This window comes from Halichoeres trimaculatus, unplaced genomic scaffold (assembly GCF_033239565.1).
Source record: "Halichoeres trimaculatus isolate MK-OKI-2021-1 unplaced genomic scaffold, fHalTri1.1 fHalTri1_scaffold_10, whole genome shotgun sequence".
NCBI lineage: Eukaryota > Metazoa > Chordata > Actinopteri > Labriformes > Labridae > Halichoeres > Halichoeres trimaculatus.
Window position 1 is genome coordinate 10,280,550 of NW_027437187.1, and position 264,736 is coordinate 10,545,285.

Genomic DNA, 264,736 nt, shown 5'->3' on the forward strand with positions numbered 1-264,736 from the left:
ATTTATGTTTGAGCTTAAAAATTATGTGGAGCTACTACCAGAGGGACAGTATAAAGATTTGAAAAAAAAAACAAGTAACTTAAAGTCATATCCACTTCCTCCAAACAGTGAGCCATTTTTCAGGGATATCATTCATGTTAGCCAATGAGAACTCTGTCTCACAGTTTCTGAGCCAGCTCTCTGTGTAAATCTCTGGGGACGTAGCACATTGTCATTGATGATAATCATTTGGTAAATCATGCTAAGCTACTCCAGGGGTACCAGAGAGACAACAAAAATATATAAATAGCCCAACACCCCAGTTTTAACTCATTCACACGTGTGAACAGCGATGCAGATCCTCAGATAAGAGTCATCACTGGCACACAACAAACAGGTGCGACCGACAAACACAGGAACTACTTGTTTCTAAATTTGCCTGAAACGGGTTTGCCTTCTCCATCTGTCATCTGGGTTTTCATCAGTCAGTGCCATCGTGTAAAGTTAGAGCAAGCCCCCTTTGTTCACTGATGATTGTGAAGATGTTTTGCCTGAAAAGAAGTTAAATGAAAAGTCTATCAGGGCTTTTTTATTCTTTTCTTTATTTTGAATTCCACCAAAGACACCTGTTTCTCAACAACTCCAGCAAAAAGTTCCAGAGAATTCAAGTCATTGATTCATCACATTCAGTGTTTTCCTGGTAGGAATGGGGTCTCTGGTGTTTATCACCTGGGTATTTTTCCCTTAATAATCATGTTGAGTGCCTTTAAAGGAAAGATGTGATATTTGTTTTGTCACGTCAGGAAGTTTGTGAGTGTAGACAGACAGTGAGTGAAATGCAGGCAGGAAGCAGGATGTTTGGGTCCTTCTTTTCATCACATGATGTTTCCTTCACACTGTTGTGGCTCAGTGAGAAGTTACAAACACAGAAATCCTCCATCTGCCTTTATTCACATGGATGTATTCAGGGCAGTGACGGCCTCTGTTTCACCACATAAACCCAAACAGTGTCACACTGCAGGAAAACTCATCCTTGGTTTGTGTTTCACTGATGGGATGGCCTGAGTGTCCCACCAACAAACACAATCTCTTTTGTAATGTTTGTCACCTGAATTACTACAATGATATATCTTTATACATTGGAATAGATTTCTATTTTTCAGTCTCTGAAATCTTTTTTGTCTGGTATTTATTGGTCTTAATACACTTTCAGGCAAAAAAAAATTTTTTTGATTTTATGATTTTTCTTTTCTTTTTTCCTCAAAAGTCATACTTTACTCACATAGCAAATTTTAAAACAACCCCAGTTGACCAAAGTTCTGTACAAGTTAAAATAAAATAAAGGCAAAAAAGTAATTAAAAAATAATTTATAAGATTAGATATCTGAAAAAAAAAAAAACTTACTAAATAGCATAAGAAAAAGCCACAATAAATAAAAGTAAAATAAAAAGCTGGATGTCTTGCTCAACCAGTATTAATGCCAATGCAAGCATTGACATTCTTAAGTATTTCTTGTTTTATTTTTCTATGGTTTAAGCATCTCCTCTTACTTACAAACTCAGTTTTGATCAGAAGAGGATTTAATGGTTTGAAAATGATTTATATACTGTGGCAATGACTGGTAGCATCTCTTGCTTCAGAGGAAAAATAAGCCTGCAGTGTTTGGAGATATGTGCACATTGAGGTTGTGTCATGTTTGGGGGCGGGGCCTCTTCATGAGGGTAAACAACCCCCACCTGTAATACTAATACATGGTGTAATATAAGAACACAGTTTCCGTGATGTCACCTGTCTGTTCCTGATGTATAGTAATGAAGCCGATCATCAACCGAGTCCATGTTTGAAATCAAGAACCCAAGAGACAGGCTTTGAGCCTTCATAAATAGAGGCAATAAATCTTTTTTTGTTTGTTTGTTTCTTTGTTTGTTTGTTTGTTTTAATGGTGTAAGAGTCTGTTTTTTTGGTATGGTGTGTGTGGTTTCTGGTCTTCCTGAGGCCAGCCTCAAGTGGATCATTAATGAACTGCAACTTTTAGCACTTCTGAATCAGCTTCATATTTTACAACCTGATGGTACCGCTTGGTAATACTGCAAATGTGGATTTAAAACTACCATACTAACACTAGCTAGCAACTAGCTGTCATATCCTCAGTTAGTCATTACCGTCAATTATCAAAGAAGGAGACATATTAATAAATGAAACAGAAGAGGGTTGTATCATCCAACTCGAAGAAAACCAGATATAACATTTACTACTGGTTAAAGCACCAGGTAAGAGATTATATCACAGCCATAGTTGGAGATATATTTAAATGAAGTTTTGACAGCAGACAAACAGTTTTTTAAATTATTGATCCCACAGGCAACAAAGTGTATTTGTCTTGGAGAAGGGCACACAGCAGCCATTAAAAGCATTGTAGCTCATGTTTTGTTTTCCCTGCAGAGCGAACCAGAAGTGACATTTTCGGGGATGCTGACGGTATCTAAAGTTGTTGAAAACAAGAATTAAGTAATTCTTGACAAAACAAGACTCAGATTTTGAACATTTTTGTACTCCTCTGTTTGGTGCTGCTGATGAAACATCACATTTTGGCTCTTAGTCCTCTACCCGAAAGCACAGCTCTCTAGTCGCATTTTGCTGGTCACCAATCATCAAAATCTAAACCAACAATCATTCTGCAATACTTCTGATAGCCAGTAGCCCTTTTTTTCTAACAATCTGGAGTTTGATTGTTTTTTTTTGTTTGTTTTTTTCAAGAGCAGAAACCTGAAAAAATATTTTGATTAATTTAATTTTGTTTTAGTTCTTCTTCAAACTGACCTGGGAAATTTGTTTTGCAAAAGGACTCTTCAGAACGACACATGTATTGTTTATTTTCCACGTTGTCTGATGTATTTACAGTATTTGGTCAGCATCATACAGCTCCACAGCTGCTCCTCCTGGATCTCCCTCTGAGGGCCTCAAAGTGCGAAATCTGACCGAGGCCAGTGAGTGGTACCCCACCTCGCAGTTGTCCAGCACTATCAGAGGATGTGCATTAGATATAGATACTCTGACCCCGACCACTGACTGTAGACTGGAGATTAGTGGAGGTGGGCCTCTTTCCTGCTCCCATTTATCTTTCTTTCTTTCACCTCCCTCTCCCCCTCCTCCTGCTCCCCCCTCCCTCTGTAATGTCTCAGCTGTTCCCTGCAGGCAGGGCTCTCTGACTGAGTGCCTGCTCTGTTATGGGTTCATTGGGCTGGTATGTGGCAGGAATCTTTGGATCAAGGTAATTTCACACTGTTCAACTTTTTCCCAGGCTGTTAAGCTTCCTTTTACCTTTGTGCCACTCACAGAGCGAGATAGGGAGCGACACATGTAGCCGTTAAACACACACAGTGGCTCAGGGGCTGACGCCACCAGCAGAGCCACGGGAAAGACTTGAAAGATACAGCCTATAAATTACAGTCCAACACCTCAGTTTCCCAAAAGGATCAGATTATTTCAGCCTGATCCAGAGCGGTGAAGGGAGGATGGTGCACATTCATGTGTGGTGCTGTAATGAAGCGGCACGTCTGGCAGGGGAGCCGCTGTGGTGGGCCCCCCTCATTTGTCTCTATCACTAATCACACAGAAGATCAGACAGTGTGTGTGTGAGAGAGAGTGTGAGGCTGTAAGAGTGTGTGTGGGTGTGGTTGTCGACTATAATCTTTGCTTTTCCCCTATTTTTATTTGTGTTTACAAAATAAGCATCATGTTTTTCAGTGCTGTGATGTGGATGTGAAAGACAATAACTACCTGCAGTTAATGAATTACTCACGCTCGCCTCGTCTTTCTGCTGAGCCAAGTTTTATAAAACTTCTGAAAACTCATCAAGTTGTTACAGCTTCTCTCCAAACTTCCTCTAAAAGCGGGTAACCACTACAGGATAATCAGGTTGATTTTTGCCTCGATCTCCCCTTTACGATCAAAGCCAGCAAAGTTGATTGTCTGATGTTGGCAAATGACATTGAGTGTGAATCTCCTGTAATGTGGGGTGTGTTAAAGGGGCTGTGAAGAGTTGGAAAGTGATCTTGAAAAAGTCTCCCTTCTATATATATGCCTGATCATAATCCACACTTTAAAATGAGATTATCAGAGCAAATATTGCTGGTTTCAGAATTTTTTTAATTGCTACTACTTAGCTTCCAGTCGGGGTCGTCCAAGACCAGATAAATCTACGGCACGTCTAGGTCTCCATGACAAAACTACGCTAGCTGCTGAAGTTTAGTAGAGAGAAGAGATAAAACAGAGAAATCTGTGTTTTTCTCTAGTAAAACTGATTTCTGTGATTAATTTTGAAGTGATGATGAACACTGGAGCCTAACTGTCAGACAGAAAAAGGACAGAAGAGCAGAAGAAAGCTAAACAGGAGGGAGATACAGCCTGAGCTAAAGGCTAACACAGGAGCTAATCTGTTTGTGCTAATGTTCATCCCAACCCACAGTCAGCAGTTATTCTGCAGTGGTCTGTTCAAACTTGAGAGTCTATCAATAAAATGAAGAGAGAGGTTACGTTAGCTCTGATTGGTAGATGACTGGCAGGACATAGCTAACCAGGATTTACTAACGTTACACATTACAGACATGTCTCAGAGTACCGGGCTGCCAGCTGGGCTAAATATAAACAGCTACTAAACTACTTACAAACTGACAGTGTTTACTTGTTGTCACGTTAGCCGATACGTCAGAGCACTGGGCTAACACATAGCCTGCTACGTTTGCTTGATGTCACGTTTCAAACAGTAGCGCTGTGTAGCTGTACTGATAAGTACCTTCCATCAAATTTTGAATATAGAGTGTGATGAAGTGGATGCTCTGCCAAAGAATTGGTCAGTGTGTGGTTTGATCTTGAGTGCACAACACTCATTATAACCTCTTAAGACCTGAGCTTTTGTCTGGTGTGCATTTTTTAATCCACCTTGCTCTTTGGGATAAGCAAGACCTGGTAAGTATAATAACTTGACTTGGTCATTGTACAGGAAGTTTGATTATCAGTGTTATGATTTCTCTATTAGTTGTTTTTAAGTGGTGTTATTATAAATAAATGTGTTGTTTTTTTTAAATAAAATGGGTGAAATATTGTGATTTTACCAAGTGTGCCCAAATGTGGCTAAGAGATCAAAGTTTTAAAAAATGAGGTATCATGGGTCTAGGAGGCAGAAATGTAATGTCCACATATGTGGACGCTCAGGAGAGAGCAATCTTGTGTGATCCATCTTCTGTTATCATCAACTGTGTGCTTTGTAAGTTTGAAGAATCCAGTAATGTGTGCCAACTTTCAGCTGTTGTGTATTTCCCTGAGCATCATGCACAACAAGGTTTATTCCTCTGAGTTCTTCCAGCAGGTGACTCTCTGCGCGATGCTGTACAGCCTGACGGATGGCATGTCATACATGTGTCTGTGTGAAAGTGTGTGTTGCCTCTGAAAAGCTGTTTAATTTAAAGGTTGCACAGCAGAAACCGAGATAGCACCCAAGGTTTGCTAATTGCTTAAGTCAGACCTGTTTCAGGCAAATTTAGAAACAAGCGGTTCCTGTGTTTGTCGGTCGCACCTGTTTGTTGTGTGACTTTATTCTTATCTAAGGATCTGCAGTGCCGAGCACACATGGGCTTTGGTTAAAGAGGAGGTGTTGTGTTTGTGTTTAGACTTTTTTAACGCCCCCCCTGAAACCCCTGTAGTAGCCCTGGAGTCCTGTCATACCTTGGCAGACCTTGGTGTTTAAGGCCCGCCCCTCCAATATGTCACGAACCAGTTAGGAGATCCTATCGACCTAATTTTAGCAAGTCTTGTGATGATCTAATGAAGATCTTATGCTAATTTTAAAACAGATCTTTTGAGCAGTTTAAAGATGATGTAACATGTTTCAAATTTTCTGACACCAGGGGCGTGTCCAGAACTTTATTCTGGGGTGGCCCATATTGGATACTTATTTATACAGGAGGGTGGCATGAAGTGTTTGTACACATATAAATGATAAATAATAATTTTCTCTACTTAAAAACTGTATTTTATACATTTAAATATATCTTTTTTTTTTAAAACAACCTAACAGAGCGACACGACTTTTATCTTTTTTTTTCCTTTTTTTTAATTTAGAAAATGAGACTCACAGTCTTATTGTCAAACATTTCTTTGTTTTGAGCATTTCAAAACATTGTCAGTATTTTTATGTGTAATATTTTTTGGATCTGTAAATAATTTATAGTTTTTCTTAGTTGCTTCAGTAAGTGTATTTCTCAGAAAAGTTTGTACAAACAGCAAAACACCATGGATTACCTGCAAAATTCAGTCTCCCTCTCAAAATCCTTAGGTCATCCCTCAAAAAGTCAATATCTGTGTCAGTGCATCAGAATGACGAGTCCTTGTGCCATTGTGCATGGATAGGAGAGTCAAAGTGCTTTGTCATGTAACAGTTTACTCTGAAGGGACTTTCTGGTGGAAACTATGGATAAAGTTTTGATGACAGTTATTGTGGAGTGTAAGTTACATTTTAGTGTGTGTTGTAGATTGGTTACAGGAGACTGGACAAAACTCATACTTTCTCTTTCACTGTTCGTGCTGTAATTTGTTGACCGACCCCATCATTGTGATGAACATCGATCAGTCTATTAGGGAAAACTGTTTGAGTTACAGATCAGTGCAATCTTCCTACTCTTCTTATGTTCCTGTTTGCTGGGCCACAAATTCTCATCCACATCACAACAAAGATCTTCTCTGTCCACAAAAAGTTTGAATGACTGAAGACAAAGTTGTTCTCCCAACTTTTGGCTGCATCCTTCAACCAACCTCTGCCGTTATTAGCTGATGATTGAGAACATATGGTCCACAGGTGTGAAATGTGTTTCCACTGTCTGTACCAGTTGATGGTTCATGAGATGAACCTTTGAGCTGTTTCAGAAAACTGGTTGATCATTGGTTGATCTGATGCCTTACACATTTCCATTTGTTAGAGAAAGTCAAGATTGACCTGGGAGCAATTTACCAATCCAGACAGATTTAGAAAAAAAAAGCCAGAGGGAATTGTGTGGGAAGTTGTTTGACATATAATGATAACTTGTTCAACCTTTTTGCATGTAAAGACTTATGGGATGAACTTGTGACTAAATGTTGTGGGGGGTGAGACTATTCAACAGAGACCCATGATAATCCATGATGATCAACATGAGAAAAACAGCTGATAATGTGGGAAGCAGAGAATTTTACAAAATAATTATTATTGATGTCCCAAAACATTTGCAGCTTGTTCAAAAAAATGAGTAACTACTTTTTTTGATGTGCACAAGAGACACAATAATGTGAAGATTGAACAAGCAGTTTTGAGAATTTAAATTCTGGTCTAAGAAATGAACCAAAGCAACCGAGAAAAACTGTAAAGTACCAACAATAAATATTAAACATGTAGACTGACTGCAGACTGTGGAACAGGATAATCAACATAAGTCTCGCCTGTGAGTGGACATATGGTTGCTCATGGTTCTGGGTTTTGGGGTAGCACCTATGGTGCCTCGCCAGATTTCAAGGAAAGGAAACCCCTGGATACACCTCTGTGTGGTTTTGTTCTGACGGCACAGACTGGGTAAAAGTCAGGGCTGTGATTTAACTGTATTGGACAACTGATGAGAGATGGTGTTATGTGTGTTCAAGAATCTGATCTCAAAGCATCAGGCAGTCTGCTGAGTTGTGTTTGTTGCAGAAGAAAAGATAAAAATGGTTGTTTTGCAGCTGCTGTGTGTTATAGATCAGGTGCTTGTTGTCTTCTCGTTCGTTTATTTCCGTAGCTACATCTGCATTGTGCCCTCAAACAAATGTGATTTAGATTTGTTTGCGCTCGGAAGCAAAGCACCGAATGTTTATTATTAGTGACAGCAGATAGGTGAGCACCTGATGCTGTTGCACGAGTCGGGGAAGCCTGCTTATTCATGTAATAGTGTTCCCATCTCGTCTCTGTGGGCTGGAGCATCCTATGAACCATCTGTGACTGTATGTAGCAGATACCAAAACAGGGCAACAGTAACACCACACAACACGTGTGTGTGTGTGTGTGTGTGTGTGTGTGTGTGTGTGTGTGTGTGTGTGTGTGTGTGTGTGTGTGTGTGTGTGTGTGTGTGTGTGTGTGTGTGTGTGTGTGTGGCTGGTTTAAGCTCAGATCTTCACTGTGTTCAGGTTTATTTTTAATCCTTCGGGTAAATTGGTTTTATGCTCAGAGCGTTTCTATGTTCCCTGTTTTTTTGTCCATTTCAATAAAGACAGTTTATTTTCATAATATTGTTATTCATCTTCTGTTCCTTTTGTTTCTTTATATGCTTTATTTGCTGATTTATTCTTAGTCAGATTAAATGATTGCCTTGCAGGTGCAAATGCAGAAAAGGGCATCACTCTTTCATGAACCCAGCCGTGAGATCTGTCAGCCTGAAGTTGGTGTGTTTTTGTCTAAACTAATCCCAGGTGGAAGTTTTCAGGATGTTGATCCTCCCAAAGCACCAACAGACACAATTTTCAAACAATCTGATGAGTCTTTCTGTGCAAAAAAATGTAGTTATTGTCTTGACATACGCACGCTCTCCCTGAAGGTCCTTGCATTCTGCACCAAGGACTCTGCTGGATTAACAAAGCCTTTGTTCTTGGGGTGTGCAGAGAAAGAGGGGAGAGCAGTGAGGCTAGGACTGTGCTGTGGTATCAGCAAGCAGCTGTTGCATGAGTGACAAAGTCAAGGGCTAGTGATATGAACATGGGAAAATCCTGGAGGAGCTGGAGGGGAAGAGACAGCAGCAGCAGCTGAGCCGCTCTGCAGCACGGTGTGTGTGGAGCGAGCCGCTAACGCTGCTGCTGCTGCTGCTGTGGAGGGAAAAAGGTGCAAGAAGCAGAAAAGAAAGCAGTTTCTCCTCTGTTAGGGCAAGGCAATATTGACATAATTTAGCAGCCGTTGCTCCAAACCCACATCTCTATCTGGCTCATTTGGCTGCAGATTTGATGAGCCCATGAAAGGTTGTTGGTGGAGTTCAAAAGATAGGGTCAAGCATGTGAAGCAGGGGAGGGATGGAGGCAGGGAGGAAGGCAGGGATGAAGGAATGGGGTGGAGGGGTTGGAGTAAGGTAAATGAATACCAGACGGCTGGTTCCTTGTGTTAACTGAGGGTTTAGCCAGAGCTACTAGACCTTATTGTTCCAGTGACGCACCTTCCACAAGCACTCGGTGGAGACGCTCATCTGTCTCTCAGCAAGCTGTCGCTTACCTCTGTGATAGATCGAGACATAATACAAGGCTTCTTTTAGTTATTAATGAGGCTTTCACTTCGCATTTTTGGCCTTTGTGGAGGGCTGAGTGTGCGTGAAAAGGTGGCCACTGTCTTTGACGGAAAGGTTGCTATAGTTAGAGGTTCAAAACCTTTTGTTGTAACAACTGAGAGAAAAGAGCAACAAATGATTCTCGCCTGTCTTCCCAGAGGCATTCACACCTGCAGCCTGTGGAAAACCAGGGGAGTGTAACACAGTAACAACACAGACTGTGGATATTTACTTTGACTTGGTCTTTCTTTGTTTGTTTCATTTCTGTGGAAGAGGAGATGAGGTTGAAAGCCGCCTGATATTTGCATGAAATGTCACATCTTTGATGTCACAGAGAGGGAAAACTGTGCAGGTTAACCTCGTCAGAGTTAGGAGAAGTCCTAAGAGAAAGACTTGGTAAGAGAAGGAGGAGAAAGGATCTGGTCACAATAGTCAGGAAAATCAACCTCTTCTTTTTAAACTTGTAGATCCCCTGCTGATCTCAGTTCAAATAAGAATAAGTTGTCCCTTGTGGGCACATTTGACACCTTTTGCTCTTGAAATTTTGGCAAAGACTTTTTTCACTTTTTTTAGGGATGGCTTACCCCAAATTTTAGAGGGTTATCTGTTATGGTTTGGGTTTTTGGTTTGTGTATTTCTGGGTTTTCTTGTGTTTGTCTTCTTGTGTTTCTTTATAATTCTGTGCTTGTCCTGTGTTTCTGTGTCACCTGTGTTCATCTCAGTTATTCATGAGGGATCTGTGTTTCCTGTTTTTAGCCTTCGTTTGTGTCCTATGTGGTTTTGATTTGGTTCTTGTCAGGTGTATGTCTTTTTGTGATTATCTTTAGTGTTTCGGTGTTTTTAATGAACTTAGTCTCTGTCTTGAGTTTCCCTGTGTTTGGTTTGGTTCTCCTTGTGTTTCCCTCCTTGTTGATTGTCCCTCATGTGTTTCACACCTGTGTTAATCACTCCCCTGTCTATAAAGTCTCTGTGTTTCTTTTGTTCCTGGTTGGTTCATTGTAGCTGTCTGTATGTCGTGCCTCGTGTCCCGTGTCTCCTGTGCCTCTTGGTTTCGTCCAGTGAGTTTCCTCATGTTTTTTGGTTTGTTTCTTTTGTCAGAGTTTTTGAGTTTGGTTAAAATAAAACTTTTTGTTTCACCTGCATTTGGGCCCTCCTCCTTGTTCTCTCTGGGTTCTCCTGACAGAATGAAGCAAACGCGACACAGAATTACAAATAAACACAAGAAAACTAAAACGCAAGAAAACCTAGAAATGCACAAACCATAAACCTAAACCATGACATTATCTGTCCTAATCACATCCAGTCTAAAAAAAAAAAAAAAGAAAAGAAAAGAAAAAAAAATAAAGAAAGAAAATAAATGATCCATACAGATCAGGGGTCTCCAACCAATTTTTAGGAAAAGAGAGCTACTTTTAAAACAATAAAACGATTTGCAAGCTACTTTTGGTTCTCTTATTTAATTATTTATTTATTTTTCAGGTACCCAATTAGCGCCTTATGATAGGCTTATTTTTCACATGTTTGACACTGCGTGCTGTCGACCAGAGCCTTTAGCATTTAGTCTGTTTTCTGGTTCTCATTGTTTATCTCCAAATTGTTCACTAGCTTTAGACCCCATTTAAAAGACGATATTTCACCCTAAAATGCAAACGTGCAGAAAAAAACTGCATTTACATTGAAATGCTGAGGGACTGAAAAACACTTTGGTTAGCATGCAATGCCTGTAGTTGGCGCTGTAACTGTCTTGACTGTAAGTGGCTTTTAAGAGATCTGCACAAAGTAGAGTTGGGCCAATCATCTGGTGTATAAGTAAACACTAAGAGCAGAAGTGGAGCAAAAGATGCACATTTTGTATAAAGACAGTGAGCAGATTGATCAGATTGAGCAGCACAAGCACAACACGGTAGTCCACGTCGATCGTAACAACAGTACTCTTGTACTGTTGTATGCACGTACACAAAGTAGAGTGTAACTTCAGCGTTTTCACTGAAAACACCAGCTTGCTGTTTACACAGTAACAGTGGTGGCAGCATTTCAGAAAAAATCCACTCTGGAGGCTGTTTTCAAAAGTTTGCATTTTAGGTCAACTAAAACACCATTTCTGTAAAAACAAGAGGCTGAAATGCAACAAAACTTTTGTGTTTCACCCGAAAACCATTGTCCTGTAACCACTGTCCTTCAGTAAATGTAAAATAAAATACAAATTTTTAACGACAATTCTGACATTTCGACATTCAGTTCAAAACAATAGCCACCAGCTACTGAGCCCACACACCAGCTATTGCTTATCAGGGCAGGTGATGGAGTCATTGTTGCTTAAGTGGTTAGCTGGTGTCCTTTGTGTGGTGGAGGGGAGGTTGGTAAGATACAGAGTTGCAGTTAGTAGATAGTTTGCATTGATTCTTTGTATTTTCGTCTTCATCCTTTATATTACTTTATTTTTTTTACATTTTCCATTTGCTTGGAGAGGTAGCTACCTGTTGGACACTCCTGTGTTTGACTGTACAATGATGTCATCTTATTGACATCATCCATTTGTTTCTGATACAGAGTTTTGTCCATTATTATGTCCATCATCATCAATAGGGGCTATAGTGGAAATGCTGCTGAACCAAACCTAGCCTCATTTGAGTAAGGATGAGGTAAAGAGGCGGGGCTTTATCCTCTTTACACAAAACTACAGGGTGCTTGCCTGTCAGGCAAGTCGGCCATGACCTTATATGGTCAAAACTCCTAATTTTGACAATTTTGAAATCAGTGAGTTCTAAAAAAAATATTCTACACTCCTACAGTGTGTGCTGATAGAGAAATAAGCTATTCAGACACAACCTGTTTTTGAACCAGGCTGTAAACGGCAGCCAGCCTTTAGTGGAATTTTGAAGAACAGCAGTTTTTAGCACTTCTGTATAGACTTTATATTTTTAGACCAAGGTGTTGTCACATGATCTTAAAAGAGAGGCAACATTTTAATCTGCTAAACCTAATTCTGAAGGACTCAACTAAAGTTTGTTCAAAGCACCAACAAAAGAAAGTGTACAACACGTAAACGGAAAGAAGCTTCTCGCTGCCTTTTGAAACATAGTTTGAGTATTTAGTTTTAGTCTGTGTAATATATGGGCGCAGACCCCTTTATGTCACTGGTGTGTTCCTGATGCAGAGTAATGTTGCATTTTGGCGGCAGGAGCCATATTGGAAATGCTTTCTCAGGGGGTGGGCTTTGAGCCTCCTTGCTAACAGCTATAGGGTGTCAGTCCTGTCAGTCAAACGAGCTGTGCCTCTGGTTGGACAAACTTGAGACCTTTATATCTTGTAGACCACTGAGTTATAAGAAAACTTAGTCCTCTGCAGTGTGTAGTTAGAGGAATTAGTGATTCAGATCCCAGCCATTTTTGAACCAAGCCATAAAGTCAAAAAGTTTATTTACCTGGTTTGTGGTTCCTGGTCTTTCTGCAGCCAGCCTCAAGTGGACACTCAGTGAACTGCGGCTATAGCACATAGCACATCTACATAGACCTTTTTTTTTCCTTAAAACCAGATGTTGCCCCATGGTTTTAATATAAGTATCACTTCTCTCAGGCATAACAATGGGTTTTAGACCAGGGCGGTCATCTCCTAGTTTTGTTGCTGATCTGTGACAAAGATACAAAGAGGTGAGACTAGTAGGTGCAATCAAACAGGAGGGAAACACGATGACAGGAAGTGAAACTAAACTACACACACAGGTAGCAAGAACTACAAAAATAAAACAGGAAACGCAAGAAAAGGATCACAATAAACAAGAAAAGGAAAGATTCTTGAAACAAAATACAAAATGAATTCACAGAAGAAAGATTACAAAGAAAAAGTAGACATTTTTACCCAAACATGTTCTTTTATTTTAATGAATTTTAATAAAGAAACTTCTGTGTCTGAACGACATGTTGATGTGTCAGTGGTCCAGCCTCTAGTGTTGCTTGAATTTAATTATTGACTGAAGTCTGACTCTTGCACAGTCAAAGCAGGAAATTATTGCACTTTATGTCGTTGCAGTGAAAACAGAACAACACAGTGACTTCATGCTGTGATGTTTGAGAAAGAAAAACTTTTAGACCCTTGAACTTTTGTCTGGAGTGTCTGCATTAGCACAGCACAGGACGGGTGTCACAAAAATTTTGCTGTGACATAACTCTGAGCCGGGGCATTGTGCGGAGCCACCAAACCTGCACAATAGACACAATGACATCACTGTCAGCATGTGCACCTCTGGCGGCGTGACGTGCACAAACAAAGCATGCAGCAGGGCTCACCATAATGTAATGCTGTTGGTTTGGTGTGTCAGGATTAATAGAGGTTTATCATACATTATCATGTATACACGCACAGCTCAGTGATCATTGCATAAGATGTTCTCCATCCAACACAGAGGGCTTTCACACCATCAGCCTCTTCCCCTAAAAAAACAACAATAGAGACTTTTTTCTTTACATTTCTCTCCCCCCTCTTCTTTTCCCAGTTAATGAGATAAGGGCACATTTCAAAGAATTTGGGAGGACATGTTTGCATAAAGAATTTCTGAGGGAGTTTGAGGGAAGTCTGCAGGGTGATCGCTCAGCGCCAAAGCTGCATTGTTGTAACATCAGTCATGGGGGAGAATCAAGAGAAATCTCACAGGTGGTTGGTGGAGATGTCAGGGACTAGATTCACATCACACCCACTGTCCAGCTCCAGCTCAGGTGGAGGGAGATTCATGAGAGCATGGGTTCATCTGGATCTAAACTTTTACAGCCAGGTTAAAGTCATAGGAATTTTTGCATCCTGAATGCAGCAGAAAAACATTTGCATTTGATTGATGATGATACCTTTAAGAGTATTATGAGCAGAACTCTAGCCAGAAAGCAAAGTTTTAACTTTTTTCAGCTTGTTCTGCATGTGATTTGGTTCAAATGAGCACAGGATGAAGGTCATTTAGATTCTGACTGCAGTACAAACTCTGTTTATGCTCATGCTTTTTTTAAAGAATAAAAATCAACACTTCCCAGTTTTAAGTTTAAAATTCAAACACTTTTTTAACTTTTAGGGATGAGTGCGTGGATGATGAAGTGTCCAAAGACACAGCAGGCGTCCTATGTTTCTCAACATCCACAAATAAACAGATTGTGTGCTTCAAGCCGTTCGGTTGGGGGAAAGTTTTTTGCATAAAGTCTGGTGTTTTTTTAATCATGGATGAGTAAGTTTCCTCTTTATTGTTGTTTGGCGCTCACATCTGCACTTACTCAACCACGGAAAAATAGAGCAAAAAATGGGGAAATGTGTGCATGATAAACAAATGATATGCATGTGTGAGGGATGTTTTCATGTGAATTAAACTGTGACTCATCAGAGTTTTGTATCAGCAGTTGAGAGGCATGGAGAGTCTCTAAAAGCTGTTTCCTTATGTCACATGAGGGAGCGGAGCACATTTGGTGCTGCTTTCCTCCACGTTTCTTTCTTTCCTGCTCTTAATTCACCTGCCAGGAAGTTACCTGAGCAGGTGAAATCCATGGATTCTCATTTAATTAGTAAGAGAAAGAGGTGCTGGGTGTTTGTGTGAGGGTGTGCTGCTTCTTGTTGTGACTGTGTGACAAACAGCGATGGGAGCTCAGAGGAGCAGACTTGTTGATATTTAATGTGAGCTTGGATCACCTCATTGCCTTCACTCTCTGGATGCTGTTTTTACCATGAAGTGTTCAGCTTCCTTTAAAATCATCAGTTCTTAACAAAGCAGTGCTCGCTGTGAGCCTGAGCTGGTTCTTCATTGTCCACCTGCAAACTGAATAACTAGCATTTTTAGGTAGCATTTTTACCTCATTCTTATTACTTTGATAAATGCTGGAAGCCACAAACCCACTCAGGAGACCCTTTTATCCACTTTCTTTCCCAGAGTGTCATGAAATAGGAACAGAGTTTTAGGTCTTTGTGCAGCCTGGAGTCTGCAGCAGGAGGATTTGAGTGTGAGGGAGTCACTTTGAATGGTTTTAGATAGATTGGATGAAGATACATCAGTTTTTAGACACTTTTCCTGATAACTCTCTGTTTTGTTATCTTGGATGTCGGGATAGTTTTGTGTTGAATGTTTAAAATGTTGCTGGAAAGAGCTACTGATAATCTTTAACAGGATTGTCTATAAAAGACATTTTTTAATCCAAGTGAGGCTTTCAAATTAAAAATGAAAAAGTAATAAACATAATTTTTTAATAGATTCTTAAAGTTCAAGATTAAATGATTGATTTTCTTAATTTTTGTTGAGTTTCTCTTATTTCTTCCTTTAAATCACTGTGTTCTGCATGCTGTTTTTTTATTAAAGAATGAAAACATTATTTCTTTATATTCTCTAAACTAAAGGGATATTGAACACATTTTCAATCCATAAAATTAGTACATGATCACATTCAAATTTTAAAAATAAAATGCTTCATTTTAATCATGTTGTTTCTATTTAAATAAATACATCATTTAAATGATTTCAGCCAAAGAGACACTTCAACAACCATTCAACAATAGTATGTCATATGTACCAAAACTATCAGGTTTAGGAAAGATATAAATTATTCTGAGACTGCAGCATGATGAAAAGAGGGAAATATCCAACAAATATTTAAACAGGGTGACACAAACAATAACACATAATTCATACTGAAAGGACACAGGTGGAATTCCCCATAAATCCACTCATCTTTCTATTTTTAAACCAGACACATCACATTTTCCTGTTTCTTTGTTTTATTAAAAGAAACATCATAAATGTTTGCACCAAGCTAAATTTCAAAAGCTTGCATTTTTGAATTGAATTTATTGAGAAATTGTGTTTTAAAGGAGCACTTCCTGCCTGGCAGCTGCTGACCTGCTGATGCAGGTGTGTTGTTCTTACGTTGTGTTTGTGGTGTTTTCTTTTCACATACCTGAGCAGATCTTATCTCGTCTAACTACTTTGGAAAAGGCTTTGTTTAAAAAAGAAAAAAAAAAAAGAAAAAAATCTTCCCATGGTTTCTTCTTGTTCACTTGCTCACTTTTAGTTTCACTTTAAACTTGTGGACATGCAGCTTGGCTGGAAAAGCTGACAGTCTGCCTGAATTGAAGAAAAATAGATTTAATAGTGTTTGTTAACTTTAAACACTGAAATGTTGTGTTTTTTAATCATTTTAATGATTATAAAATCAGTGAAACCCACCCTATATTTTTGGCTCAGAGAACATTCTGTCAGGTGACTGAAGTATTCACACAAAGATGATCCTTGATGCTGTTTTATTGTGAGCTGTGTCTTCAGTCAGATCTCAGCTGCTGTCATTTCACTACTGTCTGCTGGTGACAAATTCCCCTCCAACACTTTTCCTGTCATGTGGGGCATTTTTCTCAGCGACAGGATCCCCGTGCTGATGTCGGTAAATTAAGAAAAAAAAAAAACACACACAGCTGCTGTGATCATCTGCAGACACCCTGGGGTGCTGCCTGCCGGACACGGGTCGTTATTATCGGGATTTAAACAGCAACAGGTGCAGTGCTGTTGATCAGGATGATGATCATAATGGTGTTGTTGAGACACTGAAGAATCCTTACCGCAAAAAAATACCATTATTATTCTTGTATCATTCCTTTATCACTTTTTTTTAACAAGTGCGCGCCGGGAAATCCCGAGATTAGGTGTTTTTTAAATTGACCTGATCTAAAATTCTAATTTCGGGAACGGATTGGGTATTTTTTTTTTTCAAAACATATCTCACTAAAACAAAGTCATTTTAATAAGTAGCTGCACCCCAGATGAAGACCATTGGAAGCTTCAGGGACAACCGGATTTATTCGACTCTGTCAGACGGATTTTTAATCTATTTATTTCGAGAGTTAAAGAAGACTTCACAACTTGAAATTTACTAAACTGTCGGACCCGACGGACATTTCTTGCAGTGTGCAATGAGAGCTTTTCATTCTCCTTCAAACTTCGGTTTTTCTTACTGTTTTTCTTCTCAGCGCGCTCCTGAATAGCCCGTCGGAACTTTTATAACTCTTTGAACCTTGTGGGGTGTGTTCCGATTTTATTCTGATATCCTAATTGAATGCTTCCGGGACAAAACGCGCTGCTGCTGTTTCTCCTGATGGCTCTGAGAGGAGCCGCTGGCGTCACTGTTCTGCTTTTTAAACGTCTCCACGGTTCACTCTGACAGAAGGATGAGCTTTTAAAATACATTATAAAAATCTGTTTTCATTTTGTTTATTTACTTATTTGTTTCAGTTTTGATTAATGAAAAATGCATTGAATCTGCGAATTCAATAAAGCTGAGCTTGATCTGAAGCTGGATTTTTTTTTTTTTTTTTTTTTTTTTTTTTTTTTTTTTGAGGAAGCACAACTTCAGCATCGACTCAGTCTGTCTGGGCATTAGCGAACACATGCCGATGTTAATGCTTGATAAAGTGAGGTAAAAAAAATTTCCAGTGACTTTATTTATTTGTTTGTTTGTTTTGGTTTTTGTTTCTTGAGAAACGGTCACGCGTCACAGGTAAGGTAACCGTTGCTGACGAGCAGCCTGCGGGGAGATGCTCCAGATGATGGCTCCGCTGTGCGTAATTGCGCATCCTGGTGCGCTGGAGCAGCTGACAGAGCTGGATGTGGAGCAGGATTTAGAGCACCTGCCTCCCTTCCGAAGCTTCCCATTCAGACCTGTTCTAAACTCTTTGTTTCTTACAGCAGAAAGAAACCTGAAGTGACACATTTTAGTCCTTGATCTCAAACTTTTGATCCATTAAAGTATATTTTTGTGAGGGTGGGAAGTCAGGCTGCTGCCTTGTTCTTTAAAGATTGGCTCATTTGATTGATGCGTACAGAGTTTTTCCGTTATTCACTTCATGGTCAAGTAAATTTAACAGTGGTTTATTTTTTTATTCAAAAGAGGGATCTTTTTATCCTGATTTCAAGTTTTTAAAAAACTAAAGATTTTAAAAGTAATCCAGAATGCACCCAGACGTACGGATTTTTTATTATTAATTTTTTATTTTATTATTATTATTTTATTTTTCTTGACTGAATGGGATTTTTGCCTGAATCTGAGCTACTTCTGACCGAACATGAATTCATAAAACATTTCGTCGCGGCTGCTGACACATAAGACACTTTAATGAGCTTGTCAGATTTTGAGGCTGTGTGAGCAGCAACGGCATCCTTTAATGGGTTAGACTGACAAATGACCAAGCAGAGGAAGCAGAGAGACAGACAGAGAGAGACATAGAGGGACAGACTGAGAGAGAGAGAGAGAGAGAGAGAGACAGAGAGGGAGGAAGGTATAGTCTGCCCAGTAACAATCGCACAGCCTCGCTGGAGCGCTGAAGAACTATTGGCTATGCAAATAGACACATAGGGAGGAGGAAACAACTTAGACTGGAAAAAACTTTAAAGAGACATTTCCCCCACTTTTCTCACAAGCATTGCTATACAGCCTGTGAGCCGGGGATGGAAATTAACAGCCCTAAAGCCCTGAGGACTTTACAGTCCCCAGTCTTCCCCTGACGCGTTCAAGTCTCGTTTCTTTCAGGGCTTCGTCTTTGAAGTTGACTAAGAATATGGAGGGGGATTAACATATTTACCCATGCAGATTCTCATTGTGACTGTACGTGAGGCTAAATCTTTTGGCAGTCATTTTTTTTAATTATCTGCTCAATGACTTACACTCTCAGCTTCGTTTCCACCTGCTTGTTTTTCCATGACAATAACTTTGCAGGGACCTTAAGTGGAAAATCGCTGTGGTCCTCCTTGCGTTGACTGTTATCTTTGACAGGAGATTGTGCAAAGAAAAAAAAAAACACATCCCCTGCCTCAAATTTCCTAGAAAGCTATCTAACAAACCACAAGCTGTTTGTGGCTGCAATAAAAAATAGTTCATACGACCGTGTGTGTGTGTGTGTGTGTGTGTGTGTGTGTGTGTGTGTGTGTGTGTGTGTGTGTGTGTGTGTGTGTGTGTGTGTGTGTGTGTGTGTGTGTGCACATGCACGCGCCTGAATGTGTGGGTGGATGGGTGGATGGTTCTGCGCGTGTCCCCTTGCGCACATGTTTCTGTAAGTTAGTATGCAGTGTTTCATGGCCACTTGCACGCAGCACGTTCATGCACTCTGTCCTGCGCTGATCTGGCCATCAGCCTGTTATAACACAAATAAAAACACACTTTATTCACTTCACTCTTCCAATCCAAACTCTTTTTTTTCACTTGACTCCACAGGAGCAACGTTTGGCTCCAAACATCAAATCATGTTGGGTTTTGTTGAAGGATTTTAGATGAAAGTTGTGTTTATCAGCAGAACGATGCTTAAAGACAAAAGCTTAATGAGAATTGATGATTTGGTTTCAGTTCATTGTCCACGTCAGACGTTAAAGCGCCAAATCAACATCTTCAGACAACAGACAACATTTCTAGCACAGGGAGGCTTCTATCTACCTGACTGCACCTTGGTATTTCTGTTTTAATCACATCTTGTTCAGAATCACTCATCAACTTTGTGTCATTTGGGAAGAGTCTAGAAATGGAAAAAGAACCTGTTGAACTTTAGAAAAGACTGATTTTCTCTGCACATGTTAGGACTCTCGCTTTCAGAAAATGTCAAACTTTTTGAAATGAAAGAAGTTTGCTGTAAGTTGACATGCATGCCAGTTTACAAAAAAAAGGGACAGCAGTGCAGCATGTTGCGCCTGGTCTATACAGAGGTAATCAAGTGAACTGCGTCAGTGCGCATGTAGGGTAGGCTTGAAATTTGCCTGATCTGCAGGCGGATGAAAGTAAGAGGCGCTCTGTGGGGAGAGAGGAAAAAGTTCTCAACAAGGAGAGGCAGGACTACTCTGACGGAGCCCTGCAGTCTCACTTTATGCCTCTAAAACACTTTCCCTGCCATCTTTTTACGTTTTTTGCTCTTTAACAACGCTTTTACGCTCCCGAGAGAGATTTCCTACTTTTTGACTTAAAGCACCAGCACCATGGAGCTGCTCTGCCTCGAAATGGACACCATCATACGAGCTCGTCCCGATCCAAACCTCCTGTGCGATGACAGAGTCCTGCAGAGCTTGTTGACCATAGAGGAGAGGTTTCTGCCCCAGTATTCTTATTTCAAAGGCGTCCAGAAAGATATTCAGCCGTTTATGAGGAGGATGGTCGCGACTTGGATGTTAGAGGTATAGCGAAACACCGAGTGCTGACAAGTCTTAGTATTTCCGTGCTCGACTTTAAAGCCTCTTTATTTGTTTCTTGCTGCTTAACTGTGCTCATATTGTCTGTCAGGCTCTGAACCAGACCTAAAGCTGTCATATCCGACTGTTTATTCCTCATATTTACCTAATCTGCCATTTTCTTTCATTTCTTACCGATTTTAAAGTGCGATCATGAAGATCGTGTTTGTGAAACTTGGAGCTGTGATATCTGTGACACCCGACTATTTCACCTATATGTGCCACATGTTGTCTGTACGATCACCCCGCGGCTTATTTAATGTTATTATTTTAGATAGCCTGAATATTTCCATGCACACGTATGCACTCCCCAATGCAATGCTGCCTTGCGCTTTTCTATCGCCATGTTGGTTTTACAGGAGCGCTCGTGCTTTTAAGAGGACTTTACAGTGTCATAAACACAATAACAGCGGCGAAAAGTGGTCGGAAACGACAGAAGAGGTCTTCGTGTGTCCGCTGAATGTAAAAATGATCAGAAAAAGCGCTGCAAACATTTTAGGTTTCTATTTAAAATGTCGGAAGGGGCGCGGGCCTTATCTGTTTCAGGTCTCCCCCTCGTCATTCAGCCTCTCGCTGGAATTATGTTCGATTTTTGACACGTGGTGAAATATTTTTGATCAGCGTCCACGTGCAAACAAGCTCGAGGCTTTGGGCTTTATTTACATGTAAATATTGTCAGAGTGCAACGCTCGGGTTATTTTTAATTAATTTTAGAAATAAATATATCAGCTCGGCGGTGACGTGCATCTGAGCTCTCTCTCGCGACTTGTCTTTTATTTTGACATTTTATTGTGCTTTAATGAGTCCGGATTTGGATCCGAATCGTCGGATCTGATGTGGTGAAGACTCCTGAACATTATCATGTGAAAAAAATCAGCCCAGATAATTTATTTATATTTTTAATTATTTTATGAAAATATGACGAATGAGAAAAAGCATGTTTCCGTGTGCTGCGCTGTCGGGGTGTTTTTTTGGCTCGGCTGATTGTGACTTGAATTCATTTCTTAGTGAATGAGCTGCAGGAATGTGACTCTATTGACAGGAGGCTCTGACATTTATTTCATTCTTTCTTTAACAATCTATTTCTAATTCATGCATGATGTCGCAACAGATTAGGGCTGGGCGCAAATTCTTGGCCGAGCCCCAACTCCGTGTGTCATTGAATTTATAAGTGCTTTTTATGCGATTCGACTTTTGTTTCGTTCTCCTGTAAAACTTTAATATACATTTCATGTTCTGGAAAATACGTCAGGTCACTGCAGGGTGGGTGACTGAATCCAAACGCTGAACATTGCTGCATTGTCTTCTCCCTCTCTCTCCCCTCAGGTTTGTGAGGAACAGAAGTGCGAAGAAGAAGTTTTTCCTTTGGCCATGAACTACTTGGACAGATTTTTAGCGGTGGTGCCCACCAAAAAGTGTAACCTGCAGCTGCTGGGAGCAGTCTGCATGTTTCTTGCATCCAAATTGAAAGAGACTCGTCCATTAACTGCGGAGAAGCTTTGCATCTACACAGATAACTCCATCAGACCACAAGAGCTGCTGGTAAGCAACAGTTGGTTTGTCTCAATTCACCAAATCCTCACTCTGGAGATCCATGTTTTCAAGCAGCTTTGAGCTTTATTTTGGCTGGTTTTATCTCATGAGACTGTTTCCCCTTGAAGGCAGATTTTTTGCTTAATTTTTGTAATTTAACTTAAATAAATCTACTCAATAAAACTAGAGCTGCAGCAGGAAACACAACTTCTCATTTCACTGAACCTGCTGTCCACACTCCACTGACACTGCAGCGTCACCAGAGGTGCACAGAAAGCAAAATGCTCAGGTGAATTGTTTCACAAGGGCTCTCTTTACTGTACAGGGACCCTGCAGGCTCTGACAGAGTATGAGTACAGTATGAGCCCACCCAGTGTAATGGTCTCCATCGCCATCTGGTGGCAGATATTTTCACATAGAGCAACGAGGTCAGCTTGAACTCCAGCCAAAGCTCTGACTCTGTTCCTGTCAGCAAGAGAGGCAGAGACATGGAGAAATTCAAGTTTGCCTTTTACAGTTCAGCTTTCATCCCAAAATAGCCCTGGATGCACACATTTCTGACATTATGTCACGCTGAACTATTTCTGCCTCTCACACTTTTTTTCAGCACTGAACGCAGCTTGCAATCCAAATATTGATCTAAGTGATGATGCAGGGTGTTTGGTGTCACTGTGAGTTGAAATAATGTCCCTCGTCTGCGTGCTTGAGGAGACTTTTCTGGCCTGATAATACCAGCTGCCTTCATGAGCGCAAACCAATTAATTAACTCAGTTTCCCATCAGATAAATGTTTCCCCACTGCTCTGTGGTGCTACATAAACATTCCTCAGTAAACAACAGCCAATCCCACCCATGTTGTGAAAGAGGCCACATATTCTGAATCAGACGTAGCTCATGGTTGCAGGCCTGCCTCTCAGCTCAGACTTCTGCTGGAGATTCAAGTTTTCTGATGTGCTGTCGCTGATTTCTGCTCACTTTTTTGGAGTATGTGATATGACTGTGTGAATGCTGTCAAAGCTTTAATGCTCTTCCTGTCACTGAGGGTGTTCATGTTTCAGCTGTTTAAAACAGAATGTGGGTCAGAAAGAAAAAGAGCTGCACTTTGTAAAACACGTTGACGTGCTACATTTATAAGTCTACCTTTATGTTCAGTGTGAGACAAAGCCTTCAGTCCTTGAACCAGTTGCTGGGGCCTCATCTCTCTCTGTTTCTGTATAAGGCAGTATTTTGGCTGACATGCAGATACAGGAAACAGAGATCAGCTGCTCGGGGCATGTGATCGGTTTTTTTGTCCTCGTCTTTGGTAACAATTTCTTGTAAAGAGAACCGCAACGTTACAAAGAAGGTGTGACCAGAGGAAGACAGTAGCAGAAGGAAGTGGGTGCCTGCTTGCTGCCTCTCTGTCAGCAGAGAGAACGTGTTGCAAGGTCGTCCTCGCTTGCTTGACTCCAGCTCCCTGGTACTGATGGGAAAGGCTCTGTGGATCAGGAGGCAGCCATGTTGAAGATATTCAAGCAGCAGCGGTCAACACTGGCCACTGCTGGTCAATGAGCTGCATCAGATGATTGAATCTTTAGATGAGATTATGCCTCTCACTTTAACGCCTGAGGAAGTTAGATTCTCTCATTAACTGGTTCTTAAAATCTGTGGATACAACATTTGTTTTCAGGTTGTTCTTTTATTTTTGTCTACCTTCTATCTCAACCCTCAGAGATAGTGAGCATCAAAGCTGATGAGAGGTGGCTCTGACTGGGATACTGCAGCTGGTAGCATGGTCAGCGGCAGCCATGTTGGATTGTCTTATGACTGAGCCCATGTGGTCTCTCTTTCTTTCTGTGTGTGTGTGTGTGTGTGTGAGGGAAAATGAAGAGCATCCGTGGTCCCAGTCACAAGGCTTCAGTCCGGAACCAAACCACGACATTTTTTCCCAAATTAGTCACCAACTCCTCCGTTAATCACCTCCTCCTCTAGGAAGTGAAAGTAACAAAACACTCAAAGAGAAGAGAGCAACAAGCCACACACACACACACACACACACACACATACACACACACACACACACACACACACACACACACACACGTTGGTGGACAAAATCCATGGTTTCATTACTTGAATCAAAGTAGAGCTCCTCTTGGTCAGATATTACTCCAACAACAGCCAGTGAGTGACATGAGTTTAAGTCGTGGTGCTTTAAAAGTAATTAAGAATTCAAACTAGTAAAAAAAAAAAAAAAAAAGTATCTCTCCACAGTTTTTGTATTTTCATATTTCATGAGTGTTTTTGAAAGTACATAGGTGTAAGTTCTGCTGAAAACTTTCCTAGCGCAGCCAGTTGTAGCAAACTTAAGTTTTTCTCAGTGCCTCACATGCTTTTTTCCGATTGGATGGTGAGTTTTTGTAGCCATGATGAAGTTTGAGCAAAATGTGTTAAATGATCTGAAACAAGCTGAAGAGACAGTGCGTGAGTGCTCAGGTGGAGAACCGTCGCCATCTGATGAGTCGCTGAATGAGCTGTCTGATTTGAGTGACGTTTGCTCTACGTTCAACTGTGGAGACGCGTGATGTAAAGTTATGGCAGCTTCGCTCACACAAACCACATGTAAACCACACACAGAACGTAAACACAGTGAGATCAGATGTAAGAGTAGAAGTTACCAGAAATGTAGTCAAAAGTATGATCTTTTCAGAGCAGTGGAGTAAAAGTTTGACATCAAGAGATACTCAAATACAAATAACCAAGAATGTGCTTTGGTTCAAAACTTAACTAAGTTTTTGCATGCACGACACGCTTATCTAAACTAGCCTCATTGAGTTAACTAAAAATCTGCCTGCGTCACAGCAGGAGTCGTTTCTCAATAGTTTTAACAGTGTTTAACTCTGTTTGCCACTCAAAACATCAGGTTACAGCCCCTTAAAGGGATGATTTACAGAAAAACACTCACGGAGCTGGTGGTACCAACACGGGATGCAGTAAAGGAAATAATCCTGTTACCTGCTGCAGCAAACAGTGAAAGGTTTTCAGAGCTGAGGTGATGAGCGGAGTGAGACGAGATTAAGTAATGAAACTCTGTTTAACTCTTTAACACAAAACAGGTTTATGGCTGATTGTGTTTAAAAAGCATGGCCCTCCTATCCCTTTTCACTCTGCACACACACACACTCACACACACACACACACACACACACACTCTCACAGAGTGGAACCTCTGGTGGGCCTCTTTAGGAAAGTCCCCAGATGCCAGAGACAGGCAGACGGGGAGGGAGACAGTGCTGTGAGGTCACCTGGTGGTGCTGCTGGTGTTTCTCTGTCCCAGGCCCAGCCAAGCAGAGCCTGACGCTCTAACAATAACGCTTAACCTCCTCACATACTAATGCACGGGGCCTCACTTCAGGCTGCTCCGTCAGGGGTTGAGCAGCTGCTGTAAAATGCAGGATTGTGCAGAAATCTTCTACAACATGTAAATGAGCGGCCTCACTCATGTCAGCCTTTCAGTTTTATTTACCCCTCTTCCTCTGTCTCTGTCTATCTCCTGTTCGTCTTTCCAGGAATGGGAACTGGTGGTGTTGGGGAAGTTGAAGTGGAATTTGGCAGCGGTAACACCAAACGACTTCATCGAGCACATTGTAAGGAGGCTGCCACTGCCCAAGGATAAGCTGGCACTTATACGCAAACATGTCCAGACCTTCATCGCCCTGTGTGCCACAGGTAGGCCTCAAAGCCCACACCTGGACTGTGTCAAAATGCTCAGCACTGACATTCAAAGGATGACCAGAAAGGGTGTCACCCTGATCATTTATCTCCTTCCATTTCTTCTTCTTCACCTTCCTTCTTTTGTTCTCGTGGTGTTGCAAGTGGCTCTAATCATGAAGTAGCTGCCAAGTCAAGCCCGGCAATAACAGCTTGCATCAACACACTTTCTCATGTTTCAAAATATCTGTCTGCACGTTCCTCTTTCAGCACAGAATCAAAGCGGTGTCTCTCAGTAACATGCAGCAACACTTTCTGCGCCGAGCTGTGCTGTGGGCCAGTCACAGCCCGCCGTCACATTACTCAGATGCATTCGCTCCCATGGGGGGGAAAGAAAGAAAAGCATGTGTCATGGCAGACGTGTCAGCGGTAGCCTCTCAGGTCTGACGTCCATCATTGTCTTGTCCCAGGCTGGTATGTGGTCATGTTTTTGAAGCGTATCAGTGGCTTCCAGAGCATCCAGTAACACTTCAAAGCAGAGGGCGCATGGTTGAGGGGCATTCCCATGTCGCACAAGGTCGAGAAGAGGAACGGACCGGGGAGGAGGCAGGCAGGCCATTGTCTCTCTGCTCTTGAGGTGAATTGTTCCCTTAAGATCAAACATGCAGCGGCTGGTGGGAGGGACCGGGAGCCTTTAATATGATCTGAAGACGCGAGAAGATGCAGGAGGGAGCAGGGGAGTGAGGGAAAGCCAGAGGAGTGTATTGTTTTTGCACTGCCAATTCCAAGGCATGTCATGTTTTCATATCTCTTTCCCCGCCGCCTTCCTTCCCTCTTTCTCTCCCCGCTAACTTCTCACGCCTCCCCACCCTACAGCTGGAGGACATGATAGCTTTCCCATGTTGAGATTCTCTTCAGGGCAGGTTACTCCTGTTTGCGTCACCTCCAAGTATTCGTTCAAAGCTGCAGACAGGACAGGGGGGTGCTTTTTTTTTAACCAGTCCTCAACATCCCGACTGATTTATCTTTACATAAATGAGGAAATTACACAATGCACCCACAGAGAGGCTGTTTGACACTTCTTTCTTTCTCACTTTCTGGGTAACCCCCACAAGCAGACTTCCTTTTCTGCAGGCCTCGAGCAGGAATGCTAACTACACCCCCCTCATGGGAAACGGCTCCTTGTGCTGACATCACTCAGAGGAGTGTGTGTGTGTAGCTAGATGGAGAAATTTGCGGGAGGTGACAGGTATTTACAGCATGAAGTGATGGAATTCCCTGCGCTGGTTGTGCAACGGAGATGATAGGGTGAAAAGTTTTTCAACAGCACTTTGCAAACTTTGAGAGGAAACGCCTGTTTTCTTTGTCTTTCTGTCTTCACTATCTCTCCGTCCACTTAAGTCTAGCCTTGCGTCAATCGTATGTCAGTGATCGGACGTATTCCCAGAGCGTTTCTGAAAGACTCAGCACGCACTTTGCCCCTAATTGCTTCAAAGATGCAATGGAAATGAATTTACGAGCCTTCTGGAGTCATCCTCCTGACGTTGAGGAGAAACTTTCTGGAAATAGCTCAGGATTAGCAACAGGTCATCTATCTGTGTGTGTGTGTGTGTGTGTGTGTGTGTGTGTGTGTGTGTGTGTGTGTGTGTGTGTGTGCTCCCCCTAGACTTGTATCCAGGCAAACAGAGACAAGGGGCAACACAGACAAGAAAGACAAAGTGCGAGTGAGTCAAAATTTCGGTGCATCTGTAGATCTCTGGGAGTTGAAAACCCCCGTACGAGGAACGTTCCCAGCCGTAAATCTTTTGGGTTATCTGGTGAGAATCCTCCTCGAGACATGCGCTGAGCTGAGAAGGTAAAGACGCAGCAGAAGGAGGAGATCTCTCAGGAGGATTTACATTTGCAAGACAGTTGACAACAGGTCACCTGTGGCCTTCCTATTTCATACGGACTCATTCAACCCACCACCCACTCCCACCACTGCCACCCCTATACTGAAAAAGAAAACACGCATAAAACCATGGCTCTCTGTTTTCAAGGGAACAAGAGAGGGAAGAGGAGAAGTGGAGAATAAGGCCTCTCATTCCTAATGGCTCCTCTCTTTTGATGAAACAGTTCCGTTCGGGCCACTCGGTGGGATTTTGTCAGGTGGCGCAGGCTGGCTCTGTATTAATTAATAACATTGGCCGGTCCTTTCACCACTATGCAAATGGCTCAGGAGCTCAGCTAGAGGCTGGGAGAAAGGAGACAAAAGGCTTGGCCCTTACATTTCATATGCAGAGCCATGTGAGGGTCAACGCTGCGGGGCCACTTGATAGGAAACACCAGCGTTTCCCTCGGGCAGGCCGCCGGATAATAGCCCAGAAACAAGCTCATTAAGGGAGATTATGAACCTCCATTCCTGCACACAGACACCAAGCACTCCGAGCTTCCTCTTCTATTCTTATTCAATTGAGGTAAAGTGGGAGAATGGACGGGGTGCGCGGGGCAGACAGATGCACCCCAACCTGTCTGCCGCAGTTATTAAGCAGCATCTTCCCACCATATTGGCAGGGATTATGGTCAATTTTTTTAATACCGACTCCAATAGCTCCTCTGTAATGGTATGGATGGAATGGTGACAATAGTCATAGAGGTCCTTCAAAAGAAAGTCTGGACCAGGGCCAACAGGGCTGTCCAAGAAAGAGTGGATTGTCTGTGAGGACACAAAGACGACTTTGCTACAAGTCTGGATGTAAATAACAAGAGGTTTAAGTGTTAGTTTAAGTGCGGGTTACTGCAAGTTTATATCGTTTTTGTTTGGTTTAAACCTTGACTAAATTTGAAAAACAGGCTCATATTTAAATGCATCTCTTAGTGAGAGTTTTATTTCAGAGACATTCAAATGGACACAGAAGATAAGAGTCATCCAACTTTGGTTTGTCCTCTGATTTTTCTGTTTCCTCCACCACTCTCTAAGCTGTGTGTCTCACATTCTTGAGGCTTTTTGTGTATACAGGAAGAGACAGACTGTATGCAAACTTGCCTATTTTCATTCACCAGTCAGATATTCAACAATGACTCATAAGTCCTTTCGTGAAGTCTCATAGTCCAGAGGCGGGACTGCCTTACGTAGCTTCCTCTCCTCTCCTGGCTGCTGCTTGGAGAATCCCCTCCAGGCCCTGCTCTCTGCTCTGGAGATGAATGATTCATCTCAGATGTGGTCAATGAAATGGTCTTTAGTGGTGTTTGTTTACATAAAACTCCCCTTCATGTTTGATGAGTCAGAACCCCGACAAATTGGCCACCTCCTCCGTTAAATTATCATCACTCCACACGCTCCGCTGATGTGAGGAGTCATGTCCGGTCGGGCTGCGTCGTCGACACTCCAAGCAGGAAGAGGAATCCTGAAAGTATGCACCCAAAAATGTGACACACAGAGTGAATCACGGAGTGGCATGTCCTGAGCTCCCCCCCCTCCTCACCTCGCTGCTGTAATCAGCACCATACTTTAAATACTGCGGCCAGCTGAGTCACAGCAGACGCAGAGAGACAAACCAATCTGCTGTAGATGCTTCACGTTCCCCTCAAAAGAGCTCCAGCAGTCGCGTGTTTTTCAGCTTACATGTTTACCTTCCAGGTCACATTAACCACAAAGGCTAATATTTGTGATTTGAGGTAAAGTAAATGTCAGCAGCTGCTAGTTTGACCTGACACCAGAGTGTCCTCTAACTGTTGTTTTCTGGGGCAGACAGTTAATGACTTCTGCCCAGCTTCTCATTTGTGTTTTAATCATATCAGCTACAGAGATGGACTCAAAAAGAGATAGAGACAGAATTGAACTTTTCTGCATCTGACCTTTTATATGATCCAAATCTAAGTGCTCTATATCAGGGGTTCCCAAACTTTCCTATGCCAAATCATCCAACCACCCCCCTCAAACAGCATTTGACTCTGGCCAGGGGACCCTCTTTAGAAACAGACAACAGAGCAAAATATGTAAAGAAATGTCAACTTTAAGAATGTATTTTCTCAATTCTATTCACTCTTTGGAAATTTTTACATTTGTTCAAAACAGGAAATTACTTACATAAAAAGCTAGACTCACACAAGTTGGTGGTTGCCAAAGGGAGAAGGCATTTCAGGGCTCTGTCAACCAAGGTGGAATACTCCTTTCTTACATGTAATCAGGAGAGAGACTCAAAGTCTAGTTTAGATTTTTAAATAGCTTTATAACAGGTGCATTTCGCCAGGTCAACGGGGATCATACCATCATCATGCCAAAGTTGCATCTGTCACACAAGGTGCAGTTAGGTACAATTGGAAACTTGAGAAGCCAACGATTATGGCACTTTACGTGTTGTATGTTCAGAAAAAATGGTTCTGAAAGGAAAAAAAAAAGAAAGAAATTGAAATGAAAAAAAATAAAATAATAACAAATATAAAAATAATGAATTATATAATAATAATAATAATGATAATAATAATAATAATAATAATAATAATAATAATAATAATAATAATAATAATAATATAAAAATATAATAATAATATTTTTTCTCTTCCCTCCAATCTTCAGAGGCCCCCACTTTAAAAACCACTGCTGGTTCTTAAAAGTAAAAAAAAAAAAAAATCAAGAAAGAAATTGAAATGAAATGAAAAAAAATAAATTTAATATTAATAATAAATAAATAATATAATAATAATATTTTTTCCCTTCCCTACAATCTTCTGAGGCCCCCACTCTAAAAACCCTGCTCCACATCCCTGACATCACTGCCCATTAGAGGATGCAGCTGTCACTGATGAGGTGATGACTGAAAAGAGATGCTACAAGTTAAGTTTTCTGACTTGGACGAGGTACAGACTCAAGTTTTGTTTTCTCTTCGTCTCCCGAGTGATTGTCTGGAGCAAGAGCTCATGGAAAAGACAGGTAGGGGTATAGAGTTACCTGAGTCAGAGATTTCTCCGCTCCTCACATGAAGAGAAACTCCATGTTTGTGAGTCTCAAAGCTACACAAGGTTCACGGTCTGAGTAGACTCCACAAACCTTGTTTTGACTACCAGGCTGTGTTGCATTAGCGGTGAAAATCACTGTCATGCCAATACCAAAATGATGTTTGTTTTTGGACTTAATCAGTCAACAGGCTCGGGTCCTCGCAATGCTGCTCCCTTCATAAACATAGCCAATAAGCACGTATGGGATACAAGACCCTGATTTATGGTGCTGGAAAGAGAGGAGAGGGTGAGGAGGAGAGGTTTGGGCTTTTTTTTCTTGTTGTTTTGGCAGTTTTTCAACTTTCCAACTTTAATTAATTTACAAGTTTAATGTGCATACTGTGCATCGCAGCCACCCAAGAGGAGTGGGCCATGTAGAGCAGCAGACTGTGTGACCAGAGGCGTGAGGATGAAGTTTCAGGGGGTAGGAGCACGGAGAAATGGAGATGAGGGGGCACAGGGAGGAGAAAGGGCCATTGAAGGGGGTGAGAGGCGTGCAGGCCAGGCCAGCCAGCCGCTGCTCACAGGGAGCTTTCCATCGCAGGCGTCCCCACTCAGCTACATACACTGTTTATCCTCGGCATGAATATCAATGAGGGGCTCCTAAAATACGGCCATTCTTCCCCCCACATGCAGCAGCCACCAGGCCGGAGTGTCAGCCCGCATCGGCTGCACGCGCATGTCCTTGTTCTGCTACAGACCTGTCTTGTCTTGAGAGCGAAAAATCAGCTTGCTACCCACTGCCCGCCACTCAGCTCTCCCACAAACCTACGTCTGTGCTGTTTGTGTGTTTCTGTGTGTGTGTTGGTGTCTGACTGTGTCTGCATCTTGAAGCATGCAGGCATCAGAGCATTGTCTCCCCCCTGTGTCTCCTAGGTGTCTGCCTCCCTGCCTGTCAGTCTGCGCTCACTCCACACGTACAGTAAATCCGTGTATGCCTTTGTGCCTCTACAGCCCTTAGAAAGTTGTGCTCTTACAGCAGTGATGTAATGCTTCGGGGCTTTGTGTGCTCTTTCCTCTTGGCTCGAGGTAGCCTTAATAAATCGCCTTGGCAGAGGCCCAGCGGCTAACACAGGGGTGTATAATAAGTTCATTTATTTGTCAACACTGAGCCCACAAGATGAGAAAGCGCCTGGCTGTGCATGTTAAAAAGGCAGTGAGGGGCTGCCTTTACAGCTATCAAAGGGCCTACCTCTTTGATTCCACATAAAAAAGAAGGAAGAAAAATCTCCTCCAGAGCCATCGCACGCAGTTTGCTTTGCAATTGAATATGGCAATATGTTAATGTGCAGGCTGTTCCTCTGCCCCCACTGCCCACTCCTGCAGCCCATAGGTGGCCCAGGAACAGAGGCATACTTGTGGGGGGGTGCAGGAGGTGAGGGTCGCTGGAGGGCGACTCTTTTCTTCTTCCAAAACCTCACAAGAGTCTGGACACAGACTTGAGAGTGATGTGCAGCGGAGTTGTCCACCCCCCTCTCCTCTCCCAGCAAGCCCACCACCTTCCCCTTCCTTTCTCCTTGTTGCCTTGTCGCCATACCGTCCATCCCTCCTTCTTCTTCATCTTCCTCCCCCTGCCGAGCCCCTGTCCCCCCGTCCAGCCACATTCTTTGTCCGGCCCGTCTGGTTGAATTGGTATCAGCAGAGAGGGGATGGATGCTGTGTCTCTCAATTGGGTGAAATGAGGTGATGACTCTGGACAATAGAGTCACACTCTTCTGCCTTCCCCCTCGCAGGCCCGCCACTCTATTAATATGCTAAAAGATAGGAGGGCCGCCAATGCAAACCACTGCCTGTTGTAGCAACAAAGAGTGGGGCATGTGTGCCATTCAGTGGCCTCATCTAAGCGGGCCATGTGTTGTCCGAAAAGAAAGGTAGAAGTTGAGCAAGACATAAAGAGAGAATAGAGAAAGGAGCGTGTGTGTGTGTGTGTGTGTGTGTGTGTGTGTGTGTGTGTGTGTGTGTGTGTGTGTGTGTGTGTGTGTGTGTGTGAAGAGAAAACTTTCTCTCTGTCTGTCTCTCCCTCGCTTGCTCGCCATGCCAGTTGCCTTGCCTTTTCGGGCTTCTGGCCCGTTCACAAGCTGTCTCATTTGCATTATGAATGACAGTGAGGGGAGCTAACAAGGTTATTGGTCTTTGAGACGCACGCCTGTGACCACACGTGGAAAAAGGACCTACAGCAGTGAGCATTGGCAGAGGCACTGAGCCTCTTTATTCCTCCCTTTCCAAGCGCTATGGGGCTTTTTTCAGCGAGCACACGATTTACTCAGGAGATGGAAGAAAAGGGGCCGGGCTGGGGGGAAGAGGGGCTGGGGTGGGGAGCGGGTGAGGGTGGTTGCTTTTCAGCTCCTTTACAAGCCAAGTGAACCCTCATTATCCAGGCCCCTGGTCATTAGTGAGCGCTGCGTTCAGGCCGGCTGCAATAGAAGGATTATTTATTAGCTGACTGCTAGATTACCAAATCAAATGGTCTCTCATATCTCTGCCCTTTTTTGTGGCACATAAGTATTCAAATATGCAATTTATTCACCAGGTGAGCAACGGATCAAGTGAAAGTCACTTTTCTGAAATGAACTCAAGATATGAGTGTTTTCTCCTCATACAGGAAGCCAGTCATCATTTACTGTCACATTTAACTTAGTGTCTCTTTCTGTTACAGATTTTAGATTCGCCATGTACCCTCCCTCCATGATAGCCACAGGAAGTGTGGGGGCAGCGATCTGCGGCCTACAGCTGGACTCAGCCGACCAGTCACAGTGGGGCGACAGCCTGACAGACCTGCTGGCCAAAATCACAAACACAGAAGTGGTGAGTTTGTTTTAAGTCCCCTTTTTAGATGCATCTGTTTTGTGGACCAAGACACTGAATCCCAGTGTGGTGTTCTGGTCTGGGTCCCCCTCTGCACTCCATTCTTGTGGGAATACTTGTAGGAAATGTCTGAGTAACATTTAAATGGGTAAAAGTGTCTGTGTCAACGCCAGGTCAGGCCTCAGTTTTAGTTTATACACATCACATCCAACTTCAGTTCTTGTGGCTTTTCTTTAAACATAAAGTTTTTAAAAGACACAGAAAAATCCAAATGAAGACATCCTGAGCTGAATCACTCTCCCCTTTTCAAAATGTACATCTTATGAACTATGGTTTCTCTTTCTCTGTGTTTTGTCAGCTCAGCGATATGTAACATGTAAAGATTCCTCGAAATCAGCCCAAGCTCCAGAGCTTTTCAGGAATGCTGCATTGCTGACAGGTTGTTTTGTGTCCGTCTGGGTACAGTGATTGTTGCATTGGTGTCTGAGCTGAGTCCAAACACAGACAGGGCCTCCGCTGACTGCGCTGCCTGGCTTCCATCACAGCGATGGGAGAGTCTGCTCGCTGCTTTTCACTGTGTAGGATATGCAGATGGGAAAAGCTGCAGAGAGGAGGAGGAGGAGGAGATTGTTAAATGATACTTAAATGATCAGGATTCTGCATTTGATCTGGCCTGACTTTTTGGTAGTGATGTTCAGCCTCAGCTCAGCGCCAAGGAGCCGTTGCCTTGGAAGGTGTTTTTGCAAAGGCAGACTTAAGGCCCTTTTAAGCTCAACGTTACATACAGATACAGATACAGACCATAGACTGTCAAACCGTCACAGGCGCAGCTATTGGTAGCAGTTGCAGCCAGAGTCTGCGCAGTAGAGACTGTGAAGGATTCTGGGAGAATCTGAGTGGAGCCGGGTGACAAAAATAATATCTTTTTTTTTCTTTCGAGAGTCTAACCACTTCTTCACTCTACCGCCCGACATATTTTACGATCCCTGAAAAAATTCACAAGAACAGCTGTCAATCATCGTTAATCGTTAGTAAAACCTCCTTTCGAACCTCCTATAACTACTGAAAATGAAACTCTTCAGAAAAAAGAAGACTTGAATACAAGACAGCCACATGTTATCGTCAAATCACCTCATCAATCCGACGTGAGAAACATTTCTACGAGGAGTATTCATTTTTTAAAGTTTGACCACAGCCCATCTGGAATGACTGGGGAGCTGAATTTTTTTTACCTATACTGCAGCCAGCCACCAGGGGGAGCAGTTTTTGTGGCGACCTCACTCCAAGCTGAGCAAGATGACGTCCATTTATGTACTGTCTATGATACGGATGGAGCCACTGGAAACTGTGAGGGCAGTGTTGCTGCTACTACCCAATGCAAAGCTTTAGTGAGACAGGAAGAAGAAATAACAATGGCAGAACTTTTGCGATGTATTTAACTGCCTCACCAACCACTGCCTGCTACAACGCTGCCTCTGTTTTTGTCTTTTATGCAAGCTGACATTATTGATACACTCTCCACACTCACCATGCTTGTTTTTGAGTTTCGTTATCATAAACTTTTGACTGGGTTGCACCCCCCTGGTGGATGTATTGGTTAACTGCAGTGCCAATGTAAAGATCGTATAGAAGTATGTGAGCAGTGAAACAGACAGATACATTTGCATACATAAAGGGAGCATAAATGGGCCTTAAGTTTAAAACGAACATACAGACCTCATGTGTGCTCACTGCACAGGGAGCGGATCAAACAATGCGGCATGCATCCTGAGCCCTGGTGTGTTAAATGCTGTTCTTAAAGAAGGCGAAGTCGGAGGCGGGGGTGGAAGAAAGCTGTCAAAGTGTAGAAAGGACACTGGGCTGGTGTCGTGCCTCCCTCGCAACAATCATCCCTCTCTCGTCTCCTCCTATGGCCCATAATGCTTCACTGCTGGAAAGCATGGCTCCCTCTGGTGCGAGCAGTGTGAAGTCTCGCTCAGCAGCTGAGGAAAAACAAATAGCTGACCTCAGCAGCACAGGGCCTCAGTGTGTTTAGGCTGCAAGGTCTCAGACTTGAGGGAATTAAGTCGCTCTGTGTCTCTGTGATCAAGCCTTCACATTCCTGGATTCAGACAGGCCATGGCTTGCAGTAAACCCTCAAGGCTGAGCCCAGGGCAACCTTCCTAATTCAACATATAGGGGAGACTGTAGTTTGAAACTTAAGTCTCTATTATTTGTCAGGGCTTCACCAAGCCTCTGAGGAGCTAACATCTGCTCCACACCCAGAGGTAGATGTCAGCAGTAAGTCTTGGCTCTTGTGCTATCTGCTCTGCCTGATAATGTTTGGGCATCAAGTCTTTTTCACACAAACAGAAAGAGGAAATGGTGATCATCAGCCCTGTCATCCGACACATTCACCCCACTCCTCCTTTTCCCTTAAGGTGAACATCACACGTCACTCTGACACCCGAGGGTCACCTCAGCTCTAGTTTGGACTCCCCTCATCAGGGCTGGTGGCATGAACCTGGGTGTGAATTTGTACACGCACACACTGTGTTTGGTTTTGACTGGCAGTGACAATATGGTGGTACAGCATCTCTCAGCCAGCCGGTGCAAAGAGCCAGGCAAAATATGTAGGCAAAACAAGTTTCTCCAACCTCTGCAGCTGCTTCTGCCAACAGCACCACAGCCAGCGCCATCCCCCTGGCACCCTGCTGGCATCCCTGGTATCCAGAAGCTGTGGTTTTCCAGAGGAAATGTGATAGGGCCAAGTCACCATGTTGGGCAGCTGGAAGAATGTGCGTAGCCTCACATGCACCTGGTGTGGCCGAGAGAGGCTCCCTGCAGGGATGGAGGAATATCAAAGTGTGTCTCATCCCAAGAATGAAATTTGTGAGAGAAAAGAGAAACACAGAATGGAGGCTGGCAGTCTGTAGATAAGGGTCACATGAGCAAAGCTTCCTCTTTATTTTGTGAATGGTTAAAAGAGGAAACAGAGGTTAGCTTAGAGCTTAAAGACCACCACTTCCTACATTTTATGGTTTTCACTCTGTCTTTGCATTTCATTCATGTTTTTTTTCCGCCAAGGGTCACACACTAAGACAACGGAAACACATTTTCCCATTTCTTCCTCTCACTGTTGTCATCCCTCTTTTCTCAGTCTGATGAAACGCTCTCACATGAGTGGTGAGATCAACGGATGTAGAAAAGGAAACCTAACTTCAGGCTGGTAGATTTTAATATGTGATATAAAATGCGACAACAAAGATGCACTTGTTTGAAAGATCTTCTGTTAGCACAGCCCATAGCGTCACCACTTCTGATGTCCTCATATGCCAACTCAAGAGTAGGAGAGAGGTCACTTCTTTTACTGTAGTGATATTTGAGTCATGTGGTGACTCCGGATATTTTGTCTCAAGATTCACTGAGATCAGAAGTGTGTGTCGTCAGTGTGTGTGTTTGTCTGACCACCAGCTCCTCCCAGAGTAGCTAACACAGTCTTGTGTGGTGTAGTCAGCAGTTAAAACACATTCCATGGCTTCACACATTTCTTCCTTTTGGGTTTGTCTGTCTGCACGACTTCCCCCCCTTCTGCAAGTGTCACAAAGGCCGCCCAGAGGATGATGTGCATGCCTCGATTTTCCAGAAAGACAGACGATTGCAGAGTGATGCACATTTGAAGTGGGAAGAACTTTTAAGAACTTTTTGTTTTTTCCTGTTTGAGGCTGAAAATAAGAAGTTTGGTCGAGCCTCCCATGAACAACATTTTCATTTTTGTCGACCCCACGAGAATCTAAAGCTTCTCTGAAAACAGTGTTGGTGTTTCCAGTAGTCACACACTGAAGTCATTAAAGTTTCTTGAATAAAGCCTATGGGACTTGGCATGGGATTGAATCACTGCTCTTTAGAGCGGCAGGGACGAGGGGAGTGAGTCTTTTAAGAAGTGAAGGCGTGCATTCTTGTGGTGAGACACAGGCAGTTCCTTTACATGTTCTTCGCTCTAGTTAATTTTCTCACAGGAATTGAGATTTTATGACCGATGGAGCACATGTTGGAGGGACGGTTTTGTGTTTTCGAGAGCGCACACGCCCTTGTTAGTGGCCAACCTCTGGAGAAGATTAAGGGACAGACACTCATTGGGTTTCCTTCACGTCGAGGGGGAAAACGCTCTCCCAGTGGCACCGAGCCAGTCCGACCTCCTTGAATCAATCTTTATGGATTTTGACTCAGAAAAACTCTCTGAGCTAATTATTGGTGGATTGATGACAGCTTGAAATAAAAGAGGTTTAAAAAGCTGGATGACCTCATGAGTTTTCTATCCGTGCTCTTTCATAACACAAGAATTCTCAGTCTTCTGTGAAAGAGACCCCACCTGTTAAGAAATCCTCCACAAAAGCCTTCACATGCAAAACATTTCAACAAATCATCCATCTGGACATTCAGGTCACAAGTCAGCAACACGTAGTTTCCCTCTGACAACACATTCATGTCTCACCCTGTAATATGTCATGCTGTTTGACCTTTGACACCGTGACCTTTTGCCGTTCACCCGTGTGCAGCTCCTGAAGAGCAATTCGGATGTGAGTGAGGGCTCAGTTCTCTTTCCATCCAGGCCCAGCGGCACCAGCGGCCCTAACACAGGCTCAAACTGTGGCCCATCAGGTTTAAATTAGCTGTAAATTTCTGAAGAATGTTTCCCCGCTCCACCAGCACTACACTTTCACCCATCCCTCCGGCCACGGGGCGCTCTCAGTCATGTTTCCCACAGACGCCTGGTGCTTAAAGCAGGGGGGGTTAGCATGTGTGTGTTGAGCCTGAGCTGCGCTGACGCATATCTCCACCAGAGGGCATTGCTAGCTCTTTGTCGGCTTGTTCAGACAGGAATTTTCACATTAGTTTGTTTAGTTGCAGCCGTCTGCTCTGACTTCTCACTTTCTTAAATGATTGTCATCGCTGCTCCTCACACAAAAACAGTTTGACCTCACGCTGATGCTCTTGCTAACACCTCATTTAGCACTCCTCTCCCTCAAGTCTCCCCCTCCCCTTCATGCGCTCTGCTGTCCCCTCCGTCAACCCTCCATCAGGGGGAGGATATGAGGGCTCAGCCCTGTTGAGAGGCTCCTCTCCCAGGTGGATTCTCAGGTTGCTGCGGCGGGCTTTGATGGTGAAAGGCGAGCCGGCCAGGTCTCAGATGGATCCCCTGCAGGCAGGCAGGCACACAGACTGGCTCTCGTTAAAAAAGCACCACCTTTGTGTTCCCACAGGAGGTGGATGTAATTAACAAAGCTTTAGTACTACCTGTGTTTTCAGCCGCTGTTGTCAAGGCTACTCCTGTTTGGGTTTTGTGTGTGTTTAGGAATGGCGGAGGTGCTGGGATAGGTGGGTGGTTGGATGGAGTGTGTGCGTGTGTGCACATGAATGCTGAAGGGGGCGTTCAGTGCACAACCCTGGTGGGCTGATGTAATGCTCGGGTCTGGTCTGTGTCTACACTGAGGCAGCTTAAGACTCACTGGTCATTTAAAACCCCTGGCCTCGGCTGCCCAGGGGCCCCTCTGCTGCCACACCAGGGGCCCCTCCACTGGCACATCAGGGGCCCCATTCTCTTATGCATTCACTAAAGTTTTCAGACTTCTTTTGTGACTTGCAGTAAAAGTTGCACAAACTATTTCCTCACTGAGGTATTGTCTGATTTCTAAACTTCTGCTGAATTCTTGATGCAAGATAGGATGATCGATTAAAGCTGAGCTAAAGCAAATGGTGGAGTTCTCTGTAAAATCTGTTAGTATCAACCTTTCACCTCATTTTCTGAACAATTTCACAACATGTAAGATCTCGTGTTTTCTATGAGCTGCTCTTGGAGGAAAATCTTTTATGGGACACTCCTAAAAATCAAAATACCCCATTTAGTCAAGGTGAGGGTGAGGATTCGGTGTTGCAGCAGGAAGAAGCTTCTTTCATAAAGGTGACTGTCAGTGTACACTGCAAAGAACTGAAATCTCATCAAAAGTTTTTCTCTTGTTTGGAGTAAAAAATGTCTTGTTTTAAATTATTTCAAGACAAAAATGAGGTCTGAATTGCTTGTAATAAGTAAAAAAAAAAATCAGCTTATGGAGCAAGAGAAATTTGCACAAAATATGCTCAAAACTAGAATAAGGTTTTAATACAAGTAACTTTCTTGTTCCATTGACAGATTTTTTAACTTGTTAAAAACAATTCAGACCTCATTTTTGTCTATACATAACTTGAAATAAGGCATTTTTCTGGACTGGTCAGGTGAATGTTGCTCAAATTAAGTCTAAAAAAATATTTTGTACTGAAAATACAACAAAAACACTTGATGAGATTTCAGTTTTTTCCAGTGTAACTGCAGGATGAGCAGTAAGATTATAGAGGAGAAAAATCTTAGGTTATATTTCCTGAAAACTTTTTACGGTGGGGTCGGCAGAAAAAAAAAAAATGCATGTGATGTGTAAATGAGGAATTTCTAGCCTTGACTAAGAAATACAAAGTTGGATAATCCCACTTTTCAGACACCGGAAAGAAAGACATGGAAAGACAGCATCAGAAATGCCCCATGATGCATTGCAGAGAAAAGTTTTAACCATCTGTCACCTCTCGTCTTGCAGGACGTTCTCAAAGCATGCCAGGAGCAGATCGAGCGTGTGTTGGTGAGCAGCCTGCGTGAGGGACGGCAGCAGCAGCAGCAGACACAGAGAGGCCCCAGCGGGAAAGGCCTGGAAGAGCTGGATCAGTCCTCCACCCCAACAGACGTCCGTGATGTCAACTTGTGAACCACTAGAGGGCATCATTGCACCGGATTTACAAATCTAAAAAAAAAAAAAGAAAAGCATCATGAAAAAAAACTCAATTTTCTTAAAAGCAGAAAAAAAGAACAAAAGAACAAAAAATGTTAAAAACACAAGCCCTGTACAAGAAAAAGAACAATGCTTGCTAGTTTTTTGTAGATTTTCTGTTCTTTGAGTCAAAAACACCTGCCCACGAAATAGATGATCTATAATGCTCTAGTCTATAAGCGACAAATTTGTTACAAAGAGAAGGTCTGTGCGGCCTCGGATGTACAGAAGGGAAGCCAATCATATTTGCATTCTGCCTTTGATTGTACAGTGTGATCTTTAAGTTATATTTCAAACATAGCTTGATGATGAGGCTGTCACGGTAGGAGATGTCAAATCCATTCAGAATTTGCATACGTGGAATCACAGTGGGGCTTTAGTTTTGTTTGTTTTTTTCTGTTTGGTTGTATTTGAGTATTATTGCTTTTACACACAGGGCCGAGGAGCACGTGTTCACGCTCCGGCCTGTCAGTAGGTGCGTCAAAACAAGACAGACTAAGGAAGCCGTGAGAAGAGTGTGCTAAAAGTTGAGGGGACCTGAGTCTGGGGAAGAGTCATATTGATTATAATTATAAGTAGTATTAGTGATAACTACTATTATTATTAATTTTATTATTATTGGAAATACTTTGGAAAATGAGTAGTGAGATCAATAAGCTCCTTTTGTCAGGCTGCTTGTATGTGTGTGTGTGTGTGTGTGTGTGTGTGTGTGTGTGTGTGTGTGAATGTGTGTGTGTGTGTGTGTGTGTGTGGTTTTAAAATGCTACATGCGATCCTGTATCGATAATAAGCAGCGTGTGTTCTATGACATGAAGCACTTGAGCAAAGTCGTAGACTAAGCTGCTCTGTGTTTAAAGGATAAGGAGCAAGTGGAGGCTACACATACTTTGTCCATCAGTATAACAGGGCATCTTTGCTATATCACTGCCTTCCTGCATTAACAGTGTGTATCATGATTCATTGTTGGCCAACAGTAAACTCATGTGCAAGCGACAGGAAAAGACCGAGAGGACTTAGAGCCTGAGATTTTACCTGAGGAGGAGTCTGACGTCATGTGAGGAGTTTGTTCATTACTGCCAGTCTGCTGATGAAATAGCACAGATTCTTCATTCTTTTCACTTTGTTACAATATGGTGTTTTCTGAGTTGTAAAAGGCTGCTTCGAGTCTACACGGGGGTAGTAATGACCTTTCACATGTGCGGCTTCTGGCGCATGTGAAACAGGAGAGGCTGATGTCTTGGAGAGAGTAGAGCTATGCTTATGATGTCTGGAGGGTGTGGACTTCTCTGGATAAGGGGGCGTTTTTAAAACCAGTGGTGCAGGAGCATGCTGCTGTGTAGGAGACAGGGAGGCTAGAAGGTGATGGCAAACAAAAGAAGCCCAAAGGTATCACGATTAATCTTTGATATCTACGTTTTTAGATGGATCAACATTAATTCAGATACTGTGTCGATGGTGACACGGCGGAGTGAACTAAAGCGTTCATGGTTTCCATTTGCATGGAAGTTAAAAGAGGAAATGAGACTGTATGCTGCCAGATCATGTGAGGATGTACTTTTAAGGGGGGTGGGGGTTAGAGGAGTACAGGATGAGGATATACTGTCAATGCATCTGGAGTCCCACATAGGGTTGTTTTTAGCTCCCCTATATGATTTCAATGGCAAAGCACTTTGAGAACATGCTCCCCAGGAGATGAGTCAAATGAAATGCGATGATTGATTGGTGAATGGATGTTTTCTTTTTTTTTCTTGTTAGCCTTTTCTTTGGTTTACTATGTAGGGCTGGTTTCCCAATCATCCGAAATAAACGCTTGTCGAGCAAGAGTCAAGTTTAAAGAGGCTTTCCACGACTTACAAAGAGAGGACATTCCGATCAAAACACAAACAAAAAACATTCCTACTCCAGCAAAGTGCAAGCTGATGGCAGAATTTGAACACATGGAAATAGACCATATGAATTGTAACAGGCCTAAACCAACAGCTAACCAATCCCTGGGTTCTGTTTGATTTTTATTTTATTTTTTTCAAGAATTAAATATTTGTTTTACTTGAATTTTTCTTTATATTTATCCCTGTCACAGCCACAGATAGTAACACAGGGCGGCAAAGAGCTGCAAGAAAAGGTGGTCGTAACATCCAATATTTGCACAAGTTCTTCAGAGGACAATGGGGGTTGCATATTTTAGACAGAGCAGAGCTTTTGTTCGAAGCCACCTTAACTCATGTGTGCTGCAGTGGTTGGTCAGTTTTCTATGGTGCTGTCTTGTGCAGTTCAGGCTGATTGTCTGTCAGTGAACACATCTGTCCCCCTCTGAGCTTTGCTGCTTAAATTACTTTGCAAGGGGGCTCGTCAGCCAGACAGACAGACAGACAGACAGACATCAGCACAAAAAAAAAAAACAGATGACTTTTGTTTTGTTTCTTTTAACGGGACATGTTGCTTTGCCACAGCAGCTGTCTTTGACTTAATGCTTGAGTTTTTCATGATGGTATGTGACTTTGCTGAGTGTGTGTCTGTCGGACTAAAGAAAACGTGGGGATTTCATGTTTCAGTCTTGTTTTTCAGTAGAACTGGGCAATTTATGAACACTTTTGCCAAAATGTCCCCATTTGAATATTTGATCTGATCATTCGTTTTGCCTCTGTTTGCCTGATGTAAGCTCTCTCCCAAACTTCATGGTTGTGATTTTCTGTCCTGCAATGTACTGTTGCATGTGTTATACATAGAGAACACCTTTTTCAATTTGTGTTTGTTGTATTCTATGGGGCGACCAGACCCGCAAAAGGGTTTTTCTAAGTTTAGAGATACTGTATTCCAAAGTGAAGAGAGGACAAAGGAGGAGGTGTGAAGACATCAAGAAAAAAGTGTCAATATTTTTATTGAATTATTGTTGTCTTTTTGCGCTGCTAAAAGCTATGAATTTGTTTCATTTATACAAAAAATAACATTACCTAGTTGTGATGTGTCACTTGAGTGTGCTGCTATTTTATAAACATTGTATTATAATATAATTATTTTACTGCTTAAGAGATACATTCAGAAAAACGAAGTAGATGGTGATAGAAGAACATGAAATGAGTACTCGACTGGAAATGTCCTTTGTACAGTTTGACCGTTTGCTTAGATAGATTATCTCCTTTCCCCCTTTTTTATCTATTTTGCTCTCCTTCTTTCGTCACATTCTGCATTTGTGGTATTTCCCATACCTCAGGATTACTGGACAAAACTCAACACAAACAAATCCATCACCTATACCTCTTCAGTTAGGGAGCCTGGACCGGAGGAGAGAATACAGTGGGGGTGCAGAAGAAGCAATGATGGATAGTCGTCTTTTGTGGATGATTCCCGCTGCTTTAGTGGGGTGAACAGCGTGCTCGGTGGGGAACAGGACATATGCAAGGCTTCCACTTGGACTGTCATTGTAATGGAGGGGGGGCACCACAACAGTGCAACCTTTCAGGGTATGTTGTACATGGATAGTTCGAACATGGTCAGTTTTGTTCATGTTGGTGCTACATCCGACTGTGTGAAAGAAAAAGGGGAAAATGCATTTCTATGATGGCCAGAGTTCTTGCTTTATATGACCATTATATCTCTGAATTTCAGTAAACTTGGGTTCTGTATGTGAGCAAGATACACTTTGGTTTGAAATACTGTCAGCATGCCATTGTTACTGCAGCGAAATACTGGGTTGAGCTTCACTTGTCATGTCCAACCATAAATATTGTGATATCTGGAAGTTTCAATGGTGCAGATTTCCCTTGCAGCTGCCCCCTCCTCCACTATAACTCATATCATGTACCTCAAATGTCTGTTGCACAACCTCTGTTCAATAAACTTCTGCTTTAAAGGGTGTGACAACACATCAAGTCACTATTTCACACACTGGTCTTTCTTTTAAGCTCTCATTGTTTCGTGATGATCATTTAGTGTATGATTAAGCAACGAGACAGTAGAGAGAGGTTCAGTACTTAATCACTTGAACACCGCAAAGGAGAGGTGATAAACAGAACAATATGGTTCCCTGAAACTGAGTTTTTGAGAAGATTCAAACATAAAAAAAAACATGGTACTGATATCAAATTTTAGTCTGTAAATTTTCCCATTGAAAAGGAATGGAAGTGTACTGCCTAGATAAAATGGCCTTTAACAACTCTATCTTCAGGCCCCCATGGCTGAAATAGTGCAATTATTTTTGAAGGAAAAAAAAAGCAACACAAAGAAAACATAACTGAAAAAAGGTCACTGCACTTGTCCTTGCATTGCATTAATTTGTTTTCATATTAAATTCCCCCATGCCCAGGGGAAGGTGTGGTGAGATGGACTGGTTAAACACAAGTTACTTGTCCTTGCTTGAGACAAGTTAAAGAGTGTCATATGCCTGTTGGAGGGGGTAGTTCAAATCTACGCCCTCTAGTGGCTGTGTTTTTATTATCACAAGCCTTTATCTTTGAGACACATCAAGGAAGATGAGAGCAACTAAGTCTGCTTTATGTGGGACCTTGAGCAGCCAAACTGTACCAGAGGAGGTGTTGAGAAATGCGTTAACAGAGGTGGAGGAAATCCTTAACTCAAAACCATTCAGGTTCATTTAATCTGATCCACCTGATCCTAACTCACTTTACTCCCTATCTTCTACTAATGGGGCAGCTGGAGGCAACGTTGCATCAGGTTTTTCATGCACAACCTGAACCCCTGTGTACAAGTAGAAGGCACCACAGTCATGTGTTAGCAGATAAGGTCTGGAGAAGTTATGTCGGAGAATTAAACAACCCTCAAATACGACAAAAAGAGAAAGTGGAAAACTCAAAACCTCATTTTGAATGATGTACTGATGATGGTTGACCCAAATTTATAGGTGACAGAGGTGCAGATAAAAGGGGGTAATACACTTACAGAGGCGAAGGATGACCTTATCCTTCGTGGTTGGTTCAAACCAACAGCCCACTGACTTTGTGAGGTCCTTCACACTGGTAAACCTTGAGCCACACTTCAATTTTTTTCATCATAAACAAATTCACAGAGATATATTTTAGTTGTTCAAAGATTCACCTTTAACCCTCTGGGATCCCCAGGACCCAACAGGGTCCTTTTTGCAACTTTCAACTTTTCAAAAGTCAATATTTTTGCCTGTGTCAACACTAATGATATGAGATTTTCCAAACATTTTTGGTATGGACCAAAGTTAAAAATTCCAACCTCACATCTTGTCACACCCGCACAGTTTCAAAGTTACACGCACACTGCACGTTCAGTTCCCCTGGACCCAAGAGGGTCCTCATTGACGGCCATTCAAACTACTCTTTTTTTATATACTCTATATACTATGTCATTAGCCATCCCATAATATTATTTCTGTGACTACCTTTTCAATCTAAGCCTCTGGGTTGAAATTTTAAGATTTTGCCATATTTCATGAAACTACATATTTAAATCCAACATAGCAGCAGAGCTAATGTAGGGGTCTCAGTGGGGTCCCTTCTTTATATTTTGTTGTATTACTGCATAGGAATAAAATCATTTATCAACATATAACAACAATTTAAGAATATGCTTCATGTGTAAAATCAACTTAATCAACTTCTTAACTAAAGAACAGATCGCTTGTAGTAATTGAATGTAGACCTTTATTCATTTGCAGCCTTTTTCAATCACAGGAAACGTCTTAACCCATATTCAGCCAATCGGATTGGCTGTTGAACCTGCATCTAAATTTGACCATGCATTCAATGCTCCCTCGGAACTTTGGGTTTTCAAGAACTAAAAGCAGTTTCTCTGACTTTGTTGGGTTATCTACACAGTTAAAAACATGGGAATTACGAAAATTTCAATGCATATTTTTACTCAAAATTTTTTAAAGTCACTTTAATGTACGGTAACTAAAAGAGCACCAAAACCACAAACCATATCAATATTTAACATGTAGGCAAAAGGTCGCTACTTTTTCCGGTTATTCTGATGTCACATGAAAGCAGCATTAGAATGGGATCATGTTAAATGTAATTCAGACTACATTAACTTTTATTGAGTACATGTCAGCGATTGTAAATACTTTTGAATTTGCCCTGGAATGGAAGAGGAAAAGGTCCTTACCCGTAAATAGTCCCAAGAGTTCAGCCACCATTATGTATGTTACCTTTATTCCCTCTGAAGAGCACAGAGTTGCTCTGAAGACGTCTTGGGGACAGTTTGACTGAAAAGTTAATGCGACGTTTCTCCGTCTGTCGTTCGCAGACTATGAGGCAGCTGACATTTGGTCTTACCCTTGTTCGACAGTAAGTGTTTCTAATAATATTTTGGTATTATTTAGCCAACAGAGAAGTTTAGGGTTCTGCAAGTCGCTTACAGTCAAGTCAAGCCTGTGTTCTCCGTGTGGACCTGTCACATTTACTGTTTTATAGTATTACACTAATGAATAAGCTTTTTTTAAGAAGATGTGTTGTCTAAAACGATAGTTGTACGGCTTATGTCCAGTAGCCCAATCTTGCGTCGAACCGTGATAGCTTAGTAAGTAACGTCTGAAGTGGAGCCGTTGCTAACCCAACAGGTGTCGTGAAGTTATCGTCGGCTTTGTAAGAAGCCTCTCTCGGTCTAGGAGAGTGTTAGCCTCAAGTTTTAAAGTCAGGCGTTTAGCACACACACATGGTGGTTTCTGGGGAGTCATTGAAAACAGAATGAAAAGGAGTTTCATGAGAGCAGCTAGCAGCTGTCACAGATCACTCCATGCCTCTTTGCCTGGATTAGTCTGTGGACGCTGCAGGAGCCCTAAACGACCGCTAGAGGTCAGTGTAGATAAACTAATGAGCTGTGATTTTTGGTCAGCGACATGAGAAATGGGAAGATCTTTTGTCAGTTTGTTAGTTTGCATTAGCTTTGGAAACAACTGTAAAGACAAACAAAAAAAATTAACAGAGCTAGAGAGAAAATTGCATGATGTGAAACGTTTCTAGAGCATCTTCCAAAAAATAAATAAATAAATAACACAAATTTACCCCTTCAATTTTTAAATAATAAGTAGGTTTAGTTTACCCATTCATTTTGGGCTTCTTCAAAAACTAGCTCCAAATTATCCTCTTCATTTTTGGTGACTTGTTTGAAAATCCTAAATTCACCATTTCAGTGGATTTCTCCTTTTGAAATAGCCCAAAAATGAAGGAGTACTTGAGGTTCTTTTTAAATCGGCCCACATTTACCACTTCATTTTGGGCTACATTTTAGAGTAGCACAAATTAACCCCTTCATTTGGCCTTCTTCCAAAGGAAACCCTAATTTTTACTTCTTCATTCTGGGCTACTTTTTAAATAAACCACTAATACCCCTTTAGTTTGGTCAACTTTTAAAAGCTACCACTTTTTTAAAGAAGCCCAAATTTACCTCTTTGTTTTTGGTGAATTTTAAGAAGTAGCCCGTCTTTACCTCTTCACTGCAGCCTTTTGTGCGATTGTATAATTGCACTTTCTTAAATCGGGATTAACTGTGCAGCACTAGTATGAACAGTGTATAAATAGAGTCACAATAGTTCAGTTTGACAATTCAAAACAACTCCTCTTGGCCTCTTTTATTATATGCAAACAATATAAGCTTCATATTGACAATTAAAATCTGTTTTTTTTTTCTTTCAGTGGGGAAACACGATACAATAAAGAAGGCCTTCTACAAGGTACAGACTTAATTCACTAAAATCGGTCTCTCTGTCTCCTTCCTGCTTCTTCTGTCTCTGTCTTACTGTCCTCTTCCACACAGGTCAAGCCATCGACTGTCCCTTGTCTGAGATTGGGTTGCAGCAGGCCGAGGCTGCAGGCCATTACCTGAAAGATGTCAAGTTCAGCAATGTGTTTGTCAGTGACATGCTGCGAGCAAAACAGGTATAAAAGCATCTTTTTTACACTGAGACTTTCAAACTCATCCTACTTATTACTACTATTTTATACTTATACTTATTATTATTATTATTATTATTATTATTATTATTATTATTATTATTATTGTTGTTGTTGTTGTTGTTATTGTTTGAAGTTTGCAGTTTGATCCTGTCGTTCCTAATGTCTTCAAACCAAATAGAAGTCTCTTTTATTTCCTTTACAGACTGCTGAAACAATAATGAAACACAACAGCAGTTGTTCTGGTCTACAAATGGTGTGTGACCCTTTACTTAAAGAGAAGGTAAGTATTGTCTTCCCATATGATATTTAAAAGACAAAGTACTTTCTTCTTCTAACATTATCATAACATGTTTTTACATCCAACTTAAAAGAACATGAGTCATCCCGTCAGTAATTTTTTTGTATCCAGAGTTTCGGGATTGCAGAAGGAGGACGTGTGCAGGACATGAGAGAGATGGCCAAAGCAGCCGGTCAGTCCTTTCAGAGCTTCACGCCTCCTGGAGGGGAGACTCAGGAGCAGGTGAGGTGAAGTTGTACTCTGCAAAAGTGAAATCTAATGAAGTTTTTCCATCTTATTTAACAAACATCTTATCAAATTGGATACGAGCCACATTCACCGATCATGTCCAGGACAATGTTATAAATAGGAGACAAAACAATTAGTGAGTAAAAAAGTATATACATGAATGTGTTGGAAATTGTACTTGTCAAGGTTCTTGGGAAAAAAAAATCTTAATTCATGAAACTAAAAAAAAATTCTTTTTTCTTACCCATACATCAGATTTTTGTGTTGTCCAAATGCTATCATCCATGCTAACAAGCTAACAGCACACGCAACTCTGGGTGCGTCTCAATGCGTTAACTTCGTGCTTCTTCCGTCCTATCTCCTCCACAACATTGGAAGTACTTTCCCAGTCGCCATTTTAAAGACTGTCCCAAATCGATAATTGCGCTCAGAGGAGAGAGGATGGAGGAGACTGATCGGAGGAGCTATGATTGAGGAGACACAAGAGCCGGCTTTGCGGAAGTCTTTTCACTGACCGACACGCCCCTATATGGAATATCACTCTCTGATTGGACGCTGCAGCAGCTCAGACTTTACATGAAACTTCACAAACACAACGGAGTTTAATGAGAGAAAAGACGAGCTGAGGACAGGCACAGAGGATCGCTCAGAAACTGATCATAAATCTGGTAATAAAGTGTTAGCTGTGAGTTCAAAGCACAAAACACTGAACACAACCATCATCAAATCAATATAACAGAGGATTAATACTGAAAACTGACTGATCAATAATATCTTCCTGAAACACAATAAGGTGGGTTATATTAATAAGCTTCACAGAGTTCACGATCAGATGGGCTCTAGATCAAGGCTAAATAATTCATAAATAATCTCACAATTACGCATTTTACTGGGAAAGTGATCCATGAGCTTCTAAACAGCACACAGAATAAATAGAGAGCAGGTTTTCTTCATGGTAACATGTTTTTTTAAACAGGTTAAAGGAACAGACAAATCTCTGTTACTGTTTGATCAGAGTTATTACAGCGCACATGCCCAGACGTACAAACAGCTGTTGTAGCTGACTGACAGATGATCCAGAGGTGATCAGCTGATGCCGTCATCACTGAAACACGTCGCTTCATGTGACGCTCCGAAGGAGAGGATGTCCCATTGCTCTAAAAATGAATCTCCTCCATCCTCTCTCCTCTCTTCATTTCCTTGCGTCTCTTCCATGCATCTCTGGTGGGAGGGACTAAGACACAAGAGAACAACGCATGTGGAGGAAGGAGGGATGGAACTTTGGAGCTTTGAGACACACCCACAGTCTGCCTGTCTTCATCTTCTATGGGGTCATTTTACTGAATGGCCTTCGTTGTTGCCCTCTACTGGTCTGGTGGTGTGCTGCAACAACCTTGGAGTTCTTGGGACTGTTTTAACAGGAGCTTAAAAGTTCCTGGGTCCAGTTGAAAAGCGACTGTAGTTGTGTTGTATGAACCTCAAGGTGATTTTAGTGCAGACAGTCCGAGTATTTTTCCTCCAGCTATCAAACAACCTCCGTGTTTGCCTGATTAAAAAGTTACCTCTCAGCTTTGTGTGATTTGTCTTAAAGGCTGAGCAAGAGGGCAGCGTGGGGGTGTGTGGGGGTGTGTGTGAGGGGGGAGGAAGGATGATCTATTTAATGTCAGGCTTCATCTATTAGTTCTTGGCTTGGACGTTAACTCTTGGACGTGATCAGCATGTGGTGATGATGAACAAAGATAGATTTGACGTAAGCATGCAGCGCCCCAATCAGTGTCAGCCTCAGGCCTCCCTCCCTGCTCGTCTAAATGTGTTTCAGGTGCGTCAGGATGAGTTGGCATGATCCGTCATGACTGCATTGTTTTTAATATATTAACCCTTAACCTTTATCCAACACAGTTGCTCATAGACTCTTTTTAATGATGGAGAGAGGTGCGAGAGGAGCATGACGCAGGTGATAACAGGTTCTTTTCTGTTTAGGTGAAAGAGCGGGTCAAAGAGTTTTTGGAGAAAATGCTGCAACACATTGGGCTCGAACACTGGGACAACAGAAGAGAAGAAGAAGCTTCTTTATCTCAACAAACTCCTGCTGTGGAAGGAAAAGCAGACGATGGGGTTAAGGGTGTTCCCATCCATGCTTTGGTTGTCACCCATGGGGCTTACATGTGTGTAGCAGTGCGCTACTTAGTGGAGGAGTTAAAGTGCTCTTTGCCTTCAGGCTCTGATAAAGCCCACATGTTCTCTTTAAGCCCTAACACAGGGCTGTGTCGGTTTTTACTTACCATCAGGAGAGAGGGTGAAAGATTCACCCAGCCAGAAATCTGCTGTGTGTTTGTGCACAGAGGAGATCATGTTCGGCAGTAGAGGATTCACAGTGTTCATAGAAATATACAGAAAACAATGAGGCAGGAATGAGGAGAGAACATAAAAGTGCAGAAATGTTTTTCTGAGGTTTACAGTCTTGCGTATAATGGATGGACGAGACTTTCAGGGTTGTTCAGTACAAGCATGTTTGAGAATCTGAGGTCAAGTTGAGGAGTAGGTGTATCTTTTTTAGTGGCAGTAAAATAATAAAGGACGTCAGTATGTGTTAATATTAAAAACGGTTCACTAAGTCTTTTACCTCAGCTCCTGTGTTGTGTGTCTTGAGCAGAGCACTTCCGTTTGATCACAGAGTGATGGTTTGTGCTCTCTGTCAGCATCACTTTGTTACTGCCTGGCTGTTCATTAATGTCAAAGTGTGCTCTAATGAGTCAGTGTGTTTCTATTTTTATACTCTTGAGCTCATAGATGTTGGTTAGAAACACAAGTGGAAATGGAACATTGTTGACTTTCTGGAAATCAGTGACTCGTCGTTGTGAATTAACACGACGGTCAGCAAGGACGAACGCAGGACACAAACTGTGTATCAACTCTGATTTACTTAAAAAACTTGCCAATGGGATAGGAATTTGCTTATTTAGCAGCTTATATTAAGACAATTTAAAATATATATTTACATAACAGGTGCTTTTTCTAATTCTATGGGCAGATTTTTAAAAAATCTGCACTGTTTATTTAGGGTTCATTTTTTTGTCTCAAAGTATCTTGAAAAAAAAATCAGGTCAATACAAACCATGTGAACCACTTATGTTGTAGCAACTCTGTACCCTAAACTTTTCAAACAATTTTATTTAAGATAATAAACCACAAGATATTTCTTGAGCCAAAAAGTACTGGGGATCAGTGGGTGACATACACTCACCAGCCACTTTATTAGGTACACCTTGCTAGTACTGGGTTGGACCCCCGTTGGCCTTTAGCACTGCCTTAATCCTTCGTGGCATAGATTCAACAAGGTACTGGAAACATTTCTTAGAGGGTTTGGTCCATACTGACATGATAGCATCACGCAGTAGCTGCAGATTTGTCGGCTGAACATCCATGATGAGAATCTCCCGTTCCACCACATCCCAAAGCTGCTCTATTGGATTGAGATCTGGTGACTGTGGAGGACATTTGAGTACAGTGAACTCATTGTCATGTTGAAGAAACCAGTTTGAGATGATTCCAGCTTTATGACATGGAGCGTTATCCTGCTGGAAGTAGCCATCAGAAGATGGGTACACTGTGCTCATAAAGGGATGGACATGGTCAGCAACAATACTCAGGTAGGCTGTGGACTTTAAACCATGCTCAGTTGGTTCTAAGGAGCCCAAAGTGAGCCAAGAAAATGTCCCCCACACCATTACACCACCACCAGCAGCCTGAACCGTTGATACAAGGCAGGATGGATCCATGCTTTCATGTTGTTGACGCCAAATTCTGACCCTACCATCTGAATGTGGAGCAGAAATCCAGACTCATCAGACCAGGCAACGTTTTTCCAATCTTCTTCGGTGTGGTCTTCTGCTGCTGTAGCCCATCTGCCACAAGGTTGAACGTGTTGTGTGTTCAGAGATGCTCTTCTGCAGACCTCGGTTGTAACCAGTGGTTATTTGAGTTACTGTTGTCTTTCTATCAGCTCCAACCAGTCTGTCCATTCTCCTCTGACCTCTGGCATCAACAAGGCATTTTGTCCCACAGAACTGCTGCTCACTGGATATTTCCTCTTTTTGGGACCATTCTCTGTAAACCCTAGAGATGCTAGATCAGCAGTTTCTGAAATGCTCAGACCAGCCTTGGTTTGTACTGCAGCAGATCATCTTGACTATGTCTACATGCCTTAATGCATTGAGTTGCTGCCATGTGATTGCCTGGTTAGAAATCTCCGTAAACGAGCAGTTGGATCGGTGTACCTAATAAAGTGGCCTGTGTGTGTATTTCAACAGGGGGTGGGGCTCCAGTTTTGGGAGACAAAACTGCACTAATGAAATTGTCAAATAAATCTTTGTTGAAAAAGATATGTGCATGTACATTAATAAGTAAAGTCATACTTTGGGTTGTTAAAAGAAATGTTTTAATTTCATTTATTTACTATTACTCTGGTGAGGTTTTTTTGTTTGCTGCTGCAGAGCAACATTATGCAATAAGGCCTCTTGTTGGGGGAGTGATGCTAAAACAGTGGTTCCAGGCAGAGCTTGAGTAAGCATCCTGATTGCAGAGACCACATTACTTTCAGTAACAGCCCTGGAACCAATATTCCTGCTGTATCCCAAATACAACTCTCTTTACAGTGGGCCCTCCCTTTCAAGACATCTCTCATCCACACCTGACCTTGGCAACCTTTGTCAAGGAAGTAGACAAGGCCCTACCCTTGAAACTCAAACTCCGCAGACGATGTGTCAGTCCGATTCAGGAGACTCTCATGGTGCTCCTTCTGCTGCCCTACAGCTAACCCAGCCTAGGTCGGCTGTTCTTTGCTTTTCCATACTGAGCCGCCCAACGGTTTGTCAGAACTTCTTTTTGGCAAACCAAAAGTCCACAGACTTCCTTGCCACGAGATTGCACAACTGCTTCCATAGAACTCTGGACTAGCAAGCCTGAAAGGCCTCCTTCAGTCTGACGACCTTGACTGTGATGTACGCCGGTTAGAATGCTACCGGTATGACAGGAGCCAACAGCTATCTGGCCTGAAGCAACATCTTCCACAACAAAGGCTTTAAACATGGTTCTAGGTTCAAGGGTTCCATGTCACTAACACCCCACAACATGCATAAGAAATCCCTTCAGGGGTGGTATCTGAAACCTTGCACACAGGGGCCTCTACTTTGGGGCTCAATCGGGGCCCAGTCTCCCTACAACAAATCTCCCAAGTTCGCCTAGACATGCAAACCCCTTCACTACATGAAGGAGCAGTTCTTGGAGCTCAGATTTAGTGTTTTAATCAAAGTGAAAGAGATGACATTTGAATTTAGATTGTTTCCTTGTGTGTGAGAAGTAACCAAAATGATCAGGGAATAAATTTGATTTTTTTGTACATACCAAATCACAATTCATCAAGAAGGGCCCAAAGGCTATCAAAAGCAAGATGTAATTTTTTTTTCCATACAAAATAAAAACTAATGCCTTAGAGGGTTAGGTCTATTAAGACTTTTTTTTTCTTTTTTAAAAATGTCACACTCTTTTGGATTTGCAGAGTTGTGTTGACACTCAACTTTTTTTAAGGACATGATTTAATTTGGGCTTTTTTTGTCCAGGTCTAATATTTGCTGGTTACATAAGTGTTTGGCTATGTTTGGAATCACTGGTTGAATTTGTTGGCCTTGTTGAAAATGATTTTTTAGTTGCCAAAGGAGCGAACAGCAGAATTAATGACTCAGAATGTTATGAATGAAATGAGTTGAAAGGGCTCATGACAACTTGTATTTCCTTAAGTGTCTTACGACAGTTTCCACAAAGGAGATACTTGGAACAGTTAGTATATTGTTGCTCATATATTTCAGCTTCTCTTTAATCTGTGACACTGTGTCCTCAAATAAGACACTGAAAGAGGTCACACGCACATACACACATCTTCAAAATTAAGACCTGAACCAAACTCTTTTCAAACACAGACAGTGATCCAGAAAATAGTTGCCATTTATTTATCTGCATCAGAGATAACACAACATGAAATATATAAATAACAAAATACAATGTTTAGAAGGAATTCATTTCACACATTTCAATAAATAAATATCCTCTCATTCTGATTCACACTTGGTGTCCGGCACCTGACATCATTAGATCAAATGTTTGTTGCAAATGTTAGTTGATTTTTTTTCAGTAACAAAATAATTCACTCCTTGATTTTAGGTCCTAAACTTACATCATGAGACTGTACTGTATCAACAACTGTGTTTATAAATATTCATAATTACTCACAGATTACACGTTCTAAACAGGCATTGCCACATCTGGCCCATGGTTTAAAGTTTAACTCGACAAAGGGGGTTAAAGGACAGCAGGAAGCTGGACCAAACTCGCTGCCTGATTATGTCAAATGTTGCCAGACCTTTCCTTCATGTGCTGTTCAAACATGAGGCCTTTTGAAGCAGCTGTGATGTAACATGAGTCCATTACCAATCATCATAGATCCACGGAAACAGTTCTGTAAAACTGCATCAAAATATTTCATCAAAAATAAGGTGAACCTTTTTTCTAGAGTGTAGACTATTGAATGTTTTCATCAAAATGCTGTGAGTCATTAAGCGACTCTCACTGATTCTGCAGTCCATTAATGCAGGATGAGGAAGTCTCACGCTTCATCTCGTACCTTTCTGAAGTTCAGCATCTTAGTCCTGTTCCGCCCGTTCTGCTATGTTTGTCTTGACGGGGCTGACGGGTCCATTGTCTTGTAGAACCCGAAGCGGATCATCACAAGACCTGATGGTCTCTTTGGAAACAGCTCCGGTCTGGTCCTGTTCAGGCTGCCTGACCTCTGCATCTCTATGATCCTTGGCAGGCAGTAAGGGATGAGACTCTGTTTGTAGTGGATCTAAGGGGTTCACCTCCTCGCTCCTCTTCTGTCTCTTAACACCCAGGAACTTCTGTATCAGGGAGGATTGAGGTTCAGGCAGCTCGTGGTGAGAAACTCGCAGCTCAGCAGCATCAAGGTTAAACAGCTGACCCCCACTCGAGGAGTAGAAGACATCACGGCCGTTGTCAAAGTCTATCCATATGCGCTGGAAGAGACATTCTTCTCTGATTTTTTGTCTCTGCAGGGAAGATACAAAAAAAATGATGTTACAATCTCCTCCAATTTGTCTTGACTTAGTTCGGGTAAAGTTTGTTCAGTAAAAACTCACCGAGTTGTAGAACTCTCCCTCTCCGTCCATGCAGAGGAACCGCTTTCTTCTCAAATCAAATATTGACACAAAGTTGCCTTTTTCTCTTCTTACCGGTAAGATCACTGCAAGGAAAACAAGCCCAAACATGCCATCAGCAGCTCAACACAAAAAAACACTTCACTGTGGCTTCAATAGAGAGTAAGAGTATGTCTAAACGAAATGCCAAAAAGTCATGTGAACTGTTTCCTTTCACATTCGACACAGCACAACAAACATTCTTTAATATACGATCAAAAAGGCTTTTATTTTCTCAAATAAGTGAATTACTTGGAGTAAAACTCGTCATGTTTCATGGATCATTGTCCACTTACCCAGAGACGTTCTGGGACTGCCTTTTCTCGTTGATTCCCTCTGCTCTGAGTAGAAATGTCTCATCCCAGCAGCAGCACCTGCACGTACTCCTGTGTTAAAACTGCCCTTCTGATGTTGTAAAAGTCGCTCTGCGTGATGGAGCCTCGGTGCACAATCCACCATCAAAGACACAGCACTAAGCACGAGTGTGAAGAAAGCCGGTAGCATGATCAATGGGGATGCCGAGCTTTCTTTACCCTAAAAGCACAAGCGCTCAGGTTTCTGTGTGGGCAGCTACTGGAGGAGGAGAAAGTCCAACAGGTCTATTTAAACAAGAGGTTGATAAACTGGCTAACTCATTTACCAAAATGACCCACAGCCCGCCTGTTTTTCTCTGCATGAGGAGGGATTCCTGTTAGCTCTTATTGGCACACAAAAAAAGGAAAGACTTGATCTGTGGCAAGCAAAAAGTACAACTCATGAGACAAACAGCGCCTGTGCCACAGATGGAAACACATCATTCTCTTTGTTTAAACCATCGAACACTAAGATTTTACTTTTGACCTCAGACACTAGAGCAGTGAGGATGAAGAGACCAAGAGGCTGTAACAGGATGATGGAGGAGAGATTTTTCTCATGTGACTCAGAACATGAAACTTAGGTGAGGTAAGAAGTTCGTATCACTCGTGTAATTTTATGAACTGAATGGGAAATGTTAAGATATTCTGGAGGAGGTATTTCACAGCAGGACTTGATTGTTCTCAGATGTTAACAACAAGAAACTATCAGTGACGCAGCCTTCTCAGGTCAGCTGAGAATAATTTACGGTTAATAAATGTTTAATTTTGTTGAGTCACATTTAACTTTTCTCCCAAAAAGCAAGAACACGTACTTGTTCATTAACAAACGGTACATACCTTCCATCATCCTCACTTCCTCTTACACAATGTGGTGTTTAGAGGAACCCTTTAAACACTCATTTTTGTCCATTGAAGTAACTAACATTGGTTTGAATACTGTTAAAGGTCCCATATTACACAAAAATCACTTTATTAAGTCTTTTAGTGAAACTTGTGGGTCTTTGGCTTTCCTCCCAGCCCACAAAATGTGATATTTAATGACCAAACCTGTACTTAGTAGTGCTTGTGAATGTAAAATCCTGGCCTAAAACAAGCTGTTTGGATTTTGGGGCTTTGCGGACGTCAGTGATTCCCTTTTTTGACCAATCAGGAGCAAGTCTGACCTGATCGGTCCACCAGAGCACATACCTCCGAACCCCCTCCCTGCCCACTCCTCTTGGGGAATGCCAAAGTTGAAGAACTATCACTGCTCTGTTTTTGGCTGTAAACAACCACATAGTTCCATGCACAAGCTTCCCATCTCGGAAGAAGACAAGACTAAGTGGCTAGAGCTCATTTATCAATGAAATGTGCCAGCTACACTCAGTAAAATGTGAGTATTTTAAATGCTGTGTGCTGTGGAGCAGATGTAAGAGCTTTTCCTCAGTGTGCCCCCTGTCTCTGTGTTAGCTTCAGGATGCTAACTTTAGCTGCAGTTAGCCTGTTGTTTTAGCCTGTAATGTTACAGTAAACAAGCGTTGCTGTTTTCTAGACATTGTGCACTCAGAGCTCGTGGCGCCGCTCTCAGTGACGCAGAAGAGCAGGGCGGTATCAGTGGTGGCTCATTTACATATGAAGGTCACGCCCACTAAATCAGAGCGTTCTGAACAGAGGGGCTATGAGAGCCTGGAAACAATGCTGCTGTGCTTGATTTATTGGCTTTTTGGACCAAAACATGTTACTACCATTTCATGAAGACATCAATGATCCATATTAAACTGCAGAGAAGGAGCATAATATGGGACCTTTAAATAAATATATCTTTATTTATAAAGCACAGAACCAAAAACAAATCTTATTTCAAGATGCTTTACAAAATGTGTTATTTCTGACATTATTGTATTATAAACAAAGGCCCAACACCAAGACCAAGTAAGGAGTCTGATCTCATCTGAACCCACCAGGAGTAGAAACATCAGCAGCCTTTAGTAAGTTACAGAGTTAATAACAAACAACTTATAGCAGACAAAGCAGAACCAGGCTCAGGTTGGACAGATGTCTCCTGAGACCGTGATGGGTTTACAGAGAGTTACAGAATGAGAAAAAGACTTTTAGTAAAGGAAGAGATGGACAGAGGAGGTGATTGGAATGAGACTGCAAAAGCTGTAGCAGTTGGAGTCTGGCAGATCCACATCAGTACCTACAAGACAACAGGGCTAAGGGACTCCCAGAAAGATCTGTGGTCAGTGACCAAGATTTGAAGTTAGTGACAGACAGAGGAGAGAGGGACACAGGAGCTCAGTGTCAGTCTAAGCCAGTAGCAGTATAACTTAAAGCTGGTCCAGTTCTAACAATAAGCTTTAACCAAAAATGAAAGGTTTAAACTGACTCTCAAAGGCAAAGAGAGTGTCTGCCTCCTGGATCCTGACTGGTAGATGATTCCAAAAAAAAGTGGAGCCTGATAACTGCCGGCTCCACCTCCCAGACTACTTTTAGGGAGTGTAGGTATGGCAAGTTCCTAAAGGTGCTTTATTTATGTAAAAAAGACAGCATGACAATCAGACACACACACACTCTTTTTGTAGTTTAGCTGTTGAAGGAGCAAGCAGTGTACATTGACAGCCGTTAACAGCAGTCTCCAAGGAAAGAATAAATTACTCAGCAGACTTGTGTAACACTACATAAGGGGCAGACCCCAGCTCATCGAAAGAAAAAAAAAGAAAACTCTATTTTAACCCCTTCCCTTCCCCCACCCTCCCCTTATGGGTCTCATATTTTAAACATATTTGAAAAAAAATTACAGTAAGTATACATACACATACAAACAGGCAGAACAAATTAACAGAAAATTAGAGTACAAGGATAACAATAAAGAAATCAAACATTTGAAAACCACAGTATAGTGCGGGGGTGGGGGATGGGGGGGGGGGGGGGGGGGGGGGATAATTTTCACAAGTAGAATAAATTAGAGAAATTAGAGAGCATTACAGTATGGATCTGACAGTGTTTGAGCCCTGTGTTCTATTTTCTAAGGTAGCCTGCCCTGCCTGATTCATCCAAGCCATAGAGAGCTCCAGTGTAAGATTTTCTATCCACAAGGTGATCCACTGATATATGGACAGCATGTGAGGTGGTTTCCATCTTACTGCCAATATCTTTTTGGCAGCAGTACATGCCAAAAAGGCATGAAAAAGGTAGAGTTGCCTACGTTAAATGCATATGTCATGGGCGGAAATTAACCTTTGTTGATATATATGCAACAAATAATGTTTTGGTTTGTTTGTTTTTTTTGAACAGGTCAGTAAGGTTCTTGCTGCTCTATCTGATTATGAACTGGTAACTGGATCTGATATGAACACCTTATTGGACCAAAAGACACTTTTTGACTGGAGAGTCCAGGGACCATGTAGTTCCTGGTGGAACATTCCCAGAAACTACATGGTTCCTGTGTTTATCTGTGTTTCCACTGAGCAAAAATGACACCATGAAAGGAGAGGACCTGCACTTTGATTTCTCAGCTGATGCTCTCAAAATGGTCATAAAGTTGAGTGTGGAGCACTGGACACTTCTCACACTCAGTAATCTCCATAGTGGCGAAGGGGTGGGAACAGGTCAAACATTGGTTGATGGATGTAATCTGTGAAAAGCAGATAAACACCTGGGAGCAGTTATGAAATGTAACTGAAGTTTTACAGTAAGTGCAAAGCTGCAGTGTTTGATTTGGGAAAACGCTTCGCTGTATGATTTTGTGCACTGTTACAGTAAGTGCAGAGTGCACACAGTACACTTAGCGTCATTGTACTTACAGAGGCACACTATTTAGGACACGGCATACGTCATTCAGGTGTTATCTTATTGAAGGGGGGATCAAAAGATGTAAATAAGAGTGATATAATAAATCAGAGGGGATGGTCAGGGTTTTGTCAGCTGTGATGGGTTAAAAAAAAAGCATTTCTTCACCTTTAAAGATGTACTTCTCTTTAGGTCATTTTCCCTGAATGATTGATGATGATGATCTGGAAACTTTATTTTGAATGCATATTTACCCATATTTTTCTTTATACAGGTTTGACATGTCTGAACATTTACATTTAAAACCTGCAGTGTGCTTAAGTGATTGTATTGATGCATTGAAACAGTTTGAAGTAGAATAGAGCAGTTTAACATGCTTGTGTTGAACACGTTTTGCAGTCCAAAGAAAAAGTAAGAAATTCTAATTTCAAGAACCTGTACAATCAAAGGTTACATTTTGGATTCAAATCTGTTTTTGTTTAATTCACCTTCAGAGAAGTCCACTTTTACATCCATCAGAATTTTGGCGTTGGGCCTCTTCTCAAGATTCACCACAGGAGGGCGCTACACACTCACCCATGGGTTTTTATGGAGGACAGCTTTCTTCATCACTATGGTTCATTTTTGGAAACTGTGATATCATCAAAACTGGCACTTGGTAAAAAAAAAAAAAAATCAAAAATATTTTTACAAACCTATTGTTTGGGACAGTTTATCATCCAGTGCCCCCAAAATGGGAAAATACTTTTGGAGCTATACAGTTCAGCACCTCAAGACACACTCCACCATGAACCACACATGTGACATTATGATTATGAGTGCTACACGAACATACTTCCCTAGAAAAAGAAACAATCAGAGAGATCTAAAACAATAAAAAAAAATACCTGTTGGAGTGAAAAAAAGAAATCTGTGATTTCCATCTTCAGGGACTAAGGTTGGATCAGTCACAGATTTTCAGTTGTCACACCTGATGTTTTACCTCCTTTGGTGGGGCATCCATCCCATGTGCAGGTCCCCCTGGGACATGCTCACATCCAGCTCTAGTGGTGCTTAACATCATCATCTGATCCTGGGTCAAAGGTCATTTACTTTCTCCACCTCTGGACTGAAAAAGACAAACTATATATCTTCCAGTTGAGATTTTGAGTCAATCAATCACTCTCACCTGGCCTGGCAGGTCGTTTCCAGTGTCCAGTGACGTCACTTCATGTCAAAGATAATAAAAACATGTCTGACAGATTTCAATAACTGGATGGAGGATTTTCCAGGTAATGCTCAACAATATAAAATGTGGAGTGCAGATGGCCTGGAGGTTTGGGTCGCGCTCCATGAGATTTGTCCTCACGCAGGTGGCCTGGGTTTGAATCTGGCCTGTGGCCTCTTCCCTGCATGTCACCCCCTACTCTCAGCCTGTTTCCAGCGCTATCTACTGTCCTCTCCTCTATCCAATTAAAGGCATAAAAGCCCAAAAACTAACTTAAAAAAAACAACATAAAACGTGATGATCTAGGCAAGTGTTTGTCTTATTTTTGTTTTTAAAAAATGGTTGTAGAAGACTTGATATACAGTTTACAGTTTACAGTTTCATTCAGCAGACACTTTTGTCTAAAGCGACGTACAACACAAGCAAGAATTTAGACAGAAGGAAAACTTAGTTAGTGCAACAACAGTGCTACAAGTTATTCGGCTGCAGGTGCTGCTATTAAGTGCAAGGTTTTTTTTGTTTGTTTGTTTTGTTTTTTGTTTGTTTTGTATTTTGTTTTGTTTTGTTTTTTTGGCGGGGTACAATAATCATCTAACTGCATGCAACGCTGCAACAGTATACCTCAATCTTCATCAAAATTCAGTAATAGTGCTAAAAAATCATAAGCGCTCAGTCTCAGACCTACTGACTCATTCTACGCCTGAGGGCAAGGAGGAGAAGGGTCAGCTTAAGTGCACAAGTATTCCCTGAACAGACAGAAAGAAGTAGAAAGGGACTCTGTGGACAGTTTTGAGTTAGGTAATTCATTCCACCATTTGGGCACAACAGAGGAGAAGAGTCTGGCTAGTGATTCGGAGCCGCGCTGGGCTGGGAGCACCAGGCGTCTTTCACAAGCAGAGCGCAATGGGCGAGATATGAGCTACATGCACCTGAGAAGTCCAGCACAATGTTTTAAATCAAGATTTTGGGCAGAAAAAATGATGCAAGCATTGCTTAAAAAAAGAGTAAAAGAATCTGCCTGTAGGCTAGGAAAAAATTACTGTACTACATTTTACTGAACTTGTCAGTTCAATGTGTATCATATTCAGTTAAATGAAGTATTTTTTACTAAAGTACAATAGAAACACTCTTAAATTTAATTTTTTTTTTCAATTCAATTCTGTGTAGGTTTTACACACAGGTACCAACAAACTGCAATTTACATGAATGAAAAGATAAAACTGTGAATTTTCTGGGATTTCAGCTTCCTGATTTGAAAAATGCGCTGCTCATTTTAGAAGCCAAGGCAAATAAAACATCTTCAAATTTGACGTTCATATTCTGTACTGACACCTAATATCCTTTAGTCCCTGTAAAAATGTGTCATTGCATTGAGAGTTGAAAACATACAACTTCAAAAGCATTCAGTCAAACCGTTTTTAAAAAACTTCTTTTATTATCATCTCAGGAATACAGTTGACTGCTGTGCACAGCACATACGTACAAAAATAAAAGGAAAACCATTTGTAATATAGTATTTTACTTACTCGTCATCATATTTTTCAGAAACAAATGATTGGAGAAGTCTGTTGTTTCAAACTAATTACAATCATTTCAATAATCGGAACTAAGGCAGAAGGTGAGGTATATGTTAAAAAAGAGGAGGGGGACTCAGAGGAAGCACTCTCCCCTCAGTGCAGGAATAGAAAACTGAGAGAGAAACACAAAGGCTGCCGGGACACAGGGACACACACACACACACACTCACACAAAGAAACACTCACACATGTACACACATCTGATCCCAAATCCTCCCAAAAACCTTCAGTTCCCTGTGAACCAACACATTTTGAAACCAGCTGCATGACAAATAGCACAGGGACTGGGTTCATGAACACACACCAGCTCTGTTTACATCTCCAGGTTTTACAACGTTTCATGGTGTTTGTAAACCATCTCTCAGTTACTTTTTCTGCCTTTAAAAAACATCATGCGAAGAACGTAGAACAGGTTCATTTCACCTCCACACTGTCAGCTCTCAGTTGTAAACAGAATCAAACCATCAGGTGTCCTTCACTATCTGAGGAGCTCTGATAGTGACGGTGCTTCCTGAAACACACCATCATGAACTAGAAATGACAAACAGTAAGTACTAACATGGTGGCTCTGAAGAAAGGGACGTTTGATCTCACATGTCAGCTGGTTAACAAGAAAAAAACATTTACCCCTGCTCAGTAAAATTGCACTCCATCAAAAAAAAATGTGCACCTTTTTTAAAAATGAAACACAAAAAGGCCAAAATACCTTTTCTACAAACTGTCACTGCCATAAAATCAGACTAAACTAATCAGCGTTCAGGCTGATCAGTCAGGATGAGATTTGTAGTAAATGTTCAAAAACAATACTCAAGGTGTCAAAAGAAAAAAAACAAAGTCAAGTTGCTCTCCTGGATCACAGTAATCAGTCCAACAGACAACCTGTTCAACGTAAGTATCACCTCCTGGAAGCATTTGATTCTCTGTAAGTGGCCTTTTGCTACATAACTCCAAGCTTCAACCTCAGTGTTCGCCTCCTTCATCCCTCTCATCCTCTTCATCATCATCGTATTCTCTGAGGAGAGTACAGTACATCTGCTTGCACAGACAATGCCCTGTTATTCCTGACTCATTTGACTGATATCATCTCTAGTGGCGCTTCAGCAGAAACAGAACATGACAGGAGCATGCTCAGTGAAAACACTGACACATACTAACACACACACACACACACTGACACACACTCTCCGATCAGAAGCTACACATTCATCTCTTGCTACTAGACATGAGCTGGAGCTTAAAGGGCACGTGAAGCATCGCTCACAGACTTTTGTCAGCGTGTTACAGTAATGGTGAAAGGAGGTAAAACATGATAACATGCACTGAGACGAGTCACGCTACTTTCTTTTTCATGTTTCACCAAAACAACCCAACCAGTGTTTCCCTACGTACAGGATATTGCAGGTTACTTTAGGTCATTCATATTTTCATTGCTCATTTCAAGATAACTCTTCATCCACTGCAGCTACAACTGGATAAAAGAAAACACCTGCATGAACAGAGGACAGGAAGACCACATCCTTGACCTTGGTATAAAAGTGGATCAGCTGTGTTGGGACCCTGCACTCTGTCATTAACTGAAGAGGAGCCTGTGGCTCAAATGGTTCACCCTCCATTATCCACATCCTTAACAAGTTAAACAAACAACCAGAGCCACATGCAGGGTCTCGTATAAGTCCTCCGCGTTCCTCAACTCTGCCCTCCTCCACTTCATCATCCTCATGGTTTCAAAAGCTACAGAAGACGTGTGCATTTGTTAAATTCAAGTATGTAATGCTCCATACGCAGAGCCTAGATGAACGCTGCTACCACAACCCTTTGGACTGCCTTTTTTTCACACTATGGCCCAGCGACCAATCGAAATGCATAAATAACTTTAAAATCTGGGATCATAAGAGCAACCAACATCGTTAAAAGCAGAGTGAGCCGCCTTTAGTTTATGAATCCTATCATCATTTAGACCATTCTGAGTTCCCTTTTAAACAAACTAGAGCAGATGACTGTGAATAGATAGAGCTTCAACTGTTACAGTAACTTTTCTCTTATTCTGAAAGATTAAGTGCCAAATATCAACCAGAAACAGAGTCACATGGCTCCATCATTAAATTAAAAAAAAAAAAGAAAGAAAGAAGAAGAAATCAGAATGAGTCATCAACATCATAATATCAACACTGCAGAGAAGATGCAGCAGGTTGAGTTGAACCGAAGAGGCAGAGGACATTTGCTCGCTCATAGTGTCAGGTCTATGATATCCAATAGAGGCTCTGAAACCACACAATCCCACACTCATTCTTTAAATTAATTCATGGCCAAACATACACTACACACTCATGATCCGGCTACAAAAAAACTGTGAAAACCAAACCTGGGATTGTCAAAGCTCCCTTAGACATGTGGGGCATGTGGGGCAGGGGGGATGAGTGCTGACTCTAAATGTAGCTTTCCATATTAACAAGAGGCTCCACTGGGTCCTGTGCAGCATAGAGTCTCAATTACTTAATTTATCTAATTATGGAAAGAAAATAAAGTAGAGAAACCTCTGGCCCTCAAGGAATTGGGCTAAAGCCCCGTGGGTGGTGTCAGAGGGAGTTATGACTTGCGTTTCATTCCTATTTCTGACTCGAGCACCACGTTTCTCACATGCTAGGGGAAGGGGGCAGCAAGTAGGAATTCAAGGCACCGCCACCTCATGACAAAGCAAGAAAAACCAGCGCCATATTTGCAAGTGCTCTAGCTGCCCTGACAGCAACAGAGATAACCGAATATAGAGGACGGGAAAGTCCTTCACGGATGACCACAAAATCATTTTCAGTAAACAGGCATTCCTCTCTGTAGAAATTTCATGCATACATTTCTCTTTTTCGGCTCTCTCTTCCTCCCAGGATATGGTGCTTTGAGGTAATAACGTATCCATTTCAATTCCAAAAGGATGAACGCTCATCCACTGATAGGCCGAGGGCTCAGCCAGCTCCAGCAAGCACCCATAAAAACTGCGGGGACTCCTTTCCATCCCCGTCATGTCACAAAATGATGAAAATCATAAAAGCAGCAAAGAATGGCATTTCCATCATTTCTAATACAAAGTAAGCTACCCAAATATACATATAAAGTTTGAATAAATACTGTCATATATAGTGGTATTTCTTTCTTTTACAGTCCATTTTGTTTTTTTATGTTTGGACATAGGTATACGGTATTTATGTTACCTGGGAAATAATCCACATGTGCAAATAAGTTTGTTATTGCCAGTTTTTGCTCATCATATCCGGGGTAAGAAGTGCGTCACAGTCATGGCAGTGGTGGCCTTGTTGCCTCTCTTCACGCGGCCATGCTTGCTGAGTGCGATGTAGGAGCCTCTGTAAACCAGAGACTCGTAGGCGTTGTAGTTGTTAGGGAGCATGCTCTCCTTGAATTTGCACTCGTCGTGGAAGACTGTCTGGAGAGGACAAAGACACAGACAAAGCAATTCAGTGAACAAACAGACAGTTTGAAGCTTTATGGCAAAACATTAAAAAAGTCTTTAAAGAGATTTTAAAATTATCATCTAAATTTAGTTTACAAACAGCTCAGGGAGCAAGAGATTAATATTCTGACACTTATATTTAGCATTCAAACAGAGGACACAACTCTCTAAGATACTTCAGAATAAGGTGTTTGGTTTTTGTAATTTACTAAGCACATTCAGTCAGATCAGCTGATAGAAGTGATAGCTGTACAGTAGCCCTGAAGGCCAAACTTGTTGCAAAAGCAAAAATAAAGTCGATTTTGGCTAAAAGTTCAGGAGCATTGCAAAAGTCAATCCTATAAATAAAAATGCTAAATGTTTTTTGAATATGCTGTAAATGAAAACATACAACAGAAAGTCAAATCAAATGCAGAAAAAAAGGAACCTGCTGCAAAAATGCAAACTATAAAAGAGAACATGACATTAAGTCATCATACCGATATCAAAATAAGACCTTGACCTTGAGCTGACACAAAGCTACGATGTTAGACAGAGCTGTATACATGAGCAGGTCCCTGATCCCCCAAGCACTTCATGAATTCAGCCAATTCAGCTCAACAGCTGTAGCAGTTACCTGGCTCTGGGAATGCCCAATTCAGTGGGCAACAAACACTTTTTTAAACAGTGTCTGACCTACTGTTTCTGACTGTGGCTACTATTTTTTCTGTTAAGAACTTAAACAACAACAAAACAAAAATTTTTCATCTCATTTCCTCATGAATGTTTTTTTTAAATACATTTTTATGCATCCAAGATAGATGAGTGTCTGATTCCCCCCAGAAAATGTCCCCAAGTTCACTTATTCCCAGAGTGGTCCAAAAATACTGATATCTTCCTAAATCAAAATCTGTTTACACCTGCACATTGCATCTATTGTTTGAATTAATAAATTAATAATAATAATAATAATAATAATAATAATAATAATAATAATAATAATAATAATAATAATAATAGTTATAATAATAATAATAATAATAACAATAATAATAATAGTTATAATAATAATAATAGTTATAATAATAATAATAATAATAATAATAATAATAATAATAATAATAATAATAATAATAATAATAATAAAACCATGCAAACAAAACAATGTGTGATCTGTTTTCTACACTCCTTTGTTGAAGACCCCTGAGGGTGACTAAGCCAGGATAAAGAGGATATCTGTGGCGGATTAATGCAGGAAAAACACCAATGTGTGCTCACAGGAAGTCTACTTTTCTACAGATCAGGGACACTGGGGTGTTTTTGGAGTCAGGGCTGAAAAGTTTGGGAATGCCAGCCTTGGTCAACAGCAAAAACTTAAATCTAGGAAAGTGTTTCTGTTTTATTTCAAGTAAAATCTTCTTATCAGTCTTGATATGAACCATATTCACCTGACAAGTCTAGAAAAATGTTGTGAATAAAGATTTAAACGACACAAATGATGCCAGAATTGCTTGTAGTAGAATAGCAAATCTGCCAATGTGGTATGAAATACAAATAATATCTTAATGAAAAAAAAATCAAATTACTTTCCTCCCTCAATGGCAGATTTTTTTCACCCACTGAAGCTATTCTGGCATAATTTTTTTGTTATTTAATATCTTGAATAAAGACATATGGTCATATCAAACATAGTAAAAACCCATTTGCAGTTTAGCCTTTCATCAAATGGGCCGTAACTCCACAAAACATAGCCCGATGGCTCCGAAACTTCTAGGGTTCGTCTGTGAGGTGCCTAGGAGCGTCCCCAGTGGGTTTTCTCATAGCCGGGGTAAGAAAAATGTTCTTGTCAAGTTTCTTAAAACAAAAATAATAGATGAATTCAAGAACTTAAACCAGTAAAACATCTCACCTCACTTTTTCTCATTTTTAGTGATTCAAGAGTCTTTTTTTTTTTTTTTAATTCAAGACATTCTTCTGGACTTGTCAGGTGAATGTGGTTCATATTGAGTCTGATAAGATGGTTTTACAAGAAAGAAGACAAACCCTTGCTTAGATTTCAGATTTTCCAGTCTTGTAATGATTTTAATGGGCTGCTGTTTTCAGTCTCCTACCTGTCTGCCTCACATGTTCTGTGAATTGTCCTCACTGCAACAAAGAGGTTTTAGATCTACATCCATGAATGATCAACACTAAGCAGTAACGTTATATGTCTCAGGTAAGGTCACAGTTTTCAATCACACACTCACAAACTGAGTTTTTATCACTAAAGTGACCCAACTCACCAAAACAAAAAATCACAGGAATGACACCTGACATCAAACGTCCAGCCACATATGGACAGACTGGCCCTGAAGCTGGATTGTAACTCTGTGTTGTGAATGAAGCTGACTGCAGTCTGTTTTCACAGTGACACACAGAGCGACAGCTGTCCCAACAGTCCTCCACAGGTTCACAGTGTTTCTCTAGATCCCTGTTCAATATTTAATGAGTGAACAAATTATTGTGCCAGGAAACAGTCTTTGTTTATCCTCTTGTAGGCCAATGAATTTTCACCTGTGATGAGCACGCTGTGTCCGCACTGCTATTTTGGGGGTGAGTAGTCACCAATAACAGCTGAACAGGTTAAAAATTGACCATTTCCAGTCACAATACATGCTTGATGCACCTCTGATCTTTTGGGTTGCTGCAGTTTGGGCTTGGCCACATACAGTCTTGTGTGAACTATCCAAATCCTCTGAGTTTAAAGGACACTGACATTTTTCAGTTATTTTCCAAATATGTTTAAACAATACATCAAGAGGGTGAAATCAACGTTAAATTAGATTGTCAGTGACTTCAGCAATGGTCACTGCAGCACTTTTCTCATAAACCTCTGAACAGAGTTTCTGTCACTGTGACGAACTAAAGAGCCGCTCTGTACGCTGCGCTGACAGTCCAGCCTTTGTTCTGTGTACAGCAGCAGAGAAAATACTCTCTGTCACAGGCCATGTGGCCTAATTCAATCTCTTATCAGATCATCAGCCTGCTCACAAGCCAACGCTTCATCACTCACGAGCAGATAACCCACTCACATTTTGTCTGTCAAATACGTTTGCCACGACAAGCAAACCAGCAGCCGTTTGTCAGCGGGGCTCCACTCTAAACAATGTGTCCTCCTACACTTCGGCCATTTATATCCCAGTAGCTGTCAGTGCTCCAGAAGGAAACGGATTAAGTTTTCTAAAGGGGTGACTCTGTGAATATTTCTCACCATGGAGTTGTGGATAAACAGTCTAATATCATATCAACTCCACAGACTTTACACAGTTTCTTTCTTGGCAAGAAAACCAACAAAGCATTAAGCACATCAAGACCTGACAACGGTGGAACAATGGATATTATCTAATGAATGTGAAGATAGATCCACATTTTGATAGACTTTTATCAAGCTCACCCATTAAAGTTTAAATCTGTTTCTTTTGGTCTGTCACAGCCTCATGTGTATTATTAAGCTCTAATTCTCCACCTTACCGCTCAGTGGGGATGAAATTAAAGAGGGGCTGTGTATGTTTGATGTTTCTGATGCCTCACAGAGAAAAGACTCATCTGCGTGTGTGTGTGTGTGTGTGTGTGTGTGTGTGTGTGTGTGTGTGTGTGTGTGTGTGTGTGTGTGTGTGTGTGTGGTTCCAGCAAAATAAGCGCTTTGCCGTTAAAATCGATTGGCAGCTCTGCTGACAGGTCCCTTTGCGTCAAGGGGTTTTCCCTCCTCCTCCTCCTCCTCTCTCTCTCTGCCTCACACACACACACGCGCGCGACCACATCGGAGGCGTCAGGACTCGACCCTGCATCTGTTAGCCTCATCATTATGTACCCATAGGCCATTAGGCCTGGCACACTTGCTTTAAATAGAGCTTTATACATTCCTGATGAAATTAAAATATATGGCTTTCGCAACACACCCCGAGCAGCCCTGCTCCCGGAGTCCCATCCCTAAATACACCACCAAGCATGTGACGCAAGTGCGTCCTATTTCCAGGATTTCTTTGACTAACATTGCCGGTCAATAAATGAAATGCTGTGCATACCTACCGTTCCGTATAACCTTCCTCGGCTGTTCATTGCGACAAACAACTCACTCCTCACCCCGTATAGGCTCACCACTCCTCTCTCCACCGTGGAGATCTCTATTAGACCTAAACCAAGACAAAGAGTGAATGTTAGAGTAGAATCCAGGCGACCATCCCGGCTGCTCCACTATTCCTCCTGGAGACTGAAGCATTGTGCTCTCCCTCCGCATCTATGGGTGTAACCTTGCAGATTGCTGCGCAGCATGCCGAGCCTTTGTTCTGCATCTTTCACCCCATCTCCCACTCGCATCCTGGCGCGTGCCAATTAAGCGCACTCAGGTCATTGCAATAATTGCAGTAATTGCATGGACGTGCACGGCTATTGGTCTCTGGACCGCCCTCACTGAGCTGCGTAAAAATAAGTTGTGTCTAAAAGCGTCCATACATTCATGTCATGGTTGAGCTTTGGGGGAGGAGGGGGAGGAAAGGGGGTGTTCAGCACTGATGGATACTCATTTTTTAACACATTTGTCTTTGCCGTGGAAGAAATGGAATTCTCCCTCAGAGTGGGATGACATATGATCATGCAAATGAACAGAGGGGATGACTAGCCTGCCCATCACAGATCCATGCTCTGACTGCCTCTCTTTTATGTCTATTGCATTACATCGGTGGAGGAGTAACTCACTGTACTGGTTTTCATTATGTACACCGTTTATCCTGCCGTCGGGGAGGATCTGAAGGTGAAACCCGATGCCCACGTTGCAGTAGAGCCTCCGCACTCTTTTGATGCCCAGCAGATAGTCACTCTCCCAGTTCAGCTCCGGTTTCTCCCCGGAGATCCCCAGTACAGAGCGGGAGAAGAGGGTCTCCCATCTTTTCTCCAGTAAAGTTGCATTTGTCCTGCTGCTCGGTAGCGGGTACGCTGACACGATCCCCAGCAGAAAGCCCAGGAGAACCACCGCGGTCAGCGTCCAGTGCGGCGTGCCGGCCTCGCAGGACATACTGACGAGGAGCCTTTGCGCAACGGCCATCCGGTTTACCTTCGGGCCACGTGGTCCAATTTAATGACCCTAAAAATACCGCTCTTCTTGTTTTGCTTCCTTCGGCATGCTGGCTGAGGGTTATTTTTGGTGTGCAGATCAGGGCTATGGGCATGAAACGCAAGCCCCGGTGCAGAGGAGGAGAGGAGACGGGAGAGTGCGCGGCAGAGCTGGAGGTGATGGTGGTGGTGATGGTGATGTTGGTGGTGGTGATTACCATGTTTTGCAGCTCCTCCGCGCCTCTCTCTCCCTCACACACTCTCTCTGTCTCTCTCTCTTCCCCTCTCTGTCTCCCTCTCGGTAAGAGTTCGGCACAAATCCTCCACCACTCACCGAAAACCCTGCTTCAACCTTGCCAGGGCTATCGCATCCCTGGATGACATCATGCTGACTTCACCGCTGGGACAATGCAAGGGTAGAGCGGGTGCTGACAGCAGGAAAATATCAAGTCTGTGGAGAGTTGAGGGAATAGTCTACTGTCACTGCTGCACAGGAAGGGCATGAAGCTCATTGGTGGCGTTCAGCGGCCGTGGACGCGATGAGGCACTCGGGCTGCTCCCAAATTGGGTCGGTGGTCATATGTCTGTCAGGCCGCTTCCTTATTTAGAAGGAAGGTGTAAAAACAGGCCCACTTGTCACCGGAGAGCAATGACAGGGCTCTTGTGGTCCCACTTACTCTGCCATGCCGCTCAAGAACTTTCCCCCACGAATCTGCTTTTTACTGGGCCAAAAATGACTGAACCAGCGGGAGCAGGGCGCCAGCGGGGTCCACTCTGTCTTCTAGCAGATACAAGATCAGGGTTCAGGACCTCAGTGACAGCCAGCATCCGCTCTGCTGACGTGTCCTTGAGCAAGACACTGGCACCCCCTGAGCGTGGTTTGGTAATGAGGCCCGGAGTGGCATTTAGACGTGTATCATAGTTTAATAAGTCCGCCTTGTGAATTTGTTTAACGCGTGAATTTCCCATGGTGCAATCGTGAGAACCATGAGAAGCAAACCGGAGAGGCCTGTCATGGAATGGGACACATAGTCAGGATGCCATTCCATGCAACATGAAAGCCTATCATCTTTTCCATGTAATAGATAATGCCACCAGCAGCATGCCCATGCGTCAGTGGGGCCGGTGCAGTTGCGCACCAGCAGACTCTCCACACATCAGTTCCTCCAGTTGTCCAAAGGATGGCACCATTTCCAAGTTCACTGAAGCACTCCAGCACAGTCAGGCTCCAGTGTTCAACAGTCTGAACTATGTGATTGAAATACGTTAAAGGACTCCACATATTCAGATAATAACTGGCACAAATCAAATGAAAGGACACATGACGTCACATTTTCATAAAAACTACTCCAGGGCAACATCTCATTAACAATGCAGTTCTTTTATTTTGTATAAAATCTATTTGAGAACTGCATATTTATACACAACCCGATGGATGGAAAATGTAATACAACAGCTTGTTATGAAAATGACACAAACCAATAATTTTTAACACAAAAACAAAAAAGTGTTTGAAAAAGAGCCCGTTCCTCTGAGACACAAAGTAAAAACATTGGCACCTTTGTCTAAAACTGAGATTTGGTTGACAGCAAAACAGGCTGTGAAACAATCCAAAGAGTCCTGCAGCTGGATAAAGAAAACAGATTTCTCTTGAAGAAACAAGTGGTTATATAAACCCAAACAAAGCAGTACTGAAAAACGAAGAGGTTTCTTCAGCACACGGGGTGATCAGTGAGGAAATCACACAAAACCTCCGTTTTGTTACAGATAGTTTTCAGCTGATACCGGGTGTGAAACCACAGGGGGAAATCCTGACGGCCCTTAGTATCCTCATCTGAAGCTCATTCAATACACAACACATCAGGCTTTTAACACGATGTTATCAAAGCTACTGGAGAAAGATGGTAATGTTAAAATAAATTATAGCTTTGATGATGCTTCTGTAACACATCCATACAAATAATTTATCTTTTTCACAGAAACAGCCTTCACCCAAAGAGGCCAATAGTTTAATATTTGCTATTCTGTAATAAAAGCAGAATAAATAAATACATATGTACAAAATTCTTTGAAAAATGTACAGGCACTTGTAAAATTTGCTTTTTCTTTCTGACACTTCAGCTTTTTCTCAAAACTTTATAGGTTGAAAGGGATAACTTAAGTGTTCCTCTATGCTGCAGTGTCAACATGACAAACAAACCCTTTGCCATGCCGAGCACCTCAGGCAACAAGATCCTTCAGGACTATTTGTATCTGCTGAACATAATTTATCACCCCTCATACAGGATCACACGACCTGGATACAAAAAGCTCAAATGAACTCCCCAAACGACTGCCAAACAGGCGCGTTGTTTACATGAGCCAGCCAGTTCTTAAAGTTCAGCTGAAGGCCACAATATATCGTGATATACAGCATCGAATGGACCAGATTACAGTCGATACAGCTTATCGTGATTAATATGGATCAAACTACGCATTCACCTTACGTTTATATGTATTACTCCTGCTTTCTGTTTTGTTATGTTACACTCTCACCTCAGATTGATCTTCCCATCAAACTGAGGCACCTCCTCTTGCATCATTTTTTAAGTATTTCCAATACTTGTTTTTTTTGGTCTACATGGAGCAGGAGCTGTGAAGCAGGAATTCATCTGACGCCACCCCAAGATTCTAACAGCGTTACAGAACAAGCCCATCTGGATGTCCTGGATTGTCATTTGAATATACAGTTAAACACTCATGTTTAGGCAGCGAGGAAGGAGTATTTCAGTGGTGTACTGACAGCATGCTAACCTGAGACCACTGTTCTGATCAGACAGATTGTTGGGTAAGGTGAGGGGTGAAACTCTTTTCTTGATTTGATTCCAGTAAACAGGTTCATGCTCAAACCACCACAGTCAATGACCTCACCTCAACAGGTTGCATAACAAAACTCCCATAGGGATAAAATCGTAAAATATATTTACAGTCAAACTGGTCTAGATGACACTGGACTGAGGGGTGCTGGCACATCAAAACGCACTAGCTAAAAATCGTGTTTGTATAGTTAGAGGAGAACACTGACACAAAAAGGCCAGTTTATTACCCCCACTGTTCTCTATCTGTGGAAACTGTTTTGTAATGTGGTGGGGAGCTAACCCAGATAGTATCATCAGGGTGGCTTTGTGTTGTACACTTAAAATAGGAGTGAGATTTTAGAGCTAATGTGGAGTTAAAAACAGAATGGCACTTTATAACGAAAATTAAAGTGTTATAAAACATTTCAAATTCAGCATGTACAGAGCTTGGCCCGCTGACATGATGAGTAACCTTAAAAAATGTATCATCCATCTCTATTAAGTCAGGGATGGCCTTTTTCCCCATAACCAAAGTAGAATTAAAAGAGATGTTATTCTATTTTCTGAATGAGCAGAAATAGAAATGTTTTAAGATCTATTCTCCTCTTGTGGAAAAAAATCAGGTGTGACCGTTCTTCAGACATGCTTGATGACGCTGCAGGGCAGACAGTGCCGTTTGGAGTGTGATGTTTAAAGACTGTACTTTGAGGATAGCCCAGAGATGAAAACATGAAGAGTTAGTAGCGATGTTTTTGAGGTTGATGAGTTTTTACAGTAAATCTGTTTTTGGTACCTGAGGAAAAAAACAATAACCAGAAGATGTCAGAACTCAAAGTTGCAAGATATTTCAGTTACATATCTGTACCGACAGATATTATCCCACCGACCAGATATTACCCCAATGCACCCACCGACACAGAGCTTTCAGAAATCAAACAGTACTGGAACAAGGCATTCTGGATATGGTAGTGCATTGCTGAGGTTCTAACACGACACCACAAGGATTGATTGATTATATCCAACATTTCCCATCCAAGTCTCAGCTTTTAAGGAGGTCTTTTTGGTCAAAGATGATCTGACTGGCCAAGTAGATGGCAACAGCACCAAAGATGGCAGAGCAGGCGATATAGGCGGTGACAGACTGAGCGAACTGAACGATCATTCCCATGAAGAGGGTGGGGAACACCTGAGAGAGAAGGAAGGTGCTGTCCAAGATGGCAAAGTCCAAACCCACACCACGCTTCTCGTACCCGGACTCAGCCTCTGCCTGTTCTGTGCCCGCTGAGCTGTGAGATGAGCCGTTCACACCCTGCTGACCTGGGTAGTAATTGTAGATGTCCTGGCTGAAGAAGGCATGTTCGTAAGAAGCCCCTGTTTTAGGGTTTAGTCCAGCTTCCTCTTCTGCAGGAGTCAAATACACTGAGTCCCGCTTGGCTGTGATGCCGTTTTGATGCACGCTTTTGGTTTTGATTTTTGGCATATAGACCTGAAAGATGACAGAAAAACAAGTTCAGTGAATCAGACTATTTAAACATCATTCAGTTATAGATAAAAGTATACAAGCTTCACTGACCTCCTTTTCCTTGTGGTAGTGGCAGGTGAGTGTGTAGGGCAGCGTCTGCAGCGTGGCGTATGCGTAGCCAGTAAGAGCTGCCATTACAGTGACCAGGAGCACACTTTTAGTAAGGCAGATTACCAAGGCAGAGATGGTGAAGCTCACCATGCTGCTCAGGTAGACCCAGCGAGAGCCAAAGTGGTGAACCAGATGACTCATGACCAGGGAGAAGAAGGTTGAGGTAGCACACTGCAGGAACAAACCAAGGCTGCCCATCCGGATACCTGAGAGAAAGTACAAGCTGTGTTACAACCAGCTGATCCCTCACAGAAATCATCCATGAGGTAGTGACAGTATTGTTTCAGAATGGTCTGATATCTGCATCTTCAACCTCTGCCAAATCTGCTGTCTGTTAGCCCTGAGTTATGATTCATTAGCAGGTGTTTTAGACGAGCTGTCTGTTCCTGCCTGTAAACACACAGGAATGCTTCACGAGCAGACTGGAGAAATTCAGAGCGCTCTTTGACATGGACACACTCTCTGGGGTGAAGGACTTAGACAGTATTAACCCCCTAAATCCCCAGAGTAGGGGAGACTCGCACGGGCCAGTGCTTGTTTACTCAGGCAGTTTGCCTTTTGGCCCAAGTCTGACAGCAAGACACCAAGCATGTGGATTAGGGAGGGCATTTCAAGCACAAATACTGTTTGATAGTCACTGCCAACTGCTGGCTAGTTATTCAATTAGTTCTTGCCTCCAATGCAAACACAAAAAGCAAGAGATTAGTTAGATATGGATAAGATCTATGTTATAGCTTTACTGAGCAAAGTTTGCACATAACCTCTTTTTTTCAGAGAAGTTCCTCGTGGAACTCTTTGGTGCTATGAAAGTCTTCTGTTTTACCAGTAACTGGAACTTGTGCTTTCACATGTTTTCATGGAAGTTTTTTCATAATTTGATTGGCAAAAAGCAAACAGCTTGGTAAAGACACTTGAAATTTTTTTTTCTTTCAAGTGTTTCAAGCTTTTGCAGAAAGTTTTTGATTGACATTTTTCTAGATTTTGGTGATTTTTGGGGGGTGTTTTTAGGAAAAGTTTCAGGATATCCATTGAATTTTTTGTTTCTTTCATTTTATTTTCAAAGGTTTTATGTTGAAACCAAGTAAACAGCTTGGTAAGAAAAATCTTTAATTTATTTTTTTTTTCAAGTGCTTCTACCATAGAATGTATGATTAATGGACGTAGTCTCCCTGATGTCACCCATCTGTTTCTGAAACAGACTTTTGAAGCAAATCGACTGGCGCAACCATAATGAAAGTGATGTGGGCTTCAAGTCACCACATAAGCTGCTATAAGGTTCCCGCTAGTCAAGTAAGCTGAGCTGTGCCTCTGATTGGACAAGCTTGCGATCTTATTATCCTCTAAACTGCCAAGTTAGAAAAAAAATAGCAATTCAGATGGGAAAAAAAAAATTTGTACCAGGCCTCTGAATATCTTTATTTCTGCTGTGAAAACAGCTTTTTTTTGGCTTGGTGTGTATGTGACTTTCAGATCTCAGAGCCAGCCCCAAGTGGACACTCGAGAAACAGCAGGTTTTAGCACTTCCACGTTGTCTCATATTTTTAGACTAGGGATGGGAATAGAAAAATCGGTTCCTGTTGAGATTCGATAAGAAATGTTTCAATCCATTGATATCGTTAGCCTTTGTGCTTAACGATTCCCTTATCAATTCTTTACATTGTGCCAGAGCCGCTGACCCTTACGTCGACTAGTCTGCTGCAGCTATCGTAGCTTAGCAGTTAGATAACGTTTCCCAAGAAAATTCTGATTCAGGATTTTCATCTTGAAGTTTCACTGAAGAACTGTCTTCATAAAGAAATGTACATCACTCTCTCTCAGGAGATTCATATTCAATACATTTGAAACGGTATAACTCACCCTATTTACCAAACAAAAGAGCGCAAGCTTGATGCTAACGTATATGGGAAACTGCATTGATATGCTAGCAGTTAGCATACATCAGTATAACTTCAGCTTCAGAATAGAATTTCAACTTTCATCACAGAAACATATCACATCAACTCTTTGTAAAAATACTGAGAATTTCAAATGTCAAAAGCTAACAGGCTATTGAAAGGCTCATGGCTGACTTCATAACTATGGAAAGCTTCCAAACAACTTAAACCATTGCTATAACCACTCTGAGACATAGATGGCCTACCTGAATTATTAATATATTACAACACAGTACATCAACGTCACATTGTGTGCATTTTTTACCTGTTTCTGTATAATTAATGCCCAGAAATATCCAGACTCAGGGACAAATGACATTTTATTCACTTACAGTAAAAACTCAATTAAATGTTGTTGACACCGAAAACCTGAAAAACTACTTTTTGTACCAAGAAAATTCACAACAGGAATTGATAAGGGAATCGATAAAGAATCAGATCAATAAGCAGAATTGATAAGGGCATCGGTATCAACAAAATCTCATTAATTCCCATCCCTATTTTAGACTGGAGGATGCAGCTTGGTTTTTACCAATAAAGATATAATTTTAAGTCTAGAAACAAAGTAATGGACATGTCTACTCCTTAGCCGAACAGAGTCTTTTATTCTGGCAGCAGAACTGAGTCAGAACCCTGTAGTGCATCATATCCTGTGTTTGACAAGAATCTAATCTAGACTCAAATTAGAAAAGGACAGATCTACAGACAGCATTAAATTAACTCCTCTGGTGTAAGACTGTCAACACCACCATTTCTAAGATATACCTATTCAAATCTGCATTCTCCTTTAACTTTCTGCAGGAAACGAAAAGTCAGATTTCCATTACAAGACAAAATGTCAGAATTCTACTGTATTAGGAGGAGAAACATCTTGAATGTTTCAAAACTAAGTCTGAGATTTCATTACCCTGGGAAACAGTTTCATTCATTTAATTGTTTCCTTTAATATCAAAGTTTGTTTCAGAATGATCCTTTTTTTTGAAGTGCTGATACACAGAAGCTGGGCTAACCAGACGTCTAGACTGTAATTTATTCCTGCCTGCATTCAGCCTGATATCGCAGCGTGCTCTCTGGGTCAAAAGTTGAGCAGCAGAAGAGAAGTCACTTATGAGAAAGAAGAATGTGGATCATGTTACTCCTGGAAAGCAAAGCTGCTGAGGCCACTTCACAGACACTAAAGAAGCTGACCTGAACCAAAATGTGAAGCCCTCAGAGATATGGGTCAGAGCTGAAGCACTACTGGTTCTGTGTGCAGGAGAATAGTGTGGACTGTTTCTGCTGTACATGCTTTTAACACATCTGCTACTATGGAAAGAACATCCATGCAGCTATAGGAAAAAGTGAATAACACTGATGGAGAGAAACATCTGCAGACTGATGATGTGGTTTCATAACATCCGCTGGTTCCAGATTAAACAAACACGCCTCACACAGACCTCGTGTCCTTTGGCCGTCTACCTGACTTGAATGAACATGTTTTTTCTGCGCTGATTCCCTGACATTAATTCTCTGTGAGTGTGACATTCCTTGAGGTCCAGTGAGCGCATGGAGGAGACAAAGGAGGAGTGAAAAGTAAACAAAGCCTGGAGGATGATAGAGAGCAAGGGGAGAAATGAATGAGGATGGATGGATGGATGAAACTGTGACCACAGGAGGGAGGGAGTCAGGAGGGCTGGTGGAGAGGATTGAAGAAAAAAGCTTAAATAATGAAATATGAACAACATTCACCCCTCTTTCTCTCCACCACCTGTACACCTTCTATCAAAGGATATATTAAGGTAGAACCATACAGCTAAGCTTTTCCATAGCTTAAGAATAAAACCATACGGCTGTCTGACAGGATTAGTGACGCCTCTGATTAAAAGAGCACAGACGGAGTAAGAAGGGCACAGTGTTCTGTATATTTTAGCGTTTCTGAAGTGCCACAGTGAAAAGTGATACCTCGCTGGCTTGAGAACACTTCAAAGTATTTTGACTTGCTAATTTTCACCATGTCGTGTAATGTTCCAGCCAAGTCTCCTTGTTAATGCTTGTTGTATTCTTACAGGAGCGACAGTAAGGTCAGACGGAAAGCATTAAGGAAAGCAGAAACCCTGCTCTGTCTCTGCCCTCCACCTGTGCAGGAGGAACGTGAGCGCATATTGTCCAGCTGGGACGGAGCAGCCAGTGAAGGCGAGATGGACCCTGTGCTCCTCTGGTCCCCCCATGATAGCTTTAAATGATTTACAGCTCAAGCAATACCTATTTGTCCCACACTGGTGTTTTAGTTAACCTTATTTCAGCCTCTGTCTGAGACACTTTGTTTTTGCTGCTGTCTCTTTAAGCTCTCCACACTCCACAAACCCCTTCTCTCTGATTGGTCAGCCCTCTGGAGGCCTGTTGAGGACAGTGCTATGGGCAGATCTTGGTGTTTGAAGTCCACCTCTCCAATGTTTCATGACTCAGTTCCGAGACTATGAGGTAATATTTGTGCCATCAGAAATCAGATACTGAATTTGAATAAAAATATTAAATTTGAAAAAGCATGATGTATAATTTAATTTAACTTTAATTTTAAATTAAATTTGTAATAGAATTTATTTTTTTAATTGAACTTGAAAGTGTACTTAAACTATAAAAATTCAACTTTTTTTATACCTTAAATAAAAAAAAAAAACAGAAAAATTTAACTCTTCTCCCGACAGGCACAAGATAACATAATGGTCATGCCACTCTGAATTGAAATTGAATTGTAAAAACTGAATCTGCCTTTTGTACATTTAAATTAAATTCTGTGTTTTTGAATTTAAAGTATAAAAAGAGTTGAATTTTCATAGGTAAAATACAATTTCAAAATACTTAAAAAAAATAATTCAATTTCAAAACAATACATCTCGCTACACATCATGCTTTTTCAAATTCAATATTTTAATTAACATTCAGTTTCTGATGGCACAAATATAACCTTATACGAGACCCTTATGTGATGACCTCATCATTTCGGTAAATCTCATAGAGATGAAAGATTTCATGTTGTTTAGAACAGACCATTTGATCAGTTTACAGATTCAGAGATTTCTACGCCATAATGAACATTTAGGGGTTTAAAACCTGCATAGATTTAGTATGAACACCCAGCATTGTTCATCAACATCCATCTTTAAATTATGAAAGGTAGAATACCCCCTCTTTAAGACATGGAGACAAAAGGTTGGCTTGAAGTCTCACAAGCATTCAGGAAGTTCTAATGAGTTGTTTAATATTGAGGCTCCATCCTGTGCACACAAATGTATCTTCACAACAAAAATAATTTCTAACTCAAAAGAGAAAAGGAAACATAACTGTAGTAGAAAGAGGAGCACTGACCTTCATCGTATCTCTGCTTGGGCGCACTTCCTGGTGATGCACTGGGCACACCCTCATACAGACCCTCTCCCACAAAGTCTGTGTAAAAAAGCATGAAGGACATGACGGCCATCCAGCTGCAGAGCTGGGCCACACACAGCTGCCTCATCACCCGTGGGACGTGACAGTAGCTCCTGTAGATGGCTGGAGTCATGGACCAGCAAGTCCTCAGCAGGCACAGCAGGGGTCCAGACTTTAGCAGTCTCAACTTGCACTTGATCAGATAGCAGCAAGAGCGAGGCACACCACAACGACCGGCTTCTACTGTGCCAACCCCTGAATCCAGTAAAGATGCAGATCCAGCTAAGCCACTGCTGGAACACGACGGTTCCTCTGACACCTTCATGGTGATGAGCACACTGGAGATGAAGATGAAGATGAGGAGAGAAAAGAGGCACTCTGCCTGGCCTCCCAGATAAACAGAAAGCAGGCCACGACTCCAGTCCAACGCAGGCAACAAATAACCCACACAGCCTCCCAAACTGACCATGAAGGAGAACATGGCGAAGGCTTGGCCACAGTCATCCTCGTCCCGATACAGGTCCGACAAAAGAGCCTCCAGAGGTGTGAAGCACACTTGTCCACAAAAGTCAAGGAGGCCCACCCCGAGGATCAGGAAACCAACCTGAAGCAGATGGCACCGGAAAACAGGATTCACTTTTTTAAAATCAAATTCAAAACTTTTTAAAGACCTAACAGTAAAAACTATGTTTTGCACGGCAGAAATAAAGACAGTTATATAAGTTTGATCAATTTTTGAAATGTTTGAAATCCTTTGCAAGTCGCCTCATAACCAGATTTAAAGATCTGACTCATGACATTCTCTGACTTTCACTCTGGGTAAAGCGGCTAAGAAAGCTACATTTGTGAATTATGGTATAGCTCAAGAACATCTCTTTATTCTAGTGCTTTGTTTGTGGAATTCACCAAATGGATAATCCCAAATAATAACACCTGTCCTACCTGGAGTGTGTGCCCACCCCAGGCAAGGCGTGCAGCCAGGACATCAGCATGCGGGATAATGATGAGTGCCAGAAGGACTCCCAACGACAGCAGCCAGATGAATGGACGTCTCCTGCCATAACTACTGTTGCATTGGTCACTGGCTGAGCCAATCAAAGGGATGAACAAGAGGCCGAGCACGGGGCCAATACCTGTGAACAGAACCAGAGAGGAAGTCAGAGACAGCACCACCAAACAGCAGCGGACAAGGACTGAGGAGACAGAGAAAACAGGAGAAACTCAGAGAGGTGTGTGTGCAAAATTAGAGTTTACAAATGCATGGCTGTAATTTTTCATGCTGACTTTGTCAAACTCATCAAATTGGCTTCATTCTACTTCTTGAAACTTGTACCTATAAAATCTTTGGTTTGTATCGGAGGCTCCCCACACTTTTATTATCCAGTTGTCATTTCATCTTCTTGTGTTTCAACTTATCCTTACTGCTGCTTTAACATGGCATCAATCTGCATGTACCCTTTCCCTGACTGCTCATGATGGCTGCTACAGATGGCCTGTTGCCTGAAGGTACCAGGCATTAGCTCTGGCTCTACATGTGGTCCAGTCTAGATAATTAGAATACCCCGTAGACACACATACATGTCTAAATCAAAAACTTTGAACTATTTCACTCATCAAAGGCACATTGAGGAGTTGTTATTAACAGAGTAGCATAAGTTGGTCTTTATCGTAGACTGAGATCCATGGATGTAGTTTCCATGGCATTAAAAATGTCTTCCTGAGTTTTGAAGCCTACTATTGGCAGGAGACATACTGGAAAAACTTGACTTGACTTTTCTCTGGTTTAGAAGGAGAGGGAGAAGTAGAAGAATAGGAATGGGAAGGAGAAAAAAAAGTAGGAGGAGAGGAAGAAGGAGGGGAATGGGAAGAAGGAGAAGAAGAAGAAGAAAAAGAAGGAGAAGGAAGACGAGAAAAAGAAGAAAGAGTAAAAGAAGAAATAGAAGAAGAAGAAGAAGAAAAAGAAAAAGAAGAGAAAGAAGAAAAAGGAGAAGAAGATAAAGGAGACGTAGAAGAAGAAGAAAAACAGAAGAAAAAAGGAGGAGAAAAGGAAGAAGCAGAAGAAAAAGAAGAAGAGGGGAGGAGGAAGAGGAGAAGAAAAAGAAGAAAAAGGAGAAGAAGATGAGAAAAGGAAGAAGCAGAGGAAAAAGAAGAAGAAAAATGAGAAGAAGAGGAGGGGAAGAAGAAGAAGAAGAAGAAGAAATAGAAGAAGAAAAAGGAAGAAAGGAGGAGTAGGAAATGAGGAAGAAGCAGAAAAAAAAGAAGATGTAGAGTGCTGAGAAATATACATATTCCTAAAGCTCACAGCTTCTTCACTGATGGTAAACAAGTGAGTGTTTCAGTCTAGTCTTTCACTAGTTGTTAAAGTATTAACAAAAGAACAAAAAATGTTTGATCTGTTTTAATAATTTCTATGTTTCCACAAAATACCTGAGGTGACTTAGTGTAATAACAGTATCAGTGAGAACAGATTAATTTAAGAAACACATCAACATGTGCAAAAAGGTCTAATTGTCTACCAGTCAGCCAAATGATGTTTCTTGCTGTTTTGTTTTGTTTTGTTTTTTTTCATTTTTGGGGTCACTGTTCCAAAAGCACCGCTATGTTTATAGGTTACAAGCTGAAAGTTTGGGAGACTCCAGTGCTGAATATTGCTTAGCATTCCCATTTCTACACACTATACTTTTAATGTTTCTAAATGTTATAACAGACACTGTTCTTTTGAACATGCTTGCAAAAACAGGACTCAAAGAATACTTCTTGTTATATAAACCTAACCATACAGCACTCCAGTGCCATTAGAGGCCAAATCCTGGGTAGCAAAGAAGCCTGACTGAATTCCACCACTAAAACAAAGGCCATTTGTGGTCCCCACTAGTTGTGCGTTTCTGGTGTCTGATAAGTACTTCAACCACGAACACAGAAGAGATGGTAGGCAATTTGAGAAAGACAGATAAGGACGACTGCAGCCAGCAGTCAGCACCTCCACCACATTTCCTCCCTCGACAGCTGTGGAGGCCCGTCAGAGAAATGCTCACCAGCTACAGCTGGAGGACTCACTGTACAACATGTACTCTCTCCCCCTACTCAGTAGCTGTTCTACTTCCTGAAATAAAGTACGCTACACGTGCTTTCAAGCTTCTGAAAACCAGGCATGCAGCTTTCCAGCTCTGTTTACTTACACTAGTGCACAAATCAGCATGTTAACCTGGACACACACATTACATATGATACCTCCAGCCTGAAATCACCCAAGATGGCAAAAATAATGGATACCTCATTGTCATCTGGACCGTGGGATAAATGAAGTAACAACTGGAGCCAACATGTGGCCAAGAATAAAAGTAGAAAACAGCCGTCTGAGAACCTGACACTGCTTGCTTTGGGAAATGAGCTTTTACACCCCACAGTTACAGTATCTGACTTCATTCAGTGAACACTCAGACACTCCGTTACATTACAGCAAAATGAGAATCAGATTGAGTGCATTTTCCAGATTGTCTCACAAAGATGGCTATTTGGGGAGAAATCAACAATAGAACCAATTTTCTTCACATCTCCAGCTGTAGTTATAAAAAGGAGAAGCAGAAGTGTATGTTTGTTCATCTTTATACTTGAATAGACACTTGTGTCATCCTCACGGAGCCTTTCAGTTCGGTAAAGCTGTAACTATCATCTGTAGAGTCACAAGACAATGTTTCAAAGAGGAGCCTTTAGTGAAGAGCATGTGAAAGCTATTTGGGCTGACAGGATAATGCAACTATTCACATTGCTCACCAGTAAACTTATTTACAGTGTACAGATATATATACCATATACTAATGCTAACTGATTGATCCGCATGCCTCTGATTTGTTAGCATGTAGACTGGGCTTTTAAAAACCTGTCTAAGAGGTCACATCAGTAAGGCTGACCCACAGTTTACTGTCAGGCTGAAGAGTGTGAGGGCATAATTACACAGCCAGACACTACATTGAATTATATGTTAGCCAGACATAATGGTGTGGTCATCAGATACATACCCTCTCCAGTGTTTGTGGTGTGTGTGCAGTCTTGTGCACTACAGTATATACACACCACAAAGTGAGAAAGGTTTTTTTTTTCCTTCCAAGTTTTACATAATATTAACATGATATCAGCTAACTGTATCTTTGGTTTTAAAAATGTAGACACTGTTAATCTTGGCCAGCGTTTGTGTTTAAAGACAATCTTCTAAAAGTCTTTATAAATAGTCTTTTAAACACAAATTGACAAACAGCCCACAGTCTTGACTGTATAATATGCTCAATGACTCTATTATCCCCACATAAGAGGAACATTGTGAGCTGTACTTCAGTGAGTAGATGAAGCAGCGGTTTGTGTGGTCTCACTGACTCACAATACAACACCTCAGCACAGCCCAGTTTAAACCTGAAGTGATCAAGTTATAGCCGGGAAAAACATCAAAAAGAGGATAAACATTCTGAATTCATACACACAATGCTTGCGTCATGCCTGTCTGCAACTCAGTAAACACTTTTTGTTTTAGGGCAACCTCTTCTATGTAGCTGCAACCTTATTTTCAGGTCACTGTCATTAGAATGTGGACTCACTCCTTAATTCCTCCACGCGTATTTTACCAGGGAGTGGTGTTCAATAGAATGGTTACAATGATTTTGAATAGGGATGGGCAAGTTGTTGACAGTTGATGGGATTTAAATGTTATGTATTCAAAGTACATAGGTAAGAAGATCCCGTACTCGGTAAGAACTGGGCAAGTACTGGAGTCCGTATCCATCCCAATATCAGCTTTTTTCCAAGTCATTGGTACTCGCGATAGCTGCTGATACCAGCAGACGATACTCAAAGCATAAAAAAGGAAAAAAAAATCATGCGCCAAGTTAGCGCTCCTCACAAGTAGCTGCTGCTACTTGTTGCAGTTTACCACCATAGCAAATGTGCATCAGGTCCTGTTCAGACAACATGAATGAACCAGGGAGAGTTAACATTTGAACAGTTTTATTTTGCACTTCAGTTAAATTACAAAAAGACTCTGACAGTTGTTAGACTGTGCTGTCTTTACTCAGAATTATTCACTGTGAATTGCTGCAACCTTATTTTCAGGTCACTGTCATTAAACCATAGACTCACCTCTTCATTCCTCCATGCGTATTTTACCAGGGAGGGGTGTCCAATAGAATGGTTCCAATAGTTTTGAACAGGGATGGGCAAGTTGTTGACAGTTGACAAAACTTATAAGTTACGTATTGAAAGTACATAGGTAAGTAGATCTGGTACTCGGTAAGTACTGGGCAAGTACTGGAGTCAGTATCCGGCCCAATGTCAGCTTTTTTCCAAGTTATTGGTACTCGCAATAGCTGCTGATACCAACAGACGATACTCAAAGCATAAAAAAGAAAAAAAAAATCATGCGCCAAGTTAGCGCTCCTCACAGGCAGCTGCTGCTTCTTGTTGCAGTTTACCACCATAGCAAATGTGCGCTAGGTCCTGTTCAGACAACATGTTTGAATCCGGGAGAGTTAACATTTAAACAGTTTTATTTTGCATTTCAGTTTATTTAAAAAAATAATAATCTGACAGTTGTCAGACTGTGCTGTTTTTGCTCAGAATTGTTCACTTTGAATTGCTGCAACCTTATTTTCAGGTCACTGTCATTAAACCACAGACTCACCTCTTCATTCCTCCATGCGTATTTTACCAGGGAGTGGTGTTCAATAGAATGGTTACAATGGTTTTGAACAGGGATGGGCATGTTGTTGACAGTTGTTGGATTTGAATGTTATGTATTCAAAGGTCAAAGGTAAGAAGATCCCGTACTCGGTGAGTACTGGGCAAGTACTGGAGTCCGTATCCATCAAAATATCAGCTTTTTTCCAAGTCATTGGTACTCGCGATAGCTGCTGATACCAGCAGACGATACTCAAAGCATAAAAAAGAAAAAAAAATCTTGCACCAAGTTAGCGCTCCTCACAAGTAGCTGCTGCTACTTGTTGCAGTTTACCACCATAGCAAATGTGCGCTAGGTCCTGGTCAGACAACATGTTTGAATCTGGGAGAGTTAACATTTAAACAGTTTTATATTGCACTTCAGTTTATTAAAAAAAAATAATCTGACAGTTGTCAGACTGTGCTGTTTTTGTTCAGAATTATTCACTGTGAATTGCTGCAACCTTATTTTCAGGTCACTGTCATTAAACCACAGACCCACCTCTTCATTCCTCCATGCATATTTTACCAGGGGGTGGTGTTCAATAGAATGGTTACAATAGTTTTGAACAGGGATGGGCAAGTTGTTGACAGTTGACAGAACCTATAAGTTCCGTATTGAAAGTACATAGGTAAGTAGATCAGGTACTGGCTAAGTACTGGGCAAGTACTGAAGTCGGTATAAGGCCCGTATCAGCTTTTTTCCAAGTTATTGGTACTCACGATAGCTGCTGATACCAGCAGACGATACTCAAAGTAAAAACAAGAAAAAAAAATCTTGCGCCAAGTTAGTGCTCCTCACAACTAGCTGCTGCTACTTGTTGCAGTTCAACACCATAGCAAATGTGCGTCAGGTCCTGTTCAGACAACATGAATGAATCCAGGAGAGTTAACATTTAAACTGTTTTACTTTGCACATCAGTTTATTTAAAAAAATAATAATCTGACAGTTGTTAGACTGTGCTGTTTTGAATTGCTGTGAATTGCTGCAACCTTATTTTCAGGTCACTGTCATTAAACCACAGACTCACATCTTCATTCCTCCATGTGTGTTTTACCAGGGAGTGGTGTTCAATAGAATGGTAACAATGGTTTGGAACAGGGATGGGCAGGTTGTTGACAGTTGACAGAATTTAAATGGCATGTTTTCAAAGTACATAGGTAAGTAGTTTCTATACTTGGTATCAGTGAATACTTAAGGGAGTACTTGTACAAGTATCGGTGATACCTGAATATGACAAACTGGTTTTCTTTTTATTCTATTTTTCCTAGGCGTCTATTTTTCTAGCTGGTAAAACATAATTTCTTACCACAACCAAGGCCTTGTTTATACTTCTGCATCAAAATGACATTGTGCCTTCATTGCAGCTCTGCATGCTCTCTTCAGAGGCAGAAGCCTATACCAAGCATTCATCTCCTCACAAATGGAACTACCACGTCAAAATGACACGGACTGCAAGCTCTGTTTCCTGTATTTACAACAATCTCTGCATTCCCAACTGTACATTCATCCCCTACGACATCTGCTCTCATTCATTGCTTGTAATAGTTGCTGTATGATCAAAAGGAATACTTATAAGGTTCTTTATCACAATCAAAATCACTGTGACAAAGCAAGCAGAGCCACACAGACATATCAGCGCAGAAGAACACAGCACTAAAACGTGTCAGCCTCCATGGAGTAGGGTTAATATTTTTAAGTTAAGGTTTCCAACGTATTTTTGCAGATCATATCAACTTGAAATTCTGTGTTGCTACAACAAAAAAAGAGCAAGTAGTTAAACCAACTTAATTTATTGCTTCAAAGGGTCACACCTAAATAAATTAAGTTCTCTGAAATGAAGTCAATAAGTTCAATCAACACAACTTAAAAGGTCAGATGAACTAAATATTTGAATTAATTTCAAATCAACATTTTGAATCAATCCAACTAAAAGCTTTCAGTTGTTTCAATTCAATAAACTGCAAAACCCAAAAGGAAAAACATGGATGAGGAGGGAGGGTGCACATGAGACCCTGCTGCACATTGAGATGCGGGGTCTGTGCTCCATGGCATGGACCTGCTGGCTGTCGGTAGTCCACGGCGCTGGCTGACAAGCTGGCTGTGCTCTACAGCATAGGCTGCCTGTGGCCCACGGCAGTGAGGGCTCCAATTAAAATACTCTCTCAGGAATGGTAACTTGAAGATAACTGAAGACAAAACCCAGTTTGTCATTTCTGATCATAATTTTAGCACATCAACACATCTTATTTATTAACATATAAAACATTATACATGCTTTAAGGTACACGGTCCATGCCATATGGGACACAGAAAGCCTGTGCTCTTGGAAAGATAACAACCTTCCAGGGTCAAATATCCACTGCATCTCCTCCTCACTTGCGGTCAAAATTAAGTAAAAACTATAGGCTGTAAAGTAAACTTTACAAGTAGGCATAAACTTAACTTAACTTAAGACTATTAGTTATACTTACTTTTTTAGTGCAATTATTTTCCTAGATTCTTGTAAGCAAGCTTAACTTGTCAATTTTTCCAGTGCAATAAAGTATAAAAACACCTCGTCAGATTTCTTAACTTGTGTAAATATTAAGTTGAAACAACTGAAATCTTTAAGTTGCACTGATGCTAAATGTTGATTTGAGAAGAATCAAATTTTTAGGTTGATTTGGCTTAAACAGTTGTGTTGATTGAACTTACTAACTCCATTTCAAAGAACTTAATTTATTTAGGTGTGACCCATTGAAGCAATAAATTAAGTTGGCCAAACTGTTTTTTTTTTCAGTGTAGCTAAATCAAGGTTATGCAATACTACAAGAAACCAATATAGATCTTTCCCAAAAAGTTTAAAACTCACACATTGTTTTTCTTTATCTCTGTTTTCTGGCTCCCTGTTAGCAGCGCATAATAGTATTCAAACCCTACATTCAAAGACTAGTTTAGACAAAACAGAGGAGCAGTAGCTTATAACGAGCAGATCATCATTATTTGGTTTAACTGACTGATATTTCTGATGCTGATTATCGAGGGTGACTACACAAATAACTAAAACACAATCCTAGTTTTTTAATCCACTGATGAAGTAGTAGAAAGCATGAAACACATTGCTTTGAATAGCTGAAAATTTGTGTCTCAAGGCAAAGCAAGGAAGTATATGAGATGAGCATTTCCTCATTTACTCACAAAGCAGCTGTAACAACCTGGATACTAAATATGTTGTTTGATCTTCTTCCAGTGAGGAAGACCCTGGAAAATAACAAACTGACCTGCATAGGACAGCAGCCAGTATATTAGCCATCATCTGCCATAACTACTGTTATGGAAGGATGAAGAAGAGCCTTATCAAAACCTTTAAAGTCACATAACTCATAGCTGCTCTGCATTTCCAGAGTGCTGTAAAGTGATGTCAATGAACAGAGTGTGACAGTATTTTCCTTGCCCCGTTGCTACCATGAAATTAGCGTTTAACTACCACCTTTACAAATATAATAATTATGCAACGGCCATAATTATGTTTTCACAGCCCAAATAGGAAAAAAAAAGATTGAAGCCCTCGAGCAGTGTAAAGCTTCCCAGTAAAATCTCCACAACAAACAACTTTGCTTTCACTGGACCAGGAAGGATACAAGAAAGGACAGGCATAAAACCTGTTTATATAAACACAACTCTCAGTCTGAATCAATTTAAAATACTCCTTCCAGACAAATGAATAATGTTACATTTGTGCTATGGCTTTAATTAAGCTGGCACAAACAAAGAACTAAGTATGAATGTATTAAAGCTTGTTTTAAAGCTTGTGTCATTAAGCAGAGTGTTGCACTCAAGGGGATCTGAACTCTTGGACAAGAAACATAATTGTGGTCAGTAAACAAGCCACAAAGGGAATCAAATTAACAGATTAAAGAATATAGAAGAAATAGATAACAGTAGGAAGAAGCTGCCTGTAACCAGAGCCCCTTCTTGTGGCTGTTATCGGACCCGTACCTAGCACCATGGTCATGTAGCGCTCCTCCACTCCAGCCTCGAGCAGCAGTGGGGGCACGTATGTGATCCCAGCTGCCACGCAGATCTCCAGGCCACAGGTCAGGGAGTTCAGCAGGACGAGACGCCACTGAGACCTCCATCCAGGCATATTTACAGGGGCTGGATTGCCTTTCTTCCCCTCTGGGACGGCCACTACTGGGGGCAGGGGAGGAGGGAGGCACCCGGGCAGGGACGAGGGGGTGAGCTTGGGGAGGCAGATGGTGCCCCAGTGGGACCAGAGGGCTGTCGGGAAGGGACAGCAGCACAGACACGTGGATGTCTCAGATGGCCTGGGGGATTCATCGTCCTGTGAGCATTCTGGATCTGAAGAAGTGAGACAGAAAAAAAAAGTTTCAACAACTTTTGAACAGCTAAAATATGGCACACAGCTCTACACTCTCCTCACAACATCTCAGACTAATTTTTCTTTTTTTTTCTCCCATTACTGGTCTGGCTCAGCAATGCAACCAGAACCCAGGTGAAGAATGCAGGAATGACCTGTTGAGCAGCTCCTTTAAACATTCACTGACATCAGAATCCAATCAAAACAGACTCCAGCATATTTTCAGGAAACAAGGAAACAGCAGCGACAGTCACGAGGCTGATATTGATACATTGTCAGCTCCACCACCAACAGATTCAGGACAGCAGGAACAACAACAGGCGGACATAGGAGATGAGTCAGCTGCACAGACGTGGCAAACACACCAAGTCATTTGCCAAGAGAATTCTTCTTCCCCCTGCTGCTTTGCTCATCTTTTTTTGTCTCAAAATCATGCTGGTTTGAAATATCACTCTCTGAAAAAGGAGTCTGAAGGTCTAATTTCCATCTCTTTCCGTTCTACTTATTCTTTTACCATAATAACAGTGTTATTAGTGGGAGGATCTAAAACACAGCCTTGCCTTTGCCAACCCTTCCATTATTCTTATTATTCAGCTCCCTCTCATACACACACACACACACACACACACACACTCACACGAGTCTGCCCTCAAAAAGATTACTACCATTGTTCAGCTCTGTGTGCAGGAGACAGTTTTAGCACCTGCACAGAAGTGTCAGGAGAAAGAGACGTTGAGGCAGGAGGTAAATTAAGACAAATCTAAGAGGGATGATGTTACACAGCAGATTTTAACATGCTGGGCCTGTCGCCTGGGTACTGATAACCAGTTCCACATTTCCAAGATTTGCGGATTCGATAAGGCACATGTATTTTGGTTCCACTTAACGGTATCTTGCAGCAACATACATTTTTCAGGATTAAACCTCAGGGAGAATTCTGCTCCTCAGAAAGTTCGTCTAACTTTTCTTACATTGCAACATATGTGATGTAGCATGTCAACAAGGTCGTGAGAAAAGGGACCCGACAGACCACAACAATCAATAAGAAGGTTATCTGAGATTTGTCTCCTGTTAATGAAACATCCCCGCCTCAGCTGTGGCAACATCTCCTCTCAGGTTCAGATCACAACACCGTTTGCATTTAGATAGAGGTAAACCATTCATGTCCACAATTATTTCAAACATATTCTAGTTGAATAAGAGTCCAGAGAACTTCCCTCCACCCTGGGTTCATACAATAAGTCTCTGTAGGGCAGAAAGGGATAAATTACACTAGGGGTGGGACCATTTGCTATTCTCGTGATTTGATTCCATTACAATTTTTGGGGTGCTGATTCTATTTGAATTGCAACTCTTCGATACTGTTTGCTTTTTTAACAACAGAACATGTGAAAAAGTTAAATGACCACGATAATGTCTACAGACTACATCAGGAGCCATATTTTCCAATAAAATGCACATTACGTGAGTCAGAGAGAAACATTTCACCTTCTGCTGGAGTAAAGTGTAACTTTTTTCCAATACAGTTAAAAAACAATACTGAAATAAAAAAATTGACTTTGAAAAAAAAAAAAAGATTTTTTTTGACGAAAAATCCCCATTTTAAAATTGGCAAAAAATCCTAATGTATCGACTTTTGATTTTTTTCTCCCACCCTTAGATTACACTATATAGAGATTATAGATTAGATTAACCCTTTATGTTACTGTTGAGTCAGCAGAAATGAGGTATGCCAAATGAATTATGTTTGTCTGCAATATCTTTCGCTCCAAGATTTTTTGATCTTCTTTCATGTATTTGAATAATTTGGGTTTGTAGTTTTCTTTGATCTATCCTCATAAACAATTAATTTTTCAGAAAGAAAAAAAAACACCACAGAGTGTAATTTTCTCAGTAATAAAGGCAAGCTAACTTCTTGTAATATCCATGGGGATGGGTACCTTTCACATTTGAAATGATACCGTACTGATGCCCGGTACCTGGTAATCGGTATCAGTACTCAACGGTACCAATTTTTGGTAATTTTTTGTGTTTATGTGGTAAAAAATATAAATTTGTCTAATAATAAAATCTAATTTTTCTCAATTTAACATATTTTTCTTAAATATATAACCTTGCAATGCTGTGTTCATATCCAGCACGGAAAACCACCTACTCTTCCATTCCCTCACAGTCACAAGGGCACAATTAGGTACCTATACATGGTACCTTTTGATTTTATGTGAATCGGTACCTGATACTTTTGACTGAATTTGGTCGGTACCCACAAAAGTACCTAATTCAGTACCCATCTCTAAATATCCACTACATTTCTACAAAGAAATGAAATCAGAAAAAAATCTAAACAGAACTCAGCCATAGCTTTCAGCAAAATGACAGACAATAAAAATCACTGTTATTTTATAAAACACTACGTTGACCCATAAGAACAGCCTCCTTGTTATTTTCTGCTCATTGACACCTGCACTTCAACTGGATATTCTTTCCATGATAGCAGCTTATATTCTCCATTTCATGCAATAATAACAATGATAAAGGCAGCACACATGGACCCTCAACTTTGTTGATAGTGTCAAACATGATTTTAGTCTCTAAAGAGGGGGCATTGCGCTCTCTCATATTTTAAACATAGATATCAAGCAATGCCGAATGTCCATATTGAAGTGTGCAGGTTCTCAAAGCATCACATATGTTGTAGAAATACCCGAATCTGTCCGTAAACTGACCAAAACTGTAAAATCTGAAAATAGCACAGGATCTTCCCAGCTGCTGAAAAGATGAGGTCATCTTATAAACCTGATTGGTTTGTAACAAGTTGGGAGTGGAGGGGCTGGCCTCATCATCACATCAAGGTCTACACCCTAAACGGCCGGCCAATCAGAGGAAATGGGGTTTTGTGGTGGAGCCTTAAAGATACAGCAGCTAAAACAAAGTGTTGGGGACAAATGCTGATTTAAGGGTTTTAAAACACTAGTGTGAGAAAAAAAAAGGATTTTGGCTACAACAGGGATACCATTTAAAAATGCAATCACAAAAATGATATTGTTAGATAAAACAACCCCATCACTTGGGAAGTATTCAGAGACATTTACGAAGAGAAGAAACCATAGGATGGAGACATGTCCTCTTTGAATATTGTGTTTCTGATTCCTGGAGCAAAAACAAAAAGTAGAACCCAGATTTCCATTGTCGTCATCATCCTCCACTGAGGTGTTAGTTCTTCTTCAGCAGAGGGAAAGAGCAAGAACAGTCAGAACAGCCGCAAAAACAGAAACAACAAGGTGCTATATTTGCATTCGGTGTGAATTTTCTCTGCCAATGCCGCCCATCTGTTCTCTGCCAGTAAGCAAATTGAATGTCATCATTTCTAACAAGACTTGTGTAACCACGGAAATGTGCTCAGCTCAGTAAGTGATCTAATCTGATTCATGCAGCATCCTAGGGAAACATATCTTCTGCTGTTTTTATGTTAGGTAACATGTTGCAAATGTGCTGGCTAAGACACAGAAAAGGATATGAATAACTATTTCTCAAGAATCCACACATGTTTAGGATATTGTGACATGTAGCTTCATTCGACGACTTAGCACTTGTCCTTACATATTACTGTCACTTACGTAAATCACTGCCAACTCGAGGCTTACAGTGCCTGTCTTAACTTCCTTGTGCTTGTCACATTATTGTGATGAAAAATCAGCTATGCCATCAGGGTTCTCCAGCACGCATTCTGCCTCAGCTTGGTTTTTATGAGTCTTTTGATACTCAGGCTCTTGGAGAACCTGCGGGACAAAGCGACAGTGTGAGCAGGCTGGACGTAGCAGGGGCTTGGGTCCCTGAGAAAGAGGACCATTTCACACCCGTCAGATCTTATTCCCACCCAGCCTGGGCACACTGAAAGACACCCATCAGGGGACCAGCCTTTAGCCCTGCAGCCTGTCTGGCCGCAACAACCCCCTACCAACATACTCTGTGTGTAAGTAAATGTACAATGCCCTCCTCCTCCTTCCTCGTCCTGCATTTTTTCCTCATCCTTCCACAACCCCTGAGGTCAGGCCTGTCTCTGACCCGCATTCTAAGAGGAGCCTTTTGACATATCTGCCCATGACTGGTTATGCCTTTATAGCCGTGGCTCTCAGTGTGAATGCCCCAGCTGACTCTCTGTCAAACGTTCTCACTGAAAACAGAAGGGCCCACAGTGGCAAAAATAGAGAAATCTGATTTGTCCACCCTAGCAGCCACAGTATGTCTGGACGCCAGCCAAAGAGAAAGTCAGATTCCAGGGTTTTGTAAATTGGATGGCTGCTGAAGTCTTGACCCGAGTGGCAACAGCAAGTGAGAATCAGGACAGATGTGAGGGAGGAGGATGGAGGACAGAGAAGGAGAAGGGGGGGGGCATATGTCAATGAAAGTCAGACTGAAACTAGAACAACATATTAACAAGATCTTCACATGGGGCCTCAAACACCAAGGTCTGCCTTTAGCTTTGCCCTCAACAGGCCTCCAGGGGGCTGGCCAATCAGAGGGAAGGAGGTTTGTGGAGAGAGGAGTCTTGAGCCATGTCCACACATAGCTAGGTATTTTCAAATATGAGTATCCCCTTCTCAGGGCTTAAAGTGGAAAAAAATCCTGAGCCTGAAATTCTGAGATCCAATTTTTAGTGTCAATAAGCGCTTAAAAATGTGTTTTAGCTCATTAAAACACAATAAGAGATTATATTAATAAGAGCAAATAAAAGATCAGATGGTGTAAATAATTCTCATAATCATCCAACTATTTTCTTGTTGCTCAAAAGTTAAAGGAAAAAAAATGATGACAAATACACACTAGAACAGTCTGTGGTGTCATATATTGTACATTGAGAAAAAAAAAGACAAAACTAAAAAATCCTCTATAACGCTTCTATACATTTTACAAGAACTGCCAAAGCCGTTTTGTCCTCTGCTACTTTTCTGCATAGGCGTACAATAAAGGAGCATACGCGGACTATCAATTCGCATACCCGATCAGTGATTGAAGCAGGGGCCTCGGTGGTGGCGCTGGTTCCAGCTATCGTCATCGTGTGATGAAGTGAACGGACAGCTACGATATGGCTCGGGCGAAGCTCGTGGCGAGGAAAAACTTTTTTGCCGCTCGTTGCGTATATTTGCTTCGTGGAGCATACAACACAGAAGCTAGCCCCTGCCTCTCGAAGCTTTCGGCACCGGCTTCCAAAGGGCTTTCCACTGCTGCCCACCTCATCCATCCACGCCCATCGCCATTTATTTTTAACGCCTATGTCCACTAGTGAAATGTCCTCTCCTGGTTTCATGAAATGTTGCTCCATGGTGGCGTTAGCTGCTGAGTAAGCTAACTCGCTGTGACAGGAGAAGTTTGCACGCGCAGTCAAAACCTCTTGACACACAAAAGACCCGCCCCTGTCAACTTTTAATTGGCTGATATGGTGTTTGGTTGAACTGTATACAGGCAATCCTTCAATTGTATTGGTCAAAAACTCACAAGTCTTTACCAAAGCTGTAGCGAGCTTTGCTTATTTATGAGATTTAAATAATTATGTATAATTTTTTTTTTTTAAGGGGGAGACTTCCTCACGCCGGAAGACTTTAAGCCCTGCCTTCTTGTTCGTTTTTAAAAATACTTTTGTCCACACACAGTGGGCAAATTGGCCAACAAGTGGGGCTCAAGTAGGGATGGGTACCGAATAAGGTACTTTTATAGGTACCGACCAAATTCTGTCAAAAGTACCGGGTACCAATTCATGGAAAATCAAAAGGTACCATGTTTAGGTACCTAAATGCATCCTTGTGACTTTGAGGGACTGGAAGAGTAGATAATTTTCCATGCTGGCCACAAACACGGCATTGCAAGGTTATATATTAAAGAATAAATATGTGAAGTTAAAGAAATTAGAGATTTTTATTGCTACTAACTTTTATTAAATTGACGTTTTTTATCACATCAACACAAAAAAGTACCGGAAATTGGTACCGTTGAGCACTGATACCGATTGCCAGGTACCGGGCATCGGTACCGTATCGGTTCAAATGTGAAAGGAACCCATCCCTAAGTGACGTACAGCTGTGGTTTCCTGTGGATGACGGGTGTAAACATATAGAAATGCGGTTTCCCAAATACCCATCTGTGAGTGGACAACGCCTTAAAGAGACAGCAGCTTAAATGAAGCATTTTAGACAGAGTGAAATCAGGGTTTTGAAATGAGATAGACATTTTAGAGGGCTGTAAATCACCAGGGACTGTATAAAGCCTAGAAAAAAAGCACAATACCCCCTCTTGAAAGACAGCACTGATTCTTCAGTGTGCACTGCTTGTGCTGTTCACCGTCTCTGAACAGCCTTGGAGACACTAACACATGAACATGTTAGGCCAAAGCTCTCACCATCACCTAATGTGTTTAAACACTCCAGTCTGAGCAGCCCAGTGAGGGGAGGTGGTGTTGGTAGGGGGCTTCTTTTGTCAGCTCTCCCACAGCTCCATTACTGAGCTCCATTCAGCTGCAGGCCCCCTTAAAAACAGCTCTAATGACTCTGAGCGTTTTTTGTACAATACAAAACAGGCTTTGTGTACATTGTGCTAGGGAGAGAAATGTGATACAGTAAGGTATCAAGTCTATTTCCAAGTCCTCTATGAACACACGGTTGATATGGATGGTAGGATACAGAGGCTGTGTGTGTGGTGTTGGGTGGGCAGAATGGAGGTGGGGGTCTGTCCCTGCAGACAGCAGGGTTTGGAAGCAAAAAGAGGAAGGAATTGCTCTGGGATGACATCAGAGCCACAAGCACAGTCACGGCTGTGGCTGCAGAAACCTCAGCAGGAGGGTCTGGCTGTGAGTTTGGCTCGGGCTGAATGGATGCAGCACCGTGGTCGTCCTGCACATTGACAGACCCGACTGTGTGCATGCAGGGACGGCAGGACCAGCTTTTCTGCTGCTTGCTTTCCTGGAAAACGTCCTCCTAGCTCTTCTGCCCCGCACTCTCAACAGCACAAACAAGTTAGGATGAGGCAACCTCTAATGAATACTGCTCCACTTGTAATGCTGCCATAATATAAAAACCTCAGCGCCATGGGAAGCGCCAGACACTGAGGGGAAACAGACAGATGAGAATCTGTCTCGACACAACCCTCTGCAAGTCCTCAGATGACACCAAGGTCTCTACCTGGAGTCACTTTCAGGGAACAATCACCCTCAGTAAAAGGTTGTGCATTCACCCACTGTCCGTTAGTGTTTTACTTTGTATATCTAGATAATTTTTTACACATCTTCTACCTGCCTCAAAATGTTCATTTCCTTGTGTATAATTCAAATTTACTGGTCGGACATCAATACACGTGTCAGATGTTATCACTTCCTCCTACTGAACTGAGCATGCTTCTGCTTCCTATTCCTCAGCCCCTTTGCATACACATAGATAATTCACCTGCCTTTGTAGTCAGACAGACAGCTTCTGTTGTACAAACCTGACAGCTGAATTACTGATATGCTTTTGTCTCATATGGGCAACATAATGTCTGTTTGCATTGGAAATATATGCATATCAGGAGTTGAACGGGTCTAGTCTAAATGAGCTTCTTGTCAGCTCAGCCTCCAGTCAACTCAGATCTCACCAGAAACTTTGTATGCACACACTTTCAGGTCATTTAGAGTGACCAGTAAACCTGAGCAATCTTCTGAGACCTCGTTGACACAACATTTCATCCAAAAACATAGTGAAAAACATCTGTGTTTACGTGGAAACACTGAGGGACTGGAAATGCTGTAGTAAGCATGACAGGCCTGTAGTTGGCGCTATAACTATCTTGTACAGACGCTGCTTTTGGTAGATCCCCTTCTAAAGTAGAACTGAGCTGATCATCTGGTGTATTGGGGAATACTAAGAGCAGAAGTGGAGCAAGAGATGCACATTTTGTTGAAAGACAGTCAGAAGATTCAGTAGATTGTTCAACAGAAGCACAACATGGCAGTCCGTGACTAGGGATGGGTACCTTTCACCTTTGGTACCGATTCCCGGTACCTGGCAATCTGTATCGGTACTCAGTGGTATCTATCAATTTGCGGTACTTTAGTGTGTTTATGTGGAAAAAAATGTCAACTTGTTAAACAATAAATTGTAAATACTTTTCAATTTAACATATTTACTCTTCAGTATGTAGGGTTGTAGTGCTGTGTTCATGTCCAGCATGGAAAATCACATACTCTTCCACTCCCTCAAAGTCACAAGACTGCATTTCAGCCGCGTTTCCACCAAGTAGACCGTTTCAGTTCGTCCCAGTATGGCACGCATTTCGTAGCGTTGCCACTGACTTATCCTGGTACAGATCCCCAAATAACCGAAACAAGAGACAAGCCGTCCCACTTTTTGGGACCCTTACGTAAAGGTGCCAGACTGAACCGATCTGCTCTCGGAAGGTGGAGCTACAACACTGCAGACCGTTGATTGGTTGAAAGAATCATCACTTACCCCGTGACAACGGCTGCATTTCTCAAGGTGGCACACAGACTTCTCTGAAACAAAGCTTGATTGTTCTTTGTATTAAAGAGCTACATGCCAATCACAGAGAGGACGAAATGCTGGATGTCTTCCATCTATGCTCTTTGTTTACTGTGTCGCGTTTTTCTTCTGCGTTGGATTTAATATCGGGGTACACTGTGTTGCGCTGCTACGGGGTCACGCAATTATTCAACAAGAGCGGTGTGTGACTTCAGCATTTCTGCTAACAACACCACCTTACTGTTTTATAAACGGAGTCTGCAGTGTTTCAGAAAAATTACACTCTGGACACCATTTTGGAAAGTTTGTGTCAATACACAAGGCTAAAACGCAACACTACTTTTGCGTTTCACCCTAAAACTGTTGCCGTGTAAATGGCCCCAAGGTCTTAGAGAGTCAGAGAGTCTGAAACCAGCGGCAAAACCCTGGTCTAGATATATGAAGCCTATGCAGAAGTACTCCAGACTACAGTTCCTTGAGGTTCCCTTGCAAGGCTGGTTGCAGAAACACCAGAAATCATATACACACCAAGCTAAAAAAAAGACTATTTTTGCATCAAAAATAAACATTTTTACAGCCCGCTTTAAAAAACAGCTTGGCTCTGAATAGCTTATTTCTCCTTTAGCACACACTGTACGTGGCTGAATTTCTTCGTTTGCACACAAGCAAACACATCAGTGTCCATTTGCAGAGTCGATAAGATAGATATATATTTCATCCTGATTATAGGAGATCCAGCTTGGTGTCTGGGTTCTGTCTAAACCTATCAAGATTTTGTTTCACATAGTTCTCTTTTCTTCCAAAAAGATCTAGATTTAAGTTGGGATAACAGTCCTTCCATAACTCAGGGATACTTTGTCTTTCTCTGTGTAACCCTTTCCTTTATTCACTTGTCGAAGCTGTTCAGTATCTTTTTCTGACCTTTCATTATGGTTAAAAAACAGAGTAAATTTCCTTGTAATCTTTGGAAGATACTTGGTAAATAAACGCTACTCTGATTCTGATTAGTCCATCATCAGACCTCTGGCCGCCTCCATCCAAACGTCTCACTTCCTTTTGTTTTTGACAATGGAAAACACAGACCATGTTTGACTGCTACAATAAAAACTTTAGTGTTTGATTTGTGTTGGGCCTCTCCCCTTTAAAAGGCAGCTCTGACTTTGTTGACCCTACCCCCAAGCCTGTAATCTTTAGCCAACATCCGTCAGTGTGACCCCTGACCCTGCCTTTCACTGTGAATCATGTGACGGACCTAACATTTCAAAGCTGTCTGCTGATATTCTCCTCCTGTACTGTCCACCTCCCTGGTTAAATGAAAAGTCCACCTGTCACTGGTTATTTTTTAGGACTGCCAGGGAAAGAGGTGCGATTCAAAGATATATTTCTTGTAATGTGGCAGGAAAGACAACCTAGTCCTACTTTGAAGGGTCTAATAACACTCATCTCAGTGCCAAAATGTGAAGTCCTCATTCCATCCCGGCAACTAATTAAAAGGATGACTCAGAAGAAATCCCTGAAGTTTAAAGACCCAAAAAGATGACAGGAAACTAATAGTTCAAGGCCCCTGAGAGAACAATGTCATCAGTGTCGTCAAGACTTATTATAGTGAGTTGATTTATCATCCGTATAAAGGAAAATCTGTGAGGTCTGTGTCTTGTCGCCTGTTTCATGTGCTGCTGTGTTTTCTGCTTGATTTTTCACAGCCAGTTTGAGCATATTACATAAAACTGGAGCTGATACATGTTGCCCTTGATTCATAAATGACTACATGAAAAAGACAGAGGGGAAGAATCAGACCAGAATAAGCATTCAAGGGATGTCTAGTGATTTCTGAAATGTTGAGAATACAGGAAACTCAAGGCCACTCAGCAGAGTAATCACAGGGATTGTGATCCGCATCATTTAAAGGCCCAGTTATATCCAGGAGGGGGCTAAGGACGAGATCACAGTGGTAAAGTGTACCTCGCTTAACCAGATTGTTTGGCCAGTTTGTCCGCAAGTGTGCCGTGCTTGAGCACGGTTCACCTTTCTGCTTTGGCATGTTTTGAAGAGGTGGGCTTCAGGCTGGTTCACTTTCTGCACAACCACACGGACATAAGGGTATGATTCATGACGATCGTTGCGACCGCTCCTCTCGACAATCGTTTTAAACAATAGCAGGGGTGTAAAGCCACGTTTCCACCAAACTGGTTTACATCAGTACAGTTTGATATGGGTACAGGTTGGGTCCGTAAAGCCTGATCCTGTTTGCGTTTTCACAGCCAACAGTGCCCCCTTGTGGTTGGCAGCATGTAAGCCAGATGCCAATAGCTGCATCAGTTTCATTATAGCGTGACGCTATAGCAGCGCCACACTGTGTATCCTCTTCACATATCAATCGAAAAAGAAAATCGTGACACGGCACACAAAGAGTATCTATGGTAGACATCCAGCAATTTGTCGTCTTTGTGATTTCCATGTGGCTCTTTGTTACGAAGCGCAATCAAGCTTTGTTTCAGAGAAGACTGTATGCTGCGAGGAGAAATACAGCCGCTGTTGCACTGTAAGCGACCATATTTTCGACAAATCAACAGTCTGCAGGTTTGCAGCTCCACCTTCTGAGATCGGATCGGTTGGCACCCCTACGGAAGGGTCCCAAAAAGTGGGATAGCTCGTCTCAGTTATTTGGGGATCTGTCCCAGGATTAGTCGGTGGAAACATCATAAAATACTGTGATGAACGGAACTAAACTGCTTGGTTGAAACAGTGTATAGGCTTCTGTGCTAAAAGGGGCTATGCAGACCTGCACTAAAGGGGGCAGAAGTATACACCAGGTTTTAGAGAACGGAGTTGCTGTTACTGCTGCTGAGACTGGCAACACAGAAATACCAAAATACCCTTTTTGAGAAAAAAAATCAGACTTAAAAAATTGGTGTAAAAAAGAATAAGAGCCTCATAATATTGACAAACACATGGAAACACACATCACACTTATTAAGGTCATGTACTGTATTTTCAGGGAGTTTTAGTGTGTTGCATGGTTTTCAAACCCAGGGCAGCCTGAACTTCCGTCCACACACACACACACACAGGAGAATGAATCCAGCAGGAGCTCAGGGAGTGACTGTTATCATTTTGGCCCATGCAAATCACACAACAATGAAAAGCAGCAGAGTTGAGCAGAGCAGCCTCTTGTGAGTCAATGTGGCTGATAACGTGTCTCCCTGTGGTCCGAGGTACTGAAAACCTATTGTGTCAAGGTGAAAGGGCTAATGGGGAGGGATGCAAACGCTAATGAGTTTTCATTCAACCATGATGACGCTTACATTTAGTTAACAGAGAAGTCAGGATTGTTGAAGGATTCATAAACAAACTCCTAGTTAGTGTAAGAATATGATCAATGCGACATACAAACACATGGTGAGGATGAAGAAGTCATGATGGAGTTAGAGAATATTTGGATTATTTTAAAACACAATGCAATTTCATTCTAAATTTTAGTCATCAATAAACCTTTTTGTAAAACTTGATGTAACTCTCCCCATGAAGGCCGGTTAGCTTCTTTTTCATAAGAATTGACAATAAGTATCTTGAGTACATCCTTGTAAAAGTGATGAAAGCGTCACATTGGAGCTACTTCTACAAAAACCCTGCCTAAATCAGAGGTTAAACCAAAAAGAAATGACTGACCTTTCACTGACATTGGCACACACAATACAGACATACAGTTTTATTTAATACGCTACACTGAGCCCATCACTTTCAGAGGACGTTTATCACGCTTGGCTGAAGACAGCCCCTAAAAATCCCACATGTGCTGCCTTTGCTGTTATAAAGAAACACTTCATTTCATCATGTCTGTCCAGTTTGCACGTCAGGGTTGAGATAATACATGATGAAGTGTGATTTTAGTAAAAATAAAAGAAGAATTTTTTGGCAGGATACTCACCAGCTTAGGGCGCGGAGCTCAAAGGTCCATCTACAGACGAGCAAAACTGAAAACTGAGCATCTAACGTGTTTAAAGGCTGCTCACTCTCTCTGTCCAATCAGCTCACTCCACTCACTCGCAGTCTGAGCATATCGGCTGATTCCTTTGACCACCTGCTTCAACTCTGTGCTTAAGAGTCTGACTCTTTTTGTATCCTGCTGCTTGAGTCCCCTGCTCCCTCCTCTCTCGTTTAGCCCTCCCATTATTATTCTCCCTCCCTCCCTCCCTCTGTGTCTCAGCCTGTAAGGTGGGAAATGGGAAAATCCCAAAGCACTTGAGGAATCCTGGCACTAGGTTAAAAAAAAAAAAAAAAAAAAATACATCTTCGGTTTTCCTCTTCAGGTTATTTCTATACATTCAGACAGGATGTGAAATCACGACGTGAAATAATGAGAAAGCGGCTCTCGTAACACTCACCTGTGACAGGAGCACAACAAAAGGTGAGGAAACAAAGAGTGAACTGATATCAGCTCACACCGAGGCCACTCCCCCAGCCCTCTTCTCTCCCTATCTATAACCACTCCCTAAAAGTTCTGTATTATCCCCCCTGACCCGGTATCATGTTCAGCTGCCTATCAGGGCAGGAGCTGCGCTCTCAGCCTCTCTCATTACCTTCGCTCCTGCAGTCTAGTCATAAGCTCACACTGCTGCATGAGCGCCTGTCCATGGACTGCTTTAACCCTTTTTTGGGTTCACCAGCTCAGCCAAGAATAAGCCTATTTGAGTAGACACGGACACGCTCACACGCACACACGTACACCCACAAATGCTTGCGTGCACACACACAAAACGCTATCACTCTTGTAGCCATGTCTGTACCCCACGCCTGGAGGCCAAGACCAGCCCTCTACGGAAAAGCTTTTAATTAGATAACAGTGAGAGGAAGGGAAAAGAAGTGGTGCGGAGGGAGATCTAAAACAGGGAGAGTGGGGGAGCTGAGGGTGTGTTGAGTAATGTCATTAGACCACGGCTGCCTTTAAGGAATCTCCATTTGTGGAGCCTGGAGGCAGATCAATATGAAGACAGAGTGCAGAGAATGGCCGCTGCTGGCAGCACTTCTTCTTTGCAACAGGAGCGGCCTGCCTGGAATTAAGAGAATTCTGAAAATCCCCTTTTGGAGAAAGGCCGGGTCCTTGCTCACTTAGCTAAACTCCTGGGTCTTGACTCTTCAGATGCTCTACGCTTTACAAATCCTGAGCTCAGATAAATGTGGGGCACAATGAGCACATGCACAAAACCAACAATATCATACCTAAAAAAAAAATCGTAATGTTTTTCCAGTCAAAAAAATGTGCATGTTTGGCTTAACACACCCTCTTAGCCACATAATAACCCATAAACTGATGTCAACTAGATTGTCATCTTGCCAGCCAAGGAAACAGTATGGAAGTAAGAATAATGAGGTATACAGTGAAAAAAATGAGGCTGGAGCCTCGAGCCTGGAGTTCCACACATACCAGACACTTTCTCTCCCAATGAGCTGACAGCTCTCCCTACAAATGTCCCCGCTTTAAAATGGATGATTTCCACTCAAATCTTTCAGTTTTCTATTGTTTACACAGGGTGTGTGCTTGACTACAGCTCTTTCTAAAGATGCACATGCACAGTGCAGGCAAAAAGGGATTTAATTCCATGGTAGCCTTCTCCACAAACCTCTGCCTCTCCTGTGCCGGCCAAACCCAGCATGCCCATAATAAGCTGTGACACACTGCTCTCTGCTTTGATAAACCAAGGAAACCAAAACAGAGCATCAGGAATAGAAGTCAGGAGCCACATGTCCTGGCACAGCAGCAGGGACCCAATAAAGCCTAAATGTCACCCACATTATACACAGCGCCAAGGAAGGGATGGAGAGGATCAATCACTTGTTGTGTGCTTCCCCAGCAGATTAACCTTTAAGTAAATACGTGATGCTGATGCTTAAACACAGAGACTCTATACATTCCTGATGGCTTTTAGCATGTAACGCCTTCAGGATTAGTTCTACTCCATGACTATCTAAGAGCACCAGACAATTAACATTCTCCAGGAGTTATCTATACCAGACGGAAGATAGATACGTCCTCAAGACTCTCCCATATATCCTCATCAGTCTGAGGACCTCAGTGTTTCACTTAGAGAGGGCCATCTGTTGCACACTGCCACAGAACTGTCACGGCTGCCTTGGAGTCTTAAATAATGATTTAATTATGAATCGATCCATGAGGCTGCACTAAGAGGAGCCCATCATATCCTTTCCAGGATCAAATCATACGTTGCACAAGGTTATTTACACCCCAACAACTTCATCTAAGTGTTTCCACTGATGGGAAAAACCACAGTGGAGCCCAACCCACTTATTTTATCTATCAGACCAGACTTTTAATCTGATTTGGCAAGTGACACATGGTCATTTTGATTTCTTGTTCATTCAGAGCAGCTATGTTAGGCAATATGGTTATGTGGTTTCATTTACACCCTTGGCTACACAAAGGAAAAAAAAACTGTTTAAATACAAAGTTTTATTAATTACCCAACACACACTGAGGTTACTGCTCTCATCTACACTATAAGAGAGTAGAACAATAAAGTCTCAAAGTCATTTTGATCTGTGGACAGCCAAGAGGGTTTCACTTTGTCAGCTGACAGCCTAGCTGACAAGAGAAGGAAATCTCTGGTTAACTTAACAATTTATGATAGTTGTTCAACAATTACCATAATGAAAAGAACAAAGATCAAAGTTTTTTTTTTCATGTCATCACCTCAGTCCATCACCACTTGCCATTTGTTGTTTTCAAAATCCAATGAAGGGGAATGAGGCTCTGTTCATTTATGTATGATGAGTGAGACCAGGGCCCTATTCTACAAAGCAAGTTCAGCCCAGTGAGATAGCCTTGGAGCTACCTCGCTGAACTAAGCGCGGTAGCCGGCGGTCTCGCTACACGGTCCTACGACGCTGGTTATCAACCTCATAAGTGGACCCAGCTAGGCAATGAGCGCGTGCACGCATATAAGACAGAGCCCGCTGCATCTGACCAATCGCGAACATGGAGCAGTCTGGAGGAGCAGGAGGTGATCCTGCAGTCCCTGAAAACTCTCAAGCCCCGGAGTGCTCCTCGGACAATGCGAGCCCCGATGTCCACGGGATCCTCTAAGAATGGACAAGCCATTTTTTCGTGAGGGCTCATTGGTCAGTGGGCGGGGTTTTTATAGTCTGCGAGTTCAATCTGGAACCTAACCTACCCTGGAGCAGGTTAGCCATTCAGCGTATGTTGCCATGGAGACTCGCCTCACTGAGGAGTGATCCCGTGTCGTAGAACAGGGAATCCGGAACCTACCCTCAAAGCTACCTCGCTAGGCAGTAATCCTGCTTCGTAGAACAGGGTCCTGGTGACAAGTTGTTACTGGAAACACATTTGGGGACATAACAACGTAGAGTGAATTTTAGCACTCAGAGTTGTCCTCTTGTCAGCCAGGACACAGCAATAGGTCCCAACATGTCCAAATTCTCAACATTTGATGCACAGAGTTACTTAGATGCTTCTGTGCTCAGTACTACAGTAGCTGGTTGGAACGCTGCACTGAGAGGACGTCATATGGGATCTGCCTTCACGATTTTAAACAGGATTATTAGTGAAGAAAGAAGAAGAAGAAGCAAGAATTGGTTCTAATGGATTCTCATAGGTTTCTGAACGCTATTTTTCAGGATATGTTGTTTGGTTGGATTTCCTGAGAACAAATAAATCCATTAAGAACACTTAGACCAAAGAAGCTGTTCAGTTCAGTTCGTCTCGGTACGGCATGCATATTGCCGCGTTACCACATACTAATCCTGGAATAGACCCCCAAATAACTAAGATGAACCACCCCACGTTTTGGGACCTTTCCGTCTGGTTGCCAGACTAAAACCAATCCGATCCCCGAAGGTGGAGCTACAACACTGAAGTCCGTTGATTGGTAGAAAGAATTGTCACTTACCGTGCAGCAGCAGCTGTATTTCTGCCTGTGGCAAACAGTCTTCTCTGAAACAAAACTTGATTGCGTTTTGTAACAAAAAGCCAAATGGAAATCATAAAGAAGACAAATTGCTGGATGTCTTCCATACTTGTTCTTTGTTTACTGTCGCGCTTTTCTTCTTCGTTTGACTTATAAGCGGGGTACACTATGTCACACTGCTATGGCGTCACACTATAACGTAACAGATGCGGCTATTGGCATCTGGCTTACACACCACCTACCACAAAGGGGCACGGTTGGCTGTGGAAACGCACGCAGGATCAGGCTTTACCGATCCAACCCGTACCAAACAGTGCTGGGCTAAAATGGACTGCTTGGTGGAAACAGGGCTCAAATGTCCTTGAGGTGACACTAGGGCTGAACAATTAATCTATTTTAAACCAACACTGCATTGTAATAGAATGCAATTTTCAAATCCCAAAGGCTGCAATTAGAAAACCAAAAAAGTTTCATAAACACAGGCCTGAGGGAATACTGTAACTTGTACTTGTTCTTCCTTGAAACCAGCAAAAGTCAAAATGCTGTTCTTTTTTCTGGCAAAAAAAACCCTGTGAGCTACAAAGATCCATCCAGTAGAATGACCGTGGCTGGCAGAGCCATACCCCTTGATCACTTTATTCTGTATGGTTTGTTACTCTTAGTGACAGCTGGAGGTCAGTAAAATTTTCTTTTGCAATTAAGAAATGCAAAAAAGACTTGTTTAAATGCTAACAGTATCTTTTGTTGTGTTAGTCATTCTATAGAATAACTTAAAACTTGATTAAGTGAACAATGCAGAAGAAAAATCGTATGCTAAATCGCAATCGCAATATTGGTCTAAAAAAATGGCAATTAGATTATTTTACAAAATCGTTCAGCCCTAGGTGACACGACGCTGGGCAGCAAAGTTTAGCGGTGAGAAGCAACATCTGTCCTTTTTCTCTGCTGAAAAGTATTTCTATGACTCATTTTGTTGTAATGTCAGCCACTGGATTGGACTGTAAAAAGAAAAAGTATATCAGAGCAGGAATAAGCCAAATAGGAGAGTGACAGAACACAGCTAAAAAAAAGACCAGAGTTAAGCTGTTTGTGATAATGTTCATTCCAACCCACAGTCAGCAGTTATTCTGCAGTGGTCTGTTCAAACTTGAGAGTCTATCAATAAAATGAAGAGTGAGATTATGTTAGCTCTGTTTGGTGAGGCTGGAGTTGGTAGATGGTATGATGGTATGACAACCAGGATTCACTAAGTTACATGTTCTGGACACATGTCAGAGCACGGGGCTATGACAGAGAGTGATGGTGCATATGGGAAAAGGCGTTGTCATTCCTAAAGAACACTACTGCCAAAACCATTCATCAGCATAAGCTGCCAAGTTCTACGGATCTTCAACTCCAAGGATTCACAACGTTGGTGTCATATTTTTAAAAGTTTCGAAGCACTTTGAAAACTTGGTAGCCAGGAGTCACTGGATGACCTGTCAGAAGCAATGAGCAGAGAGACATCACAAACAGACAGAGAAGTGCCAGAAAGCTTCTCCAGCTGTTTTCAAGAAACTAGAAAGAGCAAGGTCATGACCCCTCCAGCTGCATGGCTACAGTCAATGCAGCAGAGCCTGGACAACAGACAGAGGTGAGGACAGATGGACATCAACAGGTCAATCTCCCTTTTCCAGCTGTTTCTAGGGCGGGAGTGGCCCCAAGGCACAATGATTAACACCTCAGTCAAACGCTACACAAACCAGATGGTGAAGATGGAGCAGAGGGGCAGAGTCCTCTGGTTCTAAAACTTACAGCATACGCAGGAAGCCATGACCCCCACCCAAAACACACACACACACAAACTAGTGTCAGACCACAATGTTTTATCCTGCTAAATCACCCATCTAAATTTTTTTTTACCACTTTGCTCTGAAGAAACCTCTAATCATGTTTAACACAGACTTTTCTGGGAGTGAAAACAACAAGATTACACAACACAGGAAGGGTTCAAAGCTTTGCTGTTTCGTGCGCTCAACCCAAAAATGCAGACGAAAAATAACAGGAAATGTGAGGAAAATAAGAAATTTCTATCATCAGCTCCTCAGTTTCCAAACAAAAGAAACTTGTAATCAAGACAAACTGCTACTTCCTTATTTTAATCATGCTCTGTAAACCTCAGGCGAGACCTGAACTGCGAAACAAGTTCACCATTCATCAGAGTGTTATTTACCGCTAACTAGGTTGGAACACAAAAATCACATCAGATGAGGCTCTGTTTCTGTGCAAGTGTGTTACAGTTCACTATACACACATGTGTATGAGCAGCAGGAGTCTTTGAGCACATATCCGAGCTGCTGAAACCATATGAGACACATTGCAGCTGATCTAATAAGCTCAGTGTAAGAAACGTTTCAGACTAAACATGGAACTGCTATAAGCTGGCATCAAAGCACACACACACACACACACACACACACATATATAGATATTGACTCAAATCATAAGCTTGGTCCTTTCACAAGGCACAGAGCATCTCGTATATCAAAGGACTCTCTCAAACACTCAACAGCATCCCTTTCAGTTCGCTACATGAAAGAGAACACTGTGGTGTCTTATAATATGCTCTTTTCCCATTCACACAGACAAACTTCAAAGAGTGCAACATCAAGTTGAAAAACCGTCCACCGTCCCCTTGGATTGAGGTTTTCTGGAAGGTTTGGAGCATTTATCAGGAGGTGGCAGGGTTATTCGATGTTAGTTGCAGCAAACACCTCACCAGGTCTGCTAGTGCTTTCTCTGGGGTTTCCTCTGGGTTACAGGGGGAGACAAAGACAGGGGTGTGAATATGTATTGCAAACATCTGGCTAAGTCCTTATCACCATGGGAAAGTGTCTGGAGACAGGCCTGTGTTATCCCTGCTCCAGGGTGTGTGTGCACGTCTTGTCTGAACTTCAGCAGCCATGCCAAACTTTTTAAGTACTGCTTCTTCTGTATGGGGAGTTATAGAAAAGCGTTCGACTCGTTTCTCTCCGCTCCAGGCTTTTAGTGAAAGCCGGACCTCAGGCTGTTTTGCCATCAGTGCCACACAGTCTCCCTCTACACTTGAACCGTGTGGGCGAACTCAGTAAGTCACTTAATTGAATTAGAATAGCAGAGGGGGTGTGAGAGTGAAACTGTTGGTCTGTTGTTTTCTCGCACCAAAAAGCCACTAAGTGCTGCGGCGTCAGCTTCCAGGAGCTTGTTTTTTTTTTTTTTTGTTGTTAAAAGCTGAAGTTGAAAGAGGCTTACAATCAGCGACACTTCTCTGACAGAAAAAGTGAGAAAACAAAGTTTACAGTCAGTGCCATGCACATAGTAATCAAAGCTAATCTGACCTAAAGAAGTCAGTACATTAGAAAAATGCAGGTCATTCTCTGTCTGAAATGTCTTTTCAGACTCTACATGCTGCGGACTCCTTCCCTCTGATTAGACAGCCCTCTGGAAGTCTGTCAGTGGCAGACCTTGGTGTTTGAGGTCCATGTCATGAACAAGTTCAGCGATACTTATGAATTGACATCATCATTACATCAGGTCTTGTGAAGACACTTTCAATAAGAGTCGCTTGGTTGATGAACTGTGACATTTATTCTTTGAAACACACATGAAGAAGTCACAAACTGTTGTGAGAATTGTCCTACAGTTGTCTGCTACTTAAACAAATGTTTGCAAAGGAGGCATATGATGTTTCACCCATATATTCCAATATGTTGGACTGGTGTAAATGCTACACACTGTGCTCAGGTTCAGTACACTTTCTCATCCCTGGTGAAGTAGAACAAGGTAGGCTTTGGCATTATCATGATGTTTGGCCGAGGCAGGAGGATTCAAAACTATATTATTATATTATTATTGCTGGTGTAGACTTTTGGTTCCTGCTCCGAAACATGGTACCACCACTGCTGAAATTCAACCTTTTATAGTGGACATCCTAGAAGAGATATAACTGTTAATACTTTTCTGCCATGAAAAAAAACACAGAGTAGCTAAACTTTTGGTCAAAAATAAAGTTAGGTCGAGGAAATGTAACTCTTTTCATCAAAGGACAACAAACTCGCAAGACTTGTCAGCACGGTTTGAAAAAGTTTAAGTTTGGTTATAAAAAAAATGCTATTAGAATGGTTTATTTACTTCATAACACAAGACAAGCCCACATTTTTCAAAGGCAGACAAATCCTGCTAATGATGACAGAACAGGGAAAAAAGGAAAAGTGAAAGAGGCATCAGCATTCTTATGATCTGTTCATAGAAAAGTTCTGGTAAATGTCTGACACCAAAAGCAAATTTGCTGTGAGATTACATACAAAGTCAATGAAAAAACGTGTTTAGACGCCGATATCCCCTGGACGGCGCGTTAGGGGTGTTTGCGCAATTGGAGCGTTCACGCGTTTGGGCGGCAGACGCAAATTCGCTCGAGTTGAAATATTTGAACTTACTTAACTTAAATTTGCAAGACGGCTGTGCCGCGGCAGCCAATCAGCGATGTCATTGATTTGATGATGTTGGGGGGAACCGCCACCTGCTCCGACTCCAACTCCACCAGAGGATGGAGGAGAAAATAATCTGTGTGGTGTGTCGTTATCCAGAGTTATACTATACTATGTGTGTACTCTACAGAGACCGGAAAAAAAGGAGAAGGTTTGGTTGAAAATCTCTGAGGAGACAGGTTTTGAATGTAAGTTCTGTGAACATTCGTTTCCAGCTGGATTTGCCTGCTCGGGTCATCACTGAGTCCGACTGTTTTCCTCAGTGGAGTTTTGAGCCTGATAGAGAGGAGGAAGGAGCGGGGCAGGGGCAGAGCCAGGGAAACGATGGAAGTTCTCTGCGGTCCTCTCTTTCCTCGACCCCTTCATTATCCCAGGGAGACCTCCTGGAACATGGTTCGGGGGGTCGGGGGGTCGGGGGGTCGGGGGGTCGGGGATGAGGTCGCAGGGAACAGCCAGGCAGGGCCAGTGGAGCAGGATTACCAGGGAGAGGCAGCAGGCCTTGATTGTGATCTCCAAAGCTTTCTTTTGGGCTTTCCGTCTTTAAATGAGCGGGCTCTCTACGCTGCCTGCACAGTGACGCGCTAACGCACGTTTGCCCCTCAGCTTGTCAAAATAGTCCAGCGTCCAGACTCAGCGTTCATGCGGCGCGTTACAGGCGAGTTCGCGTTTGGTGTGGCCGCGGCATGAAACATGACACTTGTGAAAATAAAATGTAACCAGGTTAAACGTTGTCTTTAAACAATTTAAAAAAATAAAAAAAAAACTTTTGATGGCTTCCTTTTATATTATGAACAAAGGAAACACAATGCTGCCTGACCAATCAACCAACAGGACTTGTAGTCTGGGTCATTTTGAAACACCCTTACATTTTTAAGGAGGTGCACATCAGGCTACACGCATAGGATTCTGCGTCTGAAAAGGCCTACATAGACCTTCAATGTAGTCTACATTGATATTACTGAAGTATAAACCAGGCTTAGGATGGCCTCAGAGTGACCGATCAGGTCATAGAGAATTACAGAGTGCAGAAAGAAGAAAGAAGCAGCCTGATAAAAATTTGTCAAAATGCTCTGCCGTCAGTTCCTCACACTGTGTGTCCACATAATTTACAAAATTTCTAATCCTAGAAAGTGCTGTGCAGTCGGCACACTTCACCAATTGTGTTACATTACATTTAGGTTTGACTGACTAAAATAAAGAGCAGCAAATGAAAATTAAAGAGAGACACAGTTGGCCAAGCAAGCCACCGGAGAACTGAACCCACGCCAACACACCCACACACTCTGGCACGGAGCGATTTCATGCAAAAGCTGATGACAAGACGGATAATATTCATGTCTTAAGTCACAACAGACATTAAATAAACACTCACAATATAGGATATACATGAACGATATGCATGTTCTTAATATGGTTGGAGCTAACACGCTAGAGCACAGTTCATGATGAAGACTGTGATCCTGGCAGAGCTCGGCCACACACCATACTGTCCAGGGAGTGTGTTTTCAGAGTGTCACTCATGAAGCCACAGGGTGACAGTGGTGTTAGCGTGTTATTAAAGACGGGCATTTCTCAAGTACTGGCTGAACTCAAGTTGTGAAAAGTTCTGACATCTCAGTCATATTCATCTTGAATCAAACCCTCCCGGTCATAAAACCGAAGGAAGCCATCGGGTAGATTTCCCGGCAATGACTGTGAGAAAGCTGTCATGGTGTCACAAACAAGGAAAACGCTGAATGATAATGTCACAGAGGTGACATTCTTTGTTGGTGGGGTAGCCGTCATCTTTTCTTTGAGCTCTGGCCCATTAGAGGAGCCTGTAAGCGCTCTTTCTCTCCAGCCCAGCTGGCTCAGAGCACTATTACAGGGAAACTGTTTGGACTTTGACCCCGCAGCCCTGCTGAGAGCTGGGAAAAACTTTTGTGCTCCTCTGCTTCCCGTCAACGAGGGATCCAAGAACCAGACAGGTTTGTTAATATTCATCCCCCTCCCCCCTGCTGTTTGTGAGTTATGGTGGTCTAATAATGTTCATTCCAGCACTTGGAAGCTTTTCCCAGTCTCTGCCAGCAGGTGTTGTGTTGCTTTTGATTGGTGGATGCTTTCCTCCAGAGAGAAACACACACAGAGAAAATACATAACACTTTTTCCCCATCAAATTTACTATTACCATTTCTCTCCCCCCTCCTGTTTCAACAAATGAGCTCAGTGTTTTTACAATGATTACTGCTTGAGGGACACATTCACTTCTGCAGTGAATGTACGAGGCCTAAGTGGTTTGACTGTTTGCCTAAAGATAACGACAAAATAAAGCACACAGATCTGACAAATTAACTTCTGCTGGATGGGCATTCACACACAGACAAAGGAAACAGGGGCATGGATTCTGTCAATGCAAGAAACAGCTCGAATGACATAAAACCCCAAGGCAATTGGTGCAACTGAAGTGTAGACATGGTCTTATCTGATTTCATGCTGACACAAATTTAAAGGGTCAACCTTTTTCCGCTCTGATGCATAAAATTAAGGCACAAATTTAAAATAAATGTTGATTTAGTCCTCACAGATTCCCACACCCAGAGCTGAGTTTTTGCCAGTACCAAGTGCGCCTCCAGTACCACAGCAATAAACATATTAAGCTAATATTACTCTAAACAGCTTTTACCAAGCCCATAAAAAGCAGGTCTAGACCGTACTCTCTGAATATACTCAACATTAATCTGCAATGAGCAACTACTTAGCAACAGTGGCAGGAAAAAACTCTTCTAACAGCCAGAAACCCCAGGGAGAACCAGACTCGCTGGTGAAAAGCAATCTGCTTCAGACGCCACGGTTAACTTTAACTGCTCTCTTTTGGTTTTTATAAGCTTTGAATTTCAGAACTTAAAACAAAAAAGAAAACAGTCTGACAGCCATTAGCAAAACAGAGGAGCTGACTTTTTCTTAAATCAAGGTGACATCTTTTCTTGCATCTCATTTTTGTTGTTTGCTATCATCACAACATAAAAGTGCAAAGCGGGCCTCAAAAACCAAGGTCTGATCATTAGAGGTGGGTGAAATGTTTCTCCCTGACTTAGGTGATGTGCATTTTATGGGAAAATATGGCTCCTGATATAGTCTGTAGACATTGTCATCCTCATTTAACTTTTCACATGGTCTGGTGTTAAAGGTCCCATATTGTGCAAAAATCACTTTATTAAGTCTTTCAGTGAAATTTGTGGATCTTTGGCTTTCCTCCCAGACCACAAAATGTGATATTTAATGACAAAAACCTGAACTTAGTAGTGCTTGTGAATGTAAAATCCTGACCTAAAACAAGCTGATTGGATTTAGTGGATTTGCCGACATCAGCAATTCCCTTTTCTAACCAATCAGGAGCAAGTCTGACCTGATTGGTCCACCGGAGCAGATACTCCTTAACCTCCTCCCCACCCACTCCTCTCCCCGCATCTGGAGATAAATCTCTCCAGCAGCAGGGAGGAGAATGCCAAAGTTGAAGAGCCATCACTGCTCTGTTTTTGGCTGTAAACAGCCACATAGTTCCATGCACAAGCTTCCCATCTCCGAAGAAGACAAGACTGAGTGTCTAGAGTTCATTTAGCAAGGAAATGAGCCAGCTACACTAGTAAAACTGTGTATGTGTGTGCTAGTCACTTCACGACCGACTGCTTTTCCAACTTTGGACAGTACAACAGAGAGCTAGAGAATAGACTGGTCCTGAATCCAGGCACATTACCAACCATCCACCAACAAACCTCGGACCCTGGAAATATGAGTATGTTAAATGCTGTGTGCTGTGGAGCAGATGTAAGAGTTTTTCCTCAGTGTCCCCCTGTCTCTGTGTTAGATTCAGGATGCTAACTGTAGCTGCAGTTAGCCTGTTGTTTTAGCCTGTAATGTTACAGTAAACGGGCTTTGCTGTTTTCTAAACACTGTGCACTTGGAGCTCGTGGTGCCACTCTCAGTGACGTAGAAAAGCAGGGCGGTATCAGCGATGGCTCATTTACACATGAAGGTCACGCCCACTAAATCTGAACAGAGGGGCAATGAGAGCCTGGAAACAATGCTGCTGTGCTTGATTTATCGGCTTTTTGGACCAAAACATGCTACTACCATTTCATGAAGACATCAATGATCCATATTAAACTGCAGAGAAGGAGCATAATATGGGACCTTTAAAAAAAGCAAACCAAAAATCGCAAAAATTGTAAATATCGAAGAATCGCAATTTTTAATCGAAGCGGCACCTCAAAAATTGTACAAGAATCGAATCACATGAATTACATATCATCCCAGCTCTACTGCTCCTCACAGGCCTTTTACTATTACTTTTGCTCTGTTAGGTGACCTTGAGTGTCATGAAAGGAGCCCACAAAAAAAATGTATCGGCCAATCATAAGGGAAAGGGGATTAGCGAGCAGGAAACCTTAAAGAGACAGCAACTAAAAAAAAAAGGTGTTTGAAGTGCTTTAAATAGGCTGGTATAAGAGTTTTCTAAAACACCAGTGTAAATTTTCAGTTGTAAATCATGTATAGCTACTATGAGGGTACCAGAGGGACAGGATAAAGCCTTAAAAAAATGCTATACCCACTCTTTAATGTTTCGTTTTTAGGGGAACAGGAAAAAGACAGTGTTTGAGAGGTGACAGCACTTTTTACACCTTCACTTCAGTGACTGAAAGCTAAAACCTGAGGTCAATGCAAAGAACCAGGATTGTCATGTGAGCCATAAAGTTGTGCTTTCCCACTAGAGTCACTGTCTTCTGTGCTTGTTTGAAGTGAGAGGCATCCATTGTACAGATCACATACCTGTGATTGTTCATGGCTACACATGACACCAGAGCAACCACAGCTCACAATGCTTTGAAGAGGACGAACAGCTTAAGAGCACCACCCCCCTCCCAAAAAAAAACTCTTCCTGCAACAGCTCTTTAGGCCCCCTCGAAAAATATCACATTCAGCACGTAATCCAGCACCTGTCTTCAAAAACATATGAGGAAGAGAAGTGTAATTCTTTAAGAATCCAGGTACACATGGAAAGCACAGGGAGCGCTCAGAGAAGGAGATAAACAGCTGACGACTGATTAAAACTGCAAAGCTTCAGTCTGCCTAAGCAGCTCGGTGTCCTCGATGGTGGGTGATTATCCCGCGCTGGCTTGGGGGTATATTAGCCTGTCAGAAAGCAGTTAGAGTACAGCCAGCTGGTCGAGGCCATAGTATCCTGGCTGAAGAAGCATTTCAATCACTGGGGAGCAGATGAGCTCTGCAGAAAGCAGTACAAACACTTCTTGGGGCCCAACATCAGTCCTGCTCATCAGATTATAGTGACTGCCTGCAACTGGTCATCAGTAGGAATACTTTTAGATGCTGCTCATATGGAAACCAGGAGCAGGGGTTACACTTTTCATCCTCTTAATGAGGTTAAAAGTTTCAGAGTTCCATTAAATCGTGTCAAGAGCAGAGAGGAGAGGAGCTGCCGGGGCCAACAGGGCACAGGAGAGGAGTCTATTTTCCCGAGGAGAATGAATAACACACTTGAGTGGTCCACGGAGAGAGGAAAGAGGTCTTTGTGTAATGGCAGAGTCACGGTCACGGTGACAATACAAGCCCCTCTGTCATGGGTTAGAGCTGTTTAACCTTTTGATCCTCCTCCTTCTTAATGTGGTACTGGGCTCTTGAATGTTCTCACACTGACCAAAAGAAGCTCGGAAACTTTCAGTGCTGAAATGGCGTGTATGTGAAGGAGTTTACCAAGTAAAAAAGAGGAGTTTACATTCCTGATACTGTTTCCCCAAGATAAAGACAAAATACTCTTGGCTTGGAAAGGGAGAAACATGATTCTTCTGTTATTTTCTGTCCATGGTAACCACTGTGCTCCAAGCTTGACAAAGCACCAGACTTATGGTTAATAAAATTATCACAGCATGGTATGTTATCATTCACACATCAGCACCGACTAATTCTCAAGAGTGACTTAAAACTAGAGCTGAAACGATTCCTCAAATGATTCGAGGTACTCGATTATAAAAAATACTTGAGTAATTTTCTCCACCTCGAGGAATCGTTTAATTTTAAAAAAGATCAGAGAGTGGTATTTCAAATAGACCTGAGGCCATATCAAGAGAGTTTTCAGACCCCTCAAGCTACCTCTTATACAAAATAGCAACTAGCAACAAATCTAGCTTCTTTTCTGGAGTTTGGAGACTAATGGATCATTTTAACGGGTGTTATTTGGGTCCACAACATTTGATGAGATGTCCAAGGCACAAAAAATGTGTCAAAGTGTGTTTACGAATTTTGGAGCTACCAAAGCAAGTGCTCTTATTGACATGCTGTATCAGAAAAGTCTATTTCTTTAAGAGAAAAATTTTCACTTGAAAAATAACTGTTCTTTAACTTAAGAAAAATGTATTTTATCCGATTACTCGATTAATCGATTAATCGATGGGATTTTCAGTAGAATACTCGAATACTAAAATATGCGATAGCTGCACCCCTACTTTAAACTGTGTCACTTCTGTCAAAACCAACAGTTTGTGAAGGATGCACTGAAGCAGCAAGTTATTTCTTACTCAGCAAGCAATTATTGTCTCAAGGAAGTAGAAGTTCCCAAAAAGACGACTACGTGGAAACTCTGAGCAGCCAGTGAGTCACTGGACCATGTCGGTATTACTGCTGAAGAGCTGCTGACTAGAAAGAGCCATTTAGTGTGTTGGAGGTTAAACTGAGACACTCTTCCTGCTCAGCCATCAGGTGCAGAGATATGAAGGCGTACAGCAGAGAATGCTTTCTCATTAAGCTCAGTATAATAAACACCCAACACTATTTATCTGCCAAGAACTGTTTTCACAGCTGCATCAGCATATCTGAGCATAGCTTCCTCTCAGATCACTTTAATCTACTGAAAACTTGACCAGCGTAGGAAAACAAGAAGAAACTACCTTAAAGCACAACAGCGGTCAATGTCACCCACTTGTGTTTCAGTGTCCTGAAATGCCTCCTCCTCCCCCACAAGTTCATTTGTCAAACAGCAAAGCTCACACTAAAAACACCCAAAGGCAAGTCCAGACTTTTTAGACCAGGGTTCTGTAGTCTGCAGACCAATCAAAGCACTTTTACACAGTTAAGTTAAGTTTATACTTCTGTATCAAATCTACAACGAATCAGCAGAGCCTTTTCAGATGCAGAAGTCTTGCGGGGAGCCTGACGTGTACCTCCTCCAAAATGTGTAAATGCATAAGATTGACACGTACCACAAGCCTTGGTTGGTCTGCTGAAAAACATTGTTTTCCTGTACAACATATCTTAAATTGCTATACATTTTATCTCCCCAGCTGTCTCCTTTTTATTTTTACTCATAATAATTGCAGTATGATACACAGAAACATCCATCAGCTTCAATATAAGACAATAATGCTATGAAAATGCAAGAAGAAAATGAGGTGAAATGGGTGATCTGACGATCATTATTGCTACTTAACTGCAGCCCATCAGTATTAAATAATACTATAACATGGCACAGTGCTAAAGGAAATTCAGGGTTGAGTGTTTGACCTGAGTACACTTCAGTATGAGGAAAGTGAGACCTGGGATCGGACTTCTGACTTTCCGGCTGAGAGCTGGCTGACTTAACCACTGAGCCACAGTTGTCATGCCTTCGCAGCTTCAGTTTTGATGGACTCAATCAGTAGGTATGTCCAAAGTCATATTATAAAGTAGAGCTGAAACGATTCCTCGAATGATTCGAGGTACTCGATTATAAAAAATACTCGAGTAATTTTCTCCACCTTGAGGAATCGTTTCAATTTTAAAAAAGATCAGAGAGTGGTATTTCAAATAGAGCTGAGGCCATATCAAGAGAGTTTTCAGACCCCTCAAGCTACCTCTTATACAAAATAGCAACTAGCAACAAATCTAGCTTCTTTTCTGGAGTTTGGAGACTAATGGATCATTCTACGAAACGGGTGCCATTTGGGTCCGCAACATTTGATGAGATGTACAAGGCACAAAAAATGTGTCAAAGTGTGTTTACAAATTTTGGAGCTACCAAAGCAAGTGCTCTTATTGGCATGTTGTAGCAGAAAATTCTATTTCTTAAAGAGAAAAATTCTCATTCGAAAAATAACTGTTCTTTAACTAAACAAAAATGTATTTTATCCGATTCCTCGATTAATCGATAGGATTTTCAGTAGAATACTCGAATACTAAAATATTCCATAGCTGCAGCCCTGTTATAAAGTACTTAAAAACTGACTAATCAACCCCCTCCCATTACCAACAAAAGGACAATTATGTTCTTTTAACATTAACAAAATAACTGTGGTACATTTATATAAAAAGAAAATTTAAACGCATCATATAGTGAAAAGCCAATCGAAGAGAAAGATTCTGTGGCAGCACCAGACTCAGAGGGGAGCTCATGTTCCCCTGGCCACCCCTGGTGACGCACTTGCACGCAGCGCCAAATGTTTACAGCGATTTACCCTCATGAGAATCACAGCAGAGGCTGTGTGGGTTAGTTACACCAGTGAAGGTACTGCCACCATGGCACTTGGCACCGCATCAGTGTACTCAGGGATCCCGGTGTGGAGCTGCGGTCAACGACGCAGAGTGGAAAAACTTCCAGAAAACACCATGCTGCCTGGATCCTGGTGAGCTGTACACCTTTCAGCCGCAGGCTCACAGCAAATACAATCACACTGTTAGACTTTCGGCAACAACACAATCCCTGCTGCTGTCGTCGTTTCAATCAGACACAAAATCAGCGACACAGACCGTTGTTCTGGTCAAAATTTCCACCTCGTTGTCTGCAGTTTCGACGCGGTCACCCGTTTAAGAAGAGCCACATACAATGAATAAGTTTTCACCCACACAGCGACCGTTAATTCACAAACTCCGGGGTCAGACTTTTGTCTGATAAACAAAGCAAAATAGACACAGTACGTGTTCAATTAACATTTTACTCCACATAAAGACTCTAATAAGCCCAAACTTCACCTTAAGTTATGTGCAGCTCCGGGAAATCCATACAGCTTCTTGCTCGGTCCCGACGTTCACGCTGTTACTCAACTTCTAGAGAGGCAGAGATACCCAGCTGTGACAACCGACAAGCTAACCGCTAATACTGATACAACTTCCGGTCAGCACTGTCAAAATAAAGCGACGAACACAGTTACAGGCGCTTTTTAAAAAAAAAAAAAAACTGACAGTCTACGGTTAAAACGAGACAAACGGGTATAAAATAATCAATAACGTGTGCAGAGTAATCTTGACTTGGGGAAACCTGTAAGTGGTGCAATTTTAAGTACTTCATAAGGGTCAGTTTTCTTATGGAAAACACAGAGTTCCGGTATGAGTCTCTGTGACGTGAGAAATATTGGTCGTAAACAATCAGATTAATTATAAGCATATTAGTAGGGTTGAACGGGTTTCGCTTATATTTTGATGTATTTTATTTGAACAATGGTTTTCTATTCAAGTTAACTGTTGTAGTTTGTTCTTCCTTTTTTCCCTCTTTTTTTTACTTTTCCAGTTTTTCTGGCTCCTTTTATTTCCTCCAGCCATTTAAATCACTGTTTTGCTTACTCTCTGCCAAGCACTTTTAGACTATATGGGGAAAAAATAAATAAAAATAACATTAAAATATATAGGGCTCTGACCAATTGATTTGGTTATGTAGCCATACCAACTAATAGGACAGCCTGCCACTTTTAATGTGGAGATAACTAAAAAATATTGGTAATTTCAAATAAGGTTTGGGTATTCACAATGTGAAACAAATCTCCTTATGCATTTGTATTCTTTGGGACTTGTGTTTAAATTAACTGTTGCAACAAACTGCGAGTCCCCTTTTTGCATTTGAAGAAAGCTCAATTTCCTCTGCCAACACTATTAATTATAGAAAAATAGTTCACACATTTACTTTTACAGAGATGTCAGTTCACACTGCAGCACACTGCATACTGAAAAGTATATTTATAGACAAAGTGTTCTAAAAAGTTGCCAACGAATGAATTCTTTGTCACTTACGTTGAAAATGCTTTTGGTTTTGTGGGTGCATTTTAGTAAATCCCTAAGTTTAGACAATGTATATGTTTTTCTTCTGTCTTATTTTTCATTCCAAAAATTAAACAGAGAAAAATAGCTTTATATTGTGTTATATTATATATTTTTGTAATATTAGTGGTAGAATTAGAATTTGTGTTCAGCCCCCATGCCTTGTATTACATAACATAAGATCACCAATTACTCAAAAAAATACCTAATTGGCCCCCGCTCTGACTAAACTTATAAGGTAACAGAAAATTGAACAGCGTGAGCAAACCACTTATTGCTGAAAGGCTTAACTCTGTATATGGACAGAACAATTACTCTTTCAAAGCAAATAGTTTTCAGTTTATAAACTTTCACAGTCATGTAAAGCAGAAATTTGCACTCACCTTGAGCTTTCTCAATATGCAGTGTTTTGTATAGTATTCTTCTTTACCAAACACTTAAGTTTTCTTCTTCTGGGTTAAACCCAGACAGATTTGTCAAATATGTAAATGATGTTCTTTTAATCAAAGTCAAGTACTCACAAGTTCGCGCAGTTTAACTCATGGATTGTCTCAAGCTGCGGAGGGCTGGTAATGTTTCTTTGCCTTTGAATGACAGATCAGCCTGATGAATACTTCAGACCCTGCTGCTCTGACTGAGAACGGCCTTAAGTTTCACCTCTGTAAAATCATCTTTGAACAGGTGCCTCCTGGTGCTTATTTTCATCACGTGACTTCGCCTGCTGCAGCAGTTCTTGAGGGGAAAACTTCAGGGACCATTATGCTAAATCATCAGCTGGCACCCTCGGGGAACAAAACTCTCCTGACCACCAAGACCAATCCCAAAAATTCCAAACACTCAGGGAAACATATTCTTACTGTTTTGTGGGTTCTCAACATGGTACTGTGATATAAGCAGCAGGAAGTTTCAGCATGAAGCTATTAAGAAAAACAAATGTTTAAGACTTGTTTTTCTTGAAAGGTGAGGTGTCAACGTGCATTGATTGCCACAATAAAATCTTTCCATCATCTAAAATTAAGCACAGAACAGGGCTGGGCAAACTTCCTGACCAGTTTAACTTGTTTTAGAGCGTGTGAATTAGTTTTTAAACCCTCATTAGATGTGCAGGACTATAAATCCAATAAATGACATGGGTTATTAACTTCAGAGAGATTATAAGCATCTGAATAACCCATCAACTCTGAATGAGTGGCTGAACCACATTCCCCTTCAGCACTGTGAAGAGGAAGGAAAAAATAACTCAACCATCAAAATGTGTGTGGAAGTTATGATTTTATAAAGCAATCAAACCAAATCCCTTGTTTGAGTTTTTTTATTAAAACATAAAAATGTCAAATATACAGTAAGTATACAGAAATCACAAGAGGGTTTAAGACATGTGACAAATGTTTAATTACACTGAAGCTGCAAGACCGCTATGGGTGATGGTAAAATTGGACAAATTAATGAATGAGGTGAATGTCAACAGCAGTAAAAACTCATTTGAACTTTATCTTCTTAATAATAGAAGTAGAAGTTTTGTGAATTCATCTCTTTCATATCTCTTTCAGAACAGCGCCATCTGCTGTCACAGAGATAGAAGGAGACTACACACACAGGCGTGCACAGACACACACAGGGGCATGAAGAGTGGTCTCCACTACAACTCACTGCAATGCAGCATAAAATCTCCAGAACACTGTCCATCACAGCAGTAAAAGCGAGTGACTCTAAGCCACCAAGTTAATGCCACAATCAGCAAAGCTATGCCTCACTTCTTTAGACAGCTACATCTTAGATTTTAGATGGCCTTGGATGTCACACTTCAGGACTTCATGACAAGCAGTGACTGATCTCATGCAACATATTGGCGTTCAGATCAATTACTCTTCTGGCATATCTATTTGTTTGGTGAAAACACAGAGAGCAGTAATTATGTTTGCTTACTCTGCTATTGAGAAATGTCAGTGGTTTGTTCTGTTCACATCTGCCCATGTGTTGTTGCCAGGTTCAACCAGCCTCCTCCCTTTAGTAAACACTGTGCTCTCACCTTGATTTCACATACACACACGCACAGAGACACACAGCACTGTGTTTAGCTGGAAAGCTGTAGCTTGACTGTGCACATAGTTACAGTGCTTTGAAGACGACTGGAACAGGCTCTGCTGGAAAATGATGCCATGATGTCATAAAACTCTGTCACCAGAACCGCACCCTGGAGGCTTCAGATGATAATTACAGCAGCTGCTTGGGTGAGCCACTAGATCCAGTCTTCAACACATGGAACATTTGAGGATGCAAAAAGAATACATCTAACACTTTTACTCATTTCAATAAATATCCAAAAAGAGGCTACTTTATTAGACTTCTCTGCAGTTAATTTGCAATTCCTGAAAAGATAACTCTTTTCAACTTCAGTTGAAATAAATGTGGTGATTTCAGTCCTCTAGTTTTTTGAGGTGAGTGTTAGGGTGGAGGAGACGCGGAAGATTTGAGGAAGCATGTTGCTCAGCTGGTAGAACATCTCCTCTGAAATACTCTGTCAATACAAAAGAAGACAAACTGTGTTATTGAGCAGCAGCAGTGATCAAATATAGACCTCTTGGGTAAACATTTCAAGTCCAAAGGTAGCCAATGAAACAAAAATACATCTGGACTGTGTAGAGCTGAGTGTTAACAGCCCCTGCGGTGCCCTTCAGTTCAACATCACAGGGTCTTTTTACCCCCCAGGAAACAGCAGTCAAGATGCTGAAAGGATGTGAACCCCTGCAGCTGTGACTTTAGCAGAGGAACATACCATGTCACTCGAAGCATCGCCACCCGTCAAATAAGAATGTTAAGTATTAATCTTTAAGCTGAAAAGCAGGCGCAGATTCAGAAATACAAACACTGAGTGTATATTTAGCCTCCATGTCTCTTTGAGGAGAAGACAACAATGTCGTTTCAGAAGTGCTATTTTAATGGTGTCTGAGCATGTAGCTGACAGGAACCCATGCAGCCGGAGTCCTTTGATGCTGCTTGTTTTATCTTCTTAACCTGTCAACGTGAGATCGCTCCATAGGCTCTGCTGCCTTCCTGTCAAACCACAAACGCTTGAGATGCACAGCATCCAGCTAAACCCTAAATCAAACAGCAGTTACGCCTCATCCAGCCGTCTGTTCACTAACTTTAAAATCAGACGGACAAACCTGGATGTTTCTCCTCTGTAGACAAGTAGACTTATAAATAGTTTTCTTAAGACTTGAAATCACTTCTGTACAAAAAAGTACAGTAAGATAATGCTTCACATGTAGTACATGTTAATACTGCAGCTTATCCGAATATAACACAGATCAATCTCTGAGATTTCTTTTATCACAGCAGTGTAAACACAGGTCAGGAGAACAAAAGCTGCGTAATCTATGATTTATAGTCGGCTTTTCTCTTTCCTGCTGCTCTCAGAGGTGTGTGCTGCACAGCCAGGTGTTTCTTTGTGATGTTATGCAATAGCAAAGCTTTGAGCATACATTTTTGTTAACAAAGAGCTTTACTGGCAAGTAATTACTCAAAGGAAGGTTAACTTAATGTTGAATGACCAAAACTATGTGTTGTACATTTTATTCTCACCTTTGGCACAAGAAACTGGACTGTGCGTGAAATACCTCCATCCCATGAGGCCATCTCCATCATGAAGCCTGCAAACAACACGTATGCAAGGTAAGGCACATTTTTACCAATGAGATTTTAAATCAGAGGCACAGCTGACCTGACTGGAAGGCGGGCACCCTGTGGCTGTTAGACAGAAGGCTGGAAGCCTGCCTTTTGACCTCACACTACCTCAACAGAAGCAGGGTTGCTAAGTAGCATTCCCAGTGTGGCACCTGATGACTTACCTTTGACACATTTGAAAACCAGCTCTGCTCTCTTGAGACACCATGGGATAGTCATTTCCTGTGGAGAGACAGGACAAACGGTGAGGGCACTGGTTTGTTTTCTACAGCAAATGAGGAAAATCATGATGAAAACATAATTTTGTGTTGACAAATGATGGCATTATTGAGGTTGGATTTCAACTGTGTGCTTTATGTGCTATGTAACTTCTCTCCGACTGACAAACTTTAACAGTAGAGCTTCAAAGAATACATACTTCAAGGTGTGAGATGAATAATGACTTGACTTTTCTCATGGAACATCCAACCAAGAACACAGGCATCAAAGTTCAATATAAAGAAGTCACCTACCACAATATCAACAAGAAAAGCACTCAGAGAGCACAGACCTCCACCAAGCATACTGTGATTTTCACCAACACTTTAGTCCTACTCTAATGTTATACTCCCTTTCAGCAGACTGTCTGCTACAATTTGGTGTTAGTTGCAGGTTTGTACGATAATTTGTTACCTGACAGTGTTAAAAAATTATGACTCAGTACAAAGTTCATATTCCTGATCTTAGTATTCAGAATATTATCAGGATCTGGTTCGTACTTTTACATCTGTCAGAAATTATGGTGACCTGGTCTTGTATTGTTTTGCAAAGCAATCTGACCATTTATCATGGAGTTATATACACATGGTGAAAACGTCCCTATCTCACAATGATAAAGAATCCTTTTAAAAAAGTCCTGGATCCAGACGGTGATCCAGATCACTTCCAAAATTTAATCACTTCTCCCTTATCCCATTTTAAACATTTTCTGAAAATTTCATCAAGATCTGTAGGTTAGTTTTTGAGTTATGTTGTTCACAGACAGACAAACTCTCCAAATACATGACCTCCTTGGTGGAGGTAATAATCTCACTTTACCATTTAGGTCACAGGTGGCATCAGCATGAGCGACAATATTTCAAAACTTCTCTCACTGTCTTCAAACAGACCAGAATTAGAGTATTTCCATCTTCTCTTTACACTGAAGCTCTTCACTCATTGGTTACCTGTTACTCCCCTGTGTCTGTTTGAATTCAAACCATTCTCACACTGTGCTATCCCAATAAAAGTAAATACTCTGTAAAGAAAGGCTTGTAATGTTGGAGTTCAATGTTAATAGTTGACAAAGTAAGATTCCTTCTTGGATATGCTTGAGCAATCTTACACAGGTATGTAAATGAAATTTTGATGAACTACGTCACAAGCAAACTCTCCTGTCATGTGATGACCTGCCATAACTCACCGGCCACTTTATGAGGCACACCTATTTAACCGCTTGTTCACACGAATATCTAATCAGCCAATCACATGGCAGCACTTGAATGCATTTAGTCATGTGGAAATTGTGAAGAGGAGCTGCTGAAGTTCAAACTGAGCATCAGAATGGAGAAGAAAGGTGATTAAAAGGACTTGAGATGTGGCATGGTTGTTGGTCTGAATATTTCACAAACTGCTGATCTACTGGGATTTTAACCCACAAACATCTCTAGGTTTCAGAAACTGGTCCCAAAGACAGAAAATATCCAGCCAGCAGCTGCTCTTTGGAACTAAATGCCTTGTTGATGCCAGAGGTCAGAGGAGAATGGACAGACTGGTTGGAGCTTATAGAAAGGCAACAGTAACTCAAATAACCACTGGTTACAACCGAGGTCTGCAGAAGAGCATCTCTGAACACACAACACGTCCAACCTTGAGGCAGATGGACTACAGCAGCAGAAGACCACACCAGGTGACCCTCCTGTCAGCTAAGAACGGGAAACTGGCTCACCAAAACGTTGCCTGGTCTGATGAGTCTAGATTGACACTGGGACATTCAGTGTGTGGCGTCAACAACATGAAAGCATGGATCCATCCTGCCTTGTATCAACGGTTCAGGCTGCTGCTGCTGGTGGTGTAATGGTGTGGGGGAAATTGTCTTGGCACACTGTGGGCCCCTTAGTACCAATTGAGCACAGTTTGTGGTGGAACAGGAGATTCCCATCATTGATGTTCAGCAGACAAATCTGAAACAACTGTGCGATGCTATCATGTAAATATGGAGCAAAATGTCTAAGAAATTTTTCCAGCAACTTGTTGTATTGAGGCAGTTCAGAGGTAAAAAAAAAAAAGGATCAAACCCGGTGTTAGGAAAGTGGGGTACATCAAACCTCTGTATGCCTAACCTCTCTACTCCCTTCAGTGTAGAGTGAATGAGGCTGCTCTCAGCGACTTCAGCAGAAAGTGAGATCTGCAATCAACCTTTACTCACAGAAAGTGTCAGATAGGTAGAGTGTCTTGTCATACACACCCACACCAAACCTTCAAGTCAACAAACCGGATCCATGAACTGAATTCAGGTGTCACGGAGGCCCATGTGAATTGTGTCTTGAGATAACCTGTACAGGCCTGAGCAATTGCTCTGTGATGCATCAACAACAAGACAGCACACCCAGGAGTCTATCTGTTCAGCTGAGGCTGGTTTCAGTGAGAAGTCGAGCTAGCTGTTGTTATTCAGAGGAATCTTTGGTCTTTGCAGAGTAATTTAGGCAATGAAAAGCATTTGTTGCAACCAAAATTAGAAACATGACAGTTGTGGAATTATACAAGGATTTTGCCTTTTAATTGTGTCTCTGAAGTGGGTGAAAAAAAGCTTTAATTTTCTTTCCTAAAAACGTAAAAACATGTATTATAGTGCTGTGAAGCACGACATTATGTCTCTGCTCCCTTTTCAGCTAACTCTTAAAATTAACAAGAAAAAACAATGACTAAAAATAAAAATAAGAGCCACAGCCCTGTTTTATTTATAGTGCAGTCTGCAGCTCCTGCAGACAAACTTCTTTCCAAACCAAAACACAAGAATAAGGCTTGTACAAACACGCAAACTTTGCATCCAAATGGCAAACAAGCCCAAAAGAAAAGATTACAGATGGAAAGTTTTGATGTGAAACCAGAAGCTATCAATTAAATGTCCTGTGGTTCCCAAGGCTTCAAAAGTCTTTGGTTGTATAAACAAAGACTCTTGATTAGACATGAGGAGAAAAACTTCACAGGGCATGTTGTGGCATGAGTGCCCCGCTCACGGTGGCTTGTTGAGAATTTACTTTCCATCTCAAGGGATTCAGAGTTTATTAGGTCTTAATTTGTACTCACAGGGAGCTGTGGGTCAAGATCAAAGAAAATCCCGACAGATTTTTTCTTATTTGAAAAAAAAAAAAAAAGAAAGAAAGAAATTTAAAAGTGTGACAGAAAAATCTTCCACGTCGTGAAGAGGTTGAGCCCCCTCTGTTTTACTTTGGTTCGGTTCATCAGTCACTGAAAGCTCTCTCTGTTGCTCCCCTCTGCTGTGTGAGTACAGGAGTGCTGCTGTACACACACTCTGAGGCACTGAGTAAACACACAAGTTCACGACTCCCTACTTTGCCCGCTTGTTTTTAACCTGGGAAATGTTAGGCCTCGTAGGTCAGACCACAGCTGGGAATGAAGCGCATTCAGGCTGAGGGAATGAAGGAATGAAGAAAATGTGATGCTGCCAGTTTAGACACAGGTTTTCCTCACCTTCCTTCACAAAGTATAACTTAAGAGTTAACACAGACTTAACAGGCAGCAGGAGATGAAAGTTAAAGGGATTTATCAACATAATTAAGAGCTGAACAGAGAGCTGAAAGGTCATCAAACAGCACAGTCTCCTCATCAGACACTGCCAGTGTTTCTTGCCAACTACTTCAATCAACACTGGAGCTATTTTGAGACATTTATTCATTATCATTAAGTGGCTATGGGAACTATCTATCCACCACTTATAGCTCACTGCCTAAACCATTACTCAAGCTACTCAAACTATTTATCCACTCACAGCTATTTATTTTAAACTTTATATCCATTCTTTAAAGTGAACTGCTCCAAGACCAATTTTAATTATTACACAAGCCAGTGATTCATCACTATTGGCCATCTATTGCTCACATTTATCCATAAGTTGTGTCACCTAATATTTGAACTAATGCAATACAGTTAGGTTTGAAAAAGTTTTAATTATTGGGACTAGTGTAAAGCAGTGCAATAAAGTACTGGTTGAAAGTGTTTTTTAAACATTTCGAACAAATTGCTGCGATGATGGACCAATCATGGGGCATAAAATTAAAGAAGGTGCACAGTGATTGGCTTTGAGGAAAAACTAAAACCATCATTTTTTCGAGGTGTGTGAGAGAAAGATCAAATCACTTGACATGGATAGGTTACAGCCTCATTTACTGGTCACAGTGTTACACTGTAAACCCCAAAGTTCAAATTACGCCATTGGTTTTAAGCAATGAAAACTTAAAATATGAGTTTTCAGTGGTGACACTGATGATTTCAGAGTAGATTTAACTTTTGTTACTGTTTAAGTAAGTGCAACTTAAAATCATCAGTTTCTGTGACTGGGTTTTGTAACCGTGAGTGAGGAGGGGACGCAGTCGATATGAGACTCTGCTGAACTTCTAGATGTGTAGCAGTGGAACAGGTTCTCTGTGCTCCACAGTATACGGAATGTTTGTCCGTGCGTCACAGCATAGACCAGATGTCTGCTCCTTGTGGTATCAAGAGCTGTCCACGCTCTATGTGGTGTGGACAGACTGTGTCAAAAATAAATAAATATCTTTTTACACTTAATTCAAAATTGGCCTAAATAGCATGATAGTCCAGCCAAAATTTCATTTATTAATATATAAACCATTAGGCACACAGTGCAAAAATCAGTCCGTACAAGACCCCGTGCCATGAAGCACAGACCACCAGTCAGTGCCGTGGGCCTCAGACAACCTTTTCCCCCTGAAGAACAATATTTCAATGTCCAGCAGGGTTTCATATCTTCTGCCTTCCCTCCTCACTCACGGTTACTCAAGTAACCATGTAACCATGAGTTACAAACCCTTTTTTAAGGTAACAAGCATTTGCCAAGCAAATTCAACTTGTCCGGGTTTACAGTGTAGTCTGAGACCATCAAGGTTAGAGCTGTTGTTGTGGACAGCTTGTGTGTATTGGTTTGGCCACAAAAATGATTAAAAATTTTTTTTAACTAATCTAAATAATTCATAGTCCTGTTGGTGCAATCACCTGTCATGCTCTTTGTATCAGATAGCGGCAAAGGAAGCACATGCAAAGGTAGGGTCAGGTGAGACTGACTTCCATCCTTCTGATTCTGATTGGAAGTTTTCACAGGAAGTGTTCCAAGATACAGAAGTCATCAAAGGTGATCAAGAGCTCAATTGAAGCTTACAAATTTTGAAAGTTTTAAATACAACTGAGGCAGGGATTGACCACAAAATGCTCAAAATTAAAGATATTCCAGAAGATTTGATCTGGCAGGTGAAATTTTGTTGTCTCTTTTTAATAATAATCTCAAATTTAGTATCAGCAAGCGTCTTTCCTCAATGTTTCAGCATACTCTGCCAAATTTTATACTTGAATAACTTAAAACTGAATATTTACACCTTAATTTCTGTCATACCTGGATCATTTTTTAAAAGGAGGGGATTTGGACCCCTGACTATCAAACAGCACTTGTTGACAGTGCTTGTAATATCCTGAAATGGCTCAATGTATAAGCTAACTAGAATCAAAAGTAAAAACAAAAAGTAACCAAAACATGTAGAAGGTTGGGTCTGGCTCCCAGCCTAACCCTTACCTGACACCTGTGGTAAAATTCAAACGGTCCATCTGTTATCTTAACCAGCTCCAAAGTAGGTAGTAACTGCACTTATTTAGAAAAGGGCCCCTGACTTTAAGTAAAAGTCCACTAAGTATATTGCTGTGTGGTAAGTAATGGTTTTAGAAAAATCCTTTTCACAATCTGTTCAAGTCGTTAGTTTGGGTAGTCAAACAACTGCACAGTCCAAGTCAAACCTTCATCCTTTGATTTGCTGCATCTGCTCCCTGTACTATTTAAAGAAATCTCATTAACTACAACTTGATTTGACTGGTTCATCCTGTTACCCTGTGGGGTTCAGGAAAGGAAAAGTAAGAAGTACCTCCCTGGTCACTGTTGTGACTTTGTGTTTTAACAAGTAGAGGTGTATGAATTGATTCCTTGAGGACGATCGCATCAACCTGATAACGTGTGTCAGAATGTGTGTGGAGTCCAGTGCTTTACAGCGTTATCGACACGCAGAGCTCTCTGGGCTCTCAGGCGCTCTTACCTCTGACATGTCGTGGACCAGCAGCAGAGGGACCGTGACGGTGGTGATGTCATGTGTGCAGCAGACTTTCAGGATGTTTCTCAAACCCATGATGGCCGGGTCTCTGGCTGTGATGTTTCCTGAGCGCACATTATCATCCACACACAGGTGGAAGACAACATGGCACTCTGACAGGTTGGAGTGTCGTGAGATGTAAAATTCACCTTGAGGAAGAAATGCAAGAGTTGGATACTACAAAAAACAACACTCATAAACAAGTCAGTTTAACGGATAAAAACTCCTCACCAAACATTTACTCTGGTGCACATTACCTGGTAGGATGTTGGAGGGATTTCTCTCCATGTTTTTGCTCTTATCATCTCCTCCATTCCTTGGAGCTTCTGGAAAGATACAAAGGGGAGGAAATATTAATAAAGTTTTGTTGACAAAACATGATTGAGGTTAGAAAGACAGCACTTTACTTCACTTCATGGAGCACTCAGATCAAGCTGCGATATTGTTCTGAACAAGCTTTCCCCTCAACACTGTGGCAAAGATAAACGCTGTCTCACACTGTTGGCACTCATCTCTTAAAAATGTTTGCAGTGTGAAGTTTTTCTCAGGACATCAAAGGTAACATCAACATCAAAACTCACTGTGCCTGTATGAAATCATTAATCATACTTCAAAATAACGTCCCAGTCACAGCAGTGAAAATATAACAAGAAGTTTAACAGTGAGACATAAGTGGTGAATTAGAGAGTGAACTCAAAGTGAACTTAAATCTTTTGTAGAGAAGAAACAGCAACTTGTTCAAGTAAAAGCTTTATGTCTCAGTGACACTGAAAGCACGGCATGTCTAAAAATGTTAGTTACACAATTTTTATGCATAGCTGGCTGAATGAAGAAGGCCTTGCAGACTGGATCTGTTCATAATCTTTAGTAGCATGCATGTCATCTTTATCTAAAGAGAAATGTAAATACAGAAAGAGATTAGCAGCAGCCTTATCATCAGCAGCATTATACATCGTGTTTCAGTTGTGCTGCTGTAGAGAGTCAGTGTAAAACCAAATACTCACCAGGTTGGTCTTTCTGCTTGTGGCTCCGCTGGGCTCTGGCGTATAGCACCACCTGCTGCACCTCCTCCAGCTGCTGCTCCAGAGACTTAAAATGAAAGTCTGTGCACTCCTTTGCCACAGTGGAAAAGTCTGGGGATCAACAGAGAGAGACAAGAGCTGAAATTATGCATTAAAAACTAAAACAAAACAGAAATTACCATTCTTTCCTATCATTAAATCCATTAATATGTCTTTGAAGTGCCCAAAATGATCCGTTCTAAAAGTAGCTCAGAGATCTTCAGGAAACCTGCTGAAATGATGAGGTCATCACATTAGGGTCTTCTAACTGGTTCATGACACATTGGAGGGTCAGGTCTCAAACACCAAGGTCTGCCCAGAGATCTGCCTGTTGGGGGCCTCCAGAGAGCTAACCAATCAGAGGGAAGGGGGTTTGTGGAGCGGGGAGCCTCAAAGAGACAGCAGCTAAAATAAAGTGTTTTGGAGGCTGAAATATGGATTTTCCATAACACCAGCTGGAGAAAAACTGGGATCGTTTTAGGGATTGGTACCTTTCACATTTTTAAAGATATGGTACCAATGCCTGATACCTGGTAATCTGTATCGGTACTCAACGGTACCAATGTTTAGTACTTTTTTTTGTTTTTGTGGCAAAAAATTAGGGATGTTTGATACCACTTTTTATGCAGACCAATACCAGTACGAGTACTCCCTTTTGAGTACTCACCGATACTTACCAATACTACTAGTACTTTTGATACATAAAATTTCAATTATCAGTGACGGATCATTTTGATCAAAGACAGCACAGTCACTCTGCCATTAAGTCTAAATAAAACTCAAACACTTCTCTTGATATATCTAAAAATATACATTAAAAGTGCACAATAAAACTAACAACTGTCAGAGTTTAAGTATTTTTAGAGTAAATTAAAATGCAAAATAAAACAGTTTAACCGTTAACTCTCCCTGGTTCATTCATGTTGTCTGAACAGGGCCTGATGCACATTTGCCGCGGTGTTAAACCCCAGCAACAACTGGCGATAATAAAATATAATGTTTTTTTTTCAATTGAACATATTAATTATTCATTGTATAACCTTGCAATGCCGTGTTCATGTTCAGCATGGAAAATTGCCTACTCTTCCATTCTGTTACAGTCACAAGGATGCATTTAGGTACCTTAACATGGTACCATAGGATTTTAAGCGAATTGGTACCCGGTACTTTTTACTGAATTTGGTCGGTGCCTATAAAAGTACCTAAGTACCCATCCCTACATAGTTTTGAACTATAAATCATGTTAAGCTACTGCAGAGAAACAAGAGAGATGGAATAAAACCTAAAAAAGGCTAAATATCCACTCAATCAGATTGACTTTGAGTGGTAAAAAAAATCATTCATTCCAAAGTGGATAAAAAATGTAAAAAGTAATAAGGGATAGCAAGAAGTGGTGATCTTTTAACAAAAACACGGTAGTTTGTCCCCCTCACCTCTCTTGATGCCACTGTAGGAGTTGACCCTGTTGTCGACCAACAGCACCAGACCACAGAGTGAGGAGGAGTAGAGAGACAGAGCGGTCTGCAGACGCTTCAGCTTGGCTCCGCCACTGCCATACCGCCGGTGCTTACAGAAGTCCAGCACGTCTGCCCGAACTAGTCGAAGGTTGTGCATCGTCTTCAGTTGTGCTCCTGATCAAGAAGTGTGCATGTTATAATAAAAATGTATATCAACAAGACATCCTTTTCCTGCCGTTTACATGGACTGTTTTTAATAAACATTAACACTCTTGCACAACATAAAGAAAATACAATAAAGCTGATTTTATAAACATGCTAAAAGAAGTGAAACATAGAATAGCACTGAAAACGGCTCATAAATCTGGTCACAGGACAGGCACCTAAGTGGATGGTAAAACTCTCCTCCAGCTGAGGCTGCTCCTCAAACATTCTGGCTCCTGAATCTGCAACTTCTGACAGCTGGCTGGGCTGCACCTTAATCTCCTCACTGAAAAACAAATTAAACAAAAAGAGGTTGTTTAAATGAAGGGTTAAAGCTGATGAAAGGTGCAGAAATACCTTCCAACAGCATGTAAAACACATTCTGGTTATGATATGAAAAGGATATAATTATGTCAAATATCTTGTTTACTGCTCATAATGAGACATCACTGAATACATGAGGCACTGCAGACATTAAAAAAAGCTGTATCTTGACAAACACACACAAAAAGAGTAGAAAATAGTACAAAAGCAGACTGCACAGTGCAAGCCTCGGGTTAACGGATATTTTTAATTCAACCACTCAGTTTCAATATATAAGAAAATGCACTGAAATGATTCACTTACTGAAGACTTCTCTTTTATTTTCTTGAGCCTGCAGCTTTAAAAGTGCATAACTATAAAGTGCTTATGTAGAAGTTTTAAATTCCACCCACACAGTGAAGTTAAATGATATTCATCATGAAGAAAAACAGAAGCAGGGTCAGCACATTATCTAAGAAGCTCCTAATATACATGTCCTGGTTGGTATCTGTATTTTGATCAATATTTGATTTATGCAGAAGAGTGTAAAGCCTGGATTTGAACCACCACCCTCTGCGACCTCATAAGTACTCTTTTACATTTTTTTCCAACTTTTTATCCCAAGAAGACCATCATTACTGACGCTGCAAATCCAAACATCAGTCAAACTGAGATGAGTGTGTGACTCTTTGTAATCACTCTGATTACCATGTGAATGGATCCTGAGCTTCAAAGAGCCGGCAGATGACATGTCGTGTTTCAGATTAGAGCTGCTGATGAGTCAGTGACGGAATGCTGTCTGGAGTTTAGTCTGACCTCTGCATCTGGATCTGAATATGTGGGACTTACCCAGTAAAACACTTCCAACTGGGAATACCCAGCATTTGATCAGTTTTTTTTTTGCAGTATTTGATTCCAATTTTTTTCAGGTAGGTTTAGTCATTCAAAGTTTTAGGGGGGAATTGGAGCACAAATGGCCAAGTGGTCTAGGTCACGCTCCATGAGGTTTGCCCTTGTGCGGGTGGCCCAGGTTCAAATTCAGCCTGTGGCCTCTTTCCCACATGTCAACCCTAACTCTTGCCCTGTTTCCTGCTCTATCTACTGTCCTCCTCTATCCAATCAAAAGGCCTCTATCCAATAACAAGCCCAAAAACTCATTAAAAAGGGGTTTTAGGGGGGAATTCACTGGATTGCCATCAGAAGCTCAAAGGGTTATGCGTCATTTGTCCTCCATTATCTGCTTAGTGTGAAGGTCTCATTCACAAAACAACTTCTCAAATGATTTTCAAGCCTACAAGAGCCAACAAAGTGCTCATGTGCGTTACCCTGACTGTGCCAAATTGTATCCATGTCTATGATGAGATAGATGAAGTGAGGAAGTCATTACATTAATGATTCAGTTTGCGACAAATGCAACACATATTTCAACTTTTTTTGTCCAACTCACTTCCTGATGAGAGTTTGCAAAACGCAGCTTGTTCAAATTAAAAAATCAAACTGGTGTGCATGGCTGCAATTATTGAGGATTTCGTCTTTGAACGGGTTATTTTTTTGTGATGCAATCTCTCAGATATCAGACGCGTGTATGCAGCAAAAACTAAACAACACAACATGAAACCAGGCTGTTTGTTTAAGGGTACAGCACCTCCCGTACTATCAAACTTACTTAATTTGGCTGCTGTTGGTGGATTTCTGCAAATCCTGATGCAGTTTGATGACCCATTCCTGATACTCCTGCTTCTGAATGCCCGTAACTTGTTTGAGCTCACTGGCCCACTTATTTTCCAACACCTTCGCAAAATGAAAAAGGAAGAAGTAATACTCATACATACATCACAACAAGCTGAGGAATCTAAACCTGTAAAGATAGCATCTACAAACTGAATCAACTTGAATATTAAAGGTGAGAAGAAGTGATAAATCAGGTCTGGGATTAAGAGCACTCCAGCTGTTTTACCTGCTGTGCATCAAAATGCTGAGAGGCGACAGTGTTCACATCATGGTCACTCAAAGTGTTCCCCAGCTCGTGCATCACTTGGTCCATTTCTGATGCTTGCCTGCCAGACAGACACGTATTCACAGGTTTAAGAGATTGGTGGGGCAATAAAATCATCATTAAAAGAAGTCATGAACCTGTTATTACAGAATTAGTTTCAGATTAAAAAACTTTTCTAGTTGTTGTAAAGTGAAGCTGAATGAAACAATGCAGGGCTGTTTTCATCTTTGGCCAAATCAAACTGATGAAAAGGCTTTTCTCAAAAATGACAAGAAAAACTTAACAAATACTATGAATAAAAATGTGTTTGTGATACATGCAACACAGAATGAGGCTTTGATCCCAGACACACACCTCTCCTGCAGCTTCTTGATTTCCATGTCCCTTTCACTGATGAGCTCAGAAATGCTAACAAAGTAGTTGTGCTCCAGGTTAAGGAGCGTGTCTGAAGCCGGGGAGTGGATCAGCTCATGGTACACATCAGCAAAGTCCTCATCCCAGCTGGGCTCTTCAGGACGAGCATGCTCCAGTGTGGTCTGTAGAAGTTCAACAACAGAAGAGAGACAGATGACGGCTTCTAAAAGGTGACCGCAAGTGGTGGAAGGCAGAGAAAAGACGCCACACCACGCTGTACATTAAACGCTGCAGGGCTGCTGAACTGTTAACAGAACTTGTGGGTGATGAACAACTGTAACTGTAAGATGCTGACTTTTTGAAAAAGTGTGAAAATTACATTTTCTGTCAAACGAAACAGAGGACTAAATGCAAAGTCAACACAGTTTGACTGTTTTGCTGTTCTACATAAACCAGGACAGTCAATGTGCCATTTCCATAATTAGAAAAGCAACATAACAGTGTTAAGAATGTGAAACTCCTCTATTTATACAGGGTCAGGAATCTCCAGACCACAAACACGACGGGCACTGGAAGAGTCCACGTGTATTTCTGTGTGACTGCAGTAAACAGTTAACAAGTAGCTGGTCCTACGTGTCGGAGCACGGTGGGCTCATGACACGAGCACAAGCAGGCCTTTTCTTTTTATAAACACCGTCTGGGCAAGTGAGAGCAGAAATGAGACTCATGAACTTTAAAGAATGAAACTAAATGACTTTATTGACATTTTTAAGCATGAAATTAGCAACCCTTGAACATGTGAGTTAGAAGACCATGCTCCATTTAGTTTGTTTGCTTTATATCGATCCATGGTCTGAAAATGATGACTTTTCTCAAATATACAGCTGCAGTCATATATCGGACCTCTGGGAGAGAAACGCATCAAAGTGTAATCGAGTGCAGTGAAACGACATTAAACACAGTATGCAGCTCATTTAATGGGATTTTTCTGGGGAACTCATGAATAATCAATTTGCAGATGCACTGCACTGCTTCTGTTTAAATTACTTAAATGATCCATGACTGCACCCAAGTAAAGCGGTGTGTTCAGGGACAGTCCCAGAACCCTGCTGCAGTGCTACAGAGAGATGAAGGCAAGAATATATGACCCTAAAACATCTGAGAGGAAGAGGTTTTGTTAGCATAACTCTAAGGGTTCATGGTCAGAATCAAACACGACGATGGACCTATAATGTTAACAACAAAACATGATTGTTTTTTAATTACTATTGATCTAGAACATTTAATTCATCCAATGGCTCAATGATCAATTGTGTTTTTATGGCTTCATTTCTAAATCTGACATCTTAAAATTAAGAGTATTAATGCGTGTAAGCCAACTACAGAAAGATATGTATATATATAGATTAAAAGTGACAGCATAATGCCGTGACATACAGTTAAAAATGGTTCTACTGATGACAACCTGCACTACTTGAGTCATAAATGTGTGAAATCTGAAAGATTGCAAACACAGACCTTAACTGAAAATTAGTCTTCAAGTGTTGCCTATACATCCTTAAATAGATATGACAGCTTGTGTTATTAGAAACTACTTGCTTAGAAAAAAAAAAAGTTATCACCTCCACATAAGACCTGGTCCATGCGTTGGTGAGCTGATTCACATCTACATCTCCTGCTGTGAGTCTCTGCAGGGCCAGCTCTGCCTCTCTGTCGAAATCCAGGATGGTCTCCCTCTCAATGAAGTTGGAAAGTGAGTTTTTTAGCTCTAGGAGAGATGTAAACAGAGTGAAAAAAATACATTTCAAGTTTACTTCTAGGAGGGTTGAATTACACTTCACTAATACCCATAGGCTTGTTAAGTTTTCAATTCAACAGCATTCAGGCTGACAGGAGCACCCCCATCTCAGTGAGACGTGTAGAAGGCTATCATTTGGATACAGTCATCTCAAGTAAACAACATCTTATAGGGTCTGTTACATAAGTATATGGGTTGCTTCAACTAAAATAGCAATAATTATAACACAAGTATAATAAACCTTGACCATGTGCTTGCTTGAGGATGTGATTTTGGTTCAGGAATTTTCCTCCTGTGCTCCAATGCGGATTTTTTGGGAGTTACTATGTAAAATTCATCTCAATAAACAAGAATGTCAAGGAAAAATTAATACATTTCAATAGTTCAATTCAAAAAGTGAAACTCTTAAATTACAGAGATTTCATTAACACAAATGAAAATATTTGAAGCATTTTTTTAATAGAAATGATGATGGCCTATGGTCAATAAAACTACAAAATTCAGTAGCTCACAAATTAAGAATATTGAAAAAATGTTGAATACTTTATTGCTACTGGTGCCAAACTCATCAACTTACTTCAATCATCTCATTAATTGTAAGGTGAGCCTTTAAACAGTCTTTTAGTCTGGTTCTTAAGTTTGAGTTTTGGCTCTAGAGAAGACACTTTAGAACACATATTGGCTCTCTCAAATAAGGGCCAGTGTGCCCCTAGGGGTACATGGGAGTACTGCAAGGGGTACTCGACAAATTTTAATAAAAAAGTTGCATCACAACAGGTTTTAAAAAATCTGATTAAAAACAACTTTATCAACAGCATTTGATTTTTATGCCCATGCAACATCAATCAGGACTCTATTTCCAAATTGAGCATATTTATTCATAAAATATATCATTTATAAAACCGCTTGGACTATTGACATCGACTCTGTCTGTGTCAATTTTTCTCAGTCATACAAGGATATACTTGGCTGAAATTGTATTTGAGGGTTTTATTTCCTAGAGGGTACTTAAGTGTGTTTTGGTTCCAAAGGGAACACTATAGCGTGTGTTTGTCTACAATTACCACGAGGGGAGCGACCCCATCGCCCCCACCCCACCCTCTGTGCACACCACTGCCAGAAGACATTCACCCTCAACAAGGAGGGAAAGACACAACAGGTTGTTACTATGGAAGCAGGCTGTTCACAAAGTGCTGTATCTGAGAATATTACAAGACAGTTAAGTGGAAGTAAAAAGGACGGAAGAAAAAGATTCATGAGAAACAGGAATTAGTGCAGCTTTAAGGGAGTTGTCAAGAATTTTGAGGAAGTTCACAAGGAGTGGACTGAGGTTTCCTTTAAGTGATCTTCTTACAGATGCACTCTTATCTCACCATTTTCTATATAGCAGGGGATTTTATGTAGCAGCATCAGGCGTCCATGGAGGTCACTGATGTTTTCTTGAACAGGGAACTGCAGAGGCACTTTGAGGACACAGTTGTGTTTCCCTGCCTTGAACTCAAACACAAACTCCTTCCCAGTTGTAGTGCTGACTTTCCCTTTGTTCTTCTTCATTGCTGCAACTGAAAAAAAAACAGAAGAGGACAGGAAATCATGAATAACACATACAAGTAGGTGTCTGAAAGTCGAACTGGCTGCTACAGAGAAGAAAATGCGCAAAAATATGTAAACAGTCAAAATCCGCCACATCATATTCTATATGTGTAATACAGACATTACACACTGTTATTTCGTCGATTATGAAATTCAGTATAAATCGCCATCACAAAGACGAAGAGGTGAAAAAAAGGACTTCAAAATGGCTTTGAAATATTAATATCAATGCTGAAATAACCAGCAAAATAGCCAGGCTCATTGTGTTTACTGCAATGTATGTTTAGCTGCACGTTAGCTAACAGCAGAGGTAATATTCAAAGATGAGTCAAATATTCCTGAAGCAAAGAGGTAGGAAGTCGGCCGATGAAATGTCTGTCCGTGTTACCGCTTCTGTTTTTAGTTAGTGATGCTATAAACCTTTCAAAATGCATATTTACCTGAGCTGCAGTTACTCCAGTAGCAGAGACAGAGGAGTGTTTGGTCCAGTCAGCTGACTGTTTGAATGGAGCACTGTGACAGCAACAGCACTTTCGACACATCATGACTCAGTTGGTCGTGGTTCATGGAGATATTTTAGATATTGGTAAACCCACAGTCTGCATTTTTATGCTAAGAAAAAGATAATGTTTTTTCACGGTTTCTGTTCATTGCGTGCAAATGGATAAACCAAGTTGCGAAACAGCGTAAGAAATGAATTTACCTTTACGTTTTCTCGTTTCGTTATGCTTTAGCTCCCTCTGCTGGCAAAAGATGGTTAGTTGATTGATTTTTAATTGTTGTGAATGCAAACATGCATCTACCTGAGACAATTTTCATCCACTTTCTTCAAATACATACATGAATTAAACAATTTATGCTATACTCTGAACAACAGCAGCAGATGATATTATGTATCCCAGTTTAACAGAATGTCACGAAAAAAAAAAAACTATTGCAGGGTAGGGTTACAGGGTATGAGAATCTAATGGGAATGATCATAACACATTAAATCATAGCAATATGACTTAACTCAGCTTTATTTATATAGCACTTTTCTGACAACTCACAACGAGAGAAGGCAGCCACAATTGAAATAATTACAAATAATTAGAAAAAAAGCTGAGATAATAAAAAAGTAAGATACAAATTAAATTAGTACATTGAAATAAGAAATCAACAAATCAAGTACACAGAACTTAGCAAAATCTATTTAAAATGCCAAACAGAATATAACAAACAACATTGAAATAAGTAAAAAAAATAATAATGACGACAACAACAACAACAACAACAACAAAAACACTTAAACATTTAAAAATACAGTCACATAATCATAAATAATATCTTTCTCATCTTTGATGCATGTTCCAATGGACTTTGGGTAACTATCGTTTGGGTAACAAAGTTTTTGTTTTTCAGTTATTCATCACAGTTAGATGTCATGCAAAATGTTTAAATGTTTTGTTTTGAGTGTGTACCGACCTTAGGACTATAGATGAATTTCAGCCACTGTGGGAAATGCTGGCATGTTCACAATGACATATACTCAAAGTATCTCTTTCAGTCAGAGTGGGACTCATTTTGCTAAGTGGACACAACCCCATGGTGTTTTCAAGTTTGTCCTAAAAAAAAAAAAAAAAATCTTTGGCTGTTTGATAAAATTATAAAAGTTGACAGTTATACAAACCCTTTTTAAGGTCAAACATATAACTTGGCCAGGCACTTGTTTACAACAGATCACACTGGATGTACCGAAAAAATTAAACAGATGTTGACACATTGATTAATAACTTCAAGCTAAACCCTTTGATTAATCAAGCGTTGTGTGTGAAATACATTTATGTGAATTTCTTGAGCTTTCAGCTACATTTCACTGTTTTCCCTTACGAACGATCTTTTTTATTCTGTTTAAGAAACTGATAAATGATATTGTATGGTATGTAAAAAAAATAAAAAATAAAATAAAAGTTCAAAAAAAAAAGAAGAAGAAGAAAGAAAAAGAAAAAACAAAACAAAAAACGCTTTCTAATGTCAACGTCTGAAATCATAAAATGTTACTGACATTGGTTAAATATTTGGTTCACTTTGATATTTCCCTTAATATTGTTGATAATATATTTACAACTGTTTGTGTGTTGTGTATGTGCGTGTGCACGTCACGAACGTGTGCGTGTGTTTTCTTTAAGTTTGAGTAGGTAAGGGACTGTGTAAAAGTAGCAAATCAAAACACATACTAAAGTAAAGTTTTGCACTCTCAAAAAATATAGAAACTGTTTCTGTTGAGATTAGAATGCAGCAAGTCAATCTTCAGATTAAAAATAATTCGTATATAAAACTCCAAAATGTCAAAAAGACGCATCTATTTTGGCACGCTTTTGAATTGGTGTAATTATTTGTAGACGCTCCCTCAAAATTTAACCGTCCCGTCATACCTCGCGTGGCCAACGGCTCTCTTCACCGAGTGCTGGCTCATTGAATTATCTGACCGAGCCTGTGCAGCTCGATTTAGTGGAATTATTCTGAACAAACCGGACCAGAGTCGCTGATTTAACACCTGTTTGCGTCCGTACACTTCGCCAGTCTTCTGTCTATCTGGCTGCGGCGGTGGGTCGTGCTTTCCTGGGCTCGCTGGCTGGGTTTGGTCGGGGAGGCAGGGGAAGTACGGAGCTGGTCCCCAATGATGGAGCTGGAGACGGCCAGTAATAGGAGCGAACTGGGAGCTGTGGGGGACTCTTTGCAGCCACAGACTCCCAGCAGGCACGAAAAAAGTCTGGGGCTGCTAACGACAAAGTTTGTTACTTTATTACAGGAGGCAAAGGACGGAGTGTTGGATCTGAAAGCGGTGAGCATGCAGCCCAGCCTTTGTTGTTAGCTAGCACATGTCATTTTGAGCCTGCCTGCTGTCGTTCAGTTCAATGTATTTGAGTTAGCATATTAGCTTAGCTTAGCCGAGTGACAGGCTAATTTGAATGGGTGCTATATCTTTCCTTATGGCTCTGTAGGTTTTACCCTAATCGTTTTGCTTTTGTAGCACTTTAATTTAATATGATTAATATATGTATATACAATATGTACAAAAAAATCGAACAAATACATTTATTCCGTTCAGTCTTAATCGTATTATACTGTTGAGACAAAAATGTCTCTGTGAACACAGTTAAAGCTGCTTCTATATCCAGATAAATCACTCTCATGGTTTGCAAACCATGGTCTTTTCTCCGTGTTATGTTGTAGATGTTCTTTAAAGGGGTCAAAGTGGAGTTTTAAGCTACTTTTTTTATTGTAACACTCAACTCAACTTTTACTCAACTTTGCAGACTCTGCCCCCTGCAGATTCTGAGTTAAAAAAAAAAAACTGGGTCAGCTTTTGTCGTTCCCTTCTGAGCAAGTGCTTCTGCATCTTCACACATGAACAATAATTCCTGACTGATGGTCTTTGTTCCTTAATGACAAGAATTCACCCAGTCAGCCTTTGAAAGTATACTTAAAGGCCAGTGCATGAGCTATATGAATATTGTTAACACTTTCTGTAAAATACTCTGCTTAAACTCCTACTAAATAACACTGTTTGCAGATCAGTTAGTTATTGTAAGAGATACTTTGCTTACTTGAAGAAGTAGCTGCTGGTGTCAGCTTTGTTAAGATAAAGGTTGTAGAATAAAATGATTTGTTCTAAAAAATATATATGTGGCTAAGATGCACTAATCTTGTGGAGCTACACTTGTTAGATTAAAATTTAGATAGATAAAAATACAGTTGTTATTTGTCTTACCCACTCCAGTGAACCAGATGGCAGCTTGATCAGCCATGCATTGCTGTTTATAATAACACAGTTTGTCTTTCACTTTGACCTCAGTGACTTGACAAAGTGGCTCTACACCTGCTGGCGCTCATGTTTGCACTTTTGGGAACAAAGCATCAGACTGCTTTTCTATTTCTCACCTGTCCATAATGATACTCTGCATTTTTACTAAGGAAACCAACAATCTTTTCTCCCCCTCTTCTTAAAGAAGCATCAGTTCTTCACAAATGAACTATAACTTTGCAGCTTGTTTTTTTTTTCACTGTTGGATATTAGTTCAAATATCTGGGGATTTAAGAACAGTATTAGGTGTATTGGTACCAAACTTCTTTATGGTTTAACATCGCCCTCTTTCAGCATGCCTCCATTGCCCCTGAAGGGCTTTGTGCCAAATCTATTCTTATCTGCACCAGCCATATGGTTTTCATAAGTTTGTTGAACACCAAGAGGCTGGAGTGGGAAGGAAGTTTGAATGACACTGTGGTACTTCTTACTGTGTGGTGAAATGTTATGTTTGCTTTCTTTTTTGGGCTCATTGCATTAATACACAGATACAACAGCATGTTCTGTCTGTGTTCTTAGCTGTGAGTGCACTAAAGGGTCATTTATCTCTATTGCTCTAAGTTTTTTGTCCTGTTGTTCAGGCGGCAGACACATTGGCAGTGCGGCAGAAACGGCGAATCTACGATATCACTAATGTTTTGGAAGGAATCGGACTGATAGAGAAGAAATCCAAAAACAGCATTCAGTGGAAGTAAGTCAAAGTTGATATTTTCTCAAAAAATTCTTTGCAGTTTCTGCTCTGTGAAAAAGGTCACGTCAATCACTCACAACTTATATTCTCATTTTTCTCTTGGTCTGAAATGGCTTTCATTCATGGTCATAAAAAGGCTTTGTTGGCTAACCCAGTGGTTCACAAGCTTTTTCCCTGGGGAGCTCCTTTCACTTTTCTCTAAGAAAAGCTGACCTTCGCCACCTCATCCTAACCCTCTGAGACTTGCTATTTCTGCACTTTGATTCTATGACTATTTTTTTGGGTGCCAATTCAATTTAAATTGTGATATCTACGATATTTGCAATTTTAAGTTTGCTTTTTTGACACCAGAACATGTGAAAAAGTTAAACGATGATGATAAAGGTGTCTACAGACTACATCAGGAGCCATATTTTCCCATAAAATGCACATCACATGAGTCTGAGAGAAACATTTCACCCTCTGCTGGAGAAAAGTGGCAACTTTTTCAAATCCAGTTTATAAACAAAGACTGAAATGAAAAAAATTGAATTTGAAAAAAAAAAAAGTTTTGTTTTTTTTGACAAAGAACCCTGATTTTGACATTGTCAATCAAAATATCCAGATTGATTTTTTTTCCCATCCCTAATTCTGAATGCAGTTTTATTAACCGTTAGTTTTATAAACTATGCAGCAAGTCATCATGACTGTAGTTAACACAGCCATGTGTTATCATGACAACCTCAGAGCCATCCAGGCTTTGAGCCAAGAACCAAAGGTCTAATCAACCAGTTCTACTAAATATTTGTCAGTCAAGCACTTGCATCAATTCCTTCCACTTCTTCCAGAATATGATGTGGCTGAGAGAATAATTGATCCAAACATAAAAGCACTATATGTTCATGTTTGTAAAATGGTGTGACATAAACTGTGAAAGTCCATGACAGTTGAACAAGAAAGTTTCAATCCTTATATTCTGACCCTGCGGGATGTGCACATTTAGGCGAAAGACAAATACACAGTGGTTTTTATCCACCTCAGTTTATTTGAGAATCTATCATAAGCTGTGGATGTTAACAGATTTTACTCTTTTCAAACTTCCTTAACCAAACACTTTGCATTTACAAGAATAACTTTGAGGTTTAATAAGTAGCTCAAACTCACAGGTGTTTGTATCCACATCAAAAGCACTGTGTCATATCCGTTGCTATTTTATGTAGAGACATTTTTAGAGGTAGTTTCAAATCAGATACAGCACAGGTGTTACTTTTATTCATCTTTTATAAGTTTTATTAATCACAAATGAGCATGTCCCGCTGTGACAGATCACAGTGTGTGATGTGTAAGCTTAGGGAACCATGTACTGAACACTGAGCTGCATTAGGTCCTGCTCACACAGTAGTGTTCAATAATAAACAGTGGCATGTGAAATCTCAACAGTATGTCTTCTCATGAACATGTGAGGCTGTTGTTTCCCACTGAACCTTCATAACCACATCCTTCTTTGTGTTTCAGAGGTGTAGGTCCAGGCTGTAACACCAGAGAGATTGCTGACAAGCTGATTGATCTGAAGGCTGAGCTGGATGATCTGGCTCTCAGGGAACATGAGCTAGACCAGCAGAAGGTCTGGGTCCAGCAGAGCATCAAGAACGTCACAGACGACTCAAACAACAGCCCATATCCTTCTGTGCACAGTGGTTTTCTAGCAGATTGGATTAGATTTTTATAAATTCATCCCAGAACAAGCTGATATTTGTGATTGAGGGTTACTGTTTATTTTCTGGCATGTGACATAAAAGAGTATGGAGGGCAAACATAGGAGAAACAGTCTGCCGTCAAAACATGAAGGTTCGTATAAGCACTTATAATCCTTTTAAGATTTAAAACATTCCAGCTATGAGCCTGCATCGCTAAAGCCAATCAGTGTTAGATTTCCTGACTTCCCAATCATACCTCCATAAACAGAAGAGTCTGACGTCTGATTTGCCAATTATAGCTGTTAAACTAACCCTTGAGGAAGTGTGCCTAAAGAATGAGGGTAAAAGTGATAAATTGTTAAAAATTGCAAAGCCTTAGCAAACAAGCGATGAAGCAGTGCTTTGATGTAATTGTTGCTACTTGCTATATCCTTTGTGAATACACTTTGTGGTCAGTTATAGTGGGGCTCTGAGTGGCATGGATCTAACTATAGATAGAAAGAGAGCAGTAAAATTTATCCAATCCCACCACCATCTGGCATCTTTTGGAGGATAATCCTGGGCACACGCCCCAACAAATTCTGCCTGCCCTGTCAGCATCCCAGCTCATATAGCTGCTCTCTGTTCTGGTCTTTCAAAGCTGCGTTGCACTGATTGTACGGATAAAAAGCAGACAGTATTACTCAGAATGTATGAGTGGTTGTGAAAAGCTTTCTTTGGCTCTGGAGTGAGTCTGAGGGAAGAGCCTCTATTATGTCATTATAAGGGCATGAAACAAGGAGGGAGGGTCTAATATGAGGTGCTATTAAGTTTCATTAGAAATACTGGCTCCAACTCTTCCAACAACAAGTCGCAGCTGCTTTGATTCGATCTTTCTACTGTTTTTAATATGTCCATTTGACTTCAAAGCAAAAGCCAGTGTTCTCCAGTATTTAGCCTGCATTCACATCCTTGGTATCTTGAGTTCTTGTCACCATGCCTTTTTATTTAATTGTCGTTAACTGTTGTTAATTTTTATTTTGGACTTGGATCCTTAATGCCTTGTACTGTGGCCTATGTAAAACATGAAGACCTGTGTGGAGCTTTCAAAGGTATTTGTTGCAGCTTGTATATTTTTACAGACATTTTTCTTTCTTGCTCAAACACATCCTTCATCACTCATCACACACATTTATTCTCTCTCCTCTCAGGTGACACACTCCTTGCAATCCGTGCACCCATTGGCACACAGCTCGAGGTCCCAATACCAGAATCTGTAAGTTACCAGTCTGCGTTGTGTTTGGGTGTCCTACGTGTGCTCTGCTCGTCTCACCTTGGTTTTCATGATCTTTCTTACCCAGATCCTCAACGGACAGAGGAAATACCAGATCCGTCTCAAGAGCACATCTGGTCCCATTGAGGTTCTGCTTGTCAATAAAGACCCTTCCAGTGCCTCTCCTGTCGTATTACCCGTCCCTCCACCAGATGACGTCCTTCAAAGCCTCCCAGCGCCAACACCTACCTCTCAGCCACCTGCTGGTGCTCCCCAGGTCACACAGATTGATTTAACTGCTTTATCAACTTGAACAATGAACTTACTCCTTTTTAATTTGTACTTTTTCATATCAAGCAATGTGAAAACTTTCCTCTTTTCTTTCCTTTACTGTAACTTTTGGTGCTTCAGGTCCCCAAAGCAGCTCCTGCAGGTTCTACAAAACCTGGTCCCATCACGACTGCGACAGCAGCAAACCAGACTGCCTCAATGACAGGTAGGACAGATGTCCAAATTAGCCACATTACTAACCTATAGCAGCAAAACTACCATCACTTAACCTTTTATAACTATTTTACCAGATACCATTTTCTACTTACTGTAACAAACATTTTTTTTCTCAGAAGCAACAAGCACAACACCACTCACCCCAACGACAGATCCGGCTGCAGCAGTTACCCAGCAGCTACAGTCTTCTGCCTCGTTGGACGGATCAGTGTCCTCTTCTGCCTCTGCAGTATTTGAACCAATCAAGTCAGATCCTTCTGAATGTAAGTTTTGCATCTTGCCTACATACATCTGTCTCACTCTGATTTTTTAGCAGTTTAAAAGATAGGGGTGTTGAGACTGGTGTAACTATGTCCACACTCACTGACTTTGAGGAGAGTTCCTGCAAAGCTTGAGGGGGTCACTGAGGACAGAGATGTCCTAATGTAAAATTGTAAAGTGTGTGAGACCGCCAGCTCATGCAGACTTTTTGAGCCCTATTTGCACATCTACGAGTGGGCATATCTGCAGGCTTTGCATGGAGGAATCACCCAGAATTCATAGAGTTGGGATGTGGAACTCATGACTCAAGCATGGCATGGTAGACAAATGCTGTATCACATAAATAAAAAATTGTAGAAATAGAGACTGCTAACAAGAAACACATAAGATGCAACCAGTCTTGACTGTTAAACAATAAAAGTCAGGTGTAAGTAGGAAAATATTTAACAGCCTTAATCAGCCAAAATCTTTCGTTATACACATACTACATGTGTGTACGCACTATAATTGATTTAAAAAAGATAAAGATCAGTATAATACATTTATTGATCTATCTAAATTTTGTGGTTAATGTGTTTTAACTAAAACAAGTGTGTTAATAAATTGTCACTTCTTGATTGCATGAAAATCAGTTGGTCCCTTGTGTGTTATGTGAGAAGTGGCAAAGTGTTGTCCCATTTGTAGCTTTTCTATTTTGAGCTCTTACAGCCTCAACCACTTTCCAGAAGGTGTTAATTAAGTCTGTTCAGATTTAAGCTATTAAAGATATAATGACATTCTTCCTGAGAATTTTCTTACCTTTAAGACTAGTCAGCTTTTCACCACTTAAAGTACAAGAAATGACTTTGAGACCTTCTGTCAGAGCATTTTCTGTCTTCTGTAAGTGTTCTTGTGTAGCGTTGTGACTCTATGTAATGATGTTGTTGTTTTCTTCTAGTGTTGGACTTTCCCAAAGAGCTCTCTGACATGTTTGATCCAACAAAAGGTATGTTTCTCCTGGGAATCATTCAAACGCTATATTTTTCTGTTTTTCTTTTATTTTTTAAACATTGTTCTTGGTGTCCTACAAGTCTTAGACAGTTGTAAAAAATTCAAAACACCTTTTCTTTTTCTCTGACAGAGATCATGAGTGGAGACCTGCTGGAGGACTTGATGTCGTCAGAGGGTGGGTTTATACAACAACAGATTGTTCTAGTATTGAATTCTACATTTGATACAAAATCTAACAACCTGGCTTTCTAACTAATCACCCAGTTGTGTTGAATACATAAATGTGATCAGTCACAAACTTCTGACAGTGTGCCAAAAACTTTTCAATCATATGGAGGGTATGTTAAATGTAACTGTGAATTTATATGGAGAGCATAAACCATTGAATAATCTCTAATACCAATATTTACCATAACAGTGATCTCTATCTTTCGTAGAAGGGTAATATTCTGTATGTTCACATAAAATAGAGTCTTGGCAGGCCTCTGTTTTGCATAAACAGCTGCTCACTTTACATCATCATTCAAATCCTTTGACTTAAAAAACATCCCTAACTTTAAGATTTAAACACTAATGCAACAGCTCCAAAAATCAAAGCTCTTAATACTCAGCCTGTAAGGATGTAATGTTACTGCTGTCTTTGTCGTCTGGCTGTCTCTAAAGCCAAGACTTTGGGTCAATTATAAACCAGAAAAGCTGAAAAATAAAACAAATACCAGAGGCCACTTACACCAGCTGGACATGTCTGTCTTGAAAATGAAAATTACACCGACTTAAAGTCAAGCCCTGTGGACCACTTAGACTAGACTTGGAACAGTTTGTGTGATACCTGGGTGTAACTTTTAAAAGTAGGAAGGACCGAATGATTGAGGAATCGAATCAGTGACCTCCTTGCTGTAAGGCTGCAGCGCTAGGCTGGTGCGCTACCGTGCAGCCCCCCATGTAACAGTTGCTGTATGAAAAGCGGTAATATGCACCAGCTTTAGTAAAACATAAGTCACTCAAAATAACTGCGACAATGCAAGCAGACACATAGCATGACTGGAAAGAAGAGGTCTGACATTTCTCATACTTTTTGGATGAGAAATGCAAAGCAACACAAACACATTGACGCAGAAGTTTGTAGTACTCGTAGGAAGAACACAGAAATATAAACCAGTCATAAGAGGAACAACCCAGCTGGTGCACTTGGCTGTAATAACTTTTTCATCACAACTGATTGAGTATGGCACCATGTGGACATTGTTCACCAGCAGACTATGATCCTGTGTGAGATGATGTTGGATAAATAGTGCTCAACATGGCTGTGTTTTATTACCTTCAGAGCAGTCTGTTTGTCAATATTTGAGTTCCTGTTGAAATGAAAAGAAAAGTGCTCACTTTGGAACAGACACTCTGATTCATACCTTTTTTTATTCAGCATATCTCAAGTTCATCCTTTGTGTTTCCCTTCCAGTGTTCTCACCTCTCCTCCGTCTGTCACCTCCACCAAGTGACCACGACTACATTTACAACCTGGATGAAACAGAAGGCCTGTGTGACCTTTTTGACGTCCCCATCCTGAACCTCTGACCCCTGAGGTAGTTGTCAGAGTGTGAAGCAGTTTCCCATCATGCCTGAGAGTTTCCCCTCCATGACAGTGAAAGTGAGAAGAGGTGCGGGAAAGCCGACATGATGTGAGGAGCATTTCAGGACGCCTCTGCACCGACACAGTGAGCTCACACTGAGCTCCATCAGCTTGATGTACAGCCTTGTTAAGACATAGATGCAAGAAGGAAACCTCCTACTTACTCCTTTTCAAAGGAAGAATATCCATGGAATAAATAATTATATTTTTGGATTGTTATGAATGAGAAAACATGTTTGTGTATCAGCTTTCTAGTGTGTTGATGAGCGTGTGTGCGTGTGCTTGATTATGTGCGTGTGTGTCAGGGTTTTGTACTGAACACTCTTGACTTGAATATGATCTTTAAACAAACAAAAACTAAATCCTTTCCCGTCAGGCAGAGTCATTTCAGACGAATAGAGCAAAGCTTCCATCCCCCAGCATGTGCTCACACATCGCTGAAGAATCCAAACACAGCTGGTTAAATATGCACTGTCCTCATGTACATAGAGAATATATATTTTGTATTACCAGCACACAAAACTATTACATTATGATAAACTACATTTGTACTGCATGCAGGGCGATAGTTTGCAAATACATGAAAGTACCAGATAAATATTCATTCTTTAGATATGAATTACTTTACTGTTGTTTTTCTCAACAGAGGGCTGAAATATGTTAAAATCAAACCTCTCAGTGTTTAACTGTCTGTGTGAGAGGCTAAGATAGAGGGTCTGAGAGAAGTTTGTACTTTGGGACGTGAAGAGCTAGTAACCCACGCAGGGATGTTTTTTAGCGTCTCTTCTGAGTTCCAAGTCAAGCTCAGACACTTCTCCACCGAGAGGTTTGATTATAAACAATGTAAGCTTTTTCTGCTTTCAGTTTGTCTCTGGACTTTTGAACTTTGCAGATGTATTTCCTGTGATTTATATTTAACTTGTATGTATGACCCATATGTCAGAGGAATCACTTTTTCTTTCTCTTTCCAAAACTGCTTCTGTCTTTGATTATAATTTATGTGTATGTAAACCTCTCGCTTCATTTGTATGTGAAATGATGTATGTATTTCTGGTGTAATTTTACTTATGCCCCATGTCATATAAACGCTCCTGTTGTGTTCATTCAGTCTTCCTTCCATGTATGGTTTAAGGAAAAGCTGCCCATCAGTCAACACAAGTCGTCTCTGTCCAAAGGAAGGGGGCTTCAGGTCAGGATGGGTTCTCTAGTTTTGCCTTTCTGTGTAACAATGTTCTGTTATGCCCTGAATTACATGTATGTAAGTACTGTGTATATCCCTCTTCACAGCTTGTATAGAATAGCATTTATTTTTTATACCTGATAGATTTATTATTACTGCAACTAATGTGGGCCCTCTACACTTCATCCTTTCAGCAAATTCTCCACCAAACCTCTCCCTTCACTTTAGCATCCTGTCTCATTGTTGCACTTTACTTCACTGTGGACAGATTGGTCGCTACTCATCCTCTTCTCGGTCAGTAGCCCGTCTTTGTGTTTGGACAGTGTTGTGAGTTCACCTAATCCTTGGATGGAGCAGCCGGGAAGTTTAGCACTGCTGTGCAGGAGGAATGGTGTCTGTTTGTGTTGGCTTCTGACACTCATCCCAACAAACTTCTTTTTTAACCATTGCAAAGCTGTAGTTGCATCAAATGACACAAAATAAATACTTTGGTATTCTTTGTATTATGTGTGGTTTCTTTCGTTTAGAGCTTAAGAAGATGACTTGGCTCCTGCCCACACTGCCAAAAGTACTAAAAGCTGGTTAAATAACCATAAAGTTACTGTGCTTGATGGGTCAGCCAACTTTCTAGACCAACACCCCATTAAGACATAAAGACACCAAACCCAGTGAGTTTGCATTGATCTTGTTCATGCACATTGAATCTTTGCATTTAGCCTTGTTTGTGTATGTTGTTACGTTGGGCTCATTTGCACTATACTGTTTTGGGCAATCTGCAGCTTACATTTTTAAATTCTCTTTCCACCCTTTTATCTGCTTTAGTGCAGTGAGTCTCAGAAATGTTAATCTAATCCAAAAACATTGTTTTAATTAAATACATTCAAATAAACTTTATGATTTTTTTCACTTTATCTCCAACATCTAGCGGTTTGATCTTTTTCTTGTATTTTAAACAATTCCAAATGTCAGGAAGTATTTTATGTTACTTTCCCCGCAAATTCCCCCAGAACAAGGCACTGATTGTTGTATTTCCCTAAACATCTGTTTCTAATCTTCTGCTTACATTAGTGTTTCTATTTCTTCTCATTTCAGCCTTGAAGTTCTATGCTTATTTTTTCCTTCAACATTTAATTAGTGTAAGAGTTTTAATTAAAGTCCAACAGCCTGGTCTAGTTATAATAGCCTTATTTTGGTAACGAACCGACATATATTTTAGATTTGTCTACACAATGTAATAGATATGTTGGTAACAGGATTTTCAGATTAGGGTGTATTATCCCTTTATCTCCATGGATCAACATATAGCCATGCCATCTGCATGAAGTAGGCCTGTTCTGTCACATGTTTAATGGCTTTAATAAAATGATTTCATAGAAATGGCTTAGTGAATGTGCAAAATAAAGTTTGTGTACATGTGTACATTAATATACTTGAGAGACAGATTATACACTGATGCAGAGGTAACCTCAGGGTGTTGCTTAGGCGCTTATAGGTATGTAATTAACTTATACTACAGAGGTACTCCACCTCTTTATTCACTGTTTGCCCTGATCTGCTTTTAAGTTTCTATGATAATTTAGCTTTTATCAGCTGGATCCTCATGATTGTTTGGTCTAAAAGACATTATGAGCAGATCTTAAGTAAAAAGTGAGTTAAAAGCTAAACCAGAACCCAGAGCCAACTTGATCTCTATGACTTAAAGCAGGAGGGGCAGCAGGGGGCAGCTTTAACCAGTCCGGAACTTTGAATTAGTTCGTCTAAAACTTCTTTAAAATGTTAGAGAAAAACTGTCCTTGGCCAGCATAAAAGGCTGCAGCGTTTCCAGAAGCAGCACTATGTTTTTCAAAATAAAAGCACAGTACTGCTAAGTATACAGTTGATTATTTCATGTCAAACAACCTGAGACGGTGAATCATACATGGATATGTATGAGATAAAAGAATTCTGTGAAATATACAGATTAATATGAACCTTGAAAACCAAGTGTGAGAGAAGCTAAATCTTTAGAAACAAGTCATTTGTCTAAAGTTTAGAGTTAAAGTAAAGTAGTAAAGTAAAGTATAATGCAAGGATACTCCTGCAAGTTTATTTCAGGAGTATATAGCCTAATTCATACAGATTTTGACCCAAAGAAAATTTGTTGGAGTTGTAATGATTCCTATCGTAAGTCTCTGTCAAAGTATACATGCATATAAGATACAAGTGGAGGGCTTTAAGCTTCATTTAAATACAAAGAAAACTTCAAGTAGCCTGTCAAAATATGGTGCAAACAATTCATTTTAACATAATTCTTGCTTCTGACAAGGCCAATGGCTAATTAAAGTCAAGGATTTTGGGTGGCACTAGGACTGACCAATTAGTTTTTAAGGGGGCCAGTGACTTCCTATAGACTCACATACTATGGCTGTGTCTCAAACCGCATACTTCTGCACTTACACTTACTATTTTGAGTGCACAAGTGCATTCGCAGAGACAGTATGGACAAACACAGTTGATTTCTCAGCAGGCATGCTCAAAATGTTAAAAAGCTGATTAACTCTGGACACTCCTAACCCTCAATGGTCACCATCATGACTTTGTTGCAGGAGAGGAAGGAGCTAAACAAATGTTTCATGACTGTTGCAAGTAACTAATAACAGAACAGCATCTGTGAACTCTTTCTGAATGTGGCCGTGATTTTTCAGTAAGTGCAAAGCAGCAGTGTTTGAAAGGAGATAACACTGACCTGTAAGATTTTGTGCAATGCGCTAGTTAGTACACAGTGTACATAGTATAGTTCATGTAAGAGTACTAACAGAAGTATCCCATTTCAGACACTCTCTGTTATAAAGGCCACCATTCAAGGCAGCCATGCCCTTAAGTTTAATGACTTCAAAACTACAGAGTGTGCTGATAAGGAAATGAGTACACAGAGCAATACTGTTTGTGAATCAGACTGTGGTCGTGTTTATTTTTGCGTTAAAGGGTCATGTTTTTTGAATGGGTGTGAATGTTTTCAGCGTTTCTGTGGCCAGCCTCAAGCAGAAACTCTTTGAATAACAGTTTTTAACACTGTCACAACTCACAAGGGCCACATTGGGAGGTTGCAGCCTTCTCCTTTAACCTAACGGGGATGCTTTTACTCTGAAAGTCATAACCGGAAAGCGCCGTGTGAATCTGTTTAACTTCACAGAAATCATCGTCTGAACGACTCAAACCAACCCGGAACTTTTAAGTCAACTTAAAAATCACTTCGCACTTTTTCAGAGACTTTTCTTTATCTATCGAACAGCTCAGATGGTTTCTTCAGGAAAAAGCTCCTCTTCGGCCTGACCCAGTCTGTGTTGAGGAGGGAAAAGGACTTTTGCAAATGTTTCTCGGTCCGACTGCGGCGGTTCCTGCAGGACAGTAACCCTCGACTTGTCTTCACAAACCAGGTAGGACGCAGGCAGAAAAAGCTCTGCAGCTGACTCTCACACTTCTTTAACAGCTCTGCCCTGTTCATTTTCAGCCCTCTGTGATATCTGTACACAGCCTCTGAGCGGGAACTATTTGTTTAGACACTGTTTTGACCTTAGACTCCTGTTAGACTGAAGTCAGTCCGACATAATTTCTCAGAATCAGGGGCAAAGATTCTTTGTTTTTTTTCCCCAATGGAGAATCAAAAACTCAATGATACAAGTCAAAATATACAAATAAATAAAAAGTACGTGTACTGTGCATCACAGTTCTTATACAGCAACATTTTACTGGGATATCTTTAACTGTTTAACAGCAGCGCCCTGAAAGTTACACCTGTGAACTATTTTTCAAATAGGTTTCATAATAGAGTGAACTACATATGCTAAATTAATCCTTTAAATACAAATAAAAGGATTTTTTTACTCCAATTTGGAGTTTCCAGACAGTTTTAATACCTAATTACCAAACAGTTCAGTATTAATCCAGTATTAGACATGTAGTGTGTGTGTGTGTGTGTGTGTGTGTGTGTGTGTGTGTGTGTGTGTGTGTGTGTGTGTGTGTGTGTGTGTTTTAGGGGGTGTACTCTGTCAGGTTAGGAATTTCAGGCAGCTGAGAGCTTCCCCCTACACTCACTCACTCACACAAACTTGTAGAGAGGGGTGGGGGTCTGTCAGTCCAGGGGGTCTGAGACACACTGAGAGTCTGCAGGCGAACAAAAGGTCTGTGCATGCTGCTGGTTTAAAGCTTAATGAAGCAAAGTGCTCACAGGAGAACACGGGCAGTGACAGCTGCTGAACACAGGGGACACATTAATCTGGTCTCTTCTTTTAGTGTCTACTCCGTGGTGTGACTTGTAATTATCTGTGGAAGAAGTCATCAGATGAGACAGGGAAATAACTGTTTCCACTACAATATGACAGCTTTATGTTTTATTTATAGACACGTTTCCCTGTACGAAAACTGAACTTCCCACTACAGCTTATTATCTGTAAAAAATAAAAAAAAAGGTGACCAGTCTGTTTGTTTACAGTATGTGGGGTCTGATAACTACTTCTTTAATTTTCCATGAGCCAACTTCAAAATAATACATATTGAGCTAAACAGACAGTATATAATGCTGTTGTTTTTACTGTTTATAACTTAATGGATAGAAAAAAATCACATTTACCCACATGATACTGGTGATTAATTTTGTAATTGTACTTTTTCAAGGTGCTTCTCAAGAATAATACCAGACCATATGTTGCGAGATGCCAGCCTCTGTCTGAAATGCTTTGTTTTGGCAGCTGTCTCTTTAAGACTCCTACTCCACAAACCCCCTTCACTCTGATTGGTTAGCCCTTTGGAGGACTGTTGACAGCAGAGATATGAGCAGACCTTGGTGTTTGAGGCCCACTCCTCCGATGGGTTATGTATCAACAAAAAATCCTGTTTTTAGCAGTCTACTGATACACAGATTTTTACAACATATCAATGTAGATGTTTGAAAGTCTGCACGTTTTGATTGGACATCCAGCATTGTTACGTTATACCCCTTCCTTAAATACAGCTCAGAACAAGACCACAGACTATGATGGGTAACTACGTCAAATTGGTTTTCCTGAGTGTGGCTAATTTTAATAGAGCTAGCACCACCAGTTTACTGTCCTTCTGTCAGGTTAGCATCTGTCCTGTGCTGGTTACATTGTGACAATTTAAACACAACCTACAGACAACTTTATCTCCAATATCTAACATACTGACAAACCTCAAAACATCAGATATCATCCATCTTCAGTGTTTGTTTATACCTGGATAGTGGAGCATTTGTGGCTGTTGGCAGCGCTGCAGCTTTGACATATAACAGGTATTTCAGGTCCAGGACTAAAGCTATTAATAAGCAAAAAGTAACTTTGGTTCTGACTAGTGAAGGTGAGCTGTTTAATTATTTAGTTTACTTATCTTGCTCATCCTTACCCTCTCACTTCTAAGCCCACTCTTTCTTGCTGTGAGTCGCAGCACTTCATCACCTGCTGCCCTCTAACTGCGTTTGAGGAATTCATACCAGTATATCTGGGGCATGTTTTCCCCTAAAAAACATTTTGGATACATAAACTCAAACTTATTGATAGGCTGGCTGACCACTGGCCACACTCACCAAGTATAAATGCAGTAATGAAATGCTTTTCTTGTTGTGGTCATGTTTGATTTTATTGAACAGAATCATATTTTAAGGTCAGTGCACCGACCCCTTCACTTGACTTGCGTTAAAGAACAAACAGACATAAAGAGAAGGTGCAGTTTTAATCTTAAGTGAGTGACATCACAGACAGGCACAGGCAGGCATGCACTCACTGGTGGTTAACCTAAGAAAGAGCCGCTCTCAACACCTCCCTCTTTCCTCTGCTGAGCTAAGAAAAGGAAACACTGAAAACTGAAAATCTAGACCCATCAGCACTTTTTTTTACTCGTGCTGAAGTGTGCACCCACCTCAGGATTACTCTAGCATTTGAAAACATATGTAAAAAAAAAATCCTCCAAGGAAATGTAAAAAAAAAAGTTACCCTCTTATTTTCCTCACATTCATACAGTCACACCCAAACTTCAGAAGATGTGTGACACATACCTGACTACTGGCTTTATCTTGGTGCAATAAATGAGAAGCTTAGAGCCTCCTGAGCTCTGTGAGGCTCTACCTGAGGTCTGAAACATGTACAGACAGGTCAGGATGAATGTAGGTTATAAGTGCTCTGTCACCAGCATGAACGGGTTAACCTGGAGTGCTTCAAGTTCTAACTTTCTGCTCTGACTTTGATCATTTCTCTCCAAAATCAGCTGAAATGTTCTTTTCAAGAAGTGTAACAGGCTTCAGTAGTTATGTATTTCTATCTGCCATGGTCCCTACTGAAGGATTCAGCTCACTTCAGAGTGTTAGCAGGACTATATCAGCCCCAAATCCATTACTACCAGTCCTGGAAACTCAGATATCAAACACACATTTTACATCAAAGATAAATAAAAGTCACAAAACTATTCATTAATAAAAAATAAAGAAGAAATAATTAATGCACAGATTAGGACAATAAAGGAGAGTATGTATTTTAAACTAGAGATGTGAAAAATATTGACATGGCAATGTATTGCAATACTTTGACCTGTGATAAAGTATTGATATTTCAACCCTTAATATAGATATTTTTGTTAAAATATAAATTCATATTTTAGGTGTGTTTGAAGTACAATACCTCTTGTGCACCTACACTGCAATAGATGGCGCCAAAGTGCTACTCCGCTGTATGTTTCCAATAAACTGTGCAATAAACATAATTTAAAGTACATTCAAAATATTTCATTCCTAAACTTGATTATGTGGGTTTTAGTGGTAAAATCAATGTTTTCTGTCTAATCTTGGGTCAGTTAGTTTAAAATCTTTTTAGGTTTATTTTACAGTGTAGAAGACTGGTAGAATAATAATCGAATTAATGTTTTCTGCAATATTAGATTTTTTATAAGCAACATTGGTTACACCAAGTGACTTTTATCAGTTTGACCAACTGACCCCGTTTTTCATCCAATGATATTTTTGCAACATTAGTTTAATGTCATAGTAGTTTAAGTGACAAACTTAATGCACTTTATGTTTTTATGTTAAGTATATGAAACATGACATCTGACTTTCATCATTTCAAACACAGTAAAATAGAAAAGTTGTTCTCAATCAAATAGTTAACTGGTTAGAATATCACAATCACAACATTTTGATATTAAGATATCGTGAAATCATCATATCGTGATGCATGTAGTATTGTATGTTGCCAATACTCATCCCTATTTTAAACACAAGTATAAAGTGAAATTACTGGAGGTTTGTCGTAATTGTGTGCAAGTTTTAAAAAATGCCTTCCTCTACTGTAGGAATTCAGTTTCAATCCATAGCTCAACACCTAACAGGCCTCCAGAGGGCTGGCCAATCAGAGGGAAGAGGGTTTGAGGAGCAGGAAGCCTTAAGGAGACAGTGCTGAAACAAAGTGTTTTAGACAGAGGCTGAAATAAAGGCTTTCTAAAACAGCCGAGTGAATAAAATATTGGTCTTTTTGAGTTGTTACTCATGTAAAAATAGGGGTTTCAGAGTGAAAGTATAAAACATAAAAGCACAATACCCCCTCTTTAAGTTTTGTAATTGTGTACTTTTTTCATAATTTTATTGCCTCTGCCAAGCAGGTTATGTTTTTGGAAGAGTTTGTCTGTCTGTGAACAACATAACTCAAAAACTAACAAATGGATCTTGATGAAAATTTCAGGAAATGTTTAAAATGGCATAGGGAAGAAGTGATTCAATTTTGGAGGTGATCTGGATCGCCGTCTGGTCACAGGACTTTTTTAAAGGATTCTTGATTATTGTGAGAAAGGGCTTTTTTCACCATATGTGTATATAATTCCACAATAAATGGTCAGATTGCTTTAAAAAAACAATTTAAGACAAGGTTACCATAATTTCTGACTGATGTAAAAGTACGGTCTAGATCCTGGTAATATTCTGGATACTAAGATCTGAAATATGTACTGGGTCAGCATAATTTTCAACACTGTCAGGAAACAAATTATCGTACAAACCTGCAACTATCACCAAATTGTAGCAGACAGTCTGCTGAAAGGGAGTATAACATCAAAGTAGGACTAAAGTGTTGGTGACAATCACAATATGCTTGGTGGAGGTCTGCACTCTCTGAGTGCTTTTCTAGTTTTGAATAGTTATCATGAAGTAATGTACCTTGACTAATGTGTTTCCCCTTTGTGTAGACTGCAAATGTTGCTATCTATTGTGAATTATGGTAAAACCCCTAAGCAGACTGAGGCAAGTTAGGTGTCAAAAAGGTGAATTTTCTTTAAACCTAAAGAGGACAGAGAAAGGGCTTGAAGGGTGGCAACGCAGGCTGTCAGGGATGATGGTTGTGAAGACAGAGAACAGGAGAGTCTCATTTGGGTGGTGCAGAGTTTTTCTAGGGTGTGTGTGATGGCTTGATTGGCAGGCAGGTGTTTTGTTTGTGGATCCAGAGCAGGTGAGCTGAAAGGAGAGGCTGCGTCACACACAAGATTTACAGGCTGATTTGACTGCTCTAATAAAACAGTGGCAGAAACTGCACAAAACACCTCTATATAGAGAACAATTTGATTTAAAGCTAATGGACATGTGAACTTTTCACATTGAAGGTTGGAGCTCAGACTGATACTCAGCTTAAAGCCAACAGAGAGTCTTTGTTTCTGCGAAGACATGATGTGCCATTAGCTAGAGTTTGTACTCAAATTTGCTGACTCATAAGCTGCCCCAGAACAACCCACAATCCCTTAAATCTCTTTAAGATTGCGGCTCCACACACTTGTTGTTTTGTGCTTGTGAGAAGTTGAAATGTTCAGCAATGAAACTGTTACAGGACACTGTGGTTTCTTAGCTTCAACATCTCAGCTAATTATGCAGAAACAAAGTTTATTTGATTTGTATAGTCCAGTAAAAATCAGCCCCCACTGCAGAACATGAGGCCTCCCTGTGTTTATTCTTCCTTTCAGGTTTTCCTTCATCAGTAAAAAATACTGCCTCAAGGTTATAGGTGAGAAGACAGAGAGCGTGTGGTTGTTGTGACAGGACTATTGCTTTGAAACCTGCCATAAATGGTGAGAGCATACCTTCAGAGACGAGAGTGATGGTATGACAACTATCCAAGAGTTATTAAGCACAGTGAACACAAGCAGATACAGGCTCTGCTTTATTTCTTTCACCGTGAGCTCATGAATGTACAGAAGAGCTCCGATCCAGCTGTATTGTTTCCATGTGCTGACAGCGAGGGAGAGACGAAGGACGAGGAGGAGGAAGGGGGAGGGTTGGGAGCACAAGAGCTTCTTCTGTACCCTCTGGGAATGCTGTCTGAAGGCTGAGGAGGAAGTGTGTGTTGCTGTTCGTGTGAAAAAGGAGTGAACAGTCCACAGTGTGTGTGTGTGTGTACAGTTAGTAATTAGCTCGCTCAGCTTTACTAAATGCACCATGAACACACAGAGGAAGAGGAACACTGCTGAACGGCTTCATTTTGAAAATGAGACTGAAACAACTGCCGTGAGTCATTTATGAGTCATTCAGAAGATCTCAGCTCTCAGATTCACTGCTGCTCTCTGGAAGTTAACTTTCACTCTATCACCATCTCAATGACTGAAGTGCTGATCGCTTTGACAGCATCTGGAGTTTCTTTGTTTCAAAGTCATCATCTAACTCATAAAGCACACACAAAGGGTTAAATGCACCACAAACCACAATGTGAAGCCAACAAAAACTCTGTGCTTCAGTCTTTTTTTCTTTTGGAAACATTTCTATGAGGATGCGCATTTCAAGCAAAACAGGCCCTTTTCTTTTAAAATGAGCCTCATTACAAATAACAGCTAATTTGCTAACACTAATGCTAACAGCTGACTGGTGTCTGAATATGGTTTCCTTGACATTTTTGGTTGTTTTTTGAGAGATATTCCTTTATAAAGTATAATTCCTATACGATATTCATTGAGGTTTGTTACATTCACACTCACGACCAATGAACAGAAGAGATGAGAAGAACATAAGGATGTGCAGCTTTAAGGAATGCATTGTTATTTATCACATCACTCCTGTATCAAACTTTATTTGTTCTCCTGTAAAAAAAAATTGTGTTAATTTTTTGCTGTTTGGATCTGAAAACATTGAGTTTTTAGATTTGATTTTAAAATTGTGCTCTTTAAAACACAGGTTAACAGTTCAGTGTTATCTGTACAATCAAGGTAAAAACAGGCATCCATATAGTCATCTTTAAGATACTCCTACCGGTGAATTGTTTTTGTTGTAAATGAATCTGGCTTAACTTCCTCTCAGACTGCTGGAGTTGCTGATCTTGGTGCACCCAGAGACTTCAGCAGTGACCAAAACCCAAATGTTGAAGGGAGCTTTTGGTTCGGAAATCCCTGAAGCTGGTCAGAAACAAAAATGGCCAAACCAATCAAATCACATTCAGGGCTTTGGATCTGTGAATATCTCTTTTTTAGACTGGCAGGCTTCAGGCTCCATGCAACATGGTGAAAGTTATTAGGGCTCGAGCCCCCAAACCGTAGGTTGGGCGAGAGCCCTATTGAAACCCTTGTGATTATTATTCCCTACCTTTTCTCTTTATTATTTGTTTCCACCAAAACAATCCCAAATTGCACGCCTTTCGCTTGGACAAAACATGAACTCGCATGTACCCAAAATTCGCATGCCCGAAAAAAATGTATGAATCTGCAACTTGCACAAAAATGAACGCTCTATAGCGCCCCCAGGGGCTTAAAACTGCAGCCCCTTGGGCTATTTTGAGCTACAGCCCTGAAATTTGGAGTGCATAATGACCATGCCCAGCCCTTCAAAAAAGTCTCTTACGACTTTTGTGATTATCAAACACGGACTTTCGCTATTTGGACCTAAACATCACAATGTAGCAATTTTGGGCTAGGTTTATGAACGAACTAGTCCTGGGTTTTTTCTCACATCAACTCCAAACTTGGCCTGAGTATACTACACATACTGAAGATCAATAATCATAATTAAATTTTTATAATTTTTTTGGTGTGGCTAAGACATGGGCTAAAATTTCAGAAATTTTAAACTTTGTCTGATCTGCATAAAATTAGGCACACAAGTTCAGTGTTGTGCCCCGGACGCAGCCATGCCAGTTTTGTCACCTGAAAGTACAGCGCCTCCAAGTGGCAATGGCTAGAAAGTGTGAAAAATTTTATTTGAACAAACTAGTCCTAGGTTTTTTCTCAGATCAGCTCCAAACTTGGCATGTGTATACAAAAGACATTGAAGATTAATAATCATAATAGAATTGTTATAATTTTTTTGGGCTTGGCCACAAATGACCGCCAAAGTTGACCATTTTCCCATTTTATTAAAATCTTAATAGCTCTCCTGTACAATGTTGGATCAGGACCAAAATGCACACACAAGTTCACTGTCAAATCTTGATTTCATTTCTATCATTACTTGCGTTAACATTAATGCTCCAGAGCGCCACCCAGGGGCTTAAATCTGCTGCCTGTCCAGCTACTATGAGGTACAGGCATGAAATGTTTTGGACGTAACCCTCATGCCTAGACCTATGGCTTTTGGCTGAGCCACATTTTGCTGCTCATGTGGCGGCTAGGACATGCTCCAATTGGCGCACACAGGGCAAGGGCCCGTTCAACGCTGCTCGCAGCTTTAATTTTGATTGTCTTTTGTATTTTGTTTTGTCTTGTGCATTCTTGTGCCACCTTCTGATATTTGATGGTGAAACCTCTTGGAAAGAAGGTGTAGTAGCAGTGGCAGAAGCAGTACACAGGGATATGATGCTGATGCACATGACTTTGTTTTGACTCTTCTATATGTTTCCCTTTTTACAGCTAGAGAGTGGTGGACTCACGAGGGGCCAACATGCCTCAACAGAAGGACATAGTGAAGATAGCCATCCAGATGCCGGGGGCTTACCCCCAGCTTATACAGCTGGACCAGGTAATGTAATACACACAACTCATTGAAACCCATTTAGACCATAACATCAACGTGTTTATACCTTTAGGGCAACATGCAACATGGAGGACATTTCAGGCGCTGTCACCATTTTCAAGACATGTGACCAATGAAATACACTGTGATTCACTGAAATACACTTGGAAAGTTTGTGTGAATTATTTTTATTGTTTGTTTTTACAAGCATCTTTTTAACAGCTATGATGGATGACACAGTCTGATCTCATGTTTAAATGACCTACACCTACACCCGCCTTAAAGGTATATACACTTAAATGTTACATCTGGTCTAAATCGGTCAAACAAAGTGCAGAGAAATCAACAGGTGTGGCAATGCCATATGATGTTTTTTGATTTAGCTAAAATGTTTGATCAGTGAAATGTTATTTAGACCTTTCCAAGCTTATCAAGGTTAAAATAATTATAAGACAGTACGATATGTGGTAATAACCTCTGTGACGTCACCCATGTGTTTCTGATACTGAGTTTTATACCCAATCAGGGGCCATATTAGCAATGCTGAGCTCAACCTAGCTTGGTTCTGGTTCTAGCTTTATTCTCTTGGCAGACAGCTACAGGTTGCCCACTTGTCTGTAAACAAATGACCCAATTAGGTAACACAGTTTCTGCTCACTGCTGAAACACTGGTTCCCAGTGTTTCTTCAGCCAGCTTTGTTAGAGCCAAGTTCATAAAAACAACCAGAAATGTTTGTAAAATGTGTAGTAAAACCCAAAATGTTATAACTTTTCATCCAAATTGTGACAAGCTGTTAAAAAATTGGGGTCAGTTATTACACTTTGGGTTTTATTACATAATTTTGTTACATGATTTCAGGTTGTTGTTACAATTCGGGCTTGAACAAGCCTCATGCAAAATTTTGAAGAACAAGTTTTTTAGCACTTCTGCATAAGCTTTGTATTTTTAGACCAGGATTTTTGCTTGGCCCCGACAGCTATGACTGAAGAAGGCTTTCCTTTGAGTTGTCCAGATAATATTAACTTTGCGGGACATCGGAAACACAGTAAAGGGGTATTGCATAGTTTTTCTATTCTAATCCAATGTGGTATGGACCAATACAAATATAACAAAAACAAACTAACACAACTGTGTCCTGTGAATTACAGATCAACTTGGTTATTACATGAGAAATATGACAAATAAAAAACAGAGTCCTCTGAGTATCCTCTCGTGTCCTGTTACAGCATCTCTCTTTTCTCAGACACCAGTGTCATTGGTGTATATTTTGTCTTGTTGCTGAGCCTCCATGGGAAACCCATGTCCTAAGCTGGGCCTCCTCAGGCAGCACTTCCTCTTTGGCTGCTGTAGTTGCTGATCTTGGTAAACCCAGAGACCACAGCAGTGACCAAACCCCTAACCTTGAACGGAGTTGTGCAGTTCGGGAAATCCCTGTGGTTGGTCAAAAAAAAAACATGGCGCAACAAAAAAGGCCTCACCACAAAACACAGTTTAACCCATCCACAGCGAATGACCTGTTTCTACCTGAGAGACCAAGCTCTGCCACCTTCACCACCTGATGGAGGTGTCTCCAGTTCTCTGGTGTGTGGTAACTGAACTGCAGCGTGCAGCAGTCGGTCAGGTCAGGAGGCTCTGTCCTTGACCGGTAGACGTTGGTCAGCGGGTCGATGAGATACAGTCTCCCATCCTGACATGTTGCAGTCTGTTTTTCAGGAAGTGCACAGTAAATCGTCCGAGCATAGTGCAATCAGTTTGTGAAATTATAATAAATGCAGAGCTAAAGTCCACAAGCAGCAGCCTCGTGTTCATTTTCTAAAGAGCACTGAGCCTCTGCTGCACTTGGTGTGTTGCCAATGTTGTCAAAGGTTAAATACTTTTGATTACTTTATCAGTTTTGTTTGAAATATTTTGACTTTTTGTTGTCAAGTTTTTCAGGCTCAGTTTTAACAAGCTTATGATGCTTATCTGTAAAGTTTATCATTCTTATTGTGTTAAATGTGGATTGGTTTTTATCCATTTAGAGTTAGATTTCTCTCGGGATCCTTGTCAAGGTTGTGTGTATAGTTTAGAGGTGGGAGATGTATCCAATATACTCGATATAACACAGGTTGTTGCATGTGAGATGTATAAAATGACCATATCCCAACCATCGAGCACAAATTGTCAAGTAAATATTTTAAGACATCGGTTTGTAATTCTCCTAAAAGTTTCACTTTCTGTGTGTGCTCCTCTCTGAGCAAGCAGCACACTCCCCCCTCCTCCTCTCCTGGGCATGCGTGTTTTTGTTTTAGGAGAGGGAAAAAGTCCCTTATATACCTTGTCAGTTGCAGGTTTGGGGTTTGCAAACGAGAAATTTTAAAAATTCAACTAAAGGGTCAACTTGAAACATTGTACAAGTGTCATTTTGTGCATGAAAGGATAAAATTTTACATTTTTACAGTAATTAAGAGGAGAAATCAGAATATCCAGATGCATATTATGTATTCGGGATACACCTTAAAAATATGGAGATACTGGTTTTAGGCCATAGTGTGCAGCCCTAGTATGGTTGGAAAAAGTAATTCTGCTTAAAAAAACAGCAGACACCATACCAGCTGAAAGTTTATTTATGCAACAGTGATGAACCACCCGCATTGGATGAACTTTAAAGATTTTTTTGGGTAATTTATTACGATTAACAAACAGGTTTTTGATATTTTCAAGCAACAAAACCCTGTTCCTCTCATAGCCACATTTAAAGCCCCAAAGTTTGGATGTCGTGTGAAAGATATGTTGGCTAAAATCAGCCCAAAAATTTGTTTTCTTTATCAGTAATGTGAAGTGAAAACATTGACTGTATATAGAGTGAACAGCCTGGCTCTGCCATTTACCATTGTACGGTTTTGAAGCCAAAATACACCCATCACAGGCAGAGCAGCCAGAGTCTGCGCAGTAGAGACTGTGAGGGATTCTGGGAGGATCTGAGTGGAGCTAGGTGACAAAAATAATTATAGTTATTTTCTTTTGAGAGTCTAATCAGTTCTTGACTCTACCTCCTGTCATATTTTACAATCCCTGAAAAAAATACACAAGAACGTCAGCTGTCAATCATCTTTAAACGCAACGTAAAACCTTGTTTCGTGTAACTAATGAAAACGAAACCTTTAAGAATAAAGGGGACTTGAATACAAAGCAGCCAAATAATATCATCAAATCACCACAACAATTGTGAGAAACATTTCTATGAGGTGTATTAATTTTTTAAGTTTGACCACAGCTCATCTGGAATGAATGGAGAGATGGATTTTTTGGCGTATACTGCAGCCAGCCACCAGGGGGAGCAGTTATTGTGGCAACCTCACTTCAAGCCGAGCAAGATGACGTCCATTTTTTTTTTACAGTCTATGGGTGAAAACTATCAAAACACTGGACTGTTGATAGAACCAGAGATGGGAGCATGAAAACTCACTTTTACATCGACCACATCAGAGAGAACACTGGAGCTACGCAACGACTACTACAGCTTAGACAGCAAAAACACTGTAAAAATCATGTGACTAAAAGAGATTATCAGATTCTGGAGACTTGTAAACAGCAGGCGAGTCCGTGTCGTGTCGTGTCGTGTCGTGTCGTGTCGTGTCGTGTCGTGTCGTGTCGTGTCGTGTCGTGTCGTGTCGTGTCGTGTCGTGTCGTGTCGTGCAGTGCTGTGTCGTGTCGTGCAGTGCCGTGCCGTGCCGTATCGTGTCATATCGTATCTTATCGTGAAAGAGAAGATCTGTCAGTGTTTGTGTACGAGGGCCTAAACCAGTTTCTATTGAATTGTTTTGAGGCCATGCGATAAACTGCAAGCTGAAGAATAAAACTTATTTTACACAGTTGGAACAGCATAAGAAAACAAGTAGCGCCTTGTCTGAGGGGACATATCAAAGGTTCCTCTCTTCAATCAATCAATTGACCAATCAATCTTCATTTGTGCTAGATCACAACAAATGTTACCCCAAGATGTTTCAAAAACATTTGCAAGTCAGGACCTGCAAACACCAAAGCTTAGACATTTTTCAAGAGCAGTGCTCTTTTCAGTGGCCAAAGCTGGTGGTACTTGTGACCTTTTCTTCTACTCGTCATCTCCCAACAGCAGCTGTGCTGACTGTTATGTCCTGTATGTGGTACACAAGCTGTTGATAAGTATTTCATACAACCACCACTTCAATGACACTGAACTGTCCCTTTAACTCGGGGAAAGTGTCCATCCTGAACCCAGAATATTTCTATTTCAAATTTCAACCAATCCTGACCCAGCAGTCTCCCTTTTACCATCTGATTGGTCGACCTTATTGGCTGCCACTAATAACAGAGCAGTCTCGGGGTCTACCGCAGAAGCCAGAGACATTTTGATTGGTTGACCGCGGGGCCGGCCACTAATGTGCAGGATGGCTGAGAGTCAGACATGGAAGTAGTCTGGCTTTTATTTACGTACAAAGAGAGATCCGGGCACCAAGTGGAACATTGTTCAGAAAGCGTTGGGGAGCTCTAGGATTTCCTTCTCTCAGCAAACAAGGTTTGCAGCCAGACAGAATAGCTGTGGTACCATAATCCCATAACAGCCAGTCATTACTCAAGCATGAGTCCAGCTCCATGACTAAGAAAGTGCTCTGACTCTGAGCCTGCTAAATCCTGTGTTTATGAGCCACATGTATGCAGCAGGTGTGTGTTTTCAATGACTAATATGATGCTGTTTTGTTGTGTCTCTGCAGAAAAAGCCTCTGTCTGCTGTGATAAAGGAGGTGTGTGATGGGTAAGTTCATGATGATAATTGTTTGATGCCATAATTTTGTCCCTGTGGTTCTGTTTGACATTATTTAGCTGAAATCTGACATAAAACCTAAACCTTGTGTTACAGCTGGAATCTCCCAGGTCCTGACAACTACGCTCTGCAGTATGCTGATGGAGTTCAGACATACATCACTGAATCTGTGAGTGAACTTTTAGCACAAATCATAGTTAAATGCAAAATGACTCGCCGGTTAAGATGAACAGATGTTGGTGCACATCTCAAGGAGGCGGGTCTGAGTCACTGCTGTGTGTTTTTCTGCTTAAAATGAGAGTGTGGTTCATCTGAGAAGTGGACGCTTTATATGAATCACAACTTTCTGATAAATCATGTGTGTAAGAGACATATAGATAGAGGCTGAGGATCACGGTGTTTGAGTGTATGTGAGTTGGGGGTGGTTCTCACGGGAGTAGGCGGGTGTGTGTGTGTGCGTAAAGGTGCGCTTTCACCGGGTGGCCCAGATGAGAGACAGAGAGTCAGGGTTGGCAGCCGTACCTTTTGTTGACCGCTTTGCCATTTTCATTCACTCACTCATCACCCCTTTTTTCAGTTAAATCCCCTGGTTTTCCTTGCCTTCCATATACCCAACTTGTAGCGCTGTGATAGCCTGATGTTTTTTATGCAATAAATACCCGAAAACGCATTTTGGATCTCAGCGTTATGTGTGTCCATAACCTAAAGCGCGTCATGGAAATATGAATCTAAGGATCCAACCTCATACTCTCTGGCGGCTAAGGTAAAAATGTTGGAAGCCGCAACATTTTGTCAACAAAAAAGGCGTTTTGGGAAAATCATCAAGCCGCACCAGAAAGAACCAAGTCCCCACGCACACTGACTAGCCCGAGAACAAAGGAGCCACAGCTAAGTGTCACACCACGCCATCCATTCACACGTGGGAACAGGTAGGACCTGAACCTGTAAATGAATATAATCCGCTTGGATTGGAATGCATTGTGCCAAGTGAGGACGATGTATGAAATGGATTTGCTGGTTGCATTGGCGCATTGAGGGTGGCGCAACTTTCTTCGTGTTTTATTGGATTGTGATGTCGGGAATTCGTGGCATAAATAAGCGGCGGCTGATGTTGTCTGAAGGCCTTGTGCTTGTTGAAAAGTTTGGATGGAATTTGCTCTGTCAATGAATAAAATGCAATGTCTACGAATGGATTTGAATACGCTGCTCTTGAATGAAATGTGATTGTGTTGCTTCATACAAAATACAATCTAAATGAAATGAGTCAAATAAACTCTTGTGTTGAAAGTACAAACATGGAAAAGGAAAAAAGACAAATCAAACCGACGGCCAAAGCTCTGGAAAATAAAATCGAACGGTTGCAACATGAGCGCAAAAGTGCCGTTAATAAACTCAAAGCGCTTATTCCGCAAATGAAAGCGCACATGAAATCAAAGGGAAACGCAAATGAAATTGCCTCACAACTGAATAACTTGAATGCACTGTGTAAAAGGGGCACTGACCTGCACAATGAATTAATGCCACTGCTTCCTGATGATGAAAGTAAAAAACAAAACGAGTGGTTTTCTTCCATTATGGATTACAGTGATGCATTCAAGGTACAAGTGGAAAAATGGATAAAGGAAAATCCGCATGACAACTCAAATAAATCACCACTTCAGACAAATATCGCAGAGCAACCGAAGGAAATGGAGCATGTGGAGCAAGTTTCTGATGAAAGGGCCAAAGATTTGTCTCCTGCTCACCCTCCACCTGTTCCCACTGAAGATCCTCAGGATGAACTACAGCCCTGTGACAGTGTCTCAAATGCAACAAAGAGATCACGCTCACATCACTCCTCATCTATAGGCTCACGTTCTTCTGCTTGCTTAAAAATGGAAGCAAACCTTGCTATTCTGGCAGTAAAACAAAAGGCATTAAAGGAAAAGCATGCGTTGGATGAAGAGGAGTTAAAGATACGCAAAAGAAGAGAACAGCTTTTATTGGAAAATGAAATTGCTGAGGAAATGGCAAAACTAAGTGTTATAAAATCAAAAGGCAGCATCAGCAGTAAACTAAGATCAAAGGTTTCAGATGGGATGAACTCATATTGTGAAAAGACACGTTCAAAACAACAACCACTTAATGTCAATGTCACAGAATTTGTCCCATCCATGCCAGTTAAATCAAAACCCTGTGAAATTAAATCCACACATACAGCTGTGAGGCCAGAGGTCACTCACTTACCTGATGAAGCACATCTCCCAGGTTCATCTTACATGATCCAACGCTATCTAATGGCTCCTGAAGATCCAGTGACCAATGTTACACAAACTGACTCATCACAAAATGACAGTGTGCTGGACATAATGAGGAAACAAAACGAAATTACAACACTCTTAATGCAACAACAATGCCTCTCAGCTCTCCCAAAAAGGGAAATTCCCATTTTCGATGGCAATCCACTCAAATATCATTCCTTTATTAAAGCCTTTGAAAATGGAGTTGAGCGAAACACCCACAACAGTTGTGACAGACTCTATTTCCTCGAACAGTATACCAAAGGGCATGCAAAGGAGCTGGTGAGGAGCTGCCAGCACATTGAGTCTGACAGAGGTTATCAGAGGGCAAAGGCTCTATTGAAGGAGCATTATGGTAATGAGCAGAAGGTGGCAGCAGCATACATGGAGAAAGCTTTGGTATGGCCCATTATCAAGTCAGAGGATGTGAAAGCCCTACAGGAGTACAGCCTCTTTCTGCGTGGATGCTGCAACGCAATGGAGGATGTGCAGTATTTAAATGATCTGGACACTCCTACAAACATGGTGGAAATCATCAAAAAACTGCCATACAAACTTCGAGATCGTTGGAGATGCCACGCATGTGACCTACAAGAAAGGTACAATAAAAGAGCACAGTTTGTAGATATTGCCAACTTTGTTGAAAGACAAGTAAAAATCTTGACAGACCCTGTGTTTGGAAACATTCAGGATACCACAGTGTTGACCAAACAAAACAAACACAAACCTCATCCTCGCTCCAGCATCAGGGGAACAAGCTTCGCTACCACAGTGAATTGTGTGGATAGAACAGCTCAACCAGTAAATAGAGCCATGGACACAAAATCATCAGCCAAAAGGATCTGTCCTTGCTGCACTGGAGGACACACATTGGATGTGTGTGCACAATTGGAAAAAATGGCACATAAAGAGAAAATTTGCTTCCTAAAGGAGAATGGCATGTGTTTTCGTTGTTTGTGTACAGGACACATCAGCAAAAACTGCCAAAGGAAGATTTCTTGCTCAAAGTGTGGCCAAAGACACCCAACTGTGCTCCATAAGGATAGTGTCGCAACTGCAGAACCAGCTGAAAGAAGTGTTCAGGTTACAGTAGACGGCACTTTGGTTACCAGTGGGCTTACAGGGGCTGGTGAGATGGACTGCAAGCTTCCTATTGTGCCGATCCAAGTGAAAGCAAAAAAGGGCAATAAAATCATTCACACATATGCCTTTTTGGATCAGGGAAGCACTGCAGTCTTTTGTACTGAGAGTTTGAAGCAGAAGCTAAATTTGTCTGGAAAGAGAGCCAACATTCTTCTCAGGACTATGGGGCAGGAAAAGGTGGTCAGTAGTTACCTTGTGCCAGAACTGGAGGTGGCAGCACTGGACGATGACTGTTTCATTGAGTTGCCAAAGGCGTACACTCAGGTTTCAATGCCAGTACACAAAGCAAATATACCCACAAATAAGGACCTGACAAGGTGGCCATATTTAAAACACATCTCCCTACCACAGATTGAGGCTGGAATTGATTTGCTGATTGGAACAAATGTCCCAAGAGCTATGGAACCGCTGGAAGTCATCCGCAGTGAGCACAATGGACCCTACGCTGTAAGGACGGCACTGGGCTGGACGGTAAATGGACCACTAACAGGAAATGGTGGAGAGGCCAATTACTGTGAGCAGATGGTGACTGTGAATCGTGTGTCCATTGTAAATTTGGATGAACTGTGGCAACGGCAATTTAAGATGGACTTTCCAGAATCTGCTGTGGAGGAACAAGTGGGTCTGTCCAGAGAAGACTTGAGGTTCATGGACATGGTCACAAAGTCAGCCAAACACATTAATGGTCACTACCAGGTTGCTCTGCCTTTGAGAAATTCAAACATCACAATGCCAAACAACAGGAAAGTGGTGGAACAGCGTCAAAGTCATTTGAAGAGGAGGCTCCAGAGGGATCCAGTGTTTTACGAGGAGTATAATACCTTTATTAATGATCTGCTGGACAAAGGCTACGCTGAAAAGGTTCCTGATGCAGAGCTGGAAAGAAGTGATGGCAGGGTCTGGTTTATTCCGCACCACGGCGTTTACCATCCAACAAAGAAAAAACTAAGAGTTGTGTTTGATTGTGGTGCCAGTTACAAAGGACAATCTCTGAATGAGGAGCTGTTACAAGGGCCTGATCTAACCAGCTCACTGATTGGAGTTGTGACCAGGTTCAGGAGGGAACCTGTGGTTATCATGGCTGATATAGAAGCCATGTTTCATCAAGTGCATGTGCCCCCCGATGATGTTGACCTGCTGCGATTCCTCTGGTGGCCACAAGGAGACTTGACACAGGAACCAGGTGAATATAGGATGAAGGTACATCTTTTTGGAGCTACATCTTCCCCTAGCTGTGCCAATTTTGCCCTTAGGAGATGTGCAGAGGACTTTGGTCATGAGCATAAGAAGGAGACAGTGGACAAGCTGCAGCACTGCTTTTATGTGGATGATTGTTTGGTGGCTGTTGCGACAGAAGAGGAAGCACAAACCCTCTGTCATGAGCTCATGTCTCTGTGCGCAAAAGGAGGATTCTGTTTGACTAAATGGCACAGTAACAGACCTGAGGTGCTCAAAGTCATTCCAGAGCCCCGCAGAGCCAAAGGTGTGAAGCAGTTGGATCTGGACCGGGAGTTTGTGCCCATGGAAAGAGTGCTGGGTGTAGAGTGGTGTATCAAGTCAGACGCCTTCAAGTTTAAAATTGTATGGAAGGATAGACCACTCAACCGCAGAGGCATCCTCTCTACTGTGAGTTCTATTTATGACCCTCTGGGCATTTTAAGTCCTCTTGTTTTGACAGCCAAAAAGATCTTGAGAGATTTGTGCAGAAGAGGAGTTGGCTGGGATGATCTCATACCAGAGACTGTCTCCAGAGAATGGGTCAAGTGGGTGCAAGGGCTCCACCTGCTGGACAACTTTGAGCTGCCCAGATGTTTGAAACCTCTGGAGTTTGGAGATGTAATTACAGCACAACTCCATCATTTCTGTGACGCTTCAGAGGAAGGCTATGGTACAGTCACTTATCTGCTGCTACAGAATGACCGCCTCCAGATGCACAGTGCTTTCATCATGGGAAAGGCTCGTGTCTCTCCACTGAAGACAGTTACAATTCCTAGAATGGAACTGATTGCTGCAACAATGGCCAGCCGCATGGATTTCCTGTGGAGGAAAGAGCTGCACATGAGTCTTCAGAAATCTGTGTTTTGGACGGATAGTGCTTCTGTGTTGAAATACATTAACAACGAAAGCTCCAGATTTAAGGTGTTTGTTGCAAATCGTGTTTCGGAGATACTGAAATCATCTCACCCTGCTCAGTGGAGGTACGTGGGTACAGCTACAAATCCAGCAGACGCAGCATCCAGAGGGGTCAAAGTGGAGGCATTTTTGCAGGACAGACTCTGGCTAATGGGTCCTCCGTTTCTTTGCCAACCTGAACCGGAGTGGCCTGTGAACCCTGAGCCTGTGAGCCATCTCTCCCAGAATGACCCAGAGGTGAAGAAAAGTGTCACTGTTAATGCTGTACAACCTGGAGAGGATCCCACTACTTACCTGATCCATTATTACTCCTCGTGGATCCGATTAAAGAAAGCAGTGGCATGGTGGTTGAAATTAAAGGAATGGTTGTGGTCCTGTGTCCAGAAGAGAAAAAGGACAGCCAATCAGAGTGAAGAAAGCACAAAGCAACAGAGAATGAAGGAGCAGGAAGGGTGCATTCTGAGAAGCACAGCTGTTCTGAGAGCTCTTACAGTGGAAGACATGGACAAGGCTGAACTGGCTTTAATTCAGTTTTGTCAGAAGAAAAAATTTGTGGAGGAGTTCTTGTGTTTGGAAAAGGGACAAAATGTCAGGAAAAACAGTCACCTGTACAAGCTGTGTCCAAGGCTGGAGGATGGAGTCTTGCGTGTTGGAGGACGGCTCAGTAAAGCAGCACTGCCTTTGGAATCTAAACATCCGATTATTCTGTCAAAGGATCTTCATATTTCTACTCTGCTGCTGAGAAATGTACATCAACAGGTAGGACACAGCGGCCGCAACCACATGTTGTCCAAGCTCAGGGAGAAATACTGGATGACAGGAGTCAGCACTGACATTAGGAGAGTTCTGTCCAAGTGCACCACCTGCAGGAGACTTAACGCCACTCCAGTTTGCCAGCAGATGGCTGACTTGCCCATGGATCGACTTAAGCCTGATGAGCCTCCTTTTACCTGTGTGGGTGTTGATTATTTTGGACCCATTGAGGTGAGGAGCAGAAGAAGTACAGTGAAAAGGTATGGTGTCCTTTTTACCTGTCTTGCACTGAGAGCCATTCACATAGAGGTGGCGTCTTCTCTGGATACTGACTCCTTTATAAATGCACTGAGGCGTTTTATCGCCAGAAGAGGACAGGTCCGTGAGCTGCGTTCTGACAATGGAACAAATTTTGTGGGAGCAGAACGTGAGCTGAAAACAGCAATTGAGCAGTTGAACCAGGCACAGGTGCATGATGTGTTACTCCAAAAGGGCATCAAGTGGACATTCAATCCACCAGCTGGATCACACCATGGAGGCGTGTGGGAAAGGCTGATTAGATCAGTGAGGAAAGTCCTGAACTCTACCCTCAAGGTGCAACGCCTGGATGAGGAGGGGCTCCACACAGTTCTCTGTGAGGTAGAGGCCATTATCAACAGCAGGCCCATCACCAAAGCCTCCACAGATCCTAACGACCTGGAAGCACTGACACCGAACCATCTATTACTGCTTAAAAACCAGTCTTCATTACCACCTGGAGAGTTCCAAGCAGCAGACATGTATGCACGGAGAAGATGGAGACAAATCCAGTACATATCTGATCTGTTCTGGAAGCGCTGGATAAAGGAGTACCTGCCTCTGCTACAAGAACGACAGAGATGGACTGGAGTCCAGAGGAACCTTGTGGCAGGAGATCTAGTTCTGCTGATGGACAGTACTGCACCTCGTAATTCCTGGATGTTGGGACGTGTCATGCAAACTTTTCCTGATCACAAGGGATTTGTACGTCAAATTCGGATCAAGACAAGGACCAGCTGCTTGGACAGACCCATATCCAAGGTGTGTTTGTTGCTGGAAAAGGAGGAGGCAGCATGAGGACGTTGCTGACCTCCACAGGGACTGTGTTTTCTCCAGACTTAGCTGGACTCTGCCTTATCAGTCATGGGGATTACCAGATGAAGGAATGCTAAACTTGTGGTTTTGAACAATGATTCTTGGACATTTTGCATTTTGAAATTGATGTGATGATTTATTATGTCTCTTATTGTGTTTTGAAATGTGAATTATTATGTGGGACCTAATAATTAGGGGCTGGTGTGTAAGAGACATATAGATAGAGGCTGAGGATCACGGTGTTTGAGTGTATGTGAGTTGGGGGTGGTTCTCACGGGAGTAGGCGGGTGTGTGTGTGTGCGTAAAGGTGCGCTTTCACCGGGTGGCCCAGATGAGAGACAGAGAGTCAGGGTTGGCAGCCGTACTTTTTGTTGACCGCTTTGCCATTTTCATTCACTCACTCATCACCCCTTTTTTCAGTTAAATCCCCTGGTTTTCCTTGCCTTCCATATACCCAACTTGTAGCGCTGTGATAGCCTGATGTTTTTTATGCAATAAATACCCGAAAACGCATTTTGGATCTCAGCGTTATGTGTGTCCATAACCTAAAGCGCGTCATGGAAATATGAATCTAAGGATCCAACCTCATACTCTCTGGCGGCTAAGGTAAAAATGTTGGAAGCCGCAACAATGTGAGAACAAAAATACATGACATGACTTCAGATGAAGCCTGTGTTCATCATTACTGATACTGAAGTGTAGGAGTGACTGAAAAAACAAAGGACAGGATGTGAAGGAGAAGAAGGAGAGATGAGCAGCTGGAGCTTCACTCAGCTCCTTGGTGTCAGGTGACTTTTACAGAGGTTGTCACTCACAGCCCTCCCCCCTTTCTCAGCTGCAGAAGACATTACATTTTCACCAGACAGGGCAATAAACCTGAGAGAGAAAAGTCATTTTTTTAAAATAAACAGGTACAGGCAGACTCTGAAAAGTATCCTGCTGTTTGCAGAGTGAAAAACCATTAGGCTCCAATTTTTCTTGGTTGGTACAAAGATGCTCACTCTTACCTGCTCTTTGAGGTTAATGAGTGTAAAGATAAAAGCTAAGGAGTGATTGTTTTTCAACTATCAGCTGTAGTCTCTTCCATATGGTGGCTGGTAGGTGTCAGATCATTTGCAAAAACCACAACACAAATGCAAACACCGATACACAACACAATAGAAGTTAAGAGGACAGTTATCCCAATGGACACTGAAAAGTTGTGAAAGTAGGTTAATGATTATTTTCTTTTTTACCTTCAGCTATGATAAATATAGCTCTAATGCTAAAGTTATGTTATTACAAAATATGGCAGATTATTATGAAATGCTGTGTTATTACATAACTGAGTGAAAAATTCATTACACTATTACACATTGGGAGGTTGTTACGTGATATGGTGTTACAAGGATATAACATGTGGGACCCCCAAGAAGGTATATTTATCAAAGATGAAGTTTAAAAAGGTAATTATTTACTTCCTTTCACAACTTTTCACTGTCTGGAGAACTAGCCTCTTTTTGTGGTTGTACTTCTGTTGTGTTGTGGCGTTTGCTTTTGCGTTGCTGCTTTTGCAAATCGTCTGACACTTACCAGCCACCATACATTTAGAATAAAATCCAGACTATCAACTTAATCAAGCTGAAGAATGTGATTCAATAACTTACTTCGTAGACCCAATTCAGGAAACTTGCTGAGTCAAGCTGCACGATGAGTCAGAGGAATATTATGATCTTCAACCTGTTTTATCAAACTTTAAATTAACCCAGTTACAACTTTGAGCGTTTCCTCAGCCAAAGCTGGAAATCTATTTTCATCTGAGTTTGTTCCTGTTAAATAAAAAGTATTGAGCTTTCGCTGAAGTGAGGAGAGTCCCCGGTCAGTTTCTCATTTCAGGGAAAAATTCATTTGAAGGAGGCTGACAGCCTTAGTTTGTCAGTTTGCATTTTGCTCTCAATACAAATCCGACTTCAAACCTTGAATTTACTCCTTTTTATCACTTCATTAGCCTTCCCTGCTGCGTATATGAGGTTATGTCATACGTGTTCATCTGTGAGAACAGAGCTTTTTATACATTGAGCACAGCTCCATTTATAAACATACAGTTTGTTGTCTGTGCGTGTGGTGAACTGACTTCCTCTTGTGCTGGTCTGACACTGTACATGTTGTTTTAAATACTTTTCTCTGTATTAACATGTCTGTGTATCTGTGTGTGTTTGTTTGTTTGCTTGTTTTAGAATCGCCTGGACATCAAGAACGGCTGCATTCTGCGTCTGACCAAGGCACCGGTGAGTCTGCACCAGCCGGGCTCTGAGCCATGATGGTTCTTCACCTCATTCTCCACACATTCCTTTGTTTGTGTGAACACTTCACTGCTTCATTTTCTTTCTGCATTATACACAAAGTCTGCTGCATGCAAACATGCAAAGAAATCATTAAAGAGAAGGTATTCTGCTTTCTCATATTTTAACATGGATATAAAGTGAAAATCCTAAATATTCATAATGTTCAGACTAAATGTGCAGATTTTCAAACCCCTACATATTCATATGTTGGAGAAATTCCTGACTCTGTCTGTAAACTTATCAAAACTCCCAATCCTCCTAAGGATTGCCCTATCAGTTCAAACACCAAGGTCGGACCACAGGTCTGTCCCCCACAGGCCTCCAGAGGGCTGACCAATCAGATGGCAGGAGATTTGTAGAGCAGTGAGCCTTAATGAAAGCAGCTAAAACAAGACCTCCAGACAGAAGCTGAAATAAGGGTTTCTAAAACACCAGTGTGAGTTTTTTGAGCTGCAAATCATTTAACAATACTACAGACAAACCAGGGAGACGGTATAAAGCCTAAAAAATGCACAATACCCCTCTTTGAAAGATTTTTGATGCATGCTGCAAGAACTGCATTTTAAGAACTAAAAAAGTAGAAAGTGTTGAGTCTGTTGCATGTTAATCTGTGTTCCTTGTCTTATATTTTATTGCTGCTGGTGAGTGCAGGGTCGGTGTGCAGAAGACCTGTTCAAAGGCATCCAGAGCACGGACAATTACGTGAGATGTGATTCGCTGAAGGAGTTGGCAAGTGTGTCCACAGACGTCACGTTTGCTCAAGAGTTCATCAGCCGGGACGGACATCTCTTATTGGTCAAGATCGTAGAGGACTCTAAAGAGTTAGTACACTGTGTGTCTGTATGTGTGTCGGTATTTTTCTTGTCAAAGGTGGAAAGCTGTTCCTCTTAGGGATATCAGTGCTCTACACACACGTTGCAGCATATCCTGCAGAGCTGAAGAAAAAAGAGGCAAACACAGTCTGAATATTAAAGACCACAAGTATACTTGATCAAATATTAGAGGAATTAAATATTTCCTTCCATTTGACCCTGACTTTCTCTTCCACTTTCATTTCAACTATACAAGTTTGTTTATTTAAAACTCAGGATCTGACACCTACTATCACCTACTAACTTCCCTGCAGCGAGGTGAGCTGAAGCTTCAGTTTTCTGACTGATTACAGAAATATTATACGTTACTTGAGTGTAAAAATAAAGCAACATGAAATACAAGACCAGCAACCATTAATGTCCAAAAGTTGCCTAAAAAACAAAATCATGATTTTATTATTATGAATGTATTATGAATACAGTGTAAAAGGAAAAAGTCCAAAAGGCCCAAAAATATGGAGAAATGAAACTCATAAAACAGTGAGCCACACCCTGGGTCAGCACAGTTCATATGTTAAGTAAGGAGTGATGAATATTGATTTCTGGGACCAAGGTGTATGAGGTACACCTTGCTAGAACCAGGTTGGACCCCTTTACCTTCGGAGCTGCCTTACTTCTTTATGATATACATCAGGGGTGGCCAACATACAGCTCTTTACCTTTCGGTGTGCAGCTCTTTGATCCATTTATTATTGTTATGAGTAGTGGTGTACCAATTAGTCTAAATTATTGATATATATTGATGTTGTGCTCAGTAATGATCAGTACTTGGGTGATGGGATTGATACTTAAGTTTCAGTTTCTTTCCTCTACATTGCACATGTGCTCATAGCTATCTAGATAGATGGATGAAAGTTTGTCTCTTCTGCAGTAAAAACAAAAATTTGTCTTGACACGGCTCCAAGTGCGAATTGAAACATGCTTACAAATGCAATAAATGTCATTTCAAAATTTAGAAATCTTTTGATTTTCATCTTATGTCCTTTCATTTATGTATGAGAGGAAGTGTGTGTGTGGTGGCTCTTTGTAGTACCACGGTAATTTTTGTGGCTCTTGGTCTCTGACTGGTTGGCCACCCCTGATGTACATTAAACAAGGTGTTGGAAACATTGCTTAGAGATGTTGGTCAGGATTTCTAGCCCTTCCGTATAGGCGTTATATTTACAAAATTATAAAAGCTCTCTCATGGGCAGCTAAATAAATTTGTTCTCTCTAAAATGGTGTATATTTTTAATGCTTGTGTGTTCTAATGTTTAAAATGTGTGTGTTTGTGTTGGCTCTAGGAGTAATGAGATCATGACCCACACACTGACGGGCTTCATGGAGCTGATGGATCATGGGATAGTTTCCTGGGAGAACCTCTCGACGGTTTTCATCAAGAAGGTGCTGCACCTGTGGCTCAGAGACTGCTTCACATTGTAGAGTCAGACTTTAATTTTTAACTTCCTCAACCTTCCTTCTCATCCCTTTCTTCCCTTCTTTCCTTCCTCTAGATTGCTGGCTTTGTCAACGCTAAGCCAACCGATGCGTCCATACAGCAGGTGTCGTTGGACATCCTGGAGAACATGGTCCTGAGCAGCCACAGCCTCTTCCTGCAGGTCAAACAAGAAATCACAATGGAGAGGCTCATCGCTCACTTACAGGTGTAAGTATACGTAAATGCTAAAAGTGCTCATATTGTAGTAGTAGAAGAACTGATGTCTGAGTGGAGAAAGACTGGAGAAGGAGTTGTTTTGGTTTATTCAGTGAGGTAGAAGGAAGTGGAAGACTGATATTAATCGAAGTGACAATTTGAGAAACATTTCTATCACCTGTTTCTCTGATAGCTATCTTTAAAACACTAAAACTGAAATAAAAAAGTGTAAACCAGCTGTATGGAGAATGTGTTAGAGCTCTTTATCTGCTCTCAGCTGTGTTTTCAGTTTAGCTGGTTTCCTATGCAGTGAAGTCCTCTGTTTTGTCCTTATACCCCACTTGTTTGGTCTCAATGTTACATCTGTGATAAGTAAGACAAAGAATCCCCATGTCTTTGAACTAATCACCTTGACAGTCTTATTTCAAGGTTTTTGATAACAAAAACCCAAATAAAAAAAATTACAAGGGAGTAAGAATGCAAATAAGGATCTGATTCAAGAAAATGAAGGAGTACTTTTCTCCTGGCCCATTGGCAACTTTTTTTAAACTCTTTAAAAGTAGTTCAGGTGTCATTTTCGCAATTAAATTTTGAATGAAGAGATTTCGCTGGAACTGTCTGGTGAATTTGGCTCATTTTAAAAAAGATGTTTCATTTTTAACTAAAATAACACAGAGAGTTTGAGTTTGACTCCAGGCTCAACCCTTTGTTGTCTGTCACTCACAACTTTCTCCTCACCACATTTCCTGTCTCTCTCCAGCTGTCCATTCTGATTAAGGCAAAAAAAACTTCCTAAAAATAACTTAGGAAGGAAAAAGAAAAAGAAAAAAAAAGAAGAAAAACGTGAAAAGAAAACAGTGTACACGTTTGTTTGAAATTATTCAGAGAAAAGATAAAATAAAAAAGCAAATTTTCAGCATATTAACTCCAATAACTGAAATGTTTGTACTAAGTTTCTAACTCCCTCTGGTGATAACAGACAGACTCAGACTGACTCTAGATAGTTTGAACCCTCTAGTGTGTTGTATAAATTATGTTCTCTCCATATACCATATTCTCAAACTTTGATTTTGATATAAAAGTAAATCTTTAACGTTAGTTGAATTAATCTTTAAACCAAAGAGGAAGACTGCAGCCTCTGTCAGCCTCTTTGTTGCATTTTAAATGAACATAATTTCCTCCTGTGCAAACTGCCCTCTGAGGCAGAAAGAGGAAGAAATAAAGGACTGATGGAAAGTAAAGAAGACAGCCTGGCACCTCTGTAAAGACTGTGTGTGTGTGTGTGTGTGTGTGTGTGTGTGTGTGTGTGTGTGTGTGTGTGTGTGTGTGTGTGTGTGTGTGTGTGTGTGTGTGTGTGTGTGTGTGTGTGTGTGTGTGTGTGTGTGTGTGGTGGGTGAGGCTGAGAAGTGTGTGCATTGTTTCTTTACCTCTGGTGCTGACAGAATCACTACCTTTCATCTCAGAGTGATATTTCACAGTGTGATCTTGACACGTGCAACAAAAACCCCTCATCCGTTGTCACACCTTATCATGCATCAGTGGGGGTATAATCGTTTTGTTTCTCTTTCTCTTTTCTGATCTCTTTCAGGACAAACCAGCAGATTCAGACCAAGGCCATGGCTCTGCTTATGGCTCTGCTGCAAACAGCTGGAGACTCAGACAGACAGGTGCAGCTCTCCACGGTTCAGGGGCCAAACTGTAACCCTATTGGACATTTCTGAGTAAAAAACCTGCTTATTTATGGACTTAAAATGCTCAGAAAGTCAGAGAAAGATGCATGTGCATCAGATCAGGTGTAAATCAAAATATTTTATTTGTGTCCAAAGTGTGTTTTGTGAAATGGATTATTTGCGCCCCACAGCAGTTTTTTAAAACTGGAGCTCCTTGAGACAGTTTCACCAAGTTTCATTTGGTTTTCCTGACATTTCTGGCAGAATCTGAAAGTCAAATCAGGATTTTATTTGCTTAGCCAGCTTTTGCTTTTTCAACTTAATAAAAAGCACGAAGACTCACAGAAATGGGCTTCACTTTTCCCAATCATTTGTGCAGCTGCAGCAAAGCAGCTTAATATGCCTAATGATGGAGATGGAGATTAAGCTGCTGATTTGATTATTAGATCGTCAGAAGATGATCTTTTATTTTGGGAAAACAAGCTCAGTTTTGCAAGACTAGAAAATATATTATCCTCTTTTCTTAAGAGAAAGAGGGAAAATATTTCTTTTTTAAATTATTCAAAGAAGAAAATATTTTTTTTTTTAGATAACGTGAAAAAAAAAGTTGAGATCCTGTGGAAAAAAATGAAACTTACTTGTAATCTCGAGAACCTTTTAGGACGTCTTTACTTAACTGAATAACTCCAAGTAGTTTTTCTCACTTGTGTGACGAGGATTAATTTTGGATTCTCTCCTGGTTGGGAGCTATAGCAACAAAAACAAAGTAAGCAACAAAAACTGATTCACGTAGTCTTGGTCTTATTATCCAGAGTGTCAGAATCTGTTTAAGCTCCAAAACCTCTGACAGTTTATGCTGAGTATTTGCGTGAGGGAGTCCATTATTAACTATGTGAGCCAGACTCGGGCAGACACTACGTCTGCAGACGACGGGGACGAACTAATATTTCTCTTTCTGTCCGCTCGTCTCAGCTTCTCTGCAGACAGTCGGGTCTTTCTCCCTTTGTTCTGTTCCTGCTCCTCTCTCATTGTACCGAAACAGTTCCTTTATTCAGCCCCCGGTCTCTCTTCTGTCAGCCTCTATGTTGAACACACACACACACACACACACACTTCCTCACTTACAGTAGGTCAACAAACCCACCCTGTTTTTATCAGCAGATAGTTCTTCACGGAGCGCAGTTGGGTTAGACGAGCATGTACCAGCAAGAGATGATTTCACCACAGAGGTCGAAGTCCATCACACTAACCTGTCCCACCCACTCATCAGTCACTGACACTATAGCACCACCCCATGTTGGAAATATGCTATTGCACCTCAGTCATTCACATTTTATCACTGCTCATGCTTTCCTCATGTTTCCTCTCTTCTGTTTTCCAGGATATGTTTGCATTCCTGAATAAGAAGAATCTCCGTCAGTACATCTATAAAGTAAATCATCCTCTTATTCTCGTCGATATTTCACAGTTTGCTGTTTGCTTCTGCAAATGTCTGCATGTAAGTGAACCAACACGCTGGCGAACTGAGGAGAAATGTGCTTTGTTTGCAGAACATCATCCACAGTTCTGGTGCAGTCCAGGATGAGATGGCTCACTACCTCTACGTGCTGCAGTCAGTCACCTTGAATCACCTGGAGCCTCGCATGAGGACGCCTCTGGACTCCTACAACCAGGTGAGCTCAAACACTGACCCTGACTTTTTGAATAAACTGATTAACAGATCATTTAAAAAGAAAACATTTAAAAGTAAGTTTGTTCATTTGTCTTGATAAGTGAAAGATACAGCAAAACTCTGTGTGTTTATTTGTTCTGTGTCCTCCTCCCTTCCTCCAGGAGCAGAGAGATATCCTTCACGGGTTGCGTCAAGCTGCTTTTGAGACAGAGAGTGAGAACAGTCTGAGCCACGAGAGACGACGCTCTCTCTGCGCTAAGGAGTTCAAGAAGTTAGGCTTCTCTGTGAGCGCAACTTTTCCTGTTTATTATAATCAGTGCCTTAAGATTTTGTTTCTTTTATCTCCATATTAATGCTCATCTTTTCCTTTCAGAATAATAGTAATCCTGGCCAGGACTTGGTGCGAACTCCGCCTGGTCTTTTAGCGTTGGACACCATGTATTATTTTGCTGCTCGTTATCCGGACGCTTACAGCAGGGTAAGATGGTCTAGTCTGCTGTCACTCCTCAAGAAACTATTCGAAGCACATTAGAAAATAGGGCTGGGACGATATGCTACTCTCTTAATTGGATTCTATTATGATTTTTGGGGTGCTGATTTAATTTAAACTGTGATTCTTCAATATTTATGATTTTTGCAATTTTTAGTTTGCTTTTTAACACCAGACCATATGAAGGTTTAAAGATGAAGATAATGTCTACAGACTATATCAGGAGCCATATTTTCCCATAAAATTTACATCAAGTGAGTCAGAGAGAAACATTTCACCCTCTGCTGGAGAAAAGTGGAAACTTATTTCCAATCCACTGTGTAAACAAAGACTGAAATTAGGAATTTGAATTTGAAAAAAAAAAGTATTTTTTGACAAAGAATCTCAATTTTGATATTGCCAAACAAAAAATCCTGATATATTGATTTTTGATTTTTTTTCCCACCCCTATTAAAAAACATTTAATATAAGTCTCTTGTACAGACGCTTCACTTGTTTTCTCTTTCTGTCTCTCAGTTTGTCCTGGAGAACAGCAGCAGAGAAGACAAACATGAGTGTCCGTTTGCGAGGAGCAGCATTCAGCTCACTCTCATCCTCTGTGAAATCCTTCGAATTGGAGAGCCTCGTGAGTTAACCTCAAACCTTTTCATCGACTGGATCTGTTACTGTTAATCACTCCTGATCTGACACTTGATTCGTGTCTTGTTTTTTTTGTTTCTCTGTGAACAGCCTCAGAGACGGGATCAGACTACCACCCGATCTTCTTCAGTCAGGACCGGCTGATGGAGGAGCTTTTCTGTGTCTGCATTCAGCTGCTGAACAAGACGTGGAAGGAGATGAGAGCCACGCAGGAGGACTTCGACAAGGTACAGCTTAGCTTCATATTTTAACATCCACTTTAGGAAGATGATTGTTTTTATCTTGAGACTCAGTTAAAAAGAAGATGATCATAGTTACCAAAGTGACAAAGTACTTCTTGAAGGAGTGGAGCTTCAAGAAAAAAACTTCATTTTTAATGTCCACTGAGGAAAACATAATAAAGACAAAGCAAAAGGAACCCTTCTATCAGTTTTATCAGTTAGACCCAGAATGTCTTAAACTGACCTTTACAGTGCAAATAAATAAAACAAAATACAAATAAATAGAAAGTGCTGAGTTCAGGAGTAACACAGACACAAAAGAGGATGTAAAGATTGTTGATTTCTCCGAACAACCTTTTGTCTTTTATGGCTTAACAGATTTTTAAAGAAGGGGTATTACTTTCTCTTCAAACATGGATATACAGTAAAATGATCGAGAAGGTAAGCTCAAAAAGTAGCGCAAAATCACCACAGGATTTTCTTAGCGATGGGCCTCAAACACCAAGGTCTGTCCATAGCTCTGCCCCACACAGGCCCCAAGAGGGCTGGCCAGTCAGAAAGAAGAGGGTTTGTGGAGTGAGGAGTCTTAAAGAGACAGCAGCTGAGAGGAAGTGTTCCAGACAGAGGCTAAAATAAGGGTTCTCTAAAACACCAGTGAGAGAAAAACAGATTTTTTTGAGCTGTAATTGATGTAAAACTCCTACAGGGGTACCAGAGGGACAGAATAATGCTGTAAAATAAGCACAATACCCCCTCTTTAACAGTTAACTGTAAATCTAACAATAAAAATGACAAAATACAAAATAAATGACATTCAAGACTCTAAAAACAGTTCTAACAATAAAAAAGTTGTTTTATTCACTTCTGTTTTGGGCTGATGATTGTAAGGATTTCTAAAACAGAGGATGTTATTTTCTGATTCTTTGATTAAATTTAGGCCCAATCAATAAAACAAGCTCAGTTGGGGAAATATCTCTGATCTTCAGCTAACCATGTTAAATCATAAGAGTTATGTTAAATGAATAAAGTGCTCTTTGGTTCCCAAGAGCACAGATCGTCTAGCTCAGGGAGTTTCTTGGTTGGATTTTTGTAAGTTTGAACCTCTGTGTGTTGTATGGATTTGTTCTTATGCTAAGGCCCCCCACAGTCAGAGCCGGCCCCTGTGTGAGTCCACAGTGACTTCAGAGACATAATGTAGTGCTTGTATGATGGTAATGGGCCCGGCCAAGCCTTCAGCAGCAGAGTCTTATCTGTGTCTTGTCCAACAGTCCTGCTGCAGCTTTTGTCCTGAGCCACATTTCAACCTCACACACAGCCGCCTGTCATCACCACAGAGCTCTCCCAAAACTCATAAAACTCACTGACCTTTGACCCTTTTGGGCCGGGCCAGTGTTCTGAACGCCAGGCCAGCAGACCGGCCTTTTGTTCCCCTCCACGGCCCCCTACCCAGAGTGCTTTGGGGCAAAGACAAAGGGGCATTAGGTGGACAAAGAGAAGCGTGGTGGGCGGCAGAAACAGAGGGAGATGGAAATGAGGGAAACAAAGTGCCCAGGGCACGAGCAGTAATTACACAACAACAGCAGAGGGAACGTAAAACCTCGAGAAACAGAACGGGAGAGAAGGGGGATGAGAGGATGGACTGGAGGGAGCGCTGAGTCTCCTGGAACGAGAAATTCAATATTTTGACAAACACTCTCATATAATCAACAAACGTGATATTTATGTATGGAATAAACTAAAAGACAAGAAGGAGAGAAAACAGGAGTTTGCTTAAGTCAGAAAGGATTCCTTAGAGTTTCAGATACTTTTTCTTAATCAGATCAAGAAACCAGGATTGTAACTGATTCCTGAGTTGTAAAATAAAACATCTATTTAACAGCTAAATTTCAAACAGTAGTTTTTCTTGATTGATTTCACTTCATTATTTTCATTGTTTATTAAAAAAAACATTAGTGGACAGTGTTAGGGTCACACAGGACTTATGAAACTTTATTTAAGGTGTCATTTGCAGCTCTTATACATTTAGAAAGTATTAACACTTTTATGTTACAATGAAATGAGAAGCACAGTGGCCAAAAAACCACCAAAAGTTTTCAAAATAGTCAAATATTCACATAATTTTCATGCAGCTTTTGTTTTTTCAATATCAGCGGGGACCCGAAGCTGCAATCATTGGATATATAAAAAATAAATTGAATCCAGCAGCTTCTGCAACACCCGTACAGACAGTCAGTGATGAAGATTTTTATCTTTTAAGGCAGCATGTCTCAGAGAAGTCAACACTTATTCCACACAAAAAAGTTTCAAGAATTTCATCTCCATTTTCATCCATTAACTTTAGAAATATGGAAACTGTTTTCTGTTTTTTTCTGTATAACTGACATTTTTGACAAACATAGAACACAAAAATAAGGTTTCATTACTTTCATAGAAAATTAGAAGTGTTTTTGTATTTAAATGCGACTGGGTTAAAAACAAGTTATATATTTACTCCATTTGTTAACATGAAATTATTCACATACTCTTTTTTAATCCCTGTGTCAATGGTCATCCTCCACACTCTCACTCACACAGATGCATGTACACATTTACGCACATGCACATGCTGCAGGGTTTTTGGGAACAGAGACAGCTGCCAGTCGTGGCTCCTATTGGCCAGTCCTGCTTAGTGACACAGGGGCTGGATGGGGGTGTGTGTATGTGTGTGTGAGAGTATCAGGGTGTCTGTTTACAAAACAGCCACATGCCTGCACCTCTCCTGTCATGTAGGTGATCTCTGTCTCTCCACTCCTCACTTTCACCGCCTGTCATCCCCGTCACTTTACTCTTATTAAGACTGGATTTAATATCTGTGATAAGCTCATCTTAAAGGGAGGAAAAGATGGAGGTAAGGTTGATTTCTCTGCTGAGTTGTGCATTTATTTTTATTGTTTTGTCTATTTGTTTGACAGTTAGGATGCTGTGATCAAATTTTCCATGTGCAGACAAACACGGATTTTCCTTCGGCTCCCTCAGGCTGAGTTGTTTTAAGTTGACTGTAGACAACAGAGATGATTTACTGTCAGCGAGTCAAGATGACATAACAGTGTGAAGAAGCTGTCTGAGGCGTGTGTCGTGTGAAACTTTCAGGACGGTGAGGTTATTTTGGCTCAGGGTGTAACAGCAGGGAGACACAGTGTGAAACTCTATCTGCGTGTTTTGTGTCTCTGGGTGTTCACACACAAAACCAGGAGGACGGTCTAGATTTCACTGTCTGTACCTTCAGCGCTGCCAGATGAAAAACTCCTCCTCTGAGCCTGTATCTGTTCAGACTCTTCAAATCAGCCTTTATTACTTTAGCAGACTTTTTTTTTTTTGTATGATAGCTCTTTATTGTGTTGAGACAAGCCTGAACAAAGCGGGACTGAGCGGCTCAAATTACACTTTAGTCAATGATTGTTCACAATCAGTCAAATTGGGTGTGAACAGGAATGATGTAGGTCAGCAGAGTGTGTCAGAGGAGTGAGAGCAGATAAATAACGCTGCAGTCGGCTCAGTCTGGTATGGATTTTTATATAGATTTTCCACTGTTACAACTGAAGCATGCAGAGAGCAGATATAGATTTAACACATGTTTGACCCACAGCCCTGAGCTGTTGTTTCAGGCTGGCTGGGGTCACCTACTGTCCGTCTGTGTGAGCTTCACTACCTCTCAGCTCATGTAGGTTATAAAACAAGCTCACTCACAGGAATAGAGAATGCTGTAAAGATATTTACATGAAGTTAAACCTGCCTGTGCCCATCAAACATTCTACCTCTGAGTGTTAAGACTATATGATGTTTCTGTCTGACCTGAGCCTATCTCACCACCTGAGCCTTCATCCCTCATCTTTATCATTTTATTTCACACAGACACTCCATCTGACCATATAATACAGGCGTAGGCAACCTATGGCAGGGGTGCCAGAGCTGGCACGTGACACTATTTATGTTGGCAATCAGAGAATAATTACAATGAGGCAAAGGACTAAATAAATAAATAAATTAACAAGAAATTGAGCACGAGTCTTGGAAAAGTTTGCCTACCCCTGGTTTAATCTAACAGCATCACAGAACATTAAGTGGACCGTCATTTTATCAGCCCTGTTAGAGCCCAAAACGTAACAACATAATAAAGCCTGAAATCTTTAAACTGGTCAGTAATGTAACAAAAGTGCTGAGCCTGAAATATAATTAAAAATAGTAATGAAACCTTATAAAATCTTATTACATTTCGGGTCAGTTATTACATTTTTTTAATTAAATTTGGGCCCATTGTTACATTTTGGGCTCTAACAAACCCAGCAGTGCTGCATGACTTCATGGCTTTCTAACTGAGCCCTAATTCAGATGATTTATTTTTTTCCATTGAAATCACATGATATCCCGTTTCTGAGCATTTTTTTCTAATTTTAAATGTACACATTTTTTTTTGTGTTTGTTGTTTTTTTTAAATCTCTTTTGTCCCCTACTCAACTTGTTGTATTGTATGATACTCTGTGTTGTACACGTAGCCTACATGTTTCACGTACACTGCCTGGCCAAAAAAAAAGTCGCCACCAAAAAAAAGAGTTCAAACACTCTAATATTCCGTTGGACCACCTTTAGCTTTGATCAGCACGTATTTGCTGTGGCATTGTTTTGATAAGCTTCTGCCATGTCAAAAGATTTGTTTCCATCCAGTGTTGCATTCATTTTTCACCAAGATCTTCACTGATGATAGAGATGTCTTACAGTTCAACCCTACTCTCTCAAACCGGGGGTTGTGCTGGCGCTGGAGAGCAGCACAGTCCTCTACCACTTTGTGAATACAAACACAGCTTGCACAGAGCTGAAGACCTGTCCTTTAAACTGCGCACACCCACACAGAGCAGTATGGGTATATAATCTCTCTCTGTCTCCTTATCTCCATGCACAGGTGATGCAGGTGGTGAGGGAGCAGATCACCAGGACGCTGTCCAGTAAGCCGACCTCTCTGGAGCTCTTCAAGAACAAAGTCAATGCTCTGAACTACAGCGAGATCCTCAAACTGCGGCAGACAGAACGGCTTCATCAAGAGGAGACTCTGGCTCCTCCTGTTCTGTAAGTTAGCACCATGTTTACTTAAAACACTTCAAAACGAAACAATTCACATGTTTACCTTGTTGCTGTATTTGTTTCTTTCTGTTTTGGTTGCTTGGTAAAATGGTAAGACACACACTAAAGGTGCTTTTCCACTGCATGCACTTTCCCCAGGAACTAGGAACTTTTTTTGTACAGCTAGATGTCGCTTTTTGGGGAGCTTTCAGGAGTTTTATGTAAATATGTAAGCATAAAAATGTTTTTTTCTGTCAAAACAATTCAAATCTTGCCTAATGAAGAGTTCGACTGGGGGTTTATGATTTATTTTTTTGGTGTTTGTGATCAGAATTTAAAGATGGTAGAGGTTTAGATTTCATTTGTTGGTGGTTTAAGTGGTTAAAGTCTCTAGTAGCAGGTATTTTGGGTTCATTTCTTGATTTTTTTTTTTCAGAAATGGATAATTGAGGTTATTTAAACAGGAAAATATCATAACACCACCTGATCAGCTGCTGTATTGACAGCTATGAACAGTTTCCACCCCTATGGAACCATTCCCCAGGTCACCTGAGCTGCACTGTTGTTTATGATCGTACTGTTTATTATTAAACACTGAGAGCCTCATTGTGCTGCTGTCACATTCATCTCTAAAAGCTCAGTTTTGTCAGTGATGGTTCCAATTACTCAATGAGTCCTCATGTGTTAATAATTGTAACTATTATATAATACAGCAGATTTACAAAACAATGTTGATGGATTTTATTTGCTTGTTTTGCCTTGTGTTGGTGTTTTTTTATAATTCTCACCAGACTGTTTGTTAGATTGGACTCATGACAGAAAAATGGAGTTCTTCTTAAAAAATACAAAGTGATGATTAAGCATTTTTAAGGGACTGAGTTGTTTTTTATTTGTGTGTTCTTGTAGTGAACTCAAAGAGCGTCTGAAGCCAGAGCTGCTGGAGTTGATCCGACAGCAGAGACTCAACAGGCTGTGTCAGGGAACGATGTTCAGGAAGATCAGCAGCCGACGCAGACAGGGTGAGAAAACACAAAACACCCAGACGAGTACATGTTCAAATCAAATAGGAAAAAACCAGAGCGTGTCATTTGTCTAAGCACATTGTCTGTTCTTCATCAGATAAGCTGTGGTACTGCCGCCTGTCGCCAAACCACAAAATGCTACACTACGGTGACATGGAGGAGGACACAGAAAGTCCTGCGATTGAGACTCTGCAGGAGAAGAGTGAGTTGAAAAACTCATCTAACAGAAGTTGGAACGTAGAAACTTAGCAATTTTGCAAACAGTCTAAAATCTGATGATCTCTGATTTGTTCCTTTGACTCATGTTGACTTGTTTCTCTCTGTTCCTTCAGTTCCTGTGGCAGATATCAAAGGCCTGCTGACGGGGAAAGACTGTCCTCACATGAAGGAGAACAAAGGCAAACAGAACAAGGTGAACAGCTCTCCATGTTTCTGTCTGGCTGCTCTTATTTACACGATCAATGATTTATCTAACATGTTTGTGTTTGTGCTGTAGGAAGTGCTGGACCTGGCATTCAGCATCACATATGATGTGGAAGAGTACAGCCTGAACTTTATCGCACCCTCAAGAACTGATGTGAGTTTTTCTTTTATCGTTTTCCTCTTTGACTTTCTCTTTCATGAAGTTTTTCACCCACATTAACCCTGATTTTTTTATCCCCATCAGTTCTGCCTGTGGACAGACGGACTCAGCGTCCTCCTCGGGAGGGAGATGAGCAGTGAAGCCATGCGCAGCGAGCTGGAGATCCTCCTCTCTATGGAGATTAAGCTCCGCCTCCTGGATTTGGAGAACGTTACTATTCCTGACAGCGCACCGGTCATCCCCAAACCACCGAGCAACTACAACTTCTGCTACGACTTTAGCCAGACCGAGCAGTAGAGCGTGCACCAAGGGAGTGTGAATATGTAATTAAACTGTGTGTGAGTGTGTGTGTTTGAAACATGAGTGAGTGATGAGACCTGACCTGTGCATACGTGCACTTATCCTTTAACACAGATTTATAACCCTGACATTTATTCTTCTTCTGCGGCTGCGTCCTTTAAACTCCAGTGAAACCACAAAAAGGGGCCAACCTGTGGATTATGCACATTTATATTTCTCACCTGGGACAAATGCTCGTCTTGTTTCTTTGTGGTCACAATAAGCTGTGTGGAAACTTAGACACAGCTTCAAACACACTCTTACAAATGATTTATTCTTACACAGCCGAGTCCCTGACTCCAGTTCTGGTACTTTAATTTTAGTTGTAATCGTTTTATATTTTTAAATCTGTGTTTGAAACATGGAGGACTATTGTTTGCATATTCTTTAATTTTCTGTAGCTTTTAAAAGCATTAAAGTGATACTCCGGGATGGAACAAGTTGGGTCCTATGACAAGGTTTAGGGCAGAAATTACCCCTACAGCAGTGTTTTTGTGCATCAGAAGCCCAGAGCGCTCGCACCAAACAATCCCTCCCTGCTCCTCTGCTGGTTTCCTCTGCACTCAGACGGGGCATATTTTACTTGACCAAAAACACAAATAAACGGACTCCCACCCAAAAAAATCTGATATCCGTCTGCATTCACGCTTTATTCAGAGAATTTTCAGCACGTTACTTTCACACAAAAACACTGCTAAATAAGGCTCTAGTTCTCATCGTGTCGTAAAACGGCGCTACCTCCGCTGCAGAGCCACAGCTGGCTATGAGGCGCTCGCCAGATATAAACAAACGCAGGTAGTCTGCTAGGATGAATTGACATGATGAGAACTAGAGCCTTATTTAGCGGTGTTTTTGTGTGAAAGTAACGCGCTGAAAATTCTAAAAAATAAAGCGTGAATGCAGACCGATATCAGATTTTTTCGGTGGGAGTCCGTTTATTTGTGTTTTTGGTCAAGTAAAATATGGCCCTGTCTGAGTGCAGAGGAAACCTGCAGAGGAGCAGGGAGGGGGTGTTTGGTGCGAGCGCTCTGGGCTTCTGCTGCACAAAAACACTGCTGTAGGGGTAATTTCTGCCCTAAACCTTGTGATAGGACCCAACTTGTTCCATCCCGGAGTATCACTTTAAGTAAAACCCAGTGCTTCATTAAGTTATGGCACAAAAAAAAGAAAAACATTTCAAAGGTATGAAAGTGGGCAGTTTGTTTTTAGTGTTTAAAATGTGAAGCTTGAATGAAAACAGGCTTATTACACGCAGATACTCACCGCGTACACCTCCCAGAGGCTCATCATGATCACTATGACATTTTTTCTCTAGGTACCAAAACAAGCTTCTCTTTTTTCTTTGAGCTTAAGGCCAGCATACATGAGCCATAATGGATGGTGAACAACTTTTAAGTCCCTCAGATGCAATCGCTGATCCTAAAACAGCTCCAGGTTGCAGCAGGTACTTCTCTGACGGGGATGGAGCGCTCAGTGTGAACACTACAAACAGCTTCCTGTGATCTGACACAGCTCCACAGATTATCACCGAGTCTTTGAGTATTTTCTGCCTTTTTTTCATGGTAGCGGGTTCTTTCATTTCAGCACAGTCTGACTGTCCCTGCAGTGCATTTCTGACGTGATGAGACTCAGATGAATTGTTTCCTTTGGGTGACTTCATGTGAATAAACTGACTTTTACTGAGGAAACAAGAAACCTGTGTTTGTGTGTGTGTTTTGCTCATAAATTTTGATTTATTTATAAAATCATCATCATAATTGTACCTTTACAGTGTGCTTCTGTCATAGTGCTTCATATAGTGACAAAAAATCAGCAGTGTACGCACAGTCAAAGGAGTTATATCATGCCTTCAGTCAGGCAACAGAAAAGTCCTTCAGATGAATTCAAGTACATTCAACGATACAATTTTAACTGTTACATTAAGCTTCTTGTAGTATCCAGCAAATAAACAGACTTCCATTGAACATGTCGCAGGGTTTGTCAGCCTTTTCACATCTGCTTGAAATAATCAAACTCTGAAGGATTCAGTCGATGCAGCAGGAAGTCAGGCGTGCTGCTGGCATGCAGTACAGGGAAACTCAGACCAGCTCTGTCTTCAACAGGAGACCATGCAGACACTTCAGCTTTGGAGTAACTGGTTTTATCTCATGTCACAGGTTGAAGTGCAGGATTACTATTAGGAACCACTATCTCACTTGGCAGATTCAAACTAATAACTAAAGACAGTTTCATCCAGTTTGGCCCTGTGGTTAAATGAGCTACACCTGTAGAGGCTTCAGTCTTTAAACCCGGGAATAAAAAGCACACAAAAAGACACCAAGTCTTCTGTTTCTATTTAAAAAAATAAAACATTATGAGATTGTTACAATACACTGTTGAACAATCTATAAAGAATTGAACAACTGTGAAGATTTAAAGGACGATTTTTCCTTTAGATGCAGAAAAGAAAAATTTGCTTTTGTTTAGCAAACATACTGGAATGTTTTTTTCTAACAAATGAGGACTAAAATCTTTCACTTTATCCAGTGTACCTTTAAAAAACTGATCCACATGAGTGACATTAAACAAGTTACACAATTTTTGTATATTTGATTTATAATTCTATATGGGTGTGTATGGCCTTGGCTTTAGCCTCTGGCTTCGAGAAATGAAGCTGATACAGAGGTGCTAAAAATGCTGTTTGTCAAGAGTTGGCTTGAGGTTGGCTCCAAAATATACTAAAAGTTCCAGAAACTACACACATTAACTAAAAAAGGAGATTTTTACAGCAAAAAAAAAAAAAAGTTTGCAGCCTGTTTCAAAGAAATGATTGAATATCTCAATTCTCCAACCACACAGGGGGGATTTTTCATATGACTCAGCACTTTAGAAGATATTAAAATGATGAGTTTGCACAATCAGAGGAACAAAGTTCCATCAGGGGTTTTGGAAAACCAGGACCACAAAAAAAGAGAGGATGTTTTGTTTTGGACTCTTGTATACACTGAATGAGGTAAATGTCCGTCTTACAGCAGCTGTGGTTCAGGTGTAAGGATTTCTGTTCCTGTACTAATGTGCTGCACCTTTAAACACTGCAGTCGTTACAACTTCAGCTTTAAAACCTTCAACCCTGTCTCCTACTCAAATTTTAAATAAACTACTTGAAAAGTCTTTCAATCGTTCAGTCCCAGTGTGAGGGTCAGATCAGCCCCACCTGTGAATCTGTAGTTAATGTTTTCCAGGAACGGCAGCTGTGACTGAAGGAGGTCCACTGTTGTGACACAGATGTTTTTGCACCTTGAGATGTCGAGTGTTTGCAGACGCTTGCAGTGCTGCATCAGGAGGAACAAAGACCTGAGGGGTAAATGTAAAAGCAGTCAGACTCCATCCTCTAGCAGAGGCTGCAGACAGAGAGAAGGTGTATGAAACTCACCTGTCTGTGATTTTATTACAGCAGGAGAGGTAGAGATGCTGCAGTCGGCAGAGGTGAGGTGCAGCCTGAGCTATGCCGCGGTCACTGATACCCGGGCAGTGAACGAGTGCCAGGCTGGTCAGGCTGCGGCAGTGCCGGGCCACGGATTCTAAGCTAGCGTCAGTGATTTCTGGCAGCATGGACAGTGACAGACGGTGGAGGTCTGGGTAGCGCACCACCTGAAGGGCAAAGAAAAGGTGGTGTCAGTGATTTTCACCTTCTTAAACCTGACAGTGAAACATTTTCCTCTCCTCTCACCTGTGTGATGCTGCTGTCGGTGAGTTTTGGGCAGGAGGAGAGGTCCAGCTCCTGCAGCCTGCTGAGCGCCAACAAAGAGGTTGCAGTCTGGTGTTTGAACTGCTCCAGGTCATTGTTTGTCACCAGCTTGGGTCGATCCTCAAACGGCAGACGAGGAGGTTTGAAAAAACCCATGTTACCAAATGTGCGGGTGAATTTTGGCTCCTTTTCTCCCTGTTGGAATAAAAACCATATAAACAGGTAAAATAGAGCTCCTTTGGTTTATGTGGCCCCCTACAAATCAGGCAGATGAGTCAGGTGTGTGTGTTCACTGTCAGTGTCAGCGTACACTTGACAAATCAACATTGTTTGCTGAACTGTACGTTACACATGAGCAGGGCTCTGCAACCTGCAGCTCTGGAGCCTGGAGGGTATTGATGATTAGAGACATTCAATCTAAATAAAGTCTTGCATTCACATTTTGTTGAACCCAAAATGCATCGCATCTTGCAATAAAGTCTGCCATCTGTCTATTTTACTTCCTACAGCATCAACAGCTCACTAACTTTCTCTCACCTGTGGCTAACCTCAAGTTTTACAGCCCTGCTAAGATAGCTAAATCAACAAAAAGAAAAGCCTGGAAGGAAATACGTATTTTAATTCTGTGTGGATGGATTCATCTAACTGCCAACGTGCCAACTTCATATGCATGCTCAATATGTGATGAGACATTTGCAAACAACAAAAACTGCTGAGTTGTGTGTAGGGATGGGCACTTTTATAGGTACCGACCGAATTCAGTAAAAAGTACCGGGTACTGATTTACCTAAAATCAAAAGGAACCATGTTTAGGTACCTAAATGCATCCTTGTGACTGTAAGGGAGTGGAAGAGTAGGCAATTTTCCATGCTGGACATGAACACAGCATCGCAAGGTTATATATTGAAGAATCAGTATGTTAAATTAAAAAAATAAGATCTAATTATTAAACAAATTCATATTTATTGCCACATAAGCACAAAAAAGTACTAACATTTGGTATCTTTAAATACCGATACAGATTGCCAGATACCGGGTATCAGTATTGTTTCAAATGTAAAAGGTACCTAATTGTGTGATATAATCAATATATGTTATCAAGTTCAAGTATTTTGTTTTTATTTGAAATGTTTCCTCTTTTTTTTTTAAATTATAACTTTGTAAATTCTTGAAACTTCAAAACTGTTTGAGAATATTACAAATTTTGGAAATTTAAGAAAAAAAAATTGTGTGCAATTTAAGCAGTTTTGACATTTCAAACTTTTTTTGCAATTTTACATTTTAGCAAATTTTTGAAACTTAAAAAAATGCTATATTTGCAAATTTATTTATCTTTTTTTATTTTTGCATTTTTTATATTTTTTTAATTTTTTAAAATTTCAATTTTTAATTTTTTTTTACAAATTTATTCAAAAATAAAAAGAGCAAGAATTCACATGTACAATTTAATAAATTCAAAAATAAAATTTTGTTTCTATAACATTACTAGATTCTATGTATAGGATTTTATACACTTCATTGTCTCTAATGTTAAGATAAAGTAGGTTTTGCAGCTCCAGAGTGTTTTTAATCAAGGTGAGCTGAGACAAAATGGCTCTAATGAAAGTAAAGGTTGCAGACCCCCGCACATGAGTGATTCACTGTTCATTTATTTATAAATTTAAAGTTATACAGCTATCATCATGTGGACCACATATGCCAAGCGGTCATGTCATTTAGTCTTCTTCCTTTTAAGGTTGGGCAGCCCTGTTTGTGGAGTGTAAATAACAGTCTCAGACCATCCACATGTGACCTTCATCAGGTGGAGTGTCATTTTGGGGGATTTGGGGCTATTTAAAGAAACTGTTTGATTAACAAGGTCCTCACCGTATCCTGGTCGTGTTCACATTTGGCTGTTTCCTCAATCCCCAGCAGACCCCAGTCTGTGACCTCTTTACAACATCCCAGCCTCAAAACCACCAGCCTCTGCAGGTAAGTAGTGATGGCGCGCACAGACAGGTCAGTCACATTGACACAGGACGTTAAGTCGAGCTCACGGAGGGAATCCCCAAGAAGCCGGGTGAGAGAGAAAACTGCAAGATCCTGGACACAGAAACCAGAGAAGCTTGTTTTTCCTGCATTATTTTTTCAAAGAGACGTTTGAGTAAACACAGTTCATAGGGACAAATATTGCATAACAATACAGACTGACACTAATGTAGGTGCAGCTCCTGAGGCTGAGTGTCTCCAGCTGTGCTCTAGCAGTCCTGGATCCAGACAGACCTCTCACCATCTCTACACCGCTGATATGCAGACACTCTGACAGATCCAGACTCTTCAGGGACGACACAGAAAGGAGGTCAGCAAGGCCTGTGGAGGACAACAGATCAACATTCTTAGGTCATACATGAATCCTTAGCAAACCGCAGGTCACAGTGAGACATGTGCATTGATGTTTGCACATGTAAGGAGACAATATTTTGTTTGATGGTAGCTGCTTACTCTATCTGTTTGGTGTGTGATCTCTTCAAAAGACCAGATTATAAGTTTTCATTCTATCTTTCTCACAAACCAAAATTGAAAACACACGTACCTTTTTCAGTGATCCTCCAGCACTGGGACAATGACAGGCGTGTCAGTGACTTCAAGCCAGCGGTGGCCTCCACAGACCTGTTGGTCAGATCTTTGCAGGCACTGATGTCCAGCCTCTGGAGGCTCGGCTGGTGCTTCACCAGAACCTCCACTGAGTAGTCGGTCAGCTCTTTGCAGCCATGCAGACTCAGTTCCTCTAAGGTCAAACCTGGAACCTGGAACAGACAGGACTTGAGCAGTCAGGCTGCGGCTTGTGTTGGCAGTAAATTTAAGAACAGTTGCAGGGACTTGAGGTTTTCTGACCTGAGCAACGGTGCGCAGAGACTCAGGGGTGATGGAGGTTCTGCTCAGGTCCAGAGCAATCAGGGTGGACTTCTGCTCCGTCAACAACTTCCTCAAGTTTCTCAGTGACAGCAACGCTGATGAGTCTTCAACAGCTCCCACAGGGCAGCCCTGATACGGGTCAAACTCAAAAGCAATATGGCAGCCGGCCAGGGAGAGGCGGCGGAGGCGTGGAGTGCAGCCAGTGAGCCGGTTGAAGGTGAGGTCTGAAAGGTAGCGCAGGTCTGATAGGTCGAGTTCTTCTAGACCAGAAAGGGCTGATCTAACCTGGAAGAAGAAGAAGAAGATGGAGTTCGACCTCAAACCATGTAACCATTACCACAGTGGAAAAACAATAAAGCTGTGCACACATTACAGCCACAATAAACATTTAATATGGGGCAGTAGTATGAAAGGTGACAGTTATCCTGTGCTCTGACAGAAATGCCTACACGGTCATATTTATATCCTGTGCCACCACCCTCCGCCTTTCCCAAAGTGAGATACTATTTCTGATATAAAACAGCTGTGCAGAAAGAAATGTGGGTGAATTCTGCTCAAAAGGAAAAGAGAAAAGAAACTACAGCAGAAGGTTAAACTGCAGAGAAGCTACAGTTTCTCTATCCTGATATGCTCCAAGTTGCATTTTTCCTTCAAACATGCTTTGTGTCAGTGCATCAGTCTTCATCAGTTCTGCAGCATGGGCTTGTTTTCAGCTCAGATGAGGAGTATTTATCATAATCTTTTTACTTGCAACTAAAAAGTTCAACAACATGTTGTGTTCTTTCAGTTTGTCAAAACAAATCTTAACCCTTTAATCAGTTATAAAACATAAAATTAGAGCACTTTTGGGTCAGAGCATGGCAAAACATTTTTGTTATTTACACATGCGGTGTCCTAATTGATGAAGCGATTCTTATATTTTCTTACTACTATATGTATATTATGTATATTAGTTCTTTGAAAAAAAATATCTGATGGATTATTGCATCCAATGTGTATAGTACACTACCTGCCGTCTGTGCTCCTCCCTGGAGAGGAAAGCTCCCGACATGAAGAGGCTGTCCAGGCCTCTGAGGTCCAGCCTGCGGAGGGAGGTGAGGCGGGGGAGGAGGTCCAGCAGAGACGCCTCTGTTATACTGCTGCCAGGGAGGGCCAAGCTCTCCAACTTGGGGCCCAAACACAGGCCCACCTGAAGACAAGAGAAAGAGTAGCAGACGTTTTACTGATGTTTTACTGTTAGGTAGCTTAAATAAGAAAAGTTTAAAAACTCAGTGTTGTCATGCAGCACAAACACATTTAGAAATTCTTCAGTAAAAATTTAACATTTTACCAACTAAGTGACTCTATAGAAAGGGCTACATTTGATGTCCAGTATTAGTAGAACTAAGTAGTAATTTCAAGCAATGATCAATTTTACAGTGGATTGTTTGGGTGATATTTCACTTTTAATTTATACAGAAAGTAAACAGGTTTAATTTAATTTATTTAGCTAAAAATGAAAATCATGTATTTGAATTTGCAGTTTTTGTGCTGTCTGATTTTTCAAATGTCAAGTTTGCTCTTCAGAATTAACACTAGAATACATGTTTGTGAATACTATTTTTAGTATAATTTGTTGAAAATTATCATTAAAATACAATAAAGGTGTTTTAAAAACTATTTTAATAATTTATATGGATAAAACAACATTTTTTGTGTGTCTGAGAAATCTGCGTCTACCATGTTTACCCATTGAAAACAGGCCTTAAAATCAGCAATGGTTTACCCCAAAGTCACATAACTTAATTGAATTGAAGTCACATCCTTTTTGGTGGGAACCTTGAAGAAAGTGTGGCATGTTTTTACTCCTGCTCATCAATATTTCTTCAGAATAATTGTCTGTACATGGGGCGCTTTAATTGTTTGTCAACTTTGTTACCAGTATTTTCTGGTGTTCTTACTATAAATGTTAAAAAAAAAAACTGTGAAGAAAATGTACAGAAATATGAGGTGATGGAGGTCAGGTGGTGCCATGTTCAAGGTCTGCAGTTAGCACAGGAGACAAAAAATGGAGAAAATGTCAACTGTGTTACCCATCACAAAACGTACTGTTGTAGAGACAGGTTTGTCCCATCAAATTTGTTGCATGTGACTTTTGTGCCATTATTTTTTTAAATTTTGTCTTAACTGAGATATAAATGATGGGGGACATTTCTAGGTGGCAGTCTGACATAGAAATGTTGACTAGCTCTAAATCCAGTATAATATGGATCTATGGTGAAAAAATAGTCACAACTTTTGTCCATGGCACAGTTAATGAAATTATGCTCCAAACTTTTTTTTGTCACTCAAGTATTTAAAAATTCATTAAAGCTCAAGGTTGCTAACTAATGAATGAAGTAGAGATTCCAGGTGTATCATTTGTAATCAAATAAAATATTAAACAAAAAAACACTTCTTTTTTTTCACTTTTTTGTATACATGAAATGTTCCCCTAATTATAGAATCACTCAACCTCTCAGTTTTGTTGTACATAGTTATAATATTGTTGTAAATGTGTTTCATATGTACAAGGCAATAAAGCCTCCGCTTATCATGACTCCAGCAGCTGCTCTGAACCTTGGACCAGAGAAGGGTTTATTATGACTCTAATACAACTTCCTGTTCAGCATGATCGCAAATGAAAATGACATGACTGGCACCACTCAGATACTCAATGTCCTCATGATCTTCTGTTTGAAAAAAAGAAAAAAAAAGAAGAATTCCCTTCTGCCTTGAGTAAAATGATGTTAACCTTCATAAAAAGGTTCCTTGGCCCAGAAAACTCATCTCAGTTTTGCACAACAGCTTCCTCCAAAAAGCCCCCAAGGTGGGAAGATTTTCTGCCCTCACAAAGGAGCTTGTGATCTTTTAAAGGTCACAGTAACAAGGTTTTCACATGATGGTGGTGGTATAATTTCTATAAAACAAACAAGGTGCCGTAAAGTCGCAAGGGAAGCCAGTTAATCACAAAAAAAAAAAACAGAAAGCTCTCACTTCACTTTCCCCTCTCTTCATCTGCTAATGTTTTCTCCATATCCTGATTAAATTCACAGTAGAAGGATAAAAATGAATGAACTGTTTTTAAGATTTGTCTTTTTAATCAGCAAAATTTTCTGAGAGTATAAAACAGAGATGAGGAAATTGAAACTTAATTCTCTGTCTGTTTTGGATTTCAAATACAAATGTTAACCATAAAAACCTGGAGAAGCCAGTCATAAAGTCGCAAACAGGTTTAGGCTTAGTCTCTGTTTACCTGTCAAAAGTAAAATAGGCAAAAGTCTGCAGAGCATGTTTGTCGTCACTCTGCGTTGCGTGCAGGTTGACATAAGGTAAAGGGAGATAACTGCATGTCCCTCAGGTAGATAAGCTTAAGGCCCTGTTTTAAAGAAAACTGTCAAATTGTGTAAACAACCCAAACATCTTTCTATTGTTTTTTTTTTTTTTTTTGGAGGAGGTGCCAGATTACTATTAAAGTAAAATCCACCTTTAAATGCTTTACTACCCAAAATATCTGTTCCTGCATGTCTACAACACAATATGAAAATAACATCTTCCCCTTCCTTCAACTGTTCCTCCTTTCTGAAAATCTCTCCTTCAGTGAGCTTTTTGAATTAAAACCCTCATGACGCCATGAGGGGCTAATGCACACCTCGGACCGGAGTGACCCTCCCATGTCTGGCAGTTTGTTCTGTGCTCCTCCTGCAGCAGCCTGCTCCTTCACTTACGCCATTGTTCACTCCCTGGAAGACTCTGGTTTGAGGAAAATGTTTGAGGTATGAGCGAAGCATGTGTAGTGCTTTGTTTCTGGCTGCGTTAACAAACACAAGAGTCTCTTTTTATCCGATTCCCCCATGTCTGAGGATTTTAAGACCAGGTAGATGGATTTTATTTCTGATGGAGATGTATCCACAGAAGCAGAAGCCACATGCTGTATGTATTTCCAGTAAATGAAATTACAAAGAAAGCTGCTTTTATTTAAATGGTAACATACCAGAGGAAAAAAGTACTGAAGCTGTATAACGGCACAAGTAATGTCAACAAATGAAGGTCAACCTAATAAGTTTCTTTAGGTTGATGAAGCATTTGTTTGAAAGAGGCACAACTTTTAACGTTTCATTTCTCACATTTATCAATGCTGAGTGACTTCATAACCTCTTTTGGTAGTTTCATCAAGTTTTACGCGACAGTGTTGAAGATAGGATGGACGTTACAGCAGTGTCTTGTATTTCGGTAAACAGTTAAAATTAAATTCATGGATTTAAATTAGAGATAGACCGTTATGGATTTTTTGGGGCCGATACCGATACTAGTTATTAGTAGGCAAAGATGCAGATAACCAATATTTGAAGCCGATATTCATTTGCAGTCAAAGTGAAAATATTGGTGTTAAAATTTTGAACAATACAAACTTCAACACTTACCTGTAATCAAATCCCTTCAAGCATATGTTTATTAAACAGCTCCCATGCTTAGCAGCATGTTTTATAAAGTTAAATGAAAACTTTACAAATAAAAAGCTTAAGTTTTCTACAGTAAATAAAGTTTTCCAGTGAAGGTGATTTGACCCAATTTGATGATTTATTATTTGTGTTTGAGTAAGTTTTGGGGTAAAGTGTGCACCCTGGCTCACACCTATGGCAATGATCATAAGATAGGTCATAGTACAGGCCCTGGATAACTTTTGGGTTTTCTAAAGGTATATTCTTGGGAGTCTCTGGGTGTACTACAAATACCACACAATAAACAAAAAATTGGGCTGTGGGCAAAATTACATGTATTGTGAAAGAGGTCCTTTGTTTGATGATCTGAAACATTCAAGTGAACAAGAATGCAAAAATATAAAAAACCAGGAAAGGGGCAAATACTTTTCACAGCACTTTAAGAGCTGCCTGCAAAGTGTGAGAGGATTCATTCAGATGTTTAAATCTAAGCAGGTTAAAAAATCAAACTCAAATCAATTCCAGTTTTTCTTTTTAACCTACAAAAGCATTCAACACCATCTGGAGGAAAACAGATTCTTTCTGTACAGTTTTTTTTGTCTTTACCCAGTTAAAGTGGGTTGTTGTGGGAGAGCACGACAGGATGTGGTTTTGTTTCCAGTCCTCACGGAAAAACTCACAGAAACAGATACGTTTGACTCTACTGCAGAATGTCAGAGCATATCAGGTCAGAACACTCGCCTTCATGAATCATCAATTAACTTTTTTTCACTAAGCCCTATTAAAATCTTGATTCTGAAAGGAGAAAAATCCCTGAAAGCTGTGATCATCTCCTAAGGATAAAGTTGATCCCACGTCAACAGCAGGATCAGAGAAGAGGAAACAAAAAAAACATCTTTTTAACAAATTCATGAAGATATATCTGCTCTATGTCAGGGTTTGTTCATCCTGTCAAGATTTTAACCATTTACTCACATTACCTGACTCGATTTGAGGTTTCACAACGGCCTTTCATATAAAGCACCCACTCAACGTTATTCATGATTAATTTGTTGTGTATTTTAAAGTTTGTAATTTACCTCCTGAAGCAACGATCTTGAGATACTGTGTCCATCCAGCTGGCTGATGACCAGGCTGCAGCGTGATTTCCTCCCCAGACCTCTGATCAGCTCCAGGGACGAGGCTGAAGCCGGGAAACAGAAGGTGACATTTTTCTGCACAAAGGAAAAAAAGACAGAGAGGTAACAGCAAACAAAGTCTGAGTTTCAGCTCAAAATGCAAAGTGTCAGCTCAAGAGAACGCAGGTGTTGTGCAAGTCTTATCACAAGACACAGGCACAACAAACAATCTGTATGAAGTGAGAGCACAGCTTAACTAAATAGGTGAACTTCCCCTTTGTGATTCATAAGCATCATCAGAGTAACATGTGAATGATGAATCATCTGAATATTATCAAATCTGACATTCATCCTGGAAGTTACACACATTTATTATCAAAATTAAATCATTTTCTCTTCATAAAATCTGTTTCATGCTCAACTGATGTGTAGGAACACACCACAAGACAGATAATGTGTTTGGAAATGAACATTTCCAGATGAAGGGGCCGTTGAATCATCAGACAGATGACAATCGATCACCCCTTGGTGAAAGTTACCTGCAAGCTGTAGTCCTGGCTGGCAATGTACCAGGTTCGACACACAAGTGAAGACTCTTTTCTGTCTGAAGGGTGAAGAAAGCTCAGGATGTAAACTATGATCTGCAAAAGAGAGATAGAAATACAGTATTGAGTTACAGAGAAACAGAACAAGAACAAGAAACGTTGTGCCAAAAATTGATACATTTAAGAATAATACTAGATGTCACAGTTCTGTATCTAACTGTGCAGAACCATACATCACATCCTATAGTGTTGCATCGTTTGATTTTGTATCGTAATACTTCTTAATTATTCTGTTACAACGAAAACGAAAAAAGCTAATCTTGGGAATGTCATGGTCTTTAAAGCGTTACAACTCTGTGATAACTTTGGTAAATTTTGATGTGAGCCATGACAGGAGGCATATCTGGTGATGACCCAGGTTTAAGGTTTAAAGAAAGCAGAGCTGAGAGACAGGACTGTGACAGCACTAAGCGACTGAGTGAGTTATCACAGCAATAAAATTCACAAACACAATCACACCGACAGACTCCCTGCGGGTTGTGGACTGTTACTACCTCGCAAGATTTTATTCTTTTAATAAACAAAAGATGAATTTACTGACCTCCAAAGGTAGCTCAGGTGTTTCTACAATGTCCTCTCCATCGCAGTTTTCCATCTCAGCTTCTCTGTCGCTGTTAAAAAGGACTCCGGACCATCACAGGTATCTTACCTGGTCATTCCCTTCGAGAGCTAGCTGCACAAGTTATCAAGCTGTTGCTTGGGTTCACCGACGTTAGCTGTTATGCTAAAAGCATCAACTTCAAAGTGACACAATCCTGTTTTATTTTATGATTTTGTACACGTAAGCTAATCATAATAATGCATATACCTGATGTAAACAGAAACAAATGACGAGTTGTGCACCCTGGAGTCACCCCGCTAAGCTACTTTACAACGTACTGCAGGCTGTAGGTTTCCGTCCGCTGTGTGCCTTTAGGTGGATCAGCTGACTGCAGAGCACTTGCTGACGTCAGCGGGTGGAGCATTGTGGGTAACGAAGTTTTACTTCTTAGTTTCTTTCCCGCTTACACAATTTCTTTTTCGAACCGTCGAATGATAGTTTCGGTATTTTTCAATGAAAAATAAGCGTCAGAAAATGCCAACATTTATTTCTAGACCAACGTGCATGTGGCCTTCAGCAGAGTCATACCAAAATGTGCAAAATAGACAGGCGAGTTTAGAACAGGCAACAATTTAATTAAACAAGACAATAAAAAGAGGTTGCCTCCAAATCCATGTTAGCCTAAAAGGCTACTGCACACCTGGATGGGTGTATGGTCATGTAGCTTCAGGCCCTCTTCGGTTGAGTGTCCAAAGAAAAGCATGGTGATGTAAAAATCGTAATTAGGGCTTCACTTGTGTAGAGGAGAGATGCTTGATTAAGTCTGCCATAAGAAAAACCTTTAAAATTAGTAAGTTTGTAAAGATTATACTTAAAATGACCTAATACATTTTTAAAATGTGTAAATCATTATTGTAAAACTTCTCTACATTAAGAAAATAATCACAGATTACCAACTCCAAGGCCATTGAGCTTGGCTGTATCCAAAGGAGGCCTCAGAGAACAACCTTCACCTGTGATAAACTCCATCAACTTTGGCCAAACTCATACACAATTAACTTTTGTTATATAAACCACTTAAACTGCTTCCTCTGCCTCATTGTCATACCTTGCCTTTTATAAATCACATAAAGGTGAAAAACCAGACAGATTTAAAGACTAATTTAGCAAATTGATCGAAGGCTAAAGCATCTCATGAAACATAAAACTACTTTAGAGGTATTATAGTCACATGTTTTTGAAAATGACTGAATTTGTTCCTGTTTCTCTGTTTTAAAACAGTTGCTTCCTGAAAATGGACTATAATTCCTCCATGGTGACATGAATTTACGAACGTTCTCCTTGAGCAGCAACTTCTCTTTTCTAAACATTGCCCTTTGTAAATGCAGTTTGTTTTGTACATGCCCAATCACAGTTCTATCCAACCAAGGCACTTACTTCATACCTCTGTCCAGTACAGCTCGGTAATCATAATTCTGATTTTTTGAAAGTGGTCCTGACCTGCTTTTAGCGGTTCATCATGTTATATGAGGTCTGAGAAACTCTGAAAACAAATATGCTGCTTACAGTGATTTATTTAGACAAAATTCACAAAAAGACAGAGCTATGTTTGAAATACAAAATAAGGATTGTAAACACACAAACATATATGTACACATTTTGAGTACTTTAGAAGCACTCCTGATGCTCACAAACATAAAAAGTCAAAAGGAGAAAAAACAAAAAAGATCCTTTCTACAGATTGTCTGGCAGTATGGTTAGCTGGTTTGTGGGCCCATCTTCTGACGTATTAATAATTTATCTATACATACAAAAATGAAAAATTCTACATCACTTCTGGACCCTGAGAGACATAAACAGCAAACAGACACAAAGCATTAATAGACTGCATGTACCTGGTATGTCACTGCAGAGAAATACAGTGACTTTACCTGAAAGTGTTTTTGTCTAAAATTCATAAACAAATTTATTTACATTATATTACACAGAAATTAAAATGTTAATGTAAAGTGATGGTTCAATGTGTACGAGTTGCTAAATGTGCGTTACAAGTGAAAGGTGGACGAGCAGGTGATCAAGTGTTAAAATCAGTTCTGAGGTATAAAACACTAATGCTGTTTGAGCTGAAGTGTATGAAGCAATGTTGTTTCAAAACAGACAGAAAATCCACATAAAATACAAAGACCTCACCCCTACTCGTCATACATAATGTAACGATCAAATTATGGGTGAAAATATTACAACACCAGGGTAGCTGTACAAAAATGGGTGTAGTTTTCAATTTACCTAGTACAACATCAGCAGTGCAAACTAAACTACACAAAGGTAAAGAAAAAAAACATACAAAGAAAATTGCACTTTTGTGTTTACAAATAAAAAATCTGTTAACATTTGGCAGACAACAACAGCAAAAACATTTTTCATGTGTTAAAAGAAGTTTGGTTGAAAACGGTGATTTAAATTTTATGGCTTCAGTGTGCCGTTTGACTCAGAATTTACTCTTCATCATATCTACAGCAATTTGACTGAATGTGAATAGGATTAAGTTTAAATTATGAAGTGGTAATCTGGTGACACATGGCTTACTGCAACAGAAGATTATCACATTTATATTGAGTAAAAATAAACAGAGGCCTGAGGCTGAAAGGAGAGTGCAAAGGGACAGTGAATCTGGACGTCAAACACGAAACAAAAAAAAAAGAAAAATACCCAAAACAGAATTGCAGGACTATCTGGATAATTTTGCAAACTTGGTCAGTGTCCATTCAGTCTTCCTTGTAGCTGCTCGGTAAATCAGACTCATTGTTGTGGCAGGCTGAAGCAGATCGAAACGAGGTGGAGATGGGTGATGGTGTGTCAGCGTCTCTGTCTGGTCCAGAGCTTGGGGTGGGAGATGGTGGAGGCAGGGAAGAAGAAATGGAGGGCTGTAAAGAGAGGAAGAGATAAACCTTTTTTATAAAGCCTGCTCAGTTGGTTGTGTTCAGTCTTTCATTTGCTCAGTGGTTGTGTAGTTTACCTGTAACGAGAGGCTGGACTTGTTGGTCTTCTCTTTGACTTTAGCAAGAGCTCCTTTAAGTCCAGACGATCTCTCTGTCATCTCGAGAGCTGCTCTCAGGAGTCTGGGTGTCTCTGGCCTAACAGGTGCTGCCTGGACCTGAGGGGGATCTTTTGGCTCTTCTTTGGGCTCAGGTTTCTTTCCCTTTGTGAGCATCTTCCTGTGGGGGAGACAGCAGCAACTTCTATCAGACTTACCAGATAATCACAAACGAGAAAAGTCTGACTGAAATCATTTATCTGTACAGTGCAGAGACAAAAATGCAAAGTCAGAAGGCACAGTCATGACTACAGTCATTGTTTTTGGGCTTTAAAGACAGGAGTGTGTGATGCTCAAAAGGTTTACCTGGCCTTCTTTCGGAGCAGTTTCTTGGACTCAGGATAGTGAACCAAGATCTCATTCAAGTCTTTCTTGTCCAGGATGAAGAGGTTGGCAAAACCATGAGCGACTACATTTGCTGTGCGCCTGTTACCCCCTCCAACTGCAAGCAAACTGCAAAAAGATGGAGAAAACTGGGATAAAAGGGCATTTTACATATGATATTTCTGTTTCATAGAAAGGAGGACAAAGTGATTATTTTTGAATTTTTAAGCTGAAAAAATACAGCAAAGTTTTAGAACAGACTCAATATTTTTAAATACAGTACCATTAACTGAAAATCTTTTTACCTGATCTCTCCAAAGACAGATCCAGCTCTCAGAGTGACGAACACAGTCTTCCCATCTGGCCCTCCAACCACCTGCACCTCTCCTGCTTTTATGATGTACATCTCCCGACCCACTTCACCCTGAACAGGACAAAAAAAAGGAGCAGAGGACGAAATAAGAGAGGTGGAGTGATAGATCATAAGAAATGGACGCCATCTTGCTTGGCTTAAAGTGAGGTCGCCGCAAAGACTGCTCCCCCTGGTGGCTGGCTGCAGAATAGGTCAAAAAATCTGTCTTCCCAGTCATTCCAGATGGGCTGTGGTCAAATTTTAAAAAATTAATACATCTCGTAGAAATGTTTCTCACCATTGTTGTGGTGATTTGAAGATATCATTTGGCTGCCTTGTATTGTAAAATATGTCAGGACGTAAAGTCAAGAAGTAATTAGACTCTTGAAAGAAAAAAAAAAAACATTATTTTTGTCACCTGGCTCCACTCAGATTCTCCTAGAATCCCTCACAGTCTCTACTACACAAACTTTGGCTGCACAACTGCCACCAATTGGCTGCGCCTGTGATGGGGGTATTTTGGCTTTAAAACCGTACAATGATAAATGTCAGAGTCACACTTTCAGTCTATGTAATAGATATAGAAAAAAAAAATCATGTACAGTTTTCTCCTTTTGACAAGTGTGCCTGACTTACCTTTTTACAAACGTAATCACCAGGCAGGTAAACAACAGAGCGAAGGCTTTTCAGCATGTCAAAGATCATCTGTCTGTCACATCCCTGCAAAGAAGGGGAAAAAAATAAAGTCAGACTTCCTCCTCTATGTTTTAGAATACCAATGCCAATAACAATACATTCACATACAAGTGTATCCATGTCTGTTAGTGTCTTTCTACCTGAAAAAGTGGGACTTTGCTGACGATGGAGTAGTTGACATCTATAGCAATGTCCAGACGCATTTTGTCTGGAAGCTGAGTCAGCAGCTCCTGCTCATCTGAAAAGCAGATTATAAGATTGAGCACATAACTTGAAGGTCACAGGTGTCTTGAGTGCATGTGAACATAGCGCTACCCTTACCCAGCATGCCTTGGGATTGCCAGGTGTAATTATACCAGGTCTTGACACGGTTCTGGACATCTTTGGGGATGCGATAAGAAGACATGTATTTAATAGTGTTGTCCATACATGTGCGGTAGTGGGTCTGACCGGCCGTGGCTGCACCAACCACATCACGCATCTGCAACACACACAAGCAAAAGAAGACAAAACATAAGAAAAATGTCTGCAGAAAGAGATGTACTGTGTGGAATGTTAAGTGTTAAAAGACATGATTGACTACATGACATCAACACACCTGTCCAATCATGATGGAGAATGCAAAGACTCCAACAAAGTAGTTGATGAGCTGGAAAACAATCTCAAACAGGGTGGTGGGGTCTGGTAGACCACCGATGGTGATCAGAGTCTTCACTGCGAAGTAGTAACAGCGGATGTAACTGTGGAAGAGACCAAAACATGAAGCATTAAAAAGACATGGAAAAGGAACCTGGCTTTGAATAATATCAGACTTTTAAGACGTTAGCACAAAAAACTCTGTCTGTGTCCTGACCTGTTTCCTTCACCGTTGTACACCCACTTTGTTGATCCTAGTCCTTTGAAGGCAGAGCCCCAGTAGTATAGACAGGCATTACAGTGGAGACAGTACAGGAGATAGGTTGTGGTACGAATCACCCTGAGCGATAGAAAATAACACATTTTTACAGAGTAAACAGCAGACTTATTTAGAAAGACAAAGCATGAATGAGAGTTAAAAGAGTGACTGAGGAAAATGTCACATCAGGTAGTGACTGACCTGTAGATGTAAGCTTTGGTTAAGATGGCCTCCAGACGCTCGTTGAATTCAAAAAAGGAGTTGATCTAAAGAGATTAGGGAAAGAGCACATATGTATTAGCCATCAAAGTATCAACAAAATGGATAAAGACTCTTTGACCTTTGGCTCTGGAGCCTCATACAGCTCTATGACTTATTTGCAGAGGCTCATTGTAGCTTTAAAAAATATAAGTAAAATAAAGAATTTTTATTTTTCTTATAGAAAGAATTGATGATTAATGACACGCTAAATAAATTCACGCATAAACATTTTATAAAAGTAAATATGCCTCTCTCACCTCTTGAAATAAAGCTTTCAATATCTTCTTTTGCAATTTATTTGAATTTCAATTGTTTTGACATTTTTTCAAAGAAAAAAAACACATTGTTTTTAAAGATTTTGCACACTTTTCCAAAGTCATATTTTTTTAACATCTGCACATTTTTGTAAATTGTCAAATATTATTTTTTTTAATTCAGCAAATTTTTGAAATTTTAATTTTTCTGGAATTTAGCAAACTTTTTACTTTATTTTTGGGGAAAAAAATGCAAATTTTTGAAATTTCAAAATATTGGAAAAATTTGCAATTTATTGAAAATTCAAAAATTTAGCAAATTTATGAAATTTATGACATTACAAAGTTTTCCTTTATTTAGAAATATTAGACAATTTATTTTAAAAAAAAACAAAACAAAAACAAAACTAAGACATCACATACTTTTTTATAAAGACAAAAAACTTCTTGTAATGATAAATATCCACAAGATTTGTACTATGTATAGAATATAATACACTTTTGTGTCTTCATTGTGAAGATAAAGTACATTTTATGGCTCTTGAATGACTTTAATCTAGGTTATCTGAGGTAAAATGGCTCCTATGAAAGTAAAGGTTGCAGACCCCTGAACTAGATAAATGACATCTTATTACAAGAAGTAAAAACATATCTTGGTTCGAGCTCACCTTCAGCAGTCGGGGTAAACGTAGCAGAGGGTTGACACCAGTTTTTAAGTAGAAGATCTCCAGTGGTACAAGGCTGGCCACATCAAACTAAAAAGAACAAAACAGCTGACTGAACTACTGCTTTAACTGGTGTAATGATAAAGAAAAGCTGATAAGTTAAATGTGTCACTTACTTTGAAGCGTTTGGTTTTCATGTAATTCTTTCTCATCTCTTTTTTGTCACTCTGAAATCACAACAAATGAACATGAACAATGATCCTGGTAGCTGAATATACAAACTGACAATATCCTTCAACTGAAAAACTCTATTATACTGGGATGGTTTTGGTTATGTAATGTTATATTATGTGACTTAAAGGTACGTGTGTTACGTTGGTTAAAGTAAAGGTTGTCAGTGCCACACTCACCACAATGTCTCCTCCCCGTACAAACTGCAGGCGAGGTTGGAAGATGGTGATGTCGAGGATGTAAATGACGTCACACAGGTAGTCAGTCAGCAGCCAGTAGTAGATGTTGTCTGGAGTCTGGTAGGGGAAGGCCCAACGCACTGGGATGAACCACACATTCCAGTTCCACGCCAGAGAGACCAGTAACATCCACAGCACGTACATAAGGTCTGTCAGAGAGGAGAAGATGAGAGGATGGTTGGAGTGAGGGAATCAACTGAGGACAATAGTTCACATCACTTAAACAGTTTAGTTTTCATAAGTGGTAAAAGGTTTTCTTGAATCTTTCCTTTTCAAATGTTGTAAATCAAAAAGATTAACAGAAACAGGATTTCAAAGATCTCAACTTAAAGTATTATTTAGAAATCTATTTTCAGCAAAATGTATTTGGTTTAGGTTGGTCCTTTTGGTTGAGAGCTTTGTTAATCATTTCAGAGACGTTTGGGCAGAACATATTTTATTGTACGTGGAGTGTGCAGCATGGTTCTCACTGGTGAAAGGATCGATGCTAGCAGGGAAGCGGTAGTGCACACAGGCTCGCATCCAACGTGGAACTTTGCAGCAACGCCTAGACTGCTCCTCTTCTGGTCCATCCTCAACTTCAACACCTTCTCCTTCTCCTGGAGGACCTTCTTGAGCCTTCTTCTCACCCCTGTCTGTGGATTGAGTTCCGGGAGCAGGTTGAGGAGCTGAAGCCTGAGGAGGAGCTGTAGGGAAGAAATGGGAAGAGAGCAAAAGATAAGAACAGTACCGTGGGACAGTTTGGCCCATTTGTCTTATAAGCACCACACACCATAAGCCAAACTGGTGTTGTTTGTTATGTGTGTAATACATTGTGAGTGTTACGTGTGTGATTATGAGACTTACAGGGGATGATGCTGTCTTCATCTGAGCTGTCAGGGTCAATGAGTTTCTCCTTTGCTTTCTCTGTTCTCTCTTTGAACATCCTGACCAGCTCCTGGAGACGTTCATTGACCACCGTACTGGTCTGACTGGCTGCAGATGCTGGACGTTCTTTGAGTCTTGAAGAAAAGGGAAAAAATGTTTAACTTCATGTTGAGCATCTTGCGCGCGCGTGTGTGTGTGTGTGTGTGTGTGTGTGTGTGTGTGTGTGTGTGTGTGTGTGTGTGTGTGTCTGTGTGTGTGTGTGTGTGTGTGTGTGTGTGTGTGTGTGTGTGTGTGTGTGTGTGTGTGTGTGTGTGTGTGTGTGTGTGAGTGTGTGTGTGTGTGTGCTCTGGCACAGTGCTTACATGTCATCTGAGCTGTGCAGACTGGACTGGCTGGGCCAGGTCCTGACAGGAGTGTTTCCATCATCGTCATCATCTTCACTTTGAGAGCTCAGCCTCTGTCTGAAAAATTGAATCAACACAGACACTACATTGTTTCAGTTTTTAAACACTTTAGCCCTTAGGATTAAAAACTGTGGTTTCACTGCCCCTTCTTTTAAATCACGTCATCTGTAAATATTAAAACACACCAGAGCTATTCATTTCATAAACACTTTGTTCCAAAAAAAGAACCCTAAGCTCTACTTGTAAGTATAATAAAGAGGGATTTCAAAACAACACTAAAGATAATAATAGAAGAAGACATGATATAATAATGTTGAAAGGATGGATGCTTTGGTATGCTGAGTACATCACAGTTTATAACATGGTTCACTTACATCTTAGTCCAGATAGTCCTCCGATTCCTTCCATTACTGCCGAGATGTTTTCAGAGACAGGTTTGAAGTCAGTTTGTTGGGAGAGACAGAGACAGAGAGAGGGTTTATGTGTGATTTTCACAGCTTAGAAATGACACTTATCAAAGAAACTAGTTGAAACATATGAAAGCAAAAACCACACACTACAGGAAGGTGACGTAGCAACAATGAACATTAGGGTTGTGATGCTTGATGACGGTTAAGTATCACAAGTATATCATTACATCTAGCAGAAATAATCTATACTGTGACGAAGATAAACACAGAACAAAAAAGTAATCAACATCTTCAAGAGAATGTGAGCTCCATGGTCATTTCTGTATCTCCATCTCAAATAGAACAAAACCAACGGACATGGTGAGGAGTTTTCAGGTATGATAAATTCAATCACTTCATAAAGTAATGGATAGTGATAAAACCATAAATCTAATGTTCGGATCCTTTTAGACTCTCATTTCGGACGAAAACACTCATCAGCTGAGAAGAGTGTTTGTTGATGAAATCTTAGTAACCTAGTGAGGTCAGCTCTGGTTTGTGTCGGATTCATGCTGCATATGGGAGGTGTTTGGAGGAGCACATGATATGGACCTGTTACAGATTTATTGCCAAACACTAACATGATTTCCGTCATGCTTGCATGAAAAAATGTATGCAGAGAAAAATTAATACAAATTAAATGCCAAGGATTTGTAAGTAAAGTAGTGTGTTTGCAAGACATTTAGCAGTGATTTAATGCAGATGTACTGAAGTTGATTTTATAACAAAGCCTCTGACGAACTCAAGAATGGTTTAGACCTAACTTTAAAATGTTATATATCCTTGGTATCACTCTGCTTTAAGATAAAAAAAAAAACTAAACGTGAAGTCAAAGCACAGGTAAGGTTGTGAATATTGTAAAGACATATAAAGTGATGCATTCAGGTAGCTCATATAGTCATTCTAACCTCTGGCGACCTCCTGAAGGGGTCACGGGAACAGTCAGAGTTGTGAGTTTAGGGTCCTGGGGGGTCAGGATGTGGGGGATGTTTCTAAGTTCCTCCCTTCCTCCTGCTGTTGCTCCTCCATCTCGTCCTCTCTCATGGTCTGAGTCCACATCCTCTACGTTGACTGCTGGATGCAGGCTAAGGCTAGAGCTCTCTGAAGACAGAAGAAGTATGAATAGCACAAGATTATCAAAAAAGCATCTAATACATTGTTGTAGTGTCACAGCAGCAGGTCAGATTTGACATATTAACTGATCCAAGAATAAGAGTGGCTTAATAGCTGACACTGTTTTCAGGGATATTTCTGTTTTTCTCATGATAAAGTTAATATTTTTAGAGTCTTTATGCTTGTCTTTGGTGCATACTTTGTTACAGTCTTGTCAGAAATGCTATAATAACTTGTGAAGTCAGTGAATCAAGAACAGTTTGGTGTGACAATCATTCTGTATAAAAAATGAGTGATGCTACAATTCATATGAAAAAAGTTTTTTAGACAGAAAGCCTTCATGTTCTTACAAAATCTCACAATAAAACCAACAATTCACCTGCATGTCTTATTGCTGAAACCTCTGAGTCATCCTCAATGAAGAATGCTGGGTTGGCGAGACCAGATAGCTGGCGGCATGGCGAACTCAGCTGCCTTGATGGGGGGCTGACGATTGGAGGCAGGCGAGGGTAGGATGGCACATTGGGCAGTTCAAGAGCGCTACCATTGGGGGAGGATGGAGATGGAGAGCGCGACCTGAGCTGAGGATGGTGAGGAGGAGGGAGAGGGGAGTGTCGGACAAGCCGGTTCAGCTCCACATCTTGCTGATTGCTGTCTTGGTTTTGTTTTTGCTGTTGTTGTTTTTTCTTAGGCATCTTGTGGCATTAGGCTGTTAAGACGGTTTTGGATGTTGCTCAAGTACTGCTGTGTTCGGGTGGGGAGCTGTGATATCTTTTGGGGGACAGTTGAAAGGCCCTGAGAAATAGTGGAGAGGCTAGGGCCAACTGAACCGTCTGCGTTCTTGGGTAAGAGCTCTGTGAGAGTAGCAGCAATATTTCTGGGGACCTGTGTGAGTCGGATCTGTGAAAGCTCTTGACGCAGTTCAGGGGGCAACGAGGGTAGGTACTTGGTAACGTCAGAAAGCTGTTTTGGAAGCTCAGGCATGGGGGGTAGTTTGGGAGGAGAAATGCCGTTCTCCTTGAAGTATGCGTTGATGTTGCCCAGGCACTCGGAGGTGTGAGGAATGCGCATCAGGCAGCTCTTGAACGCATCACAACTGACTGGGGCTAAAAAGAAGAAAGGTAGATTCACAATCAGGAAAAATTTAACCAAGGTGTTCGATAAAGATGAAAGGTCAACCAGCAATGGGGTCAGCCTTCATGGCAGTGCCAAATCTTTTCCAGATGAGAAAAGTAAGTTATTCGGAGAGTCAGAGGGCCACATGTACTACAGCTCTAACAGATTCTAAGGTACAATGTTAAAAGAAACATAGCTGTAGATTTTTGGGAGTAGAGAAGCATCAGTCACAAAAAGAATAAAATCCAAAATGAGGGAGAAAATGTAGCGGTACTTACCACCACAGCCTTGTTCGGTGCCTTCTTCGTCCTACAAACACCAAGCACGCATGTGATCAGAGTGTGCGTAATTGATAGCCAAACAAAATTAACATTTTAATAACCCTGACTTTGAGAAAATTATTTCTTTATTTTGCCATTTTAGTCATTAAAGCCATGGTGTATGATTTGGAAGCTTTGCACATCTTAATAACACCTTTTATAGGGCTGTAATGGTCCTATGGTCCAATCTACACAATATAAAGACCAAAAAGAACGAAAAAAAATCCATTCAGTACATCCGCTGCAAAGCTGCATACTAGTTGACCAATCCAAACCCGCATGGCATGCTCGGTTCGGATTGGTCCGTAAATCCATCTAATCCCCTGTCTCCCTCGCTTCGCACCGTCATGCCCATGGTCCCACCTCATCCTTCCCCACTGCCCCTCTCACGACAGCTAGCTGCTCAGCAACTGAAGCTTCATGGAGCCAGAGAAGACAGAGACCAGGAAGCTGTTACTGTTACCCTCCACAGGGAAGGGAAGAAAAACGAAAAAGTTTTAAGGAAAAGGCTGAAGCAAGGAAGAATTATGTGCGATACAGGTGCCAACAGAGACTGAATATTGGAAAAATGTACGACCGGTGGAAAAAGCTGCAGAGGAATTTGGGACTGAAGACTGACGCCTAGACAGCTGAGTTTCTGTTGAACAGGTAATTACTTTGTTTTCTACAGTGGGAGATGTCAGCTGAATAACTCTGGTTAGTCTGTGTCTGTACTGGCTAATGACTGAACGCTGCTGGTCGGCTCTGTCAATAGATTTTAGCATAAGTTAGCCACACATCTTTAGCATTGTATACTGAGCTGGTCAAGACACGCCGAGAAAGGTAAAGCCTCGCCCACAGTCGGCTCTGCTCTGATCAGCTGGCAGTGGCAACGCCAGACCTGCTTCGCCGGCAAATTCATGGTTTTGATTGCGCCGGTCTAATTGAAAAAGCTACCACTGTGTGTTACAGGGAGGATGACTGTCTTGTTTGTTACATTTTCTGCCGGCCGGCTTCTTGCTCTGTCGGCGGGGGCGTGTTGTTAGGAGGTGAAGAAGGGCGATACAAGCTGGGGGGCGGGATCTTGGAACACGGAGGGGAGGGGTGAGTGAGGCTGCGTTTTTCAAATGTGTCTCATCAGCCAAACTGGGTTTCAGATCGTAGACCATAGCTTTAATCAACTAAAAACAGATTCAAGATTTATCTGAGATTATATAGGAAAATGATATGGTGTGAAATTATCTAGACCTGAAATTGAGGAAGAAAAAAAAGGAAGACTTAAATAATTTCCACAAAAATGAGTTGATGTCACAGCCATGAACAGATATCATTACCTTTTCACTGCCTCTGTCAGAGTCAGGGCCTTGACCGTCTTGTTTTGTCTTCTGTGGCTGTTGAGTTACAGGCTCAGCTTCTGAACCTGCCTCTTTGTTGTTAGTTTCTGGCCTTGGCTCAGACGTCAACCCTGCCTCCTTGTTGTTGATTTCTGGTCTTGCCTCAGATGTCAACCCTGGCTCAGGACTTATAGGTGGAGAGGTGGAGGTCCTCTGGGGTCCTACATTCATGAAACAACATTACAGGATGCCCAATTTTCATTTGCATGAATCTTAATTGAAGTTTAACAGATAGTAACCGTGATTAATAAGATTGAGGAGCCAAAAAAACTTTTTACCTGATCTACTGGTGGCAGGCCTCTGAAGCTCTCCTTTCTGTGTGGATTCACCACGGTCCTGTTCCTCTCTTAGGGGCAAGAAAGGCAACAAATAATTTAAGAATAGATGCTGCAGTGGCAGTGTTGAACTGTTCCACTATTCAGTAGACTGTTGCTTTTCCCAACAAATAAAACCTACTCGTATGCTACTGCAAAGCTAAGCTTCTCAAAGGCCAGTAAAGAAAATCTGAATGACCTTGAAATTGTTTACTAATATACAAATTCTTACTAATATAAGACAAAGAATTATTTAAATCCTTTGCTCCAGGCAGGTCTAAAGTCAGGCCCATGGGCTAATCATGGCCAATGACCATTTTCATACGAACACAGGTTTCATCTTACAGTGTATTAATAATGGTACTGAAATTATCATGTTCTAAATTCTGTTTTATGTGAAGAGCATATGAGAAATGAAACCGAAGTCTATCTAAACTTTATCTGGACTGTGCATAGGCTGCTTGTATAAAGCAAAAGCTCCGTACAGTCTGCAGGTACTCAACAACTCTTATATTACCCTTACAGCTGATGTGTTTAAATAAACCTATTTATCACAATGTGAAAATGTGCTTCATGAACATCCAGAGTTCGAAAAACACATCAAAGAACACAAAAGTAGATTGAAGATATAAAACAGTGCAGAAAATGCAAAAAAAGAGAGAACAAAACGTAGAAATAGTTCAGAGTGAAGGAAAAAAACTGAGCCAAAATGTTTATAGGTCAGAACAGTCCAAAAAACAGCTTGAAAATCCTGATAAAATCCAGATCCTGATCCTGCCAAAAAAAATCCCATCAAATAAAGCATTCAAATGTTACTTTCGCAGCTGATAGATGTACATAAACCCACTGGCCAATTTTCACAAAGCCAAATGTGGCCCTTTTTGAAAAAAAAGTTTGGACACCCCTGCCCTATGAAAATGATCACAACAATGTGAAATAAATTAAAACATAAATAATTAAAAAGGCATGTCATAAGTCATACTGCACTGAACCCAATTTTCTAGGTGCATCCCTTGCACATGATGTAATGCCAGTGGTCCATGATTTATAAATGTGGCCGTTATTTTTTGAGTAACATTTATTTTCTCTTCGCCAATTTTTTACATTACTGTTAGTCTTAATACACCTGTTGACTAACGATAGTACAAAATGTTTCCTCTTCGATATTAGGGGCCGATTTGGCTCCAATGTCACAAGCGAGCTTGCATAGAATTATATTTTTTGAATTATTATAATATTTAGCTACTACTCAGTGGTCACAAACTGTGGCAGGAAGTCGTTGTGTAACGTAAACTCTTAATCTGTCTTGTAAGGGTCTCAAAACAATAACGTGACTTACTTTCACCATAAGCATACACGTACGTCAACCGTTGATACTCCGAACGAAAAACGTCCACGAGCGTCGAAACATGTCAAGTTCCGTGAACTCGACGCACGAGTCGTTTACAGAAGATCAAAAGACTTCAAACATTTTAGGAAAACCACAGGTAGTAATTTCATCACACCGTCTCCCATCATGTTTTTCTGCTTGGCGTGAAGCAGCAGCAGCAGCAGTAGCAGCAGCAGCAGCAGGTGCACTCTGTTACCGAAGGAACCGTTGAGAGGGACGGGGGGCGGGGGGGAGGTCGGTAGTTGCCAAGGGAAGCTACGGTTGCTATGGCAGGTTAGTGATGCTGAGGCAGCGTGCGGAAAAGATCGCGTAACGAGAGCCCTCGGGATTTGGGACCAGCATGAGCTGAGCTGACCTATTTTATGCAGTTTGTGGACCTGAGACCAACTGAGGAGTTCTGTGTCGTGGTGTCTTTAGTGGTACCTGAAAACATACTACACTTACGTAAACCATCTGCCTGTATGCAAAGGAAGTCATGCTTTTTTATTCTGTCCAACTTTTTAAAGTCACAGAGAGTGTTTTTGTTTGTGTATTAATTCCTTAAATTTTGAGTTGCTTACTTTTGTGTTTACTGGGTGTCATTTTTATATAGTTTCATGTCACTTTGAGATATCCTTTTAAAAGCTTTGGGGGACTATTGCATTACATAATCACAAATTTGCAGAAAGTGTGCAGTATCAAGCAGGGACGTAGCTAGAATTTCATTTTTGGGCGGGCCAAACCAATTTTGGGTGGGCCTTAAATTACAGAAGTAAGTAAACAACTATTACTGTACAAATATAGATACGGATATCGTTTTGTTACTATGTATGTTTTACAGCAGATTCCGTTGCTTTTTGATCCTTTGGTACTTGATTAAGTTTTAGTGCACCAGAGTGCATAACATTTCTCTTTATAAACAATGTTTAGAACAAAAATTAAAATAAAAAGAAATAAAAATATTTTTTCAAAAAGAAAGTAAAGTAAAAATTGGTGTAAAACCACCAGAATTGAAAAAATATATATATATTTTTTTCATTATTATTTTTGTTACTTAAAGAACACAGCAAACAAAACCTTGAAGAATAGGTTCAGGCTTCTACAACAGATTCCCCAAATTTATATTTGCTGTCTTACTCTGTTATATCATCTTGTTCCTCTTCACTTTCTTCTTCTGGTGTCACTGGCAGCCTGGAGATGGTGAACATGCAGTGTTACAGAACAATGAGGGATAATGTATAAGCACCTAAAGGGGTTCTATATCACACTATACATTATCCCATTTATCACCCGGCGATCAACTCAATATACAAACAAGTTGGCTCTAAGTATTTATCCAAAGATGATCATTTTGTTCAATTAACAGCCTACTTATGGATCAAATCAACATTATAATTACATTTTCATTCAGGTTGAAGTCTAAACATTATTCCACTGTTCTGTAATAAATCAGATTAAACTCTAAATTTTCATTAACAGCAATGTCAAAAACTTTTGTGTTTCTCTGTTGGCATTTTTAACAGATGAATACAATAACATCACCTGAGCTCCCTTTTAGGCTACCACTGGCAGCACCTCTCTACAGTGTTAGCTTCTCTACACTACCAATATAATCTACAGTAGAATTCAAAATCCTTATTTTTACCTATGAGGGGAAAAAGGATATGATGCTATTTAAATAATGATTGATTGATCAACATCTCTTTAACTGAGTTCCATGTCTTAACATCTCTAGTTCTTCTATTCTCTGCTGCTTTGTGCTCGCTAAAAACATGAAGAGAATTAGTTTAAATATCTTCCCTGGTGTCTTTCAATGATACCAGAAAGCAACAGAAAGGGTTTGAAAAGGTTTTGACCAATCAGAATCAAGAATTTAACAAAACTGGGTGATTAGTAAGAAAGCCGGGTAATAACACTTAAAAAGACACTTTTGTCATCAGAAGTCTTACTCTATTTCTGGGTCCTCCAGATCTTGACTGCCCAGTGAGAGTTTGACTGACTGCCCCTCACTGGCCATCTGTCTGATGGCCATCTCAGCTGTCTGTCTGGCCACCTCCTCAGCCATACGAACCATTTCCAGGCGCTCAACCATCAGACTGAAAAAAGAACAGGATAAAACGAAGTGCAGTACACGTTTTAGATAATGTGGAGTTTCTGACACACCAAGTCCATCCCTTGTTAATAATATATTAGATCATGGTTAGTTTCATGATCTTAAACAAACTGCAATGAGAGAGCATAATGTAAGGCTTTTCAAAACACAGTCACATAAAAAATATATTCCAACAAGCCTGTGCGATCTCTGATGCTTTGACTCCTGCTCCCTTCATTTTTAGTTCCAACTCTTATATTCATATATCCAGAGAGGGCACACCTTGAACAGGACTCAAGCCTATCACAGAGCTAGGGGATACACAACCATTTATGCACACACTTACACCTGTAGACAATTGACAGTAGCCAATCAATCTAACGAGCATGTTTCTGGACCATGGGAGTAAGTCAGACTACTTGGAGAGAGCATGCAAATTAAACTAGGAACCTCTCGCTGTGGGGAAAGGACTTAAAATCCAGCAAAAAAAAATAGAAAAGTAGTACATTCTCTCACCGTTCCTCCATGGTAGCCAGAGCTTCGTCTTCTGCCTCCTTCCTGATGCTTTGGATGAATGGCGTCCAGCGTCCAGTCTGAGTCTCGGCATCTTCCACAGAAATCCTTGCCAGCGTCTCTGATGGTTGTGGTTTTGTTTTCACGTTGGCGACGAAATTGGACTGCGTCTGCTGTGTCTGCTGTGTCAGCTGTGCCGCGTTCTGCTGGTCATGTGTTTGGTTCTCGTTTGTGGTTTGCACTTCATATCTCTGATGACCCTCGTTGTCTGAATCCACATCCTCGAGCACCATGTCAGGCTTGAGTTTAGTTGAAACTATGAAGGGAAGACGGTTGAATTTGGTCGTAAAAAGCAGTAGACATGTTGTTAATTGATCTGACGCTAAAGGGTCTTCCAAACCACTGGCACTCATTGCAAACTTTATTTTGAAAATGAAAAAAAATAATAAACTGGCAACTATTCTTAAGTGTGGTTCCCAAACTTTATCAACCCTAAGCCCCTAAGAACTGCAGCGCCAAAGACCACCAATGACTGATTAAAAACAGAGTAATAACAAACAAACAAAAGCCTTACTTAATTTCTAACTTGAGCTGAAGATTTGTCTATGCACACATATTGCAACTTTTTAAATTAATCTGCCAAACTGATTCGATCATTGTATTGGCTACGTTAGCTCTGGGGTCTGGTGGCAACAAAGGAATGTACAAAAAACATAAAATATTTTTGTTTGCAGGGTTTTATATCAAATATATCTACTATTTTTTTAATCTTATTAACAGTAATGGATGACATGCACTTGTAAATTTTTTTTTTCTTTTAGCCCCCCTTATCAGTGTTTGTGGACCCCAAGGGTGTCAAGACCTCTACTTTGGGAACCTCTGCTATCTTGGGTTTCTGGGTGAACCAGAAAGATTTACCCATCGTTCACTATCCATAAATGCTTGTAGACAAACATAACAAACATTGAACACAGTTTCTATGCTTTATTCTCTGTCCCCAAAAAGATTAACATCTCAGTATGGCCACCCTTTGCCTTTATAATAGCTTGGATGACCTGGCACTGCCTGGCATGAGCGCCGCACGGTCTGCATCATGTTTTGACCATGACTTCATCAGAGCTGTCTTCAAAGCGGTGACACTGCTGTGAGAGACTCTTGAGACCTCCCTCTCCAGGATAGACCAGATCACAAAGTCCATTGGATTGATGTCCGGACTTGACGGAGGCCACATGTTCTTGTCCCAAAAGCCAGGAAAGTGCTGCTTGCACCAGGCCTGTGTGACATTGATTGTGTGAGCTCGTGCACCATCCTGTGTGAAGACGTACTGGTTTCCAAATGCATTGGTACACCAAGGTAACCCTTTTTCTTCAAGCATGTGAAGGTACACCTGGCTGTTCACTTTCACACCATGACTCCAGCTGGCTTCTGACGACCAAAATGAGTTCTGCAGCCTTCTGGTAGGTGCTGTGCACTATGTGCATTAACCCAGTCATTCTGGGAATCAACCACTGCCTGAACGGTGAAGATCTTCTCATCAGACCAAACCAGGACTTTGTCTGCGGTACTCTGGATCTCCTGCAGCATCATTTTCCCCCTGTCAAGACGTTTTTCTTAGAAGCGGCTGAAATCAGTTGTCTGTGTTGCATTTTTAGTGCTTTCAGTCCGAGATCCTGTTTGACGATTTTTCTCAGTGAAGTTCTTGAGATGTTCACTTCCTTTGCTGTTGCCCTCATGCTCCTGCGAGGATTCCTTTGGATTCTCTTCCACATCATCTCAACAACCCTTTTGGTCCAGACTGAACGTTTTCTTCCAGGGATTGGCTTGCTGGTGGTATTGCCAGTCTCCTTGTGTCGTTTCATGACATTGTAGACAGTCTTCCGACAAACATTCACCTTTTTCATGATTTGTTGTCAGTCCAGCCTCCTTCAAGGCCACAATCTAGTCGCTCTTACCCTTCAATGCCATACCCAACCATCATTAGGAGTAAACAAATGAACTTAGGTACATCAAAAGCTATGCTTTTTAAGAGAAACCATCCAAAATTTTAAGTTTCCAGGACAAAAGCTAAGCAAACAAAATAGAGATATATGATGTGTAAATCTTTCTGGTCCACCCTGTACTATAGGTGTACAGTTAAACATTGTTTGATATCTGAGAGTAGAGAACTTGGAAAACACAGGCACACATGGCAAGAGGCACCAACACTAATACTCCACCTCTAAAAAGCAAGTTCTTGATAAAACCACCACATAAATACTTTTACACTGAATTTTTATTGTTCCTGTAGTTTCCTTACATCACAGTATGTTAATATAGTTTCTACCAGCATGACAGTAAACATGTTTTCTATGTAACCAAGTTTAGCTCTTTGAAACAAAGTCAAACCATCTGAAATGACACCAAGCCATGACCCTTTGGGCCACATTTCACAGCTCAAAGCTTTCAGACAAAAAAAAATCAAGTGGATCAATAATGACCATACAGTTCATATGAAATCTCTTGAGTTTTTCAACCTTCATTAAAACTGCAGACAAGCTTAAAACTGTGCGACCATCAGGCAGATACCAGACTGAATGTTCTTTAGCAGAATAACTAGGAGATAGTTTTGGATGAGTGACACCTTTCTTAAACAGTTTTCGCTAAATATCAAGAAAAATATAGTTATCTTTTTCCTTTTGTCAGAAAAATATACTTTAATAGATATACATAGCTGCCATTTCATCATTATTATTTCTGTTTTTGTGATGTGGGAATAAAAGATTTGACACCTTTTGTTGAAAGCTGTCCAAAGCTTGAACAGAAACAGATTTGTGTAAAATTGAATGACCAGTGCATCAGCTTCTGCTGCTCTTCTCCTGAACATGAAAATGGCAACGTGAATTACAATTGAATTGCAGATTAAAGCACAATAAAGTCAAAGATAAGTTTTCTAACTACATTTTTTCCAGCACAAACCCTAAATAAATGGCGTAAATAAATGGCATTCACTAAACGATTCTGTTTCAAACAGAAGAAGTGCAAATTTAAATCAGGTTATAGTTTAGACTGAAGACAAAACCACATCTTATTAGCTATGGAATATACAGTACAGGTTTTAATCATATCAGTGCTCTCATCAGAGCTTAATACATTCATATGAAACTGTATTGAGTACAGCAAGGTGAGTTGAATATATCTCTATATTCATGTCATCTCTAACAGCTGCCTGTTTTCTGTGCGGAGCCGTAAAGCACCTGCAAACAGTTCAGTATGTGTATTGGTATCTGCCTGTCTGTGTGGAAATCAGAGCATCCCCCAGTCGTCTCCTCCTGCTGTTCAAGGGGCTCGCAGCGCCTTCCCCCCTGAAACAGAAGGAGAAGAGGGACTGAGTTAGGCTCCGGCCGTCCGACCAAAACACCTCTTCAAAAACTAGGGGTGGAAAAACAAGAGGGTGCTTCAGCAGAAAACACATATTGAATACTTTCCAGATATTACTCAGATCAAATTAGGAACACAAAGGGAGAAACAACAGCAAAACTCTGTTCATTTAAGCACACCCCATGTTATTAAAGAGATGTTTTTTCGACAAGTTGTAAGCATTACTCTTAACATTATGTCAGATAGATCCACTTGATTGAACTGTGAATTGTGGCCTTTAACAAGCTAAAGGTTTTCTTTCAGCAAGTATGAGGTGGAAAGTGATGAAAAAAACTCCAGCTTACCTTTCTGTAGGACTTCAGCAGGAGTCTGGGAGCAAAAGAAGCCACAAAGAAGTTGTTATTATACTATTATAGAAAGTTTACTGAAGGACCAAAAATTTATCAGGAGGAAAAATGCATAAATTCATTTCTTGGAGTTACCTCAGGTTCATCTTTGGATGGAAGCGCTGGCTGAGGCAACTTCAGGCCCAGTCCAGACACAAACCAGCCGATCACACTATAGACAAAAAAAAAACATATCTCATTTTGCTTAGTGTCAAATAAATTCACTGATCAGAGATTCTAGCTTTCCTGTCTAAACTCTTGATCTTTAAACTCATGACAGTATGACATGGGGCGTTGAAAGTAAAATTCCAGTCACTGTTAAATAGGCAACGTTTTGTCAAGATTAAGTTCACTTTTCTCACATTTAGCTTGTTTTTCATTCATTTGAGACTCTCATTGTTCCCTATATGTCTTACTGTGCTGAATTGTGGGGATCCACCTTTAAAACCACCATAAATTCAATGATAAAAATGCAAAAACGAGCTATACATAGTATCAATAAGGTTGACTATTATGCTCACAAGGAGCCATTGTTTCTAAATTATCATGTTATGCAATTTTCTGATCTGTTTTATTATGAAATAATGCAAATTATGTTCAGAGCATAATCAAAAATGCACCCAGACTCAATACAATTGATGACAGTCCGTAAAATCTCAGAGGTGTTTGTAAATTTACTGTACAAAAAGCTAAAAACGGTATGAAAAGAAGACGTATCTCGATTATTGGAGTTAATTTCTGGGATGATGCCAGCATAAATTTCAAAACATGTCATTCTTTTTTTGTTTTTAAGAAAATGGTTTGTAAAGCTATTTTTGAAGCTTATAAGTTTGATTAATCATCTGTGTTGTTGTTTCTCTGCTTTTCTGGAGGTTGGTAGCCTACAAAGTTAATAAGATAGGATAGGCCTTTATAAGCAGTTTGTTTCTGTCTATGCCTTTCAGTCATTATTCAACACATGACCCTTGATTCTGTTATTTTGTGTGAAATGTCAATATTGTGTACAATATTTGGTGTTGACATGACTGAATAAAATGAAAATGAAAATGAGACTTAAATTTATGCAAAACAGAACGTTCTATATACTTGTTAAAAATATGTACACATGAAAAATAAATCTAAATCTAAATGTTAAATCTAAATACTGAATCTAAATTTTAAATCTAGATACTAAATCTAAATGTTAAATCTTAATCTAAGTGCTAAATCTTAGTACTTAGGTTAAGATTTAGGATTTAGATTTAACATTTAGATTTAGAATTATTTTTATGTGTACACATTTTTGACAAGTATATAAAACATTCCGTTTGCATGAATTTCAGTCTCAAATGAAAGAAAAACAAGCTAAATGAGAGAAAAGTGAACTAAATCTTCACAAAAGGTCGCCAGTTAAACTGACTGAAATTGAACTTTCGGCGCCCCATAGTATGAATGGGGCTGAACTCATTTTTTAATGGTACCCTGCTTACTACCTCACAATGTGGTGATGCATTGTCTATGTTTTAGGGCTTTTACATTCATTTTGTCACAGTCAGTATGAAGAACAGTAAGGAATGGAAAAAAAAAAAATACCCTGAGGCTTTGCTGTCCGTGTCCAGTGAGATTCCACTGAGAGACTCAGGCGGTGGAGACAAAACTAGAGAGGAGAGAAACATTTGAGGGTTAAAATTTAAGATACTCTAAAAATCCATAAATAAACCTATGAATAAAGGTTTATCAGGAACTATTTAAGAAATTTGTGTGTGTGTGTGTGTGTGTACTTTTGTCCAAGGAGGAGCGTGTAGACTTGTTTGATGGTTCTATTGGTACGGCACCAGGGGGCAGCATAACAGGCTGAGGGACCATCTGCTTTATCCAATTGACCACACTGCAGTAAGAAAAAAAAGAGAGGTCAGACACTCTTCTGTTAATTTATTCTCCTTCTTCTGATGTATGCATGTATGTGTAGTGTTTATCTTTTTTTACTCACTTAGGAGGAAATTTAGCTGTCATGTCCTCTCCTTCCCCCTCATCATCTGAGTGCATCTCCACCACAGGGATATGAGGAAGGGGGTCATAATCTGGAAACACAGAACAATCAGACCTCAGTTGGTGTGGTTCAATTATGGATTTAAATCTTTAATGTATGTCAAATAAAATGTATTTTTGAAAGACTAGGCAGACACATACCTGGCAACTGTTCCACTTCATAAACCTGGGACAAAGAGAAAAAGATACAAGTCAAGGCAAGCTAACAGGGTGCGGTTATTCATGCACTGAAAACCAAAACAAAAATGGAGGAAGTGTTTTTGTCTTATTTCTGGTGGAAGGCATAATTTTGTCAGGTGAATATGGTCAATATTAAGTCTAATGGGATAACTTTGCTAAAAAATAAAACATAAAGACTGAAGGCTTAGTCTTTGCTGTGCAGAGTAATAACTTAGTATTTGCATCTGGTATGTCACAGTTAACCTAAAACAAGTCAAAGCTGATGTTATTTGTTTGTCCATGGACTTCTTGTGGTGAAACATGTGTCTCTCTACATGGGCTACAAATAGGGCTCAACAGAGTCATAAAATCCACACATGTAGACCGAATGTTTCGCTAAGCTGAGCAACATGTGGGGCCCTCATGAGCAGAAGCACAGGTTGTTTTTAACCTTTGAGTTTTAAACAGAACTTCTGGCTGTTCAGAGGTGACGACCACCCTGAGAAATTAAGGAAAGTGTTCTCTGATTGCTCTGCAAGTTGTCTGGATGATTTATCCCTTCAGCTTTCAGGTAAGAGGGTTGTCAGTCACATGAACAGACAGCAGTGAAGGTAACGGAGGGCTTTAACCTGGCTCAACCCCCTGTAGTTTCCATCGTAAGCCTAATCCTTACGCATGATTAGTCATAAAAGCCAGTGTGACTGCATTAAGTTGTTTAACTCTAGTCTAATAGACTCATTATCTTCTTGGCTTAACTAGCTGAGGTATCCATGTGATCATTAGTGCATTAAATTTAGAAAAGAGCTTGAGTGTTGGTTTCTGTAAAGAAGCAGTACACTCTGATTTCGAGTGGAGAATAATCCTTTTGTTTGGAGTCTCACCTCAGTGTGCTCCTCATTTGGATCGCGGGTCTCTTTGTATTTTTCATCGGGCTGAGGCAGCACCCGGGTCAGACCCTGAGAGACCCAGCCGATCACTCCGGCCCTGGAAGAAACACAGTGTTGAATATACCTCCAGGTGATCTTTGAAGGATTTAATACTGTCTTTATTCAACCCTAACCTACCTTTCTCCATTCTCAGGCTTGTGAAAGAAAAAGAAATAAAAACAGGCGTCAGAAAACAATGTGATATGAATGTTTTTACTTTAATTCTTAAGTTACGTGACAGTGCTCACCCTGGCTTCAGGGTTGGACCTGGGGAGAAGAGGTGAGCCAGCTGGTTGAGGTAAGGAGCTGACAAACCCATTGGACAGCCAGCCTAAAACTCCACTCTGAGTCTGACTGTGGTGTTAAAGAAGAAAATTATAATGAGTTCATCCCCACACATGACAACACTCAGACAAACCTCTGTTATCATAAGAAAACATAAATATATCTACCTGTCCACTGATGCAGAATCTCCTGTAGGAGGAGTCAAAAACAACCAGTACGTTAATTTCAGATGAATCCTGACATTTCAAAGCAACACTGTGACATTTAAAGGTGCATTACAGAAAATGTTAAGACATTAAAAGCAAAACTCACCTTCTTTGCTTTTGGTATTGTTCTGCAAGATGAGAGATGCAGAGAAGGAGAAAACAGTGAGAATAAAAAACACCAAGAAATTACACACCACATGACAGATGAGTGTGGGTGTTTTCTTACAGCAGCTGAGCCTTTAGCAGCTTCTTCTGATCCAGGAACTTCAGGAGGTTGGGGGACCACTTTCACCACCCAGTTAAACATCCTGTTTGCACACACAAACACAAAAACACACACAATGAGGCAGAGTGAGAGACGAAGAGATGATCAGCTGCAAACTCAGTTATCCTCTCAGAAGCGCTTCATCAAACATTTCTGAGAACGCTGATGATAATTCCTAATAACTCTTTCCTCGTGTTTCATTAAAGCGTCCTCTTCATCCGGCAGACACAAAGCTCTTAACCTGAGCTTATGAGGTCTGATGAAGGACGTTCACCTGCTAAATCCTGGATTTTATCTCAGGCTACATTTTTGAGCCAACCACAAATTTCACTCTAAGCTCTCTGCAATTTTACGTTAATCTTTATCACACAATGTTTATAGCGTTCTGCACTAACAGGAATGTGATGAGCTTATAAAATGTACAGTCGGGTAACGTTTGGATCTTGTAAAACTGAAAAAAAAAAATTATTAGGTGAAGATTCACCTTGAAACATGAGGAGAGGAGTGAAAGAAACCAGGGTTTGTTTCCCCTTATGCACAGGAATGAGAAGTCACAGCAGGCAGCAGGGCAAAGGTGCAGAGGTAAACCTGCAGCAGTGAACCATAAGCTGCTTTGCAGTCGGCTTCCACAGGTGGCAAAGAGTTAAATCATTAGATGGAAAGAAATCTGTGACACATATGAAGGAGAGGAAATCTTATACTGGCTTTGCATTCTGGTTCAAGTTTGCAAAACTAGAATGGGGTTGACATGACTTTCAGATGTAAGACAGTTTAAGGAGATATCCCTTAACAACGAGCAAAGAGTGATTAAACCTGCATATGACCCTGAGCTGACAGACGTCTAAGCCTTCACGTCATGTGCAGTCACTTCTTCAAGACCACAACCACAACACGTCAGAATGAAGAAGAGTGTTTATTTCTCTTGCATGTCTAGATAGTTGCACTCAACATTCGGGGCACACAAACTAAAATGAAATTAACATTTCAGCTTCAAGTAGCAACATTTCAATTGCACTGCAAAAACTGAATTAAGCAAGTGTTTTGTCTTATCTTTGGTAAAAACCGTCATACTAGATTAAATAATGGGTTAAAAATATTGCTTGTCAAGTTTCTTGAACAATGTCCTAATACAATAAACTTAACCAGTAATCTTTTTCTGACCACAATCGCTGTTTTTCAATTTATTCTAAGAATTCACTGGTAGCTGTTTATCTTTTCATGTCCTGAAATTTCACTGGACTTGTCGGGTGAATGTGGCAAGACACTATCTACTAAAAACAAAACATTGACACATGTTTAGATTCCAGTTTTTGCAGTGGGAAGATGGAGCTGTTGAAAATGTGGTCCTGGTGTTTGACTCCTGACACACTTTCCTATCAGCTGGGATCAGTGTCCTCTCCACTTGCCTGATCTGAAACTGCAGCCTTCCTCGGTGCATGAATCGACACCTGAGATATCCTTTTTACACCTGACCGCTCTTTGCCATGAAAACATCTCAGAGAAATAATTGTACTCCTAAAGTTTGTAATTTGGACAGGATTAATGTATCTGAGCCCCAAAGAAGGCCTGACATTGTGGACAAACAAAAGCAAATCATACACCACAAGATCAACAACATGCATGCATCACCTGAAATCAGCCCTATGCTTCCCCTTCCCCTCACAACCGAAAGCGCACAAGTATTACACAGAAACACTAGGACCTGTCTGTCTTACCTTTGCTTCTATAGGAGATCCTGCATACCGTTGATGTAGAGATCCAGAGTGCGGCAAAGCCAACACAGGTCTGCTTGGTTTGCCACAACGACTGCCTGAGGCTAACTGGATTAACAAGCAGCACCTGAAGGTCAGGAAACAATCCTTCTTCATGAGCCATCAGATTAACGGCATTGAAAAGTATCACCAGGACATGATCCTGTAGCCAAGGGTTATCCAGGCCCACCAATAATAAGAGAGCAAACAAGCAAAGGCTGCAGGGATCTTCCAGCAGCTGCAAAAAAGGAGACAAACTTCTAGCTACATTGGTTTTGCACTTTGATCACAAGTTTGATTTTAAACAAATCTCAAACACCTCCTCTTAGACAACTCTTCTTTAGAGCAGACCCATACTGCCCCCTAAGGAGACTCTTTGACACTATTTCCCTCTTAGCATAACCATATTGAGGGCTGAGTATGTCAGTCATATGTGATTAGTACCTTCTTTCCCATCCTCGTTACAGTTAACCCAATCAGGTGACGCAGGCCCTCACCTGACCAACCACTCATGAGCTTTGTTCGTCTCCCTTTTGACAGTATGGCTGTCAGGAGGAGACGGGGAAAGTAAAGCTTATTAGTCAGTCTGAGTGCAGGGTCTGACCAGATCGTATGATCCATTTCTTTTCTTTGTCCAAGTGCTACGCAGACCAAAGCTCAGAAATGACCAACGTGTCGTTATTTTGTTAAGTGTGAATGTATCTGTTTTCTCTACGGTGGCCGGTTGGTGTCAGGCGATTTGCAAAAGCCACAACACGAATGCAAAAGCAAAAAACATGGATGCACAAGCGACTACACAAATCCAAACGCCAAGACCCAAGTACAGCCACAACTTAAAACAGGTGACAAACCCAAACAGTAAGTAAATAATTAACTTCATCTAATGATACAGCTTAGTAGGGGTGTCACCTTGTGATATCTTTCATAGTACTTATAGTTTTGTTTACGTTAGCATTAGAGCTAAAATGACCATAGCTAAAGTTATAGAAGAAAACAATTATTAACTTACTTTCACAACTCTTCTGTGTCCGTTGGGAAAACTGTCCTCATAACTTCCATTGTGGCTGTACTTACGCTGTGTTGTGGATTTTACATCTGTGAGTTGTTTTTGCAAATTGACAGGCACCTATCGGCGACGCGAAAGTGCTAAAGCTGCCGTTTCGCGACTGTTCGCTTGAGGCTGACACCGGAAGTACCAGAAATCACATACACGCCAAGCCAAAAATAGCCGTTTTTTAATCAGAAATTGACCTATTTTCAGTCTGGTTCAAAAAACGTCTCCCGTCCGATTTGGTTGCCTCACCATCAGCACAAGCTGTACGGGGTTGAACTTCAGCGAGTGGGATCGCGAGCTCGCCCAATCAGAGGCGCAGCTCAGGTCACGTGACCGACAGGCGCCCTATAGCTGTACGTGAAGCCATTGCCAATAGCAATATGGCCACGATTCCCGATCCGTTTTCAGAAACAGACGGATGACGTCGGGAGATAATGTCCATGTTGCATCTTATCCTCCTGATTGCCAGTAGTTCTAATTTGTCCTCTGTGGAGGATATGTCTAACCTGAATATCTTCCAATTACTTCACACTACTGAATAAACTCTTCATGCTATCTACAGAGGACATTTGGGGCTTTTCAATGATACCAAATGTTAAAGGGTGGGGCTTTGGTACCTTTCTCTTTTTCATTAAGGAAAATAGCATCCATCAGTGCAAGTGCAATTTATGGGAAGAGGAAAAGTAAGTGTATGAAACTTTTTAATATGCGAATTTTGGCTTGAAATTTTGGTGGCATATTTTGTATGGGACTCTTAACAACATATTTAAACATTGCCTGAATAATTTTTTTTCTGTATTTTAGCATTGTAATTAAGTGTTTAAAAATTGTCCTCTGTAGTGGACATTAGTAGTTATTTACTTCATTTTGTTCTGTTTTTTTTTTCAAATGGCAAGAAAGGGGCTCATTCTCAGAAGCAGAGAGAATTTTACTGCAGTTGTTGATAGAAACTCAGATATTGAGTTGTCTGATGAAGAAGATCAAGATGCAGAGGCAGAGGAAGAACATTCAGAGAGCTCTGAGGATGAAACTCAGGCAGGGCAAGCAGATGTCAGATGACAGAACGGTCCACATCTAAGTCCAGTTGGTGTCAACTGTGGAGCAAAAATCCAAAGTACACCTTCAGTTTATATTGTAAAAAAGGTCCAAGAAAGACAGAAGGTTTGTGCAGGTGTCAAGGCCCCTTGCGATTGCTGAGTACAACATGTCATCCATCTTCCAGAAATGGAGACAAAAACATATGCAGCAAGATGTCGCAGATCCGGCTGCAAGGGCAAAACATATTTAATGTTCACAAAGTGAAGGTTTTCCTTTGTGTTTCCAAGAAGGGGAACCGAATAACCAAATAAGCATAAAAAAGCAAAACAAAAAGGAAAATGGACAGTTAAACTTGTTCTTATATCCACTTTTTGCTATTTTCTTTGTCACTAAATGATTGCCATCAAGGTTCAGTTTCACATGTTCAGCGTTTCCGATGTCCTTTGTAGTAGACACATGATATCTGAAAACTAAAAACTTTTTTTTCCAAAAAAATGTATTTCATATTCTAATGACCTCACAAAGATTGGAGAATCTTAAAAACTTTGTGATTGGACAATATTTTTTTCCTGGTAGTCAGGAGGATATGGTAACAAGGTACTTCAAGTAGTTCATTTTTTTCTTCTCAGATTTCCTAGAAGAGTTTCAAACAGTCCACACAAGCTGAGTTAAATGTTAGCAACAATATGATATGAGGCTATTTTCAGGAGGTTAAGGGGCTGTGAGCAAAATCAGACATTTTGTGTTTTTCTTCGATAAAGACTAAGCACCCACTTTTATAACTCTAGCCAGACGTAGGTTTTGGAAACTATGGACTGAAGAGCTTAAAGTTTGGGTTTCACTCAGTTCCGTTCACATTTTTTATACCGTTCAAACCATAAATGTACAAGGATCAGTTCTGTCATCCCCAGAGCACGCTGCCAGCATACTGTGAACACACTTTATCTTTGGGACAACTTAATAAATATTACAGAAGCAGAGAGCAGTATCCAATCAGTCTGTTCCCATCACAGCCAACAGGTAATTTCCTGTTATTTTCCTGAGATGTCACTTCACTTTGCTCACTGTCTCGAGATAACAAAGCTGGTTTTCACATTATAATGGATCAATTGGTCTCATTAGCTCGAGATCACAAAGCTTGTTGTCTTCTGATAATCAGATCATTTCCTGGCATCAAGGGAACAAAATAGTAGACAGGTTACTGTGATAGGCCATACTACAGCATGCTACAGGGAGAATTAAAAAAGGTACACAGTTTATATCTTATTTACTTGGAGAGGCTTTGTAAATGAATGGTCATAAAATAATCCAGTATATCCAACTGATGTTGCCTGTACCAACTGGTGTATGAGGTAACTGTGAATTAAGTTAATGAAAAAGTCAGTTTTTCATCATTGGCTCATGGTGAGCAACAGGAAAAAATGATACATCCAACATAAATTCATACATTTAAAAAAACATGACTCATGCATTACTTAAAGAGGGGGTATAGCACCTCCCCATATTTTGAATATGGATATAAAGTAACATCACCAGATGTTTATACTAAACATCTGCAGATTTTCAAACTGCTGCCTGTTTATATGCAGTATAAATCCCTGGTCAAAATGGTCTGTCTTGATCTTCAGGAGACTTACTGAAATGGGGAGGCCATTGCATAAAGATCTCTTTCAGGCTTCATGACAATGAGGTCTGCCCATAAAGCTGCTCCTAACAGACCCCTGGAAGGCTGGCCAGTCATAGGGAAGAGGGTTTGTGAAGCAGGGAGCTTTAAAGAGACCGCAACCACAACAAATAATATCAGACAGAGGTTGAAATATGGAGAGAGATAACTGCAGCCTGGAGTGGTCAGCTGAGAAAAAAAAAATCAAAAAATTATGGGGAACTTCTCAAGGAGTGGACTGAGTTTCAAGTCAGAGCATAAAAAGCCACCAAAAACAGATGCATCAAAGAATTTGGCCACAACAGTCACATTCTTAATGTCAAGCCACCGCTGGACCAAAGAGAGTGTCAAGATGGTTTTACTTGGGTTAAGGAGAGAAAAAACTGGATTATTTCTCAGTGGTCCAAAGACCTCTTCTCAGATGAAAGTCTTTTTTTCCCATCACATTTAGAAATCAAGGACCCAGAGTCTAGAGAGAAAGACTCAAGAGGCTCAGAATCAAAGTGAAGTCCAGAGTAGAGTTTCCACAGTCACTGATGGTTCAGGGTGTTACATCATCTGCTGCTGTTAGTCTGCTGTTTTTTCTTAAGTCCAGAGTCAACACACTCGTTCATCAGGAAATTTTAAAGCACCTCGTGCTTTGGTCCTCTGACAAGCTTTATTGGGATGCTGATTTCATTTTCCAGCAGGACTTGGCACCTGTTCACACCACCAAAAGAGCCAAATCCACCATCACAACCTGGATAGAAGAAGGTGTGGAAGAGTGGGGAGGTTAATATTTGATGTGATGGGTTGTATTGTAACAGTTTTATTTAAGTACACAAAGGCAGGGATCCTAACAGACATTGGTAGAAGGCTGGAGTCCTTTCAGTTGTGATGCAGATGCAGATATAAGTGTAATGAGCTCTTTATTAGAGAGACATAGACAGATTTTGACTGAGTCCAAAAAGGCCTGTATTGTGTTTGGGAAAAGGAACCACAGTACAATTCATTGTGCCGATGAGGCAGGAGGCGACGGGTATATCCCATTATCAGCTCAGTGGAGGATAAGCAAGGAGATCAGGTTGATACACAGAGCCTCAACCCTTGGCTGAAATATGACAGCATCCTTGTGGCCTCAATCCCAATTAAACATCTGGATAACATGAAGTTAGTTTGGTCAAAAGCCTCAAAGATGGGAAAGAGGAAGGTGCTCAGTCATCATTGTCTCAACAGAAGGGGGAAGTTTAGGGAAATAATATTCACAAATGGCTCAAGTTTTTAAATAATTATTGCATAAGGGGTTGAAAGAAAAAGGGCTAAATGGTGCAGTGACAGAGAGACTTAAAAAGAGGAAGAGATAAGATGGCAGAGAAAGTGGGTGTGGAGGTAAAGCTGAAGTGGATGATCTGTGACGGCAGCTAATCCTGATTAGTTCTGACATAAAGACATAAGGAACAGTGTGCTCGCTCACACTTAGACCTCATGGGCTCACAACAGCCGACGCATTTGTTCACTGGTGAAAAAAAAAACTAAAAAAAGAAGTAAATTAACGATATCTCCACTCAATAAAAAAGTCAAACAAAGACCAGTTAATTATTAGACCTCATGTCTGATCACTGATTTTAAACTTAATTTAGGTTAATACATTGATGACACTGATATGTGTTTTGCCATTGTTCGTTTTTTAAAATGTAAATTATTTTGAAAATTTTAAAAATGAACTTTTTTACCCTGCAAAGTGAACAGTTTTAGTGTTACTTTGCTTAGAAAAATGATTTGATGATTAGTTAATTTCATAATTTCACATAATGAGGTTAATTATCAACAAGCAAATTTAAAAAATAAATCAGAATAATGTCCCTCAGTGGAAATAACAAAGAATTAAAGGATTTCATCATCCATAGCAAGGGTCTTCAACCTATGGCTCTGGAGCCTCTAGCGGCTCTTTGACTCATTTGAAGTGGCTCTTTGAAGCTTTGAAAAAATATGATTGAAATAAAAACCCTTATGAAGGGTATTGAAAATTAAAATAAAAATTGTAATTTTACGGTTTTTGTACTCGTCACCCTGAACTTTTGGGTAAAAAAAAATCTTGTATCAGACAAGATTGGGATGACATTTCACATAGCAAAACCTTGTCTCCTGGGTTCACAAGTGTTTACAGTGTTGTTTAAAGAGGTGATGACACATGACAGTAAACTTCCCTGTAACAGCAGTTTAAAATGTGTTGCAGGATTCAACTTGATAATTTACTTATACTTTTCCAACACTTTACACAGAGTCTGAATGTTTTTAGAATCTGGTTATGAAAGTCTTCTGTTAAATGCAGGGCCAGTCCCTTAGGTGTTACACAATTGTAGTTTTCATCATCAGATTCCTATTTTTTATACAGACCTGGTTAATTTCATTATTACTTTTATATGAATAAAAGTTCTACATAAATATTTCTTTTTAAACTTTAATTTTCTTGAAGATAAAACAGACAAAGTGTCAATAAATGTAGGCTTTTGGTAATATGAGACAGGAGACTATTTCTCCATGAAAAACATGTATTTATTAGCCAATGCACTGTGAAAAACTGAATGTAATATCTGATACTTGACCCTTGTTTTTGACGCAGTTTGTGCTTTTAACCTTTCTTTTTTAAATCCAGCATCACTCTGTGTATTCTCTAGAGAAAACTGACAAATAACCAAAGCTGTATTCCTCGGAGGAAATGTTTCCCCCTTGTGGCCGGAGTTATTATCAGCTCCTTAAACTTTAAATGTGTACTGTTGGTTTTAAGCGGATGATCAAATGAAAGGAAATAATTATAGAGGAGGAGATTACATTGCTTTTACCTGTGAGTTTTATTGTGAATTCTTTAATGTACTCTACACAGGAGTGCACAGGTTTAACAGAACATGCCCTGCATGCATCAACATAGTCATAAAAATCTACTGTACTGCTATTGTTACAAAAATCTGAATAGAAACAAAATTTACAAAACTACAGATGACAAGCTGAGTAGAAAAAAAGTCAAAAACTTTCCCTCATGCTAATAATAGTAGAAATGCCCCCTAATATTCACAGAAAACCAGGCACACTAAAGGAAACCATGTTAAGGCACTAACCCGAAGGAAAGAATAATGATTGGACAACAGACTGATTTGTTTCTCAACACAAAAAAACTAGGTGACAGTCCCTAGACTCATTGGAGTTTGAGCCTGTTTCTTCAGGTTTTCATCCACATTAAGATTAGTTACATGTGAGTTTCCTTAACAGAGGAGTGAAGAGGAAAATGATCACATTTGGGAACAGAGAAGTGGAGTAAGGTACTGCTGTAAAGAAAAACAAACCAGAAGAAGAGAAAAGGAGAAGAAGGGGGGAGAGGGTAGCAGAGGAAGTCATCTCCACCGCATGATAAACTTAATGAAAAACAAAAAAGTCTTCAGGAGGAGGAGGAGTGGACTCTGTGTCCACATCTAGGTCAAGAGGCGCAACGCCAGCGCTGCCCCTCCTCAAAAGCCCTCCTCCCCCATTTCCTCCTCTCGCCCCTCCTTCCCCAGAGAAAATCGTAAAGGAAAATCTGGCAAAGACCACCCTCTCTTTCTCTCCCCCTCATCTGTTTCTCACTCATTTCTCCCAACTCCCCACCAGAGCTTTTTATACTTTTTTTTTCTTTTACTTGCATTTTTCCCTCAAATCCCCCCTCACCCCCCTTCACTTCATGCCTGACAGTACTAAATCAGCAGCATGTGGGCCTAATGGAAACCAGACCCTGACCCACTCCTCTGCAGCCTGCAGGCTGCTCCCATGTCCATTACACTGCAGTTAAGCTTTGACTGAATTCAGCATGAAAACAGGAGAGGAGATACAGGAGATAACGCTTTGAGTTTGTTCTTCACAGGTTGAGCTGACGTCAAGTCAGAAAAGACCACAACTATTTTCAACTCTTGCTGTTAAATGTGAATAATCCCCTGACTCTTGTATTTCACTTCAGCTCTGGCACCAGTCGTATATCAATATGTCTCCACTGGGGTTGTGATTTTAGTGGTGCAGTCTGAGCAGTTATCGTAGCTGTGGTGGGAGGAGGGGAGACTGGAGCCCAAGTGTCTGTGTGCAAAAAACCCTATGTGCCTTTGTTTGGGTGAGTGGTCTCTAAATCTTAGTGTGTGTATGTGTCTGAAAGAAGATATGTACGCAAAAACAAGTGCTGCAGGGTTTTTCTTCCTTCGTCATGTGACACTGGTGCATGTGTGTGAGAGGGCAGACATAATGGGCTCAGTGGGAGATGGGCGGTCATGGACGCACACAGCTGTCCAACATTCCTGCGCTGGTCATAGAACAAGCTCCTTAACAGGGATCAAGGGTTTGTTTTGCACAAACACACACACACCGAGATACACACACATATACACACAGACGAGTCAGCAGAGAAGCAAACTCAGCAAAACAACCAGAAACAAAAAGTGCAAATCATCCGCTCCGAACAAAGAGGAAAGCAAAGATAGGTTAAGGCACCATAGTCAAGCATATTCACAGCAAAAACTCAAAACTGAGCCAAAACTTTTCAATCTTATTTCTCAAAATCTCTCAATAAACACGATTAAAGTCACATTTACCTGATGGATTCAGACAAACATCTTATTTCAATCTATAAAACAAGGAAATTAGGTCAATTCTACCTTTGGGGTAAAGAAAACTTTCTACGTATTTCTTTTTTTAATGAAGACAAGTGTTTTGTTCGGACAGACTGTGTGCTAAATTGAAACTTTAAACTGATTCAAATAGAAAAAATGTGATCGTATGTCCAGAAAACACTCCTCAGTTTTTACCCATGTTTTAAGAGAATCTATCCAAGCTCAAAGTCTCTGAACATAACATTTTTGGGCTCCATGTGTCTTTTATTTTTATTTTTTTTTATGTGTCTACAGCACCGTTTTCTTAAGAAATGTAGTATGACTTTGTCTTTGGTACAACTTTGTTCCTTCTTTGGTACAACTTTTGTCTCTGTCCATTTGATAACAAAACACCAAATAAGAGATGGACCCACTGATTTCTAATGCAGTTAAAGGTCCCATATTATGCAAAAATCACCTAATTAAGCCTTTTAGTGAAATTTGTGGGTCTTTGGCTTTCCTCCCAGCCCACAAAATGTGATGTTTACTGACAAAACCTGTACTTAGTAGTGCTTGTGAATGTAAAATCCTGACCTAAAACGAGCTGTTTGGATTTTGGAGATTTGCCGATGTCAGCGCTTCCCTTTTTTGACCAATCAGGGGCAAGTCTGACCTGATTGGTCCACCGGAGCAGATACCACCAAACCCCTCTCCCCTCCCCGCTACTGCTCCAGCAGCCATCACTGCCATCACTGCTCTGTTTTTGGCTGGAAACAGCCACATAGTTCCATACACAAGCTTCCCATCTTGGAAGAAGACAAGACTAAGTGGCTAGAGTTCATTTGTCAGGGAAATGTGCCAGCTACACTCAGTAAAACTGTGCGTGTGTGTGCTAGTCACTTCACGGCCGACTGCTTTTCCAACTTTGGACAATACAACAGAGAGCTAGCAAATAGACTGGTCCTGAATCCAGGCGCATTACCAACCATCCGCTAACAAACCTCGGACCCTGGAAATGTGAGTATTTTAAATGCTGTGTGCTGTGGAGCAGATGTAAGAGCTTTTCCCCAGTGTCCCCCCTGTCTCTGTGTTAGCTTCAGGATGCTAACTTTAGCTGCAGTTAGCCTGTTGTTTTAACCTGTAATGTTACGGTAAACGAGCTTCGCTCTTTTCTAATCATTGTGCACTCAAAGCTCTCAGTGACACAGAAGAGCGGGGCGGTATCAGCGGTGGCTCATTAACATATGAAGGCCACGCCCACTAAATCAGAGCGTTCTGAACAGAGGGGCTATGAGAGCCTGGAAACAATGCTGCTGTGCTTGATTTATTGGCTTTTTGGACCAAAACATGTTACTACCATTTCATGAAGTCATCAATGATCCATATTAAACTGCAGAAAAGGAGCAGAATATGGGACCTTTAAAAACAAAACATCTTATACTCAGTTAACATGGATACATTATTCTTATGGCCAGGGAATTTTTCTTCAGGTGGTATTTTTGATGATAACTTATTGAAATAAAATGTTTATCTGGACTTGTCTGATGAATGTAGCATTTATTGAGTTTATAAGATGATTTTTAGTAGAAACAAGAAAAAAATGTTGCTTTGTTTTGGGTTTTTGAGTGTGGGAACTTAAGTTTGCTTTAAGCATTTATCTGCCTGTGTTTAGCGTATGTGCATTTTGACTTTGTCTGCATTTGAACTACAGCTGAGTTAGCTGTACTGAGTATGTGCAACTAAAATTTGCAAAAGTGGGCAAAGCACACCAAGGGCTTGAGAAAACCAAAGCTTTTTCTCACGTGTGATAAAGGAGGAATCTGAGGTACATTTTCTGCTGCTTAGGAGGCGCATAGGGAGGCACAGGGGGAAACTTTGAGGCCAGCAGACTGTAGCTCCACAGGCACCCACTTCACCACTTTTACATTATTTCACATGAGCAATAAAAGGTGTCACAGTGAATGAGGCCAAAAACTGTGACTCATCCACTGCTTTCTTACACTTAGGTACTGTGTCAAGGCTTCCCTCCACAGCAGTACAACTGCAAAGTTTGACGCCAACATCTGTAAAAAAATAATGAATACCCGTTCTGTCTGTAATGATTGAGGCCTCACACCCAGTCCTGCATGGAGCGCTTGCAGTGCACCAAAGCCCTCGGGGTCTCCTTGTTCTGCAGAGTCCTGAGGATGGCGTAGATTAGAATGAGGATGCAAAGGATGAGCACGAGGGGGACACACACCATGACTAGAGTCATGACCTTTGATTCATTGTCGGCCACGGTCACAACCACTTTCACCTCCTGGTCCTGGTCCTCCTCTGTGCTGTCAGGGGTTTGATCTTCCTCTGGGTCTGTTTCTTTGTCCCCGCCCGTTTCCGGCTCTTTGTGCTCATCTTGACCTCTGTCTGATGGGATGACTGGTTTGTCTTTTGGTTTTTGCTCAGGGTCCTCGTCAGGCTTGGGGTCAGGGGCTCCAGCACAGCCCATGAAATCCCTTAGAATGGAGCGAGGGTAGCCTTTGTCTGCCTCTGTCCGGCGGTTGTCAAACCTCCAGTAACTGCTGCCTTTGTAGAAATAGGTGTAAGCTGTAAAGAGCAGAACAAGAGAGGTTTAGACCAGAGAACTTATTGTGTGTTGTTATTTAAATTAAAGATGATTAATGAACAGACTTTGTATTTCAATGCCCAGGATCTGATCTCACTCTTCACAAAGTATGTGTATTTGCTCCACATTGTTTTCAAAGATGACACAAGTTTTTGGAAGTGTTTTTTAGCCCATGCAGTGAATTCCACTGCAGAGTCATGTCGGCTTTCATCTGAGGGGCTGGAGATCAGATCTGCCCCGTATTTGTTTTGGTCCTTGTCTTTTGTTGTATAAAGATTTCTTCTGATTCTCTGAATCTTTTATGGAGAGTATATGTAAAAAAAACGTTCACTGTGTTGACAGCTGAATAAGTGTTTCTCTTTGTTTTAATAAAAGTGTTGTATCAGACTTAATATGAGCCTCATTCACCTGACAAGTGCAGAAACTTGTCTTATTTCAAAATATTAAAAGACAAAAAAGATGCCCAAATTACTTATAAAGAATAAAAAATGGGGCAGTGGGGTGAAACAATGTGCTTGTCTGGTTTCTTGAAATAAAATTTGTCTTATTACAAGGAAAATTTTCATACCCATTTGTAGATGTGTTTTTATTCTTAATATGCATTTTTTTCTTTTAAAATATTAAAACAATACATTTTCTGGACTTGTCAGGTGAATGTGGCTCATACTGAGTATATGTCATATTAAACAGCTTAGATTTCAGTTTTTGCCAGAGTACAAGACTGTTGTAGGCCAGGGCTAACACTTATACACAGAACAGACCCAGAATAAGAAATCAATAACTTAATAGGTTATATTGCTCATATGTATAAAGAGTTTCACCATTCATTAGTTGCTATGCGTCGCCCTGTTGGTTGTGGCTGCCTGTTGCAGCAGCTCTGTCTTCTTTGTTGTTTCTTGTTATTTTTTCACCTCTTTTTTTTTTTGTCATATTTGCATTACTTTGTATGGCTCATTTGTTGGTCACTGACACCAAGATTTTTTTGTCTTCAGTGATTTTTTTCACTTTTTTTTCTCCTGTGTTTGTCTGGAGATCCTACATGTAACATGGCTGCATTGTTTGCATGTGAAATCAGCTGTTAGCAGCCTGAAGCATGTCAATGCTAACTGGTGCAAGGCCAGATGTTTTCCCACAAGGTGAGGAGAAGGAGGTGAGGACGAGGTGCTGGTTCTCAGGTGTGAACTAAGAAGTAACGACACGGACCTGTCCGTCCATCCATCATTATAGGGAACGTAAGATCTATCTCCAATAAGATGGGCAAGCTAGCTGTGCTAACCCAGCAACAGAGGGAATACCAGAGGGCAGAGTAGCATCATGCTATTCACAGACATGGCTAACAGAGCTAACACCAGACACCAACGCCACATTGGAAGAATTTCACCTGTTCAGTCCTGGACCCTGTGGAGGTGGAGACTGGCTGAACTGGAGAATGATGGACAAGCTGTCATCATCTATTTTCTTATGGACCTTTTTGCACTTTCTACACACTTTCTTACTTTTGTTTTCTTGATTGCTGCCGTGACTCCTCCTGAATTTACCCTTAGGGATAAATAAAGTATTTTTTAAATCTGTTCTATTTTATCACTTAGTTATTTTTGTACAATTTTCTATTTGTGAATGCAGCTCTGTGTATTGAAAGCAGGCTTGCAGAGACATCAGAGCGGTCTGGGTGGAGATGAGATCAACTGCTACAGAATACATTTAGAGCAGCTCTGCCACAAATCTAATTTCCAAAGGAAGTACGAGCCAACCCTCAAACCAAAGCTCTCATTCCTCCTCTCCCCTCTTTCTTTTATCCCCTCACCCTTCACTTCGCTTTGCTTGCCTCAGACTAACCAGCCTCAAATGTCAGTTTTTCCCCTCCCTGCCTCTTACACACCCCATTTCACCTCTAACCTTCCACTCTTTGTCCCCCTCCTCCTCTCCCTGCTCATGCTGCTCTCATGTTTTCAACGCTGAATGTACAGTCTGCTTTTAGTCTGGGTTGTGATGATAGTAAACAGGAGCTGCTTTGATGTTGTCTTCCTGTAAACAGTTTGATTCAGAGCCATTATTTACCTCCGTCTTCACTGAGGAAGGCTCCTTTGGGCGAGTCTGGGAACCTTCCCCATCTGCTGTTAGGCTTTGGGAAGTCTCTGTCTGTGGACCTGGTCTCCTCATTGTACCTCCAGTATCTGCTCATGCACAGTGAGACGTCATGTGTAAAGACTGATTTGTACTACTTTTATTTGAATAAGTTAAAATCTTGTGCGTCTGGGTCATACATTACCTGTCTCCAGAGAAAAAGTATGTGTACCCGTTTGGCTCCCACCAGATTGCTGTGTCGATCTTGTGTGCAGGAACTCCTTGACCGTACTCATGTAGAGGCTGTGGGTACCCTGGCAGCACATCAGCCTCCCTGAACACCCAGAATCTATCATCTGCAGGACAGACATATCCGCGTAAACAAATCCTCCCCACATGAAGTGTTTGTGACGCGGTTTTAAAAAAGGGTGAAATAAGGTGAAAAGAGGCTGCGGAAAAGTGTCACATAAACAGAAAGTCACAACATAAGGCATGCATCATTAAAAATAGAAAGGACATTCAAGGTAAAAATAATGAGCAGTACATTTAGTGTCCAAGATTCCTGAAAGCAGGGGCCAAGTTTTCTCTAACCTTAAGCCTGGGCACGCTCTGCAGACACTTTCCACCCTCACTGCCAGTGTACTGCTCCAGCGCAACATACTGAAACTATAATGACAAGTTTTTTCACAGAGGCCTCTTCTAATTGTGGCACATTTGATCTTTAATTCACCATCTGATTGTATGTTTTGGCTTCCTCTGTTTGAATCTGTGAGGCCTACAGCTGCATCAACTGTGACGTTCATCTGCAGCTATCAGTGGACGGTCAGAAGCTCTGAAACTGCAGAAATGCAGGACTAATCACCGTACAGGCTGACCTTCAAATAAAAAACCCTGCCCCAGCTCACATCTGGAGCTGTGTGCTGCAGAGAGGGCTGATGCAATCCTCCATTCCTCCCATGAGGCCTGTTTGAGCTCAGCTGGTGTGGAGTCATACTGGGCAAGCAACAACCGCCACGCTGCACAGGCCTTTTCCTACACACTCAGTGAACTCAGACACACACGCACATAACACAAACTTGGTGTGAAGACCCAGAAACTCTACTCTTGATCATCTTTATCTGCAGCCACATTGCTTCTCCTATTTTAGATACTTCTGTGAGTGTTTGGCAGATCCAGAGAGTTATAGCTGTGCTGAATTATTACCATATCCTCGTAAATCCTGTTGTGTGGGGAAAAAGACATGCTGAGTTTGCAGTGTTTCCTTTCAGCCTGACCAATTCAAATCAAACAGAGATCGGAGTTTTGTTTCACTCCTCATTTTTGGGTTTATAGAAAACATTCTTCAAAAGCTCCTCAGCTAAGGAGCAGCTCTGAAACTAACAAGACGATCAGCCTTAGTTTGAAAAGTTATGATGGTGAGTCCTCAGCGTGTTACAGAGCAGAAAAAATGTTCTTTCACTTAGAGGAGAAAAAAAATCAGTAAAATACCTTTAAAGAAGACAAATTTGCCATCATGTCGCTCATAGGCTGCATCAATGTCACTCGGCAGACCGATCCAGAACACAGATATGGGCATGGGGTAGTTGTCCAAGACCCGGTTTCTGCGCACACGCCAGAACCAGCGACCCTTCAAAAACAAGCAAATTTATGTTAACATTTAGACATGCAGATTTCCTTAATTTTGGGTGATCAGTGATCGGGGATCAGTGATAGGCCCATCCTTACATATGAAACTGATCTTATATACCTCTGGGAAGGTCTGACAGCCAGCCATTGTTGCTTTTTGCTCTGAGACCTAAAACTCAGGACACTTTATTGGTTGTTTAAGTTAAAACATAACGGTTTTATTGTTTCAAAGGTATTTTTCAATGATTTTCAATAAAATAAGATTGTAAAAAATTGAAAAAAAAAATTGCTGGCAGTTATAGGTCAGGCTTTTTGAAGATCGGTGATCGGCCAGAAAATTGCACTCCTATTAATGTTATGTTAAAATATTTACACATGTATGTTTTGTTTGCTTTTCTGCCTACCTGTTATCTGAAATAGAAAAAGATTCCCACACTTGCCCAATCTTAACCAAACATTCAGATCAGACACTGAAGGTGGCTATAGTAAAGGCTTTCTTTTCTGATGCAAAAGCTCAAAGACTCATGTTGAAAACGTCTGTGTTTGTTTTGAAAGAAGATGAATGGAGAGACTTCCTATTTGTAACACTTTTTTTCTTTGTCCAAGAAAACTTTTTACAGGATGCAAAGTGATAAGGTTATGAATTTGTAGCAACGAAGTGCTTTTGTTTGAAATGTGCTAACAATCAAACTTTGTAAACTCAGTTTGTAGTGTAGTTTAGTAACTAGCAACTGTCAGCCCGAGACGCGTCTGTAACTTGTAACGTTTGCATCTACCAACTCCAACCTCACCAAGCAGAGCTAACGTAACCTCACTCTTCATTTTATTGATAGACTCTCAAGTTTGAACAGACCACTGCAGAATAACTGCTGACTGTGGGTTGGGATGAACATTACCACAAACAGTTAAGCTAATGTTTACGCCCAGGATCTGTCACTCTCCTGTTCAGCTTTCTTCTGCTCCTCTTTCCTTTTTCTTTTGACAGTTTTGCTCCAGTGTCCAACTTTACTACAAAATCAATCCAAGAAATCACTCTCTTTTAGAAAATGGACAGATCTCTCACAACTCACTTCTTAACTTTGCCAGCTGGCGTGGTGTCATCAAAAGGACTTTAGTCTACATGCCGTCAATTGATTTGTGTCCACCTGGGAAAATCTAACCCGACCACAGAGACTGAGAAAAAGCTTTTATGGCTAAATTGTGGGTTATAAGTAGGGATGCGTACCGAATTAGGTACTTTTTTAGGTACCGACCGAATTCTGTCAAAAGTACTGGGTATCGATTCATGTAAAATCAAAAAGTACCATGTTTAGGTACCTAAACACATCCTTGTGACTGTGAAGGAGTGGAAGAGTAGGCAATTTTCCATGCTGGACATGAACACAGCATTTCAAGGTTATATATAGAAGAATATATTTGTTAAATTGTAAAAAATATATATTTTATTATTGAACAAATCGATATTTTTTACCACATAAACACAAAAAAGTACCGAAAATTGGTACCGTTGAGTACTGGTACCAATTGCCAGGTACTGGGCATCGGTACCGTATCGTTTCAAATGTGAAAGGTACCCACCCCTAGTTATAAGCAGGCAAATATGTAAAAGTGAGACTAATTCAAGATCTCGCAGAAGGCCTCTCAGTGTCCTCAAGGGATTAACTGGATAACCCTTTTATAAAATGTAAGGTGTGAAAAAGTATGGCTTTATAGGCTTAAAGTGCACAGACCTAAAAACTCTACAGTATGAGGTACTTTTATTATTCTGTTGCCAGTTTCCAATGTTGGGGCCTTACCTTGAAAACAAACATCTCCCCCCTCAGCATGGTGACAGTGTCAAAGTCTCCATCACAAATGTCAGGGGCCTGGTTGTCTGAACCCTTTGGAGGTTTTGGAGGAGCAGGGGGCCGAGGAGGAGGTGCAGGGTAGGGGACATCTTTTCTAACGTGAGGGGTGACAGGCTCTGGATCAGGCAGGGAGTCAGTGGGGGTGACTGTGGAAAGAAGAGGAGGTGAAGTGGGGCCGGGGCTCGTCCTTGGTGGGATTGGTTGATGTGGGCTGCTTTCTGTCGGGTTGGGTGGAGGGTCGGCTGGAGGACTGGAGGTGGGATCATCTTCAGGGGGAGAAGGGGAGGTGAACGAGTCATCTTTGGCGTCATCATCAGGTGCATGAGGAGGAATGGGAGGGGCATCTGTGACAAGAGGCGGACCTGATGAGACAAAGGTGAATGGTTTAAAACATGAAAGAGAAACTATCACAACTTAAAGATTCCCCTATTAGTATTTCTATCTAAAAAATAGTTAACATAAATCTCCTCAGCCTCTCTGTGTGACATCAGACCTCCATTATACTCCCCACCCTTCCCTACAATACCCCCTCTATCTCTCCCACACACAAAGAGATCTAATTTTCCGTCCTGTGCAGCAGCTGAAAGCTCACTTTAGTAACTGCGACTGTGACTGCGGCTCTTTGGAAAAATCTGCCCGGCTAGTTGCTAAGAGGAGAAAACAGACAAATCCAGCTTGTTATGTAACACGTTCAGACAGCTGATGAGCTAAGAGATGTATTGAGTTACCCATGTCACAAACACACATTGAATATATATGAAGAGTGTCCTTGGATGACTTAGATTTCCAATGTTTGTGAGCAATCAATGTCATAAATGTAATTTCCAAAATGATGTTGTTCTTTATTAATCTTTGAAACCAAATATAGATGTTGTGGCTTTGGGTTTAAGGTCAGTTATATGTCACTTTAACAGCACATTAACAATCACAGCCCAATGAGTCAGTAGAGCAGGACATGACCAGAGCATGTGGGTTTAGCTGGCATCTCTCTCTCACACACACACACACACACACACACACACACACACACACACACACACACACACACACACACACACACACACACACACACACACACACACACACACACACACACACAAACACACACAAACACACACTAACATCTAAATTAGGGTTTATATTTGAGAAGTTTTTGCTTTGTAAAAAGTAGCTAACACTTGTATATAATGCAAATCTGGTACAGGAAGATCTGTCATTCACTATTTATACAGTGCTGCTTCAGATGTTTTGACCTGTTGTTATAACCAGAAGTCTGCAGGTGTCCTGAACTTTTGCTGCCAGAAACTACTCTCATCAGATTTGTTCGGCACCCCATGGGTTTCAGACACACATTTCAGCCCCCTCACTCCAAATAACTCAAAGTTGTGAGCGTGTGTGTGAATGGTTGTCCGTCTCTACATGTTATCCCTGGGATCAACTGGTCTTTATCAGGGAAATCCTGAGGTTAAATTCAATACCTTTTTAAGACTTTTTTAAAAACCTTTTCAAAAGTCTTAAGACCTTATCGCGACATTAAGCTGTTGTTAGCAACCCATCTTTGTAGGCCTGTCACGATAACAAATTTTGCCAGACAATAATTTTCCAAAATGTTATTGCTGATAAACGATATTATGTCAATATTATTTTGTTTTTTTTCCCCATTTTTTCATTGATGTAATTATGATAAATGGGATAATAAAGTGAGTACACCAAATCAAAAGCAAGAAACTTTAATTTCTTAAGAGTATTTAACTGTAATAAAAAGGTCAGGATCTTTAAATAAAATAAATTAAACAAAAAATATAACAAATTTAACAAACAAGAAAGAGAAAAAAATACAATGAAAATGAAATGGACTCTCTTTTAGAATCAATACATGTCGATGAAAATAATTAATACTAATCAAAAACAATAAAACATAGACCCTGTCTCTAAAGAAAAAAATGAACTCCAAAAAAAACAACAATAAAAACTATAGCCTAAATAAAAGGGAGTATAAACAGTTCCTGAATTGTTTGTAACATGTACTTTTTCCCAGTCAATCCATACTGTCTGTCAAACATTTTTAACAATTCTGGCTTTCAACCGTATTGAAGGGCTGTATTTCTTTGGCAATGTAGCTGTCTTTGAGCGCCACCATTTGGCGCTTTTATTTCTATTTACTTTGCCGACCAAAAGCCTCAGTAAGAGCAGATTGTCAAAGAAAAAGGCTCCGCTGCACCTCCCCTTCTTCTTCTTCGTCGCCACTATTTTCAAACAAATGCGACATATCAGCTAGTTGGTGTTCATGAGCTCACACTTTGTTCATTCTGATAAAAAACAAAATATTCCCACACTGGGACTGTGGCAGGCGGCTTAAGAACCGTATCTTTGGTGCCATCACTCATATTAGCATGTGTTTCCTCCTTACCCCTCAGGACGCTCCTTTCAGCTCTATCCATGTGTTCCCCAAAGATCGCATTTCGGACAGATGCTCACTACGCTATAAATCCGCTAAATCCACTATAGAACCTATGCACCCTGATGTTAGGAAAGATAGACGTAGTGAGCCATCTTCTCATTCAGCCTCTTTGGTCGAAAGAGGAGGAAAACAAACATGCATGCACATGTCAGTTTATCGAGGCTGGCAAACTTACCGAGGACGTTTTTATTTATCGTTCCGTTAATCTATTAATTGATTATCGTGACAGGCCTACATCTTTGACAGTTGTAGTTTGCAACTGAGTTTGTTGTCACATTAGCCTACGGATATGTTGGGCTGCTAATGCTACGTAAAGCCCGCGCTTCACAAAATAACAACTTTGCATTTTGTCACGTCTGAAACAACTGCGCTACGTAACTGTAGTGAAAAATACCTCATCTCAGCGCGTCATATCCAGTAAAAAGGTGATTTGAACAAAGAAAATTTGTTCCAAAACAACTGAGATCAGAGGAAGCTTTCTCTAAACCAAAGACTCCAAGATCCCAGCTCCTCAAAAGTCTGAGAAATTTTCTCAAGAGGCTTGAGAAACTCTTGATGCTAAAACTTTTTCTAGATCCTCACGCTGGTCTGTGATGAGTGTGACGAGCAGAATGATCGTCCAATCACCAGGTGTGGTTATTTTTTAAGGTTCAGACCCTGAAAACATTTTCCAACCAGATGGACTGTTTCCATGGCGGATATATGGAGCTGTCTGTCTGGCATGTCAGGTTAGTTTGTAACAGTCGCAAGGAGGAAAATAAATATTCATGGATACGTTTGGAGTCAAAGCTTGAATACCAATAAAAATTAATACCTTATAACATTATCATTAAGACATTTTAATACTTATTAAGGGCCTTAATTTTCCCACAACTGATTTATCAACTTTTCATACTTTTTCAGACCCGGCGGACACCCTGTTTATGGACCAAGAAAACAGGTTGGTCCCCTGTTCAGGATCCTGCCTCTCGCCCAGTGTCAGCTGGGATGGGCTCCTGTGACCCCAGTAAGGAAAAGCAGTAAAGATAATGAACACACCTGTTCTGATCACCTGGCTCTCACATTCACCTTTATCAGACTGGCTGAGTAAACACTGGTCCATAACAATCCAGATTGTCAGTGTAGCTTTATGGCCTGGGCTGTTTGTCTTTAAGCACTTTTCAGTACCTTAGTGTCAGCTTGTTTTGTCTCCAGTTTGGGCCTATAACCTGTTGTTTGGTTTGACCACACAGACCTTTTGCAGTTATGCATTAACTATGTCAATTTTGACAGTCTTACTTCTTTATATTTCACTATTTTTTACAACAAGCACAGTGGGAGGTAACACAAATTTCAACAGCAGAGACCTAAATCTTACATTGTTCAAAGTAGAAAAGCTCAACAATATGTTAAACATAGTTTAACCAAAGTTTGCTTTTGATCCAACTCAGCCTAGTGTGGAAACATTGATTGATGGTATCTAAGTTTTGGGCTTTGGTATCAAGCAGGATAACAATAAAAAGAACAATATACAGAGAGGACATAGATAACAGGAAATGCATTAAAACTTTTTCAGGAGCACTTGTTTTTGACTTTTAGAAAGAAAAAGAGAAAATCTGCACAGTGACATAGTAAATGTAAAGCAAATACCAGAGCTTTTTACTCATGCTCAGACACACAAAGATGCCATCTGTCAGTGAACAATGTAATCCATTCAGGCAGGAAAGGCATGAGAACATCATAACGGCATGCATGATATTCTGTTTGGAGTGAGATCCCACTGATGTGTGTAGCAGCGTGTGTTTGTGGGTTTGTTGGTTTTAAAGAATGTGATTAAACCTTGTCTTGTAGTTAACACAAATTTTTTTTTTACATCTCACTGATTCATGGGCTAAAGCAGTCTAAACATGCTAACGATTAAAGTATGTCAAGGTGATCAACAACTAGAGATCACTTTTTGGTCCTTTGCTGTTTGTGTGTCCTTCAAGGATTGGAAAATGACAAAAATCTTGGATGCTGGGAAAGACTGTGAAGGATTTAACTGGAGATAAACTCTCTGCAGTCTTGTAAAGGTCACCTGAAGATCTTGTGCTATTTCTAAACAGAGCGTTTCCAGCGATTAGTTTGAAGACAGATTCAGTGATTTCTACAACATATGAATATGTAGCAGGAAAAGCAGCACTGTTACTTTTCATTCACATTGGGCAGCCTTAAGCTTTGATTACGGCATGCATTCACTGTGGCACTCTTTAAATAAGCTTCTGCAATGTCACAAGATTTATTTCCATCCAGTGTTGCATTAATTTTTCACTACGATCTTTCATTAATGATGGTAGAGTCTGATTGCTGAGCAAAGCCTTCTCCAGCACATCCCAAAGATTCTCAATGGGGTGAAGGTCTGGACTCTGTGGAGGCCAATCCATGTGTGAACATGATGTCTCATGCTCCCTGAACCACTCTTTCACAATCTGAGCCCGATGAATCCTGATCATTGTCATCTTGGAATATGGCCGTGCCATCAGGGAAGAAAAAGTCCATTGATGGAATAACCTGGTCATTCAGTATATTCAGGTGGTCAGCTGACCTCAGTCTTTGAGCACAGACTGTTGCTGAACCTAGACCTGACCAACTGCAGCAACCCCAGATCAGAGCACTGCCCCCACAGGCTTGGACAGTAGGCACTAGGCTTGATGGGAGATCACTTCATCTTCCTCTGTTCTTACCCTGATGGCCCATCACTCTGGAACAGGGTCAATCTGGACTCATCAGACCACATGACCTTCTTCCAATGCTCCAGACTCCAATCTTTATGCTCCCTAGCAAACTGAAGCCTTTTTTCCAGTTGGCCTCACTGTTTAGTGGTTTTCTTAAAGCTACACAGCTGTTCAGTCCCAATCCCTTGAGTTCCCTTCTCATTGTGTGTGTGGAAATGCTCTTACTTTCACTATCAAACACAGCCCTGAGTTATACTGTTGTTTTTCTTGCATTTGATATCACCAAACGTTCAAGTGATCGCCAATGCGGTGGACAGTTCTTAACCCAATTTTAGTAGTTTCTGCAATGTCCTTAGATGCTTTCTCTGCTTGATGCATGCCAATGATTGAACCCTTCTCAAACAGACTAACATCTTTTCCAAGACGATGGGATGTGTCTTTCGACATGGTTGTTAAAGAAATGAGAAGCAGCTCATTGCATCAGTTGGGGTTAAATAACTTGTTGCCAGCTGAAAGATGATCGCACATGCAGTAATTATCCAATAAGAGGCTTTAACCTATTTGCTTAGTTAAATCCAGGTGGTGACTTTTAGCTTAGGCCAGGCAGTGTGCAAACAGATGAATAAATGTAGTCTTCTCACCATATATGTGCTGTATTCCACGGACATCATCATCATGGAGTGTGAAGTTGTGAGTGTGGGTCCACTGGTAGAAAGGAGCCATCACAGCACTGGGGTTATCAGAGTGCTCCAAACCCAGAGCATGACCGAGCTCATGGACCGCCACCAGGAAGAGGTCGACACCTGCTGGACACACTCACAGGGTCAGACGACTTACAGCACAAACAAACTTATAGCACATTCTATGACCAACACAATGGCGCAGAAGTTATTAATTGAATTATCCACGTTTTACTGTTAATTAAATGGGGACCGTTCATGTTAGATTAACGGTTAAAATGCTACAGAATTACACACAGCTCTTTTTGAGGCTGCTTTGTGTGTAAATCCCTGTGTGATGTAGCATATTGTCATTGACAATCAATAAGTGCAGGAATGCATTAAAGCATCATCTATTTAGTGTTGACGACATGTCCAATTTAATTCTCTAATGTCTCACTCTTCGTCAATAATGGCGGGAAATGACAGTTTGTTGTTAGATTTATAGTTTAAACTCTATGTAGTTTAAACTCATCCAAAAGGATGTCCCAACCCAAACAATCGGCTATATCTATGCAGGTATTTACCTTCAGGCTTCAGAGACAGATCTCTTGTCTTTATCAAGCAGGCTAAGTCGACAATCATTTTACCGTTTTCCAACAGACTATATAAGAATCCACACACTTACCCTCTGGGTTCTGGTTATCCAGAGACCAAGGCTCATCAGCATCAAAGTGTGTATCTCCTCCTATCCCTGGTCCAGGGTAGTAGGCATGAGCGAGAGATCCCCCCTCACCATCAAACAGTGACATATCTCCATGAAACCCAGACGCAAACAGCAGCAGGATGTCAGCAAGCACAGCCTTGCTGCTGTTGATGCTGATGTTATTTTCAGCGGGTAACTCCTCAAAGGTGAGTGGAGTGACCTTCCGCCACACATCGAAGGCCTTATGAATCGCATCAAACACCCGCTCCTCACCCAGTGAGGATGGGATGTGCTGGTTCATGATGCTAAAGACAGATTAAAGAATGTTAGCGTTTGAACGTTGAACCGTCTTATCTTGTGAAGCATTTTCACTCTGATGAACCTGTAAGTGATGTGGTCTCTGTCCCACTGCTGTCCAGTCAGAGCGTAACGTTTCTTCCTCGCTCCTTCTTCAACCTCAGACGCTTTTCTGTCTGGAAGGCCACAGCGAGGCCGACGCATGGCCCTACACAAACACACACACACAGATGTTGTATTTTTCACTGTGAGCAAGAACAGTCATAGAACATGGGAGAACACTTTGCTACAGTACGTTGGTTTAGATTAGAAAAAACAGTATTTCAGAAATCTATAAAATGGCAGTGAAAACTGGCAACTAAGCTACTACAAACAGAGGCAACTTAGTTTGAAATGTCTGAAATAAAACTAATGTTTAGCTTTGTAGCTTCACATGTTTTGTCAGGCTGGACAGCGAATGTTCATAGCCATTATGAGATTGGTGAGAGGCAAACAAAGCAAAGTGCTTAAGATAAAGCCATGGGTGCTCAGGTGAAGAATCACAGCCATCATTTCCACCACTAAACAAACTGTCTGATCTGAGGGACTTTGCCCTAAGTTCAACAGTAGAGACGCACAATGTAGAGGTACGGCAACACCACTCAGACAAACCACATGTAGAACTACAGGAGCACAGTTTACTGTCTTTGGGATCTGATCAGAAAAGAAAAACTCATCGGCTGACTTCAAAGCAAATGTAGCGAGTAATGAGGGTTTTGATAAAATGTAGTGGTGTGGAAAGTCCTAAGTTCCCCTTAAGAGTAAAACTCAAGTAAAGTACAAATGGTAGAATAATGTACCGAAGTAAATTTACCTGCTACTGCCCAACTCTGTTTGCTTCTTTGACTACTCTCAACTTGTGATTTTCTTCTCAAACCTTTTGCACTAGTGGAAATATTTTTTTAGCCTAGTATTCAATAGTGAGGAGTTCAGAAACAAACACTTGATTAAAGCTGTTTTTATTGCCACTGAAACAAAAACTGTAAAAAGATCCAACTACCAGGAAAACTTCTGGGATTTACATCTCTTTTGAATGCAACTGTTACCTTTCCCAAGCAAACTTAATGAAAACCCTGATACCACTTTTAACACTATAAACGTGCCTAGCTAAGTTAAGCGGAGGGACAGAGTGAGAAACTGCAAGCCAAGGTTTTTCTTTTTTTTGAGTCGTTTCTTAACAGGTTTTGATACTCAAGCAACTCGGTTCTCACAAGACGGCAAACAGACGTAGAGAAACCTTTCTTTTTGAAGGCATCTTCAGCAGCTTTATTAAAGGCCTCTACAGAAAAAAGTAAGTCAAATGAAATAATCCAGATTCCTATCGGCTCAAAGAGTCAGTGACCATGGTCTGTGCAAGACTATAACAGGCAAGTGTTAATACATTGGTCACATTAATATAAACCAATCTTGACTGACAAGGTTATAATGTGTAACTAAACAACTTCCTTTTTACTTCTACCCCAGCCTGTCTCAAGAATTTCCTTGGCCAGAGGCAGAAGTTGAAGATGTCACTGGGTCAGCACTCACATTCACCCCCCACTGACGTTAAATTAGAGCATTTCTAACTGTCTCAGTCGGTGAATGTATCAGATAATAGATAATGAAATGATTTAAATTTTTTTAAATCAAATTGGTGGTAGAGTGATTTGTCATGCTTTTATAAACTTGTGCTCAGACTTTAATTCTTGTTGTTTTTAGGCCGGCTGAGAAATAAGGAAGACACCAACCAGACAAAACATTCCTGTTTTTGCACAGTATTTTTATTGTTTGTATTTTGCTAATTTTTCATTTCCCTACATTATAATCAGTCAAACTATTTTTTCATTTTATTTTTTATTTCATTATATAGTGATAAAGGGTCCTGTCAGATTTTTCTTTCCATTCATTTCTGACTATATGAACATGTACAGTCAGGTACAAGAAATCAACATATCATGAAAAAGTATAGATATAAAAAACGTGATTGTTTTAAAGGTTGTGGGAGAATTCCAATATAACCAAAAGAAAACAAAATACTAACATTTCTCAAAGGTTAAGGGTAGGGATGGGTACCTTTCATATTTGAAACGATACGGTACCGATGCCCGGTACCTGGCAATCGGTACTGGTACTCAACGGTACCAATTTTCGGTACTTTTTTGTGTTTATGTGGAAAAAAGAAATCAATCTGTTCAATAATAAAATATATATTTTTTACAATTTAACAAATATATTCTTCTATATATAACCTTGAAATGCTGTGTTCATGTCCAGCATGGAAATCGCCTACTCTTCCACTCCTTCACAGTCACAAGGATGTGTTTAGGTACCTAAACATGGTATTTTTTGATTTTACATGAATCGATACCCGGTACTTTTGACAGAATTCGGTCGGTACCTAAAAAAGTACCTAATTCGGTACCTATCCCTAGTTACGGGAAGGTAAAGGGACCCAAACATCTAACCAACACATAGCGTTTAGGGAACGTGCCAAAACCTTTCCAATGCAACTAATGGGCAACCTAAAACCTGACCAAAAGTAACCTTCAGGAAATGTAATCAAAACTTAAAGCTTGCTTAATCAGAACGTTCTGGGAACCCTAAATTGTTAGTAGAGCAATTTCTAATCTTGAAATGTTTTTTGAATCAACCACTTGATCATGCAACCAACGATGCTTGGAGTTCTTCAAACCAGGTTAAAACCAACAATTTTGAGATGTTTTGAGATTCTGATGTGAAGTTGAATCCTCATTTTATCAAGGTCTTTAATCTGTCTGCTTGATACATTGCTTGGTTTAGGACTTTTCCAACCGAATGTCCTCATGAAGTCTGTCTGTCTACAGCTCATTCAGAGATAAAGATAACTCCTGCTATAGTTAGCCGAGAGACTGTAATGAGATACACAAACAACCTTTTACTTAAGTCTCTGTTTGTCAAACTATTTATTCACTACCTAATGTGATGTTTCCTTAATCCCTTCACACAAGCTGAAAATAAAGGTCTGATAAACCAATCAAGGTCACAGCTGAATGTGAGGATATGACATAATACGCTAACCGGCCTTGTTAGCCGGAGTGTGACATAAGGAAGGAAATCAAAACCCCTGTGCAAACCTTTCAACCTCGCTTGAACTGTCTGAGCAGCCACTGGTGAATACTCCAATCCGGATGTGATCAGGAAACAACAGAGTTTAGGAAGCATGTGCTAAGTTTTTATTTTGAGTTGAGCACTGTGGTGACCTATAACTCATGAGATGCTTTAAAGAGTGAGAAAACCAGTCCAAAAAGTTCAGTTAAATAGAAATCAAAAACACCAACATTGAGTTTAATAATAAAACAAAGCAGGGCTTACGCAACAGTAGCAGCATCCATCTCTCCTGTCACCTGGAGGCCGTAGAAGCGCTGCATGTCACTGATGGCTTTGGACAGAATCTGAGCCGACTGCATGGTGGACATCTGTCTGCTCGCCTGAGACAGGTACCCAAACTTACGGAGCCATGCCTGCCAGGGGATAAAGTCAAAAATCAGCTGTTTTCCTTTGGAGAAATTACTGAACTCCAGTCTGTTTTCATGTGTGTGATGCACGGTGGACTCAGTATATCATGTGTATGACACACAGACTGAGTCATTGTTATGCTGATCCAAAAACAAGCCGCTGTTGAATAACCAGATAGAGCATTTGAGGAGTTAAAGAGGAGAGAGCAGATGGCTTCTATTAACATTACAGCATTCCTGCTCTCTCATTCCTGGCCTCTCTCCTGCTGACAGCAAGGATGAGGAGCGGGGAGGAAGATTTGGAGACCAAGCACTAAGGGAGAAGTAATTAAATCTCATATCACTACTGTAGGACAGAAGAGAAAAACAACCCTGCGTGAGCATTTCTGTAGCTTGAGGGTAAAGGAGGATTCATGTCGCTGAATATCTTCTATGTTATATGTGTGTTTACAGTGAAATCAAACCTGTGGAGCCACGTAGCCAAGAAAACAGGATGCTTGCTCCTGTGAGGAGATCTCTCTGAAGGTTTATGCTGCAACCTTGAAGAAGCCTCATCAGCAGAGCCCAGAAAAACAACAACACAGGGGCCACTCACACAGCTGGATCATGGGACTTAGACCTTCATGCACAAGCATGATGAACACAGACCAGTGCTTAGACATACACACCAGTCATGTGTGGACAGTCGGAGATGCAAAAACCTTCAGGATGATGTCTACAGTCCAAGTCACGTGCAAGGATGGGTACCTTTCATATTTGAAACATTACGGTACTGATGCCTGGTACCTGGCAATTGGTATCGGTACTCAACGGCACCAATTTTTTGGTACTTTTTTGTGTTTATATGGTAAAAAATATTAATTTGTTTAATAATAAAATGTAATTTTTCTCTCTTTTTCTTGCAATGCTATGTTCATGTTCATCACGGAAAATCACCCTCTCTTCCACAGCCACAAGAATGGATTCAGGTACCTAAAATGTTTCTTTTGATTTTTTGTGAATTGGTACCCGGTACTTATGACAGAATGTGGTCGGTACCTATAAAAGTACCTAATTCGGTACCCATACCTAGCCACGTATCAGACAAAAGACCTGCTGATAAAGAATAACCCAGCCATGCACAGACTGAAAAGTTTAGAGCTGATACTGATGTTAACAAAAAGCTACCAATTCTCATGTTCTCCCTGTGCATGTCTGGGTTCTGTCTTCTTCAAAAACATGCTCATCAGGTTGACTGCTTCTCTCGATTGCCTGTCAGTGCACTGGAAAAAAATCGAAATCTTACCAAGCGTTTTTATCTTATGTTCAGTAGAAAATCTCTATTTATTCTTGGTATGAGCCACATTCACCTGACCAGTCCAGAAAAATGTCTTGTTTCAAGTTATTCAAAGGAAAAATGAGGTCTGAATTGCTTGTAACGAGTAAAAAAAATCTGCCAATGTAACAGGAGAAAAGTATTACTATACTTGTATTGAGACATTATTCTGGTTTTAGCAAATTTTCAAGCATTTTTTTCTTGTTCCATTGGCAGATCAGTTTTACTTGTTACAAGCAATTCAGACCTCGTTTTTGTCTTTAAATAACTTGAAACAAGACATTTTTCTGGACGGACCAGTTGAATGTGGCTCATATCAAGAATAATACGACGTTTTTTACTTAAAATAAGGCAAAAACACTTGATAAGATTTCAGTTTTTTGCAGTGTGTCAGTTTGAGCATGTTTCTAGCCCTGTGATAGGCAGGCAGCCTGCCCAAGATGTACAACATGTTGCATCTAATGAGAGCTGCAATGGTCCACAGCTGTCTGTGACCCTGAAAAGGGAAAGCTGTAAAGACAATTGATGGATTCTGGTGTCTGTTTTTGAAAGAGTCTGTTTTGTTACTAGCAATGTTAGTCCACTCACTTTGAACTTTAGCCATGCAGGCAGGGATGCTAGCTTAGCTTGTTGTTGTATGAGGTCTCAACATCCAAGACCAGAAAGCTGTCCCATGAGACCTTGACATATAAAGTAAATGTGTGTTGTGTATGGGTTAGGATGATATCACACATCTACCTAAAAGTTTTTTTTTCTATTTTGAGTGAAACTGTGCTTGAAATGTCAGTATCTTATCTCCTGAAGCCCAGCTCAGGAGATAGCAGAAGACTCAAATAATCAATGCATTAATAAAAATGTAATGATCAACAACCTACTTCCACAAATGTATTAGTAGATATAAATCAAATCACTGAAAAATTGACAGTTAAACTGTAAGTTTCTCTTTAAAACAGCTTTCAAACTCTTTTGATGTGAAGATGTGTTTTTAAAGACAGTGTTTAGGTTTCAAACTACTGGGTTGGACAAAAACAATGACAAACTTAATTTTTTTTTTACTTTTTTTTTTTTTTTAATTTTTTTTTTTTGAAGTATTGGAGACTAAAAATAAATAGGTTGAAAAATTTGGTGGGTAGATAATAAATTTAAAAAAGTATGTTTTTTTTTTCATTTCTGGTTTCATGTATGTATGATTGATTGATGTGGATCTGGGTCAAGATGTCAAACGTCAGCCCATAGGATACTTTGTGGTTTTATGCAACTATAATAGTGGGCTTTGAATAAGGACATGAAATTATCTCACTCCACAATTCACTCTACATTTCGTCGGACAACAACATACAAATTATACTTTCAATATCTGCATGAAGACCCCCAGTTATGGCTGTACCTCGGCGCTGAAATCCTCCTCCTGGGGCTCCTCTGCTCCTGTGCTGCACACAACCACTGACAACAAAGACGACAGCGTGAAGAAGAAAAGACTCCACGGTTGTATGGAAATCATTTTCTTCATCATGTGCTGCCTGGGGTCTTCGGACGGAGAAAACAGCTAAATCCCTTCGGTACAGGATCCCAGTTCACGGAGTTGCAGGTTTTTACTCTCCTCCTCTGCTTTCAGTAAAAAAACCCCTCTGCAACAAGTGAGTTACTCGCTCATTTCGGGGTCCGTCACATCAGAAAACTCGAAAAAAGTGGAGCCTACAACAAATACCCGGAAAAAAAGACAGCCACTTGTATTAGTTCATTCCTAGTTGCAGACTTCCCACTGTGACCGACAGCACCATGGCTCAGCCAACTGTTCATACAGCAGTGTCCTTCATGTGCACAGCTCCCTGTGTGTCAAGCGTGTAGAAGACAAGACCTTCCCCCTTTTCAGACGTCCACAATGGCTGATCGGAGAGCAACAAGGACTGAGAAAGACTGCCTCCTTTTACTTTATGTCCACAAACACGCTCCCGTGACAAACATTAACACATGAAAAATGTATCTGTGATAACGCAGTTTGCACACATGCAGCAAAATGAGCACATGAGTACTTCTCATAGACTGTTTAAAACATGTACTTCTGCGTAAAGCTAGCAGCACTCACCGGGGCACCGCTGAGGTCGAGTGACCCCCTTTAACCTCTAACGGGGTACAAAAAAACCCCGCGTTTGATTAATATAAGCGAGTCTACGAGCAGTCAGCTGTGGGTTTGGCAAGTTTCAGAGATTTTCATGAAAAAATAAAGAATAATTATTAAAAAAAAAACACGTGACAGACTGCATATGGATGAGAAGATCCACAACTTACCCAGGCATGAAATCAGGGTGCCATCTGCTGGCCATGCGTTGAACTACAGCAGGAAGATCAAAGGGGATAAGAAGGCCGTTTCTACCTGCTGCTGGCTGAGGCTTTACATCACAGAAAAGTGAATTATTCTCAGCCTTTGTTGGTCCTCCTGTTCAATATTCTTCCTCTTTTTAAGTCCCCTTCTCTCACTTCATGACCAATAATGCTGTCTATCATCTGTCAGCTTCTACAAAATCACTCATGTTAAACCTTGAACATAGAGGCACATCCTAAACAGGACGCACAGACAAATCATGTCTAATGAAAAATAATAGTCTAAATTTTTCATGTCTTTCCATGTCATCATTCTATCTACCTGTTTGGATCCCAATTAGATTTTTTTTTCTAACTGTTTGTCACACATCCTATTGATTTTGCCTAGTTGTCTTTAACGTATATAAGAATTTTGATCTCTTTTGATTTTATTTTGCTTATAATATAATATAATATAATATAATATAATATAATATAATATAATATAATATAATACAGTACAATATAACATAATGTAATATAATATAATATAATATAATATAATATAATATAATATAATATAATATAATATAACATTATATAATATAATATTATATTGTATATTTAAGCTATATACTTCCAGGTGTGATGAGGAAAATTAATTTTTTTTTTTTTTTTTTTTAATTCAACAAACAAAGCTGGAAAAAGAGGAAAACAGGACGAG

General features: G+C 40.8%; 11 protein-coding genes across 11 annotated transcripts; 4 read left to right on the forward strand and 7 right to left on the reverse strand.

The window, feature by feature from the left end:
* The first annotated feature begins 20,011 nt into the window (after positions 1 to 20,011).
* ccnd2a (cyclin D2, a) lies at positions 20,012 to 44,208 on the forward strand. Its single transcript, XM_074678038.1, has 5 exons — positions 20,012 to 20,449; positions 21,830 to 22,045; positions 25,584 to 25,743; positions 33,359 to 33,507; positions 40,113 to 44,208. The coding sequence occupies exons 1-5, from the start codon at positions 20,255 to 20,257 to the stop codon at positions 40,275 to 40,277; spliced, it is 885 nt and encodes a 294-aa protein (XP_074534139.1). The 5' UTR covers positions 20,012 to 20,254; the 3' UTR covers positions 40,278 to 44,208.
* Positions 44,209 to 46,380: 2,172 nt separating this feature from the next.
* On the forward strand, positions 46,381 to 52,063 carry tigara (TP53 induced glycolysis regulatory phosphatase a). Its single transcript, XM_074678129.1, has 6 exons — positions 46,381 to 46,615; positions 47,963 to 48,000; positions 48,084 to 48,205; positions 48,426 to 48,503; positions 48,633 to 48,743; positions 50,730 to 52,063. The coding sequence occupies exons 1-6, from the start codon at positions 46,545 to 46,547 to the stop codon at positions 51,111 to 51,113; spliced, it is 804 nt and encodes a 267-aa protein (XP_074534230.1). The 5' UTR covers positions 46,381 to 46,544; the 3' UTR covers positions 51,114 to 52,063.
* A 3,381-nt stretch (positions 52,064 to 55,444) lies between these two features.
* On the reverse strand, positions 55,445 to 56,518 carry LOC141796213 (fibroblast growth factor 23-like). Its single transcript, XM_074677199.1, has 3 exons — positions 56,311 to 56,518; positions 55,958 to 56,061; positions 55,445 to 55,867 (listed from the first exon to the last, which is right to left on the reverse strand). The coding sequence occupies exons 1-3, from the start codon at positions 56,516 to 56,518 to the stop codon at positions 55,445 to 55,447; spliced, it is 735 nt and encodes a 244-aa protein (XP_074533300.1).
* Positions 56,519 to 62,791: 6,273 nt separating this feature from the next.
* On the reverse strand, positions 62,792 to 72,123 carry LOC141797156 (fibroblast growth factor 6-like). The gene is made up of 3 exons (XM_074678589.1): positions 71,099 to 72,123; positions 70,433 to 70,536; positions 62,792 to 66,358 (listed from the first exon to the last, which is right to left on the reverse strand). Exons 1-3 carry the CDS (start codon positions 71,442 to 71,444, stop codon positions 66,182 to 66,184), a joined length of 627 nt encoding a protein of 208 aa, XP_074534690.1. The 5' UTR covers positions 71,445 to 72,123; the 3' UTR covers positions 62,792 to 66,181.
* A 762-nt stretch (positions 72,124 to 72,885) lies between these two features.
* On the reverse strand, positions 72,886 to 121,388 carry LOC141797117 (solute carrier family 45 member 3). Its single transcript, XM_074678545.1, has 6 exons — positions 121,275 to 121,388; positions 90,947 to 91,309; positions 82,204 to 82,394; positions 81,202 to 81,865; positions 75,863 to 76,128; positions 72,886 to 75,775 (listed from the first exon to the last, which is right to left on the reverse strand). Exons 2-6 carry the CDS (start codon positions 91,092 to 91,094, stop codon positions 75,329 to 75,331), a joined length of 1,716 nt encoding a protein of 571 aa, XP_074534646.1. The 5' UTR covers positions 91,095 to 91,309; positions 121,275 to 121,388; the 3' UTR covers positions 72,886 to 75,328.
* Positions 121,389 to 123,797: 2,409 nt separating this feature from the next.
* On the reverse strand, positions 123,798 to 141,761 carry ferry3 (FERRY endosomal RAB5 effector complex subunit 3). Its single transcript, XM_074676686.1, has 14 exons — positions 141,634 to 141,761; positions 140,974 to 141,162; positions 139,425 to 139,570; positions 137,803 to 137,984; positions 137,410 to 137,509; positions 137,119 to 137,243; positions 135,329 to 135,435; positions 134,922 to 135,119; positions 133,432 to 133,560; positions 132,685 to 132,753; positions 132,374 to 132,576; positions 126,185 to 126,242; positions 125,919 to 125,986; positions 123,798 to 124,851 (listed from the first exon to the last, which is right to left on the reverse strand). The coding sequence occupies exons 2-14, from the start codon at positions 141,152 to 141,154 to the stop codon at positions 124,759 to 124,761; spliced, it is 1,659 nt and encodes a 552-aa protein (XP_074532787.1). The 5' UTR covers positions 141,155 to 141,162; positions 141,634 to 141,761; the 3' UTR covers positions 123,798 to 124,758.
* Positions 141,762 to 143,608: 1,847 nt separating this feature from the next.
* Positions 143,609 to 153,710, forward strand: e2f4 (E2F transcription factor 4). Its single transcript, XM_074678413.1, has 11 exons — positions 143,609 to 144,017; positions 145,622 to 145,731; positions 147,226 to 147,386; positions 148,454 to 148,498; positions 148,598 to 148,662; positions 148,748 to 148,936; positions 149,071 to 149,155; positions 149,283 to 149,429; positions 150,365 to 150,412; positions 150,548 to 150,592; positions 151,874 to 153,710. The coding sequence occupies exons 1-11, from the start codon at positions 143,853 to 143,855 to the stop codon at positions 151,987 to 151,989; spliced, it is 1,176 nt and encodes a 391-aa protein (XP_074534514.1). The 5' UTR covers positions 143,609 to 143,852; the 3' UTR covers positions 151,990 to 153,710.
* A 2,692-nt stretch (positions 153,711 to 156,402) lies between these two features.
* elmo3 (engulfment and cell motility 3) lies at positions 156,403 to 194,367 on the forward strand. Its single transcript, XM_074677568.1, has 21 exons — positions 156,403 to 156,640; positions 165,075 to 165,183; positions 169,912 to 169,952; positions 170,058 to 170,130; positions 179,599 to 179,649; positions 180,358 to 180,527; positions 181,862 to 181,961; positions 182,072 to 182,223; positions 183,800 to 183,878; positions 185,263 to 185,313; positions 185,432 to 185,554; positions 185,715 to 185,837; positions 185,927 to 186,031; positions 186,560 to 186,668; positions 186,773 to 186,909; positions 191,840 to 192,003; positions 192,904 to 193,016; positions 193,117 to 193,221; positions 193,352 to 193,431; positions 193,516 to 193,596; positions 193,687 to 194,367. The coding sequence occupies exons 2-21, from the start codon at positions 165,106 to 165,108 to the stop codon at positions 193,897 to 193,899; spliced, it is 2,148 nt and encodes a 715-aa protein (XP_074533669.1). The 5' UTR covers positions 156,403 to 156,640; positions 165,075 to 165,105; the 3' UTR covers positions 193,900 to 194,367.
* A 988-nt stretch (positions 194,368 to 195,355) lies between these two features.
* On the reverse strand, positions 195,356 to 207,667 carry fbxl9 (F-box and leucine rich repeat protein). The gene is made up of 11 exons (XM_074677384.1): positions 207,288 to 207,667; positions 206,681 to 206,782; positions 206,103 to 206,237; positions 201,573 to 201,752; positions 200,543 to 200,848; positions 200,241 to 200,454; positions 199,860 to 200,017; positions 199,535 to 199,750; positions 197,651 to 197,863; positions 197,354 to 197,571; positions 195,356 to 197,274 (listed from the first exon to the last, which is right to left on the reverse strand). Exons 1-11 carry the CDS (start codon positions 207,339 to 207,341, stop codon positions 197,094 to 197,096), a joined length of 1,977 nt encoding a protein of 658 aa, XP_074533485.1. The 5' UTR covers positions 207,342 to 207,667; the 3' UTR covers positions 195,356 to 197,093.
* A 1,279-nt stretch (positions 207,668 to 208,946) lies between these two features.
* On the reverse strand, positions 208,947 to 234,880 carry LOC141796339 (uncharacterized). The gene is given in 40 exon segments (XM_074677385.1): positions 208,947 to 210,211; positions 210,304 to 210,502; positions 210,688 to 210,834; positions 211,011 to 211,129; positions 211,694 to 211,777; positions 211,894 to 211,991; positions 212,075 to 212,234; positions 212,352 to 212,493; positions 212,607 to 212,729; positions 212,850 to 212,914; positions 213,832 to 213,918; positions 214,005 to 214,055; positions 214,239 to 214,447; positions 214,769 to 214,984; positions 215,145 to 215,299; positions 215,528 to 215,626; positions 215,944 to 215,982; positions 216,927 to 217,119; positions 217,511 to 217,826; positions 217,828 to 218,237; positions 218,526 to 218,556; positions 219,881 to 220,101; positions 220,219 to 220,286; positions 222,761 to 222,814; positions 223,573 to 223,719; positions 224,232 to 224,544; positions 227,930 to 227,954; positions 228,068 to 228,143; positions 229,544 to 229,607; positions 229,732 to 229,838; positions 229,941 to 230,031; positions 230,141 to 230,165; positions 231,040 to 231,142; positions 231,223 to 231,239; positions 231,333 to 231,438; positions 231,537 to 231,558; positions 231,682 to 231,703; positions 231,802 to 231,883; positions 233,556 to 233,829; positions 234,601 to 234,880. Coding segments are annotated over 38 exon segments (4,644 nt in total). The 5' UTR covers position 231,883; positions 233,556 to 233,829; positions 234,601 to 234,880; the 3' UTR covers positions 208,947 to 210,052.
* A 5,297-nt stretch (positions 234,881 to 240,177) lies between these two features.
* Positions 240,178 to 263,789, reverse strand: mmp15a (matrix metallopeptidase 15a). Its single transcript, XM_074677193.1, has 10 exons — positions 263,099 to 263,789; positions 260,254 to 260,402; positions 256,970 to 257,092; positions 256,570 to 256,892; positions 255,864 to 256,025; positions 250,018 to 250,430; positions 248,084 to 248,222; positions 246,801 to 246,951; positions 246,590 to 246,705; positions 240,178 to 244,512 (listed from the first exon to the last, which is right to left on the reverse strand). Exons 1-10 carry the CDS (start codon positions 263,222 to 263,224, stop codon positions 244,040 to 244,042), a joined length of 2,175 nt encoding a protein of 724 aa, XP_074533294.1. The 5' UTR covers positions 263,225 to 263,789; the 3' UTR covers positions 240,178 to 244,039.
* Positions 263,790 to 264,736: the final 947 nt, after the last annotated feature.

Coding starts and splice junctions, on each gene's coding strand:
- LOC141797156 (XM_074678589.1), bottom strand. CDS start 71,444: ATGGCCGTTGCGCAAAGGCTCCTCGTCAGTATGTCCTGCGAGGCCGGC. Junction 70,537..71,098: donor ACATAATGAAAACCAGTACA/GTGAGTTACTCC, acceptor GTCTTGGTTTAG/GTCTAATAGAGATCTCCACG. Junction 66,359..70,432: donor GAGGAAGGTTATACGGAACG/GTAGGTATGCAC, acceptor TGTCCTCTCCAG/ACAGTCTTCCACGACGAGTG.
- fbxl9 (XM_074677384.1), bottom strand. CDS start 207,341: ATGGAAAACTGCGATGGAGAGGACATTGTAGAAACACCTGAGCTACCT. Junction 201,753..206,102: donor CAAGATCGTTGCTTCAGGAG/GTAAATTACAAA, acceptor TCTTGTCTTCAG/GTGGGCCTGTGTTTGGGCCC. Junction 200,455..200,542: donor CTCTGCGCACCGTTGCTCAG/GTCAGAAAACCT, acceptor TGTCTGTTCCAG/GTTCCAGGTTTGACCTTAGA.
- mmp15a (XM_074677193.1), bottom strand. CDS start 263,224: ATGATGAAGAAAATGATTTCCATACAACCGTGGAGTCTTTTCTTCTTC. Junction 260,403..263,098: donor AGGAGGATTTCAGCGCCGAG/GTACAGCCATAA, acceptor ATCCCCTGGCAG/GCATGGCTCCGTAAGTTTGG. Junction 246,706..246,800: donor TACTTTTTCTCTGGAGACAG/GTAATGTATGAC, acceptor GTGCATGAGCAG/ATACTGGAGGTACAATGAGG.
- LOC141796213 (XM_074677199.1), bottom strand. CDS start 56,518: ATGCTACCGGCTTTCTTCACACTCGTGCTTAGTGCTGTGTCTTTGATG. Junction 56,062..56,310: donor CAGTCCCAGAACGTCTCTGG/GTAAGTGGACAA, acceptor TTTTCCTTGCAG/TGATCTTACCGGTAAGAAGA. Junction 55,868..55,957: donor AGGGAGAGTTCTACAACTCG/GTGAGTTTTTAC, acceptor TCTTCCCTGCAG/AGACAAAAAATCAGAGAAGA.
- ferry3 (XM_074676686.1), bottom strand. CDS start 141,154: ATGAAGAAGAACAAAGGGAAAGTCAGCACTACAACTGGGAAGGAGTTT. Junction 132,577..132,684: donor TCCCTCCAACATCCTACCAG/GTAATGTGCACC, acceptor TTCTTCCTCAAG/GTGAATTTTACATCTCACGA. Junction 126,243..132,373: donor TGGTCCACGACATGTCAGAG/GTAAGAGCGCCT, acceptor GTCTCTCCACAG/GAAATGACTATCCCATGGTG.
- e2f4 (XM_074678413.1), top strand. CDS start 143,853: ATGATGGAGCTGGAGACGGCCAGTAATAGGAGCGAACTGGGAGCTGTG. Junction 149,156..149,282: donor CCAGACTGCCTCAATGACAG/GTAGGACAGATG, acceptor TTTTTTTCTCAG/AAGCAACAAGCACAACACCA. Junction 150,593..151,873: donor GGACTTGATGTCGTCAGAGG/GTGGGTTTATAC, acceptor TTTCCCTTCCAG/TGTTCTCACCTCTCCTCCGT.
- ccnd2a (XM_074678038.1), top strand. CDS start 20,255: ATGGAGCTGCTCTGCCTCGAAATGGACACCATCATACGAGCTCGTCCC. Junction 25,744..33,358: donor CATCGCCCTGTGTGCCACAG/GTAGGCCTCAAA, acceptor TTTCTGTTACAG/ATTTTAGATTCGCCATGTAC. Junction 33,508..40,112: donor AAATCACAAACACAGAAGTG/GTGAGTTTGTTT, acceptor CTCGTCTTGCAG/GACGTTCTCAAAGCATGCCA.
- LOC141797117 (XM_074678545.1), bottom strand. CDS start 91,094: ATGCCTGGATGGAGGTCTCAGTGGCGTCTCGTCCTGCTGAACTCCCTG. Junction 76,129..81,201: donor CAAGCAGAGATACGATGAAG/GTCAGTGCTCCT, acceptor ACTTTCTCTCAG/GTATCCGGATGGGCAGCCTT. Junction 75,776..75,862: donor ACTACCACAAGGAAAAGGAG/GTCAGTGAAGCT, acceptor GTCATCTTTCAG/GTCTATATGCCAAAAATCAA.
- tigara (XM_074678129.1), top strand. CDS start 46,545: ATGCGACGTTTCTCCGTCTGTCGTTCGCAGACTATGAGGCAGCTGACA. Junction 46,616..47,962: donor GGTCTTACCCTTGTTCGACA/GTAAGTGTTTCT, acceptor TTTTTCTTTCAG/TGGGGAAACACGATACAATA. Junction 48,001..48,083: donor TAAAGAAGGCCTTCTACAAG/GTACAGACTTAA, acceptor TCTTCCACACAG/GTCAAGCCATCGACTGTCCC.
- elmo3 (XM_074677568.1), top strand. CDS start 165,106: ATGCCTCAACAGAAGGACATAGTGAAGATAGCCATCCAGATGCCGGGG. Junction 186,910..191,839: donor CGCAGGAGGACTTCGACAAG/GTACAGCTTAGC, acceptor CTCCATGCACAG/GTGATGCAGGTGGTGAGGGA. Junction 193,597..193,686: donor TCGCACCCTCAAGAACTGAT/GTGAGTTTTTCT, acceptor TATCCCCATCAG/TTCTGCCTGTGGACAGACGG.